This window comes from Balaenoptera physalus (genome assembly GCF_965194825.1).
Source record: "Balaenoptera physalus genome assembly, chromosome: 7".
Lineage (NCBI taxonomy): Eukaryota > Metazoa > Chordata > Mammalia > Artiodactyla > Balaenopteridae > Balaenoptera > Balaenoptera physalus.
In genome coordinates this window covers 87,250,686-87,493,568 of record NC_138886.1, presented here as the reverse complement: position 1 = coordinate 87,493,568, position 242,883 = coordinate 87,250,686, and the positions used below count along the sequence as shown (strand labels likewise).

The following is a 242,883-nucleotide window of genomic DNA, read 5'->3' as shown; positions in this document are numbered from 1 at the left end:
AATTGGTGATGACCTTGTCACTATCTTAAAGACTTTGGGCAAGCTGAGGCAGGTAACCAAACAGGACCCTCAGACTTTAGGTTTTAGAGGTTTACAAAGTGGCACAATTAAGAATACTAGATAAACTGGCATCTTGGTGAGTCCTGTCGGTGGGATAACAGTCAGAAGCATCACTGCCCCAAATGTTCCTCTTCTATGGAATCACAGAGAACTTGCATCATTCAAAATGGTGCTGTAGATACAAGAATATTAACTTAATCATCTATAATATGCACATTAACATCTTTTTGTTGTCTTGCTTCAAGGAGAAGGAAAATGAGATGGGCTGGCTTGTGTGCTATCTCCTCTATATATTATTTGATTAGTCAGGACACTTTCAATTCAAACCAGTATTAATAAGAAAATGGGAATTTATTGAATTATGTAACTGAAAAGTTTATCTATCTTCAGGCATAGCTGGATCCAGGCACTCCACTGATGCTATCAGAACTTAGCCTCATTCTTTCCCTCTCAGTTCAGCTCTCCTCCATGTTGGCTCTTTTATCAGGCAGGCTCACGACTGGGGGCAGATGCTAGGAGGTTCAGGCTTATTCTTCATCCTCCCTGAAACCCCAGAAAAAGAAGTCTCTGTCATAACAGTTTAAACAAACATCCCCTATTTGAGTCTTCTGAGCTGGACTTGGATCACATACACGAATCTGGACCAGTCACTGGGACATGGTGGGGGGTGGGGCGTTGGTTCATTCCTCCAGGCCTGGGGCAGGTGCCCAGCGCTGGATCCAGACATGAAGGTAGTCAGAGATTTAAGAGCAGAGAAGTAAGAGCTTTTCTAGAAAAATATGGACTATATGATTAAAAGAAGGGAGAATAAACCCTAGGCAGGAAAGCAATTGTGCCCAATTCAGCATATAATTATCAACAGACTAATATTCACAACTGGTCTATTTTGAACTTCATAATTCAGGTTGATTAACGGGACCAGTGCTTTGCAACTTTTTTATATCTTAATTCACATATAAGAATTATAATGTGCGTACGCAGCCTGGGGTAAGGGGAAGGGTGGGGGAGGAATTTGGGATCCCAGCAGAGGCTGCTGTAGGATTGATTGGCCAGGGACTCCAAATGTCCCAAGTTCTGCGAGAAGCAATAACTTGTGTTGGGGTCAGATCTCGGGAATCTCTATGTTTAGGGCATAATACTGGTACTTAAGGCCCAAAGTGGCCATTTAGTAATTTAAAAAATATATGACAGCATAGTTCAAAGTTTATTGTGACCTGTATCCTAATACCTTCCCCTCCTCACCACACCCCACCTCACCTCCAAAAAGGCAATCGTTCATTGAGCAATTATTAACTGAGCACATGATGTGTGTCAAGTGCTGTTTTAGGCCCTTGGAATACATCAGTGAATAAAACAAAGATCTTCGTCTGGCTGTGTTTCTTTCAAATACCTGTAGGTCAGTAGAGACAGACAATAAGCAATAAACATAATAAATCAGTAAATTATAAAATGTATTAGAAGGTGGTAAGTGTTAGAGAAAGACAGAAAAAGTAGAGCAAGGGAAAAAGGTTATTTCAAGAAGGATTCTTGAAATGCCTCTGCCTCCAGTAGTTTGAGTCTACAAATTTCAGGAGACTTAAGAATGGTTCACCCCCTTTACGAAGTGTTTCAATATCCAGCTCTGGGCATCAGAGCATACCTGGACGCTCCAAGCCTGGGTCTGCAATGGCAAGGAAGGCCAAGGCTTTTGCACAGAAGTACAGCTAATGTCAAATACCAACATGGAAATGCCAATATGTTCTCTCACACTTCAGACCTGGAAGGGACATTCAAGGTTAAAGTCCCCCTCCTCCAGCTTGTGCAGTGGATGAGGGTGGCACCAGGCTCGCCTCTGACTGGGGCTCTTGTGTGACGGCACACAAGTCTCAGCAGGGGGCTGTATTGGTTATCTCTAACTGCATGATAAACTATCCCAACATTTAGTAGCTTAAAACAGTGACTTTTCAAATCTCGCAGTTCCTGTGGGTCAGGCATGGGCATAGTTTAGAGAGGTCCTCTCCTTCAGGGTCATGCACAGGCTGTGATGGAGTTATTGGCTCCACTCACCTGCAAACCTGTAACAGAGGTTCAACTGAGGCAGGATCCACTTCCAAGTTCACTGGTGGTTGTCCGCAGGGCTCAGTTCCTCCAGGCCTGTTAGAGTGAGGGCCTCAGCCCCTTACCGGCTGTTGCCCAGAAGCCACCCGCAGACCCTTGCTACGTGGGCCTCTCCAACATGGCGACTTCTTCATCAAAGCCGGTGAGAGAGAGTGTGTGCCAGGAAGATGGAAGTTGCAATCTTGTAACCCAAACATAGAGCAAGTCAGCAGACCCAACCTGCGCCCAGGGCAAGGATGGCATCAGGGTGTGTCTACCAGGAGGTGGGAATTGTTGTGAGCCGTCCTCAAAGTCAGCCTGTCTGAGGACCCTGGACTCTGCGTTCAGGATTTCTCTGAGTCTTGCTGCCTGGGTTCCTGGCACTCTGTTTTCTACTAAGTGACAATACAGCCCATTTCCACCCTGTGATTCCCTTAGTTGTGAACACCAGGGCGCTCTTTCATTCTCTCCCTCCTTCTGCTCCTCCAGGTTTCTCTTCTCTTAGTGAAGTTCACCAAGGAGATCCCCATCACTCACCCTCCCTTGGAGGGTCCGCATTGGGTCCACAGTCGGGTCCACATGATCACACAGCTGTCACTTACCCTACTGTTTACAACTCCATTTCAAATCTCCTAGCCCCAGCCAGACCCAACACCTACCAAACCCACTGAGACTTGGGGAGGGGAAGCTTTCACTACAGGGAATTTGGAACAGGAAGCATTTGTCGAACTGAGAAGTGAGGCCCCGACAGGGAAGATCAGTGGAAACGCTTGGTCAGTGTTCACTGCTATGGGGCATTTGCTGAGAGGACGGTTTCTCACAAGCTCTCAGATAAATGGTGATAATGGATGATTCTCAATAAAGAGTATTCTAACAGCCCCGTTCCAGCCAGGTCTATGCAAGTCAAATTGCATTGCAAAGAATAAGATACAACTGAGCTTTCCTTCTGAGATCCAAATAAGGCAATTCCACAATTGATAGGGCATGGAATTGGGGGATGGCTGTGGTCTGTGTCACATTCCATTCATAATGGGACATACAGATAAACTGAATGGTGTTATGTCTGTGGTCTACAAACTAACACTATTCTGAAAGCATCCAAATGAAAAGTAAGATGGGCTGACATACACCTCCTGGTCCCTCCTCTTTAGTGCATTTTGCATATTTTATTATATGTTTTCTTTAAAACTCCCCTTTTCTATTTTGGCATCCAACCATAGTGGCCATTTTGAAACTCTGTCTGCTAAACATTTGAATCACTTATGTCTTTTGTCTCCCTTGCCTCCCTCCCTCCCTCCCTCCCTTCCTTCCTTTCTTTTTGCTATGATGCCACCCCTCTCATAACCTCAAATGCTCTTTGTAAACTCAGCTGACTTTTCCAAAGCAGTTTTACAAAACTCATCAGAGGGAGGCAGGTGGTGGCTACAATGCATTCCCCACAGCCCTGTGTGCTTCTCACCAAACTGAATCCCTTGAAGCCTGGACGTCCTGACATTGTGTGGCCTCCACCACAAGATTAAGGCATCTGGCTTCTTAGGGGAGGATGCCACTGACACCTCCTACTTCTATTCTTCTTGAGGTACCCATGTTTCTTTAAATTTATTTCTCCTCTTATCCTTACAGCTAGTTTTTGAAGAAAGCTTTCATTTCTACTTGGAGTCTCAAACATGTTGATAATGTCTCCTTTAGCTATTCTTTTTAAAGAAATTGTACTGTTTTTTTTCTTTAATTATGTGTTTGTGTACACATTTTTCTCTCATTGGAGCATAGTCATTGTGTTAGTTTACCAGGACTGCCATAACAAAGTACCACAGACTGGGTGGCTTAAACAACAGAAATTCATTTCTTACAGTTCTGGAGGCTAGAAGTCCGTGATCCAAGTGTCAGCAGGATTGGTTTCTTCTGAGGCCTCGTTCCTTGGCTTGGGGATGACTGTCTCCTCCTGTGTCTTCACATGGTCTTCCCTCCATGCAAATGTCTGTGTCCTAATCTCTTCTTCTTATAAGGACAGCAGTCCTACTGGATTGGGGCCCATCCTATGACCTCATTTTAACTTAATCACCTCTCTAAAGGCCCCATCTCCAAATATAGTCATGTTCTGTGGTCCTGGGGTTTGGATGTCAACATATGAGTTTTCGGGGGGGCACTTTTCAGCCCATAACAGTCATAAAATACAGATAAGCAAAAAGAAGATTAAAAAGGCTCATGTAATCTCAGAATTTTTGGCCTTCCAGTGGCTTCTGGTTGTGCTTAGCATAAATTCCAGGCCTCTTACTTCAGCTGCAATTCCCTACCTATTCTGCCCTCATCTCTCTCATTCATCTCCTCTCTCCCTCACTCCCAGCCCACTGGCTTCCCTGCGCAAGCCTGGGCCTGTCCTTCTCAGGGCCTTTGCATGGGCTATTCCCAGGTGTGTGCATAGCTGTTGGCTTTCTGGTCATGGACTCAGCTCAAATACAGAAGATCATAGAGGCTTCTGTGACCCCTGCCTAATGTCTCTCTCTCCCCAGGCATTCTAGAGCAGAGCTTCTCCACCCAGCTCTACTGACATCTTGGGCTGGTCAATTCTCTGCTGAGCAGGCATTCAGTGAGCATTAGCTGTTATTATTCTCTCTCATTACCCTGATGTTTTCCTATATATGTGTTTGTTTATTAGTCTGTGAATGTCACAAGGCAGGTGCCTAGAACACTGCACAGCACATAGTAGGTGCTCAGTAACTGCATGTTGAAAGAAGGGGTGGCCCTACTAGGATAGAAGGGCGCTGCCTGTTGTGTTCAGAGACACACCTCTAGTGCAGGTGGCACACGGCACCTGGTGCATAGTAGGTGTTCAATAAATATGTTTTGAATGAATAGAATATTTACTGTAAACTGGCCCATGCAGGTATATATTTCCTCAACCTGCTTTTCCTTATTGATTGCCCTTCCTGCCATCCTTTTCTTTTTTTCCCAGGAACTTTTGAGGAAATCAGAGAACAGACCTGGCCTCTTCTCCTTCTCTGATGTGACTCCTACATCCAGGTGGCCTTTAAGGTCCCTGACCCCTCAAGTTTCCAAGTCCAAGCTTGATCTCCCCTCCCCCAAGCCCTGGTCCCCACTCCTCTCCCATCTCAATCCACGCCCTGGGGCAGTGACCATCTTGCCTGCTTCCTGAAACGAGCCATGGCCTCCTGCTTCCATGGCTTACAGGCGAGTGTGTGGTCACAACACCCTACGAGTGGAGTCACAATCACCCAGAGAAGCGTAGAGGATATTCAGTCCCCAAATGTCATGCCTGTTACTGCGTGGAAGATACCAAATACCTGTTTCGTGAGCATCTCAACCAGCCAACCACACAGCGAAGGACGGTTCACAATATCCATAAGTGACATGCGTGGTCTGGGTCCCGGTCTAGTTCTGTCATCATACCACGTTAGTTCTCTGTGCCGGGAGGAGGTGGAACAGGGCATTTCTAGTTAAAAGTGACAAAACACACTGGTGCTTGCTGTGCACCCAGCACAGTTCCAAGTGCTGATTGCCTCCGGGAATTCCCCAACCACTCCACAGGGTGGGCTGCTGTGCTAGCACCTCCACTTCACGGATGAGGAAACTGAAGTCGCAGAACGGTGAAATAACTTGCTCCAGCTCTAGGATGGCCAGCCTGTCCCAGTTTGCCTGGGACTTGCCTGGTTTCAGCACCGAATGTGCCATATCTCAGCAAACTTCTTGGTCCCTGGCAAATCAGGACAGTTGGTTACCCAGCCCAGATCACCCCTCTTCTAAGTAGCAGAGCTGGAATTTGATCCTAGTCAGTGGACTCCGGAGTCCATACTCTTAACTGCTATGGAAAACAACGTACAGTAACCAAGGACAACTCAACCCATCAATTAATCAATTTCAGGGAGATATTCTGAAATGAATCTTACTTTCATAATGACAAAAAGAGGGTGGGTCGACACCAAAACCATAGGGATTGCAGAGGAAATAAAACCGCTATTTCCCCTTTACCTAAAATTATCCAGTTTATGCCTTAATCCGCCCCCCTTGTCATGGACCATAAAGACCTAGTCACTCACTTTATGATCTTGATCCAGCAGGTGTCTCCATCTCTAAGAGGATGAATCAATTATTTCGCATGTTAATACCAGGTGAACATAAAGCGTGCCTTGCATTTAGCTTCCCCGCTGCATCACATACTTGGCAAAGCCTAAAGAAAACTGCTCCTTAAGTATTTCCTCCAACCAACAGGATTATTTCCTGTAGCTAATGATATGGCTTAGAATAATAAAATAGGAACTTGAGGTCAGCTTTTGGACTGAGTTTAAATGTCTTTAAAGGGAGGAAAAAAAGCACCCCAGCTAAGCTTGATTATTGTTATTTGTCTTTTGCTCAATATATATTAACCTCATCATAAATATGCAACCACGTCCCCTGGCTTACTGGCTTTTTCTTAATATAAGAGTGGCATTCTTGGCCTCTCTCTGACCCCCAAAATCTTGGCTAAAATCTGCTCAGGGGTCTTGGGCTGCTTGGCACTCTCTCTTTGGCCAACTGGTCTTCGTAAATCTGATTCTCAAACAGCCCATGAAAAAGGGGGTGGCATGTATCCCCCTCAATTCTGAATGTTACTGGGCTTGGTCCTTGCCTTAGACTGTCAGGGGACATTGGTGATATTTGAGACAATAAGAAACCTCGGAGGTTAACGAAGAACCATCCTCCTTGAGATTTAACCAAGCTTTAGAACAAGTTTTCATAGTTTACTGTGCATAAGAATCAGCTGGGGACTTTATTATGCTTCCCCAGTCCCACCTGGAGATTCTGATTCAGGAGAGCCAATGTGGAGTCAGGCATCTTTGTTTCTGACAAGGCCCTCAGATGATCCTGACGGGCTTTGCAATCACACCGTGAGAAGCTCTGCCCTGAGATGTCAATTCAGGTTCCTCTCACGTGTGCTTCTGCAAAATTTCCCATTTAAGAAAAAATGGAAATCTACAATGTAAAGTGTTTGCCCTATTTTCTTGTTGTTGTATGTTTTGTTTAACTCCCCAATCCTGGGTATTTGAGCAGGCATGTCATCACACCACACATTCATATGCCTCTGTGTAACCCACTCATTTTCATGGCTGTATAGTATTCCAGAATATATACAGTAACATCCAGGTTGGTTGCAGCTTTGGGTAACTATGAACAATGCTACTATGAACATTTTTCTACATGTGAGCTTTCTTTAAAAGATCTAAAAAGCAGAAGCCCATCTTTGTAAAGGCCATCTCCAGTGAAGGCAAGTGTCAAGGATGGACTGGTTAGAGATGCTGGTGGGAAAAAGGGACAAGCAGGGCAGAGTAGGGAGCTCTCTGCAAAGAGATAAACATGTCTAAGTTATCACTTTTTAAATATTAATGAATTCAAATAAAATAAAGAAAAGTTATGAGACTAGATTTAAGGAAATATCTGAGCTGGAAGGCTCTAGCTAATCAATGCTCTAATTTCATAGTTGAGGCCCTGTGAAGTGATTTGCCCTTCAGAAAGGGCAGAAAGAAGAGCAGAAAGAAGAAAGAAAAAAAAATGGACTAAGTTATTTCATCAGGAAGTACTGTTTCTGAGAGGTTGGTAACACTGTGAACAAGCTATGTAGGTCAAACTGTTGCTAACAGTTGTTATGTCTTTTCCACATTTGCATTGTAGTATCCCTGCATTTGAAATGAGAAGAGAAAATTGGTGTTCCAAATGTTTTTCCAAATGTTGTGTCTGAGCCCTGCTGGCTCTGTCATTTCAGCTGTATCAGTGATGGAGAGAGATGTCAGCTACATAGCCAGGCCAGAGTCTGAGGCTGAAATTAAAGTGGGTCCCAAGATGCACATGCCCACACACTAGCTCCCCAAGATGCAGGTGCCCACATGTCAGGTCCCCAATAATCAGGTGCCCTCACTCCAGCTCAGTTCTGTGGGCACATGGTAAATACAACTAAGAACAGCACAGTCCCCTTCTTTGGGGGTGAGGTGGAGACAGTCATTTAGCCACACTCTAGTTTAATGAGGTATCCCTTTCTTCACACATTTAGCATGCATTCAACAGGCACTGGGTTCTATTAAGTGGGTGCACAAGATGAAGATGACAGTGTCCTGTCACCAAGTAGCTAGCAGGCCAGTGGGGAGATGAACAGGAGATGACTGAAAACGAGGACATGTGATAAAGGTGAAGTACACACAAAAAGATAAAACTGGGGCTTCCCTGGTGGCGCCGTGGTTGAGAGTCTGCCTGCCAATGCAGGGGACACGGGTTCGAGCCCTGGTCTGGGAGGATCCCACATGCCGCGGAGCAACTGGGCCCGTGAGCCACAATTACTGAGCCTGCGCGTCTGGAGCAGGTGCTCCGCAACAAGAGAGGCCGCGATAGTGAGAGGCCCGCGCACCGCGATGAAGAGTGGCCCCCACTTGCCGCAACTGGAGAAAGCCCTTGCACAGAAACGAAGACCCAACACAGCCAAAAATAAATAAATAAATAAATTAAAAAAAAAAAAAAAAAAAAAACCTACCCAGATTCTCAGCCTTCACCATGGTGTTTAGGCCTGATTTCATTTAATTAGTGGTGGTATGTAAAACATTACTTCCTTTAAAAAAAAAAAAAAAGATAAAACTGTAAAATCTTTGCAATTACCTCCTTCTTCATGGTCAAACCTCGACTGCCCAAAAGGCTCCCAGCTGCCTGACCCCTAGTATCAATGCAAAGATGCCAAGAGGCAGGCCACCACCAGAGGGCAGTGTGGGGATGTTGGCCTGCACATGCTCAGTTTTTTGGTTTCGCCACCATTCCAGGATTGAAGATTACAAAGTAGATTTTGATTTCAGCATCAAAATCAATTATTAATTTTTCTTTGTCTAAGAAATAGTGTGTATTGCTTCTACAATGCTTAAGCTATAGGAGCTACACTCCTATAGCTTAATACATAGGCTGAAAAATAAAATGAAGCTCCACAACTTTCTCCCTGGGTTGCAAAATTTGTATTATCCAAACAAACATTTTTCATTGTTTTTCTTTCACTTTTTTTTCTCTTGCTGGTGTACAGAGACATAAAGCCTTGTCTGTAACAACCATATGAAAAAGTGTAATCATTTTGATTTAAAAATGAAATAAAACAAAATGGAAAAGTAATATTTTTCCATTTCTCTACAGTTTAACTTAATTTGCTTCAGACCTCTGTGGACATATAGATTTTTATGATTAGGCTCATGGAGTAAAAGGATCATTAATACAGAAACAATGGTTTCACCAAACCACCAATGGGCCACTTTGCCTAGGGTTTCTCTCTGGTGTTCAGAAATTCCTTGGGTGAAAGAGCAATGCAACTTGACAGAAAATGCTAATTCTCCAGGAAATTGATGAAGACTGTCCATTTCCTGCCTGCCAGTGGGTTATGGAGGAAGAAACATGTAGTCAGTAGAGAATATATACTGTAACATACTCTCATATACTGTTTACTCTGATTTAAATTAAAGAAGAGGGCAGGCAGGGTTGAGGCAAACTCATTGTACAGTAGAGGATCCCAGCTAAGTGCTCCAGGTGACAGTTGAAAAAAATGCAAGGTCCCTGCCAAAACACTCTGGTTCCTTTAAGAACCCAAATTTGGCAAAAACTTCAACGCAGTAAAAATCACCATAGCTAGGTTTCTGATTTCATTTTTCCTTGAAACTATATGGGAGGTAGCCTGGCTTTGGCATGACTTTAAGAGTAGAAGTGGTAAATAGTCATCTTACATTCCAACTTCTAGTCACTGTGAGACCTTGCACAATCTGTGTACTTTCCTTCCCCAAATATATAAATGATATTTTAACATGGATATGGATGAATTTGGCCTGATAGGTACCTGGAAGAGACGCATCTAAGTTTTACTTTTAGAAAATTATTAAAGTTTTGCTAAAGAATTTTATTAACAAAAACTTCTAGATAAATGCTTTGTAATAAAGTTAAGGATAAATTTATATTGTCTCCTTTGCCTTTCAGAAATTTCCTTCACTTTGCAAAAAAAGAAAAAGGGAGTATATAATTTTTGACTCAGCAAATAACTGTGATTAATTTGATGTCTCTAAACTGGATGCTTTTAAGAGAAAGAGGCCAAGATTTTTTTGTTCTTGTTTTTGTTTTATTTTTCAAACTCGTGGACTAATAAAATTTTGATATTTCTTTGTAAGAAATGTGGTAGCAGAAAGAAAGATTAATATTTAACACATATCAAAAAATTAACCATTGTGCCCAAGGCATTGCATTAGTTGTAGAGAAGCAGAAGTTCCACATGAAAGAGTTCCAACATTAAGAAGTCAAGGGGGTCATGAGGGAGAATGGGGAGAGTATGACCTTTTCCATCAGCCAGACCTGAGTGTGAATCCCGATTCAGCCACTTACAAGCTGTGTGATCTTGGATAAATTTCTTAACCTCTCTGAACCTTTGTTTCTGAATATAACAATCATCATAATCCCGCTTTTGTAGGGCTGTGGCTTGACAAGAACATGCCTTCAGCTGATAATTCAGTACATAGTTGTTGCCCAATACAATGTCCACTGTCCTGGGATGGCACTGCTGCCCTTGAAGTGAAAACAACCGAGTTGGGATCTAGAGAAGCAAATGCACCCTTTCCAACCCCAGGTCTGTATTTCCAACTACCTGCGGGGTGTTTCTACTTGGATGCTTTTCCCCCAAATTCAAAGTGTAGGAAACAAAGCTCTCCTTTCAGTCTCTAGGATGTGCTAGTTTCTGTGGAAGGTATGTCACTTTCCTGGTGACTCAGGCTCAGCCTCACCCCCAGCAGGGTCTTGCTAATTCTCCTCCTGAGTCCAGCGGGCTCTTTCTCTGGGGTCTCTTCCCTCCCCGTCTCTCCTTTCCAGCTGCCTGTGAGCTGCCCACCCCTGATGCTGGGCTGCCGCTGTCTCTCCCTCAGGTGTCTTACCTTTTCACGAGACCCACCTGCCTCAGATCACTGCTTTCCAGCCCTTCCTGCTCAGGTGTTACCAGGAAAAGACTGACCTCTGCCTTCACAATGTGGCCCTAACCTGCTTCCCTAATGTCAACCTGCAAGGCTCCAGTCTGCTCCTTTGGGACAGATAAACTGTGCCTTTGAAGGACAGCGTGGATGCCCTCCACTGCGCCTCTGGCCATGGCATTCCCTCCCTCAGTCCCCGACCGAACCCAACCACCCCTGGAGGCCAACACAAGCCAGACGTCCTCCTTAGAGTCTCCCTGCTCTCCGTTTCCCCTGGGGCACTGCTGCCAGTTTTCTGTGGCCTTGGACGGTTGACGATCTCTCCGTAAAAGGTCTTCTCTCCAGCCCAGTTATGGATTCCCTGATGATGGTTTCTAGTCAAACTTCTGTAGTTTCCAGCAGCACCCTCAGCCATAAGCATGCCTTGTGGCAAATAAACACATGGGTGCAGAGAAGGCAAGACACTTGCTGAAGATCCCCCAGCCCAGCAAGAGCAGAGGGGTCTGGAACCCGGCTCTGCAGGCAGCCCCCTGGCACCCTTCCCACATCCTAAGATAGCATGAAATTAGCGATCCCCAGGTCCTGCACTAGTGGCTCAGAGCCTCTGGAAACTCTGGTCACACACAGACTCTAGTCTGTGGTTCCCCTGGGAAGATAAAAGTAGAAGTTGGGCTTGGGCAGCAAGTTCTGCCCACTCCCCCATGCCCCTGGTGAAAAAACAGGGTGTCACTTTGTTATTTAAATGTCCAGGACCCTTTTTCCCTGTTCCTCACACCATTTTCATTTCCAAAACTCCCCCTTCAGCCTTTTAATCCAATAGCTACCAACCCACCAACCCAAGGCACGATAGTGGCTCGGCTGTGACCGTATAGCGTTGCTGAAATGCTTCTTTTGTGCTAAGCCCTACAAACACAATTCAGGAGCTGTAATTGCCTCAGACAGTCAGATGTCCATTTACATACAGCATTCCCATCCTTGCGTTCTTTCAGCAGAAATGAAACAAAACCCAACCCAAACTAATGGAGTGTGTAAAAGCTCACTTCCTAAACAACTCTGTCCATGCATTTCAACCCCACCCTGAGATTTGAGATTTCAAAGCACGTGAGATACTTTAAGGGGTTCTAGCTTTGGAATTTCCTTTTCACCCCCAAACAGGGTTAAGAAAAAAGACCTGGTGCCCAGGAAGGCTGAAAATATCCAGGGCTGTTGTCATTACCTGTGGCCTGGATCGAGACCACAGACCCAGCACTGCAATAGGCATCCGCCCTGCCAACAGCCATTTAGACATCCTGTAACCTGAAACACGTCCTTTTAAGCAGTTGAGAGGGGTGCAAATGACAGTCAGCTACACAAATAATTTGCCCTCAAAATGTTTATCAGCTCCCTGCCATAGCCACTGCCATTTATAGCTTATAAACGGTTATTAGCTGGCTCCTTCACATCTGATAACACAGCCCAGAACAGGTGGTGAGAACGGTGAGTGATTAGAGGGCCTCCCTGGGAGGTGCTGCGTGCTTGCCTGTGGGTGGTCTTCCCGCCTGAGTCCAGTGCCCACATGAGAAGACATTGTAGAAAGCCTCCAATTTAGGAGATAACAGTCTGTGTTGTCTGTTTGTATAAAGTGCTGTCCAAATACAGCTGGCTTTGCTTTCTGGCCAGCAAACATTGCTAAGAAGGGTTGAAAGTTCAGCATCATCAGCCCCCCAAACACAATCCCTTCCCCCTCTTAGTCTTGGGCAAACAGTCCGCAGTGCTCATGTTCTATGGATTCCTTAGGAGGTTTTGATTCACACTGAAAATGTTCCTCTGGCTGAGGCGATGCTCACACCCTGGCCAGGGCAGGGAAGCCAGAAGGGGACACCCAGCCAGCAGGAGGGCATGCTCTTAGTGCTTTGGCTATCTGTGACTTTGCTCTTTGCTAAAAAAAAGGCTTTGCAAGTCCCCACAACTTTTCTCAAAAACAGTGCCTGGCGCAACGCACCACAAAGTCATCTGCCCCTGGTCCTCTTGGCATTTCTCAAGCAAAGAGAGTAGGAAAGATAGATGTCGGACCAGCGTTTCTCAGCCTCGACACTACTGACATTTGGGGCTGGGTATGTCTGTTGTGGAGGCCTGGCCTTTGCACTTTAGGATATTTAACAGCATCCCTTACCTTCACCCATGAGATGCCAGTAGCAACCCCAACTTCAGTTGTAACAAACAAAACTGCCTCCGGATATGGCTTGGGGGCAAAACCATCCCCAGTGAAGACCCACTGTATTCTGTGATAAATATAAATTAACTGAAGAGCCATGCATGAACTACCCTAATAAGAACAGGAGCGCTTTCACAATACTAAAGCAGTGTCAGATAGACTCTCAGAAACATTTATTAGTTCAGTAACCAAATTCTGATTAGATTGTCTCATTGAGAAAAATGGTAATCAGTGAGTAAACCAAGAACCAGGCAATTCTTGATAATAAATTTGAAAAGCAAAACAAAGCTAACTTCACGCTCCAAAAGTTAAAAAGGAGCTACGATGATGATGTGATTAGTTAAAATGATGAAGATAATTGCTAACATTTTTGAGGATTCTCTATGGGACAGGCACCGTGCTAAAATGTGTTATCATGCCCGTTTTACAGAGGATCTCAGCCTGAACAAGGAAGACTGTTTCCCAAAGTACTTTCCAGAATGTTCTCTGACTACAAATCATTTCCCATTCCCTGATTCCAAAAATGAGTTGAAGAGTTGGAATGTATTTGGATAATGGGCTTTGTAGAATAGGCTTTTGAAAGTCCGAAACTCAAAACAACAATAATGAAAAATAATAATAACAGCTGCTGTTTAGTGATTGCTCAGTGGGAGGCAGGCCTCCCGTTAAGCATGTTGCAAACACTCCCTCTTGATTGTCCCGAAGGAGGCAGAACCCCTTTCACAGGCGAGGAAACTGAGAGCTTAAAGTCCTGTCTCTCCGGAGGTTTCACAGCAGAGCCGGATTTCAACCCTTCTGACCCGGATGCTCCTGCTCCAGTAACGCCTGCCACCACGTGGCAGGGTGCTGCTCTGGCCTTCCGTAGGTGACAGGGTGGCGGGGCTGCCCGTCTCCGCCCAAGATGACCTGCAGTCTCTCTGACTCCTCCTTGGCCAAAATCAGGGACCCCACACCCTCCAGCACAGTGCCCGTGGCCATCTCCTCCCTCATCCCTGTTGTCCTCCATTCTCCCCACCCCCTTCTCCGTTTCATGACTTCCGTTACCAGCTAGGGCAATAAGCACTGACCATCTTTGGCCTGTGTCATTGGGTCTGATATTCATTGGGTCCCCGTCGTATTTGCCTGGAATACTCCTCTAGGGGCAGCTGAGTTAGCCCCTGTGTGAGCGGTACGTGGCTTGTGGCCTGACCTTGGCAGTGGCCTGATCAGTCTCCGTGTAAGATCTTGACTCTCCATCCCAGAGGCAGGCTGACAGACCCTCCGAATGCCCTGTTCGGGGAGATCCTGACCGCGCGGGTCCCCATGCCTCTGCTTGGACTCTCCCCCTCTGAGGATCCTGCAGCCTTCTTCAGAGGCCCATGCCACTCGCGGGCAGCTCTGCTTGTCAGAGCACTCCTCCCCTTAGGTTGGCTGGAGAGCTGCCTCCCTGAAGCCCGCCACTGGTCCAAGTTTTGCCGTTCAAAATGCTACCACTTTCTTCTTCCCAAGACAGCCTGTCCCATAGGTGTGAGGGAACAGGCAAGGAGGGAAACACATGGGTTTTGGAGACTTACCTAAACTGAATACAATTCCCAGCCACCCACACCGTGAACTGGGGTGAGCTCTTAAACCCCATGAGAGTTCGTATCTGTAGAGTCATTGTAGGAATTACAAATTACATGTGTGAAATACCCAACGTGGTCATTCTCGACCTGTCTTTATCTGCAGCACATCTGGAAAGACTATACTTTTTTTGGCACATCCAAAAGAATTAACAGGTTGGCGGCACAATTTGGAAAGATGGAAAATAATTTTTCATAATTAATATAGTCTTCCCTTGACTGCCCATCCTGTCACTCCCCACCCAGTGAGCAGAGCTGCTCACGGCCCTGATAGCACCGTTGTATATACTCATCCTCCTCTCGATGGGTTTCAGTAAACACACCACTTTCCTTGGCACCTTCGCCCTGCACCTCATCCTGTGACCCACATGGTTGGTGCCCCCCACTCTCCCCTTCATCACCCAACCCACCTAGCTTAGCATCCTGACCTCCAGACGTTATGCTAACCGTGCACACACAGCCTCAGTTGTAGGCAGAACATGTTTGTACACACTGCTCACAACTTGGCAGGGTTTTCCACAGTGTGGAAGGGAAACTGCCTGTCCATGGAAGGTACTCAAAAATGGCAATTATTACTATTACGGATAGCTTTAGAGGCTGTTTTCAGGTTTTTCTTCTTTAAAAACACACAGGTCAGGCTTCCCTGGTGGCCCATTGGTTAAGAATCTGCCTGCCAATGCAGAGGACACGGGTTCGAGCCCTGGTCCAGGAAGAGCCCACATGCCACGGAGCAATTAAGCCCGTGCGCCACAACTACTGAGCCCAGGTGCCACAACTACTGAAGCCCACGCACCTAGAGCCCGTGCTACACAACCTGAGAAGCCACAGCAATGAGAAGCCCGCGCACCGCAACGAAGAGTAGCCTCTGCTCGCCACAACTAGAGAAAGCCTGCATGCAGCAATGAAGACCCAACACAGCCAAAAATAAATAAATAAACAAAATAAATAAATTTATAAAAAATAAAAATAAAAAAAGAATAAAAGCACATAGGTCTTTACACTGCTTTTTGTTGACATGATCTTCGAGTCATCCCATCATGACCACCAACCCCACTAGGGTTCAGTGTGGACTGGTCTGCACTGGATATTGAGGCTCTCCTAAGATTTCATTCCTCCATGAAACAAACATGTACCCAGTGCCCATATGTGCCCTGGAAACACAAATATGTATCAAACCTAGCTGCTTCCTGCAAAAAACTGCAGTTTCCACAGCTACACTGTGCATTTTGAAATTGTAGCTCAGAGTTCCCTAAGAGTAATGACTTCTAATCCTGGTTGTGTAAACAAATGGCCTTGAATTCAACATAATTATAAAAAGCAAAATAGGCCCTACAGGCCCTTGAGGGTTTAAGACTAGACTTTGGAATTTACTAGGTTGTGTAACCTTGGGCTTGTCATTTAACTTCCAGAGCCTCAAATGTCCCTCATCCAAATCAGCAATAATGCTTATCCTGCCCACTTAAAAGGTTTGGTTGAGAAACAAAATAAGCGAAAGCATTTGAAATTTTTTTTAAATTAAGGTAAATAAAATTTTTCATTGTAAAATGAAAGGTTTTAAGTAGATTCTCTCTTAGGTCCTTTTCAGTTCTTACTAGACAGATCAGCACTGCAGTTTGAAGCTGAGGCATGCAGGAACATGCTATGTGCCTTTGGCAGCTGTTTGTGACAACTGAGGATTAGAGATTTTACCCAAACAGGGAGAAATGATAAGCGGTAGCATATCAAGGGCGCGACGGTGGGAGTGGTCCAGCCCAGCACACAATGGGATAGATTGCTTGAGAGAAATTAAAAACAACCATAAAACCCACCACAGTTCTGGTTGGCTTTTTATTTTCGTCATGTGCTAGCATTCTAAACATAGCCAATGATAAAATACTCCTCCTGGGGTAGGGGGAAGGGGGAAATTTGGAAGGTCTTTCTAAGCTATTGCTGTGATTACCATTGAGCTTTAATAATATAGATGAAAGCTTCAAATCAGCACATTGTTAGCACTCATCCTTTGATAACATTATATTGTACCTGAGGTCACTTTGCAGCACACCCACCTACACAGCAGACCTCCAACACATGTGGGCTCAGCCCTGTCTTTCCTTCACGATCCTTTGGAGAGCATCCTGTCCAGAGAAGCTCACGTGTGTGGCCCCCACGCTATTCCATATTCCTGCGTATAAGCAGCAGACCTGCAGCAAACAGTGGTAGGCCTGCGATTATAAAGATGAAGGACCAGAACTTTTTACGTTAATTACGTTACTCCAGCTGATCACTTGGAGTTTTTGTGTTTAAAATTTACAACTCCTGGTACAAATTGTGAGGAGTAATGTCTTTTCATTAACTGTAGATTTTACTTCATACATGAAATAACTTACTGAGCATGAATCATACCTTTAAATTGAAATTGATTGTTCTTTTTAAATTATTGGTTTAGAACTAAAGAACAAATTAAGAAAACCTGGATGAGGAATGATTATTACTGAAAATGATATTAGTGTGCAGAGGAGAGTATTAAATAATTGGTCCTGTTCCTGGAGTCAAATACACCACCGATGGTGAGACGATGTTTATTTCTCTCGGTCGCCATGACTAATATCACACTTGGAAGAGCAGATCTTAGGAGACGGCAGTGTGCTTCTTCAGGTCTCAGACGGGTCTGAACCTCAGTGGAGAGTTAATTGGCTGAACTGAACATTTCCATGCTGTTTAAACTGAGACATTCAGCAGTGCATGTACTGATTTCCAATCAAAGAATAGCAGAAGGGGAACTATTCACTCATTCATCCACTTATTCACTCATCCATTCATTCATTCATTTAACAAGTCTTCATGGAGTGCCTACATATCAGACACTTTTCTGGGGGACATAAAATCTCTAGCTTCATGGAACTTTCATTCTAGTGTTTGGGGGAGTGGTGCAGGGAATCTGACAATTAAGAAACAGGAAAAATACACAGTAGGTCAAAATGTGGTGAGTGCCATGGGCACAAGCAAAACAAGGAAGGGGACAAGGACGCCACTTGGAGTAGGAGTTGGTGTGCTTGTTTAAATATAGTGGCTGGGGGAGGCCTCACCTTAAGAAGGTGACACCTGAGCAGAGACTCAAGGGAGGTGAGGCAGGGATGCATGCAGACCTTTAGGGAAAGGGAATTCAAGGGCTGGCCTGAAAGTGCCCCAGCTTTGAGGTAGGAGCATTCTCAGAGTGCCTGAGAACCAAGAGGAGGTGGAGAGAAGTCACAAGAGGGGAAGAGGCAGGGAAGGGTGCTGGAGAAGGAGTAGGGTCCGATGGCCTTGTGCCAGTGATGGGCGTCTCCTGTTGAGCTCAGGGAGGTGAGAAGCACAGGGAAGGCTACTTGCTGAGGAAGGACATGATCTGGCAGGTTGTACAGACTGGGCTGTTGTTACGTGATTAGATCACAGGAGGTCAGCAAACCTGTGGGACAAATCTGGTCCTCCACCTGTTTTTGTACAGCCTAAGAGAAAAGAATGGTTTTTATATTTTAAACATTTGAAAAAAGTCAAAAAAGAGTAATATTTTGCGGCATGTGAAAATTATGTGAAATTCAAATTTCAGTGTCCATTTGCTTGTTTATTATCTGTGGCTCTTTACATGCTACAAGGGCAAAGTTGAATAATTGTGACAGGAACTGTAAAACTGGCAAAGCCTAAAATATCTACCATTTGGCTCTTTACAGGAAAAGTTTGCTGATGCCTGTCTTGGACCACAGAGGGCTGAGGGTGCAAGCAGGGAGGCCAGTAGGAGGCTCTTGCAATGATCCAGGTAGAGATGATGGTGAGTTTGACCAGAGTTCAGCAGAGGCAGTGATGAGAAGTGGTTGGACTGCTGTTGTATTTTGATGATGGAGGCAGCAAGACTCAGTGATAAATCCCACAGAGTGTGTGAAGGAAAGAAGGAGTCAAGAGAGATACCCAGGGTGGAGCTTGCAATGAGCATTGGGTTGCTCTTTACTGGGATGGAAAAGCCCCAGGGGGAGCAGAGATTTTGGCGGGCAGGAGACAAGAGTTCAGGGGGTTATGTCCGGGTCCTGTCTTGGTTGTGACCATTGGGTGTTCTTTTTCATGTTCACCTAATTCAGCTCTGTTAGCTGCGGGGATCTGAAACTAGCTATAATTATGAGGTTCTTCTATTCATTGACATGGAATTAAGTCACCTGTATGTTTGATAGACCAAGAAATTCATGTTAACCTAGGGGACATTACCTGGGTTGCAATGCACAAAGAGCACTTTCTTGCAGCTGAGAAAACCCTCAGGCAGAGCCACAGGTGCAATTGGTGCAGTGCAGAAAGCTGAGTGCAAAGGGGATGCGAGTTACCAGTGAGACACCAAAAGCATCAGATCAAATGTGATAGTCACAGTAATGCAAAAGCCCAAAATGAGCGCCCCCTGGGATACCTATAGCCTTTGGGAAGGTTTGGTTCATCCAGGGGCCAAGCCAAGGAGGTTTCTCAAGACCAGAGGGAGTTTTCATAGATCCAAGGAATTGTTGCCATTTTTGGCCCCTATAGACTCAATTTAAGATCATTTTGTAACCAGAGCTAAAAACGTTCTTATGTAATATATTTCCTAAATTGCTACAAGCATTTTCAATTATATAGCTTCAACATCTGTTTTATTAGAAACAACATGTATTTTCTTTTCATGGTTAATGAAAGGAGAAAACATCACTTCATTTACTATGCACAATGGCAAAATCTTCTTCTAGGATATGGACCAAAAGCTAGAATGACTACCATTTGTGCTAATTAGCAATAGAAGCATTAAAATGCAGCCCAGTGGATAGAGAGGAATTGCCATGAAATGATAAAAGGATTTAGCAGGCAAAAGATACCTGTAAATATAGAAGCAGATTTCATGGGTAACAAGACTGACTTTTTTTTTTTTAACTTTTTGGGTTTATTTATTTATTTATTTATTTATTTATTTATTTATTTATGGCTGTGTTGGGTCTTCGTTTCTGTGCGAGGGCTTTCTCTAGTTGCGGCAAGTGGGGGCCACTCTTCATCGCGGTGCGCAGGCCTCTCTTGTTGTGGAGCACAGGCTCCAGACGCACAGGCTCAGTAGTTGTGGCTCACGGACCTAGTTGCTCTGCGGCATGTGGGATCTTCCCAGACCAGGGCTTGAACCCGTGTCCCCTGCATTGGCAGGCAGATTCTCAACCACTGCGCCACCAGGGAAGCCCAACAAGGCTGACTTTTGACTTTAATTTGTAGATATCTGAAAGACTGAACAAATTCCATGAATTCACACTTTCTTATCATTCTAGAAATTGCACAAATCCACCTAGAGTTAGCTATAAGGGAAAAAAATAATCAGTCCACATAGAGAGGTGAACATATAAACGTGAACCTCAGAATCATGTTAATTATTGGGAAACACTCACACACACAGAAGTTCGTTTGCAGCACTGTGATATTGTGATTTATAATAAGAAATATATATTTGGTCTTTGTCCCATTCCTGGCTCACAGCTCCTAAAACTCTTGGAATTTCCTAAGAGACAAGAACAATTGGAGAATCTTTTGTTATAATATTTGAACTTTTGTCCTCAGTTCCTGAAATTGCTTCAGAACAATAATGGTGAATGGGGTGTCCAGGTACTCGTAGACCCCCTTTCAATGACATCCAAGTTTATGTTAATGAGGTGACTACTGCAAAGGCCCTGGGTAACCTAAGGATGGAGGCTGGTGGTCAGGGGAAGCAACAATCATTAGAGCAGCGGTCCCCAAACTTTTTGGCACCAGGGACCGGTTTCGTGGAAGAAAATTTTTCCACGGACCGGTGCGGGGGTGAGGGGATGGTTCAGGCGGTAATGGGAGCGATGGAGAGCGGCAGATGAAGCTTTCCTTGCTTTCCCACTGCTCACCTCCTGCTGTGTGGCCCGGTTCCTAACAGGCTGCAGACTGGTACCAGTCCGAGGCCCGGGGGTTGAGGACCCCTGCATTACAGGAATGGAACATTCAGTCCCATTTTCCACCTCCAGAGTAGGGAGAGGAGCTTGAGATTGAATTCAACCACCAATAGCTGATGTTTTAATCAATCATGCCTACGTATGGAAGCCTCAAAACCCCCCCCCCCCAAATTCGAAGAGTTTGTGGGTTGGCGAACATGTGGAGATTCAGGGAGAGTGGTAACCCAGAGAGGGCAAGGAAGCTTTGTACCCTTTCCCACATACCTTGCCGTATGCATGTCTTCCATCTGGCTGTTCCAATAATCTGATTACTAAATATTTTCCTGAGTTCTGTAAGCTTCCCTAGCAAATTAATGAAACCCAAGGCGGGGGGGGGGGGTGGGGGGCGGGGGGAAGCGGTCATGGGAACCTCTGATTTATAGCCAGTCGGTCAGAAGCACAGATGACAACCTGGACTTGGGATTAGCATCTGAAGTGGGATGGGAGCTGTCTTGTGGAACTGAGCCCTTAACCTGTGGGATCTGATGCCATCTCCAGGTAGATCGTATCAGAATTATTGGGTTAAATTGTAGGACAATGAGCTGGTGTTGCAGAATTGCTTACTGTGGGGGAAAACCCCACTTATTTGGAATGCAGAAGTCTTCAGCATATTGTGTACAGTGTAAAGGAAAACAGAGTTTTTCCTTCACAAGGACCAAATGGCTCTGAATGCCAAATAAGTTGCCAATTTCAGTTCCTTATTAATTTAGACAACAAGATAATATCTTGTGGGGGAAACCTTTAGAGTATTTGAGGTTCAACTAACATCACCCATTCAGCCTGAAAGCTGGAGCATCCCGCCTGCTGGTAGTGGCTGGAGATCCAACACCATCCTCCTTCTCCAGGTCCCTCCCCTTTTGCATATCAGAGGTTGTGTGGGAAAAGGCGGTCAGTGCAGGGAAGGGCACTGGATGGACCCGGCTGGCTCAAGAGGCCTGTCCAGAGAGCTAATGCAGGTCAGAGTCCTGAAGGGTGTCCCGTTGCTTTCTTCTTATCAAGAGTGATTCTTTGGGGTGGACTGCCATTACTCAGGCACAATGAAGGGGCTCCAGCAGAACTGAGAGGCTGCAGAGGTGGGCAGCTGCTGGTGGTGGGGCAGGCCAGGAATCCTCTGTGCCAGTGCTTGCCCAGGGACAAGAGGAGCTGAGACCTGAGGCCACAGTAGACTTTGTCCTGCAGAAGCTGTGGGATACAGGAGGGGAGGAGATGCCTGTGCTGGTGAGGTGGAAGGCTGGAGCCAGAAAATCCTGGGGGAGCTGCTCGGAGTGCTTGAGCAGAGGCATTTTGCAGCAGCAGCAATGGTCAAGGTGATTGTTCTGACACATACTCAGCTTCCAAAGCCTCACAAGGAAAAAGCCTGCAAGGATACACCTCCAGAAACCTGTTCTCACAACTTCCTGGGTCCAAGTCAGCAACAAATGTCAGCAGGACAGATTTTGTTATCACCCAACTCACTGGCCATAAGCCATAGCTTTCCTTGCCCCTTCTACCAGAGCAAGACCATCCCTTCAAAGGGATGTTAACTTATGAAGCCTGGACATCTTTATTTTTTTTTTTCCAATATTTTTTGGCTTTCCAGACTTCTGTGAATTGCCTGTTTACAATTTTTGCCCATTTCCTGTTGATATGCTTGTCTCTTCACATTGATTTGTAAGAGTAGTTTTTAGAAGTTAGCGAGAAGAAATATTGATCTGTCGTAATTGTTGCAAATATTCTTTTCATTTCTAAACATTTCTGTGGCATTTCATGACATGCAGAATTTTGTATTTTTATGAAGTGATAGCCAAGGTCTTTAGTTTTATGTTTTTTATGTGACTAGATGAATATCCACCTTTATTTTTCTAGTTCATTTAGGTTTTTATTTTACACATTTAACTCTTCAAACCTTCTGGAATGTATTTTGGTGTGAGGTAGAAAGTTTAACAGTTTTCCACAAATAGTTAGCTAGTAGTGTCAGCCATCAATTACTGAATAACCTTTCCTTTATGATTTGTTAATAAGGTATAGAATTTTATTCCCCCAAATGCCCATGGATTTTTCATTGATGTGAGAAAACAGCTCCATTTCCAAAGTATGGCCATGGGCTTTTGTCCACAGGGAGCAAGGGATGATAAGGAAGTGTAGACATTCTGGGTTGTGGCCGTCCCAGAGAGGTCTAGGATAGGGGCCAGGGGAAAACAGAAGTCCTAGTGGCCAGTGATGTAGCCCATTGTGGTACAGGGTAGAAGGGAACAGAGCTGCTAAAGAAGAGAATGCAGACACAATGAGGAAGCTGCATGGCTGACAGGAAGGAGAGATATTTGGTAGCTACTATGAGCATCGAACTTTGGGAAGGGGAAATACTTCTAGAGAAGATCTTTGGGAAGTTTTCTAAGGATGAATTTTTTAAGAAAATCTATAGTAAAACTTCTATCATTCTGCAAAGTGTATTAAATTGAGTATTTTTTCTTTGAATGTGACTGTGCAAAAACTGTACAGCATGGGATATATATTTGCATCACCTTTGGGATGGTACCTCATTTGTAAATACACTACTTACATATTTTTTTTCCTTAGAGTGTATTACTAAATTCTTACATATACTAGAATCTTGTTCTGAAGTTTATATTCTGTTCTATCTTTGTACTAGTTCTTACCCACTTGCAATAGTACACAAATTCTCATCATTTTTCAGTTTCTCTAGTCCAACCCATGAAAAGAATATGTTAGCTGTGAATGAAAAATCTAGATTATGATAGAATCTAACCCTCAGCAAAATGCTGTATGAGAATCACAGCTGGAAAGGAATAGCTGACTTGCCAGGTAAGAGCAGAGGAACCCTTTCCTCCTTGTTACCATGTTGGTCTGAGTAGAACAGTAGATGCTGTGGTGACAGATGCCTGGCTGTCAGCTCAGCCAGGCCTCCCAGAAGCATCTCTATTAGGGTGGGAAGGAGGTTTCTGTGAGCAGGAGGCAGAATACTGAACACTGAGGAGCAAAAGGCTGTGACAACAGGATGGCAGTACAGACAGAAGACTCAGGGACATCACCTGGGGCCGAAATTTGGGAAAAGGAAAGAAAAATTGTATCTTTTTATTACCATCAATGTAAGGCTCAAAGAATGACTCTAGGTATGGACTTAGAAGATTTTGATCTGGAGTTTCCTATTATTCCTTTTATTTTAGACTCTTATTTTGCACAGGACTTTTATTAGGCAATCTTGAAAAATATTCAAAGTCAGAATTTAAAATCTGAGTTTAAGAGAAAGTATTACAGTAGTAAATGTAAAAAAAAAAAATTCAGTAAATTCCAACAAGAATTCTTTTTATGCTAATGAATGTAAGTGCACTATCATATTTTTTGTGGAGGGGAGACATTTTATTGTATAGATACTCAATGATTTACTGAACATACCCTCTAATTACGATCAGTTGATTATTTTTCTAATGTTTTGTTATCTCAAACAGAACTGGATTAAACATTTTTGTTTATAAATTGAATCATATCAATCCAATGCTTTAAAACTATTACTGGCTCCCTGTTGCCCTTCAGAAAATCCATCCTCTTAAATCTGGCATATGAAGCTCTTTATAATCCAGCCCTAGTCTACTTTAGAGCCTTCTCTCAAGCCAGCTCCATGCCCCCAGGTCCTCAAGACTCAGCTCAAGCAGCCCCTCCTTTGTAAAACCTTCCCCATCTTTCCCCAGGTCAAGTGACATTTCCTTGCTCTGAGAAACTACAGCATTTTATTCCCACATCTATGAAAACAAGTGTCATATGATAATTATTTTTCAGGGTAGCTATTTCTTGCCCTAGAGTCAGGGTTCTGAGCCTATAAGTGTTTCCTTTCCTGTTGTATACCCAGCCTAGTGCCTGCCTCCTGGTATAGTGCCTGACACAGAAAAATAGTGGCTCAGTAAATGTTTGTTGAGAGAATGTATGATTATTTGGTGGAATTTTGAGTCACCGATCTTTTAAATTTAAGTTTAAATTCTTTCTTGGGCTCGAAATGATGGACTTGACTTTTTAAAAAGTGCTTGAAATCCCATCATTTCAAACCCAAGAGAGAATTTAAACTTAAATTGAAAAGATCAGTGACTCAACAAAATTCCACCAAATAATCATACATTCTCTCAACAAACATCTACTGAGCCAATATTTTTCTGTGTCAGGCACTATACCAGGAGGCAGGCACTAGGCTGGGTATACCACAGGAAAGGAAACACTTATAGACTCAGAAGGGGGTGGGAGGGGGAAGCTGGGGGTGAAGTGAGAATAGCATTGACACATATACACTACTGAATGTAAAATAGTTAGCTAGTGGGACGCAGCAGCATAGCACAGGGAGATCAGCTCGGTGCTTTGTGATGACCTAGAGTGGTGGGATAGGGAGGATGGGAGGGAGGCTCACGAGGGAGGGGATATGGGGACATATGTATGCATATGGCTGATTCAGTTTGGTGTACAACAGAAACTAACACAGTATTGTGAAGCAATTATACTCCAATAAAGATCTATTTTTTAAAAAATCAGTAGACTGGTATCTAAGAATGTACAGAACAGACAAGATTATAACAATTCTCTAGAGAGTTCTCTGGCCCAGGACCCCAATAATAATCCCCTCACACCTGCCATTTTAGAGATTCCCTAGCCATGGTTTGGTGGGTCTAGGACTGGAGGTATGAGAGGGTGTGCCAGAAGGAAAAGGAAAGAACAAAAGTCTTTCTGTGAGATGGATCCCAGGTCCACCTTTGCAAGTTTCCTAGACATAAGAATGCAAAGTCTACTCCAGAAGGGACCATAGTGGCTCTCTAGGTAATGTCTTTTCTGAGGCCTGGAATCTCAGTTGGAGGAAGGGTGGTCTGGTAGAAGGAGAGCAGCACTTGGGGGCATAGAATTAGGAATGGAAATGTTTTTGAGAAATTGGAAACATGGAGATAGGCAAGGACCCTGAAGTCTAGCCGAGCACCTGGACACCAGGCCACGAGGCCAAGCCTTCAAAAATTTGGCTGTGAATTGAAGACTTTGCCCTTCAATAATCTTAATTCAGTGACTTCAGAACTTTGCAGTGAACCACAATAGGAAATACATTTTACACTGCAAGCCAACACAAGCATATACAAACAGGCATAACTAAAACAATGTTCTCATATTTGTTTTAATGTATGCAGCATAGTCTGATATTTTAAATTCTATTCTAATTCACTGTGTTTTAAAAAAATTCTGGTCATGACCCATTGCATTGATTTCAGGACCTACAGTGTGAAAATTACTGCCCAAGGATAACTGAAGAAAGGAGAGTGTCTTAATTTCTTGAGATTAGAAGAGGAATGCTTAGCTGCCAAAAGTGAGGTTATTAGCCAGGAGGACTGTCATGTGTCCAATCACCATTAATCTTAAGTAGGTGACAAAGGCTTAGAGTCCTCAGTTGTTAAGAAAACGCCAGCCATAACCTGTTAAGTATTAATTGTGTGTTGGGAAGAGACAGAAAGATTAAGAGGGAGAGAGAGAGCACGTAAGCGTGTGCTTGGGAAGTGGAAAGGCCATTTCAAAATGTGCCTTTGCCCTTGGGCTATCATGAGTGGAGTGGCTAATGCAGTAGGAGGAAGACATAAAAGACACAGCAGAATGTTAAAAGAGCCTTTCTGAAAAAGAAATTACTCATACCTTCTTGTGAATCACACAAAATCAGAATCTGCTAAGTGAATTAATCTGGAGATCAAGGCTCATTCTTGGTCTAGAGAAATGAAAGGATTATAGGTAAGAGCTAAGCAGACAGCATGAACTTTTTAATAACACAAAGTTCACAAATATTTTTTCTCCCACTCTTGGGAAAGTAGAAGGAAATAAATTAGAGGCACATGCCAGGACCTTCAACCCTCCTGCCTCCCACCAACTTCTAGAACAACTAAACATCAAGCATCCCTTAGTGGTTTCCTCTTTGTGTGAACATGCATGAGTGATGGGAAAGAGATATACTTGAGGCCAGTACATTTTTAACTCCCTGGGAGGTATTTTTTATCTAAACATGCCTTCATTTGGGCCTTCAAAGATGAAATAATGAAGCAACTTTCCCTGAGTGCCATATCTTATTCTATCATCAACTTTTTATAGACTTGAACACTACATCAATTAACACCTTTTAACTCAGGACAAACTCCTCCTCTGGGAACAGTTCTATCCTAAAGGAAATGCAGATATGGGAAGGACCAAAGTTATACTGTAGTTCTGGATTGAAGTGCAATCGTCTACCCAAAACAGCAACAATAGAATTTGCTGTGGGTATAGAATATGCCACTCCCAGAGGCAAGTGTGCAAAAAAAAAAAAAGTTTTTTTTTTTTTACATTAAGGTTTATTTCTGTTTGAAGCCCCCATTCCACCACATGGCAGAAGCTTAACCTTAATAAATTCAGAATAAATCCCTTTCAGCATTTTCTATCTTCCCATTTCTCTCCTAAATTGAACCTTACGTTCTGGAGGACTTGCATTTGATTCCTGGCTGTCAATGATCATATCCTGCCTTCCCCTGAGTGTGGACATGCCCACCTGCCTCTGGCTGGACAGGCCACACTGCCATCCCTGCTACATGCCCTCAGCTGAACCATGAGTCCTTGGAGGTCTGTTGTGTCCCACTTTCTCCAACATCTGTCCCCTTTTGATGTTATGGGAATATTCAGCTACTGTCCATTGAAGTGGAAATTCTCATGAGATCCCAGGAAAACATACTTGAATCTCCAGGATGTGGTACTCTAACAGTCCGATTTCCTTGAAAATATGTGAAATGTAATAAGCAGGGAATATGCTACTTTCTCGGGCACCAAGTCAGTGCGGTTACCTTGGGACAACAAAGGCCTTAGGACAAGAAATTCAGGGTACTGAGTGTTTTCTCCCGCCCCTCCTGCATCACTCTCCATCCTTCTCCACCATGCTCTGTGCCCTAGGAGACTCTACAGAATCTTCACATGGGCCTTTTTGCCCTCTGGCTCCAGCCTGGTGCAGCCAGAGAGAGGCCCTGGCAGTAGATCAAAGGGCAGGAGGAGAGGGAGGGGGTGTTGATCTTCCTGGCTCCTTTCCTTCTGAATCACAGGTGGGCAGAGACTGCATTCCTTTCCTGAAAGCCATAGGGCTGTTGGGTGGCCGTCTCCTGCAGACACAGCTACAGTGATGGTTACAGCTGTCTCTGGGCCCCAGTGACCACTCCCTGCCCTGCCCTTTAGGCCTAGAGATGGTCATGGCTCTCCAATGTGTCACCATCCTTTGTTGGCTTCCCTTCATCCTGCCCACCCACAGTTTTGTAAATAGTTCCTTCACCAAACTCGCTCTACTTATCCTGCTTGCCTGTGCCATCCATTTTCTGCTGGGACCTGACTGAACCAGTTAGTTTTACAGATATTAAGTGGTAGGAGCATCCTTCTGCCTCTAGTTATAGAGTAACATTTCTTGGATCTGGAGTGAGTTGGTTATGATGTGGAACAGAGACTGTTCACACTCCATGGTATTTTACCCACCACATCCATCCCAGGGGCTGCCATATCTGTAGCTTCTTCAGAGGGAAGAACCTTGCCCTCAGCCCTTGATGAAGAGGCAGCCTTGCATGGCCATTTCTTTCCCCACGTGTCTCTGCCCTGCACCCTACCCTCTTGTCCCCATCTGTCTCCCCAAAGCTGGCTCAAGTCCTCGTATCTGGGCCAAGGCCAATAAGTTCATAGGTTGACCAGCCACCTGTGCCATCCTAGTTTGAAAAGACGGACCAGACCTATCAGTGTCTTCCTTCCAAAAAGTGAATCAGGAAAAGTTGAGAAGAATAAAGTGATTAGTAGCTGCGCTTGAAGTGGAGAGGTGAACAGAGATTCATCAGACAGAATCAAGTTGACACGTAAAGGGGGCCACCAGGGGTCCTGCCAAGGCGAGGTTACAAGGAAATTTGGGGCTGTGATAAGCAGATGCTAGGAGGGAGAGGGAAGCTATTATACTAGGGGAAGAGGATGTGCGTGGGGGAAACTGCAGGAAACAGAGTGACTCCACTGAGCCGGGCAATAGCAGAACCCTCCAGAACACAGCCTTCTGAGCATCTCAGAATGTCTGTCCAGAAGAAGCAGGGGTGGTCCTTTGGACTGCATGTCGGGAAGCCTGTGTTTGCATGGTAAGAACATTTTTTTTTACCTAGAGGTTATCTTTAGAGTAGCTTGAGAGGAGCTGATGGGCTTTCTGGTGGGCCCTGGGGATGGTCCCTGAGAACCCCCAATTCTTCGTGCTTCCACAGCTTTGGATCCTGTCTGAACAGCTATCCTCGTCCCAGGGTTCCTGGGAGATTGCCCAGCAGGGTAGTTAAGAGCAAGGTCTCTGGAGCCAGCCTGTCTGGGTTTCTATCCCAGATTTGCCACTTATTAGCTACGTGGCCTCTGGGCAAACAGCTAGCTTCTCTGTCTCTGTTTTCTCATCTGTAAAATGAGAATAGTAATTGTACCTCTCTCTCAAGGTCATTGTCAGTATTAAATGAGTTAATACATAGAACAGTGGTTGACGCATGGTAAGTGTTTCCTAAAATTGTTTTTTGTATTACTTTCACAACCCACCAGACTCCCCTTGCTCATTAGGTGGCAGTGGGAGGGGGGCCAGTGGGCGGTGGTGGGGACAGTGGGCAGTCGTGGAACAGAGCAGCTTCAACATCAACCCTCCAGGTTCATATCCCTTTTACCAGCTTCATGACTTGGCAACTTACCTCATTTTCAGTTCCCCCACCTGTGAAATTGGAATAATAATGCTAATGCCCACCTTGAAAAGTTGTTGGAGGAGCCCAATACACATGCATAGGGAGGACTGAGCAGTGCCCAGTGCACAGTAGACACTGAGGAAAGCTGAACTGTTATTACTACTCAGGTTAGTGTATGTGAACCTCTCTCCTAATGCAGTCTATCTAAAACAGGACTTTTTCATTTACCTGGAGCTCTGTACACTAAGATGTGTCTTCATCTTTGCAGTAGTTCTAAAGGTGAGCTTACATTAGTATCTGTCCTCCAAAATTCAGAAAACTTATCTAAGGTATTGTTGATTTCAATTTCTAGATGTCTTTAAAATCTAAAGCAAAGACATATATTTATCAGACCCTAGAGTTGAATACATGTATTCTTGGCCTGTTTATTGAGCGTCTGTTGGCCTTGATCTAGGAATTAGTATCATAAAGATGAATAAGATCTTACCCCTGACCATAATGAATGTATAGTTTAGGGAGAGAAATGGGCATGTGAGCAGTAGTTCCCCTACAATGTGATACTTCATCTGGAAGAGAAACTCTCAAAGGGGCAGTGATAGCTCAGAGGAAAGAGCGATTAACCGTGCCTACAGACAGAGGTGGGAGCAGCCTCAAGCTTTAATATATCACATTTGAACTGGGTCTTGAAGGATGCATAGGAGTTCACCAGAAAAATAGGAGGGTGGAAAGGAAGGCAATGCACTGCAGGAGAAGGAACAGTGTGTTCCCAGACCTGCAGCTGTTTGGAAAGAGGTAGGGGGAGAGGTGGAGTGAGGAGAGGGAGGAGATGAAGTTGGGTCACAGCCAGATCAAGAAGGGCCTCCTAGGCAGTGCAAAGAAATTTGGACCCCATTTGCAGGCAGCGGCAGGGGGCGGGGGAGGGGGCGGTGACTGAGGTTTTAAAGGGAACATGGCCAATTTCTTATTTCACTCTGGAAGTGACTGAAGCAGGAGAGGAGGGCAAGAAAAAGAAGGTATGGTGTGCAAAAACGACCCAATACCAGCACAACTGAAGTACATATGTAGAGAAGCATAGAACTTTTTAAAGGGATGTTTGGAAGCCGATCAAATGTGAACTTCTCTGTGTCTCTTGTGAATAAGAATCCTCTTTGGACAGATAGAGTTAAGGGAAGTGTCTGAAGGAGGAGTAGAGAAGGATGGGCTGAGGCCTTCATTCCACAACCTTGCTTCAGTCTGAAGCTCCATTACCACTCATGATTTCCAAGTATCCTGCAATCAGGTGATGATTAACCCAACCCAAGTTCAAAGACACCCACCACAACAGCAGTAAGTAAGACAAACTCTCAGGTTTCCTTTCTCAGCTTTAGGCTCTGGGCTACTGAATGCAAATCTTTTCCACTGTTCCTGCAAGACCATTTATTATGAGTTGCTGAATAATCAGCTGAGGTCTGGGCAGCCATGGAGGAGCGGGGTTGGGGGGAAGCTTTGGGGCAGCAGGGAAAGCCATGAAAAGGCAGGTCTGCTGGGCTTCCATGAAGTCTAAACAAGCAAAGAGCAGCATGTTTGTTTGTAGAAGGTGGCCTCAGCTGGGTTCTGTTCTCTCTGCTGAGCTCACAAGGAAGCCTGCAAAAGGGAACTGCAAGTGACTGGTGGGTGAACGCGACGAAATCCCAGAGGAAGGGGCAAAATCCTGGAGGCCCCTGCCTGGGTGCTGAGTTTGGCTGGATCCCCACGATAAGAGGGGATCCCAGGTGCTGCCTGGTGGAACTTGAACACGCTTACTCCTTTATTCTTCAAATACACTGTAGGAAACATCACGCGGATTTTTCAGAGGAAAACTGTGAACTATACATTACTGATAAGAAACGTCCAACATTGTGATGAGCTCTTTATAAAGTCAGATACTAGCAGCACTTTTTGCCCTGGTAATCTAATTCCAAGAGATCGGGGACACCCTAGGGCTTTTTTCTTTCTTTCTTTTTTTTTTGTTCATCTATATACCAGTTATCTTTCTAAAACCTACCAAGTTACTTTGCAATTCCTGAGCGGCAGACGGCCATTTCAAATTAGAAACAGCATACAACCAGCAAAATGGACCCCACATTTAGCTTTGGACCTCTCCCCAAGGCCCCACATCAGCACCACACACATGCATCTGTGTCCCCATATTACAGCTGCATCAACAGAGGCTCGTGGTTAAGGGACGGCCTGGGATCGCCCAGCGAGCCCCTGTCTGAGCCAAGAATAAGATCTGGGCCTCATGACTTGCTCTATTCCCTTAATGCTCTCTGCCCTTATAAGGTGATTAAATGGTTCTTTTTCTCCTTAAAAAGGGGGGGGGGGAGTGGTGGGAAGTGGGGAGGGGGAGAGTAGAAGGGGCAAAATTAATTTGAATGCAACTATTTTGCGCAAGTCTCAGAACACTGTAGTTCTTTTATTCATTTGGAAGGAGTGGGTATACAGAACAGCTTTGTTTTTCAATTCATTAACTTCCACAGAAAAAGGCCATCCTTTCTGTTTATACTAAAGGAACTGGATGTCGGAGCCATCGCCATGTGTGTGGTGTAAATAAGAAAGGCCACCAATGGAGATCCGTCCCTTTCATGATGAGAAAATAAAAGTTAAGTTACTTGGGTTCCAGGGGAAGTTTCTTACTTACCAGATGTCAGCTTTTATTTTTTGTTTTCAAGAAGTAGGTAAAATAGTTGTGGTTTTAAATTCATTCCCTTTAATTTTTAGAGCCCCGGTGACTTCTAAAGCACTTCTATGGGCATAAATGCTTTAATGGAAGAGGAAGGCATCCAGAAAATGCGCCATAGATGAGAGACATCCAGAGAACAAAGTACGCCGGGTTATCATGGGATAATTACATCCCTGCAGCCTTGAGCACAGAGTTGGGTGTCAGTAATTCCTCTACCAAGATAACCAGGCCCCCAAGGAGTTCTGTTAATGCTGTTGCAACATTTCGATGGTAAAGGAATGTGATATTTTCGTATGTCTGTTGCAAGAAGATAAATCTAGTTGTGCACGTTGACCAGGGGTGATGAGAGGATATCAATAACAGATCTGGACTTTTCACATGTTCCATCTGTACAATGTGCTTCAGTTCACGTTCTTTAGCACTTTTGCCCCTAACAGCAATTCTTGACAAGGCTTGTAATAAATATGATGGGGTTGCTCATTTCATGTGTCCAGAACTCTCTAAAAACAAAGCTCTTAACTACAGTGTGTTTATTATTCATCTCCAGTTATACTTGCATGATTAAAATACAGAGCAAAGAAAACATTTTGGTAATGTCAGTGCTGACCTTTGAACTTGTGCTTTGCTCCATCAGTGTTGTTTGATTTACAAGGAAGTGACAGTTTGTTTCTGTCTTAAGCTTGTAATTTTCACCCGAGTCCGGCAATGACCTCAAAGACACAGGCCAACTTCTTGTAATCAGGGGTGGGTCAGAGACTCAGAAAAACAGCTTCATTTCCAAACAGTAACATAGGCTGCTTGGATGGGCCCAAACTTCCAGGCTGGAAGTTCAGAGGCTGATGCAGTTGATTATAAATTGTAATCTGGGTTTGGAATAAGTCGTTCAGTCCCCTGAACCCCAAGATAGCATACCACCTGAGGTGGGTGTGAACCTGAGGAATGAATCTCCTCTCTTCACATCGTAACAACTCCATTCCCTTCACTCTGCCATTTCCAGTCTTACCCTGGTGACTCTGAGTCAACCAGATGATGATCGAGTGGCGTGGACCCTTGTTAACGTGATTAAGGAACAAATGCTAAAAAAACCTGGCTGGAGAAACCCATCTTATTGTTTTGTGATTCTTCACTTTGATTCAAGACAGGAAGATTGAAACCTCATTAGCAGCCAGAACCCCTTGTCCCCTAAGGGCTGAGGCTCTGATGGCTAATAACGCCCCCAAGAACAGGGTCTTCTTGGCCAGCGGTGCTCTGCATTAACCATTGTACCCAGAATGCAACGCTCTGCCCATCCCCAACACCCAGTCCTTACCAAGACCCCTCCGTTCTACCTCCACTGTCTGTCCCCGTCCACCATCTGCCTCCTGCACTGGGAACCTTCTCTCCCTGCTTCCCTTCTGGCCCCAAACCAGCCTTCCCCATGCAGCAGGCAGCCAGAAGGATCTTTCTGAAACATAAATCAGATGGAGCCAGCCCTCCACTTAGAGTCTTTTAATGGCTTTCAGTTGTACCTAAAACAAAACTCGCAGTTTTCAATATGACTCCTAAAGCGCCTGGTAATCTGGGTCCTCCCCACCTTCCCAGCTCAGCCATGGGCCTCTCTCCCCTGCCCACACTCCAGGCCCACAATGCTGACCTGTATTCAGTTGCTGGACCATGGCAGAGCCAAGCTCTCCTGGACGCATGGATTTACATACGCTGTGCTTTCCACTGGGAAGGCTCTTCCTCCTATTTCTATGCTTGGATGACACCTACCCATCAATCAGGTTCCAGCTGAGAGTCACTTTTTAAGAGTAGCGTTTTTTAAACACTTCCCGCTCTCTCAAACACAGATTTTATCCACTCCTGTAGTTCTTTATCTCTTTCATAGCTCTTCTCACAACTAATCATTTATACTTTTTCATCATTATGAGGTTAATACCTGTCTCCCCCCTGTGGATGGATGCTTCTCAATATCCACCATCCTCTAATTTAAAAAAGAACCCCAGCTTTTATCTGGGCACATTTTTACCCACCTAAAATGTCTACATTTCCCACTCTCCCCTGTGGCTAGATGTGGCCAGGTAACTAAGTTCTGGTCAGTGACTTTTACCCTTCCGCTTCCATCTTCCTTTTTGCTGACTGAAATGGAGATGTGACGGCTGAAGTTTGGGTAGCCACCTTGGACCATGAGGTGGAAGCCACAGGCTTAGAAAGTTGCAACAGAAAGAAAGGAACCTGGGTCCCTGGTGATAGCAAAATAACTTCCATACCAGCCTTGGCTTGTCAAATTTCAATCTCCTTCAATATGAGAGAAATAAACTTCCATTTTGTTTAAGCTATTTTTGCTGTTTTTGATCTGTATTGAATGAATATTTATAGAAAAATGAATGCATCTTCATTTTAAAGAAGAGAATAATAAGTGAGCCCATCTCATATCTTCTCTGGGGAAAGAAGGGGGAGCACAGGCAAGGTTCAAGCTCTTCAGTTTTGGGTCTTTCACGTGGCATGGATTTTGAATCTGTTTATCATTTTATTATAGTCTCCCATATCTTTGGCAAAGATTTCATTTATTTCTTTGAAAACCTGAAATTTTGCTTTGTTTCTTACCATACCCCACTTGTAAATTAGGTCACAAAATTTATGGAGCCAGCTTTTTAAAATTCATGTGAGTTAAGATGCTCAGATCTAGGTTATATGTGAGTATGCTTCAAATATAACTTCATTACATGAATAAGTGAATTTGTAGAAAGAACACATCATGTGAGATGTGCCCTGCAGATCACATGTCTCAGTAAGATCCTGACATCCCCAGTGAGGAAACTGGCATCCAAGAGGCTCATATTAGCTCAGAAATGAATGCTTAAGGTCAATCTGAAGTCAGTATAACATAGTGCCACACACGGGGTTCTTAATTTAATTCCTGAAACCAATACAAAAAGGAACTTATGTTTTAGAAGGTTACAGGAGGGGTCAGCAAACTGTGACCTATGGACCAAATCCAGGCAGCTCCTTATATTTGTAAATAAAGTTTTATTGGAACACAGTCACACCGACTTGTTTATATATTGTCTGTGGCCTCTTTGGGACTTTAATGCAAATAGCTGCAACAGAGACCACATGGCCCACAAAGCCAAAATCATTTGCTACCTGGCCCTTTACAGGAACATTTTGCCGAGCTCTGGTTTATGTGATAGGGACACATCTTTCTCAGCTACCTTTTGTATTGCTCTAATTGTGAAAAAATAAAATGTTCTCTAAGAAGTCCACCTCATTTTCCCATGTGAGCTTCTAAGGTCCTACCATGCCTGCTGTGTCCATTCTTAAGTGTGCACTTTTGGATTTTTGAGCTCTGCTCTGTGGGAGCCTCTGCCTTTGCTGCATCTGGCCCATCTCTAGCACCTCTGTGCAAAGACGTAGGCAAGTTGGCCTCAGCACTTTTCAGACTGGGTCCTCACCATCCACGCTGCACAGTGAGGGGCTGCTGATGTGCCGGGAGCCGGAGCTTCTCCCCACCTCTCCTGAGAACCACCTCCCCCCTCCCCCCAGGGCCCCGTGAAGGTGGAAGTTCTTTGCTGACGGGTGAGGCTATGTGAACCCCTTGAGGGCGCTCTCAGGGACAGAGTCCCTCTCCAGCTGTGAGGCTCCTCTCTTCCCTGCAGTGACCCCGAGTACCAGCACCCAAGCCTGGGGAGTTACCTGTGGACCCTCTTCTTCTCCATGGTCTTCCGTCTCCTCACTCCCAACATATGTCTCCTGTGAACTCTCCCCCAGCCGGGGTCCTCCTTCCCTCTCCCTCTTCAGAAAGGAGGGGTGAGTTCTGGCCCCAGTGCCTGAGGCCGGGACGTGGGGCAGGGAGAGCTCCAATTCAGCCTGCAACTGCTCCTCTCCTAAAGTGCCTGAAATCAGACGTACTTCATCACCGTGAAGTTTAATTTCCTTCTAAGTGTGTCCACCCACCGTACCAGTACAAATTCGTAAGATATTTGTATTTCTCCCTTTAGCGTATCTTTGAAGTAGCACCTTGTTATCCTAAGGAAATTTTCACTCCCTCCTGTCCTGAGAGACACCCTGAAGCTTCCCCACAGTAACTGGAAACCAGAGGCACCTTTACTTCTCCTCCCAGGTTCCTCCTGCCGCAGGGAACTACCCTCCTCTTCAAGGTAGCTTGAGTTTGTCACTCCCACAGAAACTACTCTCTTTGTTTTTTGGTGTACTTTATCCTCAGAGGATGCTGTATGAAGTGAAAGGGTAGCACTGGCATCCCTGAAAGTTTTCATTTGGCCCGTTTCTTTTGAGCCTTCATTTCTGGGAAAGGTTTGCAATGCCCCTTCCCAGGTTTCAGGGGAGAAGAGCAGTATTACACCTTCCTCTTCTGAAGTCCACTCATCACAAATTTCTTCCCAGCCACTGCCAGTCTCCTTGACCTTAACAGATGGCCCTGGCAGAAACGTAGAAGCCAAGTTTATGGATCAGTTGTCATTTAAAGACTCTGGGATTACTGCTGAGCATGAAGGAAAATAATAATAATATTGGGTTGGCCAAAAAGTTCATTTGGGTTTTTCCATACTAACTTATGGAAAAATCTGAACGAACTTTTTGGCCAATAATAACAACAACAATAATGAAACAGGGCTTCCCTGGTGGCACAGTGGTTAAGAATCCACCTGCCAATGCAAGGGACACGGGTTCGATCCCTGGTCCGGGAAGATCCCATATGCCGCGGAGCAACTAAGCCCGTGAGCCACAACTACTAAGCCTGCGCCCTAGAGTCCGCGAGCCACAGCTACTGAAGCCTGCACGCCTAGAGCCTGTGCTCCACAACAAGAGATGCCATGACAATGAGAAGCCCGTGCACCGCAAGGAAGAGCAGCCCCGGCTCGCCGCAACTGGAGAAAGCCCAAGCGCAGCAACGAAGATCCAATGCAGCCAAAAAATAAATAAATAAAATAAATAAATTAAAAATAATAATAATAATAATAAAACAGCTGGCATTTGTTAATTGCTTCCCATGTCAAGCTTTACATATATTCTGTCACTTGGCCTGTAAAACAACTTCATGGTGTAGGAGTTAGTATCACCCCTACTTTACAGAGGCACTGAGATTAAACAGTCTTCCAAGACTGACTCAAATGTGAGCAGTCTGACTGCAAATTCTATGTGTAACCCTCTGCACTGCTCTTGCGTTCACAGAGTCCCCTACCCAGCTAGTGCCGCCAGCAAATAATCGTGCAACTTTCCCAAATAGCTCTTTAGTAGCACGTGTCTAAAACCTTTGACCTGAAAGTTCTACACCTTGGAAATTTTCCAAACCAAATAATGAAATGTATGGGCACATATGTCTGTATAACAATGTTTGTAAGCATTTTTTTATTAGTGTGAAAAATTAGGAACAACCTGAATAACCAGCAATAGGGGCTTAATTAAGTAAACTGTGGAATATTTGTGATTGATAGATTATCACAAAAGCATTAATAATTATGGTGTAGAAAAATAGTTATGGAGACTTCCCTGGTGGCGCAGTGGTTAAGAATCCTCCTGCCAATGCAGGGAACACGGGTTCGAGCCCTGGTCCAGGAAGAGCCCACATGCCGTGGAGCCTGTGCACCACAACTACTGAGCTTGTGCTCTAGAGCCTGCGAGCCACAACTACTGAGACCGCGTGCCACAACTACTGAAGCCTGCGCGCCTAGAGCCTGTGCTCTGCAACGAGAAGTCACTGCAATGAGAAGCCCGCGCACCACAGCAAAGAGTAGCCCCGCTTGCCGCAACTGGAGAAAGCCTGCACGCAGCAAGGAAGACCCAATGCAGCCATGAATAAATAAATAAATAAATAAATAAAAATAGTTATGGAAATGGGATAATGTTTACTTTATATCATGAAGTGAAAGCATCAGGTTATAAAACTGTATTCCATAATCATGGAAGAATGTGCATATAAATATTAAAAAATAAAAACCCTGGAAGATCTCCAAAAATTGTTAACAATGGTTAAGTGATGGTATTTTGGTACTATTTAAAAATGAAGTTCTATGTTTTCCAAGTTTTCTGAATTATAATAGGAAAAAAGGTCTACAAAAATTTTTTTTTATATTTGTCTACATAGAGGTCCATTCACAAATTTCTCACACCAAAAGGAATTTGTTGTATTACTCACTTTTACTTCCTTCAAGTTATCGCACTGAATGGAAGATGAGACTCACTGGATTCTATGTAGGCATTTGTCTTTTTGTCTCAGCTCTGAAAAAAAATCAAATAGATTTCTTATCGGTTAAAATAACTTTATAGTTGGGGTTGAAGAATAAAATCAAATAGCCTCTAACACCAAAGACATATAAGGTACCCACCTATTCTGGCCTAGCTCAACCAGAACCAGAGTTACTCAAGACTAGCTTAATCCATTTACACAAAATGTAATATATACACAAAAATGTTCAGAAGAAATAAGCATCCAACTGTTTGCATTGCCTCTGGTTCTTTAATGTTTATTGCATAAATAGGTATTAATGCCACCAAGCTAGATTTCATGAGGAAAAGATTTAACAAATATTTGGAAAGGTGTCCTTTAAGATGACTGAGCTCAAAGTACAACTGGCGCAGAAAAGGGACGAGGAAGGGGAGGGGATAAGGGTGATAAGGATGAGGGAGAAGGAGGAAGAACAGGAGGAGGAGGTAGAGGAAGAGGGGAGGATAAGAGGAAATATGGACCCAGCCTGGATGAGACATCATTTCTATTTCTTTCAAGGGAGCTGGATTGAGGCGATGTTCCATCTTGAGACCTTGAGTTCTTCCCAACAGCATGTACTCTAGCACAGGGGTTCCCAACCCCCAGGCCGTGGACCCATACTGGTCCGCAGCCTGTTAGGAGCCCGGCTGCACAGCCGGAGGTGAGCAGCGGGCAAGCGAGCGAAGCTTCATCTGCCGCTCCCCGTCGCTCCCATCCCCACCTGAACCACCCACCCCGTACACTCCCGTCTGTGGAAAAATTGTCTTCCACAAAACTGGTCCCTGGTGCCAAAAAGTTTGGGGATCGCTGCTCTAGCACCAAGAGCATGGATATCACCTGGGAGCTTGATGGAAATATAGAAGTCCCAGGTCCCACCCCAGACCTCCTTGATCAGAATCTGCACAAAATCCCCAGGTTATCCACATGCAAATTAAAGTTAGAGAAGCACTAACCTGCATCTTGTCCAAAGCCCACGGCTAGTCTGGAATTACTTAGAAAAGATTGACTATCTCCCATCTCTCTTTAGTGACCCCTAGTGGTAAACCCAAAAGATCTCTATAACACGATGACTGAAGTTTTGATTTCCCCTGAAAACCAACAGCTGTCCAACCCTCCGCCAGTTGATCTATCCAAGATCTCAAGCACTTGGAAGATTAGAATCCTAGCTGGCCATCCTGATCTAGAAGGTCTGATGTAGTCCAATGCAAACTGGGAGGGTAATATTTTCCTGCATATCACTGCTGTTGGAATTCAAAAACAACATTTCTGAATGGGATTATTCTCTGTGAGGGTTTGAAAAACACTGAAAACTTACTTTGGGTCTCTTGACTGGAGACACATCCAGATGATCCATTTTTCACTTTACCAATTACATCTTATATATTGCCGCTTGAACTAGCCCTCAGTGAGATCTTTATTTAAGTAAAAAAAAAAAAAAAAGAGGTGTCCCTGTTCAGGTTGATCAATGTTCAACTAGCAAATCAGTTTATATAGTGGTCTGAGTTTTATGAGAAAAGTGGGAAAGTTCAGGGTTTTGTAGAGGTGAAAGAACTACCTTAGACATCATCTAGAAATTTTCCCAAAGTGTATTTCATCTGCAGAATATTAATAGAAATTATGAAAAAAGGGTTCCAGAGTCAAACTAGTTTGGGAAACACTGGATTGAGCAAAGTTGGAAAGATTTCTTTACTGTAGGAGGTCTCAGAGTTTCTATTAAATTAAGATGCCTTGTAGATATCTAAAGCAAATTTATTGCAGAACACACACACACATACACTTTTTATTTATTTTTTTAATCTTGGGGAAATCTGATCTATGGAGCCTCAGAGCTGTTAAGAATTTCATCCTTAGTCATCATACTTACAGAAGTGCCCATGCCTCCTGATTCTCAATCCATTTCTCTTTCCCATTATTATCAATTCTGATCTTATCCATCAATCCATCCACTAGTTTGTGCTCTATAAATTAATGCAGAAGTGTGAAGGAGAAAAAAAAGCAAGAATAAAAGAAAAGAAAGAAAAAATAAAGGAGAGAAAAGAGAGGAGAAGGTGAAATGAAAACTTTGTATCAATTTGGAGGTAGGAACTTGGAAGTAAATTAACCAAATGGAGACCAGCATTTCTTAGATGTTTTCCTTCTCAAGCAATGAGCCACTGTGAATTGGTCCCGGTGAGGATTCACATCAGACCACTAGCACATGGTTCAATCAGTCCAAACTCCTCCCCAAGACTGATGGACATGAAACATTCATTTCCTCAGTTTACAAGGAGACTATAGACACAGACATATATGTCACTGCTGGATTCTTCAGTACTCTTGGCATGTCTTTAGTGGTGGGGTCTGTGTTCTTCAAAGGAAGTCTGTCTACCATAAGTACGCTCCGAGAGAATTCTTGGAGATTAAAAATGCCATGTGGTCTGGCATTTTATGCCTTTTATTTGAATTAATTCCCACCAGATGATTTCAGATTTGCCTGCTGTGTGCTGGACTGTTCCATTGTCAACTGCATGTCCCTGAATCCCCTTCCCTTTATGGTTCCAAGTTAGAGTTGATTGAAAAGGACACTATACAAGACTTGGGAGATAGAAGTGAAAGGTCCTGAAGGTCATTATAGAGTGTGGGGCGAGAAGTGCCTCCCCACTACATATCCACCTGCCCTTCCCAACTGCCAGCCCTTGTGCTCAGTGGCAACACCAGGCCCACCACCAGATGCACTGCTGTGGACTCACGGAAGTGGTAACCTTGAAGAGCCAATGACCCTCCCAGTCTCAGCCCCAACACAGGAGCTGGATGTGCTTCCCTGCAAGATTTCCTGCAAACTCTGACTCAGACACCAAAACCAGGGCCTTTTTGCCAAATTTCAACCCCCATTTTCAGATCCTTGCTTCCCCCATCTCTGCCCACAATCATGTAAGGTACAATCTCTATATTAAATACTTCATTCCATAATATTGATCATGGTTCAGCTTCTCTGAGCCCTGATTTATATATCCCTGAACGCTGTATTTTGTTCTTCTGCCAGATTTTGATGTTTCCTATTGGGATGCCCTAATATCAGATTCTGTTTGCACCTTACTCTGTTTTTCTTTCATGGACCAGATAGTGTTTCTGCTCATCCTTCACTTTTGCGTTGGACCTCCTGTCCTGGAAATGGCATCTTTGGGTACTGCTTCCTACCACAAGATTTACTCTATTTGTCACCTTCTCACCAATGTTTGACAAAGGTCTCTAGTCAAAAAGAAAGCTGGTAACTGCATGTTACATTCGTGCTACTAAAGTATTTAAAGGCATTTTAAAGGTTTTACTTTCTGTGACTGAAAACTCAAAGTCAGGAGTTTGTAGTAGAAATAGAGATATAAAATGTGGTTCAAAGAGCAGTTATCTTTCTAGCTAGGGTTGTGAGAATAATTAATTATAGGTTGTAGTTTAGCCTGCTTCAGGTGTTAATTTCTAGCTCTTAATAATATGTGATGTTATGAATACTTCTCTTCAGTCTTGGTGCAATGACAGGATACTAGTTTCTAAACATCATTTTGTGGATTATAATGTGGTCATAAAATCGTTGGGGGTAAATGAGTGCTCTGACTTCATCAGAGTTAGTGCCCTGTAATACGATGTTTTTAAAAGCGGAGGGGATTACAGGATGTTCTGTCAGCGCAGTACTTCTGGGCAGTTCCTGTTGTCTTCCTATTGACTAAAATATTTACAGCACTGTAGAGATAAGGTTAACTTGTAGAAAACTGATAGCAATGAGAACTTGTAGAAAACTGACAGCAATGAGAAATGATTCTTTTTTGAGAATAATGCAAACTATTCCTGCTCATTACAACACAAGTTAATTTTGTCCAACAGAGATGCATTTGGTTTCCATCTGATGGAAAAGATAGATAGCCCCAAACACCCCCAGACATTACAGTATATTACTTTGTGGAATATTAAACAGTTTTGCATCGATTAGCAAGTTTATTTCAGCATTCCTTTGATGGTCTGACTATATACATCTGTTCTAAAAAATCTCCATTGAACCAGTCTTAACATTTTACTGGTTCCCTCATCAATTAATGAGTTACATACAATTTTTGTTGTGTATATAATTTATATTTGTATGAAAGTAGTGTTTTAAACTTTTTTGAAAAGTATACTATATCAACAGCCAAAGGGTTAGTCATTTATTCATTTATACTTTCTTTATGGTATGTATATCATGTTAATATAAACCAAGTTTGAGGTTCCAACTCATTTAAAAATAATTTCAGAGCTCCTCCGTCTTAACCTCTCCTCTCATTCATTCCAAAATACTGGAATGTCTTACCACCTCATCTGTCTCAATATTCCAAGCACTGTAACACAGACCTGGAGAGGTTAGAGACCCACCTGAGATGGACTGTGCATCTGTCTTAGCTCAGCTCTCACTACAATGATGAGAACATGTAGAAACTCCCGGAGTTTGAAATTTCTAAATCTCTTGGCCCTTCCTTTAGGACAAAATGGTAAGAAGAGGATACCAGGCAAACATAATTGACCTATTAAAGTAGACTGAAGAGTTAAGAAGTATCACAGTATTTATTTTATCAAAACCAAATAAACATAATAAGCAAATCAAGCAAGCAAGTTGCACAATGGAACTGAAACCGCTTTACCTCTGTGATGGCCCTTATCACTCAGTCCTCTTCCAGACTCGCTTGTGGTTGGGCATCCTCCACTCCTTTCTACTGCAAGTCCCTGGAGGCGGAGGAACTTTTATTCCATAGTGTTCTCCATCCCAGCTTTCTCGCACTCTCTTCCCCTGCCTTCTTCCACATCCTGCCCATCTTCTGTATCTTTGAAGAAGGTGACATGCTTTTTCTCTACTATCTGGAAAGTTCTGTGTGTGCGTGCACACACACACCCCACACTCCCCATGATTTCCTGTTCATCCTTCAGCTCAGACAGCATTTCTCAAGGAAGCTTTTGTAGCCACTCTAGACCAGAACAGGCTGTCCTGTTTTACACCCTCACAGACTCTCTGTTTTTCCTTCCGAGCTCTTGTATGTGATTATTTGTCTCTCTCTCTCTCTCTTTGTCAATAAAATCCGGGATCATTGTATCACCACTATATCCCCAGGCCTGGCAAAATGCCTGGTACATAGAAGGTGTTCTTGAATGAATTAATAAGAGCTCAATGTCTATTTGTTACATGGATGAATGGATGGTTGTTTGGTCTGTTATAGTCCCTAAAAGCAAAAGAAGCTGTTAAAATAGTGTGACTCTGACTTACTGTTAATGTCTGAATAAAAGAGACCATTCAGATTTTGGACTGAGTTTGACAATGTACTGTGTTGGTGAGGTGTGGGGAGTCATTCCTCTACATTTCTAGAGGGAACTGCTAGACTTCCTTGGAGGACAATTTGGCAAAAGCTTTGAAGATTACAAAATTCACATACCTTTTGACCCTATAATTCCACTCTCAGAAATATATTCTCTCTATATGTTTGCACATTCATGAAATAATCTGTGTTCAGTGGTGTTTACTGTAGCATCTTACATAACAATGAACTATTGAAACAACTGAAATGTCCAATGACAGGAGACTAATTAATAGTGTAATGAAAATTCCAAGCCATGGAATACTCTGCAGCCAGTAAAAATGAGGTGGGTTTGTATATACTGATAAGGAATGATCTCAAAGATTATTATATCATTAAGTGAAAGAATTGCTACTGTGTATGTGTACATTTGTAGGTGCATAGGATATTTCTGAGAGTGTCTGTAATAGACTTGTCACAGTGGTTCTGGGGGCGGGGGAAATGTATGGCTGAAGGCAGGCGTAGGAAGATTTGTTTCATTGCATATACATTTTTTAACTTTTAACTTCGTGCCATTATCATGCATTAGCTATTCCAGAAATTAAGAAATCTAAGTCTAAAAAAGGTTTAAAAAATTACTGGAGTTTTCCATGTAATAAATGAAAAAAAATTAATGGGAGTTAAATCTGCATTGTTTTATTGGCATTTCTTTGATTTTTCAGGCCCAAATTTTCACATGTGTTTGCTCAATGTATCACTGACTTCAGTCATTCCTTCTCTCCCCATCTCCCCCAAACCTATCAGTCTTTCAAACATCCCCAAAGCCTTATCTAATTTGGAAACAGGGGATCCCTTATTTGGGAGGCCCAGAAACAGGACCGCATCTGGATGAACATTGAGGCTCTTGACATAAAATCTCACCACCCTTGTGAAACCCGCCCAGCACATCCCAGCCTACTGTATTGACTTTGGCAATACTTGTTGGCCTTGTCATGCCAATAACGTTATTGAGACTAAATTGAATGAGCATGTGGCTATGTCCTCCAAATGTTTCTGATACAGTTAAATGGAAAACTGTAGATTACATTTATTTATTTTGTGATAAACCCTTTGTTTATGTTGCTGGTGATCCAGAAAAAGTGGTCTCTTACAACACGCCATGACCTAAACAACGACAAGTTGAATTACTATTTCATTTACTGTAGGAGACATTCCACCATGTGTTTCACAGCAATGATTTTTGACACAACTTAAGAAATGATAAATTACACCCAACAAAAACAAAAGAGAAACTTGGAGTTTTATAGCAGATGATTGTAAGGAAAACAGTTATTTGCATGTCTGTCTCCCGCATTTTCAAAAAACAATGTACTTGAAACAAAAAAGGTCCAAGAATAGTAAAAACAATTTCATTTTCCTCTTATAATTGGAAACATTTGGAGCAAGCACTTTGTCTCCTCAAACTGCATATTTATGGCTTAATTTTACATGGGGAATGTTACTATACCTTTTCCTCTCATTCCCTTGTTATTTCAGTTTTCACAAATGACCAATATCATGTTATTGAAACAAATGAAACAAGTACAATAGCATTCCTAGATATGCACACACAAGCGCAGCTGTCCTTTGCATTTCAAAGCATTCTATTGAAGTATTAACCTAGTCTGCAAGGTCATATAAAAGAAGAAAGCAGGGCTGGAAATGCTTTCCACACTACATCAGTAATAACAGCAAGTGTGTGGCCAAGTTGCATGAGGATGACATGAACTTCTGGTCATTGATGTTCACACAAAATCATCATAAAAAGCAAGATCGGTATGAAAATACTCACAGGACATCAGCACATCAAAGAATAATTCTCTCTAATTGGTTTTAAACAAGCTTATGATGTTCTGCATCCTCCCTTTCCTTTGAATTATTTTTCAATTATTTAAAACTGCTTTGAAAGTAACTACATGCATGTCACCTTGTCAGTGAGACAGATACTTTTACTGTTAAGAACCAGCACTGATTTCTATTTTTCAGAAATAATAACTTTACCCTTCCCCATAGCTAGTGGGAAGCAGCCACATAGCACAGGGAAATCAGCTCGGTGCTCTGTGTCCACCTAGAGGGGTGGGATAGGGAGGGTGGGAGGGAGACGCAAGAGGGAGGAGATATGGGGATATATGTATATGTATAGCTGATTCACTTTGTTATACAGCAGAAACTAACACACCATTGTAAAGCAATTATACTTCAATAAAGATGTTAAAAAAAAAAAAGAAAGAATGACTTTAGAATTGTATTAACTTTTTGGAAGCTAAAATCATACAGTCTCCAGAATTAAATCTATTTATATTGACTAACTTCAAGCTGCAGATGAATTAATTCAATAATCCAGGGATATACGTTCCAGCTCAATTATCCCAGTAGGTTCACTGAGAAGCAGTGTTTTTTCAAATCAGTTGATCCAAGATAGTTATACTGAGGGTCTATATGGCTCTAATGGGTGACTAATTATTTCTGTTTTAAAATGTTTAGTGATAAAAACCACCTTTGCCATATTTTAGGGCATCATACATTGAGAACTCAATTAAGCAATAATTCCCATAATGTGTTTGGCCCAAAATTATTTCCTGAGCAAAATTCTGACTCTATGTAAGTCCCACCTTTGTTTGCATATGAGTTGGTATCCCTGATTGGACTCCTTATTTTCATATGTTGTACTAATTTCATCAACTGCTTCTCTGTTTTTTAAAGTACACAGACTACCTCTTCACAAAGGTAAAAGGTAGAACTGCTTTCAACAGCAAGAAATAGAAAACCACACCACTAGTAGGAGAGACCATATTTATTATTTATTATATTATTATTATTATTATTTTATTGTTTACTTAAGAATCTGTAGGTAGACTGTCTCAAGATTGGACTCAGAGTTCAATATCAGCTAAGACCCAGGCACTCTTTCTCTTTTCTCAAGACTGTCCTCAAATAGTTGGCTTTTCAGTCTCACACTTTTGGCCTCATGATAGCTGCCACTGCACCAGGTATCACATCTATGTTCAAAAGAGGAACAAGGGGGAAGAGGCTTTTATGGAAAAAGACAGGCAAGAGAAATGAATTTGGGAATAGCCATTGAGTTAGCCAAACTATGAGTGACTACCTCAACAAGCAAACCAATTGCAAGTACTTCCTGGCCTCATCTGAGAACTGCCTCAGGCTGTCTGCTACTAATATCCCATCTAGCTTATATGAGGGTCAGGAATTCTCTCCGCTCCTCTAGAAACTCTGAGATCTATCCTTGAAACTTGCTGCATCACTAGAGGCATTTTTGCCCTTTGTAGAATCACTGCCAGTTGAATATTAGTGCTGCATCTTAAACGTTTATGGAATCTCTTACACAGCAGGACCCAAAGCCCATGAGAAGCATTATTGGGCTTTGCTGTAAAAATGTTCTTAAAAACAATTTCCATGCATTGCTCCCTACTCCCAAAAGTAACTCCTAAGAGTTTTTTTTTTTTTTTTTTTTTTTTTTTAATTCCACGCTGGGATTGATTCACTTGCTCTAGGGTTTGTCTAGATGCTGTCTTCTTCCTGGTAATGCAAATAATGTAAAGCATGATACCTTCCACTTAGCTTTGGGTACCAGGAACCACTGATCCAGCTTCGGAACATAGCTGTCATGGGGTATGGCCTCAGGGGAGGCCTATTTATCTTCTTGTTCTCCCTGATCTGGTTTTCATTTTGCTATTGCTTTGCTGACTGTGTTCTGTTGTAACCCACCTCAAATTTTCTGTGGAAAAGGGGCAAACGGTAGCTAGGGAAGAGAGAAATAATGTGTTGCTATTTCAACACATTTAATCAAAGCGAAGTCAAAGGCTGACATCATCACAATGGTGAATCAAAGGGGCCATCGTGGAGAATGGTTTGACTGAAACACGGCACAGTTTTTCTTATCATATAGAACACTCCCAGGTTAAATGGATCCTTAATGACCAAAGGTTGAGTTCCAAGGTTCCTATTTTTATACTTTTTGTACTGTTTATACCTGTTTGTACTTCTATGTATTCCATTTCCCCAATTTTTCTTTTCACGAATTTAATGCTTAAAAATCACCAAAAGATCAATATGTTCACCTTCACTGTTACAGATGTCTGTGTCTGTGGCAGGACTGGCTAGCTGCCTGTCAAATACGCATCCTTTTATTCCATATGAACAGAATCTCAGCTTAGTTGGAGGTACCAAAGTGCTCATCTAAAAAACATATATTTCCCAATTTCCCTTTCAGCTTAGAATACCCATGTAACCTAATTCTGACCAATGAGATTAGATGGAGTTTGTTAAAGGGGTTCCTTAGGAAAGCCCCTTAAATGGGGGCAGACTCAGCTGGTTCCAAAAGAAGATCCTGAGACAAGACTTTGGTTGAAGGTGGTTTACTCTGGAGGTGATCACAGGAAACACAAATGGAGGGGAGAGTGGGAAGAGGAAGGGAGAAGAGCATATGAAGAGGGCAGTAACAAGCTAGTTACAATGGGGTCCTCAGTGCTACTCAGGACCCACTAAGGAGCTGTGCAGAATGTGCCTCATGACTGTCTCACTGGAGGACAAGCAGGTTGGGTCTCCTATTCACCATTGGTTGGGATCATTTTGGGGCTGTTAACTCCAGTACACTAACTGGTTGTTCTGGCTTGTGGATGATGGTCTTCTGTGACTCCAGCAAAGCAAAGAGATGCTGCACTATGGTTGGTGTGTGATGCTCATAATGTGCATGGAAGTCTGTACGAGGCTGGCTGAAATGGAGAGTTCAAGGGAACGTGGCCAGAGCATCACAGCCTCTACCAGAGCCAGCTCGTCCCCGTGTGTACTCCACTTTTCCTCCTTCCTTCTGCCCAGAGTGAAGACATGACAGCTGGAAATCTAGTAGCTGTGAGCATGAAGGAGGTCCACACCCTAAGAAGGGCTGAATGGAGAGCTAGAAGAAGCTATACGTTCTAGCTCCATGTCACCATGGAGCTAATAAAGCCTTGGACCATAAAACTTCTGAGCTTGTTACATGAGAGGAAAATAAACCCTCATATTATTTAAGCCTCAGTCATTAGGTTTCTTTTTAAATAGAGCTGAACTCAATCCTAACTGATACATATCTCTAGCACAAGCCACACTCACCAGAATCAGCTACACAGGCACCATTAATAAGCCAATGTTTTCACTGTGACCAGCTCCCTCTGATTCAGTTCAGGATGGGTTCCTTCTCAGTGAAAGTTACCCAGAGGAAATCTTTCCCACTTTGATTTTTATTAAGCTGCCTGGAAATTAAGCAGCATTTTTTTTTCTCCATGCATGATATCAAAAACATCACTGAACATCTGAGTTCACTGAGTTTTTTTGTTTTCAACAGATTTTCTATTAGTCAGCACAGGATAAGTGCTGTAACAAACGATCCCAAGCTCTCAGTGACATATCATGATAAAGGTTTATTTCTTGGTCATGTCACAGTCCAAAGTAGGTTGGAGAGGGCTCTGCTCCATGCAGTCATTCGGGGACCCAGGAAGTCCACAGGTGGTTTCATGGTCTAGACTTGGATGTAGTATGCATCACTTCTGCCACATTCTCTGATCAGAGTTCAGTCACATGGCTCTGCATATCTGCAGGGGAGTCTGGGAAATAAAGTCTAGCTGGGTGCCCAAAAGGAAAAGAAGAAGGCAGAGCCTAACAAACATTTAACATACCAAAGATGTCAGTGTTCACAAAATGTTCCAAACAAAGATTGCCAACTATGACCAAGGTCGGGAGAGTCCTGCTGCCATGGTCTCCAGAAGTTTGTAACCACATCCCTCTAAAACTGTTTTTGCAAACTGTGTACCCCCTTGCTTTTTAAAGTTTACACCTGAAATTTTTCATCCTAAGTATAAATAGTTATGAAAAAATATAATTTCTGGCATATTATAAATATCTATATTTGTGATGGTGGTGATGACACACCACCAAGATCCTCCTCCGAAGAAAGACTTGCTGTCTCCCAGCCACCTGCTGCCAGAGTGCTGCCAACTCCAGGCTGCAGACCTGTCAGGTCTGCCTCAGTTGCAGACCTGCCTTCTCCCAGATCACATCTTTTCTCAGGCAGCCCACATCCCACAGGGCAGGGGCAGGCAACTCTGACAAACCCTTAGAGTGGCAGAGCTTCCATGGGGTCACCAAATCTGCCATGGTCTGCATCACTCTGCCACTCCTGCTTCCTCCCTCTTCTTTCCACAGGAATCCCTCCCAAGGGCACCCCCTATGCACATTGTACACGCAAAACCCCATGTCACAATCCCCTTTCCAGAGACCCAACCTATAATGTCATTTCAAAGTAAAATGATTTTCATATTCCTTTGTGGCAAAACATAAACCTACATTTATTTTAAACATTCCTTAGTACCATAAGGTTTCAAGCAATTAAAAATGTATTATGGGGACTTCCCTGGTGGCGCAGTGGTTGGGAGTCCGCCTGCCAATGCAGGGGACACGGGTTTGATCCCTGGTCCGGGAGGCTCCCACATGCCACGGAGCAACTAGGCCCTTGTGCCAGAGCTGCTGAGCCTGCGCTCTGGAGCCCGCGAGCCACAACTGCTGAAGCCCGCGCGCCTGGAGCCCATGCGCCACAACAAAGAGAAGCAAAGGCAGAGAACAAATAGAGGCTGGAGCACTGCAACGAAGAGTAGCCCTCCCCCCCCGCCCCCCCACTGCAAATAGAGCAGCAGCGAAGACCCAACGCAGCCATAAATAAATAAATAAATTCATTAAAAAAAAAATGTATTATGGATTGAGGTGTCATTTCATTGTTATTACAATTGATCAAAAGAATTATTCACATTGATTTTGATCATTTTTAAAAGGAAAAAGTCATTTTTCTGGAAATATATCTCTAACTGTGATTGAAGGGGCTATTTTAGGGTCCCCAGAATGTAGAATCAACATTAAGGGACACCAATATTTGAATTATGCTCTTGTTAGGCACTCTGAAAGTTTTTCACATCTTGAAGCAGTTCACTTGAGAATATTCAGGAAGGGTAAGGATATACCTTGCTTTTGTAAAGTGGGAGAAGGCTGATTTTAAAAGTAAAGATGAGAAAGGAAACCATCATAATGCCTCCTGATCAATTTTAGAAAGAGTGCAATTGCAAGCTGATTCTTTGAAAACCGTCCAGGTCTGGATCACAGATCTAGAGTTAGAGTGCCCTTTGGAAAATATGTGTAACCAATTTGAAACCTGCTGTCCACTGCACAAAATTCTACTACTATTTGTCCTTTCCTTCATTTCTGTTCTAGACACATGGATCATATCAATCAATTTCAAACCACTTTCCAGGAAAATGTCCCCTTCTGAAATGGCATCCCCTGCGATTGTGTGGTCACAGCGGCACCCACCACAGCTGATTGGACCAGGGGTGGCATCTGATTTGACAACAACCAATCTATAGATGAGCCAACATTGGTGGCCTTGCACAAAATGATGAACTGAGCCAATCAGAGGCCCTCTTTCGGAGGGATTTGAACTGGGGACATGAAGAAAGCCATGCTGTTAGAAAAGAGAGAAAGAGGTGAGGTAACCTAGAAAGAGAGGAGCCAGAGGGCAGAGTCCCAGCCATAAAGGGCCAGGGCCAAGTTGGAACCACATGAGATGGGGGCAGAGGGCCCGGTGGAGAAGCCCCCAGCTTGGGGGGCCGTACGTGCCTGGATTCTCAGAGCTCCTGAGTCCTTCATGGTCCGTAGTCATAAGGACTATTCTGGCTCTCTATTGTTGTGTAAGAAACCACCCCAACACTTAGTGGCTTCAAACAGCAAGTCATTTATTTTGCTTATGTATCTGCAATTTGGGCAGAGCTTGGCAGGAACTACTCATCTTTGCTCCATGATACCTGGGGCCTCACTGGGATGACTGGGGGACCAGATCACAGAGCTAGCGGCCCAAATTCAGGTAATTAATTCTGACTGGGTTACTTCTCTCATCTCCCAGGTTGCTTATTGGATGAAAGGTGGACATCACTGGTCTGAGCAAGCTGCTGAAGTCCCATCACTTCTTGTTCTTCCTGGGGCCATGTTTACCTCCCTTGGTGAACACGGAATTCTCCACAGTTTGAAGGATGTAGAATAAGAGCTGCAGTTAAAGTTCAGCTGTTTTGCAATTTGACCTGATCTGTACTGATTCATGGCACAGATAGAGATCAAGTCCTATGGTGGCCCAAGGTAAAACCTGTCCAAATGAGTTCCTGCTTCATCTTGGAATAATTATTAATGGAGATGCTTGGGGCCCCAGGAAAGAATACAGAAAGATCACCGTGTTCTATAAAGATGTCTCAATCATCCTTTCATCCAGAGGCCTCAGACTAGTGGCCTACAGAGGAAAATCCAGCCCACAGATATATTTATCTTGCTTGTTTCATACCGTGCTTTAAAAAAAAAAAAAAAAGTTAAAAAGTCTTGGGAGAAATTACATTTCAAATGGCTTTCTAACTCCTCTTGAGGAGACTGGAGAGACATGGAAACAGGGGCCCACTTGCTCACATGGCGTGTGACAGAGGGGTCTGAGTGGCCCTGAGCCTCCAGCTCTCCTCATCCAGAGCTTCTGCCTGGCTCCCTCAGGCTTCTGAGTTTGAGATCTTCCTGGCTTTCAAAGGAAACATGAGTGCAGTCATTGGCCGGAAAGAATGTACGTGGTGATATTTTACTTTTGCATTTCACAAAATGTCTTCCCAGTCCCCACCCAGCAATTTTGAATAGCTTTGTTTCAAGGACTTGAGCTGGCACAATGACAGGGTTGATGCATAAGGAGCAGGGTAGGTGTTGGCCTGCGAGTCATCAAAGGCACTGACTCCTCTGTGCCATGAGGTACAAGCTCTCCCTTTTAAATGATGCCTAGTAAATCTGTAGACTGGTGGCCTAGTTATGAAAAGTAGGTCCACATGGGTCATTGTTTAGCCTAAAGATTTTGTCCACAGGTTGGGTATGAGGATTCTGCAAGTATGATAGTGGCACACTTATCTTGGGGTATTAGTCTCTCCCAGCCACATATTTATACTATTTTACTGCATTCCTCATGATCATTTTACTACTTATTAAATGCAAATTCCCAGGTCCTAATCTTTCACCTTATGATGGCATTGTTAACACAGCAGGCAGTTTAGATCAGACCTACTGCCTGCTGGAGGGGAATCCTCTGGACACCAGGAGCTGCAAGTCTTACCCATACTCCAAGCCCCAGCAAAGCCAGGTGGCCTCAGAACTGAAGCTTAAAGCAGATTGTTCTCACTGGAGTTGGTCTTGTTTTCCAGGACACAACAGCCTAGGGTAGAAGTAACATTATAGTATCTCTCTGGCCCTCCCCCCACCAGAGGAACTCTAAACCCCAGTTAGCCAGGGTCTCCCTGGGAGGAATCCCCCTACAAGTGGCCCTTTCAGGTGCCACCTGACATTTGACATCTTCCTCCTCTGAGGTTCTATTTCTCCCTGGTGGTACCTGAAGCCCAGGCCACCCAAGCTCCCCAGAGGCTGTCATGCCCACGCCATGACACCCTTGACATGTTGGCCTCATGTGGCTCCAACAGGGACCCCCGGGAAAAGGCCTGTCATCACCCCTGCCCCACAGCCACCCCCCCCCACACACACACATATGCAGTGCTGCCTAAGCTCTGAGCTTAGGGCACTATCACAACCTCTCCTCCCAGGACCCAGCAATGGTCCCTGGGGCTGCACTGAGGACAGCCGAGTGGCTGACACCATGATGCATGCTCAGACCCACCCTCCCTTCCACTGGCCCATTGTTCTTGAGCCAAACCTGGACCCTCAACTGTTTCTGCCACAAGAGTTTCCTTAGGTCCCCCTGGTCCCCCAAAATGGTCTAGATCCTAGGCCTAACCAACTAAATGAGCTGTTTTCCTGACCCCTCCAGATAAAATAGTGTTCCCCCACTCCTCTCAGTACCCTCTCAGTCCCCTTCCTCTATTTGTGATTTTTCCTCTCACCACTTCCTGTTTTTACCAACCAAACTTGAGTCCACTTGCCTGCACACAGTAAAGCCAATCTACTGACACCGGCTAGTGGTGAAGGAAAGTGCAGCATTTGTGGTAAGGTGCCAGACAAGGACTCTAGGGCAACTAGTGTTCAAAAAACTCAAACTCTCCAATGGCTTTCAGGGAGGCATTTTTAAAGGCCAGGTGAGGAAGGGGAGTCGCAGGGTATGTGATCAGCTTGTGCAAAATTTTCTGATTGATTGATGGTGAGGTAACAGGGTAATGTCACAGGGTTTAACATTGTCAATCCTCAGGTTCCAGTAAGACTGGGGGCTACATGCTCATGGTCATCAAGTAGTTAACATCTTCCATTTGGTGGGGGTTTTAACATCTGCAAAACAACTCAGGAAATGTGCATCAGATACTACCAGCTAGGTACTTCAGAGAGGAATTAAGGCAGAGGATCTGGGGGAAGGGGTCTGCCCCCATAGGGTCCTCCTCAGTTACACTGTCATATTATACCTTTATTTTTTGTTTATTGTCTATCTCTGTCAACTGGAATGTAAGCATCATGAGCAGGAGTCCTGATTTTGCTGAATTCTGTATTCCTAATGCCTAGAACAGTGCCTGGAACACAGTATATGCATAATATATATGCTGAGTGAAAAGTAGAGACAGATTTATCTTCCATTCCATAAACATAATTTCTTTCCTTTATTAGCCACAGTTAAGAAACTGAAGACATGGAGAGTAGAAGATAGGATAGGAGAGACTTATGGGGCTTTGCCTGCTTTTTGCAATCTTCATTGGCAATAAAAATGGCCAACAAGGAGAAGTAAGATGTTAAGAGTCTTTCCAAACTGGTACAGGCTTGATCACTTTGAATGATGATGGCATTCCTGTGGGGTGAGGAGAGATTTAGCCTCATAGCGTGAGTGTAGTGGGTTGTTCTGTGTCTGGTTGTGCCTTCTCTGAGCACGGAGACACCCATCTTCTTATTTGTTATTGTATCAGGTACAATCTCAATCATTATCTATGGTAGAATGATAATGTGCCTGGCACTGCACTAGGCCCTGTGTATAGACTGGCAGATGACATTTGGGAGTGAGACAATAAACAAGTAATCAAACAAATAGACAAGGTAATTTCAGACAGTGACCAGTCTTGAAGATGTGGTTGGGTGTGGCTCCTAGTGGGTATTGTTACCTATTTGTGGCAACCCAACTCTTAGTTCTCAGAAGATTGATCTAACTTAGACTATGGAAGTAAGTGTTTTAAACTGCATTTTAAAATATCTAAACCCAACCAGGAAACCAAAAAAGTTTGATCTTGAAGCCTTCATAGCACTTAAAAATTCACTGAAAATTCACTGTCATGTATATCTTCTGACTGAAGATGATTTATAGGTTAAATCTGGGTTCATGATTCTATCTCACTTAGCTTACTCATTTCTGATTTTTAACAGGCTTTATTTTAATAAGTATTTATTGAGGGTCTACTATGTGTCAGGTTTAGGAGCAAGAGATATGGGAAGGAATGTGACAAAGATGAGAGAGTCTTCATGTTGTAGGAGACAAGCAGGGCCTTTGGAATCAGGCAGATCTGCATTGGGATCCTGGCTCCTCCTCTTCCTTACTAGCTCCTAATTTTGCCTCTTTGAGCCACTTTTTTCTTTCGTAAAATGATCATATCCAACTCACAGAGTTGCTAGGACATTTAAATGACATAAATTACCAACCCCCATGGCATCACATAAAGAATGTTCCATAAAAGGAAGCAATTTCCTCCCTGAGACATTTTGTTTCCTAGGGGCCAACAGGAGCCTGGAGTGAGTAAATGGCAGATGCTCCTGAATAGGGACCTAACATTTAAGGAATTGGTACAGATGGAGACTTCAAATGTCACCCAGTTTCCCAGTGTAGTGGGGTACAAGAAGCCATGGTGTGACTGGTGGTGGCGCATTCTCTTTGCTTGGGGCATAGACAGCTCAACTGGAGGCAGTCAGCTTTTCTGGGGCTATGGCTCCCTTTGGGCACTATTATCATACTTCGTGACAATAGGGAATATCTAATAATAATCCTTTTCCTCCCAAGGAGCAGGGGGCTGCTTTGCATATTTTGCATCCTTTGTAGAGTCCTAAATCACTTTGTAATGTGAAACATGTCTATAGAGAGCCTTTGTGTTGTTCATTCTTATGGTTTCATGCAAAGATTGAGCAAGAAGAATTTGTTATAAACAGCTTGCAATTATTTAGTGAAAAAATATGAAATAAAGTTGGGTGGGCATAAATCAGACTTCTGGACAAATCCAAGCTCCCTCAACAAGAATGATCAAGTGCAATGGCACACAAGGATTCTGGGCACAGACTTACGTTCAACCTAACTTAAAACTGAGGACTGTCTACTTCTAGAGCCTGAGGTTTATACACAAGTGCCTTGGAACCATGGATGAGTGAAAACAACTCCCCAGAGCCCACCCACTGGGGCACATTTACCCACGTGGAAGATCAACTTCAGAAAGATTTGGAAGAGTAATTCTCAGCTTAAGGAGACCAGAGGTGGAGAAATAAAGGAATTGTGGAAAAGGGATAGTGTAGGACTTTCCATCTATCTTTTCCTCTGTAATTTCTGGTTCAAATTTTCATGTTTATGAGTTGCAAGCTCAATGTGGCTTATGGGAAGCCATCTGTTTCTTTTGTCATTTACTTCAGCAGTCCCCAACCTTTTTGGCACCAGGGACCAGTTTCGTGGAAGACAATTTTTCCATGGAGGGGGGCCGGGGGGAGGATGGTTTCTGGATGATTCAAGCGCATTACATTTATTGTGCACCTTATTTCTATTATTATTATATTGTAATATATAATGAAATAATTATACAACTCACCATAATGCAGAATCAGTGGGAGCCCTGAGCTTCTTTTCACTTGCCACTCACTGATAGTGTTTTAATATGTCTGCAAGCAATTGATTTATTACGGTCTCTGTGCAGTCAAACCTCTCTGCTAATGATGATCTGTATTTGCAGCCGCTCCCCAGTGCTAGCATCACCGCCTCAGCTCCACCTCAGATCATCAGGCATTAGATTCTCATAAGGAGTGCGCAACCTAGATCCCTCGCATGCTCAGTTCACAGTAGGGTTTGTGCTCCTATGAGAATCTAGTGCCACCACTGATCTGACAGGAGGCGGAGCTCAGGCAGTAATGCGAGTAATGGGGAGCGGCTGTAAATACAGATGAAGCTTTGCTCACTCGCCCACCACTCACCTCCTGCTGTGGGGCCTGCTTCCTAACAGGCCATGGACCACTACCGGTAGTGGTCTGTGGTCTGGGGGTTGGGCACCCCTGATTTACTTCATCACCAGGAATCTACTGGTGGAAAAAGATAAGCAGTGTGTGTGTGTGTGTGTGTGTGTGTGTGTGTGTGTGTGTGTGATGGAGAGAGTCATGATTCCATGACTGTGATATTCCTTGAGAGTAACGGCAGTAGCAGCAAAAGTCTTGATTTGTGTGCTCAGTAAGCCATTGCGACAGAAGAATCACCCAGGGAGTTGATCTTTTGAGATGATGATCAGACTGCCAAACGCAAAGATACTTTGCTGATTGTGTCCATACCACTTTTGTTAAACAGACTCTAGTCTTTGCTCTACCCTGATGTATTACTACAATTTGCATATGCTATTTCCATTGTTCTGCTAAATTCATTAACTGCGATCTCTATCTTTATAAACTTTATAAACTACTTTGTAAATAATTGTAACAACTAAGATTGAGCTCTATATCACTTTTCTGGTTTCTGCTACAAATGGTTTATGAACGTTTACTGTCTCCATGGTACATACTTAAGAGGAATAGCATGTTCTGCTGTAGATGAAGTTTAACATTTTTCTTCCCACAAATGGAACCTGAGAGGAGTTATTTCCCCTACATTCTTTCTCAAATGGAGCCACTAATGCAGACGACTTAAATGACATAATTGTATGTATGCTGTGTGTATATGTATATTTTGACTAACCATGGGAATACTATTGTGGTATTCCTTAGATTGATTACTTCTACCCCAAGATTTTGCCATCAGCTCTGGGCTCTTGTCAGAGGCATTCCTGGTTGAGAGAGAAAAGCAAGGCAGTGATGCACTGTGTGGAGAGATCGTGTGCTTTATGTTCACTGATGGGGAAAAGGTTTGCCACCCCAAAATGACAACGTGAAGACAAAGGAAACACAGTCTCCCCCTCCCTGACGTAGACATTAGCTTTGGAAAATGTGTCTTCTGAAATTCCACCTCCCCCACCCTGCCATCCAAATGAGGGCTCTTTCCAAGAAAAACATCAGTGGCTCCAGCTCTGCCTCCATTATCTTGCACGTGAATTCTCTGTTTTAATAGAGGTGCTGCTGGGTGTGTTTCAATGTTTCCAAGAGCGGAATAAAACAGTGTGCTGGCTATCAGCCTTATTAGTAGTTGATGACAGGTATTTGTGATCCACAGAGAAATATGTAAAGATGGAGGAGACCAGGGCAGGTTTTTGTGATATTTGTATAATATCCCACCATCCAGCACCAGTTGCACACAGACAAGTTAGTTGCCTCCTCTTCTGCTCCTGGAGTTCTTTATTCATCCTGCAACTATGCAACTCACATTCTAACACGGCTGCCCTCACCACATAGCTGTGAGCTCCTGAAGCTTCAAGAGGTGACCTTGAAGCCGACTTTTGATCCTCAGCACTCAGGGCAATGTCCAGGACATAAAATATTGAATAGATGCGTGCTGATGGAGTGGTTGAATAGATTTCAACTGTTTTATCTTTTACAAGGACTTCACATACACTAGTATATCTGAAGATTCTAGAAGTTCTGTCTCTTCCAGCCTCCCTTCGGCTTTGGCTATAACAGCCCTTCAGTTCAGCCACATGGTGGCTGAAACTTGTAGTTCAGTATGGTGGACACCAAATTGGTTAACCGAATTTCCCACTATTTAACCAGTTAACCTGATACTATATCTAAATTTTAAAATCAATAATTTATAAGCAGTTCCCAGGTGATGGTGATGGTCATGCTGCTGATATGAAGACCCCACTTTGATTACCACTGACCTAGACAGTGAATTCAACCCGACAGTGATCTTAATGGTTAGGAATCGAGTTTATCAGTTGTTTGATTTGATCAGGTTGGTGTCTTGCCACCGGATAAACAAAGCCTTCATTTCTGTCTTATTCCTTTTCCTCATTAAAAAAGAAAAGAAAGCTTGCATTGATTTGATGGACACACCAAATTAGTAGGATGGCAGGAGTGCAGTGGTGAACAGCCGGCTCTCAGCAACAGCAAAAGCCCTGATTTGTAGCATTTCCTCCCATGATGTAAATCCCCTCTGTGGACAACTTCAGACTTCTTTTCCAATTACAATTCAGAAAACTTGGAAAACATAGAACTTCGTTAAAAGAAAAATAGCACCAAAATACCACCACTCAGAGATTACCACTATTAACAATTTTTGGAGATCTTCTGCGGTTTTTTTTTGTATTTATATGCACATTCTCCTATGATTATGGCCAATGTCACGCTACCAGCATGAACTCCTGGGCCTGGGGTTGGGAAGAGAGGGCCACGCTGGGAGCAGCAGGTGCTTTGAATTGGATGAGGCCCAGCGCTGTTACCAACTAGACGCTTACCCTCTGGGTGTGTTGTTTAATCTCTTTAAGCCTCAGTTTTCTTATCTGTAAAACATCGTACAAACTGGTGGGGCTGCTGGGAGGAGTATGGAAACCTGCTGTGACACACCGGGCATGCAGGCACTCCAGGGGCGGTAGCTGTGATGTGAAAGGGACTGGAGGCCTGGCCACGCTCTCAGGTAGCTGTGCTTGAGCTGTTTTAAATGCCATTTTCTGTAAGGGTGCGAGTGAGAGCTGTAACGTCTCTTCCGTCTTACTCCTGAAAAAAACTTCCTGTGGCTGTTCCCTTGGTCTGTGCTTACTACATGTGATTGCTTAATTTGCTTTAAGAGTCTGTTCAGCAACCAGTGTGAGCTCTGCTGGCACGACATTAATTGCCCTGAAGAGTTTGCACTGAATGTCCTATTTCTGCTTCTCATTTCTATCTGCCTCACTGATTTGGTTCTTTGTTCTATCACCTAGAAGATTTCATCTTCTGGGTCAACCACCATAAGGATGATTGGGGTCTTTTCTGGCCATTTATTCCCTGCCTGTTTTGGGGGGTAAATTCTTAATCTAAACATTGGTCTGGTGCTTGAATTATAAATTATCCTGCATTCCTTCCACACAACAGCATGCTAAGGGGTTGGCAACCTGTAAGCAGTTAAAAGTAGGCATGGGATTTATAATTGTGAAAAAATCTGGAAACAACTCAAAGGGCCAACAATAGGGGGTTGGTTAAGTAAACTCTGTATAGCCGCAGGATGCCTGCTATGCAGCAATTAAAAATGACATTTGTGAAGTGTTTCTAAGAATATAAGAAAATGCTATGACTCGTTCTGTGACAAAACAGTATAAACACACACACACAGACCCACACTGTGATCTCAATCATACACAAACAACAAAAATGCACAGAGAAAAAACTAAAAGAAAATACACTAAAATATTAAAATTGATTATGACTGGATGGAAAGATTAAGCACAATCTTTGCTCCCACATCTTCTTTCTACAATTTCCAGATTTTATATAATAGTAGCTCCTGTTTATTGAGTAAGGGTGTGCCAGGCACAGTGGAAGACTCTTTGTGTATATTATCCCTCATCCCCAAGACAGAAGGCAAGGCAAGTTTTATTCCTCCTTTACAGGTAAGAAAAATGAGGTACAGAGAGATTAGCCAATTTGACCAAGATGACAAACTAGTAAACGAGAGAACCAAGATTTGAAGTAACATCTGTTCAACTCCAAAAACCTATGCTCTTTCTACCACACTACACTTTGAAGATTTATGCATTGCTTTTATGATGTTAAAGCCATGTAACAGACATTGTTTTTAAAAAGCATAGTATGCAATTTTTAAAAAATAGTTATGAAAGCCAAGGCTAGAGATTATTTAAAGGCAGAAATGTGTAAGTAGAGAGGGTTGCACTCAAGGTCACTACTTCATAATGTTTCTATATAATTTGGAAAATTGCTTTTCCTTCCTGCCAGCAGAGTCAGCTCCATGCCAAGGCACATGGCTCAGAGAGCTGAATGCAGTCTCAAGTTCAGCCTCCTTTCCCTCTTGGCAGAGTGCACTGATGCAGTCAACAACCTGTGCCGCTGCACGTGGCCACCCGCTGGGCATCAGAAGCAGCACACTCCTAAGAGAAAGATGTAGCATCTCTTTCATCTGTTTCTCACTCTCCTCTCCCATCTTCCCTTTCTCCAAGCTCCTTATCACTTGAGTTTCTTCTTGGTTATCCTATTTTGAGGGCTTGTGTGCTGGGAGGGGTGTGTATTTGCTGTATTCTGCCCTTCAATGCCCTTCCTTGGGTGGTAGCACCTTTGCCTTATGTCTTGGACAGTAGGGTTATGGGCAGAACTTGCAGTGTTCAAGATGATAGTTATTTACCCTGAGGATATTTGGAATTTGGTCAGAAAAGATGTGAATGACTGTATCTCAAAAAAACTGAGAAGCCACAAGTGACTTTGAGCAATCACACAGTGTATTCCAGACAAATGTCACCAACCATTCGGGACAACAGTGTTCTTAAAGTTTCTCATGAGCTTAATCTCTCAAAGAGCATGGAATTCTTTCTGTGTTCCACCAAATCCTCTCATGCTTTAATTTCAACCCTCTTCCTTTTTTTCAGTCCTGAAGACCACAAAGAATACTGATTGGTATTTACTTCATAAAAACACTCACATATGTATGTATGTGTTTATACTTGTATCGTTCCAAAAAGGATTTCAATTAGCTTATAAGAACATAAGCCCTCCAACATAATGGCATGAAGGTAGGAACAAAAGAGAAACAAAAGAAAGAGAGAAACAAGGGTGGGGACATAATCATTTGCATATTGGAAGGCAGAAGTCAAGTTCTTATGAGCAGGGTTGGCAACTTCTTAGCCCCGGAAACCATTATGCAGGTCAGCCTTGACCCAGCTACACTGAATTGAGCTGCTCCTACCCGCAGTTAACCGCATCTCATTCCAAAAACACTCAGGCATGGTGGTCCTGTGGCACAAACTGAAGTTCACCCCCATGACTAATTCCCACTAAAACCTGCCCAAAGGAAGGGAGAGCCAGATTTCTCTTAGTCCTGTTGCTGATGTGTTTGAAGCCCAATATGAGTCGCCATAAGTCTTGCACAGGCCAGTGAGTATGATGGCAGGACAAGCGTGTTGATCCCCGTCTCAGTCCTCTGTCAAGTTCATCCTAGGAAGGGATGCATAGGTGTATTTGGCAAGAATTTTCTAGAACTTCATAAGAGGTGAAAATTTCTTAGTTGTTTAATGAGCAGAAAGGTACCAAGAAGTAATCACAGAATATATGGCATTATCCTAGGAACTTTGAATGTTTCTAAAATTGTATTTTTTTTAAGTTGTCAAACCTAAAAAGAGTTATTTACTGGAGAAGGGTGGCATGAAACACCAGATCGTTGGACACCAGACACATACACATTATAAATACAGGGATATAGTGGAGTCATGAGTTTGAGAGACTTTTCTCCCCTTTAAGAGAAGAAAGAGTATTTTAGGTAACCCTGGATTACATGGGCAATAAAGGGAGGGAGGGAGGAGAACAGACCCATTCTCCATGACCTGAGACTCTTTCCACAATGATTTCATTCACAATCCTTTATGATATGCTGTGAGAATCAAAACTTTTATTTCAAAACTGGGAAATTCTCAGATATTCCTGGTCATACATCCAGAGAAAGGAAGTCAATGGGGGGATGGGGAGGGCAAAGGAGACCACTGGATTGATCGAATCTTTTGGTTGTAAGTCACAGGAATCAATTTAGCACAGGAAAAATGGGGGAATTTATCTCACAGACTGTACAAGAGAACTGAATTACCAAGCCATAGACGGAACAGAGAAGCAGCTGGGGCTCAATGAACTAGAACCCTGCCAAGATTTTTGCTCCATTTCTCTCTTTTCTGCTTCTTTCTGTATTTCAGCTTTAAAAAGGTTGGGTTTCTCTGACCTCTCATCATCACCATCACATAGCAATTAAATCTTTTGCTCCAGTTGCACTTAAAAAAAATCCCCAGAGAAGGACACTGATTGGCCAGGATTAGGTCAGGTGCTCACCCCTGAACCAATCAACCATGGCCAGATGTGTGTGGGAGGGGTGCTATAATTGCCTCAATGTTCGTCAGGGTACTTCATCAGTCAATGGACTCTGGCCCAAGAAATGAGGTTGAGTAAAATTTTGGAAGTCCCCACTTGAACCGTAAGGCTGAAAAGCTAATAGCAGCTCTTCTGTGAAGAAAGGGAAAAGAGCTGAACAAATGAGACACTAGATGTCCATCACAGCTACCAACCCATAGATATCACATAGACTCCAGGCATGTAGAATGGACAGGCCTGGCAGATGGAGTATTATAAAGAGAAGCTCCCTGAGCTGTGGGAGGAATAGAGGTTGGGGGTCCCATAGCCTAAAGACTACAATGTTTTCATTCATATATAAAGTTCAGGGCAGGGACTAGGAAGGGTATAGGCAGTTCTTCTTTCTTAATATTTCTCAAGAAATAAATAATGGACATAAGGTCAAAATAAGAAAATAAATGAATGTCCGTGTCATTTTCTATATGTTACAGAAATGGTATAAATATACATGCATCAAATAATAAAAATATAGTAGTGAAATCATTTTAAAGACTCCTCTACAGTAGAGTATTTAAAAAAATATTTAATAATCTTTAATAGTTCTCAGTCCATGGTTTCTCTGTGACCTCCTGCAGCTCTGCCAGTTTCACAAGACCTTGTTGCTAAAAAGATACTGGCTTCAGTCTTTCATTTGACAACAATGTAATTTGTCCATGTTCTGGGCCAGGCACTGTGCTAAGTGCGATGGATACAGTGCTGAGCAAGGCAAAAACTGTCTCTGCCTTCACAGAGTTTGCATTCTAATGGGGAGTGCAACTGTAAACAAGTATTGCAGACATGATCATAAGGAGAAAACATTCAGAGAACCACGAACATTTCAAATGGGTGAACCTATCATCACACATAAGAAGGGATCAATATTGTAGAAGCAAACCCCAGGCCTGCCCTGGTCCAGGTTACACAGCAGTAACCTGCCCTCTGTGGAATTAACTAAAGAAACCTCAGATAAAATTGGAGTTGACCCAGGCATGTAGAGGGAACTCTCATGCCCTGCCATGTATCATCAATTACTACAAACAGGAAGAGACATACACCTGCATCTCTGACAGGAAGGTGCACCTACTTTACTATCCAGCAGAAGGAAGAAAACCTCTCTCTGTCTCAGGACAGCCCAGGCAATCAGAGACTGTAGCAGCCCAATAAGAAGCCTCTATACTTTGGATTCCCAGCTTCCTGCAACAGACTCTTTGGTTATTACAGCTCCTCCCAACTCCCCCCTTTCCCTTTAAAAGCAAGCTCTCCTTCCTTGTTCTCTGGTTTGCCTATGGTCTACCATAGTTCGAATATCTCAAATTGCAATTCCTCTGACTATTCCTGAATAAATTTGCTTTTGCTGGTAAAATAACTGGCTAGTGTATTATCAAAGTTGACATATTGTCCAAGGAGAGGAAACCTCCAGGTACACACAGGCCAATTAAATTAGCAACTGGAAGGGCTAGGTGGGGACTCATTCTCCATGGCTCTCTGTATCTCTCAGTTCCCCATACTGCAGGCTAAACACAGATTGGGTAGTTCTCATGAACTTGCAACAAAAATGCCTTTTAGTGGTAACTGTGTTCAATTCATTGACATATGGCATGAGAAACAGAAGAAAGCTCTTCTCACTTGGATTCAGGTGAGTAAGCTGTTTGTCCCCCTTTGAATTCAAGATTAAAAAAAAAAAATCTATGCTCATTATAAACAAACAAATAAAAACTGAATTGCCTAGAAGACTACTTAGGAAAATGTAGACTGCCTGGAAGTTTGAGATATTTTCATAAATACAGGCATATACTTCATTTTATTGCATGTCGCTTTATTGCACTTCACAGATATTGTTTTTCTTATAAATTGAAGGTTTGTGGCATCCCTGCATTGAGCAAGTCTATCGACACCATTTTTACAACAACATTTGCTCGCTTTGTGTATCTATGTCACTGTTTGGTAATTCTGGCAATATTTCACTTTTTCATTATTGTTATATTTGTTATGGTGATCTGTGATCAGTGATTTATGTTACTATGACTCACTGAAGGCTCAGATGATGGTTAGCATTTTTTTTGCAGTAAAGTATTTTTTAATTACGATATGTTCATTTTTTTTTTTAGACAAAATGCTGTTGCACACTTAGTAAGTGACAATATAGTGTAAACATAACTTTTATATGCACTGGGAAACTAAAAAATTTGTGTGACTTGTTTTATTGCAATATTTGCTTTATTGTGGTGGTCTGGAGCCAAACCTGCAATATCTCCGGAGTCTGCCTGTACAAGATTAAAAGCTTAAAGAAGATGGGTGCTTTAAAAAGATAGCTGCGAATAAGAATGGGGGAATGATGGTGAATCACGCATTGGGTCTTAAAGCTTCTGTCTGGAAATGACATATGTCACTTTTGCTTACTTTTTTCTGACCAAAGCAAGTCACATGGCTACATCTAATTTAAGTGGAACAAAAGAATGCCATACTACTCCAATGACTGACTTCATAAAAAACGGTAATCATTCAGAATGATATTTTTAAGAAGTGGAAATTTAATTCAGCTACATGTATTGTTCCGTACGTTTTAATTTTTTAAAGATATTTTCCAAGGCTTTAATCATCTTAACTAGGCACTTGATTAATGCACAGAGGAGTGGAGTCTAATTATCCTCCCCTTGAATCTGGGCTGGTTTTAGTAAACTGCTTGACCAACAGAATATGGCAGAAGTAATGCTCTGGGGCTTCTGAGGTTAAGGCACAAGAAGCTTTGCAGCCCCCACCCAGTCCCTGTGGTGGGCAGAGCCCATGCCAACTTGGGATGCATTGAGGCATGATGCTCTTGATCTTGGAGCCCTGAACTGCCATGCAACCAGTCCAGCCACCCTGAAGTCACCATGCTGGGCAGGCCACATGGAGAGGCCTGGAGTCCAGTGAGGAAAGAAAAACTCCCAGCTGGTTACTTCTTTGATTTGAATCTTTGGATAAATGTATTTCTGCCTTCTCAATGTTGTGGGAAGTTATAAATATCCCTGGGATTAATAATACATCTAATTCACTTCTTCAGGCTCTCATTCTTGAGTGTGAATGAGTGGATCAGAGTAAGTTTTTTCTTAGGAGTTTTGGGAGGAATAGGAGCCTTGTTTCTTCAAGGGCAGGGAGAAGTGAGAAATAGTTTTGAGGCCTGAGTTATTGCCTGGGGCAGGGTGTTCTTGTGTGGTAGAAGCCAGCAATCAGCATAAAAATAAAACACACCCAAGAGTAAAGTCCCTGGAGGACCTCCCTCCTTCACCCCCAGCCGCATGTGTAGGACCACCCTGAGCTGGCAGCAGGGTGGGCTCTGAGCAGATTCAAGATGGATCATGGATTCAGTCATGTCTACTGAAAACCCCCCATCACCCTATGGAAGCTCTTTTGGGTCTTTCGAGGAGAAATAGTCAACAGCAGCCTTCTTCCCTAGCCAAGCTGTAAACACATTGAGAAAAAATCCCCCCAAATGTATGGGAACTGGGGACCAGAACATCACATTTATTCTGATAAAGCTGATGATGGAGAATGCAGCTTCACATCTTCTATCCTCACAATCTTACTCTCTAAACTCCAGAATTAGGCAGAATTTATCACCTAGTCACAGCGGGTATTGGATGACGGTGGGACTCCCAGTGTGGGCAAAGCCTATGATGTGGAGAAGCACAGGAAAACACATGCTTCCTGTGAACATCTAAAAAGAAAGGGAGGGGGGCCAAAATGAGCAAGCCCAATGTATTGTGTTTCTCCCAAATGTATCCAAAATCTAAGTCCCACATCCCTGTACGGAGTAAATAAAAAGGCAGAGAGAAACCAGGAGTATTATACTAACTGAGCTCCCTCTATGTGGAAGAAAACATTAAGAACAGGGAAGGAGAATCCCCCTCAGTTGGTGAAGTTGATAGATGCCTTGCAAGATGGGTACAGGCATTTGCCCCTAGCAATGCAGAGCTGAAGCAACCATGTTGGTCTTAAGACCTGAAATACAGGTCCACCAGATCTTGTGCTTGCTTCTCATTTCATGTCAGCAAGCATTTATTAGATGTCTGCTATCAACATGACTCTTTGATTGTATGATCCTAACCCTAATTAATGAGGGTATAGGGTAAGTTGCTATAACCCAATGCACAGGCTCTATGCCAGGCAGTTTAACCAGCTTCTGGAATAAGGAGATGATGAGGACAATATCCTACCATTAAGAGCCGTATACTGTCTGTGAGTGAGACAGAAAAATGTAGAACCATAGGCATGACCACAGCATCACAGAAGTAAAGAGGCAACCAGCTTTGCACAAGAGGTTAGAGAAAGAGCACAGGGGCAGTGATGGCTGAGCCCAGCCTTGAAAGAAGAGTTCAGATTTTCCAAGTTGGGGGACAGCTGTAGGAAGGCATGGAAGCAGGAGAGAGCAAGTTGTATGCCCAGACTATGGCAGTTTCCCTCATTCAACAGGTACTCATTAAGCACTCCTGCCATCAGTTTTAAGGACTAAATGTTGAATGGGATAGGCACAATCCCTTCCCTTGGGAAATTTATTGTCCCACTCTATAAAAGAGACAGTAGTGGGAAGCAAGACTGGGAAGGTGGGTATGGGGCCAGATCACGGAAGGTCTTATGTATCATGCCATGGAGGTTGTGTTTACCCAAAGCCTGTTCCCAGTTCGTTATTGACACATCATGCTGTGGAAGGGGCCGGTGATGGGGGTGCACCACATCCCCCTCAGTCTCCAAAGCAGCTACGCTCACGGTGATGGAAAACAGGATGTGCAACAAAGCAACGGCCCTTCCTGTTCTAGAAATCCCAGAAGTACGGGGATTAGTTTCATCTTTTTTTCCCAAGCCAAGCCATAAGGACAATGAGTGAAAATAAGCCAAAATTAAAACAAGCATTTACACCATTATTACACTTAATGCTGAAATGCAATATGTGAAAATTTTAGCAAATCTTTTGAAAGGACCATAAGGATTAAGTAAAGTCTCAAAAGTCTCAGAATGTTTTCCTGGCCAATAGAGAAAGAAATAAATAAGGATGAAATTTATAATTAATTCCAAAGATCTGACCAAATTTCTAACTTTCAGGATTCTGCTATTTTTCATTTTCTTAAGCTCACAAGATGTTTAGATTGTTCTGGAATATAGGTTATTGGAGAAATTTAATGAGGGAAACATTAATCCAACAACAAATTTTATTGGACACCTGTATACTCTAGGCTTGGTGCTACAGCATGTGAGAAAAGTAAATTGTCTCTTTAATTAATACTTAATGTTTAATGTTTAAAATTTAATGGATAAAACTTTATTATACTCATGGTAAATATGTTCCTAAAAGTTAAGTTCCAGTCCATTCAGCTTTTCATAAGAGGGAAGGGACATTCTTCACTGAACAAGTTAATCTGAAACAATTGTGGGGGATGTATTGCTTAAGTGTTTTATGAATAAATGTAAGCCCTTGTGCAAATTTCAAGCTTTTTCAAGGAGTAGAATCTTTCTTTAGAAGAGAGAAAACTATTCCCTTCTGATATGGGACACAAAGATAACAATGGGAATTCATATTGTTGACCTGGAAATGTACTCTTCGGCATAACTATCTCTCTGTTCTGGCTTTTTTCAAGCTCTGGGGAGGAGGAAAGTGTGGGTCTTTAAGGTTCTCGTCCCAACTGCTAAGTAAAAGAGACAGACATGACTGCATTCATTCACAAGTACTTCCAGGGTACTGCAGTCGTCTTCAGGATTCTTCACAAATCTCCTGGTTCACCTCTCTTTCTGGGATCAGTGCAAGTTTGAAGCCTCTGTGAAGTGAGGTATGGCCACATGACTTGCTTTGGCCAATGAAACGTGAGGCTCTAAGAGCTGGTGTGGTACCCACTATGTTCCCTTCCCCACCCATCCACAGCCGCACGGTGGAGGCAGGTGGCAAGATGGCACCTCTGTGACTGGGCTCATTCCAGAAGAAGGTCCTCTCAGTAAGAAAGAAAGTTGTTGCGTTAGGTCAAAAGATCTGGGAGTTGTTTGTTATTCTAGTGTAAGGGGCCTCTGCCGACTGACAGCTGTCCACAATGTAAGCAGCATGGTGCTAGGCAAGATGGTGGTTGGAAAGAATGCCCTCTCACCAGAAACTCTTACCCCAGGGGAGAAAAAGGGATGGGAAAACAATTATGAGGTAGCAGATAGCCACAGTTGAATGGTAAACCCAGCCTCAGGGGTACTCAAAAACAAGAAAAGTGGTGAGAGGTGCTTCTTTCCTGTAAAACTTGAAGGGAAAAGACGAGAAAAACCTCTCTTACATATTCGATTACAATCTGATCTATACTTAACTATGGTCTACCCTATTTATAGTGAAGGGATGGAATTGTTTACATGCTAGTGGAAAGCTTGATACTCTACTTGATATATTTAAGTATTTCTGTAAAAATTCTAGTTCCAGGATGGCAAACAGGAGACATCTTTTGAATCAACTCCAGTAGATAAGTAGTGGTTGCCTGGCATTTTATTTGAGAAAGATTATGATGCTGCATCCCAGCTTGGGAGCATAGTGATATGATCAATTAGTATTATCTGTCTTGTGTTTAGGAGAGGGGAGTTCTTTAAAAAAAAGTTACCATTTGCCAACCTATACCTAGCTGAAACAGAAGAATTATTTAACAGCTTATGATTTCCCATCCAAAAAAGAATGGAATCGCCTGGAAAACTGACATCTATAAAGTATGGCAATAACATACTTGGGGAATAACAAGAAATATGTTATGCAATTTCAGTGCCTAACCTGCAAATAGAAGCATAGCCATGTGAAGAAGAAAAATATACATCATCTTGGTTGTGCTGTCTTAACCCATGAAAGAGAATAGGCTAAGTGCCTGCAACAAAAACCTTAAATACAATAGCATTATTTCTCTTTTACACAACAGTCCATGAGCAACTCTGCCATACTTGTTATGAGGCTTAGTCATGGACTGAGGTGGCTGCTCCAGTTATCCTTTCCTGCATGGCTGAGGATAGCTCCTAGAGAAAGTCTAGGAAAAGAGACTTTATCTCTAATGAGCAGAGATCATCTCCACTCACATTCCATTGGCCCCGACTTGGTCTATGATCCCACCTAGATTCAAGGGAATCTGGAAAATGTAATTTTTAGCTAGGCAGCCATGAACTCAGCTTCACCTTGGGGTGTTCCATTACTAAAAGGAAGAAAAGGGGAATGTATACTGGGAAGAGTCAGCAATCTCCATCACTGCTATAGGAGAAGGGAGAGACCAATTTATACTGAAGAATCCAGGGAACCTCTTCATGAAAGAAGCAGAAGTAATAGCAGTAAAGGACCTAAATCAGTAGAGAAGACAGGAGAGAGACTAAAATATAAGATTTACTAAAATTTTCCCTTTGTTAAGACATATCAACATCCTGCACCTCCTGATATGATACATTGAGAAGGCACACCATCACCCTGTATTCTTGCCAAAAATGCATAACATCACTCTAATCATGAGAAAAATATCACATAAACCCAAATAGAAGGACATTTTACAAAATAGTAGGCCAATACCCTTCAAAAGTGCCAACATCATGAAAGACAAAGAAAGCCTGAGGAACTGGCCCAGAGGAGATAAGGAGACACAACAGCTAAACGCAGTGTGGGATCCAGGACCAGAGAAAGGACATTAATGGGAAAAACCAAAATCAAATGAGGTGTATAGATTAGTTACTGGTGTTTTATCAACATTGATTTCTTGGTGTTGATAGCTGTGCTATGGATCTGAAGATGTTTACTTTAAGGAAAACTGGGTGAATATATATGGGAACATGCTACTATTTGTGTAACGTTTCTGTAAGTCTAAAATTATTTCAAAATGAAAAGTTTTAAAAAGTCCCTGTCATGTTATATGAACACACTTCACCTGCAAGTCTGATAAAGGTCATGGAGTGAGAAACCCAGGGCCCATGAATGACATCCAACTCTTCTCTGGGCTGTTCTAAAAGTCATTTCACTTATCTCCATGTCTTTATTCACTCCCCAGCTCTGCAGCCTGAATGGTCCATTTCCAATACAGGTCTGATTATCCCATTGCCCCACTTGGAACCCTGCATCAGCTTCCCTGATGGATTGCCTGATGGATTAAACCCTCATGCTTTGTTAACAGCCTACTGGCCCTTAATAATCTAGCTGAAACCTGCTTCTCCATTCTCAGATCCTGCCACTTCCAAACATTCATTCTCTTCTCCCACTCCACAGAACTGCTCACACATTTTCAAACATTCCATTTCTATCAACATCTCCTGGAATTCACACTTACTGTCCTGGCTACCTGGAATGCCTCCTTTGCTTTCCAGTGAATTCCTATGTTTCCTTAAAGACTCAACCTAACACTACCTCCCTTCCAATGCCCTCTATAATTCTTTTTAGTAGTACTGTTTTCTACCAACACTTGTTTTTTCAACTCTTACAACTCTTGTTATTGACATTGTGATTCATCTGTATTCATGGTCAGGTATTGTGCTTGTTTCTTGGATAGCAAAGACAAAGGATGGAACCTCTGTTTCTAAGGACCTCATTCTGGGGTGAGTGGGGCCAGTAGATGAGCCAACAGTGTGATCAATTTATGATACAAGTCAACACAGAGTAGTTCCTTTTAGTGAGAGGAAGTCAGGAAGCCTCTCAGGGTGATTATTCATGAGTTGGATCTTAAGGATGAATGAGGACTCCCAACCTTTCCATTGAAAGGTCAGTTCTTCTCACATCTTAACTGCTTTCCTTCTCCATCTACTCAAGTTCTATCTGAACTAGTTCAACACAATTACCAGTTCAACACAATTCAGTATTTTATGAAAAACATGAACATTAAGGACAAAAGTTGACCCATTCATGTTTAAGTATGTGTGGTGTCCTCAAAAGTATAGGGAACAGATGACTACTTGTCTTGACCTTAGTTACAAATGGGTTGGAAATTCTTTTCAAAGCAAGTATTACAAATGATCAAAACATTTAGATTTCAAAGAAAATTGCAATAAAACACATTTCACAGTTATTTCTTTTCTTAATATAAATAAATAAATTTATTTATTTATTCATTTGTTTATTTATTTTGGCTGCATTGGGTTTTCTTTGCTGTGTGTGGGCTTTCTCTAGTTGTGGTGAGCAGGGGCTCCTCTTCCTTGAGGTAAATGGGCTTCTCATTGCAGTGGTTTCTCTTTGTTGCAGAGCACGGGCTATAGGTGTGTGCTTCAGTAGTTGTGGCTCGTGGGCTCAGTAGTTGTGGCTTGCAGGCTCTAGAGTGCAGGCTCAGTAGTTGTGGTGCATGGGCTTAGTTGCTCCGCGGCATGTGGGATCTTCCCAGACCAGGGCTCGAACCTGTGTCCCCTGTATTGACAGGCAGATTCTTAACCACTGTCTTAGCCACCAAGGAAGTCCCCACAGTTATTTCTTAAAATAACTACTTAAGGATGATAAAAACTTTTACTGTTAATGATGAACCAAAGGTATTTATTAATATTGCTTACTCCCATGCTTCTCAAGCTGTGTGTCAAGGCACCCGGGGTGCTACAGTGAACACCCAAGAACATGACGGAATATTTTAAATTTCTGTGGAAAATGCAGAGCTACTTGACATCTGTTAGACACAGAATGAACTGCTAGCTTAAAGGAGTTCACAATTTCAACATCAAATTGTGTTACATTCCTCTTGATAATGCCATATATTTGCAAAACTGGGTTTTCAGTGGTTTCTTTGATAAAAAGCCAGTACTGTGTGAAAACTACTGTGGAAGAGGAAATGAGGAAGTGGTGGCCAATCTGATTCCAAGATCTGAGAAGTTATGCAGTGCAACCAGGCACAGACATCCCAGTAGTAATTGTGGTTATTAAAGAATGAAATAATATTTTTTCTTTCCATGTATTTGTTTTATTTTTTTCAAGTAGCTACTAAATTGTTACGACATAAATATTATTAAGGTGTTTGGACTTGATAAATGGAACTATGTTATTTCTTTTGGTCTAGAATGCCATGAAAAAAATTACTGAGAAATTAAGGGAGCTGTGAATCAAGAAAGTTTGGGAACCTCTGGTCTCCAATATCTGACTTGACAGTGACGTTGCTCTTTTTGTAACTGCTACATCTGCAGGCCACTGAATATTTTGGATTCTGAGGACTTTGTGGATCATCAAGTATAAAGATAGAAACAAAAAGTCCTAACAGAAGAAACTCCTTATGTAACTAAAGGACATGTAAAGGATCTGTTTCATTAGTTTGGGCTTCACTGGTGGGTTCTTGCAACATAAAATGTGTCCGTTCTACAGATTCAGATGCCATTCATAAGCCTTATCAGGAAGACATGACAATGGGTTGGACTATCTTGCTCTGCCTATTTCTAACCAAACAAATAGACTTACCAGTTGAAGAGCCAGGTTTGAGGTTGCCTTCCATGACTGATTATGATACACTGATTTTCTGTCTTATTTCTCTTTGCGTGAAACTACTTGCCTCCTTCAGGTTTAAACTCACTACCTTGACTTCATTGGCACTGTGATCACTGTGATTTTAACCAGATAAAGCTGCCAGCTCCTCTTTAAAGCTACCTCTGCAGTGCAATTAAACTGGCCGATTGAGTCATGAGTGAGCACCATTAGTTCCAGGAGAGAGTCCAGAGTGGGGTTGGGGGAGAAAAGGAATGCTGCATCCATTTACTTCAGCAACACTGAGTTAAAAACATTATCTTTTTTCCTGTAAAAGTGAAAATAGGCAAAATTGCTACTTCAGCAAAATAGTTGACCAATAAAAGTACCTGATGCATTCAAAAATCTTTTTTACCAATACACAAGTAAAATTTTCAGTTGAAGAAAGAGTTTGTGTCCTAGTAACTTTTTTTTTAAATTAATTTTATTTATTTTTGGCTGTGTTGGGTCTTTGTTGTTGCGTGCGGGCTTCCTCTAGTTGCAGAAAATAGGGGCTACTCTTCACTGCAGTATGTGGGCTTCTTATTGTGGTGGCTTCTCTTGTTGTGGAGCACGGGCTCTAGGCGCATGCACTTCAGTAGTTGTGGCTTGCGGGCCCTAGAGCACAGGCTTAGTAGTTGTGGCGCACGGGCTTAGTTGCTCCACGGCATGTGGGATCCTCCCAGACCAGGACTCGAACCCATGTCTCCTGCATCGGCAGGCGGATTCTTAACCACTGCACCACCAGGGAAGCCCCTGTGTCCTAGTAACTTTTAAAGTTGAGACAAATATTTAATAATATTTCAGAATACACCTAAGTAGGCTGGCTGATATAAACATATTATTTTGCATCCTGGGTGCCCCACTGTATGGTACTATTTACTTGTTCATTAGGTTCCTTGTTGGTCATTCATTCAACATATTTATTACAAACCTACCATATTCCAGGCACTGCTCAAGGCCACACTTCATGCTGGCAAATCTGGGATTTGGTAAAAGACATGAATCCAAATGGATTAGCCTCATCTTTCTTGCCCAATAATGAGAATGTGGGGAATTACACTGTGGTTACTTACACAGTATCCTCTGTAGATCAAAGAAGGGCGTTTTCCCCATGAGGCTGAATGACACACAGATTGGGCAATGGCAGAAAGCCTATGTTCTTCCTTGGGTTAGAGGGATCTGTTCAAATATCATAAGAGTACATGTCATGAGTGTCCACCACTGATGAATTGTAAGATTGTCCAAATGTTCTTTCTTGCTTGGAACCACATCCTGTTTCTGAAGACTGAGGCAGCAAATTAAATGGAGAGTTCATAATTTAAGAGTCTCCAGGCTCTTTTTCATTCATGTTCAAATTAGGAGAAATAGATATTTATGAATAAATGACATTATCTAATAATTACCTTTAACCCCTTATAAAGTGAATAAAGTAGACTATGACATACCAGGTTATGGGGACCTAGAATTGTTTTTCTTAAACTAGCTGCAAGGTTAATATAATTCTCTTTATGATATCAGGAAGAAAGTACTTGGAAAATTCCCAGTATGCCAGTAAATTTTGTTTGGGTTGTAGTGATAGAAAACCCAGCCATGAATGGCTTAAGTAAAAAAAATATATTGGCTCACATAGCTAAAAAGTCAATGGGAAGAGCAGATTTCAGGCAAGACATAAAGAGAAAGAAAATGTCACCAGGACCCAGTTGTGTTCCCCATCTCCCAATTGCACTTCCTTTGAGCTGCTGTACTTCCCAACATTTGTCCTCTTCAAGATGGCAGCAGCAACTCCAGATATAGTTCAATTCCAGCACAAAAAGCAGAAAGTCTCAGCAAAAGTCTCTCGTGCTTCGTCAGTGCCAAATGGATCACATGCCCACACCTAAACCGATTACTCTGGCCAGAGGAAGGCAATGTTCTGGTGGACTTTGGCTTAAGGAACATGTTCCAACTCTGAGCTAAGATTAGCCCTGCCCAAAGCCCTGGGCTGATGGTGAACAATAAATTATATACAAACAGAGGATGGAAGTTGGGATATAATTATTCAAGGAAGGATAAATGGTGGCAGGAAGCTAAATATCCACTTTAGAACAAAACATCTTTTCCAGAGAAGGGCATGTCATAGAAGATATCTTCATGGATTATAGAGCCCATGAAGTATATGTCTTAAAACATAGCCCTGCCTCAATCGATCAAGTAGTAAGAGAGTAGTGATAGGACACAGAGTGCCACAAAGTGTTTAACAACCACCTCTCTGGGGGGATGATTTGTAGCATCTACTGATTTCCATGATGTAAATACTCCCACCATGGCCAATTTCAAGCTACCAACATGGTGCCATTTTTAAAAAAAATTTTATTGGAGTATAGTTGCTTTACAATGTTGTGTTAGTTTCTATTGTACAGCAAAGTGAATCAGCTATACGTATACATATATCCCCTCTTTTTTGGATTTCCTTCTCTTTTAGGTCACCACAGAGCATTGAGTAGAGTTCCCTGTGCTATACAGTACGTTCTCATTAGTTATCTATTTTATACATAGTATAGTTAGTGTATATATGTCAATCCCAATCTCCCAATTCATTCCACCCAACCCCATCCCTTAGTATCCATACAGTTGGCCATCTGTATGTGTTCTTTGGAGAAATGTTTATTTAGGTCTTCTGCCCATTTTTGGATCGGGTTGTTTGTTTTTTTGATATTGAGCTGCATGAGCTGTTTGTATATTTTGCAGATTAATCCTTTGTCACTTGTTTTGTTTGCAAATATTTTTTCCCATTCTGAGGGTTGTCTTCTCATCTTGTTTATGGTTTCCTTTGCTGTGCAAAAGCTTTTAAGTTTCATTAGGTCCCATTTGTTTATTTGTGTTTTTATTTCCATTTCTCTAGGAGCTGGGTCAAAAAGGATCTTGCTGTGATTTATGTCATAGAGTGTTCTGCCTATGTTTTCCTCTAAGAGTTTTATAGTGTCTGGCCCTACATTTAGGTCTTTAATCCATTTTGAGTTTATTTTTTTGTATGGTGTTAGGGAGTGTTCTAATTTCATTCTTTTACATGTAGCTATCCAGTATTCCCAGCACCACTTATTGAAGAGGCTGTCTTTGTTCCATTGTATATTCTGGCCTCCTTTGTCATAGATTAGGTGACCATATGTGCATGGGTTTATCTCTGGGCTTTCTATCCTGTTCCATTGATCTATATTTCTGTCTTTGTGCCAGTCCAAATTGACAAAGAAGAAGTAAAGCTGTCACTGTTTGCAGATGACATAATACTATATGTAGAAGACCCTAAAGATGCAGCCAGAAAACTTCTAGAGCTAATCAATGAATTTAGTAAAGTCGCAGGATACAAAATTAATACACAGAAATCTCTTGCATTCCTATACACTAACAACAAAAGATCAGAAAGAGAAATTAAGGAAACAACCCCATTTACCATTGCAAAAAAAAGAATAAAATACCTAGGACAAAACCTACCTAAGGGGACAAAACCTACCTAAGGAGACAAAAGACCTGTACGCAGAAAACTATAAGATACTGATGAAAGAAATCAAAGGTGACAGAAACAAATGAAGAGATATACCATGTTCTTGGATTGGAAGAATCCATACTACCCAAAGCAATCTACAGATTCAATGCGATCCCTATCAAATTACCAATGGCATTTTTCACAGAGCTAGAACAAAAAATTTTACAATTTTTATGGAAACACAAAAGACCTCAAAGAGCAAAAGCATTCTTGAGGAAAAATAACATAGATGGAGGAATCGGGCTCCCTGGCTTCAGACTATACTACAGAGCTACAGTAGTACGGGGCCATTGACCATGGGTTTAGGAAGAGATGAACACCGTCAGCCTTCAATATGAACGGTACTGACATATACAAGCTGGCTCCAGCACACCACTGACAATAAGTGCAAACTTAATATTTTACTTATATCACCAAAGTGACTAGCAAAATCCCCCCAAATGTACCAAATTAAGGCAGACATGAAGGTTAGGGTGGGGAGTGGGGCAGTTATAAGAGATAGCTTTATCACCTGGTCAAAAATATAGATATTTTTAGCTACTTTTGATGGAAACCATGCAAATTCATCATTTGGTTGGTCATATAGCCACTTGAAAAGAGCCTTCCTAAATAAATAAAATGTTGGAGAAAAACAGCAATTATGTAACCACAATCCCCTCTGTCCCCATGAACTGCTGCAGTCAAGCATTTCTGTACACATGTCCCCTGAGATGTCACTTACTCCTCAGGGTGGTCTCCTAAGCTCAGAATTTTCTGGCCACAGAAGAAATATCTGTTTGGTGATATTTTTCCAAACTGCTAATTACATGAGCCCTATGATTTTCCACTCTGGTGAATGAACAAAAACAAGGTTCACAGTTGATGCAGACACTCAGAACACTGGTGACTTGTTATGAATGATGAAATAACCACAATGGCTGATACTAAGGTAAAACTCTCACTAAGAAAAAACACCTTAAAGGTTGAAGTTTCCTCTTTGCAGTCAGCTACTCAGACAGCACACTACATGGAAATGGTATGACATGTCTTCAGGTTTATTTTGGGAATAAAAATAAATTCCTCATTCAAATTTCTCTGGAAAACCAAATTTCCATGGCATGATGTATGTCCAGATCTTGCCCACTGGACTAAGGGGTAGGGTTGACCTCTGGAAAAATGCAATTTCCCTCAGATTGCTTCTTCTTCTGTCCTGTTGGGACCTGCTATGGAGACATCTGGGTCATAAATACAAATCAGTCAAGACAGATTGACAGAAAGGATGCACAGTTGGAAAAAATACTTTTCAAGACTTTTCCCTCCTTCTTTCAGCAAAGATGCATACAGTTTAGAGTATGGTCCAAACAGACCGTTCCAAATATGTGCTTTTGCATTTCAAATCCCAGAGCATCACAATACTGAAAAGTCACCCAGTTCTTCCCATAAATATCTAAGGTTGCAGTAGCTAACCTGCAGATTTACTAAAAAAAAGACGTATTTAGTATATATCAAAATGCCATCTGGGAGAAGTACTTGAATTGAAATCCTTTTTACTTACCAAAGGCAGGATATCAATAAGCTTCTCAGTAAGTCAAACTATCTAATATACCCATCTCAGCTCTCCTGAAGAATTCATAGTCAGTCTCCAAAAGTAGTATTATTAGTAGTAATAATAATAACTAACATTTTATTCCAGGCTTCCTTTGTCCCAGGGACCAAGCTATGTTTTTTACAAGTATACTTTGAAGAGTGGTCAAAGTATCTTCACACTTGCAACAACCTTAGGAGGTAAACTCTACTGTCCCCATTTCATAGATAAAGAAACTGAGACATCAAATATTCAGTAGTTAGAAGAAAGTTCACAAAGTTAGCACATGGCAGAGCCAAAGATTGAAATGAGTTCTTAAACATACTGAATTTCCAGGTCAATTAGACAAAACCTGCAAGGTACGTGAAAGAGAAAGAATGATGAAGAGATATTTGAAGGCAATACAGCTATAAGTGTGCAGAGAAATTCAACCTTTGGATTTAGAAAAATAATAATTAACATTTGCATAGCATGCTAGAATTTGCAAAGGTACATTTTCATGTACCTTTGACCTTCGCAGAAATTCTGAAAACCAGAAAAATATCTGTGATTTTCATTTATAAAGGTGATTCTCAATATACAGAGGCGAAGGCTCAGGAAATGATTTATGAAAACAGATCATTGTTCTGCTATTCCAGGCCAGCAGAAAAGATGAAGAGATTCTCAGTTCATTTTCAAAACTAAGACAGCCATAACACCACAATCCAATAAAGACAGAAAAACCAATATTATAGACTAATTTCACTTATGAAAATAAATTCTAAATAGAATCTTTTTGAATTAGTATAAATGTGGCAATTCTAAATAAAGTATTTGCAAATAGGATCCAGCAGTATATCAAATAATTACATACCATGACTCCCTAGGGTATATTTGGAGAATTCAAGAACGGTTCAATGTAAGGAATTCTCTCAATATAATATATTATACCAAGAAATTAGAATAGGAAAAGCATATTACAATGTCAGCCTCCTAAAAAGACATTTGATCAGTAGCCATTTCTAATAAGTTAGGGAGAGAAATCACGATGTGCCATTCAACGCCTGTGACAGCGAGTCCTCAAGTATTTGTTAAATCAAGTACACATGCTCTAAAATAAGAGAAAAAAATGAGATGCTTTAGGCCTACTTTTAATCAAATATGAAGGGGCAAATACTCTATATATCTGACATGCGTACACAATGTATCTGTATGGAAAGCCTGCAAACAGAGCCGTAAAATAACAGGCAGCAATCGTGCTCGGCCCTTCCCATCACAACCTCCTGTCTGTAGGAATGTTCAGGGATGCATCCAGCTTTATCACTAAGAAACTTTGATGGCAAACCACACTTGGGTCAGGCCAAAGTCTAACAGCCATGACAGGCTGAAGAAACCTTAATCAGCCCATAAGGAGATGACTTGGGACATCTCTTATTGGAGGGCGCACCAGCAGCCTCCATGGTCACTGGTCCCTGAAATCTAAAATTGCGGGCTGTAGAAAGAATGGCAGTGACTACCTTCCTTCTCTAACAGGGAGTGGCAACAGGCCCTTCTATCTAGCTTCACCCAGATCATGCCTCACCCAGCCATGAAACAAGAGCAAGCACCCCATTGCCACCATAGCAACTGTGCACAGAGCCACCAGCAAGTCCCCAAGGGTGAGTGCACAGAGCCAGTTTTGAGGACACTAGTGCCCTTCCACACGTGGACATAGTTGCTGGGTTGGAAAGAGTTAGAGAGCATGGTCTTGTGCACAGATGCTTTACACTGAAGATATAGATGGAACACTTCACGGTGCCACTTTTCCAAGGGGTGCAGGAAATGAACAGGGTGGCTGCTGCTGAGTGGTCTGGAGCAGAAGCCCAAGCTTCCTCGTAGAATCTTGTTAGCTCATCAGAATGCTGAATGAATGGGAAGAGCATTAAGAATAAAATAAGTGGTATTTTCTCATCTCTTTTTCCTCCTTCCCTAAGTCACAGAAGGAATACAATTACCCAGAAAGCTCTACCTGATCTGCAATTTTTATTCCAAAAAGCTGGACAAGAAAACTGTTCATTTTTTCTGAGATCCACAGAAAGGGGGTAGCTGCCTAATTGTTGTGCTAATAATCAAAATTCTACAAAAATAAAATTACTTTTTAAATACAGTGGACTTCTCACAAATTAAAACTAAACAAAGCAGCTTTACCCTCATAGTTCGAGAATACTACTTTTAGACTCCAGCTGAAATACAAGATTTACTTCATCTTATGCTTTATTTGTTTATAATCTTTTTATATGTAAAAATGAGAGTTCTTAATGGGTTTTGAGCACTATGTAGAATTTTGTACCTAACCCATGTGGCAGCATGCCTGGGCCACTGGCGTGTTTTGTTTCACTAACTCTTGTATATACTCAGATATATGGTTAGCTGGGTCAAAATTGCTGAGGCCATTTTAAACTGCATGACCCAAGTGTTTTTGCTTAGCAATATTATAAATCTTAAAAGGCAATAGTACTGCCAATCAGACTATAATGGATGCATAAAAACGAATCCTTAAACTCCTATGTGCTTTTATTTAGCCAATTTAATTAAAATATACTCACATGCTTAGAATATCCCAGAAGCAAATTTTTTTAATTTTGAGAATTGGATATTGTAAAATAAAGTAAATATTTTAAGAACTACTCATCAGTTAGTTATAGTCTAATATGGAATGATATTATATCATTCTACTTTTTCAGTTAGAAAACCAAATTAATTTACATTAAATGTTCCCATGTGCTAATTTGCTCCCTAGAAGATTTAATGCATCTGAAATATACTCTTGTATTTATTTAAAAGGTATCTCAAAGACACAACATTTCAGTAAAATTCCATTCAGGAAAGGCTCATTGTAGGGGGACAGTCTTTTCTACGCTAGGGGGAAGCAGTATTTTTGTCATGGACTTTGAGGTCCCAGCTAATGTAAAAGATTAATACTAATTATTTGAGTCTGTTCTTGGTTCGTCTTTTTCAAACCATGAGAGCCCCGCCTATACACACTCTATCCACAGACGCATTTACACAACACTGTATAGTTACCGAGGTTAAAAATCAAGAAGAATGCAGAGAAAGAGTGGAAAGGCAACAAGGAGATAACCAAATGGAATGAACCCAACTTTAAATGTTCCCATCAACTCTCATGAATTCGAGGGCAGAATGGTCCAGTGTTGGATGCATCCAGGATGGAAAGTAAGCCCAAGTATCATGAACAAAAAAATCTTACAAAAATATAAGAGCCCACATGTGAAAAGTTTGAAAAAACTAGTGAGAGGAAGTTATAAGTTATCTGAGGAAAAAGAAGGATTAAGATCACCATACATGTAATAGTCTTTCATTCATATAATGTATTTCCCCCTCAAACATCCCATGAGTTACACACAAACAAGACTGAGTAGAGCTTAGCACTCATACTTTTAGCAGATATTCGGGCACCGAGTATTACGAACAGTCTGGCAGTTTTTAGGCAGATAGAAGGAATACAGGGATAAATAGGTAGTCTTTGATAAGGGATGCAAGGGCAGATAAGCTAATAATCATGACACAACATGATAATAATATACTGTACCATGAGAAATGAGAGAAGGAAAGAGAAGATAGCTCACTCTGGGAAGAAGAGATGGCGTCATAAGAGAAATGAACTGAGTTGGACAAGGATGAGAATACATTAAAGAGGGAAATAAAAAATTATCACCCTGGGGTCATCCCTTGAGTGAAGAGAAGAGCAATCTTAATGGCCACAGGAAATGAGGAATGCTGTCTTTATGTTGTAGTCAAGAGCAAATGCAGTGCTGAGAAATGGTGGTGACAAATAGATTTATAGATGTGAGAGAAGAGCGATGGCTGGGGATTTGGATGACAGCGTTATGGACTGTGGGGTCAGGCAATACAAGTCCAGAAAGAGTTGAGGATGACAGTCTTCTTTTGCTTTCAGTAAAGCACATGACCATGGAGACACACTGATTGCAATTTTAGCTTCGTGAGGGGTGTAGAGAACTTACTCAGCCCATACTCACTGTGCTCTCAGATCTTTGGCATCAATTAAAATATTTGGGATAAATATTCCACATGTAGATCTTTGCAACAATTATATTAGCTATTAAAAAAGAAGAAAGGAAAGAGACCCTTCACACAATGTCCAGAATGGTAATGAAATCTCTTTTAAGGTTGTAAAATCCCCATAAATTTGGTTTTGAAATTTTGCCTTCAGCTTGCAAGCTTCTGTCAAATTATAAAATACCATAATATGATCCAATATTTCCATTTCTACTTGGGTGTTCAGTGTTTATGGCAACATTATTTATGACACTAAAATATTCAACAGAGCCAAAATACAGGACAAATGAGAAATGTTTAAATAAATTGTGGCTAGCCATTTGATCAAATAGTATGTTGTCATTTAAAAATTATCTTACATTTAAATATATGAGAAACTGTCCATAATGTGCAGAGAATAAAAGTTTACAAACTGTATACATCTTTTGGTCCCACTTTTGTAATATCAAAAGAAAAAAAACAATTAGAAAACAATAGCCCCATGGCCAACAGTAATCCTGTCTAATCAATGCAATTATGGATGAATTTTATTTTCTTCTATATACTTTTCATCATTTATCTTCTCTGCAATTAACTCTTATTTACTTTATAATCAGAGAAATGCTTTAATTTTTTAATTAACTGAATAATAATAATTAACTGGTTAATAATTAACAAAAATATATACATATGTTCAAAACTCTACTTTCAAAAGGAGTCCTGGAATTCCAGAGACAAAACTTTATTTCCTGTACTTTTGTAGCTTTCATACTAAGTTTTGACAATAGCATCGATTAGGGCATGATACATGCTATCAGGAGAAAGATCCTCCTGTTTTTCCCACACGCTGAGGAAACTCAGCATATTTGTGGTTGACAAATGAGGATGATGAAGATGAGATGGACGACTGTCCAACTAATGTTCCTAGAGTCATGGGGGAACCATTACAATCAGACAAAGTAACATGAATTCCATGGACAGGCTGAACTTGAACTTTTAAAAATGTTTCAGTTTAATGAACTAAAAGCAGTCTTACAAAACTCAGGAGGTGGCCTCAGACCACCTGTAGGTCCCTAACTGCAGTGGCAAAATTGCTTCAGTAGCTTTTGGGGAAGGCCAAGTACATTCTAAGACTAATTTGACAGAGAAAGCCTTGACTTTGGAGCTAAAGACTAATGAAGTGCCACACAGGGAATTATCTGTAAATTGGGAATTGCTCAGGAAAGGGAATTAGAAAAAGGAGAGTATTATACTGAAAGGAGGAAGAAGAGGAGGAGGTAAGAAGGAGAAAAGATTATTAATTATCCAAAATAGTGATTATTTTGCATGGTGAAAAAAAATCAACATAGGAGAAAAATAATTTAAGCGTTGGACCTAGAAATGAAAATGACAGAAATAGATACCAACAGCCAGGGGACCAGGGAATCTAGATCATTAGATATAAGTTTGACAGAGGAGTGGAATTTTTTTTCATAAATCTACAAAAAACAGAATAAAATTCTATGCATTCAGTTTCATTCCTTAACCTTTAAAACGCTCTGTCCAAAATAAAATTTACAGCACTTGCCAATGTTTAATGGTGTTCTTTAAGCCAAGCATGATCAAAGTTGGCTTTCTGCTGGTAGCTGGAAGCCAAAAGCGGGTTCTGAGAATGACACACAAAGCTGAAAGCCTCCAGGCAGAAGAGGTGATCCCCAGCTCTCTCCCAGGGAGGAGGTCAGACATCTGGCAGCCATGCTGGCCCGGAGCTAGGCCGCGGAGAATGGCAGAGCCATGTGCAGATGGTTACCACGAACCTCCCAAGGAGACGGGCAGTGGGATGGGGCAGAGATGAGTATCTGGACAGACGGGTTTACAACTCAGAGAGTTCGGTGGTAGCTGCAGCACTAACAGAAAGAAAAGGGCCATGGCCTTCGAATGGAAATGAGCTCCTCTATTCTAAGAAATCTCCTTTAAGACCCAAAATCTGACTAAACCAGTGGTCTTGTTTTCAGCAAAACATGTATTCATTGTCTTCCTCTATACACTTTTTAAATGACCGTTTTTCAAATACCTAGTAAGAACAATAAAAAGCATTAGAATCTATTTTTAAAGTATTTTAATAATTTTTTCAAATCACAATTTTTGGTGATTTTACTGTCACTGTAAAATATACTTCCCAATCTGTCACCTCACCCCCCTCAGTGCTGATGGCCCCCTACCAACTTCCTTACTCCCAGGCCCAATGAACCCTTTGTGACCAGCCCCAAAACTCCCTCACAGTCTCTGTTTCTGGTGCTCTGCTTTCTGAAAGATTCAGCAGTAGCTGCAATACTCCTATTTCTCTAGCACTCCACGGAGGCCTACCATCATTGATCTGCCTTCACCCTGTCCCTTACTCACGTCCCTCTTTAGAGCTTAAGTCTAGGGTTTGTCATTATAACCACTCCCCGAGTCCCTCCTCATCCCTCTTGCCCCTGCTTCACCTGTCCTCATCTGGGGGAGGGGGTGCTGTGCTGTGCTGTGCCACCCTTCAGAATGGAGACACTTGTACCCCAGCTGCCAGCAGCATTTGTGGCTGAAGACTCACAGCTCAGTTGCTCTCTGGGAATGGCCTTGGGCAAAAAGGAGTTGTCCCATCCAAAGGTATGCCCAATCTCCAAGGGCAGCCTGCATCCGTAATAGGGGTACAAAAGCTGGGCCCCCTCACCTAAATTCTAGACAATTCTAAATGGCCCTCCAAACTCCAGAGTCAGATCAGTTGAGGCCTTAGCTGTAACTGCATCACAGCTCAGCTTCTCCCTCTGCCTCATCCTGCTTCCCTCACTCACTTACGAGAATACTCCGCAATAAACCTCCTGCTTGCAAATATTCCAGAGAACCCGACCTAACAGCTACCAAAACCCCAACTCTGCCTTATCAGACAGGGTCCCAGAAACATAAAGCAACCTCAGAGGGGTTACCCAAGAGAGTTCACTGAAAAGACAGTTGACAAAGTTGTGAGCAGATTGAATGGAACAACGAGTGTTGGTGAAGTGTGCAGGGAATAGTAACGTGGTTGGTACAGAAGAAAGAAAGACTATTCTTTAGTTCTTTAGCTGTTGATTCTAAGTTTAAGTCAGTCCTATAAAAAATGAGCAGTAATGACAACAAAGCTTTACCTTGTTTCCCATTCCAGCTGTACAAAAAGTTTGATTAAATCCAAGAATTATTTACTGATCATCTACTATGTAAAAGATAATATGCAAGGCACAGCACAACACTAAAATAACCAACTGATAACAGGACAACCCAGATCTTCAGCAAGTTATTTTGGCTACAAGATGCTGATTGATTTGAAAATTAAATTTACTGAATCAACGCATTCTTCTGTAATCTGGTAAACAAAGCCATAAAAATGTAATTGGCACACCATTCTTCATACAAGATTAAATTTAGTCACAAGGATAAAACTGTCTTGCAGGCATTTCCTTTAATCCACCACCAAGTGTAAATATACCAGACATCCTGAAAAAGAGAAAACTACCTCTCTCTACTCCCTTCTACCTCCCATCAAATCTGCCCTTTTTTATACTTTATACTGTTCAATGTTTTACTTCTTAATTTATTAATAAAGCTTCTCACTATGTTCATGTTAAAATTTGGGGACTTGATTTTAGAGTCAAATGGTTGTATTTCTTAATGAGGACTTTATATTTTCATAGAAGCCATGGTATTTTTATTGACTATTTGAGTGACCTGGCAACATCCAATATATCAATTTCATTAAAAATATCAATGCTATGTCTAACGGGGGATGTTTATTTTCATAAATATGTTTTCTCAATGCCACCGTTTCTGATTTCACTGATGCTCTTTCTCTGTTTATCGTTCAATTAAATAGAATTTCTTGAGTGTTTTCCATGTTCAAGGCTGTGGGACATTGTGGGAATGTCAAAGAACTGGAACCCATGATGGGAGAATGACACAGACATTTAATTATTGAGTGAGAGTGACAGATCCTACACTTCAGCCTATGCTGAAACCCATTGGATGCCTCTTGCCTCTCAAAGGCACTGAAACCACAGACAGAGATTACCACGTTTTTCTTGTATTCATCACTTGATTTCAGGGGAGACTATTTTAAAACTGTGTCCTGAAGTAAACATTTTAGAAGAAGCCTGTCAATTCTGGTAACTGCAAAATAAACAGATCTTTCCAACAGAGATAAGGCCTGCATTGGCCATATTTGTTCCTATTTTGCATATGCACATTCACTCTAGTTTCCATGCTAAGTTTAAAGAGGAGAAAGAAATTTGAAGTGAAATTTGAAAACTGAAAGTGATGTGGCAGTTCATTAAAAATGCATATTTCATGTTAGGCCAGAAAACAAGTCTCAATAAATTTCAAATTGTATTTATGGATTTAAATCTGATCACAATGAAATTAAATTATAAATCAATAATAAGATGCTTTTAGAAAAGATATCTAGAAAATCTCCAACAATTTGGAGATATAAAATTTCTTTATTTTATTTATCTGTTTTTGGTTGTGTTGGGTCTTCGTAGCTGTGTGCGGGCTTCTCATTGTGGTGGCTTCTCTTGGTGCATTGCACGGGCTCTAGGCACGTGGGCTCAGTAGTTGTGGCACACGGACTTAGTTGCTACGTGGCAAGTGGGATCTTCCCAGACCAGGAATCAAACCCACGTCCCCTGCGTTGGCAGGCGGATTCTCAACCACTGCACCACCAGGGAAGCCCTAATCACACATTTTTAATAACACATAGTTTTTTTAAAAAGGAAAACATCATTCAAACTAGAAAATATTTCAAATTGAAAAATAATAAAAACTTTTTTGCATCAAAATTTGTAGGATGCAGCTTAAACAATCCTTAGAGAGGAAATCTGTTCTTTTAAATGCCTGTATAAAAAAAGAAAAATGCTTAAAATGAGTATCTAAGCTTTTACCGTGAGAACTAGAATAAGTAGAGTGAATAAAACCCAAAGTAGAAGAAATACAGAATATAGGTAAAAACAGAAATCAAAGAATTAGAAAACAAACAATACAGAAAATCAACAAAGCCAGATGTTGGTTCTCTGAAAGTCTTACTTAAAAAAAAAACAAAACTTCAATACACATGTAACATGTCCACTCCTATGGTTTATCTGGGAAAAAAAGTTACTTCAGGAAGATTAAAAGCCATTAATACTTATTCCATTAAAAAGTAAGAAAAGGTCATATTTATGCATGCAATAAACAGTTTGGCTTCATACATCTAGTCAAATGGAGTAGTTACAGAAAAACACCTAAACTGTACTTTAAATTGAAACTCACATACATACACACAACATGTGGGAATTTGCCAAAAATATTACTAAATATTTATTTAAATAAATAAGATCCAAAGTAGCATTTAAAAATAGAAGACTGTTATTTCATTTCTGTATTTCTTCATTGCATCTATGAAATAGAGCTGTTTGAAATCATTTGTAGCTCGAGTTCAGACACTTTTCTCTCCACCCTCTTTATAGTTCTCATGCTGCATTATTTTTTAGTATAAAACTCTCTGCATAATAGTGGTGAGAGTGGGCAACCTTGTCTTGTTCCTGATCTTAGAGGAAATGGTTTCAGTTTTTCACCACTGAGAACAATGTTGGCAGTGGGTCTGTCATATATGGCCTTTATTATGTTGAGGTAGGTTCCCTCTATGCCTACTTTCTGGAAAGTTTTTATCATAAATCAGTGTTGAATTTTGTCAAAAGCTTTTTGTGCATCAATTGAGATTATCATATGGTTTTTATCCTTCAGTTTGTTAATATGGTATATCACATTGATTGATTTGCATATATTGAAGAATCCTTGCATTCCTGGGATAAAACCCACTTGATCATGGTGTATGATCCTTTTAATGTGCTGTTGGATTCTGTTTGCTAGTATTTTGTTGAGGATTTTTCATCTATGTTCATCAGTGATATTGGCCTGTAGTTTTATTTTTTTGTGACATCTTTGTCTGGTTTTGGTATCAGGGTGATGATGGCCTCATAGAATGAGTTTGGGAGTGTTCCTCCCTCTGCTATATTTTGGAAGAGTTTGAGAAGGATAGGTGTTAGCTCTTCTCTAAACGTTTGATAGAATTTGCCTATGAAGCCATCTGGTTAGCCAGGGCAATCAGAGAAGGAAAAGAAATAAAAGGAGTCCAAATCAGAAAAGAAGAAGTAAAACTATCACTGTTTGAAGATGACATGATACTATACATAGAGAGTCCTAAAGATGCTACCAGAAAACTACTAGAGGTAATCAATGAATTTGGTAAAGTAGCAGGATACAAAATTAATGCACAGAAATCTCTTGCATTCCTATACACTAACGATGAAAATTCTGAAAGAGAAATTAAGGAAACACTCCTATTTACCATTGCAAAAAAAAAGAATAAAATACTTAGGAATAAACCACCTAAGGAGACAAAAGACCTGTATGCAGAAAACTATAAGACACTGATAAAAGAAATTAAAGATGATACAAACAGATGGAGAGATATACCATATTCTTGGATTGGAAGACTCAACATTGTAAAAATGACTATACTACCCAAAGCAATCTACAGAGTCAATGCAATCCCTATCGAACTACCAATGGCAATTTTCACAGAACTAGAACAAAAATTTCACAATTTGTATTGAAACACAAAAGACCCCCAAATAGCCAAAACAATCTTGAGAAAGAAAAACAGAGCTGGAGGAATCAGGTTCCTGGACTTCAGACTATACTACAAAGCTACAATAATCAAGACAGTATGGTACTGGCACGAAAACAGAAATGTAGACCAATGGAACAGGAAAGAAAGCCCAGAGATAAACCCACACACATATTTTTGATAAAGGAGGCAAGAATATACAATGGAGAAAAGACAGCCTCTTCAATAAGTGGTGCTGGGAAAACTGGACAGCTACATGGAAAAGAATGATATTAGAACACTCCCTAACACCATACAAAAAAATAAACTCAAAATGGATTAAAGACCTAAATGTAAGGCCAGACACTATCAAACTCTTAGAGGAAAACATAGGCAGAGCACTCTATGACATAAATCACAGCAAGATCCTTTTTGACCCACCTCCTAGAGAAATGGAAATAAAAACACAAATAAACAAATGGGACCTAATGAAACTCAAAAGCTTTTAAACAACAAAGGAAAACATAAACAAGACAAAAAGGCAACCCTCAGAATGGGAGAAAATATTTGCAAATGAAGCAACTGACAAGGGATTAATCTCCAAAATGTACAAACAGCTCATGCAGCTCAATATCAAAAAAACAAACAACCCAATCCAAAAATGGGCAGAAGACCTAAAAGACATTTCTCCAAATAAGATATACAGATTGCCAACAAACACATGAAAGGATGCTCAACATCACTAATCATTCAAGAAATGCAAATCAAAACTACAATGAGGTAACCCCTCACACGTGGCAGAATGGCCATCATCAAAAAATCTACAAACAATAAATGCTGGTGAGGGTGTGGAGATAAGGGAACCTTCTTGCACTGTTGGTGGGAATGTAAATTGATACAGCCACTATGGAGAACAGTATGGAGGTTCCTTAAAAAACTAAAAATAGAACTACCATATGACCCAGCAATCCCACTACTGGGCATATACCCTGAGAAAACCATAATTCAAAAAGAGACATGTACCACAGTGTTCATTGCAGCACTATTTACAATAGCCAGGACATGGAAGCAACCTAAGTGTCCATCATCGGATGAATGGATAAAGAAGATGTGGCACATATATACAATGGAATATTACTGAACCATGAAAAGAAACGAAACTGAGTTATTTGTAGTGAGGTGGATGGACTTAGAGTCTGTCATACAGAGTGAAGTAAGTCAGAAAGAGAAAAACAGATACCATATGCTAACACATATATATGGAATCTAAAAAAACCAAAAATGGTTCTGATGAACCTAGGGACAGGACAGGAATAAGACACAGAATGGACTTGAGGACACAGGGAGGGAGAAGGGTAAGCTGGGACGAAGTGAGAGAGTAGCACTGACATATATACACTACCAAGTGTAAAATAGATAGCTAGTGGGAAGCAGCTGCATAGCACAGAGAGATCAGCTAGGTGCTTTGTGACCACCTAGAGGGGTGGGATAGGGAGGGTGGGAGGGAGATGCAAGAGGGAGGGGATGGGAGATATATGTATACATGTGGCTGATTCACTTTGTTATAGCAGAAACTAACACAACATTGTAAAGCAATTATACTCCAATAAAGATGTTAAAAAAAAAAAAAAGAAAAACTCTCTGCATAACTAAAACAGCTTCCAAGCCTCCATTAATGGCATGTTTGTCATAACAATGTATTAGATAGATAGATAGATAGATAGATAGATAGATAGATAGATAGATAGATAGATATAGATAGATATAGATAGATATAATTTTAAAAATCAAGAATATTTTAAGCTCCTTAAAATTCAACCTGATGGGACACTTCCTTTATTCATTCCTGGGAACATGAGATCGTGGTACACTCTGGGGCTTTCCAAAAATCCAGCCTAAGTATAAGTGAGTGGCAATCACCCAGCAACATGGGCCACGATGACTGGAGGGTGCCCTAGGTGGGCAGAGCCGTCTGGATCGTTGGCAGAAAGACAGAGAGAAGGTGGGATGGGAGTGCCAGGAAGGTCAGCCACGGTGTTGATGAACTGTGGAAGGACTGGGCTTCGCTGTGCTCCTTCCTCTCAGCTCTAAGGCGCAGTGCAGATAACACACACAGTGCACGTGCTAGAAGGCAGCAGAAAGAGGAAACGTCCAGGGGCTTGCAGGTATTCCCCAGCAAGTTTCAAGACAAAGGTAGACTGGAGCTGGCCTTTATGTGGACTTGATATGAGCTAGTCACTCCACATAGAGGACTGAGAGGTGATGAGCTGAAAGTTTTGTCACATGGCCAGTGTGCATGAGCTAGGAGAAACAGCAAGTTTATTTAAAGCTATGCACAATAAACTCTCTTTTACATTTATTCCTTCAATCAACAAATATTTATTGACGGTCTACATGTGCCAGCTCCTGCACTAGGCATGCAGATAATTAGGACAAGCTTTCACAGAGTTTACATTCTCGTGGTGGAGGCAGACAACAAAAAGAGAAAACAGATTAAAGGGATAATTTCAGAACGTAATATTGCTCTAAGGGATATAAAACAGGGTGATGTGATGGGGTGTGACTGGCACAGTTTGTACAGGATGGGGCTATTTTAGATATGGGATCCAAGCTGACCCCTGAGACAGTGCCCCAAAAGGGGGACCCACACTTGGAGATTAACGAGATTAATACTCTGTAGTCGCTGTATCAAAATTCTTAATAATTTTATCTTTGACTTTGTGTTTTGCAAGTGATGTCTGAAGGGACAGTGGAGCATGCATCTAGGACAGCTGGGCTGGGGCACCAACACAGAGAACCTCGGGGTCGAGCATGATCCCCAGGAGTCTGTAAGGGTTTGTACTACAAGTATCTTCATGCCCAAGGGAGCATGACATTAAATAGCAAATCAAAAACACCATGACAGTCAGGAGAGAGACAGCAGAAGGAAGGAGCAAGCTTCTTTCCTGCTTTTAAAAGCAGGACACTCCTCATATTTTCATTTTACACGGGGCCCCGTAACTTATGTCTGTGGTCCTGCCCTGAGAAGGAGCATTTGGAGCACAAGTGGGAGCATTCCAGGCAGGGAGAACTGAAAGTACAAAGGCAGTGAGGTCCACACAAACTCAGTGGGTTCACAGAAGAGAAAGCCAACAGTGGCAGCAACCTCCTGAGCAGGTCAGAGACCAGAACCAGGTACAGGCAGGAGCAGCAGACCCAGGGGCTGAGGGAAGAGGCCCATCCAGGTTTCATCACAGTGTGACTTGGGTGTTAGTGCCTGTGTGGAAAGTAGAGAACGAGCCCTGGAAGGAGTGGGAAATGGCAGGGAGAGAGGGGGGAACTAAGATGTTGGAGACGCTGCCACTTCACTTCCCAAGTTTGCCTGCAAAGTCTTGGAGGACCCAAACATCTGAGATCCATCCAACACCTTCCAGCCCAGCTCTGACCCCAGGGAATTCCGTATTCTACTCCCAAGGCCCCCTGAGCTGTGATTCCTCTGTCTTCTACATTGTCCCTCCATAGTACACACTAAAGTGTGTGCCTGGATCTGTATTATGTGTGCAGCTCAGCCTGGATCCTCATTCCAGGCTCCTAGGTCCTCTTTTCCTTCTCAAACTTGCCACTCTAAACCTTATCCTGGGCTTGCCTCTGCTTTACGACTTCTCTCTGCCACACCCATCCAACTCTGCTCCCCTCCCAAGATTCTACATAAATGACCCTTCGGAGCCCTTGTGCAAACCCCAGACTAGTTTAGGTCTCTCCGTTGTAAGCTCACTTCTTTTGCAGCAATTGTATGGTGTGGTCATTCGATTACTACCTGTCTCTCCAAGTGGACTGTGAAGTCCTGGAGGACAGGAACAGGTCTCTTCTGCCTACAGTGGTGTCTTTAGCACCCTCCACAGGGAGGCACAGTGCAGGCTCAGTGATGAAGGGCTAGGGCAGTGCAGGAGGGAGGAGGATGAGCTGGGCCTTTGGAAATGGAAGGGATGGTGTGAGGAAAGAAGAGGCCTGCCTAAGGATAGAACTACCTAAGTATAAAGGCAGAGAGGAGGGGAGAAATGAACAGGAGACCTTCCCTATTGCATGCAAGGCCTAGAATATGAAGGTGCTAATGGAGTGGTAACTGGGGACAGTTGCCCATCCCTCCCATCTTGCCTGCATCTCCCACCCCAGCCCTTTCAGATAGCCTCAGTGGGCTTCCTGGTTCTGTCCCATTCACCCTATAAAAAAAAGTAAACCAAATCTCTACTCTGAATATGTGGGGGTAAAGTACAGTGCCCTGGGCTGGTCAGAAAAATAGGAAAATTGTCTTTAAGTATCATATCACTCTGATGAGAGTATAAATGAAGAATAACACTGTGTGGTCAACAACCTCTAAGGTGACCTCAGAACACCTCTGTGTATCACACCCTCATGCATCCCCTTCCCTTGAGTGTGGGACTTACTGGCTTGCTTCTAAAAATTAGAATATGACAGAAGTGATCAGGTGACTAGTCTGGGATTAGGTTATAAAAAGACTGTGGCTCCTGCCTTAAGCACCCTCTTTCTCCTTCTCATGGATTGCTCACCCTGGGGGAAACCAGCTGTCATGCCATGAGGCAGCAACACTGTGGGGAGGGACTGAGGCCTGCCAGCAACCACAGGAGCAGGCTTAGAAGCAGATGGTCCCCACATGTTGAGCCTTCAGATGAGACCTCAGCCCCAGCTGACAGCTTGACAGCAACCTCACAGGAGATTTAAACCAGCGGTGCCTAGCAAAATCAAACCCAGATTCCTGACCCACAGAAACTGTGAGACAAGAAATATTTGTTGTGTTAAACCATTAAATTTGGGAGTAATTGGTTACACAACACTAGATAATATACACTGTTAGTGCACCATTTCTCAACTCTACACCTGTGCTGAGATTTGATACCTCAGCACCAACAATATGCTAGACATTTTGACACATGGCACAGTGTTAGCTGGAATTCCTGCCTGGTGGGGCTTAATAAGTAATAAAAACAAAAAGAAATGTCTTGCTGAGAAGTTTTTATAGCACTGGTTATTTGAGCAACATTTAGAAATCCATAATCATTACCACTATCCCTTCCTTAAAAAGAAACTTATGAAAGAAAGGAATTTGGGAGTTTTGATTCCTTTTTAAAGAATATATTGAAGCATGTGTACACAATATGTAATGCCAAGTTGACTTGGTCAATTCTTTCTCATCTCATATTCACAAGTTGTGAATAATCCATTGCATACATGGCCTTTGAAGAGCTTGCCTGCTTGCTTTCTCTCTCTCTCTTTCTCTTTCCCTCCCTCTCTCTTTTTCTCCTTTCCTTCACCCTTCCTTCCTTCCTTCCTTCTTTCAATCCTTCCTTCCTTCCTTCCTTCCTTCCTTCCTCCTTCCCTCTCTCCCTCTTTTTTGCTTCCCTTCTTTTCTTTCCTTCTTTCTCAATATTAAAGGTGAAACATTGGTAGCCCTTTGTCCATTGAATAAAGCATCCCTAAATCATGGCAGTGCTCAATCTACCTTTTTAACTTGGGCATCATTCCTAACCTATACATATAGAAAATATTTAATACAAGCAAGAAAACTGATTCCAAAACATATATTTAACTTAATACTAACCCAGCTCTACAATATATTAAGTTCCTTAGAACCGTGATTCTCAAATTTTATTTGTACAAATCACTTGAGGATTCTTGTTAAAATGTAGACTCCTAATCAGTAGGTCTGAGAGGGCCTGAGACTTTGCATTTCTAACAAGCTTCCAGTCAACGCCTATGCTGCTGGTCCCTGGACCATACTTCAAGGAGCAAGGTCTCAGATGGAATTACTCCTTTTTTCTGAGCCTGAGGACCTGTAACTGTAAAGTGAAGGGCTGGGTTCATTGACCTCTTAAATTCTATGACTTGTGATGCCTCACGTTTGTCTTTCCTTCTCCTCCCCTGCGTTCCCCATTGCAGTATTTGGCACCAGCACCCTCTCCGACTGTCTTGTAAAATTTGCAAGTTGTCCTCTCTCAGCCTCTCTCTCACAGCATCAGCACATGGGATCCATGTACAAGTCCCGTCAATGTTACATCCTACATCCTTGCATCTCCACCTACCTCTTTTGACCTTTACTTCCAGCCTCCACTCCATCCAAGCCCATGTGACTTCCTACCCAACCCAACGTCACCAACTTCCAGGGTCTTTTGACAAGGCAAATCTGAATGCATCATTTCTCTGCTTAAAGCCTTCAATAATTCCTTAAGGTGGTCTGTGTGTAGTTCTTAAAAATTCCAGGCCTGAAAACACTGTTCCCCAACTTTGTCAACCTGTGGATATGGCTTGCCTTGGGAAAGTCTTGCTGGGCCCTCAGAGTGGGTTAGGTATCTTTATTATGCAGTTTTTCAGCAGGCTGTATTTTTCCTTCATAGAATTTTTTACAGTTAATTAACTAAATCTCATGTGAGTGCCCAGTTTATGACTGGGCTGACATCCACACTCACTCTGAGTCACCAGTCTATCCTCAGTGTCCTGCACAGGAAGGTCACATTTGGGCACACAATTAAGATTCTTTGAATGAATAAATATTTCCCACCTACCTTTAGAATTCCTACTAGATATCTCTACATTGCATCTATTAGGTTCTAATGCAAACTAAGGTCTTAGAGATTTGACGTTGGTCTCTCGTAAGTGCCTAACACTCTCATGCTGTCTTATAGTTAGTGTACAGTTTCCTTGGTAGGAAGGCCGTGCATGCTGTGGTCAAGTGTGATAATCATTAGTGGATGGATGCAAGGGTTGTATGGCTCATATATTGAAGTTCCAAATAATTGACATTGGAATTCTAAATATTGACACAAACAACATATAGAGAACACGTGGTTTCCAGGCTTCCTCAGAACTATAGTTTGCTTCTGTGTTTTTTTTAAATAACGAATTAAAGAATCTATCAAAACCAGGACCAGCGCCAGACACAGACAAAATTCATGACCAAGAGGTGTCTATCCAGGAGGTGTGAGTGGAGGGCTGGGGAGCCCCACATTCATAATGCATTCCCAGCTCACCTGAATTCCACCAGAAGAAATGCGTTTCTTTAGAATTTAGAGAGCTCTGTTAAAATGCAAAGCAAATGCCCTTGGGATGGCGGAGCCATCCAAAATTAGAGAAACACTTTGTCCTCAAATCAGAGCTATGCATAGCCACAGACAAAACAGGTGCATTTTCCTAGAAAATCTGTTTTTTTTCGTACACTAACTTTAACATAATTTATATTTTAAACCAAATATAGAAATATTATAAAATAATTTCGAAATTTGCATGAATCTTCAAGTAAAGGAGAGATTGAAGGATATATTATGAGAGATACTAATTCAGTCCTAGGTTATTAAGGACCCATCTTTGGAATACTTAAAAAGCATAAGCAAAGCATCTTCTTTAACCAAATCAGTCAGCCTGTGGGGCTGGCAGTGGGTGGCATGCACTTGCAGGGACAGTGTGTGGCAGGGACTGCTGTTCTGTACTGTCCTTCTTTTAGGTCACAGATCCTTCATTTTAACATGGGTCCATCACTAGCCATGACCAAGTCTGGATTTCCCAGCCTCCCTTGCAGCTAAGTATGGCCCTGTGACTAAATTCTGGCCAAGGTGATGTAAGCTGAAATGTGAGGAACTTATTTCTGGAAAATTTCTTAAAAGACAACTGGCATGTGTCCTTTAGTGCCTGTCCTTCTTTTCCCTCTTCCTTCCTTCCTGCTGACTGTAGTTTCCTGAGACAGCTGAAGCTGGAACAACCCGACACGGTAATAGGGAGGGACTGCATCTACACACTGGATGAATGAGACAGAGGGGCAGGACTGGGCAGTCAACCCCAGACTTCCACAGAAAAAAAGAAACAGAAATCGACCTTGCTTAAGCTGCTGCTGTTGGGGGTCTCTGTTACTTGTAAACTTTCTAAAACTTATAATTAACATGTACCCATGTAGTGTAAATCATAATTGAAAGCTTCTTTATATTGATTATCTGAATGCTAAAAATAAACACTGGTAGAATTCTTCTTGGTACATATTCACTTGCTTTGAGCAGTTTCTTAGCTATATCCATCTTGAAGGTCATGGCACTAATTCTTTTTCCTAAAAAGTACACTTTCTTCAATTTGGTCTTATTATTATCCTTTTATCTTTTTATAAAATTGCCTGCAACCTTCTTCAAAGTCACTTTTTATGATTAATAAATTTTAAGGTATTGACATCTTTAAGCCATCTCAATAGACCATAATATTTTTAGTTGAGAAGAAAATTTTTTCTACAGGTGCAGAGGTATACAAATTCTCCTAAGTAGAGAATATTGTCAATTCTAATTTTTCTAATTGATATGGGTAAATACTTCCACCCAAACTTTTACAGTTTCTGTCTTTTTAACCTCCACTCAAAATACTTCTTACAAGTCTAACATGTCACACTGGCTAAATGTAGATGCAGCAAAATATAAGATTTCAAAATATCACTTCATGAGAGTTCGGGATAAAAATTTATTAAATTAAAAATAGAAATTCCTTCAAAAGAGTCTTCCCACAAGGCAACTAAAGAATTCAAAACTCAGAATTAAATCTTGTGCATCATTTGAGCCCTCACTGGCTAATTTATTCAATTCCTTGCTTTTGTAACATAAATTATAGATTCTTCTTATTTTCAGCTTTGTTTTCAATATCAATAATTTGTAATACTTGTAATTTCAATATGTGTAATAGCTAAAATTTTTATGTTCCTTTCTTTAAATACTTTGCAGAACTTAAACTAATTTTGAACAAAATGCAACCAAAATTACAAGACTCACAAAAATATTCACTGTCATTGTAAGACACTTAGGTTTATTTGCAAAGTAGCTGTGCAAAGGCTCAACTATTTCTAAAATTCAGCTGATGGTGGGCAGCAAAGAGAGAATATTTACTGCCTGATAGCCTCATTTTTTTAAATTCAACATCAACTTTAAAAAACATTTTTGTAATTTAATTGTACATGTATTTTTAATTGCAAATTTTGAAAACTAAACCTATTCTTTCGACTGGTAGATTATTGCAGTTTGAATGTAGTCATTGCATCTGCATCACAACCAATTCTAGGATAATACTTTTCTGTTCCATTAGTATCTTCCTTTAGTTAGGAACATTGTTTTGACAAAAATGCAGTACTCCATCAAAATTTGCATTTGCATTATCATTGCAAAAACAATGTTTTTACTGTCTTTGTGGACATTTTTAACAGAATTTAGAGTAGCATTTGTAAATCGTTGAATGAATTATCTTTGACAGGTTGAATTTCAAAAGTTTTATTTTCATTCCATAAATTGAATGAAAAATAATAATTAATTGTTCTCTTTCTTCCTTTTATTTTTCCTATTGAGGTACTATATATATATAGTACTATACATATATATGGTTTATTCATTTATTTATATATATATATATATAAATGAATCTTACATGTGTTTTTACATGTATTCACCTTATGTGACCATCACCCAGAAAAAAATACAGAACATTTTCATTGCCCCAGAGAGTTCCTTCTACACACACACACACACACACACACACACACACACACACACCCTAAGGCAAACACTATTTGGAACTTCTATCACCATAGATTAGTTTTGTCTGTCCTTGAACTTCATCTAAATATAATCATACAATATGTACTCTTTGTGGCTAGTTTCTTAGCTTAACATGGTGGATTTGTATGTTCATTGTTGTTATTGCATGTTCTCTCAGTTCCTTAACTGATGAGTAATATTCAATTGTATGAGTATACCACAATTGACTTATGCATTCTTCAATTGATGGTTATTTGGATGTTTTCATTTTGAGCTATTATGAGTAAAGATGGTATGAACATTTATGTACAAGTATTTTGTCAACATATGCACTTACTTCTTTTATGCATATACACAGAAAAATTAATGGCTCATGATTTTCTTTTTGAAGCATGTAATGACATTGATATAAAACTGATATCATTTAATTGCAAGGCTGTGCTAATGAAGCCAATGCATTAACAGCCATCACTTCAATTTTCATAGATTCAAAAGAGAACTCAGTAGCAAAAATGAGCAAAAGTAATTTAGAACAGTCATTTGATCTAAATGAAAAGTCATGCTATACAGAGTGATATGTTAACACACTGTCTGCAGGTACACAAGGTAAATTGTTGATTTTAGGCACTCTGTTCTTCAAACAACTTCTGAAGTAGATGCTGATGTTTTTCCAACAGATTTGTGTCTGGTTTCCATGGAGCCAATGAGATGGTAGTGGTCCCCATGGTGGAGGGTAAATGTTGACAAACATTTTGGGAAGTTGCATATTTATCATCAACTTTTGAGAACTGGAAATTCAATACTTAATTTTTCATTAAACATGCACTTTTTTTAGTACAATGCTGCTGAAAGGGTTGATTATAAAATAAAATTTTAAAATGTTACCAAACAAGAAAATAAGTAAATAGTTATAGATTTATATCATATGATAAATGACAACAGATGTGGCAACAACATTTAGATTCAGCAGGACAGTCAGCCTTTATTTCCTGTGTATATTTCATATACAACTAACGGTTTCCCATATTTCCCACGGACCCTGAAGACTGGAAGCCCAGTGGCTTCGTGCACCTTGCAGCTGAGCCACGGCACAACTGGATGGCGCTAAACAGCCGACAGGGGCAGCAGCAGCAAATGCTTCTCCCCGCTGCACTTGAAACCAGAAGGAATTAGCCCCTGGTTCCTGAGCAACTTTTACATTATCAATGGGAATCCAGTATGCTTTCCCTGAAAGGAAGGTATTGGTTATTCATGGTCTGGAAAGGATTAGGAAAAGAGAGATTTGTTGTCCTCTTTCAGACATAACTACATGTAAAGTAGGACCTCTATTCACTGCCCATGTGTGTCACACACTACTAGATGAGACTCTGGCAGAAGCTGGAAGTATGAGGTAGAGACCTACCAAACCCAGCTTATTTTAAGGCAACCATTAATAATATTTCCTCATTAAACAGTGGAGATCTGGGACCAATGGTAAACCATATAGGACCCCAGGACAATAGTCTTAAAATGGGACTACCAAGTTGAAAGGGAATTTTGTCCACCCTGCCTAAAGCAGAAGGTAGAACAAAGAAAAATATCCTCTCCCATTTTATCTAGAAATGGGAAGATAATCAAAATTGTCCCCTTCTATGGATCTCTTAGCCTAATATCACTCCCACTGTTATATTCAATTTTTATTTTTAATCCCAGGAAATATTGCATTTTTTCAAGAATTTTAACATTCCATAAAACGTATTCCAATAGTTAATTATGAATACTTTGACTTTCACTATCATTTTCATCTTGTATTTCTTTCTTCCCCAAATTTGAGCCTATAATACCACAGTAAGCAATTCATGCTACAATGGCCATAACACCAAGAAAATAAATGTATTATAGACAATCATGTCCCCAAAGATAATAGGAATAGATCTAATTTAGAATCCAGGATAAACTGGAAGGTGAGGCTTCTCCTGAAAATTAATCAACAAATGTTGAACACGTATAAGTTTTACTGATTTACGCTGTAGAAAAAGGGACAGTAGCAATTGGAGAGCTAGTGAGGTGAATTTCACTGTAGCACAGAAGAACATAAAAGAAACTTTTTCCCTGGGAATACAGCTTAATTTGTAACTCCTACTTTGAAAGTATGGACCACTTAACATTGTCAAAGTGCTTTGACTGATGAGTTTTCATGGATGGGGTCAGGTTGACCTAACTGACTTCTTATTTTTGCATCATATGGACTACCTGTGTTTTTTGTGATGAATAATGCACATGCGGATAATTCTAAACTACAAATTGGCCCGCATCACATCTGTGCTTTTTAGTAGCTCTGCATTACTTCCAGAAGAAAAAGTTAAACCTCCATAGGCTGGCTCTTCAGGAGGCAGCCCCTCCCAGCTTTACAACCTCTTCTCTCCTCAGCCCCCTGCTGCTCTCCCACACACCTAAGTGCTTTATGCACACTCTCCCTCCATTGACCTGCCCATCTTTATTTGTGCCCAGAAGGCCAACTCCTCCCTGACCGTCAAGATTTAGGCCATGCCTTACTTCATCTTGAAAACAGCTTCCAATGTCTCTTGTCCATCCCCAACCCCTCCCTGGGCCCTCTCTGCACTCCACTTGCTTGTTGTGCATCCCTGTTCACAGCCATCTGCACACAGACATCTATTAGGTGACTGTCTTGACTGTCACCCTTGGACTGGGAGCTTCTTGAGGCCTGGGCACCAGGACTGTAAACCTGGAACCAAACACGAGCCTGACTCAAGGCAGAAACATTCAGGAAATGTTTGATGGATGAAAGAATTTCAATAATGGTTCTTAACTGGCTTTGGTTGTATTAAAGCTCAAAGAACTGAATTTATTTGATTACAAGAATCATCTCTCATTTAACTGTCCAGGTCAGATTTCATTCAAGGCCTGAAGCTGTATCTGTTAACATATTTCTTAGCTTACGCTATGGTTTTATAAATAGTGTCCGGGCCTCTAATCAATTAGTATTGTCCAGCAACACTACTGGGATCACCCTCCAGACACCTTCCATTCTCATGCCTTCAAATGTGCCTAAAACAGAGTGACTTGGGGAGCAGGGACGAGGGGAATATTCTTCCCTTTTCAGCAGACCTTTCTGAGCTTCTGTGTATTATTGTAACAGGAGACTCTGAGAGATGAGACCACAAACCAAAAGTTACACCCTTTTGGTCTGAAAGGTTTGGACAGACACTTAGTGTTTCTGGAAGACAAAGAGAATCCGCAAACATGAGAATGTGGGAATGGATATTTGCACGCAAAGGAAGGCACGTTCCGAAAGCACATTTGCAGACCATGGTGTAAAATCATTTCAAACTCACCAATAAAAATACAGATCAGACTCAGGGCTTTGACTGTAGTAAGGGACTCAGGAGAAGGATAGAAGATTCATACTTCCATGGATAAGCAAAACAAAACATAAAAACAAAACTCCCATCGTCATTTCCCCTATACATCATATTCTGGTACAATTCCTACCTCTTAAGAGGAAACCTCAGTGAACACATAAGGAAAAAACATTTTTAATTTCGTTCCAGTTTTTAAATGAGTCTAAACTAAAACAAAGATTTTATGACTCAGTCTGCCATGCGGATTTCCGCCTCTGACGAATGCCAGGAATCCTTGTGGCTACTTTAGATGTCCAAACCATTTATTAAGAAGAATGAGAGAGTGCCATGTCGGAACCCGGGCTCCAGAAAGGTAGCTGAGGCCACCACTCTGGCCACTGGCCAGAAGAAGACTTCTTGGCAACGGAGTAGGCAGTTTTAGGAATGTCACAATTGTTTAAACTCTCCTGTACTGTTTAAGAAAAGTGTTTTTGATGGCAAGGAGGTGCCATAGAGCTGCAAATACAGATGGAAGTATTTTCTCCAGATAGTTGTATTATGCTGAAAATGAGCACTAAAACCCAATAAAATGCTGCCATTATCCACCAGAGGCTTAGAGAGGAGCCAATCCTGTTCTAAGGATTATCAGGCCATTGGATTAGAGGAAGGAGAAGAATGAACTGAACATAAATTTTGAAAAACACAAACTTACTAATGCCTAATTGAATGGTACCAGACTTTTGGTGGAAAAAAAAAGTGTTGACTTTGCACTGGACACAACTGTCTTTAAACCAAGTAGTGACTGTGTGTTGAGAAAATTATCTCTTCTGGATATATGTGAGTCAAGGTTTGAATACTGCTAAGAATGCACTTGGATGAAGATATAAAGAAGGAGGAGAAGAAGTAAGACCATATGATTAGCTGCCACCGAGCTGGAGGAAATACTTTTCAGTAAAGGAGGCCATTCAGCCAGCTATCCACACAGTTACTGGAAGTCTGTTCCCAGGGCTTAGTACAGTGCCTGAAACACACACACACACACACACACACACACACAGAGCATTTCATCTGGTTAAAAGTAAGGCAGAGTTTTATTTATTTATTTATTTATTTTAATTTTTTTTTTTTTTTTACTGGCGTATAACTGCTTTATAATGTTGTGTTAGTTTCTGCTGTACAATGAAGTGAATCAGCTGTATGTATACCTATATCCCTTCCCTCTTGGACCTCCCTCCCACCCCCCCATCCCATCCATCTAGGTCGTCACAGAACACTGAGCTGAGCTTCCTGTGCTTTATAGCATGTTCCCACTAGCTATCCATTTTACACATGGTAGCATATATATGTCAATCTTAATCTCCCAGTTCATCCCACCTTCCCATTCCCCTTCCCCCCATGTCCACATGTCCGTTCTCTACATCTACATCTCTATTCCTGCCCTGCAAATAAGTTCACCTGTACCATTTTTTAGATTCCACATATATGCATTAATATACGAGATTTGCTTTTCTCTGTCTGGCTTACTTCACCCTGCATGAGAGACTCTAGGTCCATCCACATCTCTACAAATGACCCACTTTCTTTCCTTTTTATAGCTGAGTAACATTCCATTGTATATATGTACCACATCTTCTTTATCCATTCATCTGTCGTTGGACATTTATGTTGTTTCCATGTCCTGGCTATTGTAAATAGTGCTGCAATGAACATTGGGGTACACGTGTCCTTTTGAATTATGGTTTTCTTTTTCTTTTTCTTTTTAACATCTTTATTGGAGTATAATTGGTTTACAATGGTGTGTTAGTTTCTGCTTTATAACAAAGTGAGTCAGCTATATGTATACATATATACCCATATCCCCTCCCTCTTGTGCCTTCCTCCTACCCTCCCTATCCCACACCTCTAGGTGGTCACAAAGCACAGAGCTGATCTCCCTGTGCTATGCAGCTGCTTCCCACTAGCTATCTATTTTACACTTCGTAGTGTATATATGTCAATGTTGCTCTCTCACTTTGTCCCAGCTTACCCTTCCCCCTCCCCATGGCCTCAAGTCCATTCTCTACGTCTGTGTCTTTATTCCTGTCCTGCCCCTAGGTTCATCAGAACCATTCTTTTTTAGATTCCACATATATGTGTTAGCATATGGTATTTGTTTGTCTCTTTCTGACTTAACTTCACTCTGTATGACAGACTCTAAGTCTATCCACTTCACTACAAATAACCCAATTTCATTTCTTTTTATGGCTGAGTAATATTCCATTGTATATATGTGCCACATATTCTTTATCCATTCATCTGTCATTGGACATTTAGGTTTTTTCCATGTCCTGCTACTGTAAATAGTGTTGCATTGAACATTGGAGTACATGTGTCCTTTTGAATTATGTTTTTCTCAGGGTATATACCCAGTAGTGGGATTGCTGGGTAATATGGTAGTTCTATTTTTAGTTTTTTAAGGAACCTCCACACTGTTCTCCATAGTAGCTGTATCAATTTACATTCCCACCAACAGTTCAAGAGGGTTTTCTCCACACCCTCTCCAGCATTTATTGTTTGTAGATTTTTTGATGATGGCCATTCTGCCAGGTGTGAGGTGATACCTCATTGTAGTTTTGATTTGCATTTCTCTAATAATTAGTGATGTTGAGCATCCTTTCATGTGTTGGTTGACCATCTGTATGTCTTCTTTGGAGAAATGTCCATGTAGGTCTTCTGTCTATTTTTTTTTTTTTTTTTTCTTCTTCTGTCTATTTTTTGATTGCATTGTTTGTTTTGTTGGATGTTGAGCTCCATGAGCTGTTTGTATCTTTTGCAGATTAATCCCTTGTCAGTTGTTTCGTTTACAAGTATTTTCTCCCATTCTGAGGGTTATCTTTTCATCTTGTTTATGGTTTCCTTTGCTGTGCAGAAGCATTAATTAGATCCCATTTGTTTATTTTGTTTTTATTTTCATTACTCTGGGAGGTGGGTCAAAAAAGATCTTGCTGTGATTTATGTGATAGAGTGCTCTGCTATGTTTTTCTCTAACAGTTTTATAGTGTCTGGCCTTACATTTAGATCTTTAATCAATTTTGAATTTATTTTTGTGTATGGTGTTAGGGAGTGTTCTAATTTCATTCTTTTACATGTAGTTGTCCAGTTTTCCCAGCACCACTTACTGAAGAGACTGTCTTTTTTCCATTGTATATTCTTGCCTCTTTTGTCATAGATTAGGCGACCATATGTGTGTGGCTTTATCTCTGGGCTTTCTGTCCTGTTCCATTGATCTATATTTCTGTTTTTGTGCCAGTACCACACTGTCTTGATTACTTAGCTTTGTAGTATAGTCTGAAGTCAGGAAGCCTGATTCCTCCAGCTCCGTTTTTCTTTCTCCAGATTGCATTGGCTATTCAGGGTCTTTTGTGTTTTCATACAAATTGTAAAATGATTTGTTTTAATTCTGTGAAAAATGCCATTGGTAATTTGATAGGGATTGCATTGAATCTGTAGATCGCTTTGGGTAATATAGTCATTTTCACAAGGTTGATTATTCCAATCCAAGAACATGGTATATCTCTCCATCTGTTTGTGTCATCTTTGATTTCTTTCATCAGTATCTTACAGTGTTCTGAGTATAGGTCTTTTGGCTCCTTAGGTAGGTTTTTTCCTAGGTATTTTATTATTTTTGTTGCAATGGTAAATGGGATTGTTTCCTTAATTTCTCATTCAAATTTTTCATCATTAGTGTATAGGAATGCAAGAGATTTCTGTGTATTAATTTTGTATCCTGCAACTTTACTAAATTCGTTAATTAGCTCTAGAAGTTTTCTGGTGGCATCTTTAGGATTTTCTATGTACAGTATCATTTCATCTGCAAACAGTGACAGTTTTACTTCTTCTTTTCCAATTTGAATTCCTTTTACTTTTCTTCTCTGACTGCCATGACTAGGACTTCCAAAACTATGTTGAATAAAATTGGCGAGAGTGGACACCCTTGTCTTGTCCCTGATCTTAGAGGAAATACTTTCAGTTTTTCACCATTGAGAATGATGTTTGCTGTGGGTTTGTCATATATGATCTTTATTATGTTGAGGTAGGTTCCCTCTGTACCCATTTTCTGGAGAGTTTTTATCATAAATGGGTGCTGAATTTTGTCAAAAGCTTTTTCTGTATCTATCTAGATGATCATATGGTTTTTATTCTTCAATTTATTAATATGGTGTATCACATTGATTGATTTACATATAGTGAAGAATCCTTGGATCCTGGGACAAATCCCAGTTGAACATGGTGTATGATCTGTTTAATGTGTTGTTGGATTCTGTTTGCTAGTATTTTGTTACAAATTTTTGCATCTATGTTCATCAGTGATATTGGCCTGTAATTTTCGTTTTTTGTGATAACTTTGTCTGGTTTTGGTATTGGGGCTCGTAGAAAGAGCTTGGGAGCATTCCTCCCTCTGTAATTTTTTGGATCAGTTTCAGAAGGATAAGTGTTAGCTCGTTTCTAAATGTTTGATAGAATTCACCTGTGATGCCATCTGGTCCTGGACTTTTGTTTGTTGGAAGATTTTTAATCACAGTTTCAATTTCATTACTTGTGATTGGTCTGTTCATATTTTCTATTTCTTCCTGGTTCAGTCTTGGAAAGTTGTACCTTTCTAAGAATTTGTCCATTTCTTCCAGGTGGTCCATTTTTTGGCATATAGTTGCTTGTAGTAGTCTCTTATGATCCTTTGTATTTCTGTGGTGTTAGTTGTAACTTCTTTTTCATTTCTAATTTTATTGATTTGAGTCCTCTCCCTTTCTTTCTTTCTTTTTTTTTTTTTTGAATGAAAAATCTTTTTTATTTTAACATCTTTATTGAAGTATAATTGCTTTACAATGGTGTGTTAGTTTCTGCTTTATAACAAAGTGAATCAGTTATACATATACATATGTTCCCATATCTCTTCCCTCTTGCATCTCCCTCCCTCTCCCCTCTCTATCCCACCCCTCTAGGTGGCCATAAAGCACCGAGCTGATCTCCCTGTGTTATGTGGCTGCTTCCCACTAGCTATCTATTTTACATTTGGTAGTGTATATATGTCCATGACACTCTCTCACCCTGTCACATCTCACTGCTCCCCCTCCCCATATCCTCAAGTCCATTCTCTAGTAGGTCTGTGTCTTTATTCCCGTCTTGCCACTAGGTTCTTCATGACCCTTTTTTTTTTTCCTTAGATTCCATATATATGTGTTAGCATACTGTATTTGTTTTTCTCTTTCTGATTTACTTCACTCTGTATGACAGACTCTAACTCCATCCACCCCATTACAAATACTTCCATTTCATTTCTTTTTATGGCTGAGTAATATTCCATTGTATATATGTGCCACATCTTCTTTATCCATTCATCTGATAATGGACACTTAGGTTGCTTCCATTTCCTGGCTATTGTAAATAGAGCTGCAATGAACATTTTGGTACATGACTCTTTTTGAATTATGGTTTTCTCAGGGCATATGCCCAGTAGTGGGATTGCTGGGTCGTATGGTAGTTTTATTTTTAGTATTTTAAGGAACGTCCATACTGTTCTCCATAGTGGCTGTATCAATTTACATTCCCACCGACAGTGCAAGAGTGTTCCCTTTTCTCCACACCCTGTCCAGCATTTATTGTTTGTAGATTTTTTGATGATAGCCATTCTGACCGGTGTGAGATGATACCTCATTGTAGTTTTGATTTGCATTTCTCTAATGATTAATGATGTTGAGCATTCTTTCACGTGTCTGTTGGCAATCTGTATATCTTCTTTGGAGAAATGTCTATTTAGGTCTTCTGCCCATTTTTGGATTGGGTTGTTTGTGTTTTTATTATTGAGCTGCATGAGCTGCTTGTAAATCTTGGAGATTAATCCTTTGTCAGTTGCTTCATTGGCAAATATTTTCTCCCATTCTGGGGGTTGTCTTTTGGTCTTGTTTATGGTTTCCTTTGCTGTGCAAAACCTTTGAAGTTTCATTAGGTCCCATTTTTTTATTTGTGTTTTTATTTCCATTTCTCTAGGAGATGGGTCAAAAAGGATCTTGCTGTGATTTATGTCATAGAGTGCTCTGCCTATGTTTTCCTCTAAGAGTTTGATAGTGTCTGGCCTTACGTTTAGGTCTTTAATCCATTTTGAGTTTATTTTTCTGTATGGTGTCAGGGAGTGTTCTAATTTCATACTTTTACATGTACCTGTCCAATTTTCCCAGCACCACTTATTGAAGAGGCTGTCTTTTCTCCACTGTATATGCTTGCCTCTTTTATCAAAGATAAGGTGACCATATGTGCGTGGGTTTATCTCTGGGCTTTCTATCCTGTTCCATTGATCTATATTTCTGTTTTTGTGCCAGTACCAAACTGTCTTGATTACTGTAGCTTTGTAATATAGTCTGAAGTCAGGGAGCCTGATTCCTCCAGCTCCATTTCTCGTTCTCAAGATTGCTTTGGCTATTCGGGGTCTTTGTGTTTCCATACAAATTGTGAAATTTTTTGTTCTAGTTCTGTGAAAAATGCCAGTGGTAGTTTGATAGGGAATGCATTGAATCTGTAGATTGCTTTGGGTAGTATAGTCATTTTCACAATGTTGATTCTTCCAATCCAAGAACATGGTACATCTCTCCATCTATTTGTATCATCTTTAATTTCTTTCATCAGTGTCCTATAATTTTCTGCATACAGGTCTTTTGTCTCCTTAGGTAGGTTTATTCCTAGATATTTTATTCTTTTTGTTACAATGGTAAATGGGAGTGTTTCCATAATTTCTCTTTCAGATTTTTCATCATTAGTATATAGGAATGCAAGAGATTTCTGTGCATTAATTTTGTATCCTGCTACTTTAACAAATTCATTGATTAGCTCTAGTAGTTTTCTGGTAACATCTTTAGGATTCTCTATGTATAGTACCATGTCATCTGCAAACAGTGACAGCTTTACTTCTTCTTTTCCGATTTGGATTCCTTTTATTTCTTTTTCTTCTATGATTGCTGAGGCTAACACTTCCAAAACTATGTTGAATAATAGTGGTGAGAGTGGGCAACTTTGTCTTGTTCCTGATCTTAGTGGAAATGGTTTCAGTTTTTCACCATTGAGGACAATGTTGGCTGTGGGTTTGTCATATATGGCCTTTATTATGTTGAGGAAAGTTCCCTCTATGCCTACTTTCTGCAGGGCTTTTATCATAAATGGGTGTTGAATTTTGTCGAAAGCTTTCTCTGCACCTATTGAGATGATCATATGGTTTTTCTCCTTCAATTTGTTAATATGATGTATCACGTTGATTGATTTGCATATATTGAAGAATCCTTGCATTCCTGGGATAAACCCCACTTGATCATGGTGTATAATCCTTTTAATGTGCTGTTGGATTCTGTTTGCTAGTATTTTGTTGAGGATTTTTGCATCTATGTTCATCAGTGATATTGGCCTGTAGTTTTCTTTCTTTGTGACATCTTTGTCTGGTTTTAGTATCAGGGTGATGGTGGCCTCGTAGAATGAGTTGGGGAGTGTTCCTCCCTCTGCAATATTTTGGAAGAGTTTGAGAAGGATAGGTGTTAACTCTTCTCTAAATGTTTGATAGAATTCCCCTGTGAAGCCATCTGGTCCTGGGCTTTTGTTTGTTGGAAGATTTTTAATCACAGTTTCAATTTCAGTGCTTGTGATTGGTCTGTTCATATTTTCTATTTCTTCCTGGTTCAGTCTCGGCAGGTTGTGCATTTCTAAGAATCTGTCCATTTCTTCCAGGTTGTCCATTTTATTGGCATAAAGTTGCTTGTAGTAATTTCTCGTGATCGTTTGTATTTCTGCAGTGTCAGTGGTTACTTCTCCTTTTTCATTTCTAATTCTATTGATTTGAGTGTTCTCCCTTTTTCTCTTGATGAGTCTGGCTAATGGTTTGTCAATTTTGTTTATCTTCTCAAAGAACCAACTTTTAGTTTCATTGATTTTTGCTATTGTTTCCTTCATTTCTTTTTCATTTATTTCTGATCTGATCTTTATGATTTCTTTCCTTCTGCTAGCTTTGGGGTTTTTTTTTTGTTCTTCTTTCTCTAATTGCTTTAGGTGCGAGGTTAGGTTGTTTATTCGAGATGTTTCCTGTTTCTTGATGTAGGCTTGTATTGCTATAAACTTCCCTCTTAGAACTGCTTTTGCTGTATCCCATAGGTTTGGGGTCATCGTGTCTCCATTGTCATTTGTTTCTAGGTATTTTTTGACTTCCCCTTTGATTTCTTCAGTGAGCACTTCGTTATTAAGTAGCGTATTGTGTAGCCTCCATGTGTTTGTATTTTTTACAGATCTTTTCCTGTAATTGATATCTAGTCTCATAGCGTTGTGGTCAAAAAAGATACTCGATACGATTTCAATTTTCTTAAATTTACCAAGGCTTGATTTGTGACCCAAGATATGATCTATCCTGGAGAATGTTCCATGAGCACTTGAGAAAAATGTGTATTCTGTTGTTTTTGGGTGGAATGTCCTATAAATATCAATTAAGTCCATCTTGTTTAATGTATCACTTAAAGCTTGTGTTTCCTTATTTATTTTCATTTTGGATGATCTGTCCATTGGTGAAAGTGGGGTGTTAAAGTCCCCTACTATGATTGTCTTACTGTCGATTTCCCCTTTAATGGCTGTTAGTATTTGCCTTATGTATTGAGGTGCTCCTATGTTGGGTGCATAAATATTTGCAATTGTTATACCTTCCTCTTGGATCGATCCCTTGATCATTATATAGTGTCCTTCTTTGTCTCTTGTAATAGTCTTTATTTTAAAGTCTATTTTGTCTGGTACGAGAATTGCTACTCCAGCTTTCTTTTGATTTCCATTTGCATGGAATATCTTTTTCCATCCCCTCACTTTCAGCCTGTATGTGTCTCTAGGTCTGAAGTGGGTCTCTTGTAGACAGCATATATATGGGTATTGTTTTTGTATCCATTCAGCCAGTCTGTGTCTTTTGGTGGGAGCATTTAATCCATTTACATTTAAGGTAATTATCAATATGTATGTTCCTATTCCCATTTTCTTAAATGTTTTGGGTTTATTATTGTAGGTGTTTTCCTTCTCTTGTGTTGCTTGCCTAGAGAAGTTCCTTTAGCATTTGTTGTAAAGCTGGTTTGGTGGTGCTGAACTCTCTCAGCTTTTGCTCGTCTGTAAAGGTTTTAATTTCTCCATCAAATCTGAATGAGATCCTTGCTGGGTAGAGTAACCTTGGTTGTAGGTTTTTCTCCTTCATCACTTTAAGTATATCCAGCCACTCCCTTCTGGCTTGCAGAGTTTCTGCTGAAAGATCAGCTGTTAACCTTATGGAGATTCCCTTGTGTGTTATTTGTTGTTTTTCCCTTGCTGCTTTTAATATGTTTTCTTAATATTTAATTTTTGATAGTTTGATTAATATGTGTCTTGGCGTGTTTCTCCTTGGATTTATCCTGTATGGGCTCTCTGTGTTTCCAGGACTTGATTAACTATTTCCTTTCCCATATTAGGGAAGTTTTCAGCTATAATCTCTTCAAATATTTTCTCAGTCCCTTTCTTTTTCTCTTTTTCTTCTGGGACCCCTATAATTCGAATGTTGGTGCATTTAATGTTGTCCCAGAGGTCTCTGAGACTGTCCTCAGTTCTTTTCATTCTTTTTTCTTTATTCTGCTCTGCTGTAGTTATTTCCACTATTTTATCTTCCAGGTCACTTATCCGTTCTTCTGCCTCAGTTATTCTGCTATTGATCCCTTCTAGAGTATTTTTAATTTCATTTATTGTGTTTTTCATCGTTGCTTGGTTCCTCTTTAGTTCTTCTACGTCCTTGTTAAATGTTTCTTGCATTTTGTCTATTCTATTTCCAAGATTTTGGACCATCTTTACTATCATTATTCTGAATTCCTCTTCAGGTAGACTGCCTATTTCCTCTTCATTTGTTAGGTCCGGTGTGTTTTGACCCTGCTCCTTCACTTGCTGTGTGTTTTTTTGTCTTCTCATTTTGCTTATCTGACTGTGTTTGGGGTCTCCTTTTCACAGGCTGCTGGTTCATAGTTCCCGTTGTTTTTGGTATCTGTTCCCAGTGGCTAAGGTTGGTTCAGTGGGTTGAGTAGGCTTCCTGGTGGAGGGGACTGGTGCCTGTGTTCTGGTGGATGAGGTTGGATCTTGTCTTTCTGGTGGGCAGGTCCACGTCTGGTGGTGTGTTTTGGGGTGTCTGTGGCCTTATTATGATTTTAGGTAGCCTCTCTGCTAATGGATGGGGCTGTGTTCCTGTCTTGCTAGTTGTTTGGCATAGGGTGTCCAGCACTGTAGCTTGGTGGTCATTGAGTGAAGCTGGGTCTTGATGTTGAGATGGAGAACTCTGAGAGATTTTCGCCGTTTGGTATTACATGGAGCTGAGAGGTCTCCTGTGGACCAGTGTCCTGAAGTTGGCTCTCCCACATCAGAGGCACAGCCCTGATACCTGGCTGGAGCACCAAGAGCCTTTCATCCACACGGCTCAGAATAAAAGGGAGAAAAAATAGAAAGAAAGAAAGAAAGAGGATAAAATAAAATAAAATAAAGCTATTGTAATAAAAAATAAGAAAAAATTATTAAGAATAAATTTATTAAGAAAATTTTTTTAATTTTTAAAAATAGATTTATTAATTTTTTATAATAAAAAAATTATTAAGAAAAAAAATTATTAAGAAAAAAATTTTAATTTTTTAAAATAAAAAATATGAAAAAACTTATTTAAAAATTATTTTTTTATTTTTTAAAAATAGAAAATAAGGAAAAAATTATTAAGAAAACATTTATTAGGAAAAAAACTTTTTTTAAGTAATAAAAAAAATGGATGGACCTAACCCTAGGACTAATGGTGAAAGGAAAGCTATACAGACAAAATCTCACCCAGAAGCATACACATATACACTCACAAAAAAAGGAAAAGGGGAAAAATTAATATATCCTGCTCCCAAAGTCCACCTCCTGAATTTGGGATGATTCGTTGTCTATTCAGGTATATAACAGATGCAGGCACATCCAGTTGTTTGTGGAGCTTTAATCCGCTGCTTCTGAGGCTGCTGGGAGAAATTTCCCTTTCTCTTCTTTGTTCGTACAGCTCCCGGGGTTCAGCTTTGGATTTGGACCCGCCTCTGCATGTAGGTCGCCTGAGGGCGTCTGTTCCCCACCCAGACAGAACGGGGTTAAAGGAGCAGCTGCTTCGGGGGCTCTGGCTCACTCAGGAGGGGGGAGGGAGGGGTACGGAGGAGGCGGGGTGAGCCTGCGGCGGCAGAGGCCGGCGTGACGTTGCAGCAGCCTGAGGCGTGCTGTACGTTCTCCCGGGGAAGTTGTCCCTGGATCGCGGGACCCTGGCAGTGGCGGGCTGCACCCGCTCCCGGGAGGGGTGGTGTGGAGAGTGACCTGTGCTCACACACAGGCTTCTTGGTGGTGGCAGCAGCAGCCTTAGCGTCTCATGCCCGTCTCTGGGGTCTGCACTGATAGCCGCGGCTCATGCCTGTCTCTGGGGTCCGCGCTGATAGCCGCGGCTCGCACCCGTCTCTGGAGCTCATTTAGGTGGCGCTCTGAATCCCCTCTCCTTGCGCACCGCGAAACAAAGAGGCAAGAAAAAGTCTCTTGCCTCTTCGGCAGCTGCAGACTTTTTCCCGGACTATCTCCTGGCTAACTGTGGTGCGCTAACCCCTTCAGGCTGTGTTCACGCCACCAACCCAGTCCTCTCCCTGGGATCCGACCGAAGCCCAAGCCTCAGCTCCCAGCCCCCGCCCACCCTGGGGGGTGAGCAGACAAGCCTCTCGGGCTGGTGAGTGCTGCTCGGCACCCATTCTCTGTGCGGGAATCTCTCCGCTTTGCCCTCCGCACCCCTGTGGCTGCGCTCTCCTCCGTGGCTCCGAAGCTTCCCCCCTCTGCCACCCACAGTCTCTGCCCACGAAGGGGCTCCTAGTGTGTGGAAACCTTTCCTCCTTCACGGCTCCCTCCCACTGGTGCAGGTCCCGTCCCTATTCTTTTGTCTCTGTTATTTCTTTTTTCTTTTGCCCTACCCAAGTAAGTGGTGATTTTCTTGCCTTTTGGGAGGTCTGACGTCTTCTGCCAGCATTCAGTGAGTGTTCTGTAGGAGCAGTTCCATGTGTAGATATATTTCTACTGTATCTGTGGGAAGGAAGGTGATCTCCTCGTCTTACTCTTCCGCCATCTTGCCCAGACCTCCCTTTCTTTCTTGATGAGTCTGGCTAATGGTTTATCAATTTTGTTTATCTTCTCAAAGAACCAGCTTTTAGTTTCATTGATCTTTGCTATTGTTTTCTTCATTTCTAGTTCATTTATTTCTGCTCTGATTTTTATGAATTCTTTCCTTCTCATAACTTTGAGTTTTGTTCTTCTTTCTCTAGTTGCTTTAGGTATAAGATTAGGTTGTTTATTTGAGGTTTTTCTCGTCTCTCTTAGAACTGCTTTTGCTTCATCCCATAGGTTTTGGGTCATCATGATTTCATTGTCATTTGTTTCTGGGTATGTTCTTTATTTCCTCTTTGATTTCTTCATTGATCCATTGGTTAATTAGTAGCATATTGTTTAGCCTCTGTGTGTTTGTGTTTCTTTATAGTTTTTTTTTTTTCTGTAACTGATTTCTAATCTCATAGTGTTGTGGTCAGAAAAAATGTTTGATACGATTTTCATTTTCTTAAATTTACTGAGACTTGATTTGTGACCCAAGATGTGATCTATCCTGTAGAATGTTCCATGTGCGTTTGAGAAGAAAGTGTGTTCTGCTGCTTTCAGATGTATTGTCTGATAAATATCAATTAAGCCTAGCTGGTCTAATGTGTCATTTAAGGCTTGTGTTTCCTTATTAATTTTCTGTCTGGATGATCTGTCCATTTGTGTTAAGTGAGGTGTTAAAGTCCCCTACTATTATTGTGTTACTGTTGATTTCCCCTTTTATGGCTGTTAGTATTTGCCTCATGTACTGAAGTGCTCCTATATTGGGTGCATAAATATTTACATTTGTTATATCTTCTTCTTGGATTGATCCCTTGATCATTATGTAGTGTCCTTCCTTGTCTCTTGTAATAGTCTTTATTTTAAAGTCCGTTTTGTCTGATATGAGTATTGTTACTTCAGCTTTCTTTTGATTTCCACTTGTATGGAATATCTTTTTCCATCCCCTCACTTTCAGTCTATATGTGTCCCTAGGTCTGAAGTGGGTCTCTTGTAGACAGCATATATCATATATCAGCCAGTCTGTGTCTTTTGGATGGAACATTTAATCCATTTCCATTTAAGGTAATTATCAATATGTATGTTCCTACTACCATTTTCTTAATTGTTTTGGGTTTGTTTTTGTCAGTCTTTTTCTTCTCTTGTGTCTCCTGCCTAGAGAAGTTCCTTTAGCATTTGTTGTAAAGCTGGTTTGGTGGTGCTGAATTCTCTTAGCTTTTGCTTGTCTGTAAAGCTTTGATTTCTCCATCGAATCTGAATGAGATCTTTGCCAGGTAGAGTAATCTTGGTTGTAGGTTTTTCCCTTTCATCACTTTAAATATATCTTGCCATTCTCTTCTGGCCTGCAGAGTTTGAAAAGGCTAATTTATTCTTAAATCTCTTCTAATTCAGTGTATTTCTGTTTTTGGTAATTCATAAAAGCTAAAAGAACACTGTATTTTCTTTTTCTTAATCCTCGCAGAAGAAATCATTCAAAGAAAACTTTTGTGTTAAACCACTGTTTCCCAAATGTATATTTCATAGGACATTAGTCCATGTGGCTTATTAAGGATGGCATGAAGAAAGTGTTCCACTGGCCAACAGATTGGGAAATGCTGGGTCAAACTCTACTGACAGATTTTGTTTCCGCAGGGCTTCTCAAAGCCTTCGCATGTGGTTCAATATGCTCATGTAAGAAGGGAAGCTTCATAAGTGGCTACAGCAGGGGCCCAGCTATGACTCCCAGGCCAAATCTGGCTCAGTGCCAGCCCTTACGGGAACACAACCCCACCCATGTGTTTACAAGTTGTCCTTGGCTATAAGGGTAGAATTTAGGAGAGCAATAGAGAACATACAAACTCTCATAGCCAAGATACTTCCTTCTGTCTGGCCTTTGACAGAAAAAGTTTTCCAACCCCTGGTCTAGAATATGTAGTGGTCTTCAAATTTGTCTGAACACAGAACAGTTATGGGGAGCATACCTATCAACATCTCTTAAAACCCTGGGCCACGTGGAAAACACGTTCTCTAAATGTAAGAAAGTGGTCTGCTGAAGAAAATCACTCAAGGAAGATTTCGTGTGGTTCATACAAATCACTGTGTTCTATGTCTGTCTTCTTATATTTAATTTTGCTATAATTTAGGTCCTTTTGAACTTTCTGGCTTGATTAATTATAAAGTTACTTTTGGCATTAAATCATTGACTGAGACATTAGTTTATTGCTATTTTTTAATTCTTGAGTTTCTTAACCATTTAATATGGCAACTTTTTTTTTTTTAAAGTCACTTCTAAACCCAATTTTATAATTCTTAGGGGAAAATATATATCAAGGACAGCATGAGTCCAGAAACCAGATTGTACAATTAGCAAAACAGAGAGATTTGGCATCTCTAAGTGGAGATTTGTGTTCGCAGTGAGATCAAGGTGACTAGGCAGAGCCACCTGGCTGTGGATGAGCTGATACTTGGGTGGACAGCGTTGATAGAACACAGTGGGCAAAATGGTCAATGAGTCACCTTGATGGCAGGGTTAGAATGACCAAAATGATCACCTCTTCTGTTGGATTGTTACATTCAGTTCAGGGTGTCACTTTAACTGAACATATTAAAGGACGTATTGAAGGTCAGGAGAGAATTGCTGGGAAGGAGAAAGAGCCTGAAACCATGAAAAACAGCTGGGAATACTGGGAATCTTTGGCCAGTAGAAAAGATTCTGGAACTTGATGTCCACCTTCCAACATCTGAAGGACCTTCGTGAGGAAGAAGTCATAGTAAAAACAGCATAAGACAGAACATTTTCAACTGTTGGAGATTCCCCAAAACGAAACAGACTGCCGCAACAGGTAATGAGTGTTCCATCACTAGAGATATTCAAGCAGAAGCTAGGCAAATATTTGGCAAGAGTTTGGACAGGCAGTTGGTTTAGATGATTTGTAAAGCCTCCTTGCATTTGATGGCCAGATACTCAGGATTTAGTCAGTGAGACGCTTATCGTTGGCTCTCAGTAAATGCCTGTTGTCTAAAGGAAAAATCCGGAGATGTTTATGATCCATCCTTGCTTATGTATTAAAACATATTTACCTAGCTAAAATTTCAAAATTAAATTATCAACAGGTCTTCCTACTTTCTCTTTCAGATTCCCTCTCTGTGAATTTTTAGCAAAATTTACATCAAATAGGACTATTTAAAAAAAATTTATTGAAGTATAATACTCACACATAAAAGTACATAAATTAAATGTAATTCAATAAATTTTTTAAAGTAAACACACCCATATAAGCAACACTCAGACTAAGAACTGAAACACAACCAACGTACTTCACATAGAACTTGCTCTTGTACCCACTTCCCCCCCTGAAAGGTAATCATAAACTTGACTTCTAAAACCATAAATTAGTTTTGTCTGATTTTGAACTCTATATAAATGGAATCATACAGTGTGTTGAGTCTATTAATTTCTTTTGTTGTTGTTTTGTCCTTTTTTCCTGAAAACATCAAGCATATACTGAAATTGAGAAAAGAGTGTAATAAATACCCACTTCAACAATTAGTCACTCGTGGTCAAACTTGCTTCCTCCATTTCCCTACTCACTTTATCCCTGGTTTACTTTGAAGCACATTCTGGGCATCTTACCTTTTCATTCATGTATATTTCAGCATGTATCTCTAAAAGCCAAGGTTTCTTCTTGCAAATAGAACCACAATATCATTATTCTACCTGAAATAACCATAACATAACATTATAATGTTCTAAAGTAGTACAACCATACAATATATTATATAAATAATATACAATAAAATAATATAGTAATTCCTTAATATCATTAAAAATCTAGGCAGTGTTCAAATTCCCCTGATTGTCTCATATATTATTTTTTCTTACAGTTCATTTGTTTTGATCAGGATTGAAATTAAATCTCTATTTTGCTCTTCATTGATATGCCTCTTAGGTCTCGTCTAGCCTATAAGTTCCCTTCCTTGTCTCTCTTCTTCCCACCAAGGAATTTATTTTCTGAAGAAACTGGTCACTCGTTCTGTGGAGTTTCCCACAACAGTATTTTACCATCACATCTCTGTGGTGTTGTTCATCATGTTCCTCTGACTTTTCTGTTTCACCCCAAGTGGGTGTATTGCAATTCAGTTCAGTTCTGACATGAGCCAGAGTTAGCACGACACCACGAAGTGAGAGCAAAAACCATCCCAAGGCTGCCCTCACTTCAGACTCCATCTCCAGCAATCAGGGGACACCTGCACTTCTGACCAAGTGGCTATAGATTCATGAATTCCCACAATGCCCTCAGGTTCAATAACTGACTAGAATGATTCACAGAACTCACGGTACTTACAGTAAGTTCTGTACTTACTGTAAGTTCTGTACTTACAGTTCTACTATAAAGCACACAACTCAGGAACAGCCAAATAGAAGAGGTACATAAGGCAGGGACACAGAGAGTCCTTGACAGGGAGCATCCATGACCCTGTCCATGGAGTCAGGATGTGTCACCATCCTGGCACGTCAATGTGTTCACCAACCAGGAATCCCTTCTGAGCCTTGGTGTCCAGAGGTTTTATTGGGGTCTCATTACCTAAGCATGACTGATCACATCATTGGCCACCAGACTGAACTCAACCTCCAGCCCCTCCTACCTCATTGGAGGTGAGCTGGCCTGAAGTTCCAACCCTCTAATCACATCCTGAGGCTACCTAACTATCTAGGGGCCCATCATGAGTCACCTCATTAGCATAATAAAATACTCCTATCCCAGGAAATTCTAAGAGTTTTTGAAGCTCTGTGACAGGGATCAGGGACAAATACTAGAAACATTCTTTATTATACCACTCTCTGTCTGCTATAAATTGAAAGTTAAATCTAGACTCTATGCTTGATCAAATTTCAGGTTTTAATTTTTGGCAAGAATACTGCATAGGTAGTGATTCATGCTTCTGTCAGGAGGTATACATAATGTCTGGTAGCTGAAATGGCACATTTTTAGAAGCCAGAACTAGTAGTCCTGTTAGCTGCAGAAGGGATACTTTCTTTCAGAACCAGAGGCATCTCATCATATTCTCCATCCACGGTGCATGTATCCACCATGTGCCTCTTACCACCTCAAACTAATTTCCCATTCTTAGTAACCTCCTGCCACTACTAGGTTCAGTTCCAAATTGCGCAGTAGGGATAATTCTTTTAGTTCATGCAGGAGAAACAACATATCATGAAAGAAGATGATTTGCAGCTTTTCCACTCAAGTTGTGTTCTTTTATTTCTATGGATTTCTGTACCCAATCAGTCAGAAAAAGAAATGGATGCTTATGTCTTGATAAATACCTCCTACCTATGTGTCAGCAATCTAGAAATGATTTCCACAAACAGCCTTTCAAAGTAGGTCCACTGATGTACAGGGCAGGGCTGTCCAGGTTTCACTGATTGTGGGTCAGTGCCAGCAACAGGATGGAAGCCTGATGACACTGAGGACATTTGGAAATCAAGTCTCCCAGAGCAACATGACCAATTACTTGTTTTGAAGAAAGAGAGTCCCCAAATCAGCTTTAGATAGATGCTTAATCAATGGACGCTTCTAATTCTAAACTCCTTTGTTTCAGAGATTGGAGGAAATTCAGGTTAAAACTGTGCTATCAAGGATAAACATGGATAGAGTGCCTGCATTCCAAACTAAGAGGCCATTCGAGGAATTGAGACAAAAGTCAGCAGAGTAAATGAGTCTAAAGTAAAATTCCTTTTCATTTACCTCAAACGTGGGGAAGCTATATGACCATCTGCATGAAAAAGAATAACCCTTTTTTTTAGACAAGACAGTCAGAACAGAAGTGTAGCCAGTCACCAGAGGCCAGTCAACATATCATGGAAAATAGATGAAAGCCAGTGAAACAGAGAGAGCCTTATGAAGAGACTTGGGGTTTCAATGCCATCCCAAGGACAGATATGACAGCACGTGAAGGGGAAACCACGCTGTCAAAAAACAGTCTGTCATTGCATGTCTAATATCATTTCCAGAGTTCAGGGGTCCACTTCCCCAAATAATTTTCCTACTTACTCAGTAACATCTGAAATTCCTTTTAAGAGGGATCACTCCATAAGATGATTTTTAAAATTCACTGAAATGCACATATTACACGGTGAAGGTGCTATTACCCATGGGTCTGGCTGGAGCACTTGGTGAATAGGGAACAAACAAACATTGGTGGTGGTGTAGAGAGGAGAGCTCTTCCAGCGAGTGCCTCCTAACTTCCCTGCATGTGCTCCCCTCCTTTCTTTGTTCCCTCCTGTCTCAGCAGAGGGGGTGGTTTGGGAGGGAGTGACCCAGAGCTGAACTAATCTTTACCCCCATCTCCTGTGGTGTCCTGTGAGAAACTCGGGCTCGATTCTCCAGTGTCACCTCCTAGCCTTGGACTTGGGTGACAAGTATTGGCACAGGTATTGGCAAAGGGGCTGGGCATCCAGATCGCAGGGCTCAAATGTCTATCCCTGACATTCAGTCAGGTCCCTCATTTTGGTGTCGTGACTGTGCTGAGTAAGAAGAGATGATAACTTATGAACTGTCTCATAGGTATTTGGAGAGGCTGAACAGGAATAAAGGGCTGTGCTGTCACTAGCTATGATGGTACAATTGTCGTCAGCAGAGAATACTATGCCTTGCTGTGAGACTAGTCCTATAGGAGCAGTCTATACTTTTCCAGTCTCATCTCCCATCCTCAGTGTGCCCCCAAGAATTCTTGGTCAAGACCCCCTTCTACATGCATACATATGCACACAATTCGAAAGTACTCAGCTTCCCAGACTCCCTTGAAGCCTGGATGCCACGTGACCCATGAGATGTGAAGTCTCCTGAATTGGGCTTCCCTTCCCTTCCTGAATAAAATGTCAGGAGGAGACAGATGACTCTTGCTCATTGGGCTGCCCACTTTGTTCCTGCCCAGTGGTACAACAAGCCCATGACCATGAGAATAAAAACTACACACCTAAGACAGTGAAGCAGCAGACAGAAGGAAGCAAGCCCTTGGAACAACCTTTGATCACATTTAGCACCAGCCAATGGGCTGCCTACCTACAGACTTCTGGTTAAAAAAGGAAAATGAATCCTTCGGTGGTCCCAGTTATACATATTTCTAACTGACATTTCCCTGACTTTTACAAACTTGCACTTTGGCATCATCATGTCCTTTGCTGTCATTGAGAGATGCCCTAAGAAACTCTTCTGTGACAGTTGCTATTGTCTTCACTGCACAATATAACTGGTCTCTCTGTGTCCAGTCTTGCCCCCTCCAGTCCATTCTCTATTCTGCAGTCAGGATGGTCTTTTAAAGATTCTAATTTGATCATACAATAATCTTGCTTACAACTCTCCAGGGGCTTCCTGTGGCAGAAACAGTTAACTGTCCTCCAAAATCTACACCCCACTTCCAGAGTGAAGATAGTACTGCCAGATGGCTGCCCAGTCAGGGGCAATCTTTTCAACCCCCCTTGCATCTAGGCGGGGCTCTGTGACTACTTCCAGGGCAAGGTGATTAGGACACACCTGTGCTCTCTCCACCTTCTCTTTCACCTCCACTTTCAGCAGGAGATGGACAAAGAGATGGAAGAGACACAGTAGAATTGCTACCTGAGGTAAAGCTGCCCGTCCATCAGGAACATCGCATCAGACTAATATGAGAGTCAGAAATAAACACCAGTGTGCACTGAGTCACTGAAATCTCGGGGGCTGTTTGCTATAGCAGCTAAGAGTACTCTGATACACTTTACATTGACCAGGGGATAAAGTGCAGAATCCTTAATGTGGCTCTCCACACTCTGGCACTAGCCCATGCTCTGTTCTCTCTTCACACCAATGAAACTGGACAATACTGGACAACTATAGGTCAACCAATTGCCTCCAGGTCTTCAAACAGGCCATTCTCTTCTCTTTGTCTAGAAACTTCCTCCCCTGCTCTTTGCCTGACTAATTACTGTTATCCCGTGGGCACCTGGGATATCACTTCCCCAGAGAGGTCTTCCCTGACTAGTCTGTAGATAAAGCTTCCTTAAGATAGGCTCCTATATCTCTCTGTTCCTTCCCTTTCAGATTATTCACTGCTTTGTCAGTATTTGCACTCCCTGCCAGACTGTAATCTCCAATAGAACAGAGGCATTTCTATCTGGTTCATGGCTATCTAGCTCCCTATTGACTAGTACAGTGCCAAATAGGTAGTAGGCCATCAGTGAATACCTGTTGAATGTTGAATGGATGAAATGATAATGTTAGAACAACTTTAGTGTCCCCATTTAGGTAGACTCATGGGAAATATCACTCATGTTGCAGGAACTTCTAGCAGTTAAAAGAATTATTTTAACAATATTATTCTTATATAATCATCTTTCTCTCTTTGCTTTTGCCACTAGGAACTCACAGACAAAATTATATCCACCTTTAAAATTGCATAAAGCATAAGTGCATGCCTTTCTTGATCTAGTTCCATGTAATAATTTAACCCTCCCTCTCTCATCAGCCTGAGTTTATTATTCTTTATCTGCAAGTTCTAAAAGTACTTTTGTGGACTCTTCTGTACAGAGTAGCATGTAAAAATTTTAAAGTTTCATTCTTAATGAGGGGGTTGGCCTATAATTCCTCCAGGCTTATGCTAACTTGGGAATAGTTAAAATTTATCTCTTCCTTTATTTTACTTATAAATATTGAATCTTCCCTGATACAACTTAGCACAAAGCTGCTTAGAATGGATTTACATTACTTATGATAAAGGTCACTATGACAGAAGGCAGATGTTAAAAAAATGCTCTTCATCAAAATCATAAAATTTAAAGATGACACGGCTGAAAGAAGTTTAGCGATCACATGGTCTCATTCGCTCACATCATAAATGAGAAAAGCTAAAAGCCAGAGAGGTAAAATGACCCTCCAAAGGTCATTCATTATATACAGTTACAGCTGAAGGTGGGACCCCCAACTCAGGTGAGTTTATGCCTAAGTCAATGTTCTTTTTACAGCATCCCCCAACCTTTTTTTTACTTTAAGCCAAGATATTCACATTCTAAGCCCCAAAACCTGTAAATGCACCTTATATGGCAAAAGGGACTTTGCAGGTGTAATTGAGTTAAAGACCTTGAGATGGGAAGATTATCCTCAATTATCAATTATCCAAGTGGGCATTAAATGCAATCACAGTGTCCTTAAAAGAGAGAGGCAGAGGGAGGTTTGACTACAGAAGAAGGAAAGGTAACATGATGACAGAAGCAGAGATGGGAGTGATGTGGCCATAAGCCACGACTACAGCCTTAGAACCCGGAAGAGGCAAGGAATGAATTCTCTCCTGGAGCCTACAGGGCGAGTGCAGCCACACCAATACATTAATTTTAGCCCAGTGATGGTCATTTCAGACTTCTGTCCTCCTGCACTGTTAAAGAATCTGTGTTATGAGCCACAGATTTGTGATAATTTGTTACAGTGGTGACAGGAGACTAATTTGCAAGGGTTAGCAAACTATGGCCTGTGGACCAAATCTGGCCCATTGCCCATTTTTGTAAATAAAGTTTTATTGGGACAGAGCCTGACTGTTCCTTAATGCAATATCTATATGACCGCTTTCGTGCTACCTTATTAGAGTTGAATAGTGTGACAGAGGTCACATGGCCTGCAAAGCCAAAGCTATTTATAATCTGCCCCTTTACAGAAAATGTTTGCTGACTCTGCTTTTAGCTATGAATTAATTCTACCTTTTCTCATATTTTCACTGTCGTTTTGGACTAGAAATAATACGTATTCATTATACAGAGTTAAAACATTACAAGACTACATTATCTAGCAACTATCATCAAGAGTCTGGGGCATGTAGGGAGTTTGTTCTTTTTATCTACACATATGTTAGTCTTTACTATTATGGTTGCTGTGATCAGTGTTTAAGTCTTTAGATATTCATAAATTACAAAGGACTAAATACTTCATGAACATGATACAATTGTGACACTTGTGAATACGTGAGCCAAGGGCAGAGAGAATAGCATGAAGCTGACAGGTTCCAAAGGTCCGTTTGGAGAATCTACAGATAGAGGCTACTGGGAGCGAATAAGGTGAGTGGTTTATATATGGCCCGAGCCTTAGCATCTGCTGGGCCCGGTTCAGAGCCCCTCTTCTTCTGTCTGGCTGCCCCTTAGCCTCTCTGTGCATCAATTTCCTCATCTATAAAAAGGAGATATTAAGACACATAGAGCAGTCATTAAGTAACAACTACAGAGGTAATCATGTGAAGCACTCCACAGAGTGCCTGGCACACAGTCAGACTAAATACAAATGGTTGTTATAATTTTTAATAAATATTGCAATGTCTTGGTTTAAAATATTCAAGGAAAATGATTTTTTAAAAATAACAACACAGAGCTATTTACCTGTCTGTCCACTCGCCCTCTGACAGTGTATTCTTGCTTAAATATATACTTTCTTGAAAAATAATAAAATAAAGTAAATTTTAAAATAAATAAAAATAACTGTGTTAAATTTGAACACAAATTTTCCTTTTTAGCGTTTTCTAATTATAAAATGGTTATCGTAGATAATTTGAATATGACTGAAATCATTGAAAAAAATTAAAATTACCTCAATCTCACCACCCTCAAATTACCATATTTACTATTTTGTCATATTTCCTTCTGTGTCCACATATCTGTGCCCCTTTATAACAAAAGATGAATCCTATTATATGTAAAGTTTGTGCCTTGCTTTTTTCATTAAAATCATTTTTTCTGATGTCATTAACTGTTTTTGGAAAAAAGTTTAATACCCACTCATCCATAGTTTTCCATGATGTATTTCAAGCATTTTAATTCCATAAATATGTCCTACCCACCTATTACACATCAGACACTCTGGCTGATGTTGAAAGGGTGAAAGAGGAATTAGATATTTTCCCTACCCTCAAAGAGCTTATAATTTTGTACCGAAAAAAAAAGGGCAAGCACATTTTGTAATTCATAATACAAGGTAGATTCACATAAGTATGATTTTAAAAAATAATAATATAATGGGCTCAAGTATGAGTAAAAAGTGAAATTTTTCTCCTTCTTTGAAATTTCTGTTACCTATTTTTTCAATCACATTTGCAAAAAAAAGTTATCATCACTTGAGGGGCAATAGAACTAGCAAGAACAGTTTTTGCCAAGAAAGGAGAATGTTCCCCACAGTAAGCACTCTCTGGGAGGTATTTTGGAAAATGTAGCAAGTCCTTTTAAAGAGAAAGGAAATAAGGAGATTGTCATATCTGTCTCACCTTAGATAATAAAAGCTGGGTCGGCATCAGAAATTGGAAGCAAATTCTAGGAAACCTCTCTGAAGTTTCCACAAGGTGATCCAATTAAGATATGACTGGCAGCCATGAAAAGCTTTGGTACCGCCAAACCCCAGAGAAATTTTAGATGTAGAAACACAAGAAATATCTTGCTGGATAACCAAATATTTTTTAAAAGAGCCATGTAGCATAGACTTAAACTTCCAAGACATCATTGACTATTTTTCTTGCCCTCCAGCCAAAGATAACCTAAGACAAGGGAAAACACTGGCTATCCCACGAAAGCCAGACAAGTAAACAGAAATTTGCAATGAATCTTTCTTAGCCTTAGCAAAGTCCAGGCCTAAAATCCATCTTCAGCACATTAGAATGGAATCTCTTAGGTCAACTAACAAGCCCCACCCCGCAGGGGTGCTCACGTGGAACCACTCTGGAATCCCCTGCTCACTGTGCCTCCATCTGCTGTCATAAAGCGCTATGTAAACGGGGCCCCAGGTATTCCGGGCATCTCTGAAAGCTGCCAGCTCTTCCTGACTCCAGAGAAGAACCAGCCCCCACTCAAATAACATCTGCCCTCATGGTGAAACATCATGAACATCCTTTGAGTTCACCCATTCTAGATGACAAGTAACAGCACTAATGGAGGCCAAGAGAAGGAGGCATCAAGCCCTCTCCAGAAGTCTCCTTTTAAGCAAGAATATTAACCATAAATGAGAGCCCTTAAAAGTCAGACTTCTTCTGACTCCTTCCTATTTTTGAATGGTCACATTGAGGACCAAAATGAGGGGGATAACCTAGGAACCTAGGAACATCCCCCGAAACCACACTACTCAAGTTAATTATAAAATAAAATCTGCTCATTCTTCTTAAAATACATTGGTTTATATATCATTTTAGTTGTATTCTTAAACTTGTCCCATGAGTTAGAACATGTTGAGATCGTGAAACATTTGTTGAGTGCCTTCTGAGCAGAATTAATTCCTTTCCGGAATCAGATTGGGGTATCAATCAATCAAGAAATACTATGAAGGGCTTATTGTGAGCATACCCTTATACTATTTATCATGTTTATATGAAAGGTGGAAAATAATCTCTATCCTCTAGATTAAGTTTATGGGGAAAACAGAGCAAACACAAATGATACTGTAGCAGACACTGTTAATTACCAACCCATCATCCATCAAGACCTCCATTTCCAGCCTCCTAACACTGATTATAGGTACAAACCCTCCAATATGTGCCCATGACTTCAAGGAGAATGGCCTAAGTACCACCTTTAGGGAAGGGATCTGATGGGTCTAACTCAATAATGGCAGTCCCATTTCCTTTGCATGTTTGGCCAATGAGATGGCCAAGTGAAGTCTGTTGAGTGGCAGCTTCTGAGAAAGATTCACTTGTTGAAAAAAAAAAAAAAAAGGAAAAGAAAAAAAGACACACAGGAAGACATGGATCTTCATGCTCTAGGAGATTTTTTTTTCTTGATGTGATACCTGGATCAGCAGCAGTCCTCTTGCAACAATGAGGTACAATCATGAACATGAACACCTTCTACCTGAGGACAAAGCTCATGTGCTGAGAATGGCAAAAAAGAAAGATTAAAAGAACCTGAGACCTTAAGGAAGTCATCAAGCTGCTAATATAACCCACTCCAGAACTGTCTTACCTCCAGACTTCCAGTAACAGGATATAATAAATTTTTCTTAAAGAATAAGCCATTTCAATTTGAATTTTCTACTACATCCAGCTGAAAGCCTCCTGAGTGGTACAGATACATAAATAAAAATGCATCTTTAAAGAACTGGCAAAGTGTACTCTCAGCTGATACAATGGAATAAGAATTTTGGAAAGAGCATTTTAGCCATAAAGGAGAGCATAGGCAGAGGTGTGCAGCTCAGCTCTCTCAACACTCTAAGTTTCTTCCAGGATGTCATAAGGAATTCCTCTTCATGCTTTTAGTCCCAGGTCATCAAATCAGTTAGGTCAAGCATCTCACCTAGAAAGATATATCTTTGGAGAAATATATTTCGTAAAATATAAACTGAGAAACATTTCGACTTATGCCAGTTAGAAGAATGTATAAATTAGGGAAGTAAGTGAAGTAAGATGAGTAACTTCTTAAGGTTCATCTGATAAAATGGATCCCAGTGAATAAATTTTAAGCAGCATTTTGTTTTAATTATTTTCATTTTTTAAAATATAATATAGATACGATAAATGATCAGATCTTAGGGGTTCCATTCAATCAGGTTTGAAAAATGCTTATCAACATCAACACACAGAACATTTCTATCACCCCAAAATGTTTCCTCACGCTCCTTCCCAGTCCATCTTCACAATCCATGAAGCAACCAGTGATCTTATTTCTATTATCGATAGTTAAATTTGCCAATTCTAGATTTTCATATATATGGATTTATGCAGTATATGCTTTTTTGTGTGAGACTTCTTCCACTCAGCATACTATTGTTGAGATTCATGCATGTTGTTGCTTGTAGCCACAGTTGCGTGCTTTGGGAATATTCTATTATGTGGCTATATCACTTGTTTACCCATTTCCCTGTTGATGGCTACCTAGGTGGTTTCTAGTTGGAGCTCTCATGAAAATCTGCTATAAACTTTATTGTACAAGACTTTTTTGTGAATGCATATTTTCATTTCTCTTGAACAAATACCTAAGAGTGGAATTGCTGAGTCCTAGAGTAGATGTATGTTTAACGTCTTAAGAAACAGACAAATTAGTTATAACATTGTACACTCCCATCAGCAACATGTGAGAGTTCCAGTTGCTCCACCTTCTCTCCGAGAGTTGGTGTTGTTGATCCTTTTCATTTCAGCAAATCTACTGGGTGTTTAATAGTTTCTCATTATGGTTTTGTTTTGCATTTCCTTATTGATAAATGATATTGAACACATTTTGATGTGATTATTGGTCATTTGCATATTCTCTTTTGTTAAAGTGCCCATTTATGTCTCTTGTCCACATTTTTAAAATTTGGGTTGTTTGTCTTTTTATTATTGAGTTGCAGGAGTTCTTTACATATTCTTGATACAAAGCCTTTGTCAGATGTATGTGTTGTGACTACTTTTTCCCAGTCTGACTTGTCCATTTATTTTCCTTGATTTGTTTTTCTACAGGCAGGAATTTTAAATTTTGATAAAGTCTAACTTACTTTTTTTTTATGATTTGTGCTTTCTGTGTCCTCTCCAATAAATTTCTGCCTACCCTAAGGTCATGAATATATTCGTCTAGGTTTTCTTCTATATCTTTATGTATTTGTTTATTTATTTATTTTAAAGGAAACTGAGTTTTTTAAATTTTATTTTATTTTATTACTTTTTTTTGACCATGCCATGTGGCTTGTGGGATCTTAGTTCCCCAACAAAGGATTGAACCTGGGCCCCGACAGTGAAAGCACAGAGTCCTAACAACTGGACCGCCAGGGAATTCCCTATATCTTTATTGTTTTAGACGTTACATTTAAATATTACATCTATCTCAAATTGGTTTTTCTGTATGGTGTGAAGTAGGGGTTGAGGTTTTTCATATATGTATGTATGTATATATATGTGTGTCTGTGTATAAATACACATAAATAATGGGATGTGTGTGTGTATATATATATATATATATGAATATCTCATTGTTCTAGTACCATTTATTGAAGATATTTTCCTTTCCTATTAAATTGCTTCAGCACTCTTATCAAAAATTATTTAGTCATATATATATTTGTGAGTTTATCTCTGGACACTCTATCCTGCCCCATTGGTGTACGTATCTAGCCTTTCATCAATATCATGCTAATCTGATTAATCACACTAATCTTGAAGTCAAATAGTATTAGTCCACCAACTTTGTTCTACTTTTTCAAGATTGTTTAGGCTGTTCTTGGTCCTTTGTTTTTCCAAATAAGTTTTTTAAATGTCTTATCAATTTCTGGAATAAAGATATTAAAGGTGACAGACCAAGTCTTTGCTATGAAAAAGATGAAGGAAACTTTGAAGTGAATATCCTGGTGGCAAGCACACGGGCAGGGATGGGAGGAACAAATGACATTTGAGTGAAAAAATTCGTAAGTTGAAGCCCTAACCCCCAATGTGATGATATTTGGAGATGGGGCCTTTGGGAGATTTACATGAGGTCAGGGTAGGGACCTCATGAAGGGATTAGTATCCTTATAAGAAGAGACACCAGAGAGCTTGCTTCCTCTCTCTCTGCCATGTGAGGACACAGTGAGAAGGCAGCCATCTATGAGCCGGGAAGAGAATCCTCACCAGGGAAACATATCAGCCAGCTCCTGATCTTGGATTTCCCAGCCTCCAGAACTGTGAGAAATAAATTCCTGTCATTTAAGCCACACAGTCTATGGAATTTTGTTATGGCAGCCTAAGCTGACTAGCACAGAGACTTTAGGCATAAATGAGAAATTCCATGAGCCTTAAAGCTAACAATTTATTTTGATTCAAGGGGCCATTAGAATTTACAAATGACAGCTTGATTGTGTGCATTTATCACCATTCCCTTTCAAAACCCTACTAAAATGACGGTAAAGGAAAATATTAAACCCATAAATCCTAAGAGAATGGAAGAGGAGAAATGTCAATCAACTTTTTGAAGCAGATGGGGGGGCGGGTATGATAACTGACCTACACAGAGCAGAGCAAGTTGAAACCAAGAGCCTGTAGAGGACACCAGGGAGAAGCAAGCAATTTGTCATGCTGAGCTCAGAAAAGATCAGGAACTAGAAGCAACAGCTCCCACAGACATGAGGGGCCGAAACAGGAGCAGTGCAGCCATGGATCCCGGTCCCTACAACCACAGAAGAGTAACACTGTCAAATAGAATATAATGCAAGTCATGGATGCGATTTCAAATTTTCCAGTAGCCACAATAAGAGAGGTAAAGTTAATTTTAACATTACAGTTTACTTAACCCAGTATATCCAGTATATTATCATTTCAAAATGTAATCCATTTTTTTCATGGTAATGAGATATTTTACCACTATTTTTCATAATATCATCAAATTCCAGTGTGTATTTTACACTCACAGCACATCTCAAGTGCTCGATGGCCACAAGTGACGAGGTGTTATGGTATTGGGCAGCGTGGGTCTAGAGTTATGAAACTGAAGAGTCCCTGAACACAAAGACACAGGCACAGGGAAGAGTCTGGAGATGAACTGAAAACAAGCGTTTTAAATAAAAGTCTGCATTCTGAACAGTGAAACCTCCAGCTTCCTCTCATTCAAAAACCAGAATACAGCAATTGATCTCAGGAGACTTGGCCCTTCTCAGGACCTTGGAAGAAACAAAAGCAGTTTAGAGGGCAAAATAAAAGCTTGAGAAAAATCACAAACTTCAGAGACCTAGTAGAATATATTGCACCCATAAAGCAATACCAGGATACTCTAAAAATAAAAAAGAAGGACATTTTGAAAATTAGAAAATATGAAAGCTAGGTTAAAATGTCAATAGAGGGCTAGATGTTAAAGACAAAGTAGTCCTTCAGACAGGGTAAAGATAAAGAGATGAACAATAGAAGAGAAAAGACAAACAATCAGAGGATCAATCAGGACATTCAACAAGAACAAGTGGATAGAAGAGAAACTGACAAGAAATTCACAAGGAAATCCTATGAGAAAAATTTCCCAGGAAGGAGTACTCTTTTTGTTATAAGCTTTAATCATACTACAACATTTGACTTTCAAAAGTATATGTGTATATTACTTTTATAAAATGAAAAATCATTAAAAAATAAAAACTGTCATAAAAAAGTGGTAATTAGATTTTGCTTAGGTGTCTGAGGATGCGGGTTATGGGGGATGGGATTATGAACAGTTCTTGATGGACACATGTCTGTTGCTAGTACCTGGTAAACACTAAATGATCAGAAACAACAAAGCCATCAGAGAGGTGGCCTTCCTCTTCCCCATCCCACACCTGGTTTTATGGAGCTGTTTTGATGCAATCACAACAACAAAAATCTCCAGGCTTTAAATTGCAGAAAATCTTGCTTGTGCTTCAAGGCATTTTTGTTTAAATTCAGAATCTAGACATTTCTTTGGCACTGTCATCACTGTCCCAGAGAAAGGAAACTCAAATGGAAAGGAAGAGCGGGAAATGCTCTAGAAGAACCTCCTGGAGGACCCTCTACAGATCATGTTCACACGTTGACAGGCGGGGCCTGTCCCCAGTGCTGGCTGTGCCAAAGCTGCCAAGAGTGGGAGGGCAAAGTGTCAGCAAAGCCCCCGGTGTTTAGGTGGCCTCGTGACGGCAGGAGCTAAGCGAAGGGGGAGGGGAGAGTCCACAAGGGCCCTCAGTGGGTCCCTGTCTTCAAGAACCAGCTACATGAGAATCTGAGGAGCAGGCTGTCAAAGTACCAGCTCCTAGGCCCCATCCTGGACGTGCTGGATTGACACATCTGGAGGTGAGGCCCAGGAACCTACATTTTAAAAGGAACCCCTTCCAACCCCCTCCTCTCCGCCACATGCACACCAACCAAAATTAAAAAAACATTGGGACCCATGTGAGTGCCCTTCAATCAGAATCACTGTGGAACTTTTTCCAAACACAGATGTCTGGGATCCACCCCTAAATGTATTGAATCAATATCAACAGAGTAGAAAGCAGAGAAAATTTTTTTTGGTCTCCACAATTTTTTAAGGGTTTTGAATGTGATTCTGAGGTGCTCCTCTAGTTAAGAACCTTTGAATAGATGGTTCTCAAACTTACATGTGGTTTACAATGCTCCTGAGAAGCACTGTAAAAATGAAACTTCCAAAGTTCTGTGCTTTCTGATTTGTGAGATCTGGACTGAGGCCCAGGAATCTGCCTTTTGACTGACCCCCCAGTCTTTTGGATGCAGGTAGTCCTGAGAATTCACCATGGAAAGACTAGCTTCAAGTTCTGAAGCTTACATTAACCTCAAACCACATCTCCATGAGATCCTTTTGGTGTACAACTTTCTTACTTAGTGGGCAGGAAGAACTTTACGTGGAAATCTGGGCCCAAATATTTAGATGTTTCCCAAGCAAACACTCGTTGATTGTGTCTACACTCATAAGTTTAAAACAACAACAACAAAAAAGACAGGTGAGGAACAGGGTTTGCCTTGGACTTACTGTCAGCTCGAGAATTTGTATCCCATTTCCTTCTTGTTGAATGACCTTGAAAGTGGACTGCTGGGAAAGGAAGTATTTATTTTATCCATTTATTTAAACCATCTCTGCTGAAAAAATAGGCTCATCATAAGCTTAGGGCTTCACATTATGACAGTGGGTGGTATGGCCATATGTGTGAGTATACGTGCCTGTTATGCAAATGCCTCTCTTACACAGCACTCAGGAATTGGAGCTGAACCAAGGGCAGATATTAATGAGACATTTGATTAAGACCAAGCCCGGCCCACTCATTTGAAGTGTGTGTTAACAAAGCATCAAGAACTGGAGTCTTAGTGCCAGTTCTCCAAGAACATGTGGGGGGCAGACCCCGTCTGTGTGTGTGCTGGCCAGAGGCAAACATCCACATTTCCAGCTGCTGGGAACCAGATGAGAGAGTGGCCTGTGTCACACCACTGCTGCGGGTGATGGAATGGGCCTCTTGAAGAAAACATTGCAGATAAGATCTACAGGCCAGAGCAATGCTCCAGGGAAGTTCAAAGGCCTGCAGAGAGAATGCGTTTCTTTCCAAAGGCAAGTGTTGGCCTTTGCTTCCCTGGGGCACTCTCATTGAGGCTGACAGCTCTGTGTGGAGACCCAAGACTGAGAGGAATTATAAAAATGAGCAGAATGAGGCTATCCATGGGTCTCCAAACAAGACAAAGCTGCCTGTGTCTAGGAGCTCTGGCTGCCCTCTTGCCTCCAGGAAGCAGGATGCACCACAGGCTCTCACACTTGGGTCTTTAATTAATCCTCTTGTGCCTGCAATGCTTTGAGTGTGAATAGCAGGTAAGGGTGCACAAAGAAAAGCTTATACTTAGAACACAGGTGGACTCAAATCCTACTCAGGAATGCCTTAGGCACTAAATGTAATCTAACCAAATCCATCTTTGGCATGGGGTGTTCACAAGCTCTCACGATCTACTGGGAAAGACCTCTATATGGAAAAGGTGGGTCAGCTGATGAGAGAGAAAGCATTGAAGTTAATGTTACCAGGCATTTGTAGGGAGGGGGCAGGTAAAAAATTTGAAATAGAAAGAGAATGCAGCAATACCACAAATTCAGTCAGTCAAACCAGAAACCTTCAGGATTTACAACTGCAGTCTGGCTGCAACTAGAATTTTGCACCAAGGATGTTATCAATGCATCAAGATGAGATTCATAATGATGGTGACAGTGACACCACCACCATTTTCTGAGCAATTACTATGGGCCAACCACTAAGTACTTTATATGTATTGACTTCATTTATCCTTACAACAATCCTGGTATCACCTCCATTTTTTTTTGATGAGGAAACTGAGGCCCAGAGAGGTTAAGTTACTTGTCCAAGGCCACACAACTGAGAATTAGAAGTCAAGTCGGCCTCATACCAGTTCCCATGGTATTCACCACCATTTTATCCACGTGATAGACAGCCTATTGTTTTTCAGTTTTTCTCTTTCTTGGAATAAAGAATAAAAATGAAATGGGCTAGGATGGGTTTGAGGGACATCTGGGAAGAGTTTAAAGCCTAAAGAAAACCCAGTGAAAGAACTCTTGGATAATTCTAAGGAGCAGGAACAATGGAGAAATCTTACAGGTATTGTGCTCCTGGTAAAGGAAAATATTGAGTCAGATTGCTCCAGGGACCAAACCTCACTCTTGGAAATAACATAAACCCTTTTAGAGTACTCAGATTAGCCAGCAGAACATCTTTCCGTTGTGGGCCTCCGTGTCTGAGATATCACAACAGACCTCCAGGAGAAGTTTTTCACACAGAAGCCTCAGCAGGAAGACCACAGTGGACTGAGCTCCTCCTACTCAAATGTGAGTGGGCACATTTCAGCCCAGTTATACCTCATTAAAAAGTGTGCATGATACTTTTCTCAATGTCATTTTGTGATGCTGACTGACTGTCCCCCCTGTGTTGATTCTCCCCTCTTTCTCTTTTTTTAAATTTTGCATGGATTTCTTTTTACAGAACATCTATTTATATATTATAGACATTTTCCATGGACCATGCTGGAGGAAATCACACTCTGGCTGTTGGTGATAACAAATATGAGACAGATTCTTCCTTCAGGGATCTCACACTCCCATTTCTGAGACAAGATTAACTCACATCACACAACTAGAGAACAAAATAAGGACAGTCCCTTCTAGCCCATAAAGTTCTTTGTGCAAATTAAAAAAAAAAAAAAAAAAAAAAGGATGCCCCTTACCCCAGGAGGATTTAACCCCACACCAGGGCACACTGCTTGTGAGCAGAGAGCATAGACTGGATTTTTGTCTCATCCCCTTGACCAGGTGCCCTTATGCAGCAAACAACTTACACAAACTTAAATGAAAATAAAACCCAATCAATTAAATTTAATCAAATTTTAGTAAGCTTATTACCAATAGTTGAAAAGAAGAAAACTGGGGCTAAAAATACTAAAGGACATTCCCCTTCTAAACATCTAAATCTACCAACCTCACTGCATCTGTTCTTTATATTCTGCCTTCTTTCTTATCTTAACTTATGAATCACCTGCGCTTCTATTTTATGGCCCAATCCCATTCCCTCTCACTGACTCGAAGACCTCACGGCTGCAGTTGGCCCTCTCTCTGCAGCATCATCAGTTTCCTCTTTCTATTGAAACATTCCAATCAGAGAACAAATGCTCACTTTAAAAAACAAACTTTGGTCTCATCCTTTCCAACTATTGCTCCAATTCCCTCTGCCCCCTTCTCATCTCCATACCCCCTCCTCTCATCTGACTGTCTGTCCCCTTTGCAAGCCTGGCACAGACCTGGCCCCGCCCCTCACTTATAACCTGGGTGGTACCTGGCACTTACTCTATTATCTATCCTTCGCCTTTGGCCTTTGGTCACAAAGGAGTCCCATTTTGTCATTCTGATACATGACTATGAAGAAGCACTAATTTTGGGAAGCAAATGGACTCCCTGAGTTTTCTTTCATTGCCTTCAAGGTCCTTATTCTCCTTTTCTTCCTTTGTAGTCAAATATCTGTCACCACTTCCTTGTCTTAAATGTTTTTCAACAACTTTGAAGGCATAGAGGTCCCTTAGGTCATGGCTTACAAGTTGAAATATCCACAGTACCCAGGTAGCTGGTGTGAATGAATGAGACTCTAGGGAGAAGTGGGTTGGAGATAAAGAGGAGTAACACTTGGGCTTAGAGTTGGGGGTGCAAAGGGGAGTGGGGGGACCACAGTCAACTGAAAGGAGACAGCCACTGTCCTGTCTGAAGGGGGCAGCCACGACCTAGTTCATGCCAACTATTGCTCTGCTGAGATATGGGCAGTGTTACCCCAAATTCCAGAGAAGGCATGAATCTGGATTTTATGTGAAATCTCCAAGTATTTAAATATTGGCTACTAATTCAGATTTTCTACACGATGCTGCATGGACCAGCAAGCCAGTCAAAATATATATGGGGAGTGGAGCTGGCCTCTGGGCTTTCTGTTTGCAACCTAGTCCTAATGTTTTCATCCTGAGTTCAACCTCCCTTTGATTATGTCTCCCAAGTTCCCCATGATTTTATTATTTCTTCCTTGTTCTCTCAAGCTCTTTCTTGGTTCTTGGAAATTAGAACCAGGAGATGGATGGACAGAGAGCAATGTTTTTCCCACACACTGAACTTAGAGCTTCATTACTGATTCACATTATAATTGTGAGTCAAGAAGATTTTTTCCCCCTTCTTCTTTCTTTAGCTTGTTTCTGTTCTAAATCAGAGCACAAAGAATAAAGTTCCAGGGTGACCCACCAGATGACAGAACCACCCAATGGAAATCACTCCCATTGTCTGTGAGCTGGAAAGCCCCAAGCATAAGTCTGACCAGAAAATTAAAAGGCAAATGAGACAAGCACTGGGTCAAAAGGAACTAAGGCCTAGCAGTTCTTTCTTCGTTTAACATGAGCAACGCAAATGGAAATTCCTTCCATGTTTATTTCTTCTAGGAGTGATGGCTATTCAAGCAAGGGATGAGCCTGGGGACTGTGTGTAGTGCTGAGCCATCAGCAAGGCCATCTTTACATACATTCATCTAAGTTTCAGGGGCCTGAAAATTAGGAAAACTCCAATGTCACCCAGCTGAAGCCAGCAAAAGTCCTCTCCATTATCCTCTTTTAGGTTAAGAAGTTTAGCCAGCTTTAAATACCATATTCCTGAGGAAGAAAACATGTCACTCATTTACCTTGGTATCAAGAAGGTTTTTGGGAGATTGGGATTGACATACACTATTGATACTATGTATAAAATAGATAACTAATGAGAACATACTGTATAGCACAGGGAACTCTATGCAATGCTCTGTGGTGACCTAAATGGGAAGGAAATCCAAAAAAGAGGGGATATATGTATATGTACAGCTGATTCACTTTGCTGTACAGTAGAAACTAACACAACATTATAAAGCAATGTTGTAAAATAAAAATTAATTTAAAAAAAAAAGAAGGTTTCAAACTATTCCTAAATGACTCTTTTGCAGGGGAGAGGTTTCACCAGGAGTTGAGACCTTAAGATATTGCCAAGTACGTTAGTGTTCACCAATATCCAGGTGTGCCTCCATATTTCCCAGATACCTTTGCAGCTAAGTTGACCACATGACTAGTTTTGGCCAATGGAATAGCAGTTCTGATTGAAGTGGTTAAGTATCTGGTGCTCCTTTTACCCTCTCTCTTCTGTCCATGTGACTATAAGCATTTGGTTAGGGTGGTAAAGCCACACACAGTGATCCCTGAGTCATTGCTTAGAGCAGAGCTGCCATGGGAGCCATCCAACTCTCAGTGGCCTTGGCATAAATGAGAAATAAACTTGTATTTTTATTTTTCCTATTTTATTGAGATATAACTGACATATGAATAAAATTGTATTAAATCACTGGAATTTGGGGGATACTTGTTACAGTAGCTAGCATTAACTACTATGACTAATACAGAAGAGAATTTGGAAACACTAGTAAAAATTTACCAAAAGACCTTTCAGCAGCCACTAGGCTGAGCTCCAAGAAGGGGAAGGTACTGATGATATTCCACCCCCACTGGGAAAAGATCAGCTGTAACTGTCATTTCCAGTTCCTGAGATAATGTCCACCTTTTCTCTGAGATTGTGTGACCCAGACTTCCAGGTCTTTGGAATCCATCTGGAATGTGGCTCCCTCCACTGAAGAACTCACATGGTTACCATGGTTTCTTCTCACTGTTGGCATTTTAACAGGTAAACCCTGAGCAATTCTGCTGGGGAAAGTGCAACTCACATCAAGTTGCCTGTGAGCTTCAGCAGTGAAAAGTTGTCTTGAAAGAAAAAGTGTGTTCCCAAAGACTCCATGGAACAAAGGAAGATTCATGCCTGATTGTAAGAAAACCACACTCTCTCTGCCACAGGTGACAGAAGAAAGAGAAAGGAACACTAACTGGTCGTACAGCTTGTTTTGTTAAACTGGTTTGACATAGTTCTAGCAAGAGCTTCAATTCCCAGAGGAGCTGCTCCAGAATGACCAATTTGGTTTTCAGACTTCAGCTATGGAAGCTGAACCCCTGCTCATCCAGATATAAAGAGAGACCCTTAACTCAGTTAAATAGATACAGTAAGAGAGACTGAATGAGCCTCAATCAAAAGAGTCCAACTTTGCCCACTAAAAGAAAGATAGAAAAAAGAAACAGAGGAAAAGGAAGGAGAAGAGCAGAAAAAGGAGGTGCCCTTCCTTATTTGACATAAACGCAGAAAGACATGTGTGTTTGGTGATGTTGGAATCTGGTGTTCCATTATTTGCAAAGAGTTCACACTCTCAATCAATCCATCAGTATTTGTGGATTAATTCGTTATCCTCAGCATGATGCTAGACACTCCATGATTTGTCCCTCAGTTCACCAATTCAGGTAGGTAAGAAGAATTGTTTCCTGCTACTTTAACACCAGGCTGGTAGGAAACATTAACTTCAGTCTTGTTTGGGCCACTACTGCTCCAGGCTAGAATGAACAGGAACCGGGACCTCTCTTGGGGTCTTTGAGGCAAGAGCCACAGCTGTTGGGTTAGGGAGCACACCACCGTGCTCATGTCAACTCCAACCATGTCCCCACTTGTGACGCTGCTCTAGATCCCATGCCTACAAGGGGCAATCCAGTTGGCCCAGTGTGGATAACAAGCCCACCACCTGGCTGGGAAGAGTGGGGGCACCTTGATTGACAATCTACCAACAGGAGTGAGTTAATTCCCTGGAATGCACAGAATGGGGATAAAGTAATTTCCTGGAAAGCAAATGGGGTGCTATTAGCATGAATGGGGAGCACTTCACCTCCTCCCTAAGCTAATATATTTGGTTTTAACCCAAGCCTTCTGGAAACATATTGACTTCCACGGAAAGGCAGAAGAGCGTCCCTTGGCCTGATCATAAAGAAGAGAGCACCATCCCATAAAACATCCCAACTCTGGAAACTTACAAGGTGACTGTATGTACATTTCCTCCTGGAAAATTATTGCTCTCCTATTTCACAAATGAGGAAAGGCAGGCAGGGAAGACAGAAATGTTGCCTGTTACCATCAGCTAAGCAGAAAGCCTACCGTGTGCCAAGGAAGTCTGTTTCAAGCTTCCATCTCCTGACCTCCAGCGTCTCTCTCAATGACCTTCCCCTGCTGACAGGAGAATTCATGGGTGCCTCTGGTGAGCTCCTCGCTACCACTGGAAATTTTCTCAAAGCACACAGCCTCCTGGGGTGTGTAGCTGTAGGACAGGCCTTAAGGTGAACTGTTGTGTGGAGGGGAATCAGTAGGGGGTGGAGGAAGGGAAGGGACCCCTGGTGAAAAATTTCAAAGGTGAAAGTATTTTCCTGAAAATACAGCATCCATGTGCAGGAGGTGTCGATATAACTGACCTTCTGTTTTGAGTTGGACCCGGGAACGGATTTTTTACAGGAAAAAGGAAATGCATGGGTGTGGAGCTGCCAGCAGCAAAGGAAGTTTCCAGGGACTTGTCATGGCGCAATTTATAGACACAAGTCTCAGAAGGGCTGTAGTGGGGCTGTGGAGAGGGTGTGATTTGTTGGTTGCGGAGCCTGGCACCTGGAATCCGTCCATGCTGACTTAACTCAGTGTGCACGTGTGTCCCCCGTACACACAGCCGTATCTGGGCGGTTGAAATGAAAAGAACAGAAAGAAAAGGCACTCATCCAGAGGGGAAATAAAAACAGAACCCAAAAAGGAGCAAAAATAATGATTGTGAGGAAAGGGAACTGAAGGAAATGGCTGGAGGGTAAGGGACATCCCTTGCCCTGTCCAAGACTTAACTTAAAGCAGCTAATCAAACTTGTCCTTCCATCCCAAAAGACACATAGGTCAGAGGCTGTGAAGTCTTCCAAAGGGAAGGCAAGTCCCTCTTAGCTGTTAGGTTAGGTTCTCTAGGAAATGAACAAATGGACATTAAGGGACAGAACCAAATAACTTGACACCCATCACCATCCTCAAGGCTCCCCACAGAACAACAGAGACCAGAAAGAAGCGGCCTGTAGCTCCTCAGCAGTGAGAGCCAATTAGGCAGTAAGGCATGACAGTCAACATGCGTCCTGAGGGAGAGGCCTCTCGGTGTTTACAGAGCCTGGCAGCGGTGCCAGAGCCAACAACTCACATGCACGGCCCATCTGGGCAAGCTTGAAAAAGCAAACTCACTTCCTCTGGGTCTCGATGGCTAAGGCTCAAAATGCTCTGCACATTTGCCACATTTGCTTCCCTGCTCTCAGATCCCTTACAGAAAACCCACACATCTGTATACACACTTTAAAATAAATACGCATAAAAGCAGAATCCAAGCTGAGGGTGGAAGGCGGGAAGGGCCTCTGAGGTTCCTCTCTGGGTGGACCCCCGCCCCAAAGCTGCTCTCCTCCCGCAGGAGAGCCGCGCTGCACAGGCTCTAATTGTAGCATTTTCGAGAAGCGTGAGAACTCGTTAGAATCTCATACCTGCTTTGTGGCTCCCCATTCAACACAAACATGATTTTGAGGTCTGCAACACAAATTTTCTTCCCCCAAAGACATCTACAAACTTCTGAACTCAGCTCAGAGGGTGAAAATGCCTGAGTTTCGTTTCAGGTTAATTGGAAACCCTCCAACCCAGGACCCGTCCCCACCCCCCCAACTTTACTAAAGACTTTCCTTCCCCCAGAGACTGTTTCTGCTCTTTGCGAGCTTATTCTTGTTCATTTTCCAAATCAGGTCTCATTGTCCTGACCCCACGGATCACAGGGATGGAAAATGCCAGCCTGAGTTCTGGAAGGCTGAGGGTGACCCCGCTGGCTGTCTTCCCTCCGGCACGCTATGGGCTCTGAGACTGCACTTGGTGGCAAGGGAAGGGAAAGGAAGGGAAGGGAAGGGAAGGGAAGGATGCGGCCGAACAAAGACAAAGGTACTACAATTTGGCCAATGGGAAGAGAAAGCGGAGAGTAATACTTAGCACCTCTGCCAGGGAGTCAGCAAATGACTGGGTCACCTTGAGGCTAAATTACCGACCTATCACTTAGATTCTTCTCTCACTCAGGTCTTGATAAAATGGACTAGGTTTCAGTTGTCACAATCATAAGGCTCAAGGTTATGGTAATGGGCCTACTAGTGAGAATGCCAGGAGCTGGCACTATGCCCCTAAAACATCAGCCTTCTCAGGCTGGCAGCTGCCAAGGGCCCTCCCTCCGCCTGGCAGACACCTTTCTCCATCTGTCAAGGTCCAGCTCACACATCACCTCCTCCACAAAGCTCCACCCATGTGAGCAGATCCTGTTATCCCCTCTCTAGCCCCCAAGAGCAGTGGCCTCCTAAGTTTTTGGTTTGCATGTTCCCTAAAAGTGGTTTGAAAATCCATATAGCCTCTCACACAGTTTTTAGATGACGTTAAAAAAAAAACAAAAACCTTTACTGTAAGTTTAAATAGTTGCAGAGGATGTCATTTCCTTAGTATTATAAATACTAGCATTTTAAAATAAAACTATTACATCACTCTTTTAAATGTGGCTAATGGAATCTAAGGATTGGAGCAATTCTATACTCACCAGTAACAATTTTTAAAATATATGACAAGTCTTCTTTACCAATTTATTGTTCCATTTCCTACTTGAACTCTTATTTCCATCCTATTTCCTCTTGGTACTTTTTAGCAATTGTCATACACTTTTATGTTTGAAAGTTTTTCCATAAATGAGTATCATATTATTCTTTTCTGTAACAAAAAAAATGTAAATGTGTTGAAAATTTAATTTTGTTATCGTTGTAAGTCTGTAAGTTTTAAGCATCTTTTTCTAGACCAAGTTATAATTTCAATAACCACCAGCATGCAACTAATCAAGACAATATATTATAAATTTTTATAAATAATTGTTAAATTTAAGAGTAAATTTTATTAAAAATTCACCTCTTAAAGAATTAAAATGACCTTTCTTCAGCTGGCTGATATATCCATGGATAAAAATTATTCATTGCTAGAATGAGACAGGGCTCAGAATCCCTTCTCTTCCTACTTTACATTTTTAGAGAGAGAATTCTGAGAAATCTTCTTCTCCCCAAAATAAGATACGAATGAAAGGTGATGCCAAAAATGACATAACAATCTCTTATCAAAAGTTAATAGTAACCTATCAGCTGTCAAATTAGTTTGGTCCTCCTTCAGTCTTGTTGAAAGGAAATTTGAAACCAAGAGACCTGAAAACGTATTTGTTACCCAGTCATTAGTCATTCACTTTCCTAATTCTGGGAAATACACCAAAAAGACTGTACCAAAACTTCTCAAATGACTGCTAATTATACCTGCTACTCATTTACTTAGAGGCCTTGTTTAAGCTGAAAAGATTGGGAAAATTGAAATGCTTGTTATTTTAATACAACTTTGCCAATACAATATTTTTGCTTTTAAAATTGAAGTATAATTCCTATATCATAAAACTTTAAAAGTGGACAATTTAGTGGGTTTTAATATCTTCACAAAGTTATGCAACCATCACCACTAATTCCAGAACATTCTCGTCACGCCAATTAAGAAATCCCACACCTATCAGCAGTTACTCCTCATTCCCCTGCCAACGCCAGCCAATACAATTTTTAATAAAATTCTTTTATCTCATAACATGCTTTAAGTATATTTTCATCAAAAGCTTAGATTTTCAGATTTAGTTCATTTGGTTCAGAAAAACGTCTGTCATACAACCTGTTTGGCAAAGCAGTTTGAACTGTGAAGCCAAGCAGCCAAGCCAGATTTAGTTTCAGTTAGAAAAAAAGACTTCGATTTCAAATAAACGTGTTAGTATGCATCCCTATCCAATCATCTTACTTCTGAATTATAATTCTGAGGTGAGAGATATAGATAGGCAAATCACTGGTAGACCAACTATCCATCTAAGAAATCGAGAGGGCACTGCACCACACCATGAATTAATTGCCTCCTTGAACTAGGCCTTTGCTATTGCTTATTGGTGCCCTCTTCACTTCACGTTTGGAAATCTTTCTTTAGGAGGCATATATTCTTCGGCATTATTTAGGTGATGGGAGAGAAGAGGTTGTGGAACAGAAATCCTCCTCACTCCTGCCTCACTGTACAAGATATCTGAATTCAGAACACCCAACATAGGCCAAAATACTTCCTTTCTGGGCACTACATTTCACCCTTAGCAGAACTGCATGCAGCACAGGAAAAGTGTGCTAGATGCAGAGATGTGCCATGAAGATTCCCTCCAAGGAAACCCAGCTGTGGGGACTGAGGCCAGCAGATGGCCTCCAACCATCAACTCCTGCAGGGCCAGCCTCAGCTTCAGGGAGGCCAGCCTGGTCTGCCTTTCCTGCCCAGCGGGGGCCACTCTGGTGGGCAGTGCTTGCCCCAGAGCTCTCCAAGTGTCCAACTGTTGGCCTGCATCTCGGTTTGACTTCTTTTTTCTTTTTTTAATGCTTATTTATTTATTTGGCTGTGTCGGGTCTTAGTTGTGGCACGCGGGCGTGCGGGATCTTCGTTGTGGCATGTGGGATCTTTAGTTGTGGCGTGCAAACTCCTAGGTGCGGCATGTGAGATCTAGCTCTCTGACCAGGGATCGAACCCGGGCTCCCTGCATTGGGAGCGGGGAGTCTTAGCCACTGGACCACCAGGGAAGTCCCTTGGTTTAACTTCTTTTGCCCAATCCTACTTCTTCTGCTCTCCCTTGGCACCCCAAACTCTTTCTCAGCTTCTGCTTCTGGAGAACTCAGTCCATAACAGAAAGACACTAGGCTCTCTGCAAGTCAGTGGTGTCCGGTTATTAAAAGTTTGTCAACACCAATATGTTGAATCATTTCTTTATTGCCCCCAAAGACTTTTACACTCCTGGGAAAGACCCCATGGTGAGATTCAGAATGAGTGAGAAGTTCACGCCTTTCTTAGGCAAAGTGAATGGGGAGTTGAGGAAGGTGATGGGCTGACCCCATCACAGCCATTTTTCACTCAGTGTAGACTTTGAGCATCTGAAGTTGATTCCTTTAAAACCTTCCCAGTCTGTGTACCCCCTGGGAAGTCTTTGGATTCACACTCCAATTCAAAATTCCTGCCTATAGCAAGTTGTCTGTCCTAATAATCACACACTATTTTAATTGATCTATGTGAACACCTGCCTTCTCCATCCCATGGGAAGGACTGAGCTTCATTCATTTATTCACTCCTTCAGGGGATCAATCGGTCACCAGTAACTTTTTTTTTAAACAAATATGTCCTGGGTGCTCACTGTGTGCTGAGGGTATGTAGGTGAGCAATACCTGGTTCCTGCCTTCAAGGAAGTCGTGGGTTTTGTAAGAGAAGCAGGGAAAGGTGAAGGGAGTGGAAAGAAGCAAATAATCCCAGAAACAGTGAGGACCAAGACAGACCTAGCCTCAATCACACTGAAAAAGGAGAATATCTATTTTCTCACTTTAAGTCTTGAAATTTCGATGTTCCTTTACACAGAGTAACAGTCGTCAGCTGGTTGTCAAATAAAACTTTATTTAACTAAAGAAAAAAATGGAGAAATATTGCAGCACCTAAAATTTCCCCCATTAATTTGGGTATTTTCAAGTGCAGATTCTAGTAAATAGTTTATTTATATGAACATTCAAATGCTTTGGTTTTTATTTTGAGTTAGTAAAATATGGCCTAATTTAAGTTTAACTTTATCTCAAACTCCTGGTAGTTGATGGTTCTTTTCTTTTTTTTCTGCTAGTTTTCACCCCAAATCACAATGTATCTTTTTTTTTTTTGACGGTGCTGTGCACGGCATGCAGCGTGTGGGATCTTAGTTCCCCAACCAGGGATCGAACCCATGCACGCTGCAGTGGAAGCGCAGAGTCTTAACCACTGGACTGCCAGGGAAGTCCCTCAAAGTATCTTAAAGAAAGATAATCTTAAATAACAACAATAATATCTAACATTTATTGAGAGCTTACTACGTTCAGACACTCAGCTGAATGCTTTTAACTTACGTTATTATTGACTCTGTGAAATAATCCTATGGCTCAGATGCTGTCATTATCTCAACTTCACAGATGAGGAACCTAAGCTTGGAGAAGTGGAAGGGAGAAGCTGCCCAAGGAAGGGAGGAGTGGAGAGTCCAACCCCTGTCTGGCTGCGTGTCTCGCCTGATGGTGCTCACGATGCTCTGCATGGGGCTCAGACGCCGGGGTCCTGCTCAGGCTCTAAAGCACCACAGGTCCCTGCTGCCCCAACAAAATGAAGAGGCGCAGCCCAGTGTCACCTGCAGGGCCCAGTCTGGAAAGGAACCTCATCTCCAGGCAGGTGATTAGAAGTAAAGTTTTCAGTAGCCAGATAAGCGGTAGCTGTCTAGACAAACCCATTTCCAGAATAGCAGAAAGTGTTCCCCAAGGTCCCCCTCTTCTCTGTGACCTCGATGCTAGAGGCCCAGGGCTCTTCTCTCAATGACATCCATATACTGAGGGCTCACACTGTTACATCTCCAGCCTAAACCTCACCCCTTAACTCTGGTCGGATGTATCCACTGGCCACTTGCTACATTCCCATTTGGGTATTTAAAAGTCTTCTCAAACTTAACATATCCAAAAAGGGGGTTCCAAGAGTTCACTCTAAATTACTGTCATCCCATAGTCTTAGTTCATGGTAACTTCATCTTTCTGTTCTCTTGGGGAAAAAATTAGGGTCCTCATGACTCCTGCTTTCTCTCACACCCTACAGAAAATCCATCAGGTATATCAGAATCCAATCACTGCTTCCACCCTGGCCCGAGCCACCATCATCTCTCCTTCCATTACTGCGATGGCAGCCAAACTGTCTCCCTGTTTCTGTCTTCTCTTCTCCTCTCAACACCAGCCAGAGATTGCATTAAACCACAAGCATTTTTTATGGATCCGAGAACAAAGTCTCCCAACCAGTAGACAGAGTCTCTCTGACGGCTTGCTTTGGATTTGGGGTTGTGGTTCAGTGATGTGACCTGCCTTGTAATGAATGCGTCTCTCTCCATCCCCGCTCCTCCTCAAGACTGTGGCCTTCCTGCTTCCCAACCTTTCCTTGAGCTGTATTCGTAGGCTTTGCGGCTTGATCTGGGAGTTGGATCCAAGGCATTGCAAGTTTCACAATCTCACTACTGCTAACACCTTAACACTACTGCTCAAACCCTTAATGGCTTCCCATTTCACTGAGAGGAAAAGCCAGACCCCGCACAGTGGGTCACCGGGCCCTGAGCAATGAGCATTTCCTCCCCGCTGCCCTCCTCGGCCCTCAGCTGCAGCCCCAGCCATGCGGCCTCCTTGCCGCTCTCTCTGCCTGGAATGGGCTCCCGCAGGTATCACACCCCTCACCCCTCCCCGCCTTTACGTCTTTACCGCAGGCAAGCTCTCAGCAACACCCTCTCGGCCACTCTCTTCAGAACTGCAACTCCAGCTCCTCCCCGCCCTTCTTCCTTGTCCCTCTTCCTTGCTGTTTCCTCCACGGCACTCATCACTGTGTAACAGTCCACACTTTCACTTGACAATCCTGGGTCCTCTGCCACTCAGATGTAAACTCAGGAGGACAGAAAGTTGTTGTGTGCTTTGGGCACCGTGTGGCACACGGTGAATACTGTCAGGGCTGAGTGAGGACGTAGTCACATTACAGGAGAGCTCAGAGGGGACTGCCTGACCCAGTGAGAAACTTATTCCCCATGGCCCAAGGTTTGGGGTTTGTTCCCTTGAAGCCAGCACACCTTCAGTCGAAGCTTTGTGTTTGTTGAGTTTGCCCTTCCCTGAGAGGTGGGCAGGTCAATTCCTCACCTTCAAGATGGGCCCACTGGAATCACTACTGCCACTCCAGAGGCGACACCACCTTTCAAGCAGCCCCAATTTCCTAGCAAAGCCATTTCATGGGTTCATAAGTTATAAAGGAGGTGAGAACAGGATTCTGCCCAAAGCTAGGCAGACCCTTGGCTAGAGACCCAAACTCTTTGCACCTCAGTCTCCCCATCTACGAGGAGAAAACAAAAAATGGGGGAAAAATTGAAAAACGCCTGCTTTGTCCACCCTTGGAGGTATTGTGGGATCAGATGGAATAAAGTCTATGAAAATGCTTAGAACTCTGCTCCTCACCGTTGATACAGTGATAACTGAGCTCTGCTCCCCATACCTACAATAGGTGCTTCTAATTTTTTTTTTATAAATGTATTTATTTATTTTTGGCTGTGTTGGGTCTTCGTTGCTGTGCGCGGGCTTTCTCTAGTTGCGGCAAGTGGGGGCTGCTCTTCCTTGCGGTGGCTTCTATTGTTGCAGACCACGGTCTTTAGGCGCGCAGGCTCAGTAGTTGTGGCGCACAGGCTTAGATACTCTGCAGTATGTGGGATCTTCTTGGACCAGGGTTCGAACCCGTGTCCCCTGCATTGGAAGGCGGATTCTTAACCACTGTGCCAACAGGGAAGCCCTAGGTGCTTCTGAATCTGCATTCAGAGTAGAGTTTATCCCAGGCTCTCACCTCAGCTTCAGTAACCTGCCCGACTCTTCACAGCCCCAGGGTGTGTCGCCATGAGTAAGACAGGGAAAACCATCACAGTTTGTTCATGAGCTGAAGAGGAATCTCTCTGTCTCTGTCTCTCTCTCTCACTCTCTCTCTTTCTCTCTCTCTCTCTCTCTCTCACACACATACACACACACACATACACAGAAAGTCAAATAGAACTGGCATCCCATATTCTTGATTTCCCTGCTGATAGTCTATTCTTCTAATAACTCCTGCAGAAATTTTCTAGTGGATCAAAGGGAACATCTCCCAGGGAAGCCCGACTCTCCACTTACATGTGGCTATTGACAAAGCAGCTAAGACCTGGCCAGGCTGCAATGATTTCCCTTCCTTGGAGTCCCTGAATGCCCTTGCCCACACAGCCCAGCGCACTCACCCCACTCCCAAACTCTGCCCAACAGGAAGAATAAAGAACAGCCAACCAGGGCTACTGATGTCAGACTCCCCACTTGGCTAGACCCCTCCAGTCACGAACTTCCTCTTTTCCTTCCACAGTCTTCCCGGCCAGGCTATGGGTGCAGGTATCTTCCTCTTCTTGGCTGTAATCCTCTCACTGTGGCACCTTATTGTGGCTACAGCTTTGGGGGGCCAACACCCACTGAGCATACTGCTTTCACTTTTTTCTCTTTTTAAACATATCCAAATCTCAGGAGGTCTCTAATCCTTCTCACTGAGGTCCGAGGCTTTCACGGGTAGACTGTTCGGGGTTTCTATTGAATTGCCTTTCAGTATATGAAAGGCATTTAGATTGGCACAGTCACAAATGGCATGCCAACAGATTTGATTCTAAAACCAGTTCTCCCCTTTTGGGTAGCAATGGGGTCCATGAATTCAGACCCTGCCTGAGTTGCCAGAAGTTTCCACTGCTTCCCTCCCATTAAATCTAGATGGGGAGCAATAAACACCCCCTTTTCACGTGGGTGTCTCCCTCTCAGTAAACACTAACTGGCTGAGCAGAGAGGGATGTGCCTCTCAGAGCCAAGGCCTGGCCAAAACGGAGGGGAGAGGAGAGACTTGTCAATGGCTAGTGTCAGGACGCGATCCCCAGGGAAGACACTGGGCAGCCTGGATCGCTCACTGCCCTGGTGGGGATTTCTCTTTTTCCTGTTCTGCAACTCTCATCCTTGACAACATCGTAGAGATGTGAGTCAAACTCAGTGCCTTTGAAAGACGAAGCTGAGGGCCAGAAAGTATCCCTGTTCTGTGAATGAGCTTGTTTCCAGAATAGGGTCTCTTTTCAGAAATGGAGAGGTGGCCACCAAGAGAGCAAAAGTAACCTGACCAAGGCCAGGGTGGCCGCCATGCCGTGGCAGAAAAGGAAACCCAGTGGCCCAGACACCCAGTCCAAGCTCAGATCTGCAGAGCAGCCTGCTCTCTGGGTTACCTTTCAGTCAAAGTATAACACAGAACAGGAGACAAGTAAAAAAATTGTTTTTAATTTGTTTTTGATTTTTAAAAGGCTTCCCAGGTCATAAATTAATGGGCCATGATAAAAATGTACGGGGTGAAGGAAGCAATCTAAGTGACCGCTGAAAATTCCTGCCTGCATGATTCTGAGAGAGTCACCACTCAGGTAGAGCCTTGCTGGACACCAGACACCCATCAGCTTGGAAAAGGGGAGAGTCTAGTCTTTTCTGCCTTTGCTAATGTATTGTAATCAATTTATCTATAATATTAAGGTGTTAGCAGTAGTGAGATTCTGAAACTTGCAATGCCTTTGATCTAACTCCCAGATCAAGCCGCAAAGCCTATGAATACAGCTCAAGGAAGGGTTGGGAAGCAGGAAGGCCACAGTCTTGAGGAGGAGCAGGGATGGAGAGAGACGCATTCATTACAAGGCAGGTCACATCACTGAACCACAACCCCAAATCCAAAGCAAGCCGTCAGAGAGACTCTGTCTACTGGTTGGGAGACTTTGTTCTCAGATCCATAAAAAATGCTTGTGAAAGCATTTCGTGAGCTCAAAAACACTCTTGCAAATCCAGTTGTTCTTATTTTGGGGCTGTGAAAGAATTCCTCTGGAGGCTTGAACCCTTGCACTATAAGTACCAGACAATAAGCATCTGATTGCTGAAGCATCCATTTCAAAGACACCATCTCAAATAGACATATCCCAGCCGTGGGACACAGTTACTAGCTAAACAACCAGATAAGAAGCCAGGCCTGCCCCACCCATGAAGTTTCCCTTTTGGAAAGCCCTGGGTGACCTAGATAACTGACCACTTGAATGACCCCACTCAAGGGAAGGAAACCTTCCCTCACCCTATTTCCCATTCTTATATTTTAAATTTGCTAATAAAGAATGAACTTGTGAAGCCCTAGGCCCCCTACCCCAATAAAGGCAGAACCCCAGATCTCTCTACCTCTCTGTGTGCCCCTTGGGCATTCTGTGTACCCTCCAGGACTGTGAGTAATAAGCTCTGTTTTTTTCAAAGTTCCCTGATGGTTGTTGCTGAGGTGTATCTTGCAATCTAAACAAGAAGCACAAGTGCTGGTCCAGCCACAGCATTAGCTCAGGTAGGGAAATGTCTGTGGGGGGCTTGCCACAAGTAGTACGGGCCCAGGCCAATGTCCCCAGGCATTCCCAGCTTCTAGCATCACTAATGACACTTTGAGAGTCACACAAGCAACTCTTGAAGACGTCCGCTCAAGTTCATTCTTCCAAGAAGAGCTTCCACAAACGAGATCACACCCTTCAAAGTCCATCTCAGCTTGCTCTCCTCATGAAGGGGTTTTACGCTCCCCAAACATTCATTATCCTTTTCTGAATCCCCCAAAACCCATTATATATTTCAAGAACATTCACATTCTGTCTTCTATCAGTTATTTGTGCAGTTACGCCCTTTGGGTTAGGATTTGTGTCTGTCCTCTACATCATCAAGGTATGCTGCTCAGTCATTGTTGATTTAGAACAAACTGAGCCCAGTATTCTCTGATGGCAAGAAAATCTTCTAACATTTTAGGAACTTTTACTTCCAAAGGTGCTCAATTAATACAATAGGAATAGTCTGTGTCCTGGGGCAATATGCCTAAAGTAGTTTGGGGGGCCCAGGGGCCTACTAACTTCCCTCCATAATGATGGTAAGATCTGTAAAGCATTTTCTAGAAGTCCATTCCAATTACTTTTAAAACCCCAGCATGATAACTCTCATGGGAATTTAGAACAATGGGCAATTTCAAATTATATTCCTGTATTTGAATATATTAAGAAATACTTATTAATTTGCTCACTCATTTGCATTTCTGAAAAGAAATACAGAACCAGAAACTTACACACAGCTAAGGAAATTAATGGCAACCCTCTGTTGAACAGTAAGCTTCCAAGGTCATCAATCTCACAATTAGAAAATCACTGAAAACACGCCCTTGTCGTGGAGGTCTTTTGTTTGTGTCTGCCCAGCATCTACTATCCCTTCTTCTGATAATGGCACCCATCCCAGTTTTCCTTAGGATTATCCCCCCAGCCTTCCTTCAGTTTCATATGGGGCTTATCTTGCAAGATCAGGCACATGACCAAGGCATGACCAACATATTCCAGTCTTCTAGACACAATAATTGGCTTAGGGATGGGAAGATGAACTACCTAAACCATTCAAGTTAGAATAATCTGGGAATTTGCTTAAACAACTGCAAAACATGTCCTTTCTCTCCTAGCGTTGCTCAACAGGTAGAATATAAATCTAGATCTACTGGTGTCCACCTTTGCCATCACCTGAATGAAGCCAGCTCAGAAGGAAGCAGCCTAAGAGGTAGAGAAGGAGAAAGACTGATTTTTCATAAATCAGTTTGAGAACCTAGATTAAGTCATGTCTGAAGTTCTAGACTTTTCATTTAGATAAAGCAATAAATTCCCTTTTTGTTTGTCTTATCGTGATTAGGTTTATGCCACTCATGACTATGAGTCCTGAGTAACGGACCATAGATAATAATATGATAATAGTAGCTACCATTTACTGAGTACCTAGTATGTGCCAGGCAGATTAAATACATTTTATCTCTAAGATTCACAACCATGGAAGATGGTCACTATAAAGACTGACTTTCCTGGTGAGGGAATTAAGACTCAGAGAATGGTTTGTCCAAGGTCACAGCATTAGTAAGTGGCAGAAGTGGGATTCGAATTCAAGTCTTCCTGCCTCCAGAATCTGTATTCTCATCCCTACACCAGGCTGCCTCATCAAGGGAAGGACATGTGCTACAAATTGGCAGCAGGGAATAAAGATTCTTCCCAGGCATGATTGGCTTCTCATCAATTATTACAAAGTGAGGTGTAATTATTTTATATTAAATCATCTCCTTGGCTTTCCAAATCCTCCTCAAACTCAAGCAGTCAGGTTCTTTTATCACCAGATCCTTTGCTATGTTGTATGACGTCGTTACCCAACACGGAAGTCTGACCACTCTTGCCTCTCCAGTGGGAAATAAGGAAGAAAATGTATGTGGGATCCAGGCTCCAACACCCTCTATTAGGCTGTGTGGTTTAGACTCTTGGAATATGAGGGCTGAAGCTCTATTGCGTGGTCAAATGGGAGGTGAGAATTTTACTCTGACACCAGGTCAACTCACCAAATCCAGGGTCCCGTCCAGACACTAGAGCTGGAATTGGAGGGAGACAGCTTGTGCTTTAGGAGGCACCCGGCTGCCCAAGCCTGGAGGACATAGGAGTCAACCCCACTGAGGACTTTGTCACTTTCAGTGGGAAGATTATCTGGGATTATCAGAGATTAGGTGAAGGGAGAAAGCAGTGTCTGTTTAATCCTATGGCTAATGAGTTGAGAAGGAATTCCCTGTTGAAAGAATCTGCCTGCTTTGCAGACCACACATCTCCTGCTTCCCTGTGGCCTGAGGAACAGCCAGACTCGCAGGCAAGCAGTGAAAGCACCTGCATTAAACCGGGTTGCCAGTGTCCCAGACAACAGTCATCCTCCCCTCCCCTTCTCCAGAATGCCCTATCTTCACCTGTTAGTAAAATTCAGATGTGTCTGGGGAAAAAGACCTTTAAGGCTTCGCCACCTGCAAAGTGATGTGGCAAAAGCAATGGATCAAAGACACTTGAAAGGGAAGAAATGAAAGAAGTGAAAGGCCAAAGAGAAGGAGAGGGCCTCCCACACCAGGGGGTAGGTCTTCCCAACTCCGCTAAGGCTACTGCCTGACCCTGAGCCAAAGGGCACTGAGAACCTGGCAGAACCTCCACTCAAAGACTGAAGTGACAGGACTGCAGCAAGAAGCCTCCCAGCCTCAGTTATTCAGGGGACAGTCCATGCAGAGTTGTCAAAAAGGCATCCCTTGGGTGGCAGCCATAGCAATGGGCTGCTTTTTCTTTTTTAAATATCATTTTAAATTTAGGGTCTAATTGGAAAAATAATACACAAATGCACTCTGCTTTTTAAAATTAAAACATTTGGATAAGGCTAAAGTCCTTCTTGATCACCACTCCAATCTCACCGTCTGAGGTAGCCAAAGTTAGGAGTAACTCCTTCTAGAAATGTGTGTGTGCACATGTATGCATGCAAGTGTGTGCACATATGTGTCCCCAGAAACTATTTATAGACACACCTCGGTTTATTGCCCTTTGCTTGATTGCGTTTGTTTTTTGTTTTTGTTTTTTTACAAATTGAATGTTTGTGGCAACCCTGCATCAAGCAAGTCTATCAGTGCCATTTTTTCAACAGCATTTGCTCATTTTGTGTCTTTGTGTCACATATTGGTAATTCTCCCAATATTTCAAACTTTTTTGTTAGTATTATATTTGTTATGGTGGTCTGTGATCAGTGATCTTTGATGTTACTATTGCAAAAAGATCACAACTCACTGAAGGCTCAGATAATGGTTAGCATTTTTTAGTGATAAAGTATTTTTAAAGTAAGGTACGTACATTTTTTAGACATAATGCTATTGCCCACTTAATAGACTACAGTATAGTGTTATACGCACTGGGAAGCCAAAAAAAGAAAATGTGTGACTCACTTTATTGCAATATTCTCTTTCTTGCGGTGGTCTGGAACTGAACCTGTAAGTATCTCCGAGGTCTGCCTGCAGCATTTTTGCGTGAATAGGTGTGTTTACATAAGTGGTATGCTACCCATCTATGGTTTGTCTTTTTCACTCAGAAAAGCGTCTTGGGATTCCATCCACATTGAGAGCCACTTCCACCTTCCACCTGGACTTTTTGAGGCAGAGCCAAGTACCAATGAAACTGAGCTACATTAGCTCATCCACTCACCTTGTTCCTGCCCTTTTTTCTCTCTCAAGCTGGGTCAGCATTTTCTCATCAGCGATGCTTGAGCTTCACGGAGGTGCTGCGTGGAGGTGGGGGTAAAGGGACTTGCCGGTGGCCGGGGAGCATCTTCCAGCACTTTCCCACACCCGAGAAGAACTGCCACCCTCTCTGCCAGGTGGCCTGGGGTGAAGGTGGGCTCAGGGAGAACATAGCCACTCCACAAAGCCTTCTCTCCCACGGGCCCATTCCTAATAAAGATTACCAGGGGGTGGGCCTTCCTGTGAAAGGCAGCACAGAATGGTGAAAAGGACATATATTTTAGAGCTGGCAGACAGGTTTGGATGCTTTCGCCCAGACCACTTGCTTACTAGCTCTATGTTCCTGGGCACCTTCCTGAACCTCTTTAAGCTTCGGTTTCCACGTCTGGAAAGAGTAGTTAATTCTAGCCAGCATGCAGGGTGCCTCCTTATACCAAATGCTAAAAGGAATAGCTGCTCTTATGATGACGTCAGGGCTGATACATCGGCGGGGAGACTCAAGTTACTCAGTTTAGGGGTCACCCCAGGAAGTTTTCAGACTCAGACAGAGGGGACTTTGCAAGCAGGGCCGCAGACGCTCCAAGGTTACAGCAGGCTGGAGAGTTCACCTAATTGGCACCGGGGGGGCCCAATGAATCCCAAACTACCACCAGGGCAGCCCAGGCCCATTGGTTACACAGCGCACTCCACCCACAGCCTGCCGACCCGCCACCCCGTGGATGCCGGCCTTGGGGACCACAGGCTTGACACCTTTTCTAAAGCATCAGTGGCTCAGGTTCTTTGCCTTGTGCCTTTTTCTGCCTCAAGGGTCCCCTTGCCCCTCATTCTCTCTCTTTCCTCTTAGCCTTTTGAATATGTCGTAACTACTGGGTGTTGGGGGGCAGGAAACTTGAGAGGAAATGAAATGTGTTCCCAGACTTGCCAGTTTAGAAAACAGCCCAAGCTTGGATAAGAAAGGAGGGAGAAGGTTCTCTTCCCAAATATAGATTTTTTTTTTTTTAATTAGTGGTAGATTTGGGGTTTTGATTGAGGGGCATGGTGATGTGTCAGAGTGGTTAAGAAGCTGGTTTTGGAAACAGAGCCGTATGAGCCTGAATTGGAGCTTGGGCAGGGGACCCACCCCCATGCCCAGCCTCAGTTTCCTCACACCTCATAGCTTCTCACGCCATGGCTGTGACTGGCACTAAGTAAGTGCTTGATAAATAGCATTATTTTATTTCTCTTGCGATCCTTGATTCTTCAGTAACAAGCTTACACAGGAGTTGGCTGAACAACCAATTTCTTACACCCCTTTTCAAATGCTTTAATTTGAGCCAAAGGAAGAAAAGAAACAAAATGACCTACAGCCATGGGTTTCCATGTTCCAAATTGAGGGATGCCTTGGAACCAAGATTTAATTCCATCAAAAATGATGTTTTGCAGATTGTATGAGCATTTCAGAGCTAAACAAAAAAATCACAAGAATGGGGAATTCCCTGGCAGTCTAGTGATTAGGACTCTGTGCTTTCACTGCTGAGGGCCCGGGATCAATCCCTGCTCAGGGAACTAAGATCCTGTAAGCTGAGTGGCACAGCCAAAAAAAAAAAAAAAAAGTTACAAATCCTTTGCCTATGAAACATCTAGAATCAACATAAGCAGTCAACTCACTGTCCCAGGACTTCTAGTATCTTCTCTTCTTCACTAGGGATACTAATAACAGCTCACTCTAGGACAAACCCACTACACACATTTAACCCTTTGCACAAACTATGAGGTAGATATACTGTTAACCCCATTTAATGAATGGAGAATTGGGTACTGGCTTAATGGCTGGATCTCTCAGCCTCTATTGAAGGAATCCTTTCTTCACCTAGGTTCCTGGCTTCCTCAGAGAGCATATATTCTACTGCCTCATAGCACGGAGACAACTCCAAGACACGAAACGAAGGTAGGCAGCTATGGTGGAATGAACAGACTACAGGATTTAGTTTCTAAAGGCCTGGCTCATAATCCGTATACTACCCTTTGAACATGAGTAAGTCATCATCTCAGGCTCCATTTATTAATTTTTAAAATGCACAAAACCATACCCCACTGGGCCAAATAACATAATGTATATAAACTACTCCACAAATGCAACATAATGCACGTAAACTCTAAACAGTCCATGAACATAAGATTTGCCAAGTCCTTGGCAAGAAGTGAGATGAAAATTGGGTATTATGAAGTGTCACTGCAAACGTTTACTGAATCCACATAAAGTCTCAGGCTAGAAACTGCAATGCTTGCAGACTTCAGAGCAGGAGCCAGGCTAAAATACTGAGACAAAATACTCTGCTCACAGAGGGGCCCAGGGGGCCCACAGTGCCATCTGGGTGCTTGTTAGAAATAAGAATTCCTGGGCCTCACCCCAGGCCTGCTAAATCAGTGTCTGAGGGTGAGGCTCAGGAACCTCGGGACCCACAAGTGATTCTCCCACATCTTCAGGTTAGAGACACATGAGTTCACGGTGTCACAGCCTAGTAGACTTTAAGTTAGTCACAATCAGGTAGATCATTAGCACACCTAATAAGGATGCAAAAAAGTCTTTAGGTTTAAACTTGGCTTTGGGTGAGGATGGGCCTATGACTGGGGCAGTTGAGGGTCACTTACCATGAGAAACTGAGCTATGAGTTTAGCTTGAAAGAACAACAGTGAAGAGAAATCAGTGAAGGTACTGGCAGGGGGGGCTTGGGCCAAAGGAGAGACATTGCTGGGGGTCTCTCAATTGCTAGGGCTGCTGTGACTGGCCCCCCAGCTGATTACATGTGGCTTAGTGCTGTTGCAAGAATCAAGTGAGATATTACATGTAAAGCGTGTGGCAAGTGTTTGGTCAGCTACTGTCACCTTCACCATGATTCTCACCATGGTTTCCACACCTCCAGCCTGGGCTGTGTCCATGCAGATCTCTATGAATCAACTTCTTCTCCCCTTCATGTGTACCCACATTGAGAAAGAGGTCAGGAAGGTGCATTTGCATGTTTTAAAACAGGTCCTTTGATCATTCGTAGAAACGTCTATAGTCAATAAGAACCACAGAGGGAAATTGGGGTTTTGTACCCTCCAGGCCTCTGCTAACATTGACCCCATCATCAAAGGGATCGTGGTAAACCAACTACAGACCAAATGAAACTGGTTTCTAAGATGACAAGTGATTCAGAGTGAATAGCAGCTCATTAAAAAAAAAAAAAAAAAAAAAAATTGGCTAATGAGTGCGGAAAATGCCAGTAAATGAGAGAGACGCACTCCATTATGATGGGCCCAGAATTGCTCAAACCTAATTTTGCAATAGCAAGGAGAGAATAAAAACATCTAGAGCCCGTTGTCCTCTGCTGAGAGACAGGATAATCTTGGAGAAACATTTTACGGTATATCACTTGAAGAAAAGTGCATTAGTCTTTCTGAAAAACCATTTGGTTGACCTTGAAAATAAAAGCATTCATGAGAAGTATGAGCAGAAGTTTTCATTATTCCTTAAGCCCTGCTTCAGAGAGACAAAAATTCCCCCTCCATTGCAGCACCACAATGCCAAGTTGCCAAGCAACTGATCTTTTATGGTGGATCGCCACGGAGACTGATGTAAACAAAATCATAAATCCCATTACCCTGCTAAATACTGGGTCTGGGTTAGAAAAGGAGAAAAAGAGCTGCTTTTCAGGTTAAAAGAGATCATACAAATGGTGAGTGGCGAGATTTTAGTCAGAGTAAATTGTCATGGGTGAGACTGTAATTAATGTCGCTCTTTTTTTTTCTTTCAATGGATAACAGCCCCTGATTTTCCTGTATCAAAATAGTAGTTGGAAGAGTCATTTCCAACTGAAAGATTAACTCCACCCCCCTCCCCGGGGCCCAGGACCAGCCACTGAAGAACCAGTTAGTTGTGGTTTTTCCCAGCTGGCCTCCAAGTGGACCTTCACCAACACCCACTCAGATCAGCAGTCAGTCGCCATTCATGAAACATCCTCGCAGGAGGCTCTGGAAACTACACTGTGTACTTTGTGTCCCTTTCAGACAAAGGGAAGGACAAGTGGCATTTACGGAGTATGACTCTATGGCAGGTGACCAATTTGGGTATCGCATTTCCTTCACACAGCTCTCCTGAGAGGTAAAGAGTACTCTTCCTATGGAATTGATGGCAAGCTGGAGGCCCAGAGGTTGAGGGCACCATCCAAGGTCGCACAGTTAATGAGCAGAACAGAGATTCCAACTATAAAGTTGAATTAAAGAGTCAATATGGCACCCACCCACTCTCTCCACGTATAGAGACTTCTGCCCCAGAGTGGGCAACAGATCCCACATCAGGGTCATTAATCCCTGCTAAAGACACAGCTCATGTTGTAGTTCCCATTTTTTCAGTGGTGTGCTGGGAAATGTCTAACAACAGGCTCTCTGGAAGGATGGGGTAAGCTCTGTCACCATGGTGTGAATACTCCCACTGTAGTTGATTTCAACGAGAGATACAGGCCATGGTCTCTCCTGAGCTGTACAAGCCTGCTCTGGCACACACCAGCACACTTAAAAATATCAATACCCTGGGCCAACCCCAGACCAGTCAAATAAGAATTCCTGAGGATGGGGCCCAAATGCTGGTATTTTTAACAAGTAAGACCAGGGGTTGAGAACCACTGGGCTAGAAAGCTTCATATTCAGGATCCTGTTGGCCTTTTTGGCTTTGTCCTCTTAAGAAGGTACTGGGCTCCTGAAACAAGCATGGCCCATCAGTCACCTGACAGCAAACCCAGGGCTTGGCACCAGCACTCTCCACATCCCATCACCCTCCAGGTGAGTTAGCACAGGGCCATATGCCTTGGCCCCAGTTCTAGGGTCCCAGCAATCCTACCACAGGACCCCAAGCCCAGATGCCTTCAGGATCCTGGCAAGCTGAGGAAACACACGAAGCCTGGTGGGTGGAGACCTGGAACACACAAGCCCCCTCTGAAGGGGGGGTTGGCGGCTGCTCAGTTAGGGTGATCATTGGCATGAGGAGGGGGTGCTGGCCAGTGTTGTCAGCTACATCTCCCAGTTCTTCCAAACAAGACGCAAAGGTAGATTTTATGTGAACTCTTCCGGTTTTGACAACTTGCATGCCAAACCAAGTCATCTCATGGGCCAAAACCAATCCGAAAGTCCCCTTCTGCAACCCCTGCGCGTGATCCTTGGGCTGAGCCTACTGCCCCTTTGGCCTCAGAAGGAGGGGGGCTCCTCTTCGGCGTTCTCAGCAGTGACACCATGACCTGCAGGACAGCACCAGTCCCCGTGTGCCTCTCTCCCACCCTTAGGGTTCTCAATATCCAGACATTTAGCCCAGAGCAGCAGTGAGCATGTAGAGAGAGTTTTTTCTGGTGTCCTAAAACAGACCTCAAGATAAGGATTCCAGTGCTAGTGCTTTATTTGGGAGATAATTCCAAGAAACACTGGTATGGGAGTGGGAAGACAGAAAGGAAGATGATAAAGGGTGAGTTTACAAGCCCCCAGAGGGCAATCCTGTGGGAACTCCAGAGGCAGTGCAGAGCACCCTCAGAATTGTCCCAGCCCCGAGGCAAGAAGCTGGGGCATTTATCCCATGCCTCGTCCATCATTGGTCAGAGCTGCTTCCAGAACATTAACTTTATAGCACTTCTGGCTGGCCCTGAGCTCGAACCAAGCATCTCCCATGACCAGAAAAAGCTCTCACAGGTGTCTGCAGTGAGCAGCCTTTGGAGCATGGAGGTGAACGTCAAGATGTTGTGTGTGGGGCACGAAGAGCATCTGCTCTAAGAGGAAACCAAAACACCAGTGTCAAAGCCAGAAAGCTAGGCAAGGAGCTCACTGTAGGGGACGGAGAATAAGAAAGTGACCATGTCATCAAGTCTTAGCAGCGCAAGATGCAGAACAAGGAGCCAGCACACAATAGGTGAGAGAAGACCAGCAGGGTCAGGGGCAAGACACAGTGCAGCTCCCCCAGTCTGACTGATGTTTGGGGCACAGCCCCTATTTCCTGGCCCTGCCCCTCTCTGGCCTCCTGGGTGGGCTTCCAAGGGGGTTCAGGATTTGGCACCTGAGAGAGGGATCCTAAAACGAGGAAGGCCAGGGGAAAGTTGTCAAGTGGCCAAATGAGTCTTTGGGACCTCTCTCTGCTTTCTTTTCTCCCTTTGGACACTCCACCCCTGCACCCAGAATGCTCCAGCTGGGGCAGAGGTCAGGATGGCCAGAGACAACCACAAATTGTGAAAGGAGCAACAGTTAGCCCTAGGAGAATGTAAGTACTGTGTTAATGTGGGTCTGAGAAGCAGATGCCGTGATGGGATGAAACAGGCAAGGATTTCATTAGGAAAAACGCCTGGAGAGAAAATATAACTGGAGGAGGCTGGTGGAAGGGGCCTCAGCGCAACAACTGTGATGGATTTCAGAGTCCAGCAGAGGAGGCCTTTGGTCAATGACATACCCCCTTTTCTGCTCTGCGGAATGCTTAGGAATACTGGGAAGGGCGCTGGATTTCCCACAAATAGGGAGATAAGGGTCCAAGTTATTTTAACTCAGAGTTAGAAAAAGGAAAGGATAATTCAGTGTATAAATATGAACAATTATTATCTCTAAGTTGTGGGGTAAGAAATGATTTTTTGTTAACCTTTCCTACATTTGTTAATTCTCTTAATAGTAAGAATTCATTATTTTATAACTGTTGGTAGGAGGTAATGTTCCACACAGATGCCATTTAGCAAGCTGGCACATCCACCCACCCCAGCCCTCCTCTGCCTAGAGCTTACAGCCTTCCTCTTCCCAACCTGCATGCGAGCCCCTCACCCTGGGTGTTCCCCTACCATGCGTCTCCCCATGACTGACTGACACGGGAGTGGGAAAGGGTGCCCCCTGCCTCGGTGGGACCAGTGCTGTGGTGCTGTTCAAGTTCCAGAGCTCCTGTGGGGTCAGGCTGAGACTGCATCCTTGCGAGCTCCTCCCCATCCCCTTTCCTGCTTCTCTCCTTCTCCTGAGAGCAAAGGCCCATCAGATCCCTTGCACAGGAATCCTTGGCTTGGGCTCCTCTTCTAGAAAACCCAACCCAGGACAGGGAATTATTTGTTTTAATCCTTGCGTGGACTCTACTGAGAGCATTACTCTCAGGTTTTACAGTCTTAGGTTTTCTGTACAATTTATTTGTGTTACGAAGCAACTGCTTTAATTTTCAAATTCCCATGCTTTCCTCTTGAAATAAAAGATTACTTTATTTCAGGAGTGGCAAATTCCAGTTCTCCTGGGATAAGGCAGTGCATGGCAATGTCTGAGGCCCGCCTGGCGGGTCCGAGGTTAGCTGGGGAGCTGCAGCCTCATAGAAGGGAGCACGGCTGCTGGCTGCCATACTGGGTATGGGGTGCTGACTGGAGCTCCTGGGCCTTACGAATTGTTAAGACATTCCAAAATTTCAGATATTTATGTGAAATCTCCCAATTTTTAAACGTTGGCTCAGAGTTTCCTAAAAACCCTGTATAGGCCAGGCAAGACACGCTGTGACTGAATTTGGCCTGAGGACTGTCATTTCAAGTCCTTTGTTTTCTTGAATAAGTTGGGAAAAAGAAAAAAATCCCCTGCACCACTGATCTCCACAAGCATGCTGATAAAGGGGACATTTCTTTGCCATTGTCACCTGTTCTTACCCCAAACCTGACTAGAAAAACCTGACAAGGATCCCCATGAGACTTGGATCTATGTAAGAGGAATTCAAAACACAAACTACATGTGAGGCTCTGAGGCTGACTCTGGGGATCTGCTGGCTTCTAGAAGGCTTGCTGTTTTTTTAAGCACAATATGCATCTCCCCACCTACACTGAGATGCTTCTAGGTTGTTCTTAGAGAAGGGAAACAAACATTTCTATTTCTTGATTATAAACTCAGGAAATCCTAAAAAGTTCCAGCACAATCTCCTTAAAACGCATTTTCAGATCGAACGTCCCAATCCCGGTCTAAAACTAGGGTTCTTTCATGAAAAAGGCTCAGCGGCCTTCTAGGGACTCTATGGGGACGGAGGAAGCCACACAGGCCCGCAAGGCAGCCCACACCCACCTCCACTGTGTGCCTGATGAGCACTTCGCCCAAAGTAGCCCAACGTGACTTCAGGGAGGGGTTTTACCACTTCCTTAGGACCCAGTGGCACCATATAATCAGCTTCCCTGTGAGAGCATTTTCCTTTGCTCAATTTCACCCCATTACATGTAGTTACATTCCTCAGAGACCACCCACCACCCTCCAGTTGTTTGGACTAGCTTTATTCTGCTCCAACTTTGACCAAACATTGTTGCTGTAAAAACAATCTAAACATATTCATCTCTTTAACTTGTTTCACTTTCTGCTGTCCCACACCAGGTGGCCTCTGGGAGGCAAACCAGGAGGTCCTTCACTGATTCGATCAGCAAACACGGAGCCAGGCACTGAGCTAGGCTCTTGTAGCCCCTTGGTGTCACCTTCCGGCCCTAGGCCCCCACCTTCCCCAAGCTGTCCTGAACTTCAAATCTCCCAGGATGCTTGGAGGGTCAGATTAGGAGGACAACCCTAAGTCCCTCCAGGTTGGGGCCAGAGTGCAGGGGAAACACTCTCCAAGCGTAGATGGATTCAGAAGGTTGCCTTGAAAGAGCCCAGGCCTTAGCACAGGGGCACCCCCAACGTTGGGGGTGAGAGCATCTAGCTTCCGAGGTGGTTGGAGAAATAAGTGGGATGGAACAGAGGAAGCACAGGGCGCATGACGTGGCACGTGGTCAGTGGAACGTCAACATCATACTTGACGTTGACAGAGGTGGTGTGGGCTGGCTGGATTCATGCCTGGGGCAGAGTGTGACAAGCAAGGGGGTCACCAAACAGAATACCCTTTCGCTGAGCAACCCAGCTCATTCATTTGTTTGACTAGTGTTTATCGAGTAGCTTCCTCACTGAGAATGTGATTTTTTTAAAAAATTTGTCATTGAGGTATAGTTGATTTATAATATTATATGTTTCAGGTATACAACATGGTGATTTGCAATTTTTAAAGGTTATACTCCATTTATAGTTATTATAAAATAATGGCTATATTTCCTGTACTGTACAATATGTCCTTGTAGCTTATTTATTTTATACACAGTAGTTTGTACTTCTTACTCCCCCCCACCATCTTGCCCCATCCCCCCTCATTCCCTCTCCCCACTGGTAACCACTAGTTTGTTCTCTCTATCTCTGAGTCTGTTTCTTTGTTACATTCACTAGTTTATTTTATTTTTTAGATTCCACATATAAGTGATATTATACAGTATTTGTCTTTCTATGTCTGACTCTTTTCACTAAGCATAATACCCTCCAGGTCCATCCCTGTTGCAAATGGCAAAATTTCATTCTTTTTTATGGCTGAGTGTTATTCCATTGTGTGTATGTATGTGTGTGTGTGTATATATATATGTGTGTGTGCATATATATATATACCACATCTTCGTTATCCATTCATCTGTTGATAGACACAGGTTCCTTCTATATCTTGGCTATTATAAATAGTACTGCTATGAACATTGGGGGCATGTATGTTTTTGAATCAGTGTTTTGGTTTTCTTTGGATATATGCCCAGGAATGGAATTGCTGGGTCATATAGTAATTCTATTTTTAGTTTTTTGAAGAACCTCCATATTGTTTTCCACAGTGGCTGTACCAATTTACCTTTCCACCAACAGTGTACAGGTGTTCCCATTTCTCCACATCCTCACCAACACTTGTCATTTGTATTCTTTTTCATGATGGCCATTCTGACAGGTGTGAGGTGTTACCTCATTGTGGTTTTGATTTGTATTTCTCTAATGATTAGTGATGTTGAGCATTCTTTAATGTGTTTGTTGGCTGTCTGTATATCTTCTTTGGAGAAATGTCTATTTAGGTCTTCTGCCCATTTTTTAATCGAGAATATGATTTTTGCGTGAAGACTTGATATAAGTAAGGGAGCCATGCTGAGTTTTGGGGAAGGAAGGGTGGTCCAGACAGCAGGAACAGCAAGTATGAAGACGCTCAGGCAGGAGCAAGCTTGACATGCTCGAGGAAAAGTGAGGAGCTCAGCTGACCAAGCGACGTGAGAAGGGGAGAGCAGAGGAGCACAAGGCAGATGGGATGTGGGCACCTTAGATACTCAGATCAGGAACCTTGCCTTTTGCCATGAGTGAAATGGGAAGCAGAGGCATAACATACCTGACTTACAGCCTAACAGAATCATTCTGGCCACAGTGTTGAGAATAGACTAAAGGGACCCAGGGATTAGGATGAAGATCAGTTAGGAGGCTACTGAGAAATCCAGGGGACAGATGGTGGCCCAGGCCAGTGAAGGGGCCTTGGTGGCAGGGGAAGTGGCTGCTTTCTGGATAGGTATTGAACAGAGTCCACAAGAATTGCTAACGGAATGAAAACATGGGAGACATCAAAATGACTCCTTGGTTTTGGCTTGAGATGTCAGACGGATGGAATTTCTATTCACTAAGATGCAAAGGGGGACACGGACTATTTAGGGTGGGAATATCAGTTCACTGTGGGACATGTTTTGGGTGATAACTATTGTCAGTGAAGCCCTCCAGTTGACAGCTGTATATAAGAGACAGGAGTTCAAGGGAGAGCCCTGACTGGAGATAGATCTATTTTCAATTCATCAGATCAAGATGGGATCTACAGCTGTGAGATTGAAGGGGATCACCCACAGAGCGAATGCAGAAAGAGAAAATAGAGGCGAAGGCACAGAGGCCAAACTTATTTTCACACGGTGGCTTCAGGAGGTCATTCAAACACCAGTTTATGAAAGGAGTAATCCTAACAAATCCACAGCCAGAGAAGAATCAAGAAAAACAGCCCCACATACACACACACTCAAACATTCACTCACCTCCCTGAAGAAATTTCATCCTGGAGAATATACATGCAATGCTCCTTTTTTCCTCTCAGTATTTATTTCATGATTTTACCTCAGTTGTAAACTTCACAGCCCTGTTCATGACTGCTACATTTCACTCCCTCTCCTCTCTGCCAGGCAAACTTTCTTCGATGGCCATTGTTCAGCCTTAGAAGTTATCCATAAATTCTGTATTATCAGATCTCATCATTTGAGTTTCTTCAAGAAGAGCCCTATGGTATGTCTACGTGGTCGGCTGGAGACTCCTCGAAGCCACGTAATGGAGCTGTGGTGTGGGTATCCTTGCTTTCCTGAGTTGTGTTAACAGAATAAAGGATATGAATTTAACAAGTCTCTAGTGGACTGTGTGATGGTTAATTTTATGGTCAACTTGACTGGGTTAAGGAATGCCCAGATAGCTGGTAAAAACATGATTTCTGGGTGTGTCTGTGAAGGTGTTTCCAGAAGAGATTAGTATTTGAATCCGTATACTGAGTAAAGAAGATTGCTCTCACCAGTGCAGGTGGGCATCATCCAATCCATTGGTCCACACAGAACAGAAAGGCAGAGGAAGGATGAAATTTCTCTCTGCTTGAGCTGGGTCTTCCTTCTTTTCCTGCCTTCAGACATTGACGCTCCTGGTTCTCAGGCCCTCGGGTTCAAACTGGTGCTACACCACTGGCTTTCCTGGGCCTCCAACTTGCACATCTCTCTATATCTATCCTACTGGTTCTGTTTCTCTCAAGAACCCTGACTAATCTGTTAGTTTTTGCAATAATATTGTTGCAAAACAAAACACTCCAAACCAGTGGCTACACCAATAAGCATTTATTATGCCTTCCGGCTCACACATCTGCGGTCAGCTGGGCTTTGTGGTGAACTTGACTCCAGGCTGCAGGTTTGATTTGGGTCTGCTCCTTACATTTCCTTTTCTTGGGGGATGAATGGGCAATCAGGACACATTCTTATGGTGACAACAGAAGCACCAGAGGACGGACCTAATCACACAAGCACATTTCAAGTTTTTGTTTGTATCATATTCACTAAAATCCCACTGCCCAAGCAAGCCACATGGCCAAACCCAACATCACTGGGGCAGGAAAATATTCTCCACTTCTAGGGACCTCCCTGGTGGTCCAGTGGTTAAGAGTCCACCTTCCAATGCAGGGGATGTGGGTTCGATCCCTGGTCGGGGAACTGGGATCCCACATGCCACGGGGCAACTAAGCCCGTGCACCACAACTAGAGAGAAGCCCGCGCACTGCCGTGAAGAGCCCACGTGTCACGATGAAAGAGCCCATGCGCCACGATGAAAAATTCCATGCGCCGCAACTAAGACCCGAAGCAGCCAAATAAATAAAAATTTAAAAAAATATATTCTCCACATCTAGTCAGAAGGAAAAGGACATATATACCGGGGGAAATGGGCAGAATTGGGAACAATTCGGCAATCTACCATGTAGACTTTTCTTTGACTCTCCTCTCTATAGCAATGCCATATGGTATAAGGTTATTCTGAGCCTTGCATCCATAGACTTTCTAAGTAACAACAAGATAGAATATAGCCTGGGAACTTTGTTCTTTGGAGGCAGAATTTCTGCCTTGAACCTGACTTGCTAATGCACCAAGAATATTTGTGAGATTTAATAAAGAATAATGTTTCCAGATGAGACAGCTGGGTCAGAAAGATAGATGACTTTCTTACTGGAGAGTTGGATTTCTGCAGTGTGCTGTAGAGTAGGCTGGGATAAGTGAAATTGGAAAAGCATTCTAGGTATCCTTTCCTGGTTATTAATACAATTTTCCTCACCCAGTTTTTACAAATTGGAGCCATAATGAAATTGGCCCTGGACATTTCACACCCAAGTGTTTGCTGATTTGACCTTCTAACCACAGGATTAACAAGACCCATTTACTCTGGCTTAGTTCTGCAAATTCTTCCGGTTTCATAATTCAATCAAAGATAATAGTAAGGGAACGAGAGGCCGCTCATGGGAAAGCCAAATGCAGAGGGGAAACAAAAATAAGGGGAATCAAAGACTAAAATTTTATGTATGTCTTGAATTGGTTTGGCTGGGAACCAAATAGAAAAAATTCTTTCCCCTCTTTAGCTGGCATATTTCCACATCACAAAAGCATTGTGCTGTCTGGTTCAGTTCTGCAGCTTCTTCTCACGAAAGGCCCAGCCTAAGGGAAGGCCTGGATGCAAATTTCAGACAGAGTATGCAGGATAACTAGTTGGTGGCTTGTTTCTTGAATCCAGGGATATCCTGTACCCAGATGAAGAGGCTCCCAGGAACCCATCAGTCAATAACTCAGGGGAAAACAACCGTTGTTCATATCAAGGTCTCCTCAAGTGTAACAGTTAAGAGCATGTGCTTTGGAGTTAGAGAAACCTGAGTTCAAATCCTGAAATTGCTACTCACTAGCTATGTGACCTTGGGCACAGTACTTAATCTCTCTGAGTCCCCGCTTTGTCATCTGTACAGTGCGGAAAATAATGGCACCTGCTTCTTAAGGTTGTGGTAAGGATGAAAGGAAATGGCACATGGACAGCATTTACACAATGCCTGGGTAAGGGGTAGTTATCATTACTAGGAGGTTCTGAAGGAAGCTTTGGGCAATCACAGGTATACAGTCTGTCCTAGAGTCCCTACAATTTCTAATTTCCCCTGCTTAATGGAACTAAAAATAACAAAATATGTATCATCTTCCTAAATGCTGAAGACATACAAGTGCTATATTTCACCTACCTGTGGAAATGTATCCATTGTAGCCAAAGAAAGCACTCTTGGTTTGTCAGAAGTAGTACTCCGTAGCCAGGTGGGTCAGACACCAAGCTGGACCTGGGCAATAGAAGCCTCTGCCCTTGGCCTCCCACACACTTCAAAGAACCCATCTGGCCCTTCTCTGGTCACTATACTCCTGCCCCCACCCCCATGGAGTGAGAAGACCGCACTCTCAGTACCTGGGACCCACCTGCCCAAGGGCCCCCAAGCCTGCTTCCAAGTTGTGTGGGGCCTCTTTCCCTGATCCACCCCCCCATGAAGGACTGTGCTTCTGGGGTGTACACTTTAGGTCTGAGAACTGACCAAGAGGTGGCTGTTTGCAGGGTGTGCAGATAGAGCTTGACTGTGCTGACAGGGGTGTTTGCACTTATACATTCAAAGCCCTGGCTGTACGGAAAAAATTGAGCGCTGAGGATTGGCCCTCCCTACTCGGGAACTCCCAGGAATCCAAGAAATCCCAATTCAAATCTAGCCTTCCACATTTTTATAAAGGGTATTTGCCAAGATAGCAGGATAAGCTATTTACTTAACAACTAGTTTATACATTTTATAAAAACAATGTATATATTTGTAAACTGTAAATATTTAGATATCTGGTAGGTAGGTCTCTATGTGTATACTCTGGCTTCCAGCCCTGCAAATGTTAGGGGCAGGCCTGAATATTGCCTGGAATCTGACATTTCTCCCATTTAATTCACTTAAAAATCTCTGGGGACAGAACTCACAGCTGGCTCACCCAAACCCCAAACACCACCAAACCACCCAGGAACATGGGGAGCAGCCACAAACAGTGGTCTCATTTTGGCTCACTCATTCCAGTGACTAGTCATGCCAAAGGGCCCACGAGAACCCCAGAGTTTCCAGAATCCCTAGGTTTGCCCCCCACACCATAGGCCAGGGACTGATTAGGAGACTGCAGCAGACTGCACTTTCCAAAGGTGGCGGCAGCACTATTTCCCCTCCCACATGCTCTTCCAGGACCTTGCCACTCCTCTATCAAGAGGTGGAGTTCACGTCCCCTTCCCTTGAGGCCGGCAGGCCTTTGTGACTGCTGCCCCTGGTAGGGCACGTGAAAGTGATGCCACGTCATTCCCAAGGCCAGATCTGAAATGGTGACAGAGCCTCTGCCCAGCTCTCTCCTTCTGGGCACACCTACTGTGTAAGAAGTGCCACTCCTCTGAAACTGACATGCTGGAGAGCCCATGTGGAGACACCAGGTAGAGCTAGAGCGAGGTGCCCAAGGAAAAGACCCAGCCATGCAGAACTGCTATGTAACCAAAGAGAAGGCCGTGGAGGTAGAGGCCTGCAGCCAGATTTTCTATATTTGCAGACACTAAGTTAAAAGACTGGCTCTGAAACAATTTTTCTGATGTTCCTTCATGGTGGCCAGCTCTGCATGTGAGGGGGGAGGTAGTGTCTATGAAAACAGTCCGTTCTCACTGCTTTCCATGGCAACTGATTATTGTGATGCCCAATTGGCTACTAATAGGCACTGCTCTCCACAAATCTGGTACAAGGACCCCTGCTTGGCTCCCGCTCTGCACTGAGTGGGCCCCAGGTCACGCAGCGTCAGCAGATTTCTCCAGTAGATGAGCACCACCAATCCTTGGCCCCAGGCCAGGCCCAGACCTGAGGCTACACACAAGGGCTGGCCTGTTGAGTCCTCCAGCATCCCAGGCTTGGTCATGCGAGTCCGAGGGCTGGTCATGCGCGAAGAGGCCCCGGATCAAAGCCCTGGCCCCTCCTAGATTTGGGGGGGGAGGGGTGGGCGGTGCAGCAGGAGCTACATATATGAAACTATTGGCAAGAGCTTTCAGCACTCTTACCACAAGTCAAGTGTGTGCAGGTCATGGCTCTTTGGAGGAAAATGAAAAAAAAAAAAAATCCGTCTATATCTTATTTTTTCTTTATGCCACTTTTCACAGGGCACATCAGCTCAGGAGTTGTGCACCCCATGCACATTGGGCCAGGAGTTGTGCAGGCCCTGGGCAAGAATCTCAAATGCCAGTGCCCCCCTGGGGCCACGTAGGAGCTGTGAGCAAGCGCAGCAGCCTGGAAGGGACTGTGATGGGTTGAAACACAGGATCCTGCTACAGGGGGCATGGCCAGCTGGGAGCTGCCAAGTGGGAATGTCAGCCCACTTTTGCCAGGTCTTCACATTTTTTCCTCAAGGAGCCAGAAATTCACATTTTTTCATAAAAGCTCCCTGTTTTTAAAAGGTTGGCAATCAAAAAGAAACAATGGGTACCATGCCCAAATCCTGGGCCCTTATCACTTCAGAGAGTGTAAGCTGACTTCCAGCTGCCAGTAGCTGCTTTTCTGAAGCACTGGAAGGTCCCTTTGCCTACATGCAGAGACTGGAATTGTCAGGGAATTAACGCCTGCAGGAGTAGCCTTCAGCAACTGATAGGACTTGTTATATAAATGCCCCAGGTCCCTCACCCCAGGCTGGGATAACTTTGAAGCCATATCCCACATTGCTTCCCAGACTTTCCCCCAGGAGTAAGCACCATCACTGACAAGCTTGATAATTGACTCAATTATCGCCCATCCTTTCCCTCTCTCATGTCCCTACTCCTCCACTGGCATGTCCTGGGATCAACTCTCATATAAGCTCTGTGCACTTGGATATTGAAACCAATTCAAGATTTTTTTTTTAATGCACAGGGCCACTGTAATAAGGTTGTACATCTTATCCACTTTTCAAGGTCAACCATGAGGAGGTACACAGAGGGGAATAATCAGCCAAGCTTCTCCCACCAAGTCCTGTACCTTGGTACCAGGGTGAGTGAGAATGGTGTCGGCTGGAAGACAGGGCACCTTTCTGGAATTCACACATAGTTGTCGAATGTACTGCCAGGAGCCTTGAAAACACATCTGAGGCCAGATTTGGTTCCTACGTCTTTAGTCTATATCTTCTGATTTAGAGGATGCTGTACCCATAGCACCAGGCCAGCCCTCATCGCCACAGTGCATCCTGCCTCCTGTCCCATTGAAGCCAGCCTTCTTCCAGTTCTCTGATTTTCTCCACTATCTGTGATCAAAATTCCGTCTAAGGAAGGTAGCAAATTAATTCCATTACATGTCAGTTTATATTATGGACCATAGGTAAAAGTATTGCCTAATGCAGGAGTACTTAACGTTTTTCAGAAGTCAAAAAGTCAACATGAAACGTTCTTATATTCATTCATACAGTAAATATTTATTAAGATCCAGTCACTGTTCTACATGTTTGGTAATACGTAAGTGAACAAAACAGACAAGGACCCCTGCCCTCATTTCACTTACACTCTAGGTAGGGGAAACAGTCAATAAACAACAAGCATAATTTATTTTAAACAGCTTTATTGAGATACAGTTCACATATCAGAAAGCTCATCCATTTAAAGTATACAAGTCCATGGTTTTTATTACATTCAAGGTTGTGCAAACATCATTTTATCACCCTGAAAAGAAACCACATGTACATCAGCTGTCACTCCCCATTTCACCCGCCCCCTTCCACCTCAGCCTCTGGCAACCACTAACCACTTTCTGTCTCTACACATTTGCCTATTCTGGACATTTCATATAAGTGAAATCATACAATATGTGACTGGCTTCTTTCATTTAGCATAATGTTTTCAAGGTTCATCCACATTGTGGTATGAACGAATTTTATTGCAAAATAACATTCCATTGTATGGATATACCACATTTTATTTATTCATTCATCAGTTGATGGATATTTTGACTGTCACAAAGAGTGCTTCTATGAAAATTTGGGTACAAGTATTTGTTTCAGTATCTATTTTCAATCATTTTGTGTATATACATAGGTGTATAATTGGTAATCCTATGTTTAACTTTGTGAGGGACCACCAAACTGTTTTCCAGTGACTGCACTATTTTACATTTCCACCAGCAATGTTTAAATGTTTCTATTTCTCCACATCCTCTCCAACACTTGTTATTTTCCTTTTTTTTTTAAATTATAATCATCTTAGTGGGTGTGAAGTACTCACTCATCTGGATTTCAATTTGCATTTCTCTTATCATTAATAACACTGAACATCTTTTCAAGTGCTTGTTGGCCATTTGTATACCTTCTTTAGAGAAACAGCTTTTCAAACCCTTTGCCTATTTTTTAATTGGATTGTTTGTCTCTTTGTTGTTGAGTTGTAAGTGTTCTTTATATATCTGAATACTAAACTCTTATAAGACATATGATTTGCAAATATTTCCTCCCAGTCTGTGGGCTGTCCTTTCACTTTCTGGATGGTACCATTTGCAGCACAAAAGTTTTTCAATTTTGATGAAGTTTAATTCATCTATATTTTCTTTTGTTGTTTATGCTTTTGGTGTCATATATAAGAAAGCTTTGCCTAATGCAAGGTCATAAAGATTAATTGCTGTTTTCTTCTAAGGGTTTTATAGTTGTAGCTCTTACATGTAGGTCTATGATGCATTTTGAGTTAATTTTTGTATCTCACATAAGATAAGGGTCCAACTTCATTCTCTCACATGTGGATATCCAGTTGCCAAAAAGATTTTTCTTTCATTATTGAATGGCTTTGGTATTCTTGTTGAAAATCAATTGAACATAAATGTAAGAGTTTATTTATACATTCTCAATTCTACTCCACTGATCTATATGTCTATCCTTATGTCAATAACACACTGTCTTGATTACTGTATCTTAAGAAGTCTGAAATTTAGAAGTGTTAGTCCACTTTGTTCTTCTTTTTCAAGATTGTTTTGGTAGACTTCCCTGATGGCGCAGTGGTTAAGAATCCACCTGCCAGTGCAGGGGACACAGGTTCGAGCCCTGGTCCGGGAAGATCCCACATGCCACGGAGCAACTAAGCCCGTGTGCCACAACTACTGGGCCCGCATGACACAACTACTGAAGCCCATGTACCTAGAGCCCATGCTCTGGAACAAGAGAAGCCACCGCAATGAGAAGCCTGTGCACCACAACGAAGAGTAGCCCCCACTCGCCACAGCTAGAGAAAGCACGTGCGCAGCAACAAAGACCCAACGCTGCCAAAAATAAATAAATAAATAAATAAAATCCATAAAAAATTTAAAATAAAGGATTAGTTTTAAAAAATTGTTTTGGCTATTCTGAGTACCTTGAACTTTCATATGAATTTTAGAATCAGCTATTCGATTTCTGCCCCCAAAAAAGGCTGTTGAGATTCTGATAGGTTTTACATTGAGCCTGAGGATCAGTTTGGTGAGTAATGCCATCTTAACAATATTAAATATTCTAACACAGGAATACAAATGTCTTTCCATTTAATTTCTTTCAGTGATGTTTTCTAGTGTTTTCAGTGTACAAATCTTGCACTTCTTTGTTAATCATTCCTAAGTATTTTATTCTTTTTGATGCTCTTGTAAATAGAATTGTTTTCTAATTTAATTTTTGCATTGTTCAATACAATAATTTTTATATATTGATCTTGTATCTTATAACCTCACTGAACTCATTTATTAGTTTTTAAATAGTTTTTAAGTGGATTTCTTAGGATTTTCTGTATACCATGTTATCTGCAAATATAGTTTTACTTCTTCCTTTCCTATCTGGATGTCTTTTCTTTCTTTTCTTTGCCTAATTGTCCTAGCAAGCATAATTCTAAAAAAGTAAATAAAAGAGTGTGTTGAAAGGTGGTAAGTGCAATGGAGAAAAGAAAAAGTATATTCAGGTAAGGGAAATTGGGATTACCGGGGGTTAGAGTTGTAATTTTTAATTGCTTCTCAGTGAAGAGGTGACATTTGGAGAAAGAACGAAAGGAAGTGAAGGAGTTGAACATGCAGGCGGTGGGAACAGTCAGGGCAAAGCGCTGAGGCATGACTGTGCCAGGCAGGTTCTCCAAGAACAGCCAGGGGCCAGTGTTGCTGGAGCAGAGTAAGCAAAGGCATCTCATGCAGAGTCTTGGCACTGAAGGGTGTAGAGCAGAAGCGTGGCTTGACCTCGCATTTTGAAAGGACCACTGTGCTGAAGGGGGTAGAGGAAGAAGCAGAGTGGCCAGCTGGGGGCTATTGTAGTAATCCTGGAGAAAGGTGATGGTGGCTTAACCAGGGTGCTGTCCATGGAGGTGGTGAGAAGAGATTGAAGTCTAGATATATTTTGAAGATAGAGTTGACAGAATCTGTTGACAGATTAGATGAACAGTGTGAAAAAGAGGAGTCAAGATGAGTCCAAGGTTTTTGGCCTAAGCGATTGAAACGCTAGAGTTGCCGTGACCTCAGATGGGGACAACTATAGAAGGAATAGGTTTTAAAGAGAAGATAAGGATTCACTTTTAAACACATTGAATTTGAAATGTCTACTAGATCTCCAAGCAGAGATCTCAAGTAGGGAATTAGATATACAACACTAGATTCAAGAGAGAAATCTGAGTTTGAAATATAAATTGAGAATCATTGCCATCTAGATGGCATTTGAAGCCATGCAATGGGATGTGAGCACCAAGGTGGTGAGTGTCCAGAGGAGAGACGAGGACTGAGGCGTGAGATGTGGAGCCTTCTGGCACCTACAGGCTGGGAAGAAGAGAACGTTCCAGGAGACAAGGCTGAGACAGAGCTGCCAGAGAGGCAGGAGGCAAACCAGGAGAGCACAGTGACCTGAAGACAAGTGAAGAAGTGTGTGAAGGAGGGAGGGGGATCAACTGTGTCAACCGTTTCTGAACGGTCAAGAAGGTTGTGGACTGGGAGCTGACCACTGGCAAGCTGACCAAAGAGGGAGCATTTGTTTTCTACACTTCCTTTCATTGGGAGAAAGCACAGGTGGGCAGCGCTACACGACAAGAGTAAGGACTGTACAGAAGGCCAGAGACAGTATTTGACTCTCTAGGGCCTGTTTCGTTATCTTTTGCTACACAACAAATTACCCCAAACTTATTGGCTTGAAATAACAATTATCATCTCACAGTTCTTAAAAGTCACAAATCTGGGCATGGCTCAGTTGCAGTATCTCTCCCCAGGCTACACTCAAGGTGTCAGCAAGGGACTTCCCTGCTGGCGCAGTGACTAAGAATCCACCTGCCAATGCAAGGGACACGGGTTTGAGCCCTGGTCCAGGAAGATCCCACATGCCACGGAGCAACTAAGCCCATGTGCCACAACTACTGGGCCCACATGACACAACTACTGAAGCCCATGCACCTACAGCCCATGCTCTGGAACAAGAGAAGCCACCGCAATGAGAAGCCCGCACAACGCAACGAAGAGTAGCCCCTGCTTACCGCAACTAGAGAAAGCCCGCATGCAGCAACGAAGACCCAACGCAGCAAAAAATAAATTAATTTTTTTAAAAAAAAGGTGTCAGCAAGAGCTGCAGTCTTATCTCAAGGCTCGCCTGGCGAAGGCTCGGCTGCCAAGCTCACTCAAGGGGTCGTTGGCAGGACTCAGCTCCCCACTAGCTGTTGGCTAAAGGGGGCCATCAGCTCCTCTCCACATAATCCTCTCCATAAGGCAGCTCCAAATACAGCAGCTGGCTTCCTCGGAGTGAGCAAATAAGAGGCCCATAGATAATACCAGCAAGAGACAGAGAGCCAGCAAGATGGAAGTCAAGCTTTTTGTTATTTAATCATGAACATGAGATGCCAGCACTATTGCCATATTCTGTTCATAAGAAGCAAGTGACTGGGTTCAACCCACACTCGGGAGGGATTACACAGGGGCATAAGTACCAAGAAGTGGGTATCACTAGGGACCCTGACAGAAGCTGCCCACCAAGCAAATCCAGGACTATAAAATGCGTTGAAAAAAAAAACTAACACTACATGACTGGCATTTCGCCAGTGCATAATAAAAATAAAAAACAAGTAAAATAATTCTACTCAGGAAATGAACTTATTTATGAATGACTAAACCATGACTAAACTGAAAACTCTTGGAGCCCAAGGACTCAATCTTCTTAAAACACTCAGCACCAGCATATTGTTTAGCATACACTTGGCATACATGAGTGACACATTTTGCAATGTGATAATTCTCAAAAAATAGAGGGGCTGATAATAGAAGAGTTAGGTTTGCCATCCCTGTGACTCGGTTCAATGATTCGAATTTGGGCTCTGCTGTGTGATTTGGGGCAAGTCACTCAACCTCTCCATGCCTCAGGTGCTGCGTATGTAGAATGCAGATATTAATACCCACCACCCCCAGACTGCTGTGTTGGTGAAATGCAAAACTGTATGTAAAGATACTGAGCACAGTATTTGAGCACTGGTCCATCATAAGTGCTCAAAGTAGGTTATCATTTTTAAAAAGGAGGTTATTATTTTACTGCTACCTTTATGAACATAAATTATAACAACTGAAGGAATTTGTGTTGAATGAGATGATTGAATGAGATGTCTGAATGCGTGAAAGATCCTATACATGTGTACTCTTGTATACCTGGCTTCTAGTAAGTGTCCAATAAATGGATATTATCATGACTATTAATTGTATGGTGCAAATCATAATTACTGAAGGAATTTGAGTGTTCTCGTTTACTCTGTTAGTTCATATTCATTCTTCAAAACAGTCCTCAGCATACCTCCTCCTGGTACCCTTCTGGACTGGCCATATCCAGTTTCACTTATCTGGGTAAGCAGAATCTGTCATGTGATGTGCCTGTGTGTCCCAGACCGCTAAGTTCTATTCTGGGGCTTTTTCGTGGCATGCCCTATTTCTCCCATTTGATTGTGGCACCTCAAGAGCTGGGCTGTGGGTTTTCCTCCTTCCACACACCCCCAGGACCTAGCAGTGTGTTCTGTACCCCGTCCTGCTCCGCCCAATCCACATGCCATACAGCCAGACACAATAACTCTGGTACACTGCCTGCTAACACAACTGGGAGATAACCCTAGCTGGCTGGCCAGAGGGCTGCAGGGGAGGGCAGAAGGTGGAGGAAGGAACAAAAGCATACCGCTGGAAGGGCAAAGGCAAGCTGCATGGTCGCATTCAGTCTTGCAGAGAGTGGTGGGAGCCATCGGTAATACCTGCTCCCACACCAAGGCCCCCCACAGAGCCATGCAGCTGAATGATGGAGATTCGAATGCGGCTCTGCTCCAGTCAGGCCACTCCGTGAGTGGTGGCCACTCCATGCTGAGGGCAACATTTGTGAATCAAGTTGGTCCAAAGGATAGAGAAGGGCCTTGAATCAGCCAGCACAGCTCTGTTAGGAGCTGTGTGGCTTCAGGCAGTTAACTTAACTTCTCTGAGCTTCTCAGTTGTCTAAACAGCTAATACTTACTGAGCACCTCCTGTGTACTAAGCATCATTCTTAGTATATATTATTTAATATCACAATAACCCATATGGCAGGTACTATTGTTGTATCTATTTTACTGATGAGGAAACTGAGGCACAGGGCACTGAGAAGTCTACTCAGGCTCAAATAGCTCAAATGTGGTGCGGGCAGGATTTGAGTCCATAACAAACACCCACCATGGTCCTAACCTCATACATTAGTCAGGGTTCTCCAGAGAAACAGAACCAGTAGGATATGTAACAAAAGCTTTCCTATAAGAAATCGGCTCATGCAGTTATGGAAACTGACAGCCCCAAGATCTGCAGGTAAGTCAGCAGCTGGAAACCAAGGAGAGCTGAAGGTGTGGTTCCAGGCTGAAGGCCAGAAGGCTGGAGACCCAGGAAGAGCCAGTGTTTCAGTTCAAGTCTGAAGGCAGGAAAAAGCTGATGTTCCAGTTTGAAGGCCATCCAAGAGAAAGAATACTTTCTTACTCAGAGAAGGGTCAGCCTTTTTGTTCTATTCAGGCTTTCAACTGACTGGATAAGGCCCACCCACATTAGGGAGGGTGATTTGCTTTACTCAGTCTACCAATTTAAATGTTCATCTCATCCAGAAACACCCTCACAGATGCCCAGAATAATGTCTGACCATATATGTAAGCACCCATGAACCAGTCAAGTGGACACATAAAATTAACCACCGTGCTTCACAAGTGTTAACTGAGAATTAAATGGGACACTATATGTAAAAGTTTAAAAAAAATAAAAAACAAGATCTGGCAAACAATGATCAATAAATGGTAGCTAAAAAGGAATATATATATATATATTCATTAAGAAAATGTGACTCAGCTTCAGCTGCTAATAAGTGGGTTTGGGGCTAAAAGTTTGGTATGGCTTTAATAGAAACTCACTTGACTCCTTTGTTAAATGTTGTTAAAAGTACAGCTTGGGAGCCCCCCTGGACCAGAGAAATCAATGCAGGGGACCCTAGCCTTCCAGTATTTAGCACTAGAAGCTGAGAATGGACATCCATTTACTCCAACCCAGTTTAACTGGCATGTATTAAGCACTTGCTGCCTGCCAGGCGACGTGCTGGAATCATCTGTTCATCGCCTGTGATCCTCAAGGACCCCGCACACAAGTTGCCATCACGCCCATGTGGCAGATGGAAAAACTGGGGCGCAGAGAGCTGGCGTGGCTTACTCAATATCTCTCAGCTGACAAGTGATAGAGTCAATGTCAGAATTCAGAACTGCTTGCCTCAAAACAGGTGCCCTCACTTCTATGCCACAGATGTCCACCTGGTTTCCAAGGATTTTGCGATGGCACCCCCAAATCACGGAGAAGTTGTCTTGTCCTGAGAGAACATTCACAAACTAACTTTGATCAAGACAAAAGAAACATGCTTGGGCTCAAGTTTTGCAAATTGCCACTTTGGAGACTGCTTACTCAAGCAAAGAGGAAAACATCAGTTATTTCAGTAAAAGCTATTTTGCTCATTCGAGTCCATCGGTGTATCCTCTCGTTATGCGGGAAGGAAAACTCTCAGGGAAGTTCCATTCCCTTCCTGGGTGCCTGCTCTACTCCAGGGTCAGATGGATCCAGGGTCAGAGAATTTTATTGTCACAACAGCTGTTATTAATGGTAACTGTGCTGTCTTGCCCCATGTAAGAGCTCTCCATGGAGGAGGAGAAAACCTGCGCTCAGAGCATCCCTGGGAGGCGGCCCTCAGCAGGAGGCAGGATGTTGCCTGGCAGAGGCAGACTCCCACGAATGGGGAGGCGGAAATGGCCTGTTCCAGGGCAGAAGGTGGACACAGAGGATCTTTTAGGGGGAGTCTTAAAACCACAAGGCCTTATAAAGCAATGGACCTTCCAAGGAAAGGGAGTGCAGATGGCCTGATCTGTGAGAGCAGCCTCCCACTGATCCCTGTGGTGTGAAGTGGTCTCAGAGGGGGTTCTGTGTAGCCCTCAGGAGCACATCAAAAGAGGCTGCAGTGGGTTTAAACATTTGGAAGCTAAGATAAGAATTGGAGGAAAACAACCAATGCTGTTCTCTTCTTCTGGGGTCAGTTCTATCTTCAGAGCCCTCCTGGGCCTAATGAATGACCTCTAACTGCCTCCAGAGAGGCCAAGACCAGGAGAGCAAGTGGTCTGGCAAAGACCATGAACTGTCTCCAGAAGGCCCAGGCCATCTCTTGTCACTTTCACACAGCACGTGGGGTTAACGGTGATATTAAGCTGGGAGGATTCTCTAAGGATAATGAACACAATATGAAACAGCCCCCTCTAACCGCGCTCAGGCAGGAGAGCAGCAAGGAGGGCACTCACGTTCCAGACTTCTCTGAGGAGGGCAGGAGTCCCAGAAGTTTTATTTCTTTTACTCAGCTTGGAGACATTTTCCCCCAAATCATTCTGTTCAGCCCTTCTTCAGCCACGAACTGGCAGAACCTACAACACGGGTTCTCATGAGCTTTAGGAATTCAGCTTCCTATTTTTTTCCAATTCCAAATATAAAACAAACCCAAAAAAGCATTAAAATAATTTGAACTTCAAAGACTCTAATTCCTAGTGGCCACAATGAAATTAAATAAGAATCAGTCTCTCTCTCTCTCTCTCTCTCTCTCTCTCATCTTCTCCCTCTCTCATTTTTCTCCCTTTCTAAGGAGAGGAAAATAAAAGCAAAAAGGACATGGAGCCCATGCAACTCCAGGAAATGCTTGCATGAAGCTTCTTTAGCTTCTAACTAACATTTGTAACCAAGGATCAGCAGAGCAGCCTCTTGTAATTACCGTTGTTGCCCCATTTGCGGCTATCTCCGCGAGGCCAGTAAATCTTAAAATTACAGGCTGACCACCCCGGAGAACTGAGACAGAGTCAGCCACATCTCTCAAAGGCACTGCCCTGGGCAATTCCCACCCCCTGAGATGACTTGCTCGCCAGGGAGAAGGCCCCGCCTGGGAGCGACTCCCAGACCTTGCTGCGGCTTGGAAATAAATAAAACCAGGGTGGGTGGCCCAGGATGCAGGCACCCCTTGTGAGCAGAAGAGGAGGCTGCTGGTCCACTATCCCTGTCACACCTTCCATCACCCCAGCCCAGCTTGGGCTCCTGGTTAGGCCCCAGAGATGGACAAGAAGAGGAGAGAGCCAAGGAACAGAGAAGTGGAAAGTAGAAATGCCTTGACAGGGAGACATTTGCCTCTAGAAATACTGTTCCTCTCTGTTGAGGAGCACGACACCTGCAGAGGTCAGCTAGCTTAACACCCGGGTCATTTTATGTGAATGGAGCTCAAGATTTGACTTGAGATTTAACCATGATCTGCTGACTTAACCCTGCAGATCTTGGGGCTTGTCAGTCTCCATAACCGCATGAGCCAGTTTCTTACAGGAAATCTTTTATTACATATCCTACGGATTCTGTTTCTCTGGAGAACCCTGACCAATGTATGAGGTTAGGACCATGGTGGCTGTGTGTTATGGACTCAAATCCTGCCCGTACCACATTTGTGCTATTTGAACCTGGGTAGGTTTCTCAATGCCCTGTGCCTCAGTTTCCTCATCAGTAAAATAGATGCAATGATAGTACCTACCATATGGGTTATTGTGGGATGAAATAATATATGCTAAGAATGATGCTTAGTACACAGGAGGTTCTCAGTAAGTATTAGCTGTTTAGACAACTGAGAAGCTCAGAGAAGTTAAGTTAACTGCCTGAAACCACACAGCTCCTAACAGAGCTGTGCTGATTCAAGACCCTTCTCTATCCTTTGGACCAACTTGATTCACAAATGCTGCCCAATGCCAAGAGCCTAGGATAATAAAGTGCAGTCTCAGTGTTTTGTACATCACATGTGGAGTTCATGATTTTGCCCTTACATAATGCATTTCATTCAGCTTTTTAAATTTGGCTATAGATACCTATAAATCTGTCTTATTACTGCCTTTATCAATTCTGCTATTTACAAAAGTCCAGCAGCATATGATTTTGTGGTTAATTAGTATAAATAATGCTTCTGGGTCAAACATTAAAATAATATTCCCCAAGCCATTTAGCACCTATCAATGGCCTGCTGTCTAGATGTTCTGTCTTATCTGCTTTTAGCTGGCATCCACCAACCCCTCCACTGATCAGCCTAATTCCCTACATATGTCCCTTTCAGCATCTCCAGAAAAGGTGGCTCTGGGTGGCTCTGTGTGTGTGTGTGTGTGTGTGTGTGTGTGTATGTATGTATGTGTGTGTCTCAGGTAGAGCATTGGTCTTTGCCTCCTGCTGAAGAGAATGACTCAGAGTTTAGGTGACTTGCTCAAAGCCACAGAACAAAGAAACAAACAAACAGAAACTCAAAATGCTTTCTTCCTACTGTTCTTTCTGCTGCCCCGGAAGGTCAGATGTCTGAGGAGCACCGTCCAGATTTGGACACCATTGCATTTCCATTTCAGAGAAAGAGAGATCCATCAACCAAATTGGTTGCCACAGTACAAGTTTCCTATACACAGACAAGAGGAAGTTCTGAATTAAGATTCCTACAAAATACAACAAACAAAAGAGAATTACAGAAGAGAAAAAAGGGAAGGAGGGAGGGAAAGAGGTAGGGAGAAGACAGAGAGAGGAAGGAAGGGGACATCGTGGACAGTCAGTTTTGCAAAGGAGGTTTTAGCTGCTCCAGGGGCTGCTGGGAGGGAAAGGGTGGAAGGCAAGGAAGAATTCACTCACCAGTGGTGGTCAGTTTGGAATTGTTTACAGCGCAAGTGCCCCGAGGGGGCTTTGCTTACACAAAGCAGACTTCAAAGAGCCCGTCAGACATTAACAGACTGACCCTCCACCATTCCCACCCCCAGTCTCAGGGAGCCTGGGGTTAGGACAGCAGTCTTCAACCGGGAAACTGAGGACAAAAAAAGGAGCCAGTGAAGAAACTGGGAATGCCCCCCAAGACTCTGCCACTAAGACCCACTGCTCACATTGCCATCAAAGGTATTGCCCTCATCAGGAGCCGGCTGGCCTGCACGCCTCAGTGTTTAAAGGATCCAGTTCTCTTTGGAGCCAGAGATACAGGAAGTCCCAGGTGAATTATAAAAGCCAGCAGTTTCCAGGTCTCTCCCGTTCGAGGCCAGCAGTCTCCGTGGGCCGATAGTGGCCCTTACTAAGTTCCTGAGGACTGGCAGAATCTAGGCATGCCCTCCCCACAACCCCCCAGATATTTGCATCCATTCGGCGCTTGGATTCCCCCTCCGGCTCCTATGGAGAAAAGGCTGCTGGAAACCCAGACACCCTGTGGAGGGGACTGGTGCCAAGTCGTCTGGGGCCCCCTCCCCCGGGAAGCAAGAAGCACAGCCAGCCTTGTCACCATGCCCTAAAGGAGGATGGATGGCCCCGGTAAACCGATCCTCGCTAATGTAACCATAGGTGCTATTTCATTTAAATACATCGACCCAGACATTTCCCATCAGTACAGCGCCTTTCCCTGAGGCCTGCCTCTGCTCCCTCCAAAGCCTCAAACCACCCGGGTTAATGACACGCCCAGGCTGGGGACCAGAGTGTGTTAAGTGTCTTTGCAATGGCAAATGAGGGGCCCCCAAAGTCTTCCCTTTCTTCATTTATCATTTTCTATAATGTACCTATCACATACCCTGCTCCTCTCGCCTTTGCCAAACTAAACAGCCTTAGTCCTGCTAATCTCTCCTCAGATGGAGACCGGGGCCATAAATCTAATCACCGTGGAAAGAAGGCCTTCCCTGACCATGCCTTGGGCGCTCCGCACAGCACATATTATAAAACACACAGCAGATAATGGCAGAACTGCTGTCACAGGGCGCGTTATAAAATGCAGATGTTGTCAGGAAGAATGCGCCTGTTGTGAAGTTTCAACTGTAAATTAGCCAGCTTGCTAAAAGGATAAAGGCCATTTAATTTGCTCATCAACTCCACCCTCTCTCCTCTTTATCCTTTGTCTCCATGGCACATTATGTTTGAATAAAATTCCGGGTAGAAATTGGAAATAGAGGACTCTGGCACTGGCTTTGCCAGGTAACATGAAATTAAATCCCACAAGTCTGTTCTCTATGTCTGTAAGTCTGTTTCTGTTTTGTAGATAAGTTCATTTGTATCATATTTTAAACCATAATGGAAAAGAATAGGAAAAAGAATCCATATATATATAACTGAATCACTTTGCTGTACAGTAGAAATTAAGATAATATTGTAAATCAACTATACTTCAATAAAATATTTTTTTTTAGAAAATCCCATTAGCTTCTTGAATCAATTTTAAAAAGTAAAAGTTAAACATGTTGTCTGTATGCATTTTTTAAGTAATAGAATCCATTCTCAGCCCCCCAGACCTGACTTAACCCCCACCCCATGACTCCCCACCATGACATATTGAGGTGGGCTGCCCACAAACCTCTTCCTTCCAACCACCTCCAAGATGTCATGAACTTATTAATGTCTTTTTCAACGAACACTAAATTTTGCGGCATTCTGCTTTCAGAAAGTGAAAGAAACGGAGTTATTTTGTTTTTGTTTTCCTTTTTTTTTTACATCTTTAAAAAAGAACAGCAGTGGGCTAAATCTCTCATAGCACATTGCAGGGATGTTAATAAGGTCTTTAAGGAAGGCAGATGTACTGAGAGTATCCCTTTGGTCACCAAGAAAACTAAATTCTTCCTTTTATCCCTCTCTTCTCCCAGTCATCTTCAAGAAAGGAGAGTGGTTCAAAGAGACAGGAGATACTAGAAAGAGGAAATATTAAGACCTTTGTTACTACTTATGCTTTAAATGTCTGCCTTGGAGAAAAGAACTGAGTGTGAGACTTGGGAGTGGTCAGTTATACGCCCATGCCAGTGCCCAAGAAGCAAATCACCTGGCTCAGCTCTCCCCAGGTGGGGCCAGACTGGAACTACGAAACCCCATTGTTCCTCAGGTTGGGTCTGGCCTGGCCCTCATCTGGGGCAGTAAGTAGCCTAGGAAAGACCTAGGTCCCAAGTTACCCCGTGATCCATGCTACTTCAACAGGTCAAGATAAGAATCTGGAGAACTACCAGAAAATCAGTTCTGAGAATAAGCATGGACCATCTTATTGAGCCATCAGTGTTATCCAATGATAAGCAATTGAAAATATTAATGTGTACATTAAGACAAGCATATTTTTTAAAGGCACATTTATTTGTGTTAAATGCAAGACTCATATCAACATTTAGGGGGAGAGGGAACAGGCAATGAATTTTGAGCTTGTGACTAGCACCCTCAGAAGTCCCATAGCCCTCAGGGGTCTATTCCCTTCTCTGCAAGTCAAATTTGAGAAGCATCTTAGTGGGCCATAGCCCATCTCCTAAGAACACAGAGCTGGGAAGGAGGACTCAAAGAACGGAATTAATGCCAATATTGCAGAGGTCTCGGGGGAAAACACAACAGCGAGCTGCTCAGAGGGCCATGGGGCCCAGGATTGGAGTCCAGGTGTTCTAAGGACCATCCCTATGAGGTTCAGGAACCAGGGCAAGACAAATTTGGAAGTTGGGACCCTTCTTGTCATAGACCAGGGAACCTTCCTCTCTCTCTTAATTTGAGTTCTCCCAGAAGCAGACCCTTAGACAAGAATTCACATGTAAGTAGTTCATTTCATACGGGATCCTAGGAAACATCAGTGGGAGTGGGGAAGTGAGATGGCGTAAGATAGACCTCCAATTAGGGATGCATCATCCAGAAAGCTACCACTGTGGATAATTGGAGCTTGATCCCTCTGAGGAATTCTGGAAAATACATAGAACATTTGCCTCAGAAGCATCCCACCAATGGCCAAGGGCACTGGGGTACTTATACACCAACTCCCTACATACTGGTGGGGTGTTGCTGGGGGAGGGGAGAGGTCATGAATTTCCCGCACTTCTGCCTTGAAGCAGAAGCTCACCCCAGTACACAAAGAAAGCCCTTCAGTAAAGAGATGCAGGGGCTAGCCGCTGGAAATCAACGTGCACTGAAAGGGTAAGGGTGAGAGGGTATTGACTAGGTACACGTACCTCTGCACCAAAGGCTCTAGTCCTCTTCACCGAGGGTTAAGCACCAGACATGGTGGCTGACCTCAACCTTTAGATAAAAATGACACGCTACCACTACTGAAAGCTTATGTATGGGCAGTGTGTTAGATGCTCCTTATTTGCTCCTCCCAACAAGCCAATGGGTAGATATTGTGATCACAGAGAAGATAATTGGCTGTCACAATTGGAGTAGCTTCTGTAGAGACTTGCCACTGGTAAGGCTGGGACTTGAACCTAGAGTCCATCGGCATAACCTCTGCCTATGTGGTCAGTACAGAATTCCTGTCCAGCCACACCCCTGCCGCAGGTAACTGCCCTACGCACGCCCCCTCCCCCAGGAGACACAGTGAGGTTTTTGTAATATGCGATTGAGCTCTCCCATCTTGCCACAGCTTTGGGGACCAAGGGATGGGAAGTTGACCATTTGACAACCCAGGCCCCTGTGTGGCTTGAAAAGGTGAACTAAATAAATCAATTCCTGTCCTGGGATTTGGAACTGGTAACTGGAGACCTAGGAGTCAGCCAAGTGAACTGGGGGGGTGAGTGCAGTGGAGTTACACGTGAAGTGAATAGTCCTTGTTTTTGCCCTGTCGCTCCCCTTTCTTCTGGTCTCCTCACTTCTTCACTTCCTTTTTCATTTTTTAAGAACTACCTTCTCTATTATGCAAGTATGGTGTTAAGAGGTCAAGATACCCTGTCACCTCTGGCTCAAGATGCCATTGACCCATGCTAGGATAACTGGACTCCTTCCCTCTCGGGAAATTGACTCTTGAGTGGAGAGACACTAGGATAAAAAGCAGCTGAGATCAAAGCTCTGAAGTGATTGTCCACTCTTTCTGAGGCCTAGACATTAGCTTTTTCTTTCACTCTATGTGCTGCCCTGCAGCCATAGTGCTGGTATCCTGCCATACCCCCTGGCACCCACTGCTCCCTTACTCACTGTTCCAGTTATCTGGTGTTGCTTAACAAACCACCCCAAAACTTAGCAGAGTAAAACAATAATTTATTATTACTGTGGGGGTTGATGGGATCAGCTGGGTTGTTCTCACTTGGGGTCTCTCTCTCATATCGTTGCAGCCAGTCTAAGGCCAAGGCCAAGTTCATCTGAAGGCTTCTTCACTCACCTATGTGGTATCAGTCTGGGATGTCTGGAGTGTCTTGGGGCTGGCAGGGCATCTCTCCATGTGGCCTCTTCATATGGCTAGTTTGGGCTTCCTCACAGCATGGTGGTCTTGAAGTAGCTGGATTTCTTCGACAGGTGCTGGTTTCTCACAGTATTCTACTTCTCAAAAGTCACCAGCCCACCCAGATTCAAGAGGACAGAGGAATAGACTCCACCTTTCAACAGGGGGATAGCTGGTGCATACGTGGAAGGAAGGAATTGATGAATGGTAGCCATCTTGGAGCCAGAGCCAATAGCCAGTGGCTCTTTACTTCAGGTGCATGCAACTCTGCCTGAGGACGTTCTCTGGCTGGAAGTGTACTATGCCTGCCTATGGAAGACAGAATTCCAGAGAATTAACACCCCCGGGAGCAGTTCTTAACTACAGATGAATGGGAGTATAAATGCCCCAGCTGCCTCAAATCTGGGTGGATTAAATCACAGGTGACATCTGTATGGTTTCCCAGAGGTCCCCAAAGTGATTGAGCCCTGACTGCCCAGAGTGGAAACCTGCTTCTTGTTATACCCTCAGTGGCTGCCTTCTTTTCCCCAACTTACTTCTCCAGTCCTCTACTTGGGCCTACTGATATCTCCTCTCAAAAAAACAAAAACAAAAAGCATACAAACAACCCCTCCCCAAAAGACAACTTGCACCCAAAGCCTTTTCTCAAAGTCTGCTTCTGAGGGAACCTACTGCACACATACCCCATTATTTTCCCAAAATATTTCTTCCTCGGGTAGGTTAACCAGAGTTGGTTTCTTTCGCTTTCAACCAAAGAACAGTAAATGATAGAATGTAGAAAGGGGCCAGAGAGAGGGTGGGGAGCCACAATGTCCAAGTGCCACCCAGGTCACGGCCCTCCAGGACAGTGGAGCCAAACAGCCAGCTGCTCTGCAGAGGAGGATGGAGCAAGCCCACACGGAGAGAAACGCCTCCGCAGAGGCCAGCTCTCTTCAGTCCTCCCCTGTGATCCCACTCTCCGCAGAAGTTCTTGCCCTTGGAAGAATGTGACTGAGCCCCTTCCGTGGAAGCAAGCGATTCACAGGTTTGAAGGGCCAGGTAGAACCATGGAGACGACTCCTGTCAGCAGTCAGGGATTTCCACAGAAATCTTTTTCCCCTCCCTCTGCCTCTTCACTCACGCTCTACCCCACAGGGCCTGGCCTTACCTGTGAGCTCTGTGGTTCAAATAGCATATGAGATGTCCTCTTGCCCCGAACACCCCCCATTAACGAGGCTTAGGAAGATTACCGGAAATGAGGGCATTCAGTTGCTTTCCTAAAATGCCTCTGAGGACAATTAAATAGAGAAAATTTGAACTTTGATGGGATGTAGTGAGAGATATAGTGAGGGCTGATGCCAGAGACTGTAGGAACCCAGAGAACAATCTGAGGGCACGGTATGCCTGGGGACAAGAAGAGACAGTACCTGAGGGAAGGAGAGGGAGGGAAAGGCAAAGGTACCCAAGACCTGCATCCCTGCTTGGGGTGACTGAGGAAACCATACTTAACTTTGGAGTAAGACCCAATTTGTAGGATTTCTGGTTAGAACTAACGGGTAAAGAATTTCGTGGATATCTAATCAATGCTTTCACTCTACATTGAGTATTTATACCTGAGGACCTGAAAACTCTCTAAAAACAAACATTCCTCTCCCATGCAGGAAAACAGTGATTTGAAAAACATAGGAGGCCCCTGGTACGAAAAGGTTCAATGACTTATCCAAATAAAACCAGCAAAATTTGACGCTTTTAGACTGGGTTCATAGTAGATTATCCAGATAATTTATCATCTAAACTGGAACACCTTTGAGAGTAAAATGGAGCACTATTCATTATTAAGCCAGGATGTCCCAGGTAAACCGTGATATGAGTTCAGGAGCCCCAGGGCATGTTCTACTTTCCTCTACTGGGAGGCATCCTTGGCTAGTGAGCGAAAGTCTTCCATATGCACCTAAATAAAACTTGTAATTCACGTATTCCTCCTTGGTGGATATGGACAGTGGAAAATGCTCTAATCTTAGAACTAAAAGACTTGAACTGGGCTTCCCTGGTGGCGCAGTTGTTGAGAGTCCGCCTGCCAATGCAGGGGACACGGGTTCGAGCCCTGGTCGGGGCGGATCCCACATGCCGCGAAGCAACTAGGCCCGTGTGCCACAACTGCTGAGCCTGCGCTCTAGAGCCCGTGAGCCACAACTACTGAGCCCGCGTGCCACAACTACTGAAGCCCACGCACTTAGAGCCCGTGTTCCACAACAAGAGAAGCCACCGCAGTGAGAAGCCCACACACCGCAACAAAGAGTAGCCCCCGCTCTCCGCAACTAGAGAAAACCCGGGCAGCAACAAAGACCCAACGCAGCCAAAAAATAAATAAATGTTAAAAAAAAAAAAAAAAAAAGACTTGAACTCAAGTCCAGCTCTGTCCCTTCCTAACTGAGAGAACTTGAGTGGATCTCTTAACTTCAATCAGCCCAATTTCCTCCTCTATAGAATGGGGAGGATTCCACTCCATTCACAGGTTGTTGTGAAGATTAAAGATTAATATATGAAAAAGCACTTTGTAGGCCCTTGTTCAATAAATGTGTGGTATTATTTGTACATTCGGTGGTAAATCTGGACAACCTCTGGACAATGCATAAAAAAGCTTAAGCCTGATACATGATTTCTTGAAAAGCTATGAAAAGAATTGCCCCATGTTTCCATTCTGGCCTCAATATGAATAAATTCTGTTTATTTCATGTTGAGGTATTTCAGCCCACCAGGCCCCTCCTTTCATTCCAACTTGAAGGCAGCTTTTGACCCCTGAACTTTTAGCACCTTTCTCATTGGGGAGAAAGAACAGTTCCACATTTAAGTGAAAACGCATGTATATTCCTTGACTCTCTGCCTGAAGCCACTGAGTTTCACCAAGAACAGGCAATAGGAGTAACTTGTATTCAGCACTTGAACGTCTTCATGGTCAGCTTGAGGGGTAACATGGAAAAAGTTATAGGGGCATGAGAATAATAATATGGGGGTTTTCAACTGTAAAAAGAAGACCACACACACAGTCCCATGTGGATTGCACCCTGGACCATCTTCAAAAACATGGAAGTTGCATTCTCCGCAGCCATGCGTAGGCCTGGTTTAATTAAATGTAGGCCACAAATGGGCTGCCAAACATGATGCCGAAACGCTGTTGATTTCTGTGGTAGAAATTTCCCATTGCTCTGTGTTCCTGATAAGATAGTACATGTGGAGAGTACAACCTGAACACTTGGCAGATGGTCCCATCTGTTTTTCCATCATTTTGAATTTAGCAGGAAAACCTCAAGATGTGTTTTGACACAAGCATGCTTTTTTCCTTTCTGCATTTTGAAATGGTTGTGTTTGGAGCCTAATTAAATCCATATGCTTCTGATTCATTTACACTTAACTCATCAAAATGTTGTTTTGTAATAGCCATTTGAAGTCCAAGGCGCCTCTCTTGAGCCTTTTTTCTGAAAACCAGGAAGCTATGGTGTGCCAGCCAGCCAGCAGGGCTCTCATACCAAAAGGTTCAAATATGGTTCAAGACAAGATTTCACAGCCAGGAGATTCTGGTGGTTAGGAATTGTCCTAAAGCATCACTGTCAAGTGTGGGGTGTGACTTTGAATCTTCTGTTACTATCCAAAGATACTCAGTGTTCAGAATAGTAGAAAACAATTTATGAGAGAAAAAAAAAAAATGCTAGAATCACTGGACCCAACGGGAAATTTTAGTTTAAATGGCAATTGGGTGGTTTTCCCTTTTTTTTGTTTGTTTGTTTTGGTTTTTAAAGAAGAGTTTTTATTAGACATAACTAGAATTTATAACTGAAGGTTTCATGCCAACTCCTACCCAGAATAAGTAGCCTCTATGTCATATATTCTCATTATCAGATCCTGTGTAGGCTTTAAAAAAAATTATCCATAACTTGGACTTAAAACAAAAGTATAACTCCTGCTCTTTCAATGTCATACTAGAACCTTGTCTAAAAAGCCCCCCTAAGAGTCTAGAGTTTGTGATCTTTGTTTGACTCACTATTTACTACCGTTTAGGGCCAAGACTTTGTAAAGTAAGTTATTAAATTGTAGAGTTAACAATTATTTTCATCCACTAAAAAAGCAAATTGTTTCTATCTAGGAAAAAAGATAACTCCAAAGGTTACAGTTTTGTTGTGCTATAGGATATTAACCAATTTTGTATCTAACTTAGCAATATTATTTCAGCATTTTTTCTTTGATTGACTATATATACCAGTCTTCCCAATCCTCACTCAAACCTGCTTTACCATCCATCAGTTCTCTCATTAATACATTCAATATATGTTTGATACACAATCACTAAATATGTGTTTGAGAGTCATTTAACTTTTTGAAAATTATCCTTTGAAACTGAATGAGTCCTAAGCCTGGCTTACCTGATCTTTCCTCTCACTGGTGTTCATTTGAGTTTTATAACTATGTAAAACAAATGGGCATTCGAAGAGCTGAAAACTGAGTAGATGCAACACCAGAAAAGGCCCAAGACTCAGCCAAGCAGGGAGAAAAGGGAACTGTTTTGAACACTGAATGAGTTTACATTCATCATCTCCTTTCATCCATGTAACAACTCTGGGTGGGAGGCATCACCCCACTTCCCAGGTGAGAAAAGTGAGGTGGGAAGTGATTAAGTAACTTGCCCAGAATCACACAGCTTGGAAGTGGCAGTACCCAGACTTGAACAGAGACCTGTCAATTCCAAACCCACGTGTTCTTCTCACTGCACCTCCCACTTTCCTGTATAGTTAAAGGCTTCATGGAGTGAGGCAGTAGAAAACCATAGAAGTGGAGAGAAGGAGCAGACCCAGCAGGGCCAGGACAGAGAGCAAGGCAGGCAGGGCTTGTTCCACAGAGATGTAAGTCAACTCATGTTCACGCTGACATGAAATATGCCAAAACTTCCCTGTGATAGGTCAGTGACTCAGAATAAATGCTTTAAAAAGGTCTTACAAACCCAAATGCCAACCTAAATTACTTTTATTGCATTACATAAATAAGTATAAGCATAAAACAAGGGACTGATGGGGGGAAAATATTTATTCCCCTCTTCCCACGATTCCACGTGGAGGAACATTCATCAACCTAACACTCGTAGCCCTGGCTGCCGGATCCTCCCTGGGGAGAAGAAGGACTTATCTGATTGGTGAGCTGGGAAACAGCAACTGGGCATGCTCAGTGCGTCCCCTCCCTGTGCTGGGGCTGCCCTCCACAGGGGTCAGGATTCTGCTCTGATGTCTGCCTTGGCTCAGTGAAGCTCTTCAGCTCAAAGGCCAGTTGACCAAGTTTCATTCTGGAGTGACATGTAACACATCTAAGCCATGACCCCCAGTCTACCTTTGATCAGTTACAGAGCTGACATTTTGATCATCTGTCTGATTCTTGCATCTCTGATTCCAAACACAGCCAAAGAAAAGAAGTGTAACCACCACTAAAACCCAAGTATAAATAAACTTGATGCTATAGAAATCCCACACAAATTAACAAATTATATGTTTAAAAATCTGCAAAAATAATAGAATTCAAGCTAGCAACACTAATCAAGGTGACGTGACAGATGGATTCTGTTATTTCTTATCTATTAAGCCACTGATGTTCTCATGAGTGTGGCCCCCCAGCCAGCCATGTGACTGCTCATTTCCACCCACCCCCTTTCTTCTCTTTCATACTGATTTGAAACTTTCCTTTAAAGGAGCGCCTTGGTGTTATTTTGTCTTCATTGAGTACAAATTCATTATTACATAAGAAGCCTGCCTCAATTCTTCCCCCATTAACTCAAGATAATTAAAATATTTCTACTTGACATGAATAGGATCCTAAAACCAAATGCAGACACAGGCTTGCACTTACATAGAGGTTCTTGGGGTATTAGTTATTCATCTAGATCAGTGTTTCTCAGTTTTTTTCATTATTATCCTCTTGACGAGCTTTTTAAGACTTTTTTGTTTTTATGAATCCCCCCCTGCTGTGAAATTTTAATACCATAGGCATACTATATATCTGTTTACATGTTATATGTATATCTGTTATTTAATATATTAAAAGATTACAAATTTTCACCACCTTTCCCCCAAGAACCAATTTTTTGCCCCACAAGGCGCAATGTCATCCCCTTTGAGAATGCATAATCTAGACCAGTGCTGTCCAGTAGAAATATGATGCAAGCCACATATATGATTTTAAATTTTCAAGTAGCCACACTAAAAAGTCAAAAGAGCAGGCAAAATTAATTTTCATATCATATTTTATTTAACTCAATCTATCCAAAATGTTATCATTTCAGCGGGTAATGAGTATAAAAATTTACAGAGATATTTTATATTCTTTTTTTCTCACTAAGATTTCAAAATCAGGTGTGCATTTTAAGTTTAAAGTACAATTCAGTTTCGACTAGCCACATCTCAATGTTCAACAGCCACATGTGGCCAGGGGCTACCGTATTGGACAGTGTAGTCATTCTAAATGATTCAGAATGTGACTGTATTAATCACTTTAGCCTACCTAAAAGCCAGGCTTATTCTCAGACCACTTGCAAACAGCAGAGACTACGTCTGCGGACCTCCGGAGATCTATAGATTGAAGTTGGAGAAGCCCTGAGTTAGTTAGGCATTTCCCACATAATCAGATTGCTTAGTCTGAGGGAAGTTTACTGTGAGGATGAACAGGGAAGTGAGGAAAAACAACCCATCTCGTCAAACCTCATTGAGAAATGGAATGCTATTCCTTGCCAGTCAGCATTTACAGTAGCTCTAGTGGTCAAGGGAGCCTCTCAAAGCTACTTGTCACCTTGCTCAGCCCCTGAGTCCCTGCTTCTTTCTACTCTCTGTCCTCCATCTCTGCACCTCATAGCTTCTGCTGTCTCGTGGCTTCTCATTCTTCTTTCCAGGTGTGAGTCTGCTTCTGCAACTCTCCACCAGATGCCTTCTCTCATCCTAGCCACCCAGGCTGTATACCTCCCAGCCCAGCCACCCAGGTGACGGGATCAGATCAGTGGCTCCAGTTTATGGCACCTCTTTGAGGTGGAGCCTTCTCCCCACCAAGGTGGGAGTCCCCTCATCACAACCAGCTCCAGGCAGGAAGAAGATGTGAGGGAAGAGCCTGCCTACCCTGCCTACACGATGCCTCCTTTCCACGCAGCTCCACCCCAGCCCCTTCTAGCTTTCCAGGCTGAAGTTCTCTCCAGACTCTTACCACCAGCCACACTGAGAGGAAAGAGAGAAGGGGAAAGAAAGAGAACAAAGAAACATCCATTTCAATCTTTCGAAAGTTGCAACTCAAAACTCCACTCCCTCCACAGCGGTCCCATTTTTCACAGGACTCTAGTTTGTGGCCTATTTTCAGAGTGCTTCCTACTTGAACATGGAGTTGGGTGGAAAGAGGAACGACAAGGGAGCCTGAGCTCACCCTAGAAATAAGAGAACTTCCAAGCATCTGGCGCTGGATTGCACTATAGAGCTCTTTGTGCGGCACCCCTCTCTCCGCGTGCACACACACACATACATACCACCACTCTTGGTCTTTAGGGTAACATTAGAAGCATGTTGCATTCCTTTAGGACAGTGGTTCTCAATCAGGAAAGATTTTGCTCCCCCTTCCCAAGGGGATATTTGCAACGTCAGGAGGCATTTTCAGTTGCCATAGCTGGGGCTAAGCGTGCTACTAGCATCCAGTGAGTAGAGGCCAGGCACACTGCTAAGTATCCTGCAAGGAGCAGGACAGCCTCCATAACAAGGAATTATCTGATCCAAAATGTCAATAGTGCCAAGGTTGAGAAGCCCTGAGCTTCAGGGAAATATTTTTTTCCACTGGTGATGGAACAGGGGAGGACTGAGGCAGAAGAGATAGGAGTGAAAGGTGAAGCAATCTAGAAGCATGTTGGACAATTAGGAGAAAGTAGTCTGTGATTGAACACATAATCTCCACTTGAATGTTTGAGAGACCTTTTTATTATGTTACTGCAACAATGTGAAGATACGGATCGTCAGGATGACTTGGGAGAGACAGCAAAATCTATGCCTCAGATTGTCTGGGTGCCAAGCCCGGCCAGAACCATACTTATTGAAAGATGAGAGCTTGTCTACACCTCTGATGTACCATAGAAGAAACGTAAAATATTGCGATGAAGTGGTGGCCAGGGCATAAAAGACAGCTTTTGTTAAACCTCTGACCCAATCCCAGTGAAAACACGGGGTTCTCCTTCTCCTCCCGGGGTGGGTTTGCACAAAATGTGTGCACAGATCCTTGTAGAGATAGGAGTTCACTGATCCCTGGTCGTTTCCCCAGTCATTCTTCTGTGAGCAAGACTTCTTCTAAGATCTTTTCAATTCATGATGGGGAAGGCCTTCCTGTCATTCTTGTTTTACAGACAGGAAGTCTAAAGCACAGAGAGGCTAAATAGCCAACGGCTTTACAGCTGGTAATGTGAAGAGGCAGGATGCAAACCAGGTCTGTCTGACGTGACCTAACTCAGCACTTGACCACCAGGCCATGCTGCTGCTCAGCACAGGGACCTCGGTTCCTAGAGGCTGACACCTTCAGATGGTTAAGGTGGGCACATGCAGATGTTTCCATTTGCTGAGCATCTCCCCTAAACCATAGCACTGACCCTTTACTTGACTGGAGAGAGCACAAGAAGAGACCAAGTTCTCACAGGCTGCTGTTCTTCCTTTCTTCCTTTTCCCTGTCTCCAAGGCGCCTCTGAACTGGAAAACCCAGGCACCACACGGGAGGAAACAAACTGAAAGGTACAAGGAGGCGAGCTTGTTCCCGAAGACTCTCTCAGTTGTTATAAGGAGTAACTGAAACTCGTAGTTGACCCCAACCCCGCAGAGTTGGCACCAGGAGGAACACAAGCATTTTATAAATGCTCTTCCAGGAGGGGAGGTGAGCTCACTTCCTGAGGGAATTACTGCAGGGGGTGTCTGCGGGGGCCAGCCAGGCCTGGCTTTCAAACATCTGAAACGGCCCACGGTGTAATCAGGCATGAATATTGATTCAAATAAATTATGCATGTTTATACACTCATTTATTATTTTATTCACACGCTCGCTCCATGAAGTTAGCCTGGGCAACTGTCATGGGGCTAGTCAGCTCTTGGATGCTGTAAAAACCAGTTGCTTTGAAATATTCGGTGGCCAAAGGGAAATCCAAGTTATTAGTGAAAATTATAACCAAAATGACAGCAACTTTCTATCATCTGGAAAGGCCTTGGTGAGTACAAGTCATCAGGGTCAGATGTTGCCCCATTCCTCAGGCTTTCATGAGAAGTAGAAGAGCAAATATGGATGGCTCCAGAGCATTCTAGCAATTATCATTTTAACAAATAGAGCTCTTTTCTAATATTCACATTCCTTTCGCATGGCCTCATGAAAACACAAACATTCACTCCATCCTCAAAAAATGCAGGCGCTCTGGGAGGAAAGAGCTACCCTCTCAGCCCCATAGTCAGGCTGGAGGAAGCAGAGACTGATATCAGATCCTGGGTTATAAAGTTGATTGCTTCTGACTCAGCTGATAAACTAGATCATACCTCTGGGGGTTTGGTTGTGCCCTGCTCTTGGGGCCATTCAGGGGAGGGCATGTATCTTCTGGAAGAGACCCTTGGAGGCACCCATCCAGAAGACCTGACTTGCATGATTGGTGACAGTAGGGGAAAGTCAGCAGACCTGCCTGTCTGCTCCCAGGTGGGAAGTAAACTGGGCAGAGCCCAGGCCCTAACAGCTCTCTGTGTCTTGATGTGACAGGCTGGGAGTGGGTGCAGACCCTCCATGCAGGAGGCTGGGTTACAATGGTCCAGCTTTGCCCTGCAGATGGAGCTTCCCCCCAAGATCCACATTTTGGAGAGGAAAGAGAGGTAATCCTGAAGCCCTCTGTTTTGAGGACTAAAGCTGATACTGTCCTTTCATCTTCAGCTGATTTCTGGTGTCTTCGTCACTTAGTCACCAACCCCAAAGGGAAATAGAATAAAGAATTTGGATTTCCTCAGTACATGATCAAAGGAACCTTATGTACTTTACTGAAAATTGAAGTTAACTTCAGTGCACTATTTTCTCTCTTGATAATTGTTTAAGGAGATACTCATGCCCTGGAAACTTGCATTAAGAGTTATGAATGTTTAAATTAATACATGAATTTACTTATGTATTTTTATGGGTTATTTTCAAATTTCATTGTCTGAAAGAAATGAAAGTAGAGGAAGACCCAAGAACAACAAACTCATATCTGAAAGAGACATAGGGATTTTCACTTTCTATAGTATGTGTTTCTACAATTTTTTAAAACAATGAGGTGAATTATATGTAATATGAGAAAAACGTTTTAAAGAAAGAAAAAAAGCAATACTTGAAATTTTAAATACTTAAATTCTTGGGGAAAAGACACAGTACTCCAAAGTTAGGAAGGAAGGAAGAAATTAAAGTTTAAAAATTGTGTGACCATAATCCCAAAGTACAATTCTTACTAGTCTTTCCACTGAAAAGATAGATCATTCTGGTACCATAATGGACCTGACCTCAGAGTTACAATCCTAAGAGCCCAAGATGGTGAGCATCTTCAAGTAGCTGCTCTGCAGCAGCCCATGGGCTAAGCTGCAGCCTCCATACACTAAATATTAATTGAACAAGCATCTGGTCATTTCTGGACACCAGTGGAAAGGAAATTTACAAACAGAAAACTCAAGGTGTTAATAGAAGGTAAAATTGTAACTATGAACCAAATTGAGAAAAAAAATCAACATTGGGCTGTTTACATCAATGGAGTAGATCCTTCTGATCACAGAAAACAAAGCAGCCAGAGGACTTTGAAGCCAAGTGTCCAAGCAATAGATTAGAGTAAAATTAATCACCAAAACTCATTCACAAACTATGTGTTGAGCAGCATTTCCTCTAAGGATAAGTCCTAGCAAGAGTTTCCCCAAGCTTTCCCCACAGGGAGATTCTGTATTTGCAGATTCATCAGATCATGTTCATTGTCCTTGCAGAACCCTCTACACAGAAGGGGAAATACTTGTTCATTAAGTTCTGCATACATTCTGGCCTTGGAAATAATTGGTACAAGAGAGATAAAACAGAGTGAGTCAGGACCAATGTCCCTTTACTGCTCCACTCCTTGCGTAAACCTCCTTCTCTTGGTACTCCTGCCATCACATGAATGGGCCAGTGGGCCAGTGCAGAGGAGTGGGCTGGTGTCTACATACACACACACACACACACACACACACACACACTACATTCTCTACACAAACACCACACATTACGCATACACACAACACATACACATATGCCACACACACACCACACTACACACGCACAGTACACAACACACACACAATGCACACACAAACACCCTACACATACCACACAAACACCACCCATACACACATACAACACACATACACACACCACATATCACACCTACACACCCCGCACACACTGCACACAACACATACATAGATCGTGCACACCCATATGCACCACCCACACAACACATACACACAGACCACACATAGACACACATACAGACACACCACACATACACACATGCACCTGTAAACCTTGACCGCACAGGTAGCAATCTCATTGTGCCAATCTATGGTCAGTATCTGAAGAGCAAACAAGGGCTTAACTAGCGCGGGGCCTTACCTAGCACGGTACCATTGTACAACTGGGTAGCCAAGTGTAACAACATCCTGTGCCCCTTCCAAGCGCACAATAGACTGGGCCTCTGTCAGCTGAGAGGGGAGACATTGTGAGTCACTAATTTTACCAAAACAAAACGGACTGCATTCCTCATTCTAGAAAGTGTGAGTGGCACTGATTATACAAGTTCGAGAAAAGGAGCAGTAAACCTCAACACGAAATGAACACTCTTCTTGAGCATTTTTTAAAAAGCAAAAGCAAGCTGTGATTTGCAATTTTTCTGGGTGCTCCCCATATTCCCATCAGTAAGGGAAGAGTTCAAGGATGGTAAAGACTATAAAGTTCTTAAATAGAGTGAGGCTGGTCTCCAAGATGTAGTGTCTAGCAGGAAAAAAATTGAGTGACAAAACGATGCACAGAGTATGATGCCACTTATGTGGAAAAAGAATTTTATTCCCTGGCCGCATACCTGTGTGTGAGTGCATAGAAGAAGGACTTGAGGGATCCACTCCAAACTTAACAATTGTTACCTCTGAGGAAGAAAACAGAATTGCTCAGTGAGGAGAAGCAAGCGGTGAAGAGGCCTTTCACATTTTACTCTATGTATTCCTAATTCATCTGAATCGCTGAGAAAGAAGAACGCACTTTGGTATTACTTGCATAATAAAAAAAAAGCAACAAAAATAACAGAAGAGCAGAAAAAAGAAATTGGATTTACATTCATAAGTAAGAATTACAATTTTTTTAAAATACCATGCCTCAGTTGGCAGGACACCCTGGATTTTGGGTTTTTTTTTTTTTTAAGCTGAAGACTTCCAAGATTACTAGTAGAAAGCACTATTTAAGACACCGAGAGCCGCATCTTAAGTCTCTTGCACGTTCCTAATGCCTGTGCCAAGCAGAGGAGCTCCAGGGACTCCATGGCAGCAGGTGTCATTGCAGGCAGAAGGGCTGGGACCAGATTGTCCAGGTTCCAACTCCACTGTGGCCACTTACTTGCTGGGTGGCCTAGGCCATTCCCTCTGCCTCTCTAAGCCTCAGTTTCATAGTCTATAGAACAGAGTTAAAAGTAATATCTACCTAGCTGGTTGAAAAGAGTGACAGAGACAAACACCTGTGTCGTACTTAAGCACTTAATGGGACACTGATATATGATAATTATTCTAGAAATATTGACTACTGTGATTAATGAAGCACCACTAGGAATTCTCACCGGAATGCATAATATTATCCTAAACCCAGAATGAATGAGAAGATTCTAACAGCCGAGCCAAGTTTCAAGCTCACACATTCAACACTGAACAAGAAGTTATTGAGCATTTTCTATGTGCCAAACACTGAGGGCACTGTGCTCCAGGAGTCTCCACTCAGAAAAATTAGCAGTGATTACAACAAAGCAGAAAAACAGTAGCTGCCCTGAGAGCACGTGTGTGTGGGTGTCAGAGAACCCAGTCCCATCCTAGGGAGAGGGAATCAGGTCAGGCTTCTCAGAGGAAGCAACATCTCAGACTCAGAAAAAGTCAAGTAGAATGAGAACATGTCCCAGACAGAACTCAGGAGCAAAACTTAGCAGTGAGAGGTAATACGGCAGGCGCCCAGCAATGCAGGTAATTCAGGTGGAGCTGGAGGTGGGGAGAGTTGGGGGAGAGCTTGTGAGTTAAGCAAGAAATCAAAGACCATTCATGCCTAATAAATTTTCTTCCCCTGTCACATCACACACCCCATAATATGTTTCCCCAGGTGTGCTGAACACAGCAGCCTGACTCACTGCACCTTCAATGGGAAAACTGTGTCCGGTTGGGGGGCCTTTATAGCACCGAAAGGGCAGGCCAGGGCTGGGGGATAGTGGGAAAAAGTTAATGCCCACAGATAAGGAGAAACACCATCAAGTGTTCATGAACCTCCTTGCACAAGCCCCAGACAGGCCAGGGTAACTAAAACGCCCACTGCACTCTCCCTTCATAGACACTTGCAGGTCAAGATTTCCCAGGCCTGGGTCTCAGGGGTTTTCTAATGCACTGTCCTCAGCTAGGCCAACGCAGTAGCAAAGTACCCAGGTGACATGTAGCAGGGGAAGGTTTTCAGCTCCTTTCAATGGTGGATTTGTCGAGCTCTTCAATAGGGAAACAAATAGACCTACACTTAGAGCTTGGCCGGGTGGACATGGAGGTGGGTGAATTCCTGGTACTCGAATGAAGCTCAGTAAAGTGAAAAGGCAGGTTAACAGACAGAGCTTACCATAAATTCTCTAGAATAGGGAATAAGGCAATCAATAATCATACCTTACCTTGTTTCCTTTTTGATTAGGTTGGAAAATTATTGTTTTCAGTCTAGCTTTCCTTTCTGTCACAAAGAATGGTCCATGGATTGTTAGGGATTCAGCTAAGAAGAAATAGTGGATTGAGGAATCCAGGGCCCAGCACTCCCACAGGCCCCACTGTCTTCAAAGAGCTAGGCAGTTATGCGTTATCACAGGACCTTGGCCCGCCTAAATGATTAGACCCAGGTGTAGCCACTCCGCGGACTAACCAAACGGGAATGAGCTGGGCCGATGGGTTCTCACTCTTGGGAACTTGGCTTGAGGAGGGAGAGAATCGGGCTGTGGGAACCCAAGCTGAAAAGATGCAGAAAGAGGAGACACGTGAAGTACAGAAGAAGCCACAAGAGGCCATAAACAAGCTGAAGTTTTAAGGAAACCACGTTATGAGGAAGAAGAGGATATGAGCAGGATGGAGAGGAGCCGGTTAATAAAGATAAGAGAAGCAAGAAGACACAGAAGAAGGTGAGGCCGAGAGAGAGGAGAAGCCGAGGTGGAGGTGGGACACTGGAGAGAAGATGCTGGTGCTCTCAGGAGCTGTGAAGCATCAGGGAAGGAGCCCCAAGTGCCCCAGCTCCTAATCTTTCACCCCCAAGAGGCTGGCTCTTCCTGACATAGTAAGCTCAATACACCTCACCTCCTGAGCCAGCCTGAGATCGCCTCTGTTCCTGGGATCCAAAGAACCTGGGAAACACAGCTGAGATACCTGAACGAAAAACATACACACTAGGAACTGGGAGAAAATGGGTATTTTCCACCAGATCTCTGCTGGTTTCTGCGGAACTGTGAATCACAGGCGTGGTGCAAAAAAGATGGATGTGGGAAATTTTGCCTGAGTTTTATAAAAGTGGGCAGGTGGTAGATTCCACCACATCGTGAACTTTGACTCCATGTTGTGCAGGATTCTAGGATAGAAAAATCAGACCAAAGGAGGTGGTCACAAGAGCCAGGAGTGGATTCTGAAGAACATTTGCAGCAGATTAAGCACATTTGCTTTTCTAAAAGTGGTGTGGAGGTTCAAAAATCTCCTGGTAGAATATGTTTTTATAAGAGTTGACTTTCTTCACCTTTGCTACAATGTGAAAACCATTCTTTAAAATAAACTTGAAAATCAAACACATCATCAAAGGTGGTGAATTAGGCACTTTGAAATAAACCTTCTCCTCGGTCCTTGAGCATTGTCTCCTTTGAAGTTGACTTTCTCCAACAATAATGTGTGATTTGTCTGCTTTCCTAAATTCTTCCTGCCCAATTACCACCACTTTCTGTTAGCAAGATGAGCCAAATCGCTCTCCCAGATAGAGGTAATTGTATTAGCAGTTTGCTAACGGCATCTTCATTCTCTGCTTCCTCCTCCTCCTCCTCTTCCTCCTTTTTAATAGGAAGCAGCTTTTATCAATAGTCTATTTCCAGAAGCCAAAAAGCCTATATATACACTTTCAACTACCCCGTATCCCCAGGATGCCCATTCCCCCAAGCAGAGAGAGGCTACAAGTTGTCGTACTGTTTTCAAGAGGCCCAGTCTTGTCCCCCTCCTCCACACGCATCCCAACTAGGAAACCCAGCAGCAGTTCTGGTTTTTCCATCAACACCTGTTGCAGCTCTTTAGTGAAACAGGTTTAGGGTTGGAGGGGGTATATCAGAGCTCAGGTTTTATTAGAAGCTGAATGATGAGGAAGACATAGGAAGACAGGGACCTAGACTAGCAAAGGTCTCTGTTTTCGGTCTCAGTAGTTTGGATCTTCACTGGTTTCATTGTTCTTTATGTTTCTAAATCAGATCCAGGCTTTCCACTGCCAGACATGGGCCCAGCCCTGGAGCCATAAACTTGAGCAGGTTCCTGGTTCAAAAGTTTGAAGTGATCAATTGGACATTTGCTCTGATCCCATCCACCTCAGGGAATGCAGTTTCTGGTGCAGTGCTGGGATATATGGTGAGATTGTCATACTAGACATCAGATCATCCTTGAGGAAATCATGGAGGTATTAATATTTTCAGCTATCAAGATCTTTCCTTGTTGGACTCCAATTATTGAAACCAATCATTACCCGTGTAATATTGTTCTCTTCATGTCAAATGAGGGATTGCTGGTTCTCCTTGAACCACTGCATCCACAGCTGCAGGCAACACTGTGGTCTCTGAAACAAGGGACTGGTACTTCAGCCACCATCTTGGATCCAAGAATTATTTTTAACTCTGTTAAAATAAAATTCTGTTTTGATCTCTAGCATCTCTTTTTGGTTCTTAGGATTTCCTTCTCTTTGCTTTCATTGCCCATCTGTTTTTGCATGCTGTCTATCTATCCATTAGAGCCCTTAGCATATTAATCATAATTGTTTTAAATCCCAGGCTGCGAATTCCAACATCCCTGCCATGTCTGGTTCTAAAGCTTGCTCTTTCTCTTCAAATTCTATGGGGTTTTTTTTTTCCCCTTTGGCTTGCCTTGTAATTTTTTTCTTGATAGCTGGACATAGTGTACTGGGTAAAAGGAACTGCTGTAAATAGACCTTTACTAAGTAGGTGGTGAGGAGAGGAAGCATTCTATAGTCCTATGATTAAGTCTCAGCATTTAATGAGCCTGTGCGTCTAGACTATGAACTTCACACGTGTTTCTCAGTTTTTTTCTCCCCCACCCGCCATTAGATAGGACATGATGGCTAGAGCCTGCTATGTAGGGGGCACTCCTATGGCTGGGTCCCTCTGGAGTTTTTAACTCTCAGAGTCATCTACACTGAACCTCCATCAATTCATCAATTACCATTCCAATTTTCCTGCCTCCCTGTTTCCCACAGTGGTTTCTACTTGTGGATCTCCGCTCCTGCAAGCCACGGCTCCCTGTGTTCACCTGTCTGTCTCTTCAATCTTGAGGGCAGCCGTTTCCCCTGTGTCTTCACTCCTTTTACAGATCCTAGAAGAGTTGTTGATTTTTCAGTCTGTTCAACTTTTTACTTGTTGTTAGGACAAAGGGGTGACTGCTAATCTCCTTACATATGGAAATGGAAACAGAAAGTCCCCCCCAAAATTTTTTAAGCCACTTTGCCCCCACCACTATCCCGTGAAACAAGAAAGTGAACAGTGTCACCACTATTCACGTTTTACGCTTCTTGTAGTGCACTCTTAAAGATAAGAACTGCCCTCTAATCCATCAGTTGACCTGAATCAAAAAACCTAACAGAAATCAGGGAAAAGCAAGGCCACTGACCTGAAAGTGACTGCTTGACTGTTTGGTGCCCAAGGGCCTTCCATGGGAAAGGAGGGTCCTCAAGTCTACTGGCTTTAGGTGGATGCTTAGTTGGGTGCTCTGTGCACAGTCATGTTGAACCAGTTCTGAAAGAGGAAGTGCCTGAAATGACAATGTTTGGGAAATGTAGGCAAGACCCAGGTAATTGTTTCTTCTGAATGGAATTAGTGCTGGGAGGAGGAGACCCGTGATTTGGGGTGATCATTTCTTTGGGTGATTTTGTTAATTATCTGTGGCAGATACTGCAAAATATTTCAACATCATTTCCAACCCTGTCTAGAATGTGTCCCTGCTCTGTAGAGGCTAAAAAGGGAAAGACCACCCTTCCCAGACTCCCCTAAAAACCAATTATTAGACTCAGTTGGAACTGCATTCTCAAGGGAGTGGGCAAGCGTTCTAGACTGTACCAAATAGATGCATCCATGAGAGACTTGGAAATCAGCAGTGAGCAACGGCAGGTGGCATAGTGAGGGGAAGTGGGATCTCCTAGCAAGCACTTGTTGGAATGCTTTTGTTCTATGACAGCCTTGGCCAAGTTTCTCTCTGTGGTCCCAGCAGCATATGATCTGGATAGCTGGCAGTGAGGACAGTGAGGTTTCTGCTAAAAAAACCATTTCATTGTGTGGTTGGTTTTCTTCTGGTTGCTTATTCCTGACTATTTAATATCCAAGCTTAGTTCCCTGGTACTTGTGGAAATTCTGTACTAAATGCTTCACTAGCTGGACTCTTATGGTTGAGAAAGCCTGGCCTCTTCATTGTTTCCAGGCGATGGAGTGGCAGCTGGATGGCCGTATGGTCAGTTCAGTTCACTTCCTTCTCTCTTCTCCAGTGCTCCCAAGCAATCAGACTCCAGGGAATGGAAAGGGATTCTGAAGGACCAGCCAAGAGACCAAAACCTAATTTTAAAAGTATACTAGATGAACAATCTGAAAAGTTAGGAATTTCCTCACAAACTCTAAACCAAAAACACTTCCGCTATGTTTATGTTCAAAGGTACAGATCTCAAAGAAATTGATTATATCTTGTATTTTATATAGGAAGCCCACTTCAAATGGCCTTAATATAGTTAAAATTCTTTTAAGAAAAAGAAATTTGAAAAGAAAATGTTGTTAGTCCAATTCATTATTGGAAAGAAGAGTTTGAACTAAGTTTTTTTTTTCCTGTCACTTCTTTTACATTTCTGAATTTAGAACTTTTTATTGGGTTTTAACATCATATTTCAATGTTTCATAACTGTACTCCTCAAAAGATAATTTTTAAGCAAGTGCACTTTTTCTGAGAATCATGTTTAGATCTGCTATTTTCCCTATCAGGGCAGCCTACCCATATTTAGAATCTGGAGGTTGACTCGGGTCTGTAGGTTTATGTAATAAAAAGAACTCATTCACCAATTCACACCTTAAAACTATGGCCCAGAAGCTTTGGACACCATAAGCATACAAATAAACACTTAATAAATAAGTAATAATGGTGGAAGAGGGTAGAAGAAAGACTGTTAAGCTCTTCGTATAAGTGGCAGTCTCTGAAAATAGTTTGCTATTCACTTGACTCGGAAAACTCCACAAAATCATGTAAATCAAGAGGTTCAAATTGTTGTGTTCACTTTATGAACACCCAGGAAACTGCCCAGAGCCATCAAGGTTATGCATATCTGAAAAGATGTCATTTTACAGAATCAATGTGTGCCATTCCATCCTTACAATGGCAGAGTTGGTGAGTGTGCCAGGCCCAAGAGTGGAGCTGGATATAGGGTCAGTAGCCCAAAAAGAGTGCTGAATTTTTGCTGCACATGCTTAAAAATGCAGAGAGTAATGGTGAACTTAAGGGTTTAGATGTAGATTCTCTGGTCATTGAGGACATCCAGGTGAACGAAGGCCCCAAAATGCACCACTGAACTTACAGATCTATGTGAGCTCCTACTGCCACATTGAGATGATCCTTACTAAAAAAGAGCAGATTGTTCCTAAACCAGAGGAGGAAGTTGAACAGAAGAAAAAGATATCCCAGAAGAAACAAAAACTTAAGGCCAGAATAAATTCAGCACAAAATAAATACAAATAAAAGTTGTTTTTTTTTAAGTTTGTTAACAAAAGCTAGGAGACTTCTTTCATTTTGGCATTGAATGTAGAAAGACATTGGAACTACAGGAGGATGTGGGCAGGTCTTAAGTGCTATAAAAGGAATTTGATGTCCGTAGAAGAGATTTCCCCATCTTGGTAAACTCCTCTCACCCAGTTTCACAGGCCAGACCTGGGAGTCATTCTTCTTGCTTGTCCCTCCCTCTCTCCTCACCAGACTTCTTAGTTCCCCTTCTAGCATGTTTCTTGAATTCATCCGCATCTTCCAAGTCTCCTGGCAGCGTCCTAGTCCAGCTAAACATCATCTGGCCTAACATCATCATCCTAACTGGCCTCCCTGTTCCCTCACCTGGCCTCCTATAACCCATTCTCTTCACAGTAGCCAGAGCCATCCTTTTGCGCCGCTCAGCAGACCACACCCATGCCTCCACACTCACGCCTGGGTCCTGCCTTCCTCACCAGGCTCACTCCACCTACCCTCCTCTGCCGTAATCCATCATAATCCTTCCAGTTCTTCAGCACACCAAGCTCCTCTCTCTGTAAGAGCCCACACAAGAGAACGGCTTATCTGCCTGGAACATCCTCCACTGACTCTTCATAGATTCACCCAGGTCTGAGCTGTCACTTTTCAAGCTAAGCTCTCTCCCGCTCCCTCCCTGAACCTTCATATCTAGGTGGTGTCACCTCTCCCCACAGCCCCTCCTTCTCCCCCAGCACACTGCTATTTTTCTATGGAACATCTCACAATTTATAATTATACATTTACACGTGTCTTTTCTCATTTATGTCTCTCCCTCATTAGACTTTAAGCTTCTCCAAGGCCAAGATCTTCCCTGTCTTGTTCACCATTGTGTTTCTAGAGCCTAGCACTGTGCCTGGCACATAGCAGGTTCATATGCATATCTGTTTTAATTTCTGGACAGATCAAGAAATCACTTAGGAGGAGTGATTTAGCAGTAATCAGCAACAGAGAAATCCAACTTATCAACAAAACTCCAGTTAAAAACAAATCTAGCCATTACCTCCATAAATTGAGGAGAAGGAAATGACAATTAATTACACATAAAGCTCACTCCGTGGTTGTTTCCACCTACCAGTCTGCAAAAAAATATAGATAAAGGTTCTTAAAATTGGACCTGCAGTCACCAGTTTGCAAAACAGCTTGCATTACCTACTACCATTTGAAGATAAGCATACCCAGTAATCCCACCCTTACTGTATAACCAACAGAAATGTGTGCAAGAATGTTCAGAGCTGCATTATTCATAACAGTCCCAAACTGGAAACCACCCAGTGTCCACCAACAGTAGACTAAATAAGTAAATTGTGGTTTAGTCATACAGTAGAACACAACTACAACCACAGGATGAATTTCACAAACATAATGGTGAGAAGGAAAAAAAAAAAAAGAAAAGCAGATGCCAAAGCTATATACTATATGATTTCACTTATATAGAACTTGAAAAACCAGACAAAACCAATGTATTCTTAAATGTAAATGCAAAGGGACAGCAGAAAACTGATTGCCATAAAATCAGGATAATAGTTACCTTTGGGGAAAGGAAGAGACATAAGGGGGTCTCTGTATTGCTGATAAAGTTCTATTTCTTGATCAGGGTGATAGCCACATAAGTGTCCACTTTCAGGCAAATATCGAACTGTTTTTTAAAAAAACTAAATATGCGTAAGAATTAGAAGTTGAAAATACAGGTTCTTGGTCCCACATCCAAGATAGTCTGATCCAATGAGTGTGACTCAGGCTCAGGAAGCTACACTTTTAATAAAGAACTTGAGAGATTCTAACATATGTGGTCCTCAGGCCAGGCTTGGGGAAATGAAGATGGACAACCTCATAGCTGGAAAGAGATTTAAAGGATGGTCAGAAAGCTTACCCTGATTCCCAATCTAGTGCTCTAGCTTGATCAGCTGAGGGTCTTCAGGTTCATTCCCTCAAGTCCTCTTTAGATTTGGCATGGTACCCATCATAAGGAAGAGAGATACAAAGACAGCTCAAAACCAGAAACAGTTTGGGTAACCTTCAAGACAAACTGAGGGTGAAGTTCATAATTGCATTTCTGTCTAAGGTCACAGCTGTGTCTCATAAGATTGACCATTACAAAATTTCTTAACTACCTTTGATCACTTTTCTTAGCTTTTAAAAGTGTAGCTATACGATCATTGTTGGGATCATTGTTGGTTATTTGTCATCATAAAGGCCATCATTTTGCAATGTGCAATACAGAACACAAGGCCCCATGCTGACGCTGGCATTAAATCTGCAAGAGCTCGTGTCCAGTACAACTGGGGCCTGAAAAGGCTCTGGTTTTCTAGGGAGACACACCCAAGCGATGCAAGAGGGTGGAATGAGCAGGTCCAATATTTCCTTGACTTTTTGACAATAAGCTTGGCAGAGCTTTCTCTCCAGGCAGCAGCAGCTCCCAGGCCCAGAGCTTCTCCCAGGTGCCCCCACCCCGACCCTCCCCCAGGGCTCTGTGCTTGACTAACTGGTAAAACAAAGCAGCTGTGACACCAGGTGGCTGCAGCTCAGCTTTGCAGCGCTCTAGGCTGAAGTCACCATTGAAAACCACTTAGCCGGAACTAGCCAAATATACCCATTCATCAGAACAATTTTCCCCTCAAAGTTAGGTCCTAATCCCTAATGCTACCCGCCAAAGAAGCCTGTGCTGCGTTTTGTTGTGTTCAAACTCTCCTGGAGACTTGTGATTCTGCAGGCAGCAGGGGCTTCCCTTTCTCTCTTTTCAGCCTGCTCTCCCCCTCAGATTCTATGCATTTTTGAGAACCTACGCTGAGGATTCCTCCAATGTTGACCGAAACCAGACGTGTTTGGGGCACATCTGGAATCCCTATCTTTCTTTTCCTGGACCCAGCAGGCAGCTTTCCCTGAAAACCCCCTACTCTGCTGATCCCACCTGCCACCCGGAATTCACCCACGGCCCATCTCCAGCCCCAAGCTGCCCAAGCCCTGTGGTTTCCTCTATCCTGTGTTTTAACCTTCACCCTCTGTCCACAGCCCATGGGAACGAGCGTGTTTTGGAGCTGGAGCATTAAAATCAGGGAAAATCAGAGCATTGCTGGCTTTGAGGGAAACGATCAGGGGGCACTTCCCTTCCATTACTTTATTGAATTTGGAAAGTCTGTGGAGGAAAAAGAATTATATGTATGCAGGCATAACCTCTTAACACATTTTCCAAGGATCTCAAATGAAAAATTCTTAATACACAAAATGGGAAGAACTGCAACTTTGTGGGTGGTATTGTGGAAAAAGCTTTGGGCCAGGAGGAGAGAGAAAAGGATTCTCATCTCGTCTCTGCCAATAAATAGTTTTGGGCCTTAAGCAAATTGCTTGGTTTTCAGTTTCCTCATTTCTACAAGAAAATATTTGGGTTTACCAACAATTTCTCTCAGCTCAAAAATTCTATAAACTTACGGATACATATTCTTCATATTATACTATAAGTAACGACTATATGAGCAAAAACTTGACTTCAGGATTTGACTGTGCTCCTTGTCTCCACCCATCTTTTTCCTCTCTGTCCAAGGCAGTATTAAATTTCCAACAGTGCCTGCCGGGCCAGAGTCCCACCCGCTCATGCCAGGGGTGTGGTCAATCCAGGAGTCTCGCTTTCACCATGCCTGTGGATTCATCTGTGCCCCCAATAATTAGCTTATTTCTCTCCCACCTCATCCCTGGATTACAAAAAGGAACAAACTATAGCATATAACACAGCGTAACAGGAACAATCTGGGGTGGGGAAATGTAAATAAGTCTGGAAAATCCCAACCAGAAAGAAAGACATTCAAGTCTTACAAAGTTGTTATAGTTCAGTCTCGAATTTGGCCCCAAACTTCCTGGAAGCCAAAGAGAAAAAGGCAGCCCTGCAGATACTCAATTAGCACCTTGGAATAGAAAGTTCACAAAGACACAGGCCAGTGCTTTCAGGGATGTGCAGCTTCCCTGTGTCCAACTTCCAAAAGGCATGTCTGTGGGGCTCTTCATACAGGAACAAAACTCAACACAGTGGACCCTGCACTCAGCAGACATCCCACAGTGAAGTCAGTGGGAGAAAGCATCTAGCTTGTTTTTGTACCGTTTCTCACAAAACCTGTTGTAGTCTATCTGTGACTGCAGAGTCAGGAGATAATCAGAGGAAAATGAAGCAAGGTGGGCAGTGAGTGGTGGGGTCGGCAGGGGGTGCTGCTGGTGTAGAACAGTCAGGGAAGTCCTTTCTGGTTAGGTAGCCTCTGAGCAGAGATCCGGAAGAAGTAAGCAAGTGAACCTCCTGGATCCCTGGCGGAAGAGCGTTGCAGGCAGAGAGGATGGCAAGTTTGCAAAGGGCCTGAGATAGACCACGCTTGGCGTGTTTAAGGAAAAGGAAGGAGGCCCGTGTGACTGGGGTGGGGTGAGCGCCGGGAATACCGATGGGGAGCTGGATCAGAGAGGAAGAGTCCCTGGGGCAGGGTGGAGGGCAGACCGTGTGTGACCAGCAAGGACGTTGGCTTACACCGTAGATGAGATAGAAAGACATCGGAGGGCTTCAAGTCAGACTTGATCTGACTTACTGATGTACAAAGCCAGAAATAAGTGCTGCAGCTTCTTCCTCCTTTGGAAACACCTAGAAGCCACAAGTAGAGGGAGCCAGGGCCCCTCCTCCACCATTGATGGGGGTCTTCACCACCCAAACAGCAACTTTCCTAAGGTGTGCATAGCCCTGAGCGTGAGTGCCTCCTTAAATGTGCCACGATTGCCTTGCCCTGGTCCCCACCTTGGCCCCCAGGCCAGACCCCAAGAGGGCTGAGATAGTGGTTTTCGATGTGTCTTTGTTCCTTTCAGCCTGTGGGTTGTTCAGAGAGATCCTAGGAGAAGTAGTCGGTGGGCTCTAAGCACCCCACCCCTGCCTGCTTCAACAAGTGCAGTGCTGTTTCCAACTGCGTCATAGCTTATATTTCCTGTCTGAGTCAGTTATCGCCTGGAAAGAAGGATTGGGGGCTATTCGCCAGACTGTTCTTGGTTAGCAGTGGTTACCGTAGGTGCATATGGGAAGTTGCATGGAGGAAAGTAGCAGGTGAAGGCAGAACTTATTCTTCTAAATTGTTTCAACTGTGTACAATAACCAGGTGCAAATTTTGATCACTTTAAAAGAAGCATCATATGAAAAAATTAAAACCTGTAAAAGAAGAGGCTAGGATGTGACCACTGTGAGATGGCTGTTGATGGGTGCTGTATAGTCTGGATAGACAGGAGAAGGCTGGAAGGGAGAGAGGAAGAGGGGTGTGTTGCCCTAGTAGATACCCCAAAATTTTCTAGATGTAATAATAAGATAAGGCAAAACTTGGTAAGTTCAGTAAGCAAGTCCAGAGGAAGCATGTTAAGTTGGATGGTTGTCTGCTACAGATACAACCAAGCAAAAAGCAGGGTACTGAGATGGTGTCTCTGTTAGTCTCCTCAAGCTGCCGTAGCAAATTGCCACAAACTGGGTGGATTAAAACAAAAGAGATATATTCTCTCACAGTTCTGGAGGCTTGAGGTCTGAAATCAAGGTAGCAGTAGGGTATCTCCAAAGGCTCATGGGGAGAATCCTGCCTTGCCTCTTCCAGCTTCTGGTAGCTCTGGACATTCCTTGGTTTGTGGTTCCAGTCTCTGCCTCTGTCCTCGTGTGGCATTCTCCTCCTTCTCCCTGTGTATCTCTCATAAGGATCACTTGTCAATGGATTTAGGGCCCACCCTAAATCCAGGATGATCTCCTCTGGAGAACTTTCACTTAATTACATTTGCAAAGACTGTCTTTACAAATAAGGTCACATTCCAGGACACAACATAGCTTTTGGGGAGCCACCATTGAAACCACCCAAGGAGCACTTCTGGAGACAGTAACGGCCCACAATAAATGGTGAGTGTTCAGCCCCCACCTCTGGGGAGAAGCAAGGATGCAGCCATTCAGAAACAGGAAGGGCCACCAAGCCAGAAAGCAAGCAGCTAGATGGGGGCTGATGAAGCTGTGGGAGCAGATGTGACATGACCAGCGGATCAAGGATGTAGCTGGCAGGGGGGAGGCAACAGCAAAGTACAGCACAGCAGTTTGGGACCTTGGCTGCACATTAGAATCACCTGAGAACTTTTTTAAAAATATTAAGACCCAAGCCCCTACCTCAGAGATTTTGATCTAATGGGTTTGGGTTGGTACCATGACATTAGTATTTTTTAAAGATCCCCAGGGGATTCTAATGTGCAGCGAAGGTGGAGAAACACTGGTAGCTGGAAGAGTGCTGAGCGGAGAAGTCAGAGACCCGGGTTCTCCTTCAGGCTCTGATGCTCACATTGGACAAGTAAATTCACGTCTCCTGTGGCGGTGTGGGCATGGGCTCAGAGATAACAGCCAAGGTGTCCTTTTATTGTGCTAGTTAGTTAAGTACCTCCTTCACATGCTTATCTTAGCTTTGCTACTGCTGCCAGGCCAGTTCTGAGACCCTCCATGAATACACACTGTTCTGACTTTGCTTTCCATCTGCTTCTGCACAACTTGAGTGGTCACGCTATACTCAGGACTCAGGCATAACTAATTGTTCAAATTATTACAAGGTCTTATACAGATCACCAACAGGAACATGAAAAGATGCTCAACACTGCTAATTGTTAGAGAAATGCAAATCAAAACTGCAATGAGGTATCACCTCACACCGGTCAGAATGGCCATCATCAAAAGGTCTACAAATAAATGCTGGAGAGGGTTTGGAGAAAAGGGAACCCTCCTACACTGTTGGTGGGAATGTAAATTGGTGCGGCCACTATGGAGAACAGTATGGAGGTTCCTTAAACCTAAAAATAAAGCTACCATGTGATCCAGCAATCCTACTCTTGGGCATATATCTGGAAAACATGAAAACTCTAATTCAAAAAGATACATGCACCCCAATGTTCACAGCATCACTACTTACAATAGTTAAGACATGGAAGCAACCTAGATGTCCATTGACAGATGAATGGATAAATAAGATGTGGTATATATATATATATATATATATATATATATATATATAGTGGAATATTAGCCATAAAAAGAATGAAAATTATGCCATTTGCAGCAATATAGATGGACCCAAAGATTATCATGCTAAGTGAAGTAAGTCAGACAAAGAAAAATATCATATGATATCACTTATATATGGAATCTAAAAGAAATGATACAAGTGAACTTATGTACAAAACAGAAATAGACTCACAGACATAGAAAACAAACTCATGGTTACCAAAGGGGAAAGGGGAGGATAAATTAGGACTTCGGGATTAACAGATACACACCACTATATATAAAATAGATGAACAACAAGGTCTTACTGTATAGCACAGGGAACTATATCCAATATCTTGTAATAACCTATAAAGGAAAAGAATATATATATATATATATTCGTTTTCAGATATATATATACCTGAATCACTTTGCTGTACACCAAAAACTAACACAACATTGTAAGTCAACTGTACTTCAATAAAAAAGTATTACAAGTTCTTAACAATGTAAGCAGCTTGTCATGGGTCCTCAGCAGAGCCATGAGTCCATTTGATGTGCATATCTAAGACTTGCGTTCTCTCAAAGCACTCTCCAAATGTCTGCTAAAGGTATTTAAAAAATCACCTCTCCATCCATGGCCAGGGACCATGGTCCTCTGCTTTATCTCTCTACTCTGAGCACTTGCTCCTCTGGGGCCTGAACACTGCTGCAGTGAGAGAAACTCTCATTCTCTTCTTGTTTTTTGAAAGGAAGAAGACACTAACTTAACAGCGCTTTCTGTGTTACAATAGTTACTCACCCCTAGGCCTCAGAGTTTTATTACCTACCTAAAGTGTTATGTCAATATCTTGAGACACTAAGTTAAGTGCCCTTTTTAAATTCTCTTCCCCTACTCTAGCAGGTGACCAGCTCTGTGTTCATCATCACAGACGTGCCCTGGTTCCTCAGAGAGCTGCTCAAACGTGGCACAGTCTGGAGCATGGCCTCTGCGCCCTCACGAGAAGCAAGTACAACGAGCAACATCCAGCCCCCTCTGCTCCTAGGTGACCCACTGAGTGCGGCCAAGGAGGTTATCTATTAGAAATTGACCATGCCATCTTATTTAGACATTCTAAACACCAAACCTTAACTGAAAAACCGAGCTCCTTTTTGAATGGGATAAATAATCTGTCAGGGATTGAGAATCTACTGAAGACTGAAAATGAAGAATAAATGAAACCATCTTGAGATAGAGAAGTGGTAGAAGTAGGGGTTTTCCGGAATTGGTATTGGTATAAGATTTGGGTGACTTTTTTTTAAACTTTTTTTTTTTTTTTTAATTTTTTATTTATTTTTGGTTGTGTTGGGTCTTCGTTTCTGTGCGAGGGCTTTCTCTAGTTGTGGCAAGCGGGGGCCAGTCTTCATCGTGGTGCACGGGCCTCTCACTATTACGGCCTCTCTTATTGCAGGGCACAGGCTCCAGACACGCAGGCTCAGTAGTTGTGGCTCACGGGCCTAGTTGCTCCGCGGCATGTGGGATCTTCCCAGACCAGGGCTCGAACCCATGTCCCCTGCATTGGCAGGCAGATTCTCAACCACTGCACCACCAGGGAAGCCCTAAACTTTTTTATTATGGAAAATTTCAAACATACACTAAGGTGGAAGGAGTAGTGTAATAAATCCCAATGAATCCATCCATTAGCTTCAAGAATTACCAACACATGGCCAATCTCATCTCATCTGTATCATTCTCTTGTGAGTGACATTTTTAAAACCATTCTGAGACTCCACAGTGAAATCTCCAGGTTTAAAGATAACACTAAACCCTACTGAGAATGCAAGTAAAAGAGACAGAGAACAAACAAATCTCTTAAATTACTGTGATGTGGTAGAAAAGCATTGAACCAAGAATTGAGATAGCTGGCATTCAGGGCTGATTTCACATTAACTAGTTATGCAACATTGGGTAAGATATGTAGGCCCCAATTTTTTCACCTATAAATGAGGAAGATGAATTACAGGGTTATTCAAATGGCTTTCTACATAAACCATAATTTAAATCCATGGGAGTGAACTAAAAATTAAAAGAGAACTAATATTTATTTTTAGATACTAAGGACTAGACATTGAGCTGCGTGTTCAATGAGATATATTATCTCAATAAATTTTACAAGGTATAATGACATAGGTAGTTTCCGCACTCTCTCTACCACTTCTACAGCTGAGAAAACTGAGGTTCCTTGGCTTAAATATTTTTTTCCAAAGTCACACAACTAGGAGGGGGTGAAGTTGGGATTGCCCACCTGGCTTTATTTAACTCCACAATTCACTGAAACATGATTCCTCTATAGCTGCAATTTTATTTTTGTGTTTTCATCATTAGTTGGAACCTAGCCATGAAAAACAGTAGGTGCTCAATGCATGGTTTTTGGATGAGTGAATGTTGAATCTAAAATTCATTATCAAACTTGCTCACCACAAATCCACAGCACCTAGAATAGTACCTGGCACATAGTAGGTGCTCAATAAACATTTGTTATAGTAGACTACTCTCTAAACACATTAGTCCAATACGCTGATACAGCTAGGAAGACCAACCAGCTCAAATGTTTGATCTGGAAGTATACTGGGAACCAAAGTAAGGGTAGCATATTCCTAACATACCAACAGGCTATGTGCTGTTCACTGTGCCATGTGGCTGTCTCCACAAGGCTTTATCTACCTCTGTTCTATGTACCTACATAGAGAGGTGAAGGAGCTGGAGAAAATTCAGAGTGTAAAGTGCTTTTGTGAGTAAACAACCTTAAAACTGATGACTCTTTCTTGTCCAGTGCTCTTTTCAGCCCTCATTTTCTCAGCCAATCAACAGGGTTGCCTACTCTCTCAATCCATGGTCTCCCAGGCAGAAAACAACCAGTCTCCAAGGCAATGTTCATGTTCATGTTCGTGTTCAAACATTCCAAAAATCTAAGCTGAAAAAGAGAATTGTACTTGATGTGGCACTTAAACTGATTCAAAGTTACACTGAATTAGATCATCACAATCTAATTTTAGAACATTTTATGTCCCCTGTACATCCTAGCAGTCTTCCTGGTTCCTGCATATCCATCCCCTACTCCAGGCAAGAAGTATACATAGATGATAGATAGATGATTGATAGATAGGTAGACAGATAGATAGATAGATAATGTTTATTACATATATGTAATACAGATGAGATATATAGATATAGATATACAGTTGACCCTTGAACAACACAGGTTTGAACTGTGCAGGCACACTTTTATTGATACATGGATTTTTTCCAGTAAATATATTGGAAATTTTTTGAAGATTTGCAACAATTTGAAAACACTCATGGATGAACCATACAGCCTAGAAATATCCAAAAAAATTAAAAAGTTAGGTATGTCATAAAATATATGTAGATATACATTTATGATACAAAATATGTATTAATTGACTGTTTATGCTATAAGGCTTCTAGTCAATGGTAGGCTATTAGTAGTTAAGTTTTGGGGGAGTCAAAAATCATACAGGAATTTTTTACTTTTAGGGGGGTTGGCACCCATAACTCCCATGTTGTTCAGGTGTCAACTACATGTATGTGTGTGTATATATATATATATATATATATATATATATATATATATATGGATGGATGTGCATTATATGATATATACTAGGATATGTATCTCCTGTTGGTTCTGTTTCTCTGAAGAACTCTAATACACCAATCTTTTTTCCCTGAATTGATCCATTGTTGAATATCTTATGTCTTAGGTTGGATTTCCTGGGAAAGATTTCTAGGACTCTGATACATGTGGGCAAGAGGTTTATGCAGTAGTGTTCACAGGAGTAACACCAAAGTGAGTGAGGCAGAGTGAGAAATTGGACTGTGGGGAGTCCTGGAGCTGACATGGCCCTAGAAAGTTGTCCCAAATTCAGGCTAGCAGGCCAGGCTTTTGTAAATTGCCCCCTCTTGCAATAGAGCAAGGAAGCATCATCCTTGTGTCAGGTAGATTTCTTGGGCTGAAGTCAATTCCCAAAGAGGGACTTAGCTGTGGGTTGTTACAGCCAATGTTCCCAGCAGATTAGAGAATAAGTATCCCTATCTTGAAGGGGGAATCTGGGCAGCACACTACAGCATCCACTATACCTTGAATGTTTCCACCTTCACCAAATCAATTTGTAATTGTGTTGTTTTTTTGTTTGTTTGCTTACAAAATCAATCAAGAGACAAAATCATTCTTTTTGGTCTGTAGAGATGTCTTCTTTAGCTGTTTAAGAGCTTTAGAAAGCCAAGCTGAATAAAAACAAAAAAGAAAATTTGCCCTTGCTAAGTGATGAAAGAATTCTATAGCAATTGGCAAGAACACTGAGGAGCTAGTGTTTAGATATTAAAACAAAACCTCTAAGGTACTTACACAAAACACTGGCATTCAAAATGGAGAGTCTCACTCACATAGACAGGCGGGCTGACAGACTGACAGCAAAACCAATAGTTCTCAAGGCGAACATCTTAAGTTACAGCAGCTCTTGGTTTATTTATTTTTCCCATTAGGTACTGCATTCAAAGGACCTTCATGTGGTACACTGAAGATCAAAGTACATTTTTTCAAAGAACCAAAAAAAAAAAAAAAAGAAGCAGAAAGAGCTAACTATTCCAAATATACATATGTTCTGAGTTGTGAATATTTTCCATCCTTTGTTGTAGGAAAATAAGTTTAAGACAGGAAAGAACTAGGTGATAGAATCAATTGTGTACATAGCATTGTCAAGAGAGGATGCCAAATTCAATACAGTGTTAGCCTGTCTGTAAGCTGAAGGTTTTAGAATTTAAAATAATCAGTGACTCCCTTGCTTGGTATATCTTTTGCTATATTACACTTGAGACACTTGTAAAAGACAATTTCTTTTAGGAAAAAACTACAGTATACTGAGTGAGTCTCAATATACTGATAATTTTCATGGTGAGTCTCACTTTTTTTCCTGCAGGAAAGAGCTTTTCTCTGCAGAAAGTTATATTTCCCCTTCTATTTCAAGCATACTTTAGATTAAAGGACTCCTACAACATTATCCTAGTACCTCTAAGAAAAGAAAAATCATACACCACGTTCTTGAAATTTCCCCGATAGAGAAGTATTCTAAATAGGACATATTCAGCAACACCGTTCAACACATATTGATTGTTGGCCTTCTATGTGCCAGATATTGTGGCAGGCACTGAGGCTACACCCACGACTAAGACACAGTTCCTACTTTCAAAATGTGAGGAAGACAGGCAATTTCAATGTTAAGCAGGAAATTTCAAGACAACATGTAAAGGAACTATCACACGATGCCCTGGAGATCACCTAGTCCTGTGGAGGGAGTTAGAGGATGAGGGATGGTTTCATGGAAGAAATGTCGCATGAGCCTAGACTTAGAAGATGAGCAGGAGTGGCTGGCTGAGGAGTCCTGGGAAGGACCCTCCATGTTTGGGGAATGGGAACTACAGGTGACTCAGTGTTGTTGTATATGAGAGAAAGGAGAGGATGGGAGGAGATGAACTGGAGAGGTGGGCAGAGGACAATCACAGAAGGCTTTCAATGACATGTTAATGAGTTTCAGTCATTAAAGAGGAACATGGCCAGTTTTGCTTTTAGACCAGTCATTCTGGCAGCTGCATAGAAGAGGGATTTAAAGGAAACAATACAGGATTGGGGGAAACTAGGAAGGTGGTTCTTACAGCAGTCCAGGCAAGTGATGGTGAGAGCCAACTTTATTAGGCAGGATCACTTGGGAATTAGATGAGGGGACAGGTGTGAGAACTATTTTAGAAGCAATAGGAAGACTTGGTTACTGATAGGATTTAGGAGTGAGAGAGAAGGAGAAATTAAGTATGATTCCCAGTTCTTTGGATTGGGCAGTTGGGTAGGTGGATGGATGCACGGTCTGTTGGACAAACAAGGAATTCAGGAGAGCAGGTATAGAACAAAAGGATAGGAGTTTGGTTTTAGATATCTTGAGTTTGAGCGACCCAAGGAATAATTAAATATAGGTGTGTCTAAATCGCTTAAAAGAGGGCTGAGCTAAACATGGACTTGGGAATCATTAGCACATTCAAGCATTATAAGAGTATGAATTTTTTGTTATTGTTTTTATGTGTTTTGTTCACTGCTGTATATCCAGCATCTAGAACAGTACACACCATGAATATCTGTTAGATAAAGAGTAGTTTAACTCATGGGAGTGAAGAAATTGTCCAGGTAGAAATGCAGAATAAGAAGGAGAAGTGGTCAGAGGACACTCAATCACATAGAAGAGATAATTCATTGGACATCTCCGCTGCTCTCACTGCCAGCACCAAACACCAACTCTCTATATTTCAAGTTTAACAGAAATTATGAAGAACTCCCAAGTTTTACACATCAAAGTTTCAGACTTACCTTCATGCAATTATCTCCAAATTAATAGGAGATAAGAAGAGGATTTTCTTAATCTCCTATGGTGGGGAGAAAAATCCATTTTATGTAATTTCAAAAATTTTTATGAGCTAAAGTGAATACTGTAAAGGGATGAGAAACACACATATGCACTTGCAAATATAAACCCTGCATATTTCATCTAATTTTTAAAATCTTGGAAAGAACAAATTATATAATAATAAAAAAGAACATCTTGGTCTCCAGATCTATATACTGCCAGCTCAACCTCTCCATTTAGAAGACTCAAAGGCACTTCAAAATTATTATGTTGAAAAGCGAACTTATACTCTCCCCCCAACTCATGGTGAACACATGACTCTCCATGCAGAGACACACATCAGAAAACTAAGAGTCATCTTTGACACCTCCTTCTCTCTTGCTTTCCATAGCTACACCATCCCCAAGCCCTGTCAACTTTACATCCTACATACCTCTAGAATCTAGTCACTTTCTCTCCCCGTCACCCCACTCTATTCCAAGGCACTGTCGTCTCTCCACTGGACTTCTGCTACAGCTTACTAATTATCCATCCTGCCCCTTATTCCCTCTGGCCCTGCCCCCAATGGATTTGATGCCAATCTGAGTTTTTTTGTTTTTTCAAAACACAGACCTGATCACAATTCCCTTCTATATAATGCCCTTCTTCGTCTACCTATGGCTCGCAGGATAAAGACATCTCCTTAAATGATCTAGAAAGCCTTCATGACATGGCCTCAATCTCGCTCCCCAGTCTCATCTGGCCCTCTGTCTTCTGAGCTATCTGTGCTCAGACCTTCCTTTAGATCCTCATGTAGGCTGTCTCCTTCCCACCCCAGGGTCTTTGCACTTGCTATTCCCTCCTCCTGGAGCATTCTTATCATCAACTCCCCACTCTCCAATCCAATGCATTTGGCCTAGGTAACCCCACTTATCCTTCATATCACAGCAGAAACATTGCTTCCTCAGCTTAGGTCAGATTCCACTTTTAGGTGAATTCATGGAACTCACTGCTACCCCTCAGAGCACAGTCTCACTTTATAATTATATACATTTTTCACTGTATAATTATACATTCACTTGTGCAATTAAATAAATAATGTCTGTTTGCTGGACCATAAGTCCTATATATGTGTTTTGATCACTATTACATCCGCAGCTCCTAGATCTGTGCCAGGGCACATAGTAGGTACTCAGTAAATATCTGCTGAAGTAAGTAATGAATGCATGAATGAGTGTGTATATCCATTTTTCTCTAAAATACTTATTTTGTATATTTGGAAGGCTTTGGAATTATTAACCAAAAAATATCTCCCAAAGCATAAGCACTACATGCTTTTGCTCCCACCTCTTAGTTACTACACAAGATTAAACAACATATGAGTATACATAATCCTTGACAAAATGTTTATTTGTTGCTCATTCATCTGATGTAACTATACAAGTTGAACTGAAAAACTAAAACAGTACTCATGTAAAAATGTCAGAGTCCCTTTCCTTAGACATACCTCCACTAAAAAAAGGAATCAGCTAGAAATGTCTAGTCAAAAGCTACTTCATCATTTTACCCTTTACCATAACACATAATATGGACACTTTTTGAAATTGAAATAAAACAAAAATATTTTTAAAATATTACTTTGAACACTCCATATAACTTTGTGGAAAGTTCATCAGGATGTTGCTAATGAAATATTATAGAATTTGAAAAGTGTTAGACAAACTTTGTAAATATATTTCAAACTCACATCTCTATTTTAGTTAGTTTTTCACATGGCTGTTTCCTCAGCCATAGCAGGAGCAGGACTTACCTGTCTTTTTATTGCCGCGGCTCAGGCCCGCATGCTCACCACCCACTAGCAATAAAGGCTCCTGGAATAAATAACTGCCAGCTTCAAAACTTTCATTAAATGTTTCCTCTTTTTTCAAAAATAACTAGAAGGCATCCAGTTCAAAATAATGTCCAAAGATTGAATATCCACTGTTTATATGTATTAGTGTTGTTTTTGCCTCAAAAAAAAGATACCAAAACTCAAAAAGAGTTTTGATGTCTTTGCACAACCTTCTAAAATGAAACCTCTGTTGAAAGGTGAAAAAAACGGCAAATGGAACATCAGGAATTACTGCTGCAAAAGAAACAAATCTGTTTGAAAGTTATTTAGCCTTTTTATTGCAGCAGCTCCTATAGAGTTTTCCTTTGGATCAGTTGTGAGGATTAAGAAAAAAAAACATTTGGGAATTCCCTGGCAGTCCAGTGGTTAGAACTCTACGCTTTCACTGCTGAGGGCCCGGGTTCAATCACTGGTTGGGGAACTAAGATCCCACAAGCCATGCAGTGCAGCCAAAAAAATTTTTTTAAAAAGAAAAAAACCATTTATGACTCAGTTGGTTAAAAGGTCTCAAATCTTACTTGCAAGAAGATTCCTTGTAGGAATTTTGAGACCTGGACGCGTATGTATACGCATGACTGAGTCCAACTGAAAATCCTTTCCTCGTGTTGAAGGTGATTGTCTTAATGTATGTTTCCCCAAAAGTGACCTGAGGAAGGATCTGAGTGCAAGTGGTTTATCTGGGAGTGGCAAGTGGGGGTGTGCAGTAGGGAGAAAGGGAAGGTAGCCAATAAAAGTCCGTTATTATGAAAGTCATCCCTGCGGATAAATGGAACTCAATCCCACTGGGGAATTCCAGAGTCAGGCTTATTCCAACCAAGAGGCAGGAGAGCTGGGGTATTTATACACCAGTCAATCCTTGCTTGAAGGCTATTTCCAGACATATTCATTCTTCAGCTCCTCCAGCCAGCTGTATGAGGACAGCAGAAATGGTTTGGTGGCCGGAGAAAGCCCTCTGGCAAGGAAAAGCAGAAAGGAAAAAAAAGCAGCAAGGAAAAGCAAGCAGCAAGGAAAAGTTGGGCTGATATAGGCTGTAGTGGTAGGGACAAGGGAATATAGCAGGAACACCAATAGCATCTACCACAGTGATAGATAGTACAGAATTAATTCCCATTTATTGAGTGCTTGCTCTGTTCAGAGCCGTCTACATTTATGATTTCATTTTTCAACTCATAACAGCACTGGGAGGTAGGTACTATTATTGAGATTTTACAACCGAAGAGGGAGGGTATTTAACTTCTCCAAGGTCATGCACAAATGTGCAGCACAAGATATCTGGCTCCAAAGTCTAAGTTCTGAACCACTACCCTATACTGGAAGGACTTTCCCTGCACCTCAATAAATACATACGTACCACCAACTCCATACACAGTGGAATTCATGCAAGACCAGCATATCCTTCCTAACTGTCGGGCATTGCACTCTTTGCCTTTACTGCTTCTTTCACGTTGGCATCAAGAGCTGTGCCAATTATTCAACAGTCAGTTGACCAAATACAGGACAACTTTGTGCAGGGTAGTGGGGCTCTATGGGCCTTTGACTGAAACTTCCAAATGAACATTCCGTGTGGCCAAGTGCTCAGTGAAAAAGAAGGTCTAATGAATCTCCATGGTGTATGACTAAAAGCAGCGCCCGAACCACCCGAGCTTGAATACAATTATAAGGGGGTTGTCCCAGTGCTCCGGGGCACAAAGTAACTCTTATCTGAAGTTGGAAAGGAATTTCCTGAAATAGCTGGTAATTGTACAATGAAGCACACTATAAAAGCTGCTATCCCCCATCATGTGGGCAAAATTGGACCAGTTAGATAGAGCACTGATCTAGACCATGAAATTATTTTCAAAGACTTTCCCTCCAATTGAGAAAAACCTACCTACCTAAAATAACCTCCCTTTAATAGGCTGTTGCAGTAATAAAGGGGTTTATTTGATGAACCTTGCTGTGTGTACTCAAAGCGAATTTGAACCAACCAAATTCCCATCCTTCTGAGAAATTATAGCAATGACCTCCTATATATTCCTACATTAAAGTCACAACACTTTTAGTCTTGAAAAAATCCTGAATCCTTTATAAGTTATATTTGTAACTTCTCAGGGTTCTCATTTTTTCTTTTATAATTGTTCAAAGAATCTCCCTAAGTTCTTTGTTTCTATGGCAAGCCCACTACAAAGAAAAATAATCATTTGTCCCTAATCCATTTTAAAACTACAAAACTATTCAAAGATACTCGAGAGACAATTATACAAAATACAAGATCATATGTTTAGGAGGAGAAGCAGAAGCTAGGAGCTCAGTTGACACAAAACTTCCAGGTTCTGCCTGATGCTGGTTATCTCTATCATGCAAAGTTATCTACTACAGTTTACACACTCCGGATGCAAAAAAAAAAAAATGTGTGAGCAGAGTCCACTGTCTGCGACAATTAATTCAAAAGAGTGTTGCTGCAGAAAGGCATCTGGAACAACTTGAAAATCAAACTGGAGCATGAAACATAAGGGTCTTCCGTATTCCAGCCAATAAGGAATCCCCTGACATCATCTCTTCTAGAGGGAATTTTGTTCCCTTAACATAGACATTGTAAAAGGGCCAATTTATAGTAGATGAAAGAACATTTAAGGAACCCCTGAGAGGAAACCACCAAAAAATGGCCCTGGGAATGATGGTTTTGTTATCCCAGCCACAGGGACCTCTAAGGTTTCTGCAGTGTCCTCCCCCATTTAAACGGCCACAGTCTCCTTTTCTCCAGGTCACAGTGGGCTTCCTTTAGATACATGCTCTTCTGAAGTCTGACTCAAATGCACTGTGGTTTGTACTCATTTTTAAAGGATGCCCTTCTCTACTAAAGCATTCTCATCCATAAAGCAAAAGAATAGCTATAACTGTGAGATGAACTAGGCAGAGTTTACATTAAATAGTAAGACTCCTGAAGACTCAGTCAGAATAAATGAATGTGCGTAAAGAGTTTGTGCTGTGAGGGAAAACCCACAGTATTGCCATCCCCATCATCAATGTTATCATTTTAATTATGAATTGTGCCTACCAAATTACATCACCTGCTCAGATCAGCACGGATTTGGTGAAAAAGCACTAAGCTGTGCTAAAAAGATGCCAAGAAGTAAGCAATTCTGTGTTTTAAAAAAAGGGGGGTGAGGGTTAAGCTGCGGTTTTAAGTAGAAGATAGAGCAGTAGTTTGATAATGCTACCTCTTATATGTCTATAGGCTTAATTACATGCACAATAATCCTAAGAGGTAAACAAAATCACAAAATTATGGTTGTCTCTGGAGAAGATAATGGAGGATTTGAAGTCAAGGGTAGAACTAGGATACTTACTCTTCGTTCCATACCCTTTAGCACTGCGTGGCTTTTTATTATGGAAGTGTATTTCTTCTTTTTAAGTACTGAATATTTGAAAATGTATGGCCTGCTTAGAAAGCAGGAGCAGAGAAACAGAAAATCCAAATGTGTAATCATGGGCAGTGAGGAGAGAATGAAGCTTAATCCTACAGGGAAACTCTGGGCACAACGCAAGCCTCAGAATTATCCAACCCAGGCTGAGGGAGCTGGGGTATTGATGCACCAACCTCTTCGAGTCCACCTTCTGCAACGGTTATTCTCCACTGTGAGCTGCTGGGGGCAGGGAGGTTGTTGATTCCCAAGCACTAAAGGGCAGTGTGGATTTGGCTGTTGGGAGGGACAAGAATCCTCAAGCACAGTACTATGATCTGGTTCTACTCACTACACTTCTGACACCAAATGTGTGGGTTTTCCACACCAAGCAGTTCTCCACTTCTCTGTAAACACCAACTGGGTGTCCTACAATTTAATTCAATTCTGATACCAACTCCCCAGAGTTAGCATAGACCCCACAGGTTAAATGTGCAGATTGTCCCTCTACCTCAGGAGCCAGTCACAAGTAGTGGGTGCCCAGGTTATCCACACCTCTGTGTGACTGATTACAAATTGGATGGTCCCCACAACCCCTTCCTCAGGTGTGATAATCTGTTATAATGGCTCACAGACACTGCTTTACTTACTATTTCCAGTTCATTGTAAAGGGATCAAATGAACAGCCAGAGGAAATGGTACATAGGGAGAGGTCCAGAAGGGTCCCAAGTGCCGGAGTTTCTATCCCCATGGAGTTGGAGGGTACACTCTCCTGGCACATGTGTTCACCAACCCAGAAGCTCCCCAAACCCTAGCATTTAGGGATTTTGTGCAGGTGTCATTATGTAGCCAATGATTGAATCACTGACCATTGGTGACTGAGCTCAATCCCCAGCCCCTCTCCCCTCCCTGGAGATCAGGACAGGGGGTGGGGGGATGGGAAGGGGGTTGGGAGGGAGGAGCTGTTTCTGGAAGTTCCAACCCTCTAATCACATGGTTGGTTCCTCTGGCAACCAGCCCCAATCCTAAGCTCTCTAGGGTCTCACCAAGAATCACCTCATTAGCACAAACAGGTATGAATGAAAGGGGCTTATTATAAGACATTCCTCTCAACCCTATCACTCAGGAAATTCCAAGGTTTTAGAAGCTCCTGTGGAAGGAACTGGAGACAAAGACCAAATATATACTTCTTATTATATCATCATACCACACACAGAGAAGCAGATTCTAGCAGCTGGAAACCTGAAGAGCACTCCTTGCTCACAGATGAGTCTGGAAGGTAAGGAGAAGCACTGACAACACCCACTGTAGGCCTGATTTTTTGAGGTCAATATAGTGACCTGCCAACCATCACTGAGAATCTCTAGCAGGTACCCTTGGAACAGTTCCCAACATTCCTGGGGCTTGAATTTGCCCGGGTAGAGCTTTGCCTGTGAGTCATTACAGGGTGCCCTGTGGAAAACAACAAAGGAAATGAAAGGATTAGAAAAGAGGGTGAACGGCAGTGCCAGAATAGAAGTGGAAAGCACAAGTTCCATGTGCTGCCTCCCACCCACGGCAGACACCACTAGTCAGTCCTGTCCCTTTCCCTTTGACTTGCACTGGCTCAGAATCCTCTTCAACATAAGATGATTGGCAGCCACTTTCAGGCTATCAAGATTGGCTCTCAAAATTTCAACTATTTGTCATGTCTTTACTAGAGGGTACAAATGGTTCAGCCAGACTATTCAGCATATTCAGCCAGAGAACATAAATAACATTTTTTTAAATGTTTTCTTTCTAAGCTCTTGCATGTGGTCTCAGGAAACAAGAGGGCAAGTGGGGAAGAAAAAGATAAAGTCCCCGTATGAGTTTCCTGTTGCTACTGTAACAAATTACTACAAACTTAGTGGCTTAAGACAACACAAATGTGTTATCTTACTGTTGTGTAAGTTAGAGGTCTGACATGGGTCTCACTGTCTCAAGGTGTTGTCAAGGCTTTGTTCCTTTCTGCAGACTCTAGGGAAAATCTGTTACAGCTGGCCACAGTCTTTGGCTTGTGGCCCCTTCCTCCACTAAAGCCAGCAATGGCAGGTGGAGTCTTTCTTACATGGCATTCGGGCTCCCCTCCTGCCTCCCTCTCCTACTTTTAAGAACTCTAGTTTGGATCCGCCCACCCAAATAATCTAGGGTAAACAACCCATGTTTCAAGATCCTTAACCCAATTACATTGGCAAAGTCTCTTTTTCCGGGTAATGTAACATATTCACAGGTTCTTGGGATTAGGACATGGATATCTCTGGGGGACCATTATTCTGCCTACCAGAGGCTCCCAAAAATCATCAATTTTATCAATGCCTTAATTTTTCCTAAAATGTATCCTGATTCCATGCCATCTCACTTATTCTTTTTAATCTGTTTAATTTTTGGAACTCTAACATCCACAAAATGGCATAAAATTCCTACCAAAAGCTGTTTCTGGGTAAGTAGGCAGAAGTATTCTAAAGGTTTGATTGGCTATATGTTGTGAAGACTAACTCCAATCATAAAGTCATCTAAGTGTTCAAAGTAAATAGAACTTCCTTGAATATGCAGTTCAAAGTAAATAGAACTTCCTTGAATATGCAGATTCCATCAGAATCTATCTTCTAAAATTGGATTTATTATGGAGGAGCTGATACCAGCAAACAGTGTCCTAACCAGAAAAAGAAAATAGATAAACCCATAAAATATCTTTGAGCCTACAAAGAGATATTTGCACATTTACATTTATAGAGGTGTTACTCACAAAATAGCCAGAAAAGTAAAGGTAACCCAAGTGTCAATCAATGGAAGAAAGGATAAATAAAATGTGGTATATCCATACAATAGAATACTATTCAGCCTTAAAAAGGAAGGAACTTATCACACATGCTTGCAATGTAGATGAACCTTGAGGATATTGTGTCAGTGAAATAAGCCAATCACAAAAGAACAAATAATGTATGATTCTACTTGGGTGAGATACCTAGAGTAGTCAAATTCATAGAGACAAAAAGTAGAATCGTGGTGATTAGGGACTTAAAGGAGAGGGGAAAGGCCAGTTAGTTAGTGTTTCATGGGTACAGAGTCTCAGTTTCACAAGATGAAAGAGTTCTGTGGATGGGTGGTGGTGATGGTTGTACAACAATGTGTATGTATTTACTGCCACTGAACTGAACACTTAAAATGGTTAAAATGGTAACTTTTATGTTAAGTGTATTTTATCACAATGTTAAAAATTGATTAAAAGAAGTATTTAATATTTAAATATCTTTGAACCTAATTGTTTTAAAAATTATTTGCACAACTGTTGCATATGACAATATGATAACATAGGAAAATTCTTTCCTGCAAGGAGACACGTTTCAACAACACAGAAACCAGAAAGTGAGGTTCACATACACTTCCGATGCTTAACAATCTGGAGAGAAGCTACTATTAGCATTGTCTACACTAGCTCCTTTGTCCTTTGCATGAGGAGATTGAAAAAGCCCCAGTAAGTCTTAGCGTTTTTTTTTTTAACTTCTAGGTTGTGGTGAAATACTTAGGTGGTGATAATTAGTTTCTGTTGTATCCCTCTGTCATGGATTAAATGTCTGTAAAATGGGGTCAAGAAAAGCAGAGAGAAGTCCAGGAAAGAGTTATCAATAGTTAACTAATTCAATAAAAAATATTTATTGAGCACCTTTTTGAGCAAGATATTTTATCATTGGTGATATAAACAAGATGGTCCCTATCTTCAAGGAACTTGCAGGCTAACAGAAGATTAACATGTTATTCTAGATTTTTTTTAGATTGCAAATATCAGAAAGTCCACTTCTAACTAATTTAAACAAAAAAGGGGAATGTAATGAGCCATGTAAATAAAAAGTCAATGCCTGATCCAGAAACAGAAACTGTAATCAGGATGGAATTTCTCTCCATTCCTCTGCTCTGTCGTCCATGATATTGGCTTTAATTTATTATCAGGCCCCAGCTGGTGTTTCTAGCAAAATCCAGATATAGTAATTTTTATAGTTAGAGAATCTCAGTGGGAAAGTAAGATTATTTCTTTCTCAATGGTCCCAGAGAAAATCTCACTGTGTTTCATGAACTGATTGGTTCACATGCCCTTTTCTGAACCAGTCACCGTGGCCAGGGAAATGAGATGCTCCAATTGGCTGGGCCAGTCTAAGGACCTGTGCAGGGGTGTGGGAGAAAGTCAATTCATCCTGAAGCCCTTAGGTGGGGATAGGAGTTCAACAGGGAGAAACTGAGGTGATGCAAGCTGAAGAAAGGGTAAGTGGAGGCTGGGTATCAAAAATAACAGCTGTCCACTCTGGCCTGTATAAAAGAGAATAGAGGGTTGGATAAGGTAAGTATTGTGGGATGTAAGAGATAAGAAAGCTTATTTCAGTGAGGGACCAGGGAAGTCTTCTTGGGGCAAGTGACAAGTGAACTGAGTGAGTGATAGGAGATGGGGTATAGAATGTTTTACATAAAAGAAATAGTATAAGCACAGGTGAGAAAGTAGGTCACCTAGGAGACAGAGCACCTCAGCTGGGTGCTTCATAGTGAGAGCAGAGGAGCTGAGGTTGAAAAGGCTGAGGATATTGGTGGGAGGGTGCTGGTGGCCAGGCTGAGCATTCACCCTTCATTCAGTTAGTGATGGGGAAGTATCGAAGGTTTCTGGCCCAGGAGTTGGTTGAAAAGACCTGTTCCTTAGGAACGGGACTTTGCCATCATGGATGGGATGGACTAGAATGGTTGAGGTGGGAAGCAGGGAACCAGTTTGAAAACTATAACAATAGTCCACATGAGAAGTCCTGAGTATCTAGGGCCAGGGCCCCCATGAGTATAAGGAATGTGAAGGAATATAAGAGAAATGACAGTGGGAAAAGATGTGGGACAGAAACAGCAGTGGTGACAGCTTGAATTGGAGTAGGGAGTGAGCTGGGCAAGAGAAGAAAATGAAAAATATACATTTACATAAAGTGCCAGGCATGAATGGATGTTGATGTCTGTGTGTGTGTGTGTGTGTTGTGTGTGTGTGTGTGGGTGTGTGTGTGTCTGAAGAGAGAAAGAGGGAGAGGAACAATATTTTGGTGAGACAATTATAATTTTTATTTTGCCATTTTGAGTTTGAGACACCAGTAGACAACTCAGGTAGAAATTATAAACTTTCTGAGTATAAGGGGATTTAAGGACAAGAATATCTGGCTGCACTGTGCCCACAGCCCCACATGGCAACAATGCGTCTGCTGGAGCTAAGTAGTTGCTGGCGTCTTAGGACAGGACTCTGCATTCGCCATACTGTCCATCAGTCCCTAGTGTTTCCCCTATATGAAGCTTGTATTTTTCTGGTTACTTAATTTTTTTAATATTTTTTTACCATTCAAAAATGGTTAATTTGTTTTTGCTTAAAATATTTCTTTTCTGTTATAGACAATTAACTTCCTACCTCTGTTAAAAAGGTTTCTCCAATCCGCAGTCATGCTAAATTATATGATTTTTATTATTTTACTTTTTACATGTAAACACTCCATCGAGAACTAATTTTTGCAGATGTTTGAGATTGGGATCTAACTACATTTTCTTCCAGGAGATATCCATTTAGGTCAGCACCATCAAATTTCCCATTAAATCTTTCCCATTGAATTAAATCACCTTTGTCAGATATTAAGTTCCTGTATTTACTGGGGATCTATTCCTATATTCTCTATTCCAGTTTACTAACCTCTTTTACTTTCCTTATGACTAGGAGAAGCACGACAAAGCTCTAAAAGCAAGTTGGAGGATAAGCATGAACCCAGGTTCTGCCTAGAGAACCTGTCTTGAGGTCCTTTATAGGAAGATAAGCAGAACAAAGGAGGACAGACACACATGAATAGTTCGGAGGTTGGAAAATACGGGCAGTTTTGGTGACATTGAGTTTTGTATTCTTGGGAAGCAGTCATATGGTACTGGCTAGTTTGCCATTGAATGAGAAATCATGAAAGGCAATTGAGGCTGATAATTTGAAACAAAGAAAGCCCTAGCAAAGAAATGAAAAAGAAAAAGAGATGAAGATTGTGGGCCATAAACACCAACACTCTGATACTGAGACCAATTCCGTTCCATTCAGGGAGCATTTCTGAGTCTTTCTGCTGGGTAAGAAACCAACTGAATATGCATTAAGTCGGTTAGATGAGTGACTGTACCTGGGAGAGAGAGGAGAGAGGTGCAGGTCTTGGCCAAGGGAAGCCCCATTTAGCTACCTACAGAGGCCAAATTCACAATGCAATTGCATCTTCCCTTTCCTTTTTGGCCAGATCTAGACTAATAGAGCTCAAATTTTAGCTGTCACCAGAACCACCTGGAAGACTTGTTAGAGCACAGATTGCTGGGCCCCATCCCAGAACTTCTGATTTAGTAGGTCTGGGGTGGAGCCTGGGAATTCACGTTTCTAAGAAATTCCCAGGTGATGCTGATGCTTCTGATTGAGGGACCCCATCCAATATGACTGGTGTCCTTAGAAGAAGACAAGGGACACAGAGGCACACACAGAGGGAGAACACCATGGGAAGATGGAGCAGAAATTGGAGGGATACATCTACAAGCCAAGGAACGCCACGAATTGCTGGCCATCACCAGAAGCTAGGAGAAGCCTGAAACTGATTCTGCCTCAGAGCTCTCAGAAGGAACCAACCCTGCCAATACCTTGACTTTGGATTTCTAGCTTCCAGAACTGTGAGAGAATACATTTCTGTTATTTTAAGCCACCTTTTGTATGATATGTTGTTATAACAGCCCTAGGAAACAAACACATGGAAAATTAGAAATCCATTTATATTATCATAAGACATTTCAATATGAAATTTGTCAAAGCAAGAAAAGTTTGCCTAACAAAGAATTTGTTAGATTCTTTGACTATAATTTCAACAGGTGTAAATCTGGGTTTTATCATCTTTATTAAGGTACAATTGACAAATAAGATAGTAAGATATTTAAAGGGTACAACATGATGTTTTGATATACATATACATTGTGAATATATTGAGTTAATTACCACATCCATGATCTCACATATTTACTTTTTTTTTGTGGTGAGAATGTTTAAGTTCTACTTTCTTAGCAAATGTCAGTTATATAACACAGTGTTATCAACTATACTCACTATATTATACCCTAGATCCTCAGACCTTATTTATCATTGGAAATTTATACCCTTTCACCAGCCTCTCCCTGTTTTCCCCACCTCCAAACCCTGACGACCACTTTTCTATTCTCTGGTTCTTTAGTTTGACTTTTAAAAACATTCTCCATATAAGTGATACTATACAGTATTTGTCTTTCTCTGCCTGGCATATCTCATTTAGCATAATGCTTTCCAGGTTCACCCATGTTGTTGCAAATTTCAGGATTTCCTTCTTTTTAAGGATGAATAATACTCCATTGTAATATTCCATTTATTTATTTATCTCACAGTTTTATAATATAAAGAAGATGTAAAATTTCCACTAATTCCCACAGATAGGTGCCTTCCAATCTCCTCCAGTTTATTCCATTGTGTTGTACCAATATTAATTTTTCTATGTGTACCATGACATAAGAAGTTGGAAAGAACGAGAAGCACTAAAGTAGAGGGTATCAAGAAGCATTAGTGGAGTCTGGGGGAGGAGCTTCAAGATGGCAGAGGAGTAAGACGTGGAGATCACCTTCCTCCCCACAGATACATCAGATATACGTCTACATGTGGAACAACTCCTACAGAACGCCTACTGAACGCTGGCAGAAGACCTCAGACCTCCCAAAAGGCAAGAAACTCCCCACGTGCCTGAGTAGGGCAAAAGAAAAAAGAAAAAACAGAGACAAAAGAATAGGGACGGGACCTGCACCAGTGGGAGGGAGCTGTGAAGGAGGAAAGGTTTCCACACACTAGGAAGCCCCTTCGCGGGCGGAGACTGCGGGTGGCAGAGGGGGGAAGCTTCGGAGACATGGAGGGGAGCACAGCTACAGGGGTGCGGAGGGCAAAGCGGAGAGATTTCCGCACAGAAGATCGGTGCCGACCAGCACTCACCAGCCCTAGAGGCTTGTCTGCTCACCCGCCGGGGCGGGCGGGGGCTGGGAGCTGAGGCTCGGGATTCGGTCGGATCCCAGGAAGAGGACTGGGGTTGGCTGCATGAACACTGCCTGAAGGGGGCTAGTGAGCCACGGCTACCCGGGAGGGAGTCCGGGGAAAAGTCTGGAGCTGTCGAAGAGACAAGAGACTTTTTCTTGCCTCTTTGTTTCCTGGTGCGCGAGGAGAGGGGATTAAGAGCGCCGCTTAAAGGAGCTCCAGAGATGGGCGCGAGCCGCAGCTATCAGCACGGACCCCAGAGATGGGCATGAGACGCTAAGGCTGCTGCCGCCGCCACCAAGAAACCTGTGTGCGAGCACAGGTCACTATCCACACCGCCCCTCCTGGGAGCCTGTGCAGCCTGCCACTGCCAGGGCCCCGTGATCCAGGGACAACTTCCCCGGGAGAACACAAGGCGCACCCCAGGCTGGTGCAACGTCACCCTGGCCTCTGCCACTGCAGGTTCACCCCACAACCGTACCCCTCCCTCCCCCCGGCCTGACTGAGCCAGAGCCCCCGAATCAGCTGCTCCTTTAACCCTGTCCTGTCTGAGCAAAGAACAGACGCCCTCAGGCGACCTACACGCAGAGGCGGGTCCAAATCCAAAGCTGAACCCCCGGAGCTCTGCGAACAAAGAAGAGAAAGGTAAATTTCTCCCAGCAGCCTCAGAGGCAGCGGATTAAAGCTCCGCAAACAACCTGATGTACCCTGCATCTCTGGAGTACCTGAACAGACAACGAATCATCCCAAATTGAGGAGGTGGACTTGGGAGCAATGATGTATACCTATTTTTTACCTTTTTCTCTTTTTGTGAGTGTGTATGTGTACACTTCTGTGTGTGATTTTGTCTGTATAGCTTTGCTTTTATCATTTGTCCTAGGGTTCTGTCTCTCTGTTTTGCTTTTTTTTTTAATTACTTAAAAACATTTTCTTTTCCTTAGTAAATATTTTTTTATTTTAATAACTTTATTTTATTTATTTTACTTTATTTTATTTTATTTTATCTTCTTCTTTCTTTCTTTCTTTTTTTCCCTCCCTTTTATTCTGAGCCATGTGGAGGACAGGCTCTTGGTGCTCCAGCCAGGCATCAGGGTTGTGCCACTGAGGTGGGAGAGCCAAGTTCAGGACACTGGTCCACAAGAGACCTCCCAGCTCCACGTAATACCAAACAGCAAAAACCTCCAGGAGATCTCCAACTCAACACCAAGACCCAGCTCCACTCAATGACCAGCAAGCTACAGTGCTGGACACCCTATGCCAATCAACTAGCAAGACAGGAACACAACCCCATCCATTTGCACAGAGGCTGCCTAAAATTATAATAAGGCCACAGACACCCCAAAACACACCACCAGACGTGGACCTGCCCACCAGAAAGACAAGATCCAGCCTCATTCACCAGAACAGAGGCACCAGTCTCCTCCACCAGGAAGCCTACACAACCCACTGAACCAATCTTAGCCACTGGGGACAGACACCAAAAACAACGGAAACTACGAACCTGCAGCCTGCGAAAAGGAGACCCCAAACACAGTAAGATAAGCAAAATGAGAAGACAGAGAAACACACAGCAGATGAAGGAGCAAGGCAAAAACCCACCAGACCTAACAAAGGAAGAGGAAATAGGCAGTCTACCTGAAAAAGAATTCAGAATAATGATAGTAAAGATGATCCAAAATCTTGGACATAGAATGGAGAAAATACAAGAAACGTTTAACAAGGACCTAGAAGGATTAAAGAGCAAACAAACAGTGATGAACAACACAGTAAATGAAATTAAAAATTCTCTAGAAGGGATCAATAGCAGAATAACTGAGGCAGAAGAACGGAGAAGTGACCTGGAAGATAAAATAGTGGAAATAACTACTGCAGAGCAGAATAAAGAAAAAAGAATGAAAAGAATTGAGGACAGTGTCAGAGACATCTGGGACAACATTAAACACACCAACATTCAAATTATGGGGGTCCCAGAAGAAAAAGAGGGAAAAAAAGGGACTGAGAAAATATTTGAAGAGATTATAGTTGAAAACTTCCCTAATATAGGAAAGGAAATAGTTAGTGAAGTCCAGGAAGCACAGAGAGTCCCATACAGGATAAATCCAAGGAGAAACACGCCAAGACACATATTAATCAAACTATCAAAAATTAAATACAAGGAACAAATATTAAAAGCAGCAAGGGAAAAACAACAAATAACACATGAGGGAATCCCCATAAGGTTAACAGCTGATCTTTCAGCAGAAACTCTGAAAGCCAGAAGGGAGTGGCAAGACATATTTAAAGTGATGAAGGCAAAAAACCTACAACCAAGATTACTCTACCCAGCAAGGATCTCATTCAGATCTGACGGGGAAATTAAAAGCTTTACAGACAAGCAAAATTAAAAGAATTCAGCACCACCAAACCAGCTTTACAACAAATGCTAAAGGAACTTCTCTAGGCAGAAAACACAAGAGAAGGAAAAGACCTACAATAATAAACCCAAAACAATTAAGAAAATGGTAATAGGACCATACGTATCGATAATTTCCTTAAATGTAAATGGATTAAATGCTCCAACCAAAAGACATAGACTGGCTGAATGGATACAAAAACAAGACCCGTATATATGCTGTCTACAAGAGACCCACTTCAGACCTAGAGACACATACAGACTGAAAGTGCGGGGATGGAAAAAGATATTCCATGCAAATGGAAATCAAAAGAAAGCTGGAGTAACAATTCTCATATCAGAAAAAATAGACTTTAAAACAAAGACTATTACAAGAGACAAAGAAGGACACTACATAATGATCAAAGGAATCAACTGTAACACAATCATAGTAGGGGACTTTAACACCCCATTTTCACCAATGGACAGATCATCCAAAATGAAAATAAATAAGGAAACACAAGCTTTAAATGATACATTAAACAAGATGGACTTAATTGATAGTTATAGGACATTCCATCCAAAAACAACAGAATACACATTCTTCTCAAGTGCTTATGGAACATTCTCCAGGATAGATCATATCTTGGGTCACAAATCAAGCTGTGGTAAATTTAAGAAAATTGAAATCGTATCAAGTATCTTTTCCAACCAAAACACTATGAGACTAGATATCAATGACAGGAAAAAATCTGTAAGAAATACAAACACATGGAGGCTAAACAACATGCTACTTAATAACCAAGAGATCACTGAAGAAATCAAAAAATACCTAGGAAAAAGTGACAATGAAAACACAACGACCCAAAACCTATGGGATGCAGCAAAAGCAGTTCTAAGAGGGAAGTTTATAGCAATAAAATCCTACCTTAAGAAACAAGAAACATCTTAAATAAACAACCTAACCTTACACCTAAAGCAATTAGACAAAGAACAAAATAACCCCAAAGTTAGCAGAAGGAAAGAAATCATAAAGATCAGATCAGAAATAAATGAAAAAGAAATGAAGGAAACGATAGCAAAGATCAATAAAACTAAAAGCTGGTTCTTTGAGAAGATAAACAAAATTGATAAACCATTAGCCAGACTTATCAAGAAAAAAGGGAGAAGACTCAAATCAATAGAATTAGATATGAAAAAGGAGAAGTAACAACTGACAATGCAGAAATACAAAGGATCATGAGAGATTACTGCAAGCAACTCTATGCCAATAAAATGGACAACCTGGAAGAAATGGACAAATTCTTAGAAATGCACAACCTTCCGAGGCTGAACCAGGAAGAAATAGAAAATATGAACAGACCAATCACAAGCACTGAAATTGAAACTGTGATTAAAAATCTTCCAACAAACAAAAGCCCAGGACCAGATGGCTTCACAGGAGAATTCTATCAAACATTTAGAGAAGAGCTAACACCTATCCTTCTCAAACTCTTCTAAAATATAGCAGAGGGAGGAACACTCCCAAACTCATTCTACGAGGCCGCCATCACCCTGTTACCAAAACCAGACAAAGATGTCACAAAGAAAGAAAACTACAGGCCAATATCACTGACGAGCATAGATGCAAAAATCCTCAACAAAATACTAGCAAACAGAATCCAACAGCACATTAAAAGGATCATACACTATGATCAAGTGTGGTTTATCCCAGGAATGCAAGGATTCTTCAATATACACAAATCAATCAACGTGATACACCATATTAACAAATTGAAGGAGAAAAACCATATGATCATCTCAATAGATGCAGAGAAAGCTTTCAACAAAATTCAACACCCATTTACGATAAAAACCCTCCAGAAAGTAGGCATAGAGGGAACTTTCCTCAACATAATAAAGGCCATATATGACAAACCCACAGCCAACATTGTCCTCAATGGTGAAAAACTGAAATCATTTCCACTAAGATCAGGAACAAGACAAGGTTGCCCACTCTCACCACTATTATTCAACATAGTTTTGGAGTTTTAGCCACAGTAATTAGAGAAGAAAAAGAAATAAAAGGAATCCAAATTGGAAAAGAAGAAGTAAAGCTGTCACTGTTTACAGATGACATGATTCTATACATAGAGACTCCTAAAGATGCTACCAGAAAACTACTAGAGCTAATCAATGAATTTGGTAAAGTAGCAGGATACAAAATTAATGCACTGAAATCTCTTGCATTCCTATATACTAATGATGAAAACTCTGAAAGTGAAATTAAGAAAACACTCCCATTTACCATTGCAACAAAAAGAATAAAATATCTAGGTTTAAACCTACCTAAGGAGACAAAAGACCTGTATGCAGAAAATTATAAACACTGATGAAAGAAATTAAAGATGATACAAATAGATGGAGAGATATACCGTGTTCTTGGATTGGAAGAATCAACATTGTGAAAATGACTCTACCACCCAAAGCAATCTACAGATTCAATGCAATCCCTACCAAACTACCACTGGCATTTTTCACAGAACTAGAACAAAAAATTTCACAATTTGTATGGAAACACAAAAGACCCCGAATAGCCAAAGCAATCTTGAGAAAGAAAAACGGAGGTGGAGGAATCAGGCTCCCTGGCTTCAGACTATACTACAAAGCTACAGTAATCAAGACAGTATGGTACTGGCACAAAAACAGAAATATAGATCAATGGAACAGGATAGAAAGCCCAGAGATAAAACCACACACATATGGTCACCTTATCTTTGATAAAGGAGGCAAGCATATACAGTGGAGAAAAGATAGCCTCTTCAATAAGTGGTGCTGGGAAAACTGGACAGCTACATGGAAAAGAATGATATTAGAACACTCCCTAACACCATACACAAAAAGAAACTCAAAATGTATTAAAGACCTAAATGTAAGGCCAGACACCATCAAACTCTTAGAGGAAAACATAGGCAGAACACTCTATGACATAAATCACAGCAAGATCCTTTTTGACCCACCTCCTAGAGAAATGGAAATAAAAACAAAAATAAACAAATGAGATCTAATGAAGCTTAAAAGCTTTTGCACAGCAAAGGAAACCATAAACAAGACGAAAAGACAACCCTTAGAATGGGAGAAAATATTTGCAAATGAAGCAACTGCGAAAGGATTAATCTCCAAAACATACAAGCAACTCATGCAGCTCAATATCAAAAAAACAAACAACCCAATCCAAAAATGAGCAGAAGACCTAAACAGACATTTCTCCAAAGAAGATATACAGATTGCCAACAAACACATGAAAGAATGCTCAACATCATTAATCATTAGAGAAATGCAAATCAAAACTACAATGAGATATCATCTCACACCTGGCAGAATGGCCATCATCAAAAAATCTACAAACAATAAATGCTGGAGAGGGTGTGGAGAGAAGGGAACCCTCTTGCACTGTTGGTGGGAATGTAAACTGATACAGCCACTATGGAGAACAGTATGGAGTTTCCTTAAAAAACTAAAAATATTTTTTAAAAAAACAAGAACAAAAACAAAAATACTAAAAATAGAACTACCATACGACCTAGCAATCCCACTACTGGGCATATACCCTGAGAAAACCATAATTCAAAAAGAGTCATGTACCAAAATGTTCATTGCAGCTCTATTTACAGTAGCCAGGACATGGAAGCAACCTAAGTGTCCATCAACAGAGGAATGGATAAAGAAGATGTGGCACATATATCAATGGAATATTACTCAGCCATAAAAAGGAATGAAAGTGAGTTATTTGTAGTGAGGTGGATGGACCTAGAGACTGTCATACAGAGTGAAGTAAGTCAGAAAGAGAAAAACAAATACCGTATGCTAACACATATATATGGAATCTAAAAAAAAAGAAAAAAGGAAAAATGTGGTCAGAAGAACCTAGGGGCAAGACGAGAATAAAGAGGCAGACCTACTAGAGAATGGACTTGAGGATACGGGGAGGGGGAAGGGTAAGCTGGGACAAAGTGAGCGAGTGGCATGGACATATATACACTATCAAACGTAAAATAGATAACTAGTGGGAAGCAGCCGCATAGCAGTGCGAGATCAGCTCGGTGCTTTGTGACCACCTAGAGGGGTGGGATAGGGAGTGTGGGAGGGAGGGAGATGCAATAGGGAAGAGATATGGGGACACATATATATGTATAACTGATTCACTTTGTTATAAAGCAGAAACTAACACACCATTGTAAAGCAATTATACTCTAATAAAGATGTTAAAAAAATGAAAAGAAAAAAAAAGAAGTGTTAATGGAGCCAAATGGAATTAATTGTATGTCTGCAGAAGTGGGGGCATGGAAATAGGTGGGCCATTCAGTGAAGGGTAGGCTGGTAGCCTGTTTCAATCCATGAAGGTTGAACAGAAGTGTTCTGTAAAAGTAAATAATGAGCTGCAATTTGTAAGCTGCCTTCTCCTTCACTTCCTCCAGGTCAATGCTTGTTTGTAACTGAATATTTCTTAAGCAGTTTGTCTGTCACTTTATCCATAGGTGAGTGACTTCATAATAAAACATCCTATCAACATGCAAATTCACTATTTTATGGATTTTTACTATTACTCACATTTATAGCTCCTAATAATATTTACAGTAAATAAATGTTATCACCTTATACACAAAGAACCACTGAAATGTCATTATAATATGACCCCATGGAAGGGTTATATATTGACTTATATAATACAGATTTTTTTAAACCCAGGTTTGGGCCCATAAAGTAACAGTGCATTTGCACAACATTTTCTGACTTGACTTTAAGCTTATATATCCTCATTCCCTAGGAAAAGATTATGTGGGGTTCTAGTCTGTACCTAGGGCATTGTCTTGATATAGAGAAAGCATGAAGGCAGTCGCTCACAGGTTTGACAGGATCAGGTCCAGAACTAGGGGCCTGGGTTCTAACAACAGGATTTGCTCTGGGGTGCCTCTGGCTCTCCCCTGTCCCTTTCCAAGGAGCTCACTTTCTCTCTCCCTTTGATCTGGTCAGCAGTCCCTCTTCCTTTCTTCAGTGTCCCCCTCCCCCTTCCCTGCCCTCTCAGGAGGTGGGGCTCAGGCACACACTCCCTGTACACTGTGGCTCCTGCACCTGTCACATTATTCTACAGTTATTTGTTCTTCTTCACACCCCACCAGGCCACCAGTTTTTCTAGGGCTACAATGGTGTCTTTTAAAAAATGTTTCTACTGTGAAATAGATCATACATTCAAAAGTATATTTATCACCTGTATGTACATTTTAAAGAACAATAAAATGAATTGTTTTTGAACTCCCCAATCCCTTCACCTCCTGTACCCCTAGAGGTAACCGTCCTTGAATTGGTTATTCACAAGGTATGGGTTGTTCACAAGTATTGATTTTGAACTTTATAAAAATGGGATTTATATATGCATTCTCATGGTGCTTGCTTCTGACCTAGGTATTTCACCCAAGATAATGTTCATCCATATTGTTACAAGTAGCTATTGCTCATTTATTTTCACCTCTTGGTAGAATTTCATTGTATGTATTCTCCACAGTTTATCTTTTCTACTTTGATTGACATTTTGGTCATGTCTAGTGTTATGCCATCACAAACAATGCTGATGTGAACATTCTTGAATGCACATCTTGGACCTCGTGTTTCTCTTAGAGCTATATCTAGGAATGGGATTCACCCTTTCTAGATAATGCCAAATTATTTTCCGAAAGCAATGAACCCAATCTACACTCCAACCAGCAGTGCCCCAAATTTCCCACTGTTTCAGTCTTGCTCACACTTGCTATGGTCAGACTTTTAAACGTTGCCAATCTGATGGGTATAAAATGAAATTTCATGATGTTTTTAAAGAAGACTTCTTTTTCATTCCCCAATTCCTAGCACCTAACAGAGGATTATGCAAGTTAGTGGAAGCTCACAGATCTTTTATTTGGTGAATGAACAGCAATAATGCAATGTGACAAGTACAATTATAGAGAAGAATGTTAAGAATATATTTGTAAATTAACCATGTGTCCCTTACGTCTTCCAATCTAGTTGCACAATGGAATCACCTGGGTATCCTTTTATTTTATTATTGTCATTTCATTATGAAAAAACTTCAAACATACAGTAAGGTTGGGAGGATTTTACAGTGAAAGCATACACCTAGATCCTCCCATTAGCATTTTACTATACTTGCTCTAGGGGGATTCTTTTGAAAAATGTCATGCTCCAAGGCTGGGATTCTGATTCTATAGCTCTGAAATGGAAGAAAAGAATCTATCTTTGTTTCTTTGTTTTTGTTTTTGTTTTTAAACTCCCCAGGTGATTTTGAGGAGCAGCCTGCCTTGGAAACCACAGCCTGAAGGAACTTGCTGCAATAAATGAAAAAGACAGATTTATAATTAGCCCAACAGTGTTCATCCTTTGTGGTGGGGAAAAAGTTCTGCTGGTTGCCTAAAGCCATTTTCTCAGCTCACCAGCATTCCTGGGAAATGTGTCACCTAGCATCAGTTTTGCAAAGGTGTGGACAGGTTCTTGGGAGGTGGCAGGCCAGGTCCTCTCAGCACTAGAAGCCAAGAAGGATCCAGCTCCGGTCCATCTTGACTCTTCCCTCTGAACATCACAGGCAGAGAGAGGAACTCGCCCTTCAGATGCAAGCCAGCTCCTGTCAACATTTGGGTGCTGTTATGGGCTGAACTGTATCCCCCCCAAATTCATATGTTGAAGCCCCAGTATCTCAACAATATAACCGTATTTCGAGATAAGGTCTTTAAAGAGGTAATTAAGTTAAAATGAGGTCATATGATGGGTTCCAACCCAATAAGACCAGTGTCCTTACAAGAAGAGGAAATCTGGACACAGACACACAGAGTGAAGACCATGTGAAGACCTAGAAGGTGGCCATCTGCAAGCTAAGGAGAGAGGCCCCAGTAGAAACCAACCCTGAGGACACCTTGATCTTGGACTTCTAGCCTCGAGGACTGTTAGAAAGTTAATTTCTGTTTTTTAAGCCACGCTGTTTGTGGAACATTGTTATGGTAACCCTGGCAAACTAATACAGGTGTGGAGGGGAAGGCACCAAGCCTAGAGTCAGGCAACAGGACAGGCAGACCCAGGCTCCCGCCTCCCCAGCTCCCCAGCTCCCCACAGAGCAGGCCTCCATCCACAACTGGTCAGAGTTGCCAGAGAAGGCGCCACTGCCCAGTGCCCTCCCCATGGGGGCTGCAAGGAAACAGAAACACACATCCTCTCCGGGCCCTTGTTCCTCAGAGAGGTCCTCAGAACCATCAGCAGGCCCACCTGCAGCCGAGCGGCCTCAGAACGCAACGTAATGACAGGCTCAGGGAGGCTTCAGCCTCCCCCTCACACCTCAAACCTTCCCGCACAATCCCACCGCACCGAGCCTCGCCTTCACACAGCCTCTTTCACTCACAGAGTGGAAATGAAATTTGGCTCACTGCTCCAAATTTTGAACCATGTGGCTCAAGTAAATAAAGTTTGCTTCTGCACATTTTCCCACCAGTCTTAAGACACATGATGAATTCTGAGAAGCAACAACGCTAATTGTGTAAAACAGCACTTTTTGTCAGACAGAAGCTATTTTTTTCAGAGACAGCCGACTTTAATATTTTCATATTTAAATAAAAATATAAATTATACAAGTATATATGAATACATATATTTTCCAAGGACATAGCTTTGTTTTGTATCCCTGTGGGGATAGTGCCATTACCATTACATGCAAAATTGGAATTGTAAGCATTGCCATTTTTTTAAATGGGAGTATAGTTGATTTACAATAATGTGTTTGTTTCAGATGTACAGCATAGTGATTCAGTTTTTTTTTTTCAGATTATGTTCCATTATAGGTTACTACAAGATATTGAATATAATTCCCTGTGCTATATAGTAAATCCTTGTTGCTTATCTATTTTGTGTAAAGTAGTTTGTATCTGTTAATCCCATACTCCTAATTTCTCCCACCCTTTCCCCTTTGGCAACCATAAATTTGTTTTCTATGTCTGTGAGTCTGTTTCTGTTTTGTATATAGAATTCATTTGTATTTTTTTTAGATTCTACAGATAAGTGATATCATATGGTATTTATCTTTCTCTGTCTGACTTACTTGACTAATTATAATATTCTCTAGGTCCAACCATGTTGCTGCAAATGGCAATATTTCATTTTTTTAAATGGTTGAGTTATATATATATACACACATATATATACATATACACATATTTATACATATACACATTATACATATATAATTATATATATGTGTATATATATGTGTGTGTGTGTATATATATATATCACATCTTCTTAAGCCATTCATCTGTTGATGGGCACTTGGGTTGTTTCCATGTCTTGGTTATTGTAAATAGTGCTGCTATGAACATTGGGGTGCATGTATCTTTTTGAATTAGAGTTTTTGTCTTTTCCAG

General features: G+C 42.2%; 1 long non-coding RNA gene across 1 annotated transcript; it reads right to left on the bottom strand.

Annotated features, from left to right (window-relative positions):
• Nucleotides 1–392: 392 nt before the first annotated feature.
• On the bottom strand, nt 393–175,387 carry LOC309664512. The gene is made up of 6 exons (XR_014265862.1): nt 174,570–175,387; nt 3,987–8,646; nt 2,107–2,338; nt 1,700–1,816; nt 1,318–1,450; nt 393–603 (listed from the first exon to the last, which is right to left on the bottom strand). It is a non-coding gene; the product is annotated as an uncharacterized lncRNA (long non-coding RNA).
• Nucleotides 175,388–242,883: the final 67,496 nt, after the last annotated feature.